The 257,689-nt window shown below is 43.0% G+C and overlaps 30 protein-coding genes, 6 long non-coding RNA genes and 1 pseudogene across 48 annotated transcripts; 19 read left to right on the forward strand and 18 right to left on the reverse strand.

The window, feature by feature from the left end:
* Positions 1–4,304: 4,304 nt before the first annotated feature.
* Positions 4,305–9,309, forward strand: LOC4349308 (branched-chain amino acid aminotransferase 2, chloroplastic-like; annotated as a pseudogene).
* Positions 9,310–10,097: 788 nt separating this feature from the next.
* On the forward strand, positions 10,098–16,912 carry LOC136353651 (uncharacterized). Its single transcript, XM_066304749.1, has 5 exons — positions 10,098–10,418; positions 10,549–10,637; positions 15,609–15,837; positions 16,225–16,417; positions 16,504–16,912. The coding sequence occupies exons 1-5, from the start codon at positions 10,218–10,220 to the stop codon at positions 16,632–16,634; spliced, it is 843 nt and encodes a 280-aa protein (XP_066160846.1). The 5' UTR covers positions 10,098–10,217; the 3' UTR covers positions 16,635–16,912.
* Positions 16,913–22,220: 5,308 nt separating this feature from the next.
* On the forward strand, positions 22,221–25,224 carry LOC9268238 (uncharacterized). Its single transcript, XM_015757810.3, has 5 exons — positions 22,221–22,445; positions 22,556–22,620; positions 24,150–24,369; positions 24,556–24,754; positions 24,858–25,224. Exons 3-5 carry the CDS (start codon positions 24,244–24,246, stop codon positions 24,983–24,985), a joined length of 453 nt encoding a protein of 150 aa, XP_015613296.1. The 5' UTR covers positions 22,221–22,445; positions 22,556–22,620; positions 24,150–24,243; the 3' UTR covers positions 24,986–25,224.
* A 1,421-nt stretch (positions 25,225–26,645) lies between these two features.
* On the forward strand, positions 26,646–28,489 carry LOC107277943 (uncharacterized). The gene is made up of 4 exons (XR_010737218.1): positions 26,646–27,118; positions 27,648–27,810; positions 27,986–28,178; positions 28,295–28,489. It is a non-coding gene; the product is annotated as an uncharacterized lncRNA (long non-coding RNA).
* A 1,110-nt stretch (positions 28,490–29,599) lies between these two features.
* LOC107275302 (uncharacterized) lies at positions 29,600–31,592 on the forward strand. Its single transcript, XM_015758250.3, has 5 exons — positions 29,600–29,719; positions 29,920–29,999; positions 30,727–30,961; positions 31,149–31,274; positions 31,378–31,592. Exons 1-5 carry the CDS (start codon positions 29,606–29,608, stop codon positions 31,474–31,476), a joined length of 654 nt encoding a protein of 217 aa, XP_015613736.1. The 5' UTR covers positions 29,600–29,605; the 3' UTR covers positions 31,477–31,592.
* Positions 31,593–37,224: 5,632 nt separating this feature from the next.
* Positions 37,225–45,437, reverse strand: LOC112936642 (uncharacterized). The gene is made up of 5 exons (XR_003238957.2): positions 45,333–45,437; positions 44,430–44,881; positions 43,189–43,366; positions 37,673–37,825; positions 37,225–37,575 (listed from the first exon to the last, which is right to left on the reverse strand). It is a non-coding gene; the product is annotated as an uncharacterized lncRNA (long non-coding RNA).
* Positions 39,133–41,159, forward strand: LOC9269870 (uncharacterized). Its single transcript, XM_066304750.1, has one exon. It carries the CDS (start codon positions 39,783–39,785, stop codon positions 40,434–40,436), a length of 654 nt encoding a protein of 217 aa, XP_066160847.1. The 5' UTR covers positions 39,133–39,782; the 3' UTR covers positions 40,437–41,159.
* On the forward strand, positions 42,351–47,605 carry LOC4349311 (uncharacterized). The gene is made up of 7 exons (XM_015759286.3): positions 42,351–42,763; positions 43,328–43,589; positions 44,010–44,068; positions 44,315–45,884; positions 45,973–46,100; positions 46,183–46,423; positions 46,550–47,605. The coding sequence occupies exons 2-7, from the start codon at positions 43,433–43,435 to the stop codon at positions 47,098–47,100; spliced, it is 2,706 nt and encodes a 901-aa protein (XP_015614772.1). The 5' UTR covers positions 42,351–42,763; positions 43,328–43,432; the 3' UTR covers positions 47,101–47,605.
* Positions 47,606–49,686: 2,081 nt separating this feature from the next.
* On the forward strand, positions 49,687–68,615 carry LOC4349313 (mediator of RNA polymerase II transcription subunit 12). 6 transcript variants are annotated; one of them, XR_010737017.1, is made up of 17 exons: positions 50,784–50,922; positions 51,142–51,355; positions 54,011–54,070; positions 54,264–54,369; positions 54,576–54,647; positions 55,165–55,218; positions 55,467–55,574; positions 56,043–56,192; positions 56,304–56,648; positions 56,751–59,065; positions 60,450–62,993; positions 63,562–63,832; positions 63,946–64,329; positions 65,099–65,152; positions 67,166–67,264; positions 67,979–68,168; positions 68,245–68,615. XR_010737017.1 is itself a non-coding variant. In XM_066304763.1 (15 exons), the coding sequence occupies exons 2-14, from the start codon at positions 51,213–51,215 to the stop codon at positions 65,117–65,119; spliced, it is 6,573 nt and encodes a 2,190-aa protein (XP_066160860.1). In that variant the 5' UTR covers positions 50,784–50,922; positions 51,142–51,212; the 3' UTR covers positions 65,120–65,152; positions 65,223–65,434. The 6 variants fall into 6 exon arrangements, 4 of the variants coding, with proteins under 4 accessions (XP_066160861.1, XP_015614331.1, XP_066160860.1 ...); XM_066304763.1 differs by lacking the exons at positions 67,166–67,264; positions 67,979–68,168; positions 68,245–68,615 and adding an exon at positions 65,223–65,434; XM_066304764.1 differs by lacking the exons at positions 50,784–50,922; positions 51,142–51,355; positions 65,099–65,152; ... (1 more) ...; positions 67,979–68,168; positions 68,245–68,615 and adding exons at positions 49,687–49,823; positions 53,548–53,625 and having other exon boundaries at positions 63,946–64,759.
* Positions 68,616–68,946: 331 nt separating this feature from the next.
* LOC136353652 (uncharacterized) lies at positions 68,947–70,389 on the forward strand. The gene is made up of 2 exons (XR_010737018.1): positions 68,947–69,097; positions 69,733–70,389. It is a non-coding gene; the product is annotated as an uncharacterized lncRNA (long non-coding RNA).
* On the reverse strand, positions 68,975–71,870 carry LOC4349314 (rop guanine nucleotide exchange factor 3). The gene is made up of 6 exons (XM_015758850.3): positions 71,384–71,870; positions 71,144–71,298; positions 70,964–71,038; positions 70,571–70,879; positions 69,751–70,095; positions 68,975–69,338 (listed from the first exon to the last, which is right to left on the reverse strand). The coding sequence occupies exons 1-6, from the start codon at positions 71,820–71,822 to the stop codon at positions 69,222–69,224; spliced, it is 1,440 nt and encodes a 479-aa protein (XP_015614336.1). The 5' UTR covers positions 71,823–71,870; the 3' UTR covers positions 68,975–69,221.
* A 4,992-nt stretch (positions 71,871–76,862) lies between these two features.
* Positions 76,863–78,527, forward strand: LOC4349315 (uncharacterized). Its single transcript, XM_015757661.3, has one exon. It carries the CDS (start codon positions 76,965–76,967, stop codon positions 78,135–78,137), a length of 1,173 nt encoding a protein of 390 aa, XP_015613147.1. The 5' UTR covers positions 76,863–76,964; the 3' UTR covers positions 78,138–78,527.
* On the reverse strand, positions 77,361–84,381 carry LOC4349316 (pectin acetylesterase 9). Of its 3 annotated transcripts, none has more exons than XM_066304852.1 (13): positions 84,243–84,381; positions 83,327–83,475; positions 82,858–83,070; positions 81,209–81,288; positions 81,002–81,088; positions 80,624–80,748; positions 80,459–80,519; positions 80,312–80,368; positions 80,128–80,205; positions 79,929–80,034; positions 79,577–79,722; positions 79,386–79,496; positions 77,361–78,639 (listed from the first exon to the last, which is right to left on the reverse strand). In XM_066304852.1, exons 2-13 carry the CDS (start codon positions 83,451–83,453, stop codon positions 78,502–78,504), a joined length of 1,329 nt encoding a protein of 442 aa, XP_066160949.1. In that variant the 5' UTR covers positions 83,454–83,475; positions 84,243–84,381; the 3' UTR covers positions 77,361–78,501. The 3 variants fall into 3 exon arrangements, 2 of the variants coding, with proteins under 2 accessions (XP_066160949.1, XP_066160950.1); XR_003239001.2 differs by lacking the exon at positions 84,243–84,381 and adding an exon at positions 79,140–79,251 and having other exon boundaries at positions 78,404–78,639; positions 83,327–83,589; XM_066304853.1 differs by lacking the exons at positions 77,361–78,639; positions 79,386–79,496; positions 79,577–79,722; positions 84,243–84,381 and adding an exon at positions 79,738–79,793 and having other exon boundaries at positions 83,327–83,589.
* A 2,864-nt stretch (positions 84,382–87,245) lies between these two features.
* On the forward strand, positions 87,246–88,125 carry LOC136353679 (uncharacterized). Its single transcript, XR_010737073.1, has 3 exons — positions 87,246–87,339; positions 87,437–87,704; positions 87,833–88,125. It is a non-coding gene; the product is annotated as an uncharacterized lncRNA (long non-coding RNA).
* Positions 88,126–90,475: 2,350 nt separating this feature from the next.
* LOC4349317 (uncharacterized) lies at positions 90,476–94,566 on the forward strand. The gene is made up of 3 exons (XM_015757917.3): positions 90,476–90,633; positions 91,621–93,471; positions 93,744–94,566. The coding sequence occupies exons 2-3, from the start codon at positions 91,630–91,632 to the stop codon at positions 94,077–94,079; spliced, it is 2,178 nt and encodes a 725-aa protein (XP_015613403.1). The 5' UTR covers positions 90,476–90,633; positions 91,621–91,629; the 3' UTR covers positions 94,080–94,566.
* Positions 94,567–96,817: 2,251 nt separating this feature from the next.
* On the reverse strand, positions 96,818–97,587 carry LOC136353580 (uncharacterized). The gene is made up of 2 exons (XR_010736884.1): positions 97,291–97,587; positions 96,818–97,168 (listed from the first exon to the last, which is right to left on the reverse strand). It is a non-coding gene; the product is annotated as an uncharacterized lncRNA (long non-coding RNA).
* A 4,838-nt stretch (positions 97,588–102,425) lies between these two features.
* LOC4349318 (proline dehydrogenase 2, mitochondrial) lies at positions 102,426–104,772 on the forward strand. The gene is made up of 3 exons (XM_015757226.3): positions 102,426–103,088; positions 103,524–104,410; positions 104,539–104,772. The coding sequence occupies exons 1-3, from the start codon at positions 102,552–102,554 to the stop codon at positions 104,585–104,587; spliced, it is 1,473 nt and encodes a 490-aa protein (XP_015612712.1). The 5' UTR covers positions 102,426–102,551; the 3' UTR covers positions 104,588–104,772.
* Positions 104,773–107,809: 3,037 nt separating this feature from the next.
* Positions 107,810–114,312, forward strand: LOC4349319 (uncharacterized). The gene is made up of 4 exons (XR_010737097.1): positions 107,810–108,730; positions 110,864–110,946; positions 111,525–111,611; positions 113,399–114,312. It is a non-coding gene; the product is annotated as an uncharacterized lncRNA (long non-coding RNA).
* Positions 114,313–119,466: 5,154 nt separating this feature from the next.
* LOC4349320 (scarecrow-like protein 6) lies at positions 119,467–121,978 on the reverse strand. The gene has a single exon (XM_066304810.1). It carries the CDS (start codon positions 121,819–121,821, stop codon positions 119,833–119,835), a length of 1,989 nt encoding a protein of 662 aa, XP_066160907.1. The 5' UTR covers positions 121,822–121,978; the 3' UTR covers positions 119,467–119,832.
* Positions 121,979–136,258: 14,280 nt separating this feature from the next.
* Positions 136,259–139,162, forward strand: LOC4349322 (NADH dehydrogenase [ubiquinone] 1 beta subcomplex subunit 8, mitochondrial). Its single transcript, XM_015757462.3, has 4 exons — positions 136,259–136,475; positions 136,606–136,692; positions 136,779–136,874; positions 138,904–139,162. The coding sequence occupies exons 1-4, from the start codon at positions 136,338–136,340 to the stop codon at positions 138,958–138,960; spliced, it is 378 nt and encodes a 125-aa protein (XP_015612948.1). The 5' UTR covers positions 136,259–136,337; the 3' UTR covers positions 138,961–139,162.
* A 526-nt stretch (positions 139,163–139,688) lies between these two features.
* Positions 139,689–140,508, reverse strand: LOC4349323 (putative lipid-binding protein AIR1B). Its single transcript, XM_015758513.3, has one exon. The coding sequence runs from the start codon at positions 140,401–140,403 to the stop codon at positions 139,915–139,917; it is 489 nt and encodes a 162-aa protein (XP_015613999.1). The 5' UTR covers positions 140,404–140,508; the 3' UTR covers positions 139,689–139,914.
* Positions 140,509–142,299: 1,791 nt separating this feature from the next.
* On the reverse strand, positions 142,300–143,107 carry LOC4349324 (cortical cell-delineating protein). Its single transcript, XM_015757899.3, has one exon. It carries the CDS (start codon positions 143,016–143,018, stop codon positions 142,578–142,580), a length of 441 nt encoding a protein of 146 aa, XP_015613385.1. The 5' UTR covers positions 143,019–143,107; the 3' UTR covers positions 142,300–142,577.
* Positions 143,108–146,666: 3,559 nt separating this feature from the next.
* LOC4349325 (cortical cell-delineating protein) lies at positions 146,667–147,449 on the reverse strand. Its single transcript, XM_015758283.3, has one exon. The coding sequence runs from the start codon at positions 147,371–147,373 to the stop codon at positions 146,945–146,947; it is 429 nt and encodes a 142-aa protein (XP_015613769.2). The 5' UTR covers positions 147,374–147,449; the 3' UTR covers positions 146,667–146,944.
* Positions 147,450–151,507: 4,058 nt separating this feature from the next.
* LOC4349326 (cortical cell-delineating protein-like) lies at positions 151,508–152,182 on the reverse strand. The gene has a single exon (XM_015758335.3). The coding sequence runs from the start codon at positions 152,091–152,093 to the stop codon at positions 151,698–151,700; it is 396 nt and encodes a 131-aa protein (XP_015613821.1). The 5' UTR covers positions 152,094–152,182; the 3' UTR covers positions 151,508–151,697.
* Positions 152,183–154,784: 2,602 nt separating this feature from the next.
* Positions 154,785–155,473, reverse strand: LOC9267484 (cortical cell-delineating protein). The gene has a single exon (XM_015757778.3). It carries the CDS (start codon positions 155,384–155,386, stop codon positions 154,991–154,993), a length of 396 nt encoding a protein of 131 aa, XP_015613264.1. The 5' UTR covers positions 155,387–155,473; the 3' UTR covers positions 154,785–154,990.
* A 3,367-nt stretch (positions 155,474–158,840) lies between these two features.
* LOC4349327 (cortical cell-delineating protein) lies at positions 158,841–159,609 on the reverse strand. Its single transcript, XM_015757776.3, has one exon. The coding sequence runs from the start codon at positions 159,514–159,516 to the stop codon at positions 159,106–159,108; it is 411 nt and encodes a 136-aa protein (XP_015613262.1). The 5' UTR covers positions 159,517–159,609; the 3' UTR covers positions 158,841–159,105.
* A 3,613-nt stretch (positions 159,610–163,222) lies between these two features.
* Positions 163,223–165,666, forward strand: LOC4349328 (U-box domain-containing protein 36). Its single transcript, XM_015757668.3, has 8 exons — positions 163,223–163,484; positions 163,697–163,818; positions 163,948–164,069; positions 164,184–164,288; positions 164,376–164,466; positions 164,563–164,706; positions 164,824–165,192; positions 165,311–165,666. The coding sequence occupies exons 1-8, from the start codon at positions 163,340–163,342 to the stop codon at positions 165,506–165,508; spliced, it is 1,296 nt and encodes a 431-aa protein (XP_015613154.1). The 5' UTR covers positions 163,223–163,339; the 3' UTR covers positions 165,509–165,666.
* An 8,893-nt stretch (positions 165,667–174,559) lies between these two features.
* LOC4349329 (14 kDa proline-rich protein DC2.15) lies at positions 174,560–175,472 on the reverse strand. Its single transcript, XM_015759358.3, has one exon. The coding sequence runs from the start codon at positions 175,233–175,235 to the stop codon at positions 174,834–174,836; it is 402 nt and encodes a 133-aa protein (XP_015614844.1). The 5' UTR covers positions 175,236–175,472; the 3' UTR covers positions 174,560–174,833.
* Positions 175,473–178,109: 2,637 nt separating this feature from the next.
* On the reverse strand, positions 178,110–179,176 carry LOC4349330 (cortical cell-delineating protein). Its single transcript, XM_015759361.3, has one exon. It carries the CDS (start codon positions 178,649–178,651, stop codon positions 178,277–178,279), a length of 375 nt encoding a protein of 124 aa, XP_015614847.1. The 5' UTR covers positions 178,652–179,176; the 3' UTR covers positions 178,110–178,276.
* Positions 179,177–181,405: 2,229 nt separating this feature from the next.
* LOC4349331 (cortical cell-delineating protein) lies at positions 181,406–182,129 on the reverse strand. The gene has a single exon (XM_015759359.3). The coding sequence runs from the start codon at positions 182,037–182,039 to the stop codon at positions 181,641–181,643; it is 399 nt and encodes a 132-aa protein (XP_015614845.1). The 5' UTR covers positions 182,040–182,129; the 3' UTR covers positions 181,406–181,640.
* A 2,953-nt stretch (positions 182,130–185,082) lies between these two features.
* LOC4349332 (3-hydroxyisobutyryl-CoA hydrolase-like protein 2, mitochondrial) lies at positions 185,083–189,129 on the reverse strand. The gene is made up of 14 exons (NM_001404326.1): positions 188,943–189,129; positions 188,768–188,848; positions 188,364–188,432; positions 188,227–188,290; positions 187,797–187,876; positions 187,630–187,713; positions 187,385–187,469; positions 187,178–187,263; positions 186,952–187,073; positions 186,329–186,389; positions 185,919–186,017; positions 185,732–185,833; positions 185,529–185,570; positions 185,083–185,422 (listed from the first exon to the last, which is right to left on the reverse strand). Exons 1-14 carry the CDS (start codon positions 189,081–189,083, stop codon positions 185,303–185,305), a joined length of 1,236 nt encoding a protein of 411 aa, NP_001391255.1. The 5' UTR covers positions 189,084–189,129; the 3' UTR covers positions 185,083–185,302.
* Positions 189,130–191,229: 2,100 nt separating this feature from the next.
* On the reverse strand, positions 191,230–195,303 carry LOC4349333 (probable trehalose-phosphate phosphatase 2). 3 transcript variants are annotated; one of them, XM_015757428.3, is made up of 12 exons: positions 195,190–195,282; positions 193,942–194,056; positions 193,395–193,876; positions 193,172–193,312; positions 193,012–193,083; positions 192,785–192,913; positions 192,643–192,699; positions 192,455–192,556; positions 192,289–192,366; positions 192,054–192,194; positions 191,866–191,958; positions 191,230–191,752 (listed from the first exon to the last, which is right to left on the reverse strand). In XM_015757428.3, the coding sequence occupies exons 3-12, from the start codon at positions 193,677–193,679 to the stop codon at positions 191,702–191,704; spliced, it is 1,149 nt and encodes a 382-aa protein (XP_015612914.1). In that variant the 5' UTR covers positions 193,680–193,876; positions 193,942–194,056; positions 195,190–195,282; the 3' UTR covers positions 191,230–191,701. The 3 variants fall into 3 exon arrangements, with proteins under 3 accessions (XP_015612914.1, NP_001391253.1, NP_001391254.1); NM_001404324.1 differs by having other exon boundaries at positions 191,239–191,752; positions 193,957–194,056; positions 195,190–195,303; NM_001404325.1 differs by lacking the exon at positions 193,942–194,056 and having other exon boundaries at positions 191,239–191,752; positions 195,190–195,284.
* Positions 195,304–206,079: 10,776 nt separating this feature from the next.
* On the forward strand, positions 206,080–207,883 carry LOC4349334 (probable xyloglucan galactosyltransferase GT19). Its single transcript, XM_015757714.3, has one exon. The coding sequence runs from the start codon at positions 206,137–206,139 to the stop codon at positions 207,526–207,528; it is 1,392 nt and encodes a 463-aa protein (XP_015613200.1). The 5' UTR covers positions 206,080–206,136; the 3' UTR covers positions 207,529–207,883.
* Positions 207,884–208,763: 880 nt separating this feature from the next.
* On the reverse strand, positions 208,764–211,404 carry LOC4349336 (flavin-containing monooxygenase FMO GS-OX-like 4). The gene is made up of 7 exons (XM_015757351.2): positions 210,797–211,404; positions 210,387–210,457; positions 210,149–210,301; positions 209,963–210,045; positions 209,621–209,756; positions 209,332–209,505; positions 208,764–209,192 (listed from the first exon to the last, which is right to left on the reverse strand). The coding sequence occupies exons 1-7, from the start codon at positions 211,344–211,346 to the stop codon at positions 209,013–209,015; spliced, it is 1,347 nt and encodes a 448-aa protein (XP_015612837.2). The 5' UTR covers positions 211,347–211,404; the 3' UTR covers positions 208,764–209,012.
* A 4,082-nt stretch (positions 211,405–215,486) lies between these two features.
* LOC4349337 (uncharacterized) lies at positions 215,487–221,104 on the forward strand. Its single transcript, XM_015759396.3, has 3 exons — positions 215,487–215,607; positions 215,702–216,265; positions 219,438–221,104. Exons 2-3 carry the CDS (start codon positions 215,920–215,922, stop codon positions 220,862–220,864), a joined length of 1,773 nt encoding a protein of 590 aa, XP_015614882.1. The 5' UTR covers positions 215,487–215,607; positions 215,702–215,919; the 3' UTR covers positions 220,865–221,104.
* A 12,652-nt stretch (positions 221,105–233,756) lies between these two features.
* Positions 233,757–239,193, forward strand: LOC4349338 (oxysterol-binding protein-related protein 2A). 4 transcript variants are annotated; one of them, XM_015759300.3, is made up of 10 exons: positions 233,757–234,328; positions 235,368–235,721; positions 235,930–236,017; positions 236,357–236,781; positions 236,990–237,145; positions 237,362–237,529; positions 237,683–237,823; positions 237,906–238,142; positions 238,223–238,336; positions 238,609–239,193. In XM_015759300.3, the coding sequence occupies exons 1-10, from the start codon at positions 233,960–233,962 to the stop codon at positions 238,783–238,785; spliced, it is 2,229 nt and encodes a 742-aa protein (XP_015614786.1). In that variant the 5' UTR covers positions 233,757–233,959; the 3' UTR covers positions 238,786–239,193. The 4 variants fall into 4 exon arrangements, with proteins under 4 accessions (XP_015614786.1, XP_066160793.1, XP_066160794.1 ...); XM_066304696.1 differs by having other exon boundaries at positions 238,226–238,336; XM_066304697.1 differs by lacking the exon at positions 235,930–236,017 and having other exon boundaries at positions 234,085–234,328.
* Positions 239,194–242,112: 2,919 nt separating this feature from the next.
* On the reverse strand, positions 242,113–246,570 carry LOC4349339 (protein NRT1/ PTR FAMILY 6.3). The gene is made up of 2 exons (XM_015758529.3): positions 245,521–246,570; positions 242,113–243,481 (listed from the first exon to the last, which is right to left on the reverse strand). The coding sequence occupies exons 1-2, from the start codon at positions 246,444–246,446 to the stop codon at positions 242,617–242,619; spliced, it is 1,791 nt and encodes a 596-aa protein (XP_015614015.1). The 5' UTR covers positions 246,447–246,570; the 3' UTR covers positions 242,113–242,616.
* Positions 246,571–257,689: the final 11,119 nt, after the last annotated feature.

Consider the following 257,689-nt stretch of genomic DNA (forward strand, 5'->3'; position numbering starts at 1 on the left):
CAGATGCCTCCTTGACAACCTTCTCCTTTAGAGATGTCGCCACCTGATGGTCCGCGAGCGGCCCGATGATGTCAGTCAAAGGAAGGGCCTACGCTTAATCAGGTCATAAGGTGATTTCGAAAGGAGAATACGAGATGCTTATCAAATACACTTACGTTGATGGCTTCATCGCGTTCCGCCGCCCCCTTTTCACAAAGGGGCACGGGGATGTCGCTAGCCGTGGTCGGACCGCTGATCATCACTTGACCGACGCGCCGCTCCATAGCTTCGCTGCTTAGACCTGTTAAACGGAAACCAACTTTTGATAAGTCAAGAGGAACGCGACTACAAGCACGCCAAGATGAATACGAGAAAGATACCCCGAGGAGAAACCCGGGTCGCGTCATCCGACCCGAAATAGTTATAGGCTGGATGGGCCCGAGCCTGGAGCGGCTGGATCCGCCTACCGACGAAGTCTGCAGCGACTTCATATCCCGACAAGCCCTGTTCTCGGAGATCATCGATGATGTCGATAAACGACTGAAGAGAGGGGCTCAAAGGGGGCTTGGCGGTCCAGGCCGGAATCTTGTCCGGTTGATCCTCGGGAACAACGAAGACAGGGTTCGAGTCCTTGATCTCAAGATAGAACCACCTGTTCCGCCACTTACTGCGGGAAGAAGGACACTGGAAGGGGATATAACGCGACTTCATGCCATCACGAAGTCGGAACCCGACGCAACCAGACACCCTATTGGATTCCATCCAACGCAGTTCATAGTAGAAACGGAAGAGATCGAGAAAAGGCTCTACCCCAATGTAGGCCTCACAGAGATGAACAAAGATACTAAGAAAGGCGATGGAATTAGGATTCAAATGGAGAAGAGAAAGACCATAGAAATTCAACACCAGGAGAAGAAACTCGGAAGGTGGAGGAAGAAAACCGCAGAGAACGTAATCTTCGATCACAACCATGCGACCTAAGAGGGGCTGAGGATCAGTACCTCCTACTTCTCTCTCCATGTCTCCACGGCCGGGAAGGGCGCCGTCCTCCTAAAGGTTCTTCAACGTCGCGCTGGTGGAAGACGACTTACCGAGATCCATTGTTGTTCCAAGATCGCCGGAAAACAAGCCTGAGTTGGCGAACTAGGGTTTCTTGCGGCGGCGGAGAAGGCAAGGAGCGCTGGCAGGTGGTGTGTGTTCAACAAGGTTGGCAGACTTCAAAATGAGCTCCCAAAATTCCTTTAAATAAGCACACTACCAACGGTGCGAATTCCAAGGAACGGAGAGAGATCCCCGCCGGAAATCTCTGGGCCCGTTACGCGCGGTAGTTTTCTGGACTTCAGTTCAAAATTCACTCGTGACCGTTGGGCTTCAAACGGCATGCTCGACTACGTTCTATCTCCGCGGTCCTCGCGCCAAGAATGACAACGTTCTCGACACCCGAAGTCATAAATGGTTGCACGAGTTCATTTTAAGCAGAAGTCGGGGGCTACTGTCAGGGTTACGGGTCAGGCATACCCTCTACCCTTCAATATACGTTACATATCGACATGGCATACCCACACACACGCGGATGTTTTCTACATATCCTAAGGAAACCTTTCACGAAATCTACAGATGGGAAGAGTCCTTCTCGGACAGAACTGGGTCGTCGACGTATCGTATTGGGTCTGATATCTCCGAGTCCTACTTGGAGACCTCCAGATCTATGATATAAAAGGGACCCCCCTAGGGAGGGCATAGATCATCGAATCTCAGAGCCAACACAACCCACACAGCCTACAAAGCCGAAGTCTGCGAGGAGCCAAGTCATCGAGAGCTAGTCGAATCCACTCGACTATGATCTCGCCGAATCCAACAAGTTCCATCGTTCCCTTTGTAACCTGTGTTTTCCACCATATAATCACATATCAACTGGATTATGGCTATTACCTACCAAGGGGCCTGAACCAGTATAATTCTTGTCTTTTGATTGTTCGATGTCGTACTACGTAGATCCTTGTACCAACGTACCCCAATACCCTTTATATCCGGTCTACGGGTATCACCCGTCGACACATGTCAACAATCCTTGGTTGTTTCAAGCATATTCGGAAAAAAATATCCTCCTTTATCGTGCGCACGCTTTCTAAACTACTAAGCGGTGTGTGCGTTTTTTAAATAATTATAGAAAAGTTATTTTAAAAATAAAATTAATATATTTTTAGGTTTAAAATGATTAATACTCGATTAATCATACGCTAATGACACACCTTGTTTTGCATATCCTTTTATTCTTTTTTATTCTCTATCTTTCAAACACACCTTAAACTAGTGACATGTTCATATTCTTGCAGTCACGAGAAACACAATATGCATGTCAAAAACTAGTATTTCATTAGGTTACACAAATAAAATGCCCTTTTATCACTTTCAGAGAATTAACCAATAAACAATGCGATTGACACAAACAAAAAAAAGTTTTATCACTTAAGGTTCATTTGGCAATGAAAATAAACAATTGCAGGGATAATATGGCTATGGATGGATGAGAGCACATCACTCGATCGGTCGGATCCAATACCAGGGAGCCGGGACTGATCTAGGTCTGTGCATGCTGATTAATAAGTAGCTAAAATTTTAAAGGACAATGATTTAAAAAAAAAATAAAAGGACAACACTTGACTTGGACTAGAGAGAGATCTCTATCGGATACCAGAAGAGACATGATTATGTGAGTTTGAAAAAATAAATAAAAAGAAGGCAAGAAGATTGCCTTATATTGTGATAGAGTAGGAGAGCATCAAATTTGTTCTTTTGCGCGATGCCCCTGGAGAAAAGCCTTTTTTTTTCTCCTGTTCCCCCTGACAATGGCATTCGACCGTTGCGTCGTGTATTTTTAAAAAAAAACTCTGCTTCTTCTAATATATTGACGTATAATCCTTTTTTCTTTCGTGAAAAGGAGAGCATCAAATAGCTGAAAACAATTTAATCCAATAGCTAAAAACAATTCAATCCAAACACTGCTGTGCAAAAGAACATATGTTGATAGAGCATGTGGCAAGAAAACCCAAGAAAATCCGTTTTTCTCCTGTTCCCTGACAATGTCCTTCGGCCGTTTGTGTCGTGTATTTTAAAAATCTATGCTTCTTCTAATATATTGACATACAATTTTTTTACGCGTTCGCGAAAAAGAGAGCATCAAATAGCTGAATGGGCACCCTAGCTGAAAATAAATCAATCCAAAGCTGCTGTGGAAAAAAACATATGTTGCAAGCTAGCAATGTCATTTTTCTGCGGTTGAATGTTTTAGAATTTAAGCAATCGTGCTCCACAATACTTCAACTTATGTCTACAGACAAAGCAAGTATTCTTCCGGTAATTAGCATACGCTTCTCTTATACCTGTTTGGTTGATAGAGCATTACACATTGTGATGTTTGTGTCAACTTGCACATAGATCGATATCACACATTAGACAAAGGAGGACAACCACAACATTAGTAGTCATGCAATGAGGGTATTCAGTATTAACTCACGGTGGCAATTGCAGCTGGTAGCAAAGATTGAACACCCCCAATGCATTATTTTTTACTATCAAATTATAATATTTGTCTGATTGTCTTTCGTATCATATTATGTTCTTATATATATATATATATATATATATTTTTTATGTGACTTTAACAGTTATGCCGCTAAAATTGAATATATAACGATGTTGAGAGTGAGGTAACAGGTCAATAAGAGCAGAACCACTACCACATCTGTCATAAATTGTTGCCATTTCTAAAATGGATACAAGTATTAAGAAAGTTGATAGAAATGATTAGAGAAAAGTTATGATTAATTGTGAAGATGAAGCGAATATGATAATTAAATCGAAAATGGTTGTGATTGGTTGATAAGAGAAGCAAACGGAAAAATAGTTCTATTTTGGAATAAACTATTATGCTAAAAATATCTATATTTTGTAATAGAGGAGTAAACCTTTAAAAAAAGAGAAAGAAATCCTACCAAGAAAAAACAAAATAAAATTGCCTTCCGACGTGGCGAAAGAGAGCTAGCCAAAGCCAAGTCGGCCTATTCTTCGAGCCACCACTTTTTTTTTTGCCCTTTTCAATACCCACCGCAGTACCGCACGGCGGCAGCCACGAACACCATTGAGTGTGAAGGTGCGCGGGCCCCACCTGCCAGAAAACCATGTGGATAAAAAACTATATTTTGGTTGCTCGATTACCGGGCGCTCCTCATCCAGAATTCCAGACACCCCCGTGCACACCCGCGGGATCCCGAGCCCAGCCACTGCCAAGTGGGGCCCACACAGCATGGGCCCCACCAGTCGGTCTCACATCGGCTACAATGGCTAGAAGGTTCTGTGAGTAAAGCCGCTTCCCCATTTGGCCCCCGTGCCATTCCCGTCCGATTTGGCCATCATCGTCGTCTCCGTCTCCGCTGCCTCTCCCGCGCCGCCGCCGCCGCAGTAGCCGCAGAAACCCTATACCCCGGCGAGAGAGCGGGGGAGCTCACGAGAGAGCAGCAAATGGAGTACGGTGCAGCAACGCGTGGCGCGCTCCTCGCGGCCACCCTGCTCGCCGGCGCCCGGCGTAGCCGGTTGCCCCTCTCACCGCCGCCGTCGCCGCCCTCTATTCAGGTACGCGCGCGACTAGGCCGGTATTTGGTTTGCACGGTCTCCTGGATGCGTTTGTGCTGTAGATTTCGTGGATCATGGTGGCTAGATTGGCGTGTACGGTCGAACTGGAGATTTAGGATTTGGATTATATGTTGTTGTAGGTGGGATTTGTGAAGTGCTTGTGGAGATTAAATTGATGAAGTCCATGCTGTTTTTTTTTATGTTCGTTTTTTATTAAAATACTGTATTTGATACTGGTGTTTTCTCGCTGCTGCAGATTCAGAATCGACTTTATTCGATGTCGTCGCTTCCACTAAAGGCTCGAGGCGTGAGAAGATGCGAGGCTTCTCTAGCAAGTGACTACACGTGTGTGATTCTTACCATAAGCTGCATGATTCGTTGAACTGTATCCCTCCAGGCAGGGGACCTGCCTGTCAAATTGTGACGATGTGTTGGTCATTTCAGGAATAATTCTGATGGCAACTCTTGCATATTTTCAGGAAGGCATCTGAGGTAGCTGATTTTGATTGGGAGAACCTTGGTTTTGGAATCGTGCAGACCGACTACATGTATATCACAAAATGCGGACAGGACGGGAATTTTTCTGAGGGTGAAATGATTCCATTTGGACCTATAGCGCTGAACCCATCTTCTGGAGTCCTTAATTACGGATAGGTTTGTATTGGAGGTAGATCTCCTTGCTTCATATATCCTGAGTACATTGTGGTAACTGAAGATAAGGAAAATTGAGCCTTTTTAAATACTTTTCGTCCTAAAAGATTATAATTATTTACAGGGATTGTTTGAAGGTCTAAAAGCATATAGAACAACAGTGACTCTATCTTATTATTTCGCCCGGAGGAAAATGCACTGAGAATGAGAACAGGTGCAGAAAGAATGTGCATGCCTGCGCCTAGTGTTGAGCAGTTTGTGGATGCAGTAAAGCAGACTGTTTTAGCAAACAAGAGATGGGTGGGTTTACTGTAAAAAGTAAATCATTTCATAGTGGGCTAGGCCGCTGTTCATACTCTTGATTTAATCATTTGTTAAATAATTTTTAATTCCAGGTGCCTCCTACCGGTAAAGGTTCTTTATATATTAGACCGCTACTTATGGGTAGTGGTGCTGTTCTTGGTCTTGCACCTGCTCCTGAGTATACGTTCATTATATTTGTCTCCCCTGTGGGGAACTACTTTAAGGTTTGTGTTTTTTTCTTTAATTCTGCTCCCTCTTTTAGCCGCAGCGTTGTTGCCATAAATAAAAAAAAAAGCTATGGTAGATACTGTTATAATCTGCGTTCTACTTGACACCGTGTTTCTGAATATATATTTCGCAGCAACTTGACTTATGAATTTATGATTTTTTTTCCACTTTTGTTGGTTGTTGATAACTGATGGTTGAATGTAGAATTTCTAAACAGCTCATGTATCATGGATTTTTTTTAATTTAATTTATTCACTCATATCTTCAGGAAGGTTTAGCTCCAATAAATTTGATAGTTGAAGATAAGTTTCATCGTGCAACCCCTGGTGGAACTGGAAGTGTGAAGACCATAGGAAATTATGCCTCGGTAATTCTACAGTCAAGTTTGAAACCCATTACTTACAGCTTTGATGCGGAAGTTATTGTCATGGCTATTTCTGCAACTTCGCTACCTGATATTTCTCTTTCTGATGTTTTTGATGTAATGTTTTTAGTTCAGATCTGCAAATATTAAACTACGGAACAGTCATTCTATTGATGTGAACATGTGGTTGAAAGGAGAGTTGTCAGTGCAATTCTCTTAAGAACATACAGGCCATTATGAAGCTGTGAAATGAAAAATAATTGAACCATCAGATATACTTCAAATGAAATGCTATTTTGTATGACGACTTATATCTCCCTGCTATCTTATCATTATTATTTTCTGCTATCTTCTATGTTGAATTCTGTTATTATTTTCACTGGCTTTAATTTATATACTGTCTTTGCATAGGTCTTGATGGCACAAAAGATTGCAAAAGAAAAGGGCTATTCTGATGTTCTCTACTTGGATGCTGTTCACAAAAAGTATCTTGAAGAAGTTTCTTCATGTAATATTTTTGTTGTCAAGGTGTGTTTATGCTGTCAATAATACCTGTTAGTTTGATTCGAACACTTTCTCCTGTAGGTCCAGTTAATATTAGCCTTTTTAGTTCTGAAAGCTACCACAGTAAATTAACCGATGCTAAGATTTGTAACCTACTCTATTAAGTATTAACGATCAGCTTTGTTTTCTTTACTGATAGATGTATGTCCTTATGTCTATATAGATTAAAGAGGTTTCAAATAAATGAAATGAGTCATACGCTCTTTGAAGTAGATATTTGATACTCTTAGATTGAACAGGCTTCTGGCTCAAAACTTTTGAAAATCTGTAACAGATAGCATGGTAGTACCCAAAAAATATAGATGTGTTTTATGTGTTAGTTGCTAGCAACATCCATAAGTAAATGCATACCCTGTGGGTTAGTGTACTTCTATAAATGATGGAGATAATGTGTCAAGGGATCTAATTTCATAACATACAAACTCAAAACTGCTACTCCCTCCGTCCCAGAATATAAGAAGTTTTAGGGTTGGACACGGTTATTAAGAAAGTAGGTAAAGCGAGTGGTGGAGGGTTGTGATTGGATGAGTAGTGGAGGTAGGTGGGAAAAGTGAATGGTGGAGGGTTGTGATTGGTTGGGAAGAGAATGTTGGTAGATAAGTTGTTATATTTTGGGACAAATCCTGAAGGCTAAAAGTTGTTATATTTTGGAACGGAGGGAGTACCTTCTACCATGCATAAACCTCTATGAATTGTTACCTAAATGAAAACCACAGGCATATCTACAACACATGGTCATAGGTATTGGTTCGCTAGCAATACAGTGCCATGACTATTCTATAGGATAATATCGTACTAACAATTGGTTGTTCTACACCTATTAGGTTCAGCCAGGTTGTCTGTGTCGTATCCTGAATGGCAAACTATTGTTGTATTTGTTTTAGTTTATGGTGGACTTTGTATTTCCATTGCAGACAAAACATTTATTGCTTATTTTTGCATAAGGATAGTCAACAAATTGAAGGAATATCTTATACATGCTGCTTTTGACTTGAGATCTATTTAGGGCCCGTTTAGTTCCCCATCTAAACACACCCTTATTATTTTTCTTGGCTTTTGCACCAGGGCAATGTCATTTCAACTCCAGCAGTAAAAGGAACAATATTGCCAGGCATCACAAGGAAAAGTATCATTGATGTTGCTCTGAGCAAGGGTTTCCAGGTAAATTAATCATCAATCCCATGAACTAACAAGCAAGATGTTTTACTTTCAGTGTAGCTCAAATTAGTAGCCTGTGATTTGATATCTTTGACAACAGCATTAGGTATTCAACATTGATCCTTGTGTATTTGCTAGGTATCCAAGTCCATGTTTCTATTTGTCCATATCATCCTTCTTGTTCGCTGTGAATATTAACAATGGGTTATCTATATTTCAATCTACCAAGGGTTATATTCATGGTTAGGTTCATATGAGCTACGGCTACATTGAAGAAGATAGAACCTATTTTTCCTAGCGATGTCGATCCAATTAGAAGCAGCAAAACACTGTTCTCAATCTGTTACTGAAAATTGTTACATCTATTCTCAATTTTTTGGGAAATCTTCTATTAATGTTTTTTTGTTTCTTGAAGGTCGAGGAGCGACTTGTGTCAGTAGACGAGCTGCTTGAAGCTGATGAGGTTTTCTGCACAGGAACTGCTGTCGTAGTGTCTCCTGTGGGTAGTATTACCTATCAAGGGAAAAGGTGATACTCTTATCCTTCCTTGCATTGTTTCAAGAAATTAGCAAGCATATTACATGAAAATTAGACAATATAACACTAAAATAGCAACAGAACACCATCCAAGAAATTCAACAGTCTAATACACCATCTAATTCCTAATTGTGGCGGCTACCAGGCTCCTAGGTGGCACCCAGTGCTGACTTTTAGAACATTGCTTCCTTGAAATTTCAGCCGTTTGCTGTATGTGTAGTCAAAAGTCAAAATTTAAATTGTTTCCTTTCCTTACACCCGTATTATGTATTGTTCCTCAAATAAATCACCAATTAAGCCATATGAACTACCTAATGGGCCGAAACCTAGCCAATTCTTCACCCCATGTTGCTTGAATAAAGGAACCACTAAAGCCATATAAAAACAATTGAAAGGTGTATATTATTCACTAGTGGCTAGTAAGTCGTGGCTAACCTTTTTTGTTGGATCTCCTACTAAGATGGACTTGTCTTGGTAAAATTTCCGAAGTCAGAGAAAGTTTGTTCTTCCAAGTTCCATCATACTATGCAATGGATTTTTCGTTGCAGGGTCGAATATGCTGGCAACAAAGGAGTTGGTGTCGTGTCTCAGCAGCTATATACTTCATTGACAAGCCTGCAGATGGGCCAGGCAGAAGATTGGCTAGGCTGGACTGTGCAACTGAGTTAGGAAGTAATAAAATGTTCATCAACATCAAAACTCAAAAGATGGACATGATTATGATCATGTGTACCCTTCAGTTTTGTAGTTTTTGTTGGTGTGACATCCTGCTGTATATGTATAGACGGCAGTGCATTATAGCGCGAAGCAGTTTTGCTAAGGAACGACACCATGCATCCAGCTTTATGCCTTTTGCATGAGAAATCAAACGTGGAAGGCTCTCCTGACTGAAATATCGACAACTATAAAACTATTTTGCTATGTTGATTACAATATCCTAGATAATCTAAATTAACTTCTTTTTTGGGCTCCCATAGAGTCAGATCTTCCTATGCCCTATTTTTCATATTAAACTAAGAAACGATTATTTTCATCCTCGTCTTTAGAAAGTAGTCAAATAAAAACTTGAGCCTTTTTTAACTTCTATACTCGTATTAGTTCAGTTTTGTCATATGATCCAACTATTCCAAGCGCACAAGTGAAAGCTATTGAAGAGGATTATAGTGTTATTGCCCTATTTAGAAAACTGGAGGAAAACTATTAGCACCCAACTGTTAGGGCTCGATACTTCCCATTGGAGCTAATATATAGTGCTTGTTTAGATGGAAGCTAATTTTGATCACACAGTTACAAATTGATAGTAGTACCTTAGTAGCGGCAAAATTTTCCAAGGTTTGGGTATTTACCAAAATATTGATAAGGTAAATGACAAAATTAGCTCTAAACCAAACAAGCGCATAACTACAACTCATTAACATCGTTTAAATACGCTCGTGCCTGAGGGCATGTCATCAAGAAGCTTAACCAATATAGATTCATAGTACAATTTTCTGTAGCAACGCGTTTGGCGTCATGAAGTTGCATAAAGTTATTATCAAGAAGGAAAGCATAATCCACGATCATCTAGAATTTTGTCGTTAAAAAGACCCAATTTCCTTTGGTACTTACTGTCCGAATCCTAAAGCTACACATCCGTAATTTAAACACAATCAGAACATCCGACGGCGACGCATCGTCCCTCAGCTCCTAAACCCCTCGCCGTTGCTCGCTTCGATCGGCTCGCCTTCCGCCGCCGCCGGACGCCTCCTCGCGCCGCCCGCCGCCCGCCGTTCGCCGTTCCTTGCGCGCTGAGGCGGAAGCTATGTATTCCCCGCAACCTCCGAGCGACGGCAACCCCGACGACGGAGCCCTAGCACGCCCTCGCCGCCAGCTCTCGACCGCCTCCGCTGCCGATTCCCTCGCCGTGTTCGCCCTCGCCAAGTTGATCGACGACCGCGCCACACATCAAGCTGATCCCCAACTCGCCCTCGCCCTAGCCTTCGCGATCTGTGCGCGGTTTCAGGTGAGCGCCTCGATCATTGTTACTGTTTGAGTGGGGATTTCGCCATCTGCGTGGCATGGCATCTCTTCTCAGCGGACTGTAAATACTTATAACTGATATAGTGATATGTATGTTTGTGTTTTTTGTGAAGGAACGATCAATCACGTTCGACTCATCATCCTATCACAAGCTTGGTGACGATTCAGGTGCTTTTACCACAAAAAATGATGATGATTTCAGGTATATATATGCGAGCATCTTAGTTCGTTTTTGGGTTAAAAGCTCTGTGCTAACTGTAAGCCTTTAACCTTTTTCAAACGAAATTAGACAGGCAACTAGAATATGGATTTTATTTCTTTTTACTATAGATGGAGGATGCAAATATACATGAGAATTCCTTGAAAACCTTCGACGGAAGGATGCTAGGAAAATTCCATGTACATCACAGAATTCCTATGAAAATTTGCTATTTGAAGCACACCTCACATGCATAAATTTAGGCTCTAGGATTTGAACCGTAGTGGACGGAGTTATGCAACCCACAAAGTCCACAACTCTACTACTGTGCCTTACTGAACCTTGGAAATAGGCTACATGCGGATTGATTTTGTGTTTCATGGTTTCCCCACAAAAGGACTGATGCTTATTCAGAAGCACAGCTTCGATAAGAGTGGACATTACCCCTGCTATTAGGTGATAATATAACTATTGGTTTATCAAGTCTCATTGAGCTTCATTGGGATGATAGTGACTGATTTTGAGTTTTTTTTTTATCGGCCAATAGTATGGGGTGCCTCGGAGAGGCATATGCAAGAGAAAGAAGAGCGAAGAAAATGAACAAGCTCCATATATGTCAAAACTATATTTATTTATTACAATACAACTTTGTGCTATTCACTGAAAACTTTCTTTTTTTTAGTTTGGTTGTTTCTCTTTTATCGAAACAATATAGTAAATCTTTTGCTAGTTCCTCCTGGTGACCCTCTCTTCTGAGTTGTTCATCAGAGTATACTGAGTGTGGACCCCCGTTTTTATAACAGGAATCAATCGTGTAATCAGTACCATTTCCCTGGATCAAGTAGTTTGGTACACACGAATTCATAGCTGGAATATCAAGTGCACATACACGAGTGTCTAATACGAATTATTACATCATAGGCCCGCAGGCATAGTCTTAAATCATCGGACCGAGAGGTCCGGAATACATCCAAAAGCAGAAATAGATAAGGCAGCGGAATTCAGGCAGCGGCATGCCATTGCCACAGGCAACGAACGTACTAAGACCTACTGGACGCCATCGTCTTCATCTCTCTCCTGATAATAGGCATAGGGATCCTCCGAGGCTTCATCTCCCGCATCTGATAAATTTTATATTTGCAAGGATGAGTACCAACCGTACTCAGCAAGCCACCACAGCAACAATGCATATGAAAGGGGAGTTCAAAGGATGGCCATAGTTCTTTTGCGCAAAGCAAGTTTTGTAATTCTTTTCACAAGCCTAAGACCTAGCATTGACCGATCAAATTTTAGTACCAGAGTTTGTATTTAAACAACGACGGTTCTGTCCACCATCCATTGTGATCCCAAGGATAGCTTCCCGCCATTGATTCGTCATGGTTTTCTGAGGATGTCCACCTTCCCGCCTCTCAGGAAGTGGCTCCATCAGCATAAAAATCATCATGCAACATCCCATCCCACACACGTTAAAGAATTTAGAGTCTAGCCAAGTATAATACATGTCTCGGTGCTCAATAACCGCGAGCACGGCTATTCGAATAGATTTGGTTTACTCACACTGCAGTGGATGTACACTTTACCCGCACTCCGCGACTGCCCAACACATGAGCCTCGTCCCAACACATGAGACGCGTCACGGCAAAGCTTTTCGATAACCTCGCATTGGCAGTACCCGCTCCATGAACTTAAATCCTCATGCACTCTAGGCGTCCATGTTTCTAGCAGTGAGAGGAGTTCTGGCGCTCCCGGGAAAGAGAAGTCTCACACACATATTAAATTATGGTTCAAGTTAAGTTCTCTCTCTCACACACTCATGGCAGTCCTACCAATGGCGACACCGATGTAGGGCACGCCTCTTGGCCCTACCTCAACGGCTGTCCCATCGTAGCGCACCTGCCTCACTCAGGGGTGAACCATCTATGCAGGGATACTGCCTCCGCTCGGCTATCTAATCCGCTAGGTCTATACCCATTCGAGAAGTACGGTTGTACGGGGGTCGTTTCATGCTTAACTTCATGGCTCGGTCCTTAATTGACCGGGGACGGTACTAGCCTTTTCCAGATACCACCCAAATCCTCCGTCCGCCCCAGTCGAAAACAGTTGTTTAATTTTATTTCTCCTTTCACAAATCATGTCATCAACATCATGGCAATGTGGCGCTCATGTCTTCACATGCCGCATCTCAATTACCTTCCCAAAGGTAATTGCCCAAGCATATAGCATTTGATAAATATGAGTATGCATGATTTTAGAATAGCATTTCTAAGCAGTTGTCATAATTGACTAGGGACTCATACGTAATCATGGGTACAAGGATTTTAAGGGTAAACAATAATCAAGGCATGGCATAATCACAAGTAGGACGTTCATCATTGCATGCAATTTTATTTGTAAACAAACAATTTCGCAATTAGGATCAACATGTTCAACGAATAGTGATGACTTGCCTTGCTTAAAGTCTTGCGGGTCTTGGCCTTCGCTTGGATCCGCAACTCCCTCGGGCTCTATAGTTACGTGCAAAAATTGATTTGAATTCGATTAGAATTCAAATAAAAATCCAAATAAATCCAAATGAAAGTCGAATGCGAAAGTCGATTCCTTTTTATTAACTTTACTATCTGCAAACTACGGCAAACCCAATTTCGATTTAAACTACTTTGCGGGTATAATTATTTCATTGTCAATAATTTACTCTCCCCGAGCATTGTATATAATAGGTTAGAAATTTCTATTACGAGCTAAATATTGGACGAAATCCTAGAAATATTATACAATTTAATTTAGTCTATGACTAAACGATTAAATATAATATACGTCTAAAATTCCTAGCGATTAAATCCGAATTTCTACCGTGAATCGATTACTTATAGGGATTACCCAAAAATAATCTATAATAATCTATAAGAATTCATCTATTTGTTTAGTTATTAATTACATCTAAATTACTACCGCGAATTGATTTCTTATAGAAATTACTAAGAATAATCCATAATTTATATTAAATTTTGTAATTCTACGACTATAATTAATCTATAATTAAATTCTAATTATTTTAAATTTTCTAAACTTCCCCAAACTCCCTCTAATTTCCTATTTATTTCCTTTTTCTTTTTCTCCCTTTCCTTTTTCTTTTCTTTTCTCTTCTCCCTTTTCTTTTTCTCTTTTTCTCTCTTTTCCTTTTCTTTTCTTTCTCTCCTCTCTTTCTTTTTCCCTTTCTTCTCTCCCTCCCGGCTCCTTTCTCTCTTCCTCGGCTTCTCCCTCCCTTGGTTTCTTTTCTTCTTCCTCTCTTTCTCTCGGCTCTCTCTCTCTCTCGGCTCTCCCTCCTACCCGAGCGGTGGCGGCGGTGGGCGCGAGGGGGAAGGAGGGCGGCTCACCGACGGCAGCAGCGGCGACGACGGCGGTGGCGACGGTGGCATACGGCGGCACAGAAGCGGCGGCACGGTGGCACCGGAGCAACGGCACGGCGGCGCGGAAACAGCGGCGCGGCGGCACGGGAACGGCGGCGCAGCGGCACGGGAACGGCGGCGCAGCGGCACGGGAACGGCGGCGCAGCGGCACGGGAACGGCGGCGCAGCGGCACGGGAACGGCGGCGCAGCGGCACGGGAATGGCGGCGCAGTGGAGAGGGGAGAGGGGAGAGGAAGGGGGAGATGGAGTGGAGAGAATAGGGGAGGGGGATATTTATAGGGAAGAGGGGGAGAAGGAGAGGGGAGGGGCGGCGGGGCTCGGTGCGGCGCGCGGGGCTCGGCGCGGCTAGGTGTGACGGCGACGGCGACGCGACGATAACGCGGCGCGGCAGCGGCGTGGGACGCGAGGTGGCGACGCGATGGGCAAGCGGCGCGCGGGTCGCGGGGCGCGAGACGGTGCGCGGGGCGCGAGGCGACGGAACGGGGCGGCAGCGGCGACACGACGGGCGCGCGGCGATGGGATGGGCGGGCGGCAGCGACGGGCGACATTGGCGCGGCGCGGCAGCGGGACGGCGATGGGAACGGCTCGGCAGCGGCGGCGCGCGGCTCGGAGCGACGATGGGACGCGCGCGGCGATGGGACGACGCGGCGCGACGGCGATGGCGACAGCGTGGCAGCGGCGGCGCGAGGCGCGAGGCAGCGGCACGGGGCTCGAGGCGGCGGCACGGGGCGCGAGGCCGACGGCGACGATGGCGACGGCGGCGCGGCGGGCGAGCGGCGCAAGGCGGCGACGCGCGGGCTCGGGGCGGCTAGGGCAGAGGTGGGGGAGAAGGGGAAAGGCTAGGGACCACATCGAACACCTTGCGGGCAATGAATAGTGCACTTCCCTATTATTCCCGATTTTAGGTTATTTCCTATATGAATTTGATTCTATTATTTCTAAATCTTGCATAAACGAAGTTTACTCAATATGTGTATTATCTCAACTAATGAATTCACCCTAGGTTAATATTACTCATATTTTATTTTTATATAATTTATTTGAGTTTTAATTAGGGTAAATTCTTATTCCATCGCAATTAAATTTAATTGATCCAATTATGGTCGCGATAATATTTTATTTATTACTATCCACACCTAATCTTTATTTTTAATTTATATTTATTTTACCAATTTGTTTTTAAGGTTTATTCCTGATTAACTGTTCTTTACTCACTATTAATATTCTTCGAGATCAAATCCAGGTAAAATAGGCGAATAAAATCGGCATGTTGCAATTAGTTTGAAAAGTTTTTTTTTTTGAATATCTGCATTTTTAGAGTTTTGATTTTGTCGGTCGAATTTTCAGGGTGTTACACTGAGCCAATCATTTTTTTTATTGACTGACATACCAAAATACTCAGGCCTAGCCTTAGAAATATATTCTATTCACGACCTACTTTTGTTGAATTAGAAGCAAGAACCACACTCAGGTTTACGGAAATAGAATTCCATGCTCACAATATCTTTGACTATGAAACCTTCCTATGCATGGGGGATAATATTCTTTCATTTCTTTTCACATGCAGTGGGAGTTATTTTGCGGGACTACAAACCTGGGATGATCCCACTGGACCATCTGATGAATATACTTTCAAGGAACTGCAGGATGAATTTATTGCTGCCTGCAAAAATTGTAACTTGCCCTGGGCATACAAGATGCCAATGCCCGAACATTTGGAAAGACTCAGAGAACAGAATGAGTGCAAGATGTTAGAAATACCACTGCACTTGTATGTGAAGCAAAAAAATATTCTGGTACCAATCCACGAATATCTGTCTAACCTTGAATTTCTAAATCTTGCATCGTTCGTTCTGGGGAGATAGGGGAGGTTGAGTCTCGTTTTCCGCGCTCACGCTTTTCAAACTACTAAACGGTGTGTTTTTTGCAAAAAATTTCTATAGAAAAGTTGCTTTAAAAAATCATATTAATCCATTTTTGAAATTTAAAATAGTTAGGACTCAATTAATCATGAGCTAATGGCTCACCTCGTTTTATGTATCTTTTCAATCTCCTCAATCCCCTTCTCCTCAAACACACCCTATTTTAGAAGTGTTAGTTTTGCCTTGGCTGGGTAAAGTTGGAATATTTGTTTGTGGATTAGAAGATGGAAATGTATCTGGACTAATATCATTATGTTTCAGCCTGCTGAGTTAGAAATCATGGAACTGAAAGAAAGGAGTCTTTTTACGGAACGTCGCAAAGTATATGGACACTTCAACTTCTTGGTGAAAGATTCAGATGGCACTCATACTTTGTTTTTTGCTGAGGTGGATCTAAACTGCAAAGAGGAGAAGGACGTTTATCTGTGCTGTCCTTTGGAAGAGAATGATAATGGTATTATCTTTCCTTTCTTGTGAATAATTGTATTTATTCTTTCATTTTGTTAAAATGTGTACTAATACTTTTTTTTTCTTTTTAAGGTCATTGTTTTGGATGTCGAGAGTGGGACGTGGCACTTCAGCATCCCACTTCTGCTGACTATCTGGGTGGCCACAAGGATATCTGTGAGCCGTACATAGATACAGATGATGAATATTTCGAATTTATGTAATGAACCTACTAAAGACATCGGCTTCAGGATCACTCACAAGTAGGAAGGTTGTGACGCTGAACGTTCATATCGATGTTTGGAAGGTAATTTAAGCAAAGGGGCATGGAACTTCACCAGACTGGACCATTTCCTTTTGTACTAGCTATAGTCAATTCATGTTCTACGTATGCTTGTTGTGGGTTCTACTTAGATTGGTGCTAGTATGTGATATTGTCATGACTGCATGGGGATTTGTACATAGCCTCCATCTTAATGAAATTTGATCGGCCTTTCTTCCACCGACCCGGCAAAAAAGCCTTTCTTCTGCCGACCCGGCAAAAAAAAAAGATTGTATGGGGACTTTGTCCATGCGTATTATTGGAGGCAGGTTAGGAGGCTCTTTCACTAGCCCATCGAAGCAAGCGAAGCACGATGGAACATGGTGAAGCCAAGTGGAGCTCTTACCAAGATCGAGTCAAGGCGAAGGCGAGCTGAGCTGTGGTGAAACGCATTGGAGTAGGCTGACAACGCCTATCTGGCGGCCTAAGCCTGGCCTGCTAAGGCCTAGTAGACTCAAGTGAGCCAAGGACATAAAAAAAATCCCTGTAGATACCCTTATCATATAGGGGTAAAAATGTAAAAGCCTATACATGGTAAACCATAGGGTTAGATTTGGTGTTGTAAACCTATAGATAGCTCTCAGGTAGTGTATTGTAAAGGGCGTTCAATAAAAAAAATACAACTATTGTTTTTTTTTGTTCCGTACACCAGGACAAGTGTTTGTCTTTCGACAACAATTGGCGCCGTCCGTGGGGAGCCTAGCCAAAGTCAATGCCGCTGAAGAGAAGATTGACAAGAAGGAGGGTGGTTCTGCAGAGGTATGCGGGTGCTGTCGAAGATTATGTCGAGTATGCCTTAGAAGCCTAAGCCAAAGCCTAGCTCGAGGGACCTCTGGCAATGAACTCGGACAAGCAAGCCTCAAGAGGAGATAAAGTTGAGTGCCTACGGGCTACGAGCTAAGCTGCTTTGGTCCCAAGGCCGGAGTATGAGGTTATGAGGTAGTCAAGTTGCAAGAGATGCTTCACTAGATGCAGCAACAACAGTAGCTTTGTCGGCAAGAGTCGGCGTAGCTGCACGAGCACCTATGCCGAACATGCTTCAATCCCAAGTCCAATCTCTCTGGTAGGCTCACATGATACCGCCCCAAACTATAGTCCCAGGTGTTGCTTTGACGACATAGGTTTCGACATCACAGTCTAGGTTGAACCTAGCATCGATCCTCTAGGCACAATTCCAAATCTTCCTCAACAAGTGAATGCGGGTCTTCCTCAAAGCATCCAACTGCCACAACAAGCAGTTTCACCTCCGCTGACGACAATTGCCAGAGGAGCAAGTTAAAGGTTGGTGGTGTGGCTACCAGGGGCGTCAACAAACCACTTCGCCTAGTCTACGCCCAGCATACACTGCAACTTCGCCAGCCAACCTAGTCGCGCACGGAGCTTTGGTCAGGGGATGTCCCCCCACCACCACTGGCCCAGCAGCAACCAGCAATCTCATCTTCGGATATCTGTGTTGTCCTTTGGAAGAGAATGACGATGGTAGTATAATTAGAATTTTCACTCCTTTTGTAACAATTATGTTTTTCTTTCATTTTTTTAAAATGTACTAATACTTAATTCCCTTTTCTTTTTAAGGTTAGATATTGTTTTGGGTGCCGAGTGCAGCATGTGAAAGTTAGGCATCCTACTTCTGCGGACTATTTGGGTGGCCATCTATACATATCCCTTCACCTTAATGAGGGCTCATTCGAACTGGAGGAAAACCGCCGGAAAAATGGAGGATCCGTTATCCTTTGAATTCAATCACTAAGAGTGGAGTCGGAAAACCGTGGGAAAAATGGAGGATCCGTTATTCTTTGAATTCCATCACTAAGAGTGGAAATGGAACATGAGAGAAACTAATTGAGAGCAAGAAAAGAAATCGAACAACCCAACATTCGTCATATGCTGTTTCCGCCACCAGATACAGCAAAAAAGAACAAAATTCTTAACACATATGAATATACTCATATAATTCAACCCGTTGCAAAGCATGTGTATCTTGCTAGTTAATTTTAAACATGAGAAACCAACTAACATATATTAGATATCCTTCCGTCCCCAACAAAATATAAATATTTGTAGCTACGAATCTAGATAAATGTTTATAAAAATTTAATGTTTTTATATTTTCTACGATTCCGGTTAGGATTGCCGTTAGCGTGTCCGGCCGCCGGGCGGAGTACAAACGCTGTTCTGGACAACGTTCCCAGCGACGCACTTGCACTCCACGTCGGACATGAATCCTGATCGGACTCAACCCCAAAAAAAAAAAAAAAAAAAAAAAAAAAAAAAAAAAAAAAAAAAAAAAAACCTTCTTAAAAAGAGGTGGGGGAAGGAAAAAAAAATCAGTGCCCGCTGAATATCGTCACTCCGCTCCCGAATCCCGATCCCGCCGGCGCCGCCGGTCGTCGTTGCCGGAGATCAGTCGCGCCGCCGGTCGTCGTTGCCGGAGATCGGAAGGTTTAAGGATAATGTATCTCCCAAGCGACCGAGCTCCAGCAGCAGCAAGCCCTCACCCCCAGCCATCCACCTCAGCTGCTGCTCCCCTCGCCGGATCATCTTCTCGCAAGCCCGCTGCTTCTACCCAAATAGTACTTAATTATAGGTATGTGGCCTCCTAAGATTGCAGGATCTGAAAACAGCTGATTTTTTTTGGTTGCCAAGCTCCTCTTTTAAAGATATATATGAGTTCTTATGCTATCTCCTCTATAAAAAGTAGGACCATAAGCTTCCTTGAATTCCTAAAAGGGAAAAAGAAGTTAAGGTTTTTGCTCGATGTAGTGTAACTAGCCCATTCCTCCTTGAATTCCATCTTACAATTGGTGAGCTAAAGTTTTTATTGTGTACCAAAACAACAAATTAGTTAAATATTATCTAAAAAAACAAATTAGTTAAATGAACAGGCGTGGTATTAGAAATATAATCTATTCACTGCATGCTTTAAGTTCAAGTAGGGGAATAGCATATGTATATATGTTCACATTTATTAATTTCCACTTGCAGTGGGGAAGAAGATCCAGGATTACAGCTCTTGGACAATTACGATCCCACTCGACCATCGCGATTTAAAAATGCCCAGGAAATGAGAGATGCTTTTGTTGCTGCCTGCCAACGCGACGCTAAGCCCTTTGCAGAGAAGTGGCGATTGCCTGAAGATTTGGAAAGACTCAGACGACAGGATCATTGCAAGATGTTGAAGATAGCACTACGCGTGTATGCCAAGCAAAAAAATATACCGGTATGGAACCACGAAAACGATGGCGATATATATTTTGGCTCATCGTCAATCTCAAATTTCTAAATTCTATCTTGTTCGAGAAGTGTTAGTTTTGCCTAGGCTAACTGGGTGAAGTTAGAAATTTTGTTTGTGGGTTGGAAATTGGAAATGTTCTACATATCTGGACTAATATATCATTATGTTTATTTCAGCCTGCTGAGTTAGAGATTATGGAGCTGAAAGAATATACTCGTTTTCGTGAACATGGGAAAGTTTATGGACACTACAACTTTGTGGTGAAAGATTCAGATGGCACTCTTACATTGTTCTTTGCTGAGGTGGATATCAACTGCAAAGAGGAGAAGGATGTTTTTCTGTGCTGTCCTTTGGAAGCGAATGACAATGGTACGAATATAAGAAGATTTATTTCTCTTTTTTGTGAACACATGGCAAGATAATTTTCTTTCGTTTGGTTTAAATTTGTACTGATAACTCTTGTTCTTTTCCTTTTTTTGTGAACACATGGCAAGATAATTTTCTCGTTTGGTTTATATAGACGCTGTTTACAACGTTCCCATGCACTTGTACACCACGTCGGGCTTTTTTTTGAACGGAGCATCGGGCTTGAATATAATCCTGATCGGATATACTCCGACGGAAACATTCTTAAACGGGAGAATGTAATGAGGGTGAAATAATCCATTCTTTCCGAGGAAAATATCAGACAACGGGTCCTCCTCCGCTCCCGATTGATTCTCCGGCGCCGCTCGATTCGATCCGTTCGCCGCCGGTCGTCGTTCCCAGGGATCGGAAGCCCGTTGTCCGTTCAAGTGTAAGACCGCCAGCGCTCCACTACCTCGCCGACGCGATCGACCGCCTCAACTCGCCCTCGCGCGGTTTGTTTTTTATTTGCCTTCTGTGAAGGAACGAGCAATCTCAATCTCGATGGATATCAGGTATGGGAAGGAAATGAAGAGGGAGAAGGAATATTCTATTATTTTATTTTAGATATCCCACACAAAAAAAATGACTTTTTATTTTATCAATGACTTGGTAATTACTCGGACGAGCATACGGCTCGGGCGATCGATCCGTTTGGAGTAAAATCAGGCTGACGTCAGCGCCCGATTTACGTATAAAACTATTTTAAACTGATTTTTCTTCTAAATTACTTATCCAAATCATGATTCGATTGCACCATTAAATTCATTGCAATTAAATCTTTAAAACAAGACCACACATGGATATATTCCAACAAAAAAAAAAGCTTATTATTAAATTATTTTTAAATGTTGCAAGATGTTCCACCATGTATATCAGAATTGTTTCACTAAGTAGATCGAAAATGTTTCACTCGTTTAAATCGGGTGTTGTTTCACCTTATATAAAAACAATGTTTCAGTAAATAGCGAAAGAATGTTGCAGTTCACTGCAACATTAGATTTATACATAGTGAAACATTTTTCCGTGGAACAAAAAAATAAACCAAATTCTTTTAATAGAGGGTTTTAAAATATGTGGGTTTTTTTGTTGCAATGGAATGTTTCGTTCACTGCAACATTAGATCTATACATAGTGAAATATTACGAGTACAATAGGTGAAACATTTTTGGTGGAACAAAAAATAAATCAAATTCCTTTAATAGAGAGTTTCCAAAATATGTGAGTTTTTTTTTGCAAAATAATATTTTAATTCACTGCAACATTAGATTTATAAATAGTGAAACATTATAAGTACATTAGGTAAAATATCTTTCGTGGAAAAAAGGGAGGTAGAAGTGGGTGGGCCCAACACGGAGGGAGGGTGCGCAGGGGGAGCGCCCGATCCGGCTCCCCCGCGCCAGTCGTCCGAGGTAAAGTATTTTCGTAATTACTCTCTACGTTTTATGTTACAAGACGTTTTGATTTTGGTTAAAGTCAAACTGATTGAAGTTTAACAGAAAAAAGTAATAATATTTTCAACAAATTTATTATGAAAATATATTTAATTATTTATTTGATAAAATTAATCTAATATTATAAATATTTTATTATTTTTTCTATAAACTTGATCCAAATTTAAAAGCAGTTTAACTTTAACCGGAGCAGTAACAATCAGGGCGTGAAACCTGATCGGAATCTCGGATACGCTCGCAGCTCACTACGTATATTCCGGACACGCTCGCCGGAGGCTGAAATAAATCGACACCTTTCTCTCTCCCCCCGATTTCCCTCGCCGCTGCTCGATTTGATCCGTTCGCCGGCCGCCGGCCGCCGTTCCCTCGGTCGGCGTTCGTTGCGCGTTGAGGCGGAAGCTATGTATTCCCCCAAATTCCAAGCGACGGCAACCCCGACGACGACGCCGAGGGAGCCCTAGCTACACGCCCTCACCGCCGGCCATCAACCGCCTCCTCCGCTGCTACTTCCCTCGCCGTGTTCGCCGTCGCCAAGTTGATCGACCGCGTCACCTCCACCGCTCTTGTCGATCCCCGACTCGCCCTCGCCCTCGCCCTCGCGATCTGCCAGCGGATTCAGGTGAGCGCCCTCTTCTTCCTCTCGTGTGAATGTGTCCTTGGAGTGATTGATATCTCTTCTCGGTGGACTGTAAATATATATACATACTGACCTGCTTGCGTTTTGTGAAGGAACGATCAGTCACGGTGTATGTGACCCTCGATTCATCATGCCGTCGCAAGCACTGTGATTTCAGGTATGCGACCATTTTTATTTTTCTTTTTGTTTCGAGAACACGCACAAGGCTTGCGTATCTTTGTATTACTTCATTCGTTTCATATTATAAGATTTTCTAGCATTGCCCACATATATATATATATATATATAGATTCATTAATATCTATATAAACATGAACAATGCTAAAAAGTCTTATAATATAAAACAGAAGGAGTATAAAATTGAGAAATAATTACATCCAGCTAGTTACAACACGAGGCAAGGCGAAACAAAGTTGTTGACAAAAGGTTTATATCTCGCGGCATAGTTTGTGCGACCCTATTAGAACCCAGAATCTTAATTCGTCGTTGGGTTAAATAATCTGATGCTCTATGGTCTGTGCTACCTGTAAGGCTGTAACCATAGGTTCCTGATGAGATGAGATTTATTAGATCTACCTCCACCCCCTTGTCAGTTTTAAACGAAATTAGAGAGGCAACTAGAATATTTTTTTTCTTTTTAGTTATAGATGGACATAGACTGACAAGTGCTTCCCCTGAACAAACCTTCCACAGAATGGATGCCAGGAAATTCCTAAAAAATCCCTATACAAAAAATTCCTATTTGAAGCCCACCTCACATGCATCAATGTTGACACTAGGATTTCAACCATAGTGAGTGGAGTCATACACCCACAACTCTACTACTACACCAAAGGATAAACTACTACTACACCGAAGGAGTTTAACCTTCAAGATAGGGATAGCTAGACAGTGATGGAAGCAGTGGGTATTCCCTTTATAATCGGGAATACCCAAAAATTTCACAAAAGAACTTAATATATGTAGGTATTTACATGTATATATACTCGATTGTCTAATATTTTTTCTCAACAAATATACTCCTGCACTCCTAGCTCACAACACTTAGTTAGTCAACTGCTTCAAATCTTCTAACCCTAGTCCACCAAACATCAGGCACAAGATGCTTGCAATTGTTTGAGTGAATACCTGACCAATAAATCCTGCGTCCGCCACTGTAGATAGACATGGATTGAAGGCTTTCCTCACGCAGGGACTGATGCTTATTCAAAAGTATAACTTAGATAATTGTAGACATGAGGCCTATGCAATAATGCAAGGTGATAAAAATATTGGTTAGTCAAAGTCTTATTGAGCTTAGGGTGGTAGTTTCCCCGTTGAGGCTGGTGCAGACCCCAGTTTTGCACCCGGTGATCTATCGGAGCAGCGCGGGTATGCAATTTGACCCGCAGGTAGGGAAGGGCATTCGGTGACACCAAGCAATTCAGTCTCGGTCTAATTATTGTGAGTAAGATGAAATTGAGCCAATCATTTTTTTAACTGGTGTTCCAAAACAACAAATTAGATAAATGAATAGGCCTAGCCTTAGAAATATATTATATTCACAGCCTGCTTAGTTGATTTTAGAAGCAAGAACCACCTTAAAGGTTTATGGAAATATAATCGATGCTCACTATATCATTCGAGTCATGAGATTTTCACATGCATTTTGGGGATGATTATGCTTTCATATCTTTTCACATGCAGTGAAGGTGATTTTGCGGGACTACAGATAGAGGATGATCCCACTCCTAGACTACTTAGTCGATATATATCTGACACGGGACTGTATGTTACTTTAATGGCTACTTACAAGAGCGGTGTGTTCCCCTCGTCATACGAGATTTTATTTCCTGAACAAGAAGAGGAGGCATGCAAGATGGTGGAAATAGCACTGCACGCATATGCCAAGCAAAAAGATATGCCGGTATGGATCCACGAAAATAACATTGATGATACATTTTGGCTAGACATCCTCGAATTTCTGAATTTGTACTTTTATATCTGTATAAGTTTTAGTTTTGCCTAGGCTGGGTAAGAGTTGGAATATTTGTTTGTGGATTGGAAGTTGGAAATGAATTTACCTATCTGGACTAATATCATTATGTTTCAGCCTGCCAAGTTAGAAATTATGAAAGTGAAAGAAAGGAGTCTTTTTGAAGAATGTGGGAAAGTATATGCACACTTTAACTTTCTGGTGATCAATGATTCAGATGGCACTCGTACTTTGTTCTTTGCTGAGGTGGATTTTCTCAACTGCAAAGAGGAGAAGGACGTCTACCTGTGCTGTCCTTTGGAAGAGAATGACAATGGTAAATAAGATTTCTCTTTTTGTGAAAAATTGTAGTTTTCATTCATCTTGTTTAATTAAATATGTACTAATATTAACTTATTTTCTTTTTCTTTTTATATAAGGTTATTGTTTTGGGTGCCGAGTGCAGCATATAAAACTTAGGCGTCCTACTTCTGCTGACTATTTGGGTGGCCACAAGGATATCTGTTCTGAATATATAGATGTAGAGTATTGTTTTGATGACTATTGACTAATATTAATGTACCTACTTATAACAGATTAGTTTCAGAATCACCCGCAAGTAGAAAGGTTGTGTTGCTGAACGTTTTCTCGGATGGGCTTTAGCAAAGCGGCATGTAATTTATGTTCTGTGTAGGTTCTACTCTGGAACGGTGCTACAATATTGTGATGTACACTGTATGCTTTTGTATAACAATTAATAACTCATTAATTAACTTATAGTACTATAAATCATAGGTCGATTTCTAATAGTTGCCGCGAGTACCAGAGCATCCAGGTGTGGACGCCAAATGTCCAGACCTGGACGCTATATTCAACGATGTACAATATAGCATCTGGTTCGATACGAAGAAAAGCAAACAGCATAGTTAAAAAAAAAAGCTATTGCGGTAAATTATGTTGGTTGTTAATCAGTTTTTAATTTTTTAGAAATAAAATTATTATGGGACGGAGGTAGTATAGAACGTTCCCACGAGACGCATTCTCTACGTCACGTCTGACTATAAATCCTGGTTTATACTAAGGTCATATTTATTTCAGCTTAGGATTATTATAATCTGAAACAAACAAGTAGATTATAATTATAAACTATAAGCCATATTACTATAATCTGGTAATCTCCTCTAATGTGTTTTTTTTCATATTATTGGATAGCTAAAGCCCCACTACCCTTAAAAGTTTTATGCAAATTACCCAACATTGTCATCGAACCCAACAGATCGGCCACAACGCATTTGCTTTCTCTCTTCCTAGTCGTGCACGAATTCGGCGTCTCCCCCGGCCGCGCGTGCATCCGCTTTCTCTCTCCCTAGTCACGTGTGAATCCTTCCCCAAGCCCGCACCCAGCGCGTGGATCCTTCCCTCAAACCCTAACCTTGCGCGTGAATCCTTCTCCAAGCCCCCACCAATGCCCTGGCTCCTTCCCCAGGTCGTCGCCGTCTCATCCTCCACCTATTCCACAATAGCTGAGAGCATTAGAGCATTCACAATGTGCATATAAAGTGGGTGGTAAGAAATAAAATACTACTACTGCCCGGTTGTATACACTGTGGGAGTAGTAAGCAACAAATACCAGGTAATATGCTTACTACCTAGCCATAAGAAATAAACAAATAATTTCTCTCCTCCCTCTCTCATGTCTAGTGGTTGTGGGACCCAGCTTACCACCCACTTTTGTTCATTTAATATTGTAGCTACAACAATAACTAATACCCACTGAAACAAGACCTACCATTATTCACAAAGTAGGTATTTCCTCCGTTTCACAATGTAAATCATTTTAGCATTTTCCACATTCATATCGATGTTAATGAATCTAAACATATATATCTATCTAGATTCATTAACATCGATATGAATGTGGGAAATGATAGAATGACTTACATTGGGTAACGGAGAAAGTAGTAAACATTGGTGATGCCCTTATAGACATTAGCTTTTTAAACCTAATAATCCAGAGAAACAAATAACTCATGACTTATTCTACTATAGCTTATCCAAGGGATCCCCTTAGTTCATCGATCGCCTTCTCAGGCCTGTATCTAGGATGCAGGTCGTTGGTCTGACCGCTTCCGAAGTAACGATTGCTTTGTGGTCTCCATCTGGAAGGCTATTTTCTCGCTTCCGCTGCATTTGCTGAAACTTAGTCTGTGCCCGTTTTTGGGTCTTCTTCTTCTTTTGCTGCCTGTTGTGGTTTTTTTTTTCTGGGGCGCCTGTGCCCCTTTCTTTGTTTTCAGCTCTTGTACAGTATTTGGTTTTGGTTAATCTTATTCAGGTGGGGAGTCTTTCCCCCGTGAGCGTTCAAAAAAGGAAGGTCTAGTTTATAGTAATTTGATTCGATAATCAGATTATTACAAGAATCTTAAGTCGAAACCGACTTAAATGAGGGGAAAGTCAGGAGGCTGAAATAACCCTTGTTCCGGACGAGGTAAATATCAAACAGTTTGGGGGACACGCAACTCCTCGGCGCGGCGCCGCTCGATTCGTTCCAGCCCTCCACCACCTCCGCTGCTGCTGCTCATCCCCTCGCGATCTCCGCTCTTGATTCCCAACTCGCGATCTGCGCGCGATTTCAGTTTAGGGCTGATTTTGTTTGCCTTTTGTGAAGGAACGAGCAATCTCGATCGATCTCGATGTATATCAGGTATGTATGTGGCCTACTTCGATCGATTTTAGGTTAAAGATTGCATTGCACGCTTCCGGGATTGGTGGGTGGAGTAAAACAATTATGAATATGATGCTTGGGAGAAACATATGCAATAGAGAAAGATGCAAATAATTTGTAGGATGCGTCCAAGGGAGTATATCCATTATACAGCTTTGTGCTTTTCACTTGAAGCTATTTTTACATTCGAAAGTATATCTATTATATACAGCTTTGTGGTTTTCACTTAAAGCTATTCTATTCTTTTAGCTATTTGTTTGCTTCTCCTTTAATAATACATGTGAATTCTTCCACTGGTTCCTCATAAGAGAGGGAGAGAGATTCATGACCCCCTTTGAATTATTTGCAAAGAAAACAAATAAGGTTTCGCTAGAATATATGGACCAAAACAACAAATCTGCAAAATGAATAGCCTAGTGTTAGAAACATAATCTATTCACTACCTGATTTTGTTTAATAGCAGCAAGAACACCACCCTTAGATTATGTTTTCATATTTTCACATGCAGTGAGGACGAATTCAACAAACTACGTGATGCTTTTGTTGCTGCATCCAAACGCCATATGAGGCCACTCACGTTGCCTAAAGAGATGGAAGTACTCAAAGGGAAGCGTGATGTCAAGATCGCGAAAATAGCACTGCACGCTTATGCTAAGCAAAACAATATTCCGGTATGGAGCCACAAAAATAATGATGATACATTTTGGCTAGTCAACCTCATAAATTACTAATTCAGCGGTATTTTGTAAGTGTTAGGCGAAAGTTGGCAAAGTTTGAATGTTCGTTTGTGGATTGGAAGTTGGAAATGCAATTTACACATCTGGACTGATCTCATTTATGTTGCAGGCTGCTGAGTTAGAATTTGTGGAATTGAAAGGAAGCAGTTTTTTTCATGAAGGTAGGAAAGAATACCGACACTACAACTTTTTGGTGAAATGTTCAGATGGCACAACTACTTTGTTCTTTGCTGAGACATGTCCCTGCTGCAAAGAGGACAGTGGCATTTACCTGTGCTGCCCTTTGGAAGAGAATGACAATGGTAGCATCTATGCTTTTTTGTGAAAACATGGCAGGATAATTATATTCTCTTTCGTCGTCTTCTTTTTTTCTTCATAAGACATGCACTAATGCCTTCTCCTTTTCCCCCTTTTTCAGGTAAATGCTTTGGTTGCCAAAAGTGTGGCGTGGAACTTAGGCATCCCACTTTTGCTGACTATTTCGGTGGCCATAGGGATATCTGTATTATATTCTCAGATATAGATGATGAAGTTGCATGTTATATTTAAGGCATCCAGGATATCTGTGCTGCAGACCGCTTATATTTAAGGCTGTGTTTAGTTTACGCCAAAATTAAAAGTTTGGTTAAAATTGGAACGATGTGACGGAAAAGTTGGAAGTTTGTGTGTAGGAAAATTTTGATGTGATGAAAAAGTTAGAAGTTTGAAGAAAAACTTTGGATCTAAACACGGTCTAAATAAAGGGGCTGCAACTCCACAGGACTTGGGCTGTGTTCGCCATTTATGGTTGCCAGCCGGAACAGTATCCACGGAAAACGGAGCGGTCCATTAACGCGTGATTAATTAAGTATTACTGTAGCTATTTTTTTTCAAAAATGGATTAATTTGATTTTTTAAGCAACTTTCGTATAGAAACTTTTTACAAAAAACGCACCCGTTTAACAGTTTGAAAAACGTGTTCGCGGAAAACGAGATAGGTGGGTTAGAAAAAGGGGTTGCGAACACACCCTTGGTCCATTCATTTTATACTCGTTAAATTTATGTTATAGTATTATGTACTAGTTCTGTTATGGAGGCTATACTGTGCCATATGTGATGAACACAGTAGGGGACCTTATCCACCTGTATTTTTAAGTTCATAGTAAAATGTCCATGTGTTGCAAGTGCAAAGAGCGAATGTAATTCTAATTACGGGAATGTAAGGGGATGGCATTCGTTCCGAGCGGTGGAACTGGAACCTACGGGATGTGACTAGCTCTCCACCATGTATGAGCGACAAGGGCGAGCCACCCCCTGGCGTGCCTCGTCCGACCAATTCGACCGGATGCACCCATTCAGTATCTAAATAGAATGTTCTCTATCTGGTGATCATATGCTACCCTTGCGCTTCAACCAAACACCTAAAAAAATGAGTGGACAACTTCTACCAAACACCTAAAAAAAATGAGCGGACAACTCCTATCAAGACAAATCCGAAGTTTAAAACGGGAAGTCTATTACCATATGATTAATTAATTAAGTCTTAATTATTACAAACTTGACAATAGATATATTTGATATTTTAAAACAACTGTATATATAAAATTTATACATAAATCGTACCGTTCAGTAGTTGAAAAAACATGCTAACTAAAGATAAAATCTGTATCTTACCGAGAAAGGTAAAATCTGTATCTTACCAAAAGGTGTAGTAATCCTGATCGGATACACTTGAAGGAAACCTACTCAAATGTGGGGGAAAATCAGGCAGGAGGCTGAAATAAATACTTCTTCCGAGGAAAATATCCGTCACTCCTCCGCCCGATTCGATCCCCTCCTCGCCCTGCCGTTCTCCGTCCAAAGTGTAAGCGACCGAGCCCTAGCACTGCACGCCCTCGCCGCCACATCCGCTGCTGCTGCTGCTGATCCCCTCGCGCCAACGCGATTGCCCGCCCCAAACGAGTTGTTGATCCCCAACTCGCCCGGAGCCGCGGACTATATCTATCTCTGCATTGCAGACTGCCAACACTTACTGATTGGGTTTTTTTTTTTCGTTTTGTGAAGGAACAAGCAATCTTGATGGATTTGAACTCGGTGCCGGGCAGCGATTCGGATACTTCTATCCCAAAAATTGATGATGACAGGTATGTGGCCTCCTTCAATTTTAGCTTAAAGATTGCAGGCTCTACGCAGCTGTGCTCGCTGTAACCTGGTCCATGATGAGATTAAAGAGGCACCCAATTTTGTTTGTTACACGGAATAGGCGAACTCACACACCCTGACGAGTTTCATACCCTTAGCAAACGTTCTAGGCTTTCTAGCATTCAGATTCTTGGAAAATTCCATAATATTAAAATATTCAATAGCTTATTGAAGCGCGCACTGTGCGTGCATAAATATTTGTACAGGATTTGGATTTGAACCACAGTGGCTAGAGTAAAACACTGAAAGATGGAAAGACTGTGCACGCTCCAAACATGTGAAACCATAATTATTTTAGAACTTTGTGGCATTCGCTGAAATCTGATTTTTCTTTCCCTGCCTTTGTTTGCTTCTTCTTTAATGATATATATGAGTAGTTCTACTATTTCCTCGATAAAAACTAGGACCATAAGCTTCCTTGAATTCCTAAAAGGAAAAAAGTTAAGGTTTTTGCTCGATGTGTAACTAGCCAATTCCTCCTTAGCTTGAATTCCATCTTTCAATTGGTAAGCTAAGCCAAGTTTTTATTGTGTACCAAAACAACAAAATAGTTAAATGAACAGGCCTAGTATTAGAAATATAATCTATTCACTGCATGCTTTAGTTGAAGTAGGAGAATAGCAAGCTATAGGAATGCTTCTGTTTACATTTATTTATATCCACTTGCAGTGGGGGAGAATATGTGGGATTACAGCCCCTGGACAATCGTGATTCCACTCGATCATCGCCATATAAAAATGACCAGGAACTGGCCGATGCTTTTATTGCTGCCTGCGAACGCTATGCTAAGCCCTTCGCAGAGAAGTGGCGATTGCCTGAAGATTTGGAAAAACGCAAACGACAGGATGAATGCAAGATGTTGAAAATACCACTACGCATGTATGCCAAGCAAAAAAATATGCCGGTATGGAACCACGAAATTAATGGCGATATATTTTGGTTCGATCATCAATCCAAAATTTCTAAATCTGTCTTGTTCTAGAAGTGTTAGTTTTGCCTAGGCTAATTGGGCAAAGTTGAAAATTTTTTTTATGGGTTGGGAGTTGGAAATGATTTACATATCTGGACTAATATCATTATGTTTATTTCAGCCTGCCGAGTTAGAGATTATGGAACTGAAAGAATATACTCTTTTTGATGAACATGGGAAAGTATATGCACACTACAACTTTGTGGTGAAAGATTCAGATGGCACTCTTACATTGTTCTTTGCTGAGGTGGATCTCAACTGTTTCTCTCTTTTGTGAACACATGACATGATAATTTTCTTTCGTTGGTTTAAATATGTACTAATAACTCTTCTTCTTTTCCTTTTTAAAGTTCATTGTTTTGGGTGCCAAGTTTGGGAGTTGGAACTTAGGCATCCCACTTGTGCTCAATATTTGGGTGGCCACAGTGATGTCTGCTTTCCATACGTAGGTCTAGATGATGAATATGAATATTTTATGTAATGGATCTATTATTACAAGTTCCTTGATGGTAGTTTCAGCCTTTCAGGGAAAAAAAACACATGAGACATTCACATCCCAAGACCATCGCTGCCTTTTATTTTCCATCTGTTTTTCTTTTTAAGGGATTCTACTCGTAGTGGTCGTGCTATGTGTTGAAAACAGACAGATATGAGATATTAATACCACTAGGAGTATGAGTGAATGAACTTCAAAAATCGATTAGGTACTGCCTTTGTTCCATAAAAAATCAGCCTATGTTCAGATTCGAAATATTAGGATATGTCACATCCAGTATTAGCTTAGTTTTCTATGAGGTCGAAGGGAGTAGCTGGCTGCTACATTGACCGACGGCGCCTGCCTCACCAAGGCGGTGGCAAGGGCTGCAGAGCGGACCACGGTCGACAGCGAGACGTTTATATTGACGCTCATTTTTATGATACTAGGTGATTCCTCACGCTTCGCTACGAGAATTCTCAATATATTTTGTTAGTAAAACATCAGGGTTTATTAGTACTTATCATGAAGTATATGTTAAATATTATAAAAATAATAGATATATTTGTTAAAATATTGTGCAAATGATGTGAGTGTGGTTATTGGATATGCTTGCATATTGATTTATGGAATTAAATAAATTGTAGATAATGTTATATGCTTACATGAGATTATATATATATATATATATATATATATATATATATATATATATATATATATATATATATATATATATATATATATATATATATTGCTAATAGATGATGATGTGGCATGGTTGCATGTTGAGATTTAGAATTAGTGGGCTGTAACTTTATAGAAAGTATAGATATCGGTTCAGTGATCCAGTGACTCAGTTTTAAGATGTACTGGCAAAAATGCTCATGCGTTGCAACAGGTAAAAATAATTTATCTATTTTCATTATAATGATTTTTACTATTAACTTGTTAGATCATAGCAAGCTCAAATATAATAATAGTATAAATTGACTGAATATGGTGGTTTTTGCGTGGGGAAGCGATGCGGGTGAGAAAAAAAATGTGTCCTAAGCGCACTCAGTTGCGTTCTTGTGCACGCACGATGCTTTATTAAGTTGGACTCGGACGACCGCGTTATCATGCACACATGACACGCCTATTTTCTAGTAGATAAAAAAAACCAGCCTCTACATTAATAAGTGGATATACACTGTTTTCAAATGAAAAAGTTGTTTTTGACAACGCACCCCTAAACCACGTCCAACGTGAATGATGATAGGATACACTCTACCGAAGTACCTACGGAGTACTCTTACATCTAAAAAGTATAAAACCTTTTATTTTATCATCAAAATTAAGGAGGAATTAACTCATCCACCATTTAACAAAACCAATAAACTATATGTATGCATGCAACCAATGAATTATGATGGCTTCTAGGGTTTAGATTAACAATTAATTTAGTACATAAAAACTACAAATATGATCAATTTTTTTTAGAAAAAAATATGCTTAACACTTGTTTGATGATGGGAGTACATTTTAAAAAGGCTGAAATAATCCTTCTCCGGACACTAAGAAAAGATTAGGCCATTGGGGACATTCGTTCGTCGGTTTTGTTGGAGTTTCACCAATCGTCCGGAGAGCTAGGCCCAATACCTAGACAACCGAGGCCCAGTATGCCCTTACCGGCCCTCCACCTACACTGCTGCATCTTTTTCCTTGGGAGCCTCTGCGCGTGCTCTTATTCAGACAAAAAAGGAAAATCCGGCAAAATGATGAATGAAGAAACTAACCATACGAACGTTAAGTAGTAATATACCCATTTCTAATACATGATGTCGTTGATTTTTGACACATGTTTAATCATCATGTTATTCAAAGAATTATGTAATTATCATTTATTTTCTTATGAGTTATTTTATGACTAAAAACTACTTTAAGTATGATTTATATTTTATGTATTTGCGCAAAAAAAATTAATAAGACAAATGGAGTGGTCAAAGGTATGTTCAAAATTCCACGACGTCATCTATTGAAAAACAATAGGAGTATTTATATAGTTCATGGATTTTTTTCCCAATCATTGTTTGTTCTCAAATTAATGAATTACAGAGTCTACGGTCTAATTCCCGTGGATCGGTAATTTCGGTGCCTCAACGTGGCTGGCCACGGTCATTTCTTTCTTTTGCTAGAAAATGAATTAATTACACCATTTACACTCTTTCATCTCAACATGCTGTTCCTAGCTATTACGGTATCAAAATAGAAAAATAGATGAGTTTCCTTACTAATATAGCGTAGATCGTAGAAAAAGGCTTAAATATGACGCAATCAAAGTAGAAATAGATATGGGTCCAACTGTCTGAGGCTAGCTAGCGAAGGTGTTCTGTCACGATTCCCTGTTATTATCAAATCAGGTCATAGCTAGGTCCACGGTACAATGCTTTACTATGACGCTTTATACTAGTTTTGTGTGCCTGTTTGCAACAATTTTCTCTCCAAAATTTATAAACACGACGATGGTAGATGTGTTTCGTCGTACACGTACACATTGATCCCGTATGCTATTTATACATTGATTGTCTTCACACGAAAAGAAAGAAAGAAATTAATTCAAAAGATTTTGATATCGATGATGTTCTTGCCTTCTTGGCCCTGGATTTGGACCCCTCCGAAAAATTGAAGTAGATCGATCAAATTGCAACGTGATCGCATCCCGAGCTTGCCATTGCCATAGGAGGCCTTAATTGGTCAGCAAACAACTAGGCCTATTCTACTTTGTTGGATTATTACCGTAGATTATTTAGCCCATTTTTTCAAAATATATTTTCTCTAAAAAAAGTTGTTTCAAATGTGTTGTTTAGACCAATTATTCTAACCTATTTATTGAGTTTATTTTTAAATACTTAATTTATCTATATTATCAGATAGATATTAGTTGTAATAATCTATGGATTATACTCCCTGCGGTTCTATTATAAGTTTTTCTTTACCTTTTTTCTGGTTAATTTTTTAATCTAACCAAATTTATAGAAAAATTTATCAACATCTAAAACACCAAATTAATTTCATGAAATCTAGCATTGAATATATTTTCATAATATATTTGTTTTATATTGAAAATGTATTATTAATTTGATTAAAAAATTAAAACAACTTATAACAAGAATCAGAGTGACTGGTATCTTTTTTAAATCGGCCATACATATAGTAGCAGTAGATGCTGCTGATAGTCAATATATTCCTTCCATCCCATCTCTCCCCTTCTACTACAGCGAATCAGGCATTTAACAAAGAAACTCACTGTCTCACCAACCCACACCACCCACGGGCCCACACCCCAGATCACAGCTCACAACTGATCCGATTTATATTCGTTATGCCTTAATGCATTGTTGACGACCCTACGCTCTTGTCATTGTGTGACCTGTGCTCGGCAAAATGCGTACATGCAGCCGGTCAGAAACTTATGATAAAAAGACAGGGACAGACAGAGACGCTAGCTCTACTCAACGCCAAGATTACGGTATCGCATCACTTCAGTATAGTATAGTGCTGACAGCTAGCGATCGACCATACTGCATGAACACATAGTATATTGCAAGCTAAGCACACAAAAGCACTGTCAGTATTATAATTACTCGGTACTACGCTTTGCTTTAACAATCGTTTTATTAGGATCTTACCGAACCTGATGACTATGCGTCTAAGCCATTGCGTTTCACGGCCCCCATTTAACAAAGACGGATGAGACATAAAGGCAGGGGAGAAAGGACCAGGGGGATTCAACGAACAGATGAATTAATAGGAGTTCATAGGCTGGGGTTCATCAGATTTAACAGGAGTGTGTAGGCTTCGCCCTGAATGTGACCACCATGCACGAGCCCCTGTCGACACTTGTTGTAAGCCAGCACGACGATTCTTTGCTTTGCAGATTGATCACAAGAAAGAAGTGATCATTATACAAAGAGTGCCATCATCTTAAAGTTTTGTTGTACCTGGAGATAGTGGCAATGTGGCATCAATAGCCACTCAGCCTACCTCTTTTGTAATCAGGATCTTCAGATGGCAAACCACATCCTCCTCGGCTGTGTGTTCGCTCGACAGGTCTGGCACTGTGTGCTGTCACCTCCTGGTTAGGCTTACCCTCTCTCCCCCCTGACAGCTGGCTTCAGGTCTGGTGTACATCTTCTAGGGCCTGCTTACCTGAGCATATTCGCGCCGGCTTCGACTCCTTGGTCCTCCTGGTCTCTTAGCAGTTGTGGAAGGAACATAACTTCAGGGTTTTTGACTCTGCGCTCTCTTCGGTCTCAGTTGTTATGGTGTCCATCCTCTCGGAGGGTCATCTATGGTTTTTAGCTAGCATTGTTATTTTTGGCGTTTCTTGGGAATGTAGTATGGCTCTGCTCCCTTCGTGCTAATCGGAGTTACGTTTAGCCACAGTAGTAGTTTTTCTCTTTTTCTAGCTGCAATTTTTGTTTTGCTTTTTCTCTCTTCCCCTGGCAAAAGCCTGTCTGGCTAATTACATTGTGGAACAACTATTTTCCTTCTATTGACGTGCAATCTTTTTGCATGTTCGTGAAAAAGGATAGTGCATGTATTTTTTTTTTTATTATCGTTTTCTGTATGATTGAAAACCACATGATGGGGAAAATGAAGGAATTATAGGATTGTGCATGCAAAAGATATCATGTATTATAAACGTTGGAAGAAAGGAGGGTTTTGATATAGCTAATTTGCTCAAGTTTTTGCTATTTAATTGGATTCGGAGCCATGTAGCTTAGACTTCTGAAAGGAAGAGAAAAGAGGTACGGGCAAATAGTTAAATAGCTTATTGACTTGTGATAATTATTCAACAGTACAAATAAATGAGTTAATTATAAAGTTCAAAACGGATTTAAAACCATTTCTTAAGAAATTCATATAAAGTTTTCACAGAATTGTAAAGTTTAGGAGCTCAAGAAGCATGTGTAATTGCATTCATCCATTCATTCGTTAAGCAGAAGAGAAATCCTGTGTAGGAAAAAAATTACACTATTTTTCCTTTGCTCGATCGTCCTCCCATACAGGGTTGTATCAAAATTTCCCAAGGACAAATAGTAGCGTATCGTAAGCAACACAAATAATTCTCACTTTTCCTGAAAGAAATACTGTACCAAGAAAAGTTGGCAGATGACTGTACAGGACTCAATGAGAGATTGTCGAAAACAGTTTTGCAAAGGTGTTGTCTCATCCAGAGTGTGTTTCCATGATCAGCCAAGCTACAGCATACTTTAAAGTCGAAACCTCGATCCAGGCAGGCATGATGCCCCGCTCACAATCGAATCCAATGATACACAAAGAAGCCCCTTTTCTTCTGGGACAAGAATTTATCGAGTGGTGCATGGGGACGAGATGGTCATAATTTAGAGAGACTTATCAATTGATGAAGGGCAGACAGCTATGATGTTGTCTACTACTATCTGCTACATGCTCACAGATTATGCCTGGCCTAGATTTTCATGTAGTATGATGTGATTCTTCTAACAAAAATATTTTGGAGGTACCCATTATAAATCTAGGGTCTGAAATCTCTACAAAAGAACTAAAGAAATTCCTTCTTACAAGAACAATATTGGAGTGGACGGCCACAACTTGATTTCCTAAGTACACCCAACTTTGATTGGCAAAGATAGGGAATATCTCATGTAGCTGTAGGAGTAGTTTGCAGGTACAGTACAATGCCACCCAACCAACCAAAGTAATATCTTAATCAAATCACCACCAACATCAGTACAGTCTTTCCCTCTCTTAATATAAAACCAGCGGTAGATGGCTTAGGTTTCAAAAAGAAAAAAAATCACCACCAACACACACCTCAATACTGCATCGCATTGAGCTAACATATTATTGCTACTATTCAGTAGGAGAAATCTGATGGCTGATTTGGTCCCCAAAGTAGGAGTTAATAATTAATTAATTAACGGATTTGGTTACTACTATTTGGTTTGGTGGCGTACGTGAGGCCAACCAAACCGGAGGGAAGGTGATGACAAAAAGGCTCCGGTGATCCGTCAGGCCACCGCTGTCTCCGTGTCCTGCATCACACCTCACAAACACACGATCCATGTCACAACAGCAGCCTTCCGTGGAACGCAAGGGTAGTAGGAGTACTGTATTATTTAGGGTTAAGTCCCTACACTAACCTAAGCCCTGTTGGAATAGTGGATGGGAGTCGCTGACAGGTGGGGTCCAGGTTGCCTTTTGAATCGGATTCCAGGTGTAAAGCGAGGATAGAAAACTGCAGGATTTGGCCCACCAGATAGATCCCATCTAAACCACTAACTCCTGTCTGAGAGCTGAAATAAGTAATGCATCTTGCAAAAATTAGCTGTATATCAAACAAACTGATCTTGGAAGAGCATATTTTCTTAGCATACTGTTACTTTTTTACTCCTACCTGATTGTTTAACTTGTAGACTTATCTGGAATATTGTTAAGCACAAGGCAGAGTACACAACACTACACTGTGTATAGAACGTGTAGGCAGAAACAGATATTGCAAGTTCTTTTTTTCCTTAAAACTAGTGCTCTCTGAAAATCGGAGGTGAGGTATAGCATCTCTCTCTCGGATGGACAGGTAACAAACTATCAATCGCCCCTGCAGATTGTCGCTGGGCAATTAAAGTCTGTGTCGTATTGGGCATCTAGCAAAGTAGCACTCAATCGCCATCTCAATATTTGACATGTAACACGCGCTCCTCTTTTTGGCTTTTCCTCAGCAAGGGCCTTAGAAACAAAAATGTCAATATTATCCAAAGTTTTAAATCTCTGGCTATAGCTGCCGCTATAGCCGGAGATAGCTGCTGGGAACGGACGGAGCTAAGAGATGCAGTTTTTAGCGCTAAGAATAGCGGGACGCTAATAGCGCCATTTAGCCGGCAATAGCCGCTAAACTGGCCGTAATTTAGCGTAGCTAAATTGTAAAACACGGCCGGTCTGGCCCAAGAGGAAACCGGCCCAACTAGACCAGAGTCGAGAGGTGGGTAAAGTGCTGCAAACCCTAGCTCGTAAGCTCCCAGCAGCACACTATCCATTCCAACTTCGAAGCGCTCACTCTCCAGCTGCAAGAAAAGTGGAGGTGGCCGGCGGCGGCGGCGCAGAGGCGTCCGGCGGCGGCGGTGGCTTCAAGCGGATCGACCAACGCAGGTGGCTCGTGGAGGCGACCGGCGCCGGCTGCTGCTTCGAGCGGGCGTCCAACCAGCGGCGGCGGCTTTGAAGGCAGCTGAGCAGCGGCGCAAGTCCGACGAGGAGGTCCGTCAGTGCAACGTCTCCGAAGCACTGAAGCAGCAGCACCAAAGGTGACGGCATGGCACAACAATCCGGTCAGTTCTCACATCCTCCTCTCTTTTTTGCTTGTATGTTGCAGATCTTACAATATGTGAACAAGTTGTCCATATTTGTTACCTCTAATTTCAGATACTTGCCTTATGATGTAGATCTTACTATATGTGAATTATTTTCTTACTCCCTGAGATCTCTCGTTTGCTTGTTTCGCCTGTTTAGGTGGTAATGATAATACGTGCTATATCAGTTTGCATTATTTTGATGCTTAGGCAGCTTTGACGCTAGCATTAATGTGGGCTAAGTTTGCTTTTTGTATAGGTAATCCGTCCAGTGCTGCCTCTGTCTCAGTAGAAGCTGGACCAAAACAAGCTGGTATCAACTCAGATGATCCTGCATGGGCTCACTGTTTCTGCCCAGACATAACCAAGAAACATCACCTACGGTGCAAGTATTGTGACAAGGTCTGCACTGCTGGAATTACAAGAATTAAGTACCATCTTGCTGGAATTAAAGGTTTCAATACTACTAAGTGTCAGAAAGTTCCAAGTCCAGTGCAGCAAGAGATGTTTGATTTGCTTACCAAGAAGACTAGTAAAAAGGAACAGAAAAACAAAGAAAAGGAAGTGGCCAGAGCTGAAGTTGACATAGAAAATTCAGATTGTGAAAGTGGCAGTGAAGGTTCAGATCATGGCAATAATGTTCTTGTGGTGAAGCCAAAGGAGACAACAGGATCTAGTAGCTCTAGATCTGTAGCAGGTGGTCATACTATTGACAAGTACTACAAGCCTCCTTCTATAGAAGAATCTGCCAGTATGACACAAAGAGTAATTAAGCTAAGCAATAAGGTTCAAACAGCATTGACAACTCAGAAAAGAGAAGAGGAGGAATAGAACTTGTGAGTACATATGTCAGTGGTTCTATGAAGCTAGTATTCCACACAACACAGTAACCCTTCCTAGCTTTGCTCATATGTTAGAGGCCATTGGACAATTTGGTAGAAGTCTGAAAGGGCCTAGTCCCTATGAGATGAGTGGATCGTTCTTACAGAAAAGGAAGGAAAAGGTGATGGATGGATTCAAGGAGCACAAGGAATCATGGGAGCTCACAGGTTGTTCTATCATGACAGATGCATGGACAGATAGGAAGGGTAGGGGAGTGATGAATTTAGTTGTGCATAGTGCTCATGGGGTACTCTTCTTAGATTCAGTGGAATGCTCAGGTGACAGGAAAGATGGCAAATATATCTTTGAACTTGTGGACAGGTACATAGAAGAGATAGGGGAACAACATGTTGTCCAAGTGGTGACTGATAATGCTAGCGTCAACACAACTGCAGCAAGTCTATTGACAGCAAAAAGACCATCAATATTTTGGAATGGATGTGCTGCTCATTGCTTGGATCTCATGCTCGAGGATATTGGGAAGCTTGGACCAGTTGAGGAAACCATTGCTAATGCAAGACAAGTGACTGTTTTCTTGTATGCTCATACTAGGGTGTTGGATTTGATGAGAAAGTTTCTTAACAGAGACTTGGTTCGCTCTGGGGTTACACGATTTGCCACAGCTTATTTGAATCTAAAAAGCTTGTTAGACAACAAAAAAAGAGTTAGTAAGACTATTTAAATCAGATGAGATGGAGCAATTGGGTTACTTGAAGCAGGCCAAGGGGAAGAAAGCCAGCAAAGTGATCAGATCTGAAACCTTTTGGAAAAATGTTGACATTGCAGTTAATTACTTTGAGCCATTGGCTAACGTGTTGAGAAGAATGGACAGCGATGTACCATCAATGGGATTCTTCCATGGTTTAATGCTTGAGGCGAAGAAAGAAATTTCTCAGAGATTCGATAATGATAAGAGCCGCTTCATAGAAGTTTGGGATATCATTGATAAAAGATGGGACAACAAGCTCAAGACTCCACTACACCTGGCTGGGTACTATTTGAACCCCTACTACTACTACCCAAATAAGCAAGAGATCGAGAGTGATGGATCATTTAGAGCAGGTGTGATTTCCTGTATTGATAAGTTGGTTGATGATGAAGATATCCAAGACAAAATAATTGAAGAACTCAACTTGTATCAAGATCAGCATGGGAGTTTTGGACACGAAATTGCCGTAAGGCAGCGAAAGAACAAAAATTTCAATCCAGGTTCAGATCTCAACATGTGAACTTAATTTTATTGCTGAATATCATTTTTGTTGTAATTTGTGTAATGTTTATGCAACAAAATGGTGGCTGAACCATGGCACAAGCACACCAAATCTTAGGAAGTTGGCTGCAAGGATTTTGAGTTTGACCTGCAGCTCCTCAGCTTGTGAGAGGAACTGGTCAGTTTTTGAACAGGTAAAAAGAAATTTGTGACCTGTAGCTTTATGTGCATGCTGTCTATTTTGAATTATAATGCTTATTTATGGAATTTAGATCTGACCTGCAGCTTTGTGTTCACTACTTGGCTTATAGGTTCATACAAAGAAGCGCAACAGGCTACTTCATGAAAGGATGCGAGATCTGGTGTTTGTTAAATTTAACTCCAAGTTAAGAAATAAGAGAGAGAACAAGGGTAGAGATCCTATAGAGAAGGAAGTGGATGATGTTGTGGCAGATGGTGACAATGAATTCATTACTGGTGTTGTGCCTTCATCAAGTGAAATGGATCAACAATGTGCAAAAGAGTCAGCACCAGCTAAAAGGAAAAGGCCTGTGCACGCTAAGAAGAGGAAAGTCAGAAGCCTACAGTCTTTGATGCGCAATGCCCCAGTGCATCTTGAAGCTCCATCATCCGACTCAGAAGATTGTGATGATGGTATTCCAATGCAGACTTCTGATTCTGATAAGTCACCCTCTCCCTCTCCCTATGTCTCTGAGACCGATGATTGATGACTAGAAGAAATGAAGATTGCAATATTGCCTCATATTAGTAATTTAGTATCCACTATCCAGAATTCTTGATGACCTTTGTGTTGTACTGTTGTCTTTATTCCAGAATGTTGTACTTTTGTGAAACTGATGTTTCAGTATTCTGTTAACCACTTAGCTTGTGATGTAATGTACTCCTATGAACCTGTAATGTACTCATTTGAACTGGTTATGTATCAATTGGTAATGGTTATGAAGTTATGCCAAGATCATGTCTTTTATTTATTTATTTATTTGCAAAAACAGCTAAATGGCTTAGCTGCAGCTATCTCCAGCTATAGCTGTGCTTAGCTGTTGAGAAGGTCAGCAGCTAAGAGGCTTAGCCGGAGATTTAAAACTTTGATATTATCTCAAACCAATTTATTTATTTATTTTTCTTTTCAAAGGAAAGATTTCTATTGCCTAGTATTACACGATTCCATCCATGGTAGTGGTGTCAATCTTTTTCATCGGTGTGCCCCCACAGGATTCATTGTACTACTACTTACCATTAGTCCATTATTATTACCACAGGGATTAACCACACAGCCATTAATCAGAGTTAGGTCCAGCAATTGTAACTTGCTTGCAGCTATTGTCTACTGCCACTTTTTCTGCACTGGAAAGCGGTGGCGCACTTGCCGAAAGTCCATTCTACTTGAGAAATGGCATGTGGTGGGCTGCTGTGGTGCCGTAGCTAGCGTGCTGCGCTCATTCCACAAAGCAAAGCAAAGCGAAGGAAAACAAAGGGAAGAGAAGACTGAAGAAGAAGAGAGGGAGAGTAAAGCTGATAGCCTGATACTGACCAGGAATTGGATTAGGCTAGCTAACAGCGCAAGAAAAGCCTCCGATTCCTTTCGTCGTCGCCGGATTGCCGAAAGGATGGACAGCTCAAGGTTGCAGGTCCCAACGCCTGTTCACATGGTCAAGAACATGTTCTGAGTAATCTGTTGGCTCTTCTTGTATGTGACTTGCTGAGTGAGAGAGAGGAGAGGAGGGGAGAAAGAGAGGGCCGGTTGCTGGAGCTTCTCTTCATGATCTCTGCATTCCCAGGTAGGTTTTGCATGAAGCCCTGCTCTTGGATGTGCTTCTTGTTGGTTTTGTACTGTTAGGCTGTTTTGTCTCTGCTTTGTTTGGAACCCTTGAAAGTTTGGAGTTCTGTTTTAATCCATGAAGTGGGGAGTTTGATGAGCTCCCATGCTTGCGAAAGGGGGGAAACTTATGAAATATTATGCAACTAATTGTTTGGATTAGTTGGATTGGTTGTACAGAAATTTAACTGAAACTTTCGGTTTCTTTTTTCTTTTTTGACATCAGGTTTCTCTTTACCATGGTTCTGTATTGATTATTCAGTCAAGCATTCAGGGGTTCTCCCTAGTCCTTACCATGTTTTCTTTTAATTAATTGGATTGGTTTAACAGCTTGTACAAACGATTAGCTTTTTTAATATAAGAAAAACAAGAACAGTACATTGATACCTTGGATGGCAGGTTTCCATGGCCAGCCATCTCCCTTATGCTGCTGAACAAAGCACAGTTCTTCTGTTTTGGCTTCTCCAGAGATATTTGCCATTTTCCATCAATATATGTCCGGTTGCTGATCTTGATCTGCATGCAGTGTTTCTGAAATCCGGCTAGCGGTGAACTCCCTGATGAACTGAACAATCAATAGAAGATACAAGAAAAGTTATTTCCACTACAGAAAGAACGCTGATTATCTGAAATGGGAAGGCGAAGCCACAAGCGGTCCACTGAACAAGAGGAAAACAATGTAGGCTGCGTGTGGGGCCTCATGCGCATGCTTTATTTCCGGCGTGATGCAAAATTCTTATTGGATACAAAGCAAGTGAGCAGGAGGCATACGTTCCGGGAGCTGGCAGGTAATTTCTTCAGTAATCATAGTTGCTATGAAGTTGTAGTTTCTTATAGCAGTACGGAAAAAGCTACGTGTTTTGCTTCAAGTTTCTATTACTTCAAAAAATGCTGTCATTTGACCCAATGCTCACTATCTTTTCAATAAAAACAAGAAAAAAAATGCTAATGTTATCAAAATTTTGTTTGCGTGTACTTGGTTATTCTTGCTGGCTTCATTACTTAATTCAGGAGCCTGTGCAGCGTAGTTTCTTCATTCTCTGCATCACTTGTTGAAGTCATATAAGACCTATCAGTGCATCTGATTTACAGTCGAGAATTAGTCAATGGTGATTGCTACGATAGTTCAACTGAGTAACGCATAAATTTTCTATCCAATTTTTATGCTGTTGGATGATTATTCTGATGATGTACGCTGTATTTTTCAGACGGAAGGCATTCAGTTAAGAATTCCAGTGATTTTGTGGAAACAGATGATGATGATGATGTAAGTTACAAGAACTAAGCAAGTAACTGTCTCATGATCTGTTGTTGTTTTAACCATAAACACCAAAATCATCTTTGTTATCAATAGCAACACTGACACAATTTGGTATTGGACAGCATCTTGTTACAAAGCAACTCAATGGCTAGTTTGTATTACAACCAAATCATTGTTTTCAGTATACTGGATTATGCGTGCATCTGAAAGTCGCAACTTTCCTAAACATCATTTTACTTTTCTTCTTTTCAGAACAAAGAAGAATGCGCTTCACAGAAACGAACAGTCAAAAAACTTATGGAGGACGAATTGGGGAAAGTAAATCTTTTGAAAAAAATTCCAAGCAATGAGATTCAAAGAGGATTACCTGACTTGGGATATGATGTCTCCCTAGATGGAGGCTCAGAGCATACAAATAAACCAGTGGCAGCCTTAAATCAGCACACGGACATCTTCGCGTCTTATTTATCGGGATCAGTGTATTCTCAGGGTTCCAAGAGCTTGAATCATTCTGAAGAATATGATCTTGAATCTGTCTTGGCAAATTTTTTAGGTGAAATTTATAGGTGCCATGGTGAATGCCCGCATGGTGATTGCAAGAATAAGGGTGAATTGTGTCCTTCACTGAAGTCCTTAATCCATAACAAGCTCAATGATTTAAATAATCCCCATGCCACTCATGGTAATGAGCAATCTCCAGAGAGCAAGGGAGAAGGGCTACTGGGTGAGAATAGTCGTTCTAACAGCAGGGCAGCTCAATTCAAAGAATTCAAGGATGCGGTAGAAATACTGAGTTCAAACAATGAACTTTTCCTGAAGCTGCTTCAGAAGCCAAATTCACATATATTAGACAATATCCGAAAATACCAAAATAGCAGGTTAACAACCAAGTTAGAACCTGACAAAAGTCTTGGACGGTCTAGTATTCTTGAAGAGAAAAGGGGCTCAAATCATGAGTTGGCTACAAAAGCACAGGGTAAAGAGACCAAGCATGTGTTCTTCTGGAGAAAGGATAGGTCAGATAGAAAGCAAAAGCCAGAAAGAGCCAATAGACCCCAGCCTGTTAGCAAAATAGTTATACTAAAGCCAAATCAAGGAAGACGGATTGATGAGACAGAGACTACAAGTTCAAGATATTTACATCAGCAACCATGTACATCGCAAGCTCCAGAATTCAGTGGAAGGGAAAGCTCAAAATTTTCAATCAAGGAAGTCAGGAGGAGATTCAAAATTGTGACTGGTGACAGCAAAAGAGAGAAAAATGCAATACCTGCAGAGAACCTTCCAGGAGATTCACATCAGCTCAAAGATTCTGTCGTTGAAGATAAGGATCCTAGACATCTCACTGAAGGGAGCTTGCCAGACAAAGCTGCATCAAATTTTAAGAATGGAATCAAACCTTCAGCCAGCAGTAAGCAAAAGCAACAAAATGACAGCCAGAGTGAAATCAGTGATCATACAACAGGAGCATCTATCTTCTATGAGAAAGCCAAGAAGCATTTAGCAGATATGCTAAAGAACACTAGTCAATCTGCCAGCTATCCGACAGCCCAAGTATCAAAATCTTTGGAAGGAATGCTTTCTCAACCTCATTACAACGTGTCACCTCCTAGGAGTGACCATAGGGGAAAATGCCACAATGCCTTCTCACCTGAAGAGCCAGAAGTTTGTCTTGTAAAAGCTGTTGATGTAGAAGAACCAGCCCAAGAGAGAAGCCAACTGCATGATAACTCAGAGAGCAATGCATATAGTACTAGTGTAGCAGTTGATGATCAGGTGGCGGTTCTAGAAGAATGTGGCATCAAAGAAGACACCCAAGAAGGTAACTTTAGTATTCACAATTATCATCAGAGTGGTCTGCGTAGTGCTCTTTTGTTCTTTAAATAGAAATAACTCTGAATATTGAGCAGGTATCATATATGCTACTGATGAGGTAGACACCGTGCCTGTTGAAGGAGTTGGCAAATTGGATTGTTCCAAAACAATTTGCAACATACAGTGCATCCCAGCAGAACAATACACAGACAGCCCCTTGCCAGTAAGCTCAAATGAATGCCTAGCCTTATTCCATCTTTTGTTAGTGTATTTTAAGATGTACATGTTCATACTTCTATTTATAGGAAATATTAGAAGGAACTGAAGGAAAAGAACCTGTTCAAATGTTCATGAGCTCTCCTGAGAGCATGGTTGAAAATTTGGAGCAACAAGATCCAAAAACACCTGAACCAAAATCATCACCAAAATTACCAGATGGTTGTCCTGAGCAAAGCAATGAGAAGAAAGAACAGCCAAGTCCTGTATCGGTTCTTGATTCATTCGATGAAGATGACAGCTCTCCTGAATGCAAAACAATGAAAAAATGTAAGTCCAATTAATACAATTGTTTGCAAGAACAATGGTTTAAATTAGTTTATCTTCTTTCCCTGCACAGATAAAAAATATTATGTACTCTAGTATCTGTATTACTCACCATTTTATGACATACAGATGAGCTGCACGAAGTTTCCTGTGGGACCCTGTACTTCCCAGATAATGAATCAGGTGTAAAGGTCTTTTGGGAGGATAAGAATGCCAGGTTAGATTATATAATGCTGGTGCTAGAGCTCTCAGAATTATGTGCAGAGCAAAATTTAGAGGTGTGGTATCTAGAGGATGAATTAATCAGCCCTTGCATGTTCGAAGAACTACAGAATCAAGGGGACCGAATAGATGATATGAAGATTTTGTTTGATTGCATCTGTGAAGCACTAACAGAGATCCAAGAGAGATATTTTAGACTCTCTTCTTGGTTATCTTTTGTCAAACATGACATACGGACACCTCCGGTAGGAGAAAAACTCATCTCAGAAGTTGACAAATATGTTGATGGTTATCTCAAGTGTAGTTTCCCAAGTACATTGGAACAGATAATTAAAAGGGATTTGGAGGTTCAGGCATGGATGGACATTAGATCAAAGACAGAAGGAATTGTCGTGGAGATATGGGAGTTTGTGTTAGATGAATTGATAGATGAGGCGGTTTTTGATTTGTGGATTTGAAGTTCTGATCAGATCCCTTATCAGTGTTGCTTTGTGACGAGTATAGGCAGTATGTAGATGAACTGTAGAGGTTTTGATTTTGATGCTGACAATAACCCATTTTATGCGGAAGAATAACAAGGGCACTATGTTCTGGCGGCCCAAGGAAAGTATCATGTGATTGGGGAGACATTTACTGGTCCAAATGTCTGACTGGAGTGGACAGTTTCTTGTGAATGACAGCTGAAGTTACAATGCTGTGAATATCTGACTTGTTCAGTTTGTTTGGATGAAATTGGCCAGTCTGTAACAGCCATGCCTCTAGGCACCCAGGCATACAGCAGTCCGAATTTTTCTCTTGTCCATTGTGTGCATGTTTGTGAACCTTACCCCGATACGCTTGTCAACAAAGAGGGCTAGATCACTTCAATGTACATGTTTGTATTTGTAAGTACATGTGTAAAAGGCTTTCTAAACAAATCACACAATATACATTTCCACTGAGGTTTTTTCTTTTCCTGAACAACACTCAGTAAGCTTACAGTTTTCATGCATTCAGTTATTTGAATTATGCTTCAAAATACATGTAAACCTCCAAGAAGCATGAGCATGCCAAATCCAAACAGCACAAATAACAGAATCACTTGCGCGCTAAATTTGTGCAACTGAAAGGATGAGAAATAAGCATCCCTACTAAATCAATTGCCAACATGCACACCAACCGGTAAAACAAGTAGATCCAAAATCCAACTCCTAATGTGAGTGAAAGTGCAAACTACATTAGTTGCAACGCGGCTCAGCTGTCAAAACCACCCAATCCAGAAGTTCCGGGAGGCGGGAGCTTGGGATTAACCAGTTCACTACACACCACCCAAGCACTCGGCAGTCGGCACAGGACGCAGTTCATCCGTTGTTCAAAATTCCAGACACCGTGAGATCCCCATGTATGCCGCATTGGGTTTAAACTGCCCCCAAACCCAACAACCCAGCAAAAAATAAAATAAAATAAAATGAAGCGATTCAAATTATTCCTACAAAATGGACCAATCGGTGCTTAATTCGAAAAAATTGATAATTTGACACTTTCTTCGTTGTCCAATTACTTTAATTGACATTTGTGAGGATAATATATGGGACCATCTGAGTGAATGAAAGTGGGCTAGGATGTCAAATAATAGAAACCCATTGAAAAGAGTGTTAAATTATCAAATCTCTCGCGTAATTCACCCAAATTTTACGCATTCGAACGGCAAATCGGTCACTCCAAACACCAATCCCTCCCTCCAATCGGCACGTACGAGGGCAGCCGCAGCTACTACTCCCAAATGCCGCTGCCGATTTTCGACATCCCCAACCGAATAAACCCCGAAAAGAGAACGCGGATTCATTGGGATTTTGGGGATCGATCCACTCACCTAGTCGGCTGGTCTGCAGCTGGAGGCTGGAGCGGACTCCTCTCCTCGGTGGGCGACGAGACGAACACGATCCTCTCACTTTGTCCGCCATGGTTGGTTCGTCGAGAGCGCGAGAACGAAAATGGTGGAGCGAAAAAATGGCGGAGAAGAGGTTAATAATTAATAAAGCTGGCGGATTCTGCGGCAAGATGGGCCTAAACCACTAGCCCTGCCGGATATTTATGGGCTTGTGAGGATGGGCTACTGGGCCTATTTTATTTTCAGTCTGCTGCAAGATGGGCCTAAACCACTAGTCACTGGACCTCTCGCGTTCGCAGTTGTGCTTGTGCAAAACAGCAACAGGCTTTTCTTCTTCTTCTTCTTTTCTTAAAAAAAAAACTGCAGTTAACAAGGTACTCCCTCCATTCCAGAATATATGAAGTTTTATAGTTAGACACGGTTATTAAGAAATTAGGTAGAATTAAATGGTGGAGGGTTGTGATTGAATGAGTAATGGAGGTATGTGGGAAAAGTGAATGGTGGAAGGTTGTGATTGGTTGGGAATAGAATGTTGGTGGATAAGTTGTTATATTTTGGGACAAACCCAGAGGGCTAAAAGTTGTTATATTTTAGGAAGGATGGAGTAAGAGTCTGAGAGATTTGAAATGTCCCTAGCAAAAAAAAATGTCCTAAGAGATTAAAAGTATGGGCACTTCAAATTATTTTGATCATTATGTAATCTATTCAACAAATTCACAAGGAGTTAGCAAAGATGAAAGATATAAGGATATATTAGATTACCAAAGTCGAAAGAAAAGGGAGTTAGCATGTTGCACTTTAAATAAAAAAATTGACGATGTTGAGCTCTTTTTATATATAGAGAGAGCACATTACAAATGTGTAATGAGGGATGCAATTCCACTCTCATATGCGCCACGTGAAAGTTGCCATCATGACATACTTATCATATCTAATGGGACGATTGTCAAGGTGAGTCATCAACCTTAGAAATGTTTTAACATGAACGGTGCGCTTGATGACGGAGAAGCTTGGCTTAGCATGATGAGAGGGTGTCAATATGAGTCACCGGTAGAGGATATGGCAAACGTGAACGATGCATATGACGTCAGAGCAACATATATGATAGCAGGCGACAATACATGCTTAGCACTAGCAACAACAATAAATACACCCCTCCTTGGTCCCTTGAGGTATCTATCTTCCTCTCTCTCTCTCTCACTGTCACTCCATCTTCTATTCGCTATTCATCTCAAATTTCTCGCATCAGTTCCTCTTTCTCTCCTCTGGTACATCGTCAAAGCCTCTTCCACCAAGATGTCTGACTAAAAGGTATAGTTTTTCAAGCCCTCTACTCCGTAATTGAACCGAAATAGATTGGAGATCTATCCGAACTCATATTGGTTTCTCTTAGAGGAGACAGGCTTTTGCTTTTAATCTAATTTCTCAAGTTTGTTGCATTGATCCATCTAGTTTGTTATTGATGCTGTTAAGATTCATATGAACTTGGATTGGTTTATCTTTTTTTATGGATTTTTCCTTTTCTCCATGTTATTTTTACCCTGGCAATCGCTAATCTTTAAGCTTGTTTCCAATGGTGTTGAGATCTATCCAAAATAGTATTGATTTCTTGTTTTGACGGTTGACTTTTCGCTTACTTCCTACTACTTTCTTATTGAGTTGGTTCCTATAGATCTATAATCTTGGTTTGGTGTGTACGCTATAAAGATCCCCACAAACTTGGATTAGTTTATCTATTGATAACAAGCATTTCACTTTCTCACATCTATTTACAACACGGTTGCTCCAATCTATCTAGATTGTTGTGTGTGCTATAGAGACCCACATGAATTGAAACTAGTTTGTTGTGCGTGCTACGGAGATCCATGTGAATTCAAACGGGCCTCTCTCTCGTTGCGTGATAGACTCTTCATTTTTCTCAATATCTCTACGCCAACTATTATACTTTACTAATTTGTTTTTAGCCCAAAGCACCTAATACAAACAAATAAAGAAAACAAGAAAACAAAACCAAGACGTGTAAAGGGGCCATTTTTTGTCAAATAAATAACCCAAAAAGAAACCAATTTAAAATCAATTATCACAATTTCAAAGAGATTGGATTTTTGTTTCTCTCCACTCCAATACCTCTCTCCATCTCCCTTGTGCGTTTTCCGATCGGCAGTGCCGGAGGCACACGCCCCCGCCCTTCTCTGTCTCCGCCGCCGCCGCCGCCTTCGCCGCCGGCGAGTAGGCCCGGAGTCACGGCGAGAAAACCGGCTCGCCCTCTCCTTCCCGCCCGCGCCGCCCGCCCGCCCGCCCTAGCCGCCTCCTCCCCACCCTGTGCGGCCTCGTCGCGCGCGCCGCCGGCGAACAGGTTCGGAGGGGGCGGCGCGGCGCGGCGCGGGCCTCGGCTCGAATCGGATTCAAGGTCATTCTCCTCCTCCTCCTCCTCCTTCCTTCCTCTTCGCCCGCAACGCTTCCATGAGGCGGGCGTGGATGGAATGGAGATCAATCCGACATGGATTGATTTCTTCGCCCTCCATTCCAAACACAGCACATGCAGTTCTCTTCCCCCGGATTGCTTCGATGCTTGGAGTTACTAATACCAATTTGTTTTTATTTTCTTTTAATAAAAATGGGAGTTCAGTTGGGACAGGCATGGCCTGCGTTAGCTCTGTCGCCATGGCTGGGCCAGTGTTGTGGTGATTGCGAGGGAAGATGCAAAGGTACACGGGCGCTGGGCACAATGCTGGGTTTGGCGGCGGCGTGCCAGGCAGGGGGGTGGTGGCAGGAGGGAGGGAGAAGGGCAGGCTGGAGCCTTCTTCGTTCCATGGTGCCAATTACCCCGCGAACTTGAGGTGGTTGCTGTTTTTCTTCCCCTCTCAAGTTGTCTTGTTTCCAATGCATTCGGCTTTGTAGACTGTGATATTTGCTGATAGTGATTGCTGTGAAGTTATTAACTCGTTACGGTAGAAGAAACGATGATGTGACGATAATGTGGCAACGTTAGCAACCAGTAGGTGACCACGGCAATGGTTACTGTGATTTGTCGTTACTCGTGATGACCTAACCTGAAGAAAGCCATCTCATATCAAGAAGACAAGAACTTCATACTGATATTTTTTTAAGTATATTATTCAGTAATACTTTGGCCACTGCCATGTAGTCTGTTACAAAACCTTGTTCTTACAGAAGTTAAAAGGAACATCTCAAAATATAAAAAGGAATTCAGAAAAACAATAGCAAACTTTTGGACCATTGTTGTTGCTTCAAAAGTCTTGCCAGTGTTCATCCTGGTGAATTTATTGACTGTTCAGTGTTTGGTCAGTTTAACAGCTCAACTGTTGGTTTAATGAAAAGATGGAAAAATGATACTTGATTGTTATTTGGTAGAAACAGTCACAATTTTCCTGGTATGAATAAGTAGTTAATTCAAGCTCATTGTCCCAGTTTCGAAACCCATGTTGCATGTAAACCCTTTGATGTGATTTGTGAAGTAGTCGGTCCAATTGATTCCTTCAATACAGTGGTGGATCCAGAAATTTTCTTGAGCCTGAGCATGCTTAGGCTGTGTTTGAGATGACATCTATGATGAGATTATGGTCCACATGCAAAACGAGACGAGTGATTAGGGTATGGTTAATTAGGTATTAATTATCCATAGTTTTAAAAAAATATAACAAAGCAGAAGAGAGATAGTGACCTCTGACAATAATCTATCAGCATCAGGAGTCCAATAACATGTTCTGCTTGTTTGCCATTTTTTTCTACCTGTCTTAAACTAGTGCACAATTAAAAGCCTGCTTTGGTGCTCAAATAGTCGTGCAGGACACCATACTAACTACAAACTGCACCGTATAGAAGCATGACGCCTGGTGCCGTTTGTTGCCCGGGAGCAAATGCCATTGGCTAGCAGAGGAACAGCACCGAAGTCCATTGCGGCAAAGACTGGGAGCCCGGGCAGCTGCCCATGCTGGCTGGGCCCTGAATCCGCCGCTGCTTCAATATATCATGAAACTAGCTCATCGAATTGTATTTTCACCAGTTCAGAGTTGCTTACTTGCTTCGATTATCTTGTGTCCAACTTGGATGAGTCACTGTCTGCTGATCAGGTCCATTTTTAAAATTATGGCACTAGAGATGGTTGTGTTCTGAACAAAAATTCAATCAAAATCAGTCGCAGTCTACTCTAGTGGGATTTGTCCTTTGAATCAGATGGACATTTTTTTAATTCAAAAACTAGATGAATATCATAAAAATTGCCTTTTTAATTTTTATGGTGTGATATCATTTGAAAACGTATCACTGTTAGTTATGGTAAATGAAAGAGAAAACATTTTGTTCTTTAGTAGGTCAAACAATCTTCACTGTACAGTGCTCTTTTTTATGGTTGTTACTCCCTCCATCACATTTTGATCATCCTCTAAGTAAATGACACCAAGACCAAAGACACCAAAATATTCATCATTCTCAAATTAATCCTCATCGATTAAAGTGTTTCATCGCTTCGTGTCCCGTGGATTGCTCATGTTTTAAATATTGCATGCCATTGCACCAATAGAAATTAATCTTGGTTGGTTGCATGTAACACATTCAACGATGCACATGTACTCTTTGCACAAATAAACAAAAAGACACTTGTTAGATGATGATCATTTTAGGAAGACTTCAAAAACTTTAGGAAATGATCAAAATGGGATGGAGGGAGTACTTTTTACCTTATTCTGGCTGATGGAGGCTTCTTACTAGCAGTTTGAGAGGTCGGCAAACGGAACAGACAAAAAACCTGTTTGCATAATGTAACTATCAGCTTATACCTATTGATCAATAGATAATGCTTTTTCCATGAGGGTAACTCCCCACGTTCCATTATCAAAGATAACAAACACAAGATCCTGTTACATCACTCTGGCACATCTCTCCTGCACCTTGCTAAGCAATATGGTTGAACCAAGTAACTGACGGGTAGTTTATAGGATGGTTGTTCTTATGGGGACTTCAAATGCATTTAGATTGGCATGGATGACAAGATTGTATTCTTCTTATTTTCCAGCTGAAGATGGGAAGATTATTTGTTAGTGGCGGGTAAACTACAATTGCACCAGCTGAGAATGTAACCATGGCCAATGCTGTACTGTGACATCTCACATGGATAATATTTTATTGCTGGAATATTTTTTTTGAGAAAATTGCTAGAATATTGATTCTAGGAAACAGCTATCGCCAACACCGTCGAATAGTTCTGTTTGCATCAATTTTGCTTTAAAATCTCAGCAAGAAATTATAGGAGAACATTAGCTCTTTCCTTTTTTATTTTCTCTCTTTCAGGAAGAATGGGGGTATTAGTTGTAGGAGTAGCACTTTCAAATGTATGATCTTCCACATTTAATTTTTTTCAAAGGACTTTTCTACATTTTGTTCAGACTAAGGTTCTACCTATGTTTGTTAAGACATTAACTTAGTGCTGACTGATGAGCATATGAACCTCCTAATATGCTTATGATTCTATTTTTCAGGCGGCAACCACTGGTAGCTCCTTACAAGCTGAAGTGTGACAAGGAATCACTCAATGCCAGGCATGTTTTACTCAACAACTGATTTGTTCCTATTGTCTTATTGACTATGTACATAAATGTTTTCCATTTTCTCATATCTAGCTTTTCTATTCTTCAATATTCTTACTTTTTTTTCATTTGCATGGAGAAGTTGCATATTTGTATTCGAAAACAACTAAAAGTTAGTGTTTCCTTTGTACTATGGATTTTGTAGGCTTGGTGCACCTGACTTCTATCCCCAGACATTGAGTTGTGCAGAAGAGACCTTAACCAAAGAATATGTGCAATCTGGGTACAAGGATACCGTTGAAGGAATTGAGGTGTGCTCCAGAAACCAAAAGTTTCAAATCCTATCCCTTTTTTGTGACACTGCTTATCTAGGGTTAATCTTGTTTCATATATTGTTTGTCTCATTTTCACGAGTCTCATGCCATTAAAATCTTGAGTCCATAATTTTGTGTACATTAGGACCGCAATTTCTTTGTTTTGTTTTGACTGAAATTTGTTCCTGGTGGTGTTTTTACAGGAAGCCAGAGAGATTGTACTCAGTCAGATTCCATACTTGAGCAAACCAGATATTGCTACAAAATGCAAGGAGGTAAAAAGGCAACCAACATCAACCTAACTAGCTTTATTTTTCATGCAATCTTATGTTGTTAGAACATTTCTTCCTGTCAGAGTGAAGTGAGAAGTAGGTTGGTATGCGGCATGATTGAATGCTGCTGGAGATCAGGAACTAAGATGGGTAGAATTATGGGAATCACATCTTTTATATATAAGCTGAGATATGCATCACAGGGGGTTAACAGCCAAAACTCTACAGCCTACTTGGTGCTAATTTTGGATAATTGCCACCTTTGGATTGTTACTGGCTGCATAGTCTGTCAGAAACTTAGGATTAATATTATGTGAATACGTAGATCCATATGGAAGATGCTGAAGAATTGCTTCTTTTCCCTAAGGTTGATGGATTGAACTGAATGGTTGAATGGATTGAATCTAATATTTTTCTTCCCCCTTTGACCTACCCGATTATTGTGTTTTCCTTCTCTAACTGATATGTCTTGTGAAAAAACTTATACTTTGACTAACAATTTTATTTTTTATTTATCAAGGCACTAAAGAAGCGGTTCAGAGCGATCAATGAATCTCGTGCTCAGAAGAGGAAGGTATTTTGATTTGTTGTAGTTACTATGATTAGGATCTCTGCTGTAAATAAGGATATTTTTTGTTAAACCATTTCACAACTTCAAAATGTTTGTATTGAAAATTTGACAAATGGGGACTTAACTGCATTAATTAGATTTTTACCACCTAATTCTAGATAGCTAGCATCTATTTACATTTTTCCTGCAAAACTTTGATCTTTTTAAAGTTAATATTGGTCTAAAATATTCCAAATACTCTTTCCTAACAGGCTGGCCAAGTTTATGGGGTCCCTCTTTCTGGCTCGTTGCTGACAAAACCTGGGATGTATCCAGAGCAAATGCATAGCAATGAAGACACACGCAGAAAATGGATCGAGGTCAATCAAATTAGCCTGTCATTTTCATCTTCTTTTCCTGTAATGTAATATTTCATTTCATTTATGCACTTTATTGAATAAAGTGAGGCAAGTTTGCTACAATTAAGTGCGGCGAGTGTGCCATCCAAATAACCCTTCATCTTAAGTAGCTATCTTTCTGTATATTATGAGTTCTTGAAACATTTCATACTGTATCAAACTGATGCATTTCAAACTGGACTCACTATGTATAAACGGGAGCACTGTGCCGTCCATCTCACCTAATGTTTCATTTAAGAAACTACAGATTTAGGGCGACATTGGTACCAACTTTTTTTTTGGTAGAATTGAAGACTAACTGCAATATAATTAGAAAACGATTTTCTCTAAAGTCTTTTCTTTTTTTGTCTTGCCGATCTGCGAGGGATCTCATTGCAACCTTAATCTTCCACCTGACTTGAAATGGCTGTGTAATTCATTCCTTTGCAGGCCCTTGTGCAACCAAACAGGCGTCTATGGTCATTAGCAGAGCAAGTTCCTCGTGGTTTTCGGAGGAAGTTACTCTTTAATTATCTTATCCGATATAATGTCCCACTGTTAAGAGCATCATGGCTTGTGAAGGTTACTTACCTTAATCAGGTCCGTTATTTCTGTGCCAAACTGCCACTGCTCACTAGAATTTAGTTCTGTTATTTCATGCTTATTAGAAAATTATATGATGTTCGCTTGATGATGCCTCTTTAATTGCAGGTTCAAACATCATCCAATAATGTTTCATCTGCTGCTCCTGATAGTTTGCGATCTCAGCACTGGACAAAGGATGTTATTGAATACTTGCAGCTGCTTTTGGACGAATTGTGTTCTAAAAATGGCTTTTTTGGACTTCCATCTTCTCAAGAACAGTCATTGCCATGCCTTGTTGCTGGAGACAGCCCAATTAAGTTAAAAACCGGGGCATCACCTGCTAGTGCAGATGTTGAGGAGCCTTCGCTACACTTTAAATGGTCGTATATGATTCGTATTGTTCAATGTCATCTCATGGAACAATTACTTGTTCCGTCGTTACTTATCGAATGGGTATTTAATCAGCTCCAGGTACAGAGTGCATTGATAAAGTAGGTTCATGCTTAGTGATGTTTCTCAAGTGCTATGTTGATCTTCTAATACCAATTTTTTTTCTAACCCACTTCCTTTCAGGAGAGAGACTCAACTGAGGTTTTAGAATTACTCTTGCCTATTGTACTTTCTTTGGTTGATACCATAACCCTCTCACAGACATATATCCACATGCTGGTGGAAATACTGATTCAACGTCTCAGTGATGCTTCTCCTGGCAGCTTAAGTGTTAAGAATAACCCAAAAAGGTCATCCATTACCTCTGCTTTAGTTGAGTTACTGCAGTACTTGATACTTGCTGTTCCCGATACATTTGTTTCTTTGGATTGCTTTCCACTTCCATCAGTTGTGGCTCCTGATGTATACGGTAAAGGTGCTCTTCTGAAAATAGCAGGTGGTGGTAAAATTGCTAGCTCTAGGAGACAGAATGCATCTCGACACCTCTCTTGTGGTTATGCCATTTGTTCAGTTCAAAGACGTGCATCTGATCTTTCTTTAGTTGCTAATCCTAATCTTCAAGTTCGTGGGGCAGCCAACGTAGTGCAAGCTTTGGACAAAGCACTTGTAACTGGAAACTTGACAGCAGCATATACATCAGTATTCAATTATCTATCAGATACCCTGATGGAAGAAACATGGATTAAAGAAGTCAGCCCTTGCTTGCGATCTTCTCTGATGTGGATGGGAGCTGTTGAGTTATCCCTTGTCTGCTCTGTGTTTTTCATTTGTGAGTGGGCAACATGTACTTTCCGTGATTGCCGTACATCACAATGCCAAAATGTAAAATTTTCAGGAAGCAAAGATTTCTCTCAGGTCTATATGGCAGTTTCCCTGTTGAAGGATAAAATGAATGAGATAAATAATTTATCTTCTTCCAAGAGCAGCAGTCAGCTTGCAATGAAGGATCACCTTAAAAGTGCTACTCTGAATCATTCTTCTATCAAGGTGACAGCAATGGAGACTGCTTCTGGATTTAGAGACAGTACAGGTAGCATTGATGAGAATAACAAAAAGGATATCTTCAGCAGCCCAGGTCCACTGCATGACATTATTGTATGCTGGTTGGATCAACATGAGATTAGTGATGCTTCGGGATTTAAAAGTGTGGATGTTTTCATGACTGAACTTATTCGCAGTGGTATATTTTATCCTCAGACATATGTGAGACAACTAATTGTTAGTGGAATCACCATTTGGAATGATAGCTTGTTTGATCTGGAAAAGAAAACGAGGCATTACAAAATTCTGAAGCACCTGCCAGGGTTTTGCTTATTTAATATCCTTGAGGAAGCTAAGATTGCTGAAGATCAAGTCCTTTATGAAATTGTGTCAACATATTCTAGTGAGCGTCGACTTGTGCTTTCTGAGCTTTCAAGTGGTCTGGCTACTGATGCAAATGTTGAAGGCAGGGTCCCTTTGAGTTCCTGCCTTCAGAAACAGCCTGATCTTCTAATGGATTCAACAGATGATAATCATGGCAGAGTGGCAGTTCAAGTAGAAGAGGTAAAACTTATGATATCAGGTCTGTTGAATTTGGGATACTCTACACTCTTGGCTGAATCAGGAAGAGAAGAAACAAAAAAAACCAAGAAAGGACAAACAGATTTGGTAGACTCAGAAGAAGATGTTGGGCATGCAAAAACTGGCTGTAAGGATAGTAGTAGGACCAAGAGACAGAAGTTGGATAAGAACGTGTTTCCTTTCCAAGGGTCCCCATTGGTTCAATCAGATGAGGAAGATTTTTGGTGGGTAAGGAAAGAGCAGAAGCAGGAATTGTTTACTGTTGAAACAATACATCAGTCAATTGAACAAACAAGTGGAGGTAAGGCAACAGTAGTGCAAAAGACACAAAATATAGCACAACTTGCAGCTGCTAGAATCGATGGTAGCCAGGGGGCATCTACTAGTCACGTGTGTGATAACAATCTGAGTTGTCCCCACCATAAACCTGGCACTAACTCTGACATTCTTAAAGACGCTGATCATATGAGTATGTTGACTCTGGCTGAAGTTGGCAAATCACTTAAGAGACTTAGATTGCTTGAAAGAAGATCCATTTCAATCTGGCTGCTGAAGTCCATAAAACAACTAATTGAAGGAGATGAAGTGAAACATTCTAAGGCTAATAACTCCATAAGTGCCTCCACTGTGCAGCATAGTGGTAAAATTGCATCTGGATGGAGGTTTGGAGAAGATGAACTTCTGTCAGTGCTGTACATAATGGATACATGTTGTGATTTACTCTCCTCTGTAAGGTTGCTTATATGGCTTCTATCAAAGATTTATATTGGAAGGACCACATCTGGTCAAGTTGGAAGAGGTGTTATGCACCCAAAACATAAAGAAAACCAAGTTTTCCAAGTAGCCGAAGCTTTTCTGTTCTCATCCTTGCTCAGGTAAGCTGCTTTTTTTTTCTCTATTGTTTTCTTCTGAAGTACTGTTGACTTTCGTCCTTTAAATTCACTTATAATGTAACTAAGAAATTTCTTTCCAAATTTGTCTTTGCATGAATTTGCAAATGGTAAAAGAGTGCAAAAAAAAAAAAGAAACGCGTGAAAACACCAATTAAACTGTTACTTGTGTTGTCTCTGTCTGTTTGTTGGTTTTGTACTTTTGCATCCATCTTTGCACAAAATATTCTGGGCAGATTCTATTTTTTTATGGCTTCTATGGTTCTATTGGTTTCTCTGTTCTGCCACTACTATTTATGACTAATATAGTTCGGTTGTGTTCTCTGTTTGGCCCTTCTTAGACACTGAAATGCCACGTGCACGCTTTCCAAACTAGCAAAATACCCATGCACTGCAATGAATTTCAAATAATATATCAAATTTTTTAACTTGGAAATTGTATCTTTCTCGGAAAAAATATATAGAATTAGCAAGCGAACATCCAACCAAAAAAGGCAAGCCACATGCACAAAAGAAATATTTATTCATCCTTAGGGTGTGTCTGGAAGAGAAGGGAGAGAAGGTTGGGAACTTCTCCCCCGCGCACGCAAAATGGGGCGGCTCATTAGCACATAATTAATTAAGTATTAGCTATAAAATTTTTTAACAATGGATTAATATGATTTTTAAAGCAACTTTCCTATTTAGTAGTTTGGAAAGCGTGCACGTGGAAAACGAGGGAGTAGAAGTTGGGAACATGTAGTATAGAACACACCCTTAGAAGATCCCATCAACTCGAGGGGATGGCAGATTCACCAATATACTTTGTGGTGCTTTCAAGTTGTGTCTCAAGTCATCGTATGTCATTGGCTGTACAGAAACACACTATAATACATCTGTATTTGTGTTGTGCAATATTTTAAGGCGTTTCTTTTTCATTATATACACGTAGCATTTATATGGTTTAATGGTGATTGTTTGAAGAGGGCAATGCATCTGATTTTCAAGCAATCATGTTTGGACTGTTTTGCGTCATTGAATGCTTTGTTGGAAAACACTCTTGGTGCATCTACTTGTAGTTCATCACTTCATCATGACCTAGTGAGTCCTATCAATGACCTGTGTAAACTACAATGCCATGCATATTTTTCTTTGTGTGAAGTGAAAAATGGGCAAATACACTGCAGTGGCAACAGCTGCAGATGTAAACTTAGTGTTTGCTGAAGAGTATGTGAGATCTTGTAGTACAAAGTATCCAATGGATCAACTGTAGTTGGAACCAGACATGCATGTTCAAATTTTGTTATAACTGTACTAATGATTTTATTGTTTCTAAAAAATCAATCTTGCTGTTCACATTATTGTTTTCTTTGTCTTTTGGATATTGCAGGTATGAGAACATCCTTATTGCAATGGATCTTTTGCCCGAGGTTTTGAGTGTTTCAATGAATAGAACTGTTCATAAGTCAGGTGAAAGGCAGTCTACTTCAGTAGCTTTTGCTTATGCTCGATATTTCTTAAGGAAATACAGAGATGTGACTAGTGTTGCTAGGTGGGAAAGAAATTTTAGGTCCACATCTGATAAAAGGCTGCTTGCTGAACTGGATAGTGGAAAGTCAATCACTGGTGATTCAATTATTTCTGGAATTTCATCAGGTGAAGAACTTGATGGGCATGTCCATAAAAAATTGAATGGGAAAGCAGGAGTACTTCCAAGTATGAAGGAGATAGTGCAACGGCAAACTGACGAGTTTTTACGCAACCTAAGGGAAAATAATGCTACAGCACCAAAGAACCCATCTTTTTCTGAAACGGAAGATAGCTATCAAACTGCTCATGACATTGTTTTGGGATTGGCAGACTGTATCAGACAAAATGGAGGAGCAAATCCAGATGGAGATCATTCTTTAGTTGCTTCTGCTGTTTCTGCAATTGTTGACAATGCTGGGCATGCAATAGCTAAACACTTGGATATTTCAGGTGGTAACAATCCAGGTGTTACCTCAATTAATTCATTAAACTTGATTCAACACATTTTGGATATCCACATAAACTCTCTGGCCTTGCTAAGAGAAACTTTAGGTGATCGATTTAGTAGAATATTTGAAATATCTCTTGCTGTTGAAGCTTCTTCAGCTGTTGCAGCATCTTTTGCTCCTCCTAAGGCTCACCGCAGTCAACAGTCTTCTGAGACCCATGATGAAAGTGGAAATCATGCAAATGAAGTTCCAAGTAATCCGTCAAAATGTTTTAATGTTAAGGCTGTAAAAGTTTCTGCTGCTGTTTCTGCACTAGTTGTTGGAGCTATTATTTATGGGGTTGTCAGTCTAGAGCGGATGATGGTGGTCCTAAGATTAAAAGAAGGTTTGGACATTCTGCAGTTCTTAAGAATTTCCAAAGCTAGCACAAATGGTGTGACCCACTCCATTGGAAATTTCAAAATTGACAGTTCCACTGAAGTTTTGGTACATTGGTTTAAGATTCTAATAGGGAACTGTAAGACAGTTTATAATGGAGTGATCGCAGAGATTCTAGGTGATTCTTATGTCCTTGCCTTTTCAAGGTTGCAACGGACGCTTCCATTGGGTATAGTTCTTCCTCCAGCTTATTCAATATTTGCTATGGTCCTTTGGCGACCATATTTATATGACACCAGTACATCGAATCATGAAGACATTCAGCTTTATCAGTCTCTACTGGGTGCAATTAGTGATATCACAAGACATCAGCCTTTTCGAGATGTCTGCTTCCGTAACATGCATCTTTTCTATGATCTTCTGGCTGCGGATGTTGGTGATTCAGAGTTTGCTGCAATCGTTGAACTTCGAAGCCCTGATGAATGTTTGAAAGCTCTTTCACCTCTTCGTGCCCGGGTTTTCCTGAATGCTCTTCTTGATTGTGAAATACCAGTAACAATGAGAGACGATGGTACATATGCTTTAGAGCCTGGTTGTGCAGAAGCTAGTACCAAGAATGATGTAAAGTTTCCAGAGAGGCTTATAGAAATTCTGAATGTCCTACAGCCTGCAAAGTTCCATTGGCAATGGGTTGAGTTGAGGCTGCTTTTGGATGAGCAATCTCTTATTGAGAAACCAAAGAATGTGCCATATGTAAAAGCACTTCGATCCCTATCCCCTAATGCTGAGAATTTTACCCTCTCTGAAAGGGAAAAGGGGCTTACTGAAGTTATTTTGTCTAGGCTACTTGTCAGACCTGATGCTGCTCCTCTATACTCAGAACTTATTCACCTTCTTGGAAAGCTACAAGAGTCATTCGTGATGGGTATCAAATGGTTCTTACAAGGGCAAGATGTTCTTTTGGGAAACAACTCTGTAAGACAACAGCTTGTTAACTTGACTCAGCGCAAAGGATTTCCAATGAAGACACAGTTTTGGAAGCCATGGGGATGGTCAAAATTAGTCGGATATGCTAATGCTAATAAAAGCTCCAAAAGGAAGTTAGAAGTTACTTCAATTGAGGAAAGAGAAGTTGATGGCTTGATTGATTCTAGAAAATCCAGTAATAGGAAGTCGCTAAATGTGGGTACAAGCCCAGAAGGGCATGGATCTACCCAAAAATATTTTACTCAGGAAGCCCTTGCTGAGTTAGTTTTGCCATGCATAGACAGAAGTTCTAGCGAGTTTCGCTTTGTATTTGCTGGTGATTTGATCAAACATATGGGTGTGATCAGTGAGCATATTAAAGCAGCAGTGTGGAACGGTATTAATAAACTGAATAGTTCAAATCCTTCAGGAAATGAAGGTTTGAGTAAACCCAATGGCCGCAAAGGAATCTTCAGTGGTAGTCCGAATATCAGGAAGCATAGCCCTGTACCTAATGATTCAACTACTCCTTCCGCATCAGCTTTACGATCATCAATATGGTTGCGCCTGCAATTCATCATTAGGCTACTTCCAGTAATTATTGCAGACAGGTAATATTTAATGATTTTGTGGCACATTCTAGCATTACATGATTTGTCCTAAAAATTAGAAAACCGGTCTGGGACGAACAGTCAGCGATTTAGTTTTTTTTTTTTCTGTTTGCTGGGACTTCAATCTGAACACCTTTATGAAAATAGAGGGCTACTTTTCAATTATCAGTAGATATCAGCGAGTGGCATCTGGAATTCAACTAACAGAACTTAATAAATATTTAAGCAGGATGGTTAGTACTTGGGTAGTGGGTTGTTGCAAATCAAGCCTTCAGTGGTTATGACAATCATGTCATCGACTTTAGATAGAGAATTGAATCACTTGCATTACGAGCTTGACTGGATTAGTTAGCTGAGTGGGTTCTGGCTCCTCTAGATTGCCATGAATAGCTGGAGAAATGTGATAAATATGAGTTTAAGCATGCTTAAATAAGTTATCTTAATCTTTCCTTGCGATACTTTTGCTTTAATTGTTAGTTGTGTGACATCTTAAGTTCACAGAGTTGCACTTTACGTCCTTGAAATATTTATGCTATATTCTAACTTTTTGGCTTTGGATATTTTGTAGTAACATGAGGCAAACGCTAGCTTCCTCCTTATTAAGCTTGGTTGGAACACGTGTGGTCTATGAAGATGCAGATTCACTTGAACCTTACATGGATGATGTCCTGCTTGATTGTCCAAGTGAAAGCCTATTCGATAGGCTTTTATGTGTCCTGCAAGCTTTGCTTGGCAATAGCCAACCAAGTTGGCTGAAGACTAAGCCAAGCTCCAAGCCAGCTGTTAAATTTTTGCGTGATCTTTCTGCAATTGATAAAGAGGTCACTAAGAGCTTGCAGGTCTGTTTAGTTTTTGCATATTATTGCTCTCTTTTGCTTTCTGCAATTATTCAAGCCTGTGACTTCTCTTTACTTGGTCTGATGGCTTCTTTGCATTATCTGCTCTATTGCAGTGTGCATTAGATCGCATGGAGTTGCCAGCAACAATCAGGCGGCGGATTCAAGTGGCTATGCCGATTCTACCTACTTCCCGCCTCTCCTCCATAACATGTGGTCCTCCTCTACTGTCCTCTGCTGCACTATCACCATTCCAGTGCAGTACATCTGCTGCAGGGCCTCACCAACAATTTCCCCTCAATTGGATTCCTACCAATCTCTCAAGAAGATGCAAGGCAGCGTTGCCTTCACAGGATCCTAACATGGAAATAGATCCTTGGACTTTGCTGGAAGACGGTACAAGCTGTCCAAATACCAACAGTGGCAGCAATTCTGCAAATGGTGTTACCGGTGACCATGCCAATCTGAAAGCTTGCAGCTTTCTCAAGGATTCTGTAAGGGTGAGGAGGACTGACCTGACTTACATTGGCTCTCTGGATGAAGACAGCTAACCGGCGCAATTATCACCTCCCCCTCATAATTTTGTTGCAAACCCGTAGGTTGTAAATACATATGTGCAATGCATCGAGCATTCTTCTGTACTTTAAAAACATGGTGTGGAAGAGTGCTATAGCATTTTCCAATCAAGATGGACTCAGTTTAACCCTGGAGTGGATAGTTCCTAGATGTAATTTATTGAAACTATCTCCTTTGTTCTTAAGGGTTGCGCTTAGTAGGCTGCATTGCAAGGTAGCTCAAATTTAGCTTTATGACATAGATAATTATATAGTTAGTCGGAGTTCTCCTTGGGGGTGTTTGTATACTAGTAAGATTTGGGTCTCCCATAATCCATTGGTAATATGAATCAGGGTGGCCTCCTTTTGCCATGTATTCATGGATCTTACTCTTTTTAATTGTTGGTTGAAGTACAACAAGGAGTACATTTTTGCTATTATATGTTTAGGACAAAACCGGGAGAACTTGGGTAAAAGTGCCCCTTCGGCTGCTCTGATCAATAAATTTATCTGCAATTTTCTATCGATGACTACTTTTTTAAGTTTTTCAGATATTTTGTTATGTGTGTATATTGCAAGTCATGTTATGTCAGTGATGAGAAGATATTTCTAGCGTTTTATTTAAATCCACGCTTGTGATGTATGTGAGTTACCATGTTTATTGTAACTGCTATCACTGAAGATTTTTGTTTCCTTTTGTTTTTGGCTTGTGCAGGGATGGCTGATGGCTTACTAAAGATTAAAGAGCATAAAAAGTGCTAGAAATCAGGTATCTGTTACATTGTAGCTAATCAACTAGTAGCATTATTTACATTGTGGTCAACTAAATTTGTATGCAGAAGGCATTTGATCCATCAACTTTTGCGTTGTTATCCCCACGACTGGTGATTAATTTTTAGTTTCGCCCATATTCAGTTAAATTGGATGCTCTCTATATTTAAACTGAAACTTTTTTTTATGTATCCAGGTATTTTCATTCATGTTCAGTCAGTCAGTCCTAGGTTCTTAGCAACCACAGAATTCACTCTCTTAAACCTGGGTAGTACTACCATGCTTTGATACAGAGCAGATTACTTCATACTCCCTCCGTTTTAAAATGTTTGACGCCGTTGACTTTTTAATACGTGTTTGACCATTTGTCTTATTCAAAAAATTGAAGTAATTATTTATTATTTTTATATCATTTGATTCATCGTTAAATATACTTCCATGTACACATATAGTTTTACATATTTCACAAATTTTTTTTAATAAGACGAACAGTCAAATATGTGCTAAAAAGTCAACGGTGTCAAACATTTTGAAACGGAGGGAGTACTCCATATACAAGCACTGCTGGTCATACAAGACATAATTGTTGCAAGCTAAAGCTTAGTTCCCTCTCTAGGTCAGCAAAATCACTCTACCTACTGTACTCTACCTACTGTTACTTTATCCCTTAATTTTATCTCTTGGAAGCTACACTAACAGAACCATCTAAAGCTCTTCTTGGGAAGCCAAGAAGAGACGGTTTTGGGAGTTAAAAGAGACGGGTTATATCCGGTTTTACGGTCGATGGAAGCAAAATAGACTTATTTCCACTCCCGAAACTATGAATCCACAAATCCAAGTGCTATAGGCTGGGGCTGCGGAAGCGCCTGGAGGCCCAAGAAAGAAGCCCAATTGTGTACGTACTGCTTTTTTTGGAATGGAATTGTTAGAAGAAAAAGGAATAAGTCCACTCTGACTCCCTAAATTATTGACCGATCTGATTCGTGTCCCTAAACACTAGTACCGAATTTATTAGAACCACAACTATTAAAGCCGGTGTAATTTGATTCTTTCGGTGATTTAAAAGGATAGTTTCGCTAACGTGATGTCTATGTGACGTGTTGATTTGTTTAACGTGAAGTTAACGTAGTGTATTAAAATTAAAAAAATACGTGTGGGACACACTGTCATTCACACCAAAATGTGGGACCCACTGACATATCACCCTCTTTCTTTCCTTCTTCCTCCCTCTGTCTCTCCTTTCTGTTCTTCTTCAGCCAATCGGCCATCGGCGGCGGCGGGCTGAAGAGGGCTGGAGCGGCGGCGGCGTTGGGCGGCGAGCGAGGGACGGAGCGGCGGCGGTGGCGGGCCGAGGAGGTCGTCCGCCGCCGGCGATGGAGGGGACGCCGCCCAAGCCACCGGCCGCCCGTCGCACGTCGCCGCTGAGCTCCCCCCTTTTCCACTGCCCCGAGATCCGCCTCCGCCACCGCAGCCCTCCTCGCTGAGGTCCGGAAGGCATCGAGGAAGCACTCTCCCCAAGTCCCCAGGTCGGGAAGGCCAAACCGCTCTCCAAAACAAGTCAAATTATACGAATCCGATTCAGAGTCAAAAAGTGAACTTACTCCGAAGAAAAATAACCAAAGAAGGCCTTCTTGTTTTTTTTTTTTTCAGAAGAGGTGGATACGAACCTCTTGCGTAAGTTGTACTAGCTCATCCATCCCTCTCCACCCTTATAAGCACCACAAGTTCGTTGTTAATTTGGAGGGATTTGGTCTTATAATCAATCAAATCTGCCGCAGCGCGTCCGTACCACCGCCTCTACTTCCCTCCTCCGCTCACATCAACATGCTGATCCCCTCGGAGACCCAACACGGATTGGATCTCAAGTTGTGCCTCTTTACCCTTTGCTCTATTCATTGATTTTGATCTTATTATTCTCCTTTTGTTCGTTCATTAAAAGTGATGCTGATTCCTTTTTTTTCCCTTTTATATTATATATATATTGATTTTCTCTTCTTTTATTCGTTAAAAGTCCTCCACTTCCTGATGATGACAAACCACAGCTTATGGAGGTCGAGGTGGAGTTGCCAACAGCTCATTCTGTAAATCTATCTTCAAGTCCGAGCTCGAGGTACTTATCATATCCTCAAATTAGCTAGCCCCCCTATCGAGAATAGCTTAGCATATTTGAGGACCTGTTGGGAGATTGGGAGGTTCCTCCACCACCTCTCTCCTCTATAGGAGCAACAAGTTTCAGTTTTTTATTTTTCCGTCTTTTCGCGCTCGCAGTCCTTTTCCTTGTACCGCCGGTGAGAAAACAACTTTGTCTGCATGGATCGTGTACACCAACTAAAAAATTCCACAAAAAATTCTAGCAAATTTTGTACATGTACATTTATTTAATAGTATTACACCTATGCGTAAAGTCTCATCTTTAAATTCATCATATGGAGAGAGAAAAGAAGAAAAAAATCTGGCAGATTTATACTCTTACAAGCTGTCATATGTTCTTTTTTTTTTGTTACGGCTAAAAATAATTTGATGCTTAGACTTCATACATGTGTACTACTATTGGAAGTACTTGTATACATTTTTTTCTGGAATTTTTTATAACATTTATTAGTTGGTGTGTGTACACCGGAAGCTTGTGTGCGTTTGTTAAGTTTATTTCTTAAAATATTTGATTTTATCCTTATAATCAAGTAGATAATTCGTGGCAATAGTCTGGTGAATAATTTGTTTGAAATTGGCCCTTGGTATATTTTCATTTTCTTAATGCAATATTATGCACACTATATCTTTGTGGCCTAATTACTGGTATCTGTTTTTTTTTGTTGAAACATAGATCAAATATGAGTTAGTCAGGACGATCACTAGCTGTGGAAATCTGGACGAAGGTTTTCATGGTCATGTAAATTTTATTGCAAAGGGCGATTGCAAGAACTCGGAGGAGTTATTTTTCGCGGAAGTACGCTGGGAAAACAATGGATATATACCCACTTGCATGGTCTCTCTTGAAGGGAAAGAAAAAATTGGTTAGTCCAAAAATAGAACTCAAAACTTTGATATTCTATTTAAAATGTTACTAACATATACAAGTTGCTTTTACAGGTGGTTACTATGGCGCCAGAGTTCATTATCCAAGAGGTGTTCCAGGTCTTCCCATTGACAAACAACACTGCTATTTCTGTGGAGATGAGCTTAAGCATCCAGAAGATGGAACACTGTATGAGAGTGGCCATGTTGCTTCGAGTGATTATTATGAGTAGTATGCATTATCTATTATGTTTATTATTTTCAAGTTGAACTAAGTTAGTATTTGTGTTAGTTATCACACTTTTTCACCGTTGTAATGTTTATAAACCACGTTTATATTTGGGTTGAACTTCGAGTTGTATGCCATACAGCCGAGCAAAAGTTTGAGAGAATCATCGTTGTATGTCAGCAATTCGCTCTTGGGAGGAGCTATATTTGTTTAACCAGATCTTATCCTGTTTTTACCTGTCTCGTGCTATGCAATTAACTTATCATCTCGGTGGATTTTCCATTTTGAATACAAAGACACAATCCATCGATGGACGCAAGTATATGAAATGTAATTGAGTAGGATCATGGAGGCAGCAAATCTGCAAATGCAATGGTAGTTTGCGTCTAGATTTGAAGTGCGGATTAGCTCGTATTCAGTTAAATTGGATGCTCTCTAGATTTAAACTGAAACTTTTTTATGTGTCCAGGTATTTTCATACATGTTCAGTGAGTCAGTCCTGGGTTCTTAGCAACCACAGATTTTTTTACTCTCTTAAACCTGTGCAGTACTACCATGATTTGGTAATAAGGAAGAGGACAGAAAGGCCAGGTTAGGAAACAAAAAGGAATACAGAGCAGATTACTTCATACATACAACCACTGCTGGTCATACAAGACATAATTGTTGCAAGCTAAAGCTTACAGTTCCCTCACTAAGGTCAGCAAAATCACCCTACCTACTGTTACTTTAATTTTTTTTCTCTTGGCAGCTACACTAACAGAAACATCTAAAGCTCTTGTTGGGAAGCTTCAATCCAGAGTCCAGACGCTCTGGCTGTCGCTCACTGTTTCCTGACCGTCTTGTCAGCAAAAAGGACATCATCGATCCATGATACGATGTTGAAAGCCAAGCTTTCCAGCACCCTTGAGTAGCTCTCCAGGATTGCCTGACCAATATCCTACATGAAAAATTTTGCCAATCTCATTTGGTCAGGAACGTATCAAATTTTGAATTTGAAAAGAAGATATAGATCACAGAATGCCAATGCTGGCATCTGCATGCTCTGAATTAGTTGAATGCCAATGCTGTTCTTGCATTTTATATGCTTTGATCAGCTGGATCATGAATACCAATGGTATCCTTGAGTTTTCATGCTCTGAATTACTACTTGAATACCAATGCTGTTCTTGCCATTTATATGCTTTGATCAGCTGAATCAAGAGTACCAATTTTGTTCTTACATTTGCATGCTCTTACTAGTTGAAAGCCAATGCTGTTCTTGCATTCGCGTACTTTGATTAGTTGAATGCTAATGTTGGATGCTAATGCTGTTGCATTTGTATGAATTGTAGATTAGTTAGTTTGATTACCTTGTTGAACTGGATCTTGCTGGTGTCGAGGGTGGTCTGGGACAAGCCGGGGAACCTGTGCTTGAGGCAGAGGAGGAGGCTCTCCGCCCGGCCTGCCAGCATCACGTTCTTGTCCTGCTCCTCGTCGTCGGCGACGAGCTCCTTGACGGCGCCCCACCGCGACCTCCCGTGGCTGGCGCCCGCCTTGCGCCGCCACACGTACATCGCCGCCTCCACCCTGTCCGCCATCGCCAGCGCCTCGTGCTCCGACGACATGTCCAGGCAGTCCAGCAGGTACTCCGGCGAGAACTTCTCCGCCCCCAGCATCGCCCTGTACACCCCGTCCCCCACGCTCGCCTTCCCACTCTGCCAAGAACACGATGATGAACAAGACGAAGAAGAAGATGATGACGACAAATACTATTGTTGGTGGTATCGCGTTGTTTGGATCAGGTGGCATAGGAGTTTTTTTACTCTGGAATATGGGTGGCGATCTAGTCTACGGCTTGATAGTCACTAATTTTTTTGTTTTGTGTTGAGGGTCTAGTTAGATCCTGTTTTGTGGCCGTGTGCATTTCATACGGAGGCCGGGAGTAAGCTCCGTTAGAATGTACTTCCTCCATTTCACAATACAAGTCATTCTAGCATTTTCCACATTCATATTGATATTAATGAATTTATATAAATATATATGTCTAGATTCATCAACATCAATATAAATGTAAGAAATGTTAGAATGACTTACATTGTGAAACAGAGGAAGTATCATATAAAGCTTCTATTATCGGAAAAAAATGGTGATGTTACTGTTGCATTGGAGTTGGTGATGTTGTTTAATTACCTTGGGGAGGATGGCCATGAAGGAGTCGGGGACCTCCATGTCGCCGAGGACGCCGGTGTTGATGGCGACGGCGGCCTTGTGGATCTGGGTGGCGCAGTCGCGCTTCTGCTGGAGCTCCTTGCGGGCCTTGCCGGAGATGCCGCCGTCGGGGACGCACGGCACCGGCAGCCACCACCTGTCCTCGTTCCGGTGCGTCGACCGCCGGAACGACGACGACGACATCGTCGACGACGACGTCGCCGACCCGAACGACCTCGTCCCGGCGTCCGCGTACCAGAACTCCGCCTTCTGAAAACTCTCCAGTATCTCCTGCACAAATTCGAAATTCAGCTCATCCAAAATTCGTCAAATTCAGCATGTTTTTAATTTGCGACAAATTTGTTGGGATCTTACAATGAGCATGGCATCGAGCTTCTCCAGAGCAGGGAGGTTGATGTAGATGTCGGATCTTGGCCTGGTGGCCATGACCTGCAGGATGAACAGCAATGGAGATGGAGCAAGCAATCAATCAGCCATGGCGTTTGGTAAGTAGAAATCCATTGAATCGTCCATGGATGGATCATGGATGGATACCTCGACTTTGGTGCCATCGGGGAGAGTCTGTGAGGAGGGGTAGAACTCGACGATGTAGTCGCATACGGAGAGGAGGCAGTCCATCTCCCTCCTCCACATCGTCTTCTTCCCCGCCGGCAATGGCTCCAGCTTGTGGCAACTCCCGAACACCGTGGCTGCATTAGCTCGTCGGATTAGTCATGGTGGTCACGGATTAGCAAGAACAAGTTCGCCGGCGATCATGTCGATCGCGCTGCGTACCGTAGAGGTTGGTGATGGCGTTGGAGATGGCGACGGCGGTGCAGACGCCCTTGCCGCCGCCGGACATGTCCTCGCCGAGCAGGAGCTTGGAGAACCTCTCCTTGACGAGCTCCAGCTCGTCGTCGGTGGAGCGCCGGTCGAGCACGTCGGCCCGGGGCTTCATGCTGAGGCGGCTGAGGCTGAGAGCGGAGGCCGCCGCAGCCGGCGAGCGGCGGCCGATCAGCCTCGACACGGCGGCGGCGGACGGCGGCTCGAACGGGCCACTGTGGTCGACGCTGCTGCCGCTGCCGCCATGCTCCTCCGAGAAGGACGACACGTCGGAGAAAGTCCGGCTCAGGTTCACCGCGTCCATGCTCGGCGTCGTCGACGACGAGCAGCACCCGCCGCCGTTCGCCTCCGAGCTCTCGTCGGACACCGACACCGACGAGCTACTCTCCATTGCCGATCGATTGATGCCGACGAGCTCTCAACGCTGCAAGAAACAAGAAGAGAGAGAGCTTTATATATAACGAGTTCTTCTTTGCAATGGACACGACAAGTTCATCGAAACAAGAGAAACCCATCTCACTAAAAAAATTTCAAACCTCCTAGTCCTAGGTTTAAATTTGAAACTGTAGCTTAATTTAAACACATTTTGCCAATGTTTGTGTGCCTATGTAGGACAGCGGTGAGAAAATCTTGCAAAATGCCCCTGTTTGTTTAGCAACAAAGCTCGCTGCTTTCTAGATGATAGTGAGGTTACTAGTAGTACTACTCGACACCAAGTCATAAACTAAATCATCTCATGCAGATAAAGATGCAGATGCAAATGGAATTGAGAGGACCAGTATGCTCTAAAGATTTCAGAAGCTTTTGCTTTTGAACCTTCTTTACATACAGGGTTTGTGCAATTGGACGCATGCATGCATTGCCATCGTCGTCGTCATCTCCAAGATTCAGAAAAAAACATTGAAAGAAAACAAGCACTGCTTTTGCAATATTCTTGACTGCTGCAAAGGAGATGGAAAGGATAGAACACCCCCCAAAGATGGCACAAGAAAAGGATTGATTGGCCATTCTTACCTTTTTTTTGTGATGTTGATTTGATTCCTAAGACACTCAAGCCAATGATCTTCTTGCCATGAATTGGAAGCTCATGTTTCCTCTGAAGAATTCCTGCATCAGCTTCCTCTCTTGCTTAGGCTTGGATGGAAAAAGGAGTCAATGGTAAGCAAAGGATGTGCTGTTTTGCATATGGTTTTGTGTTTTCTGGTCCATGGCAAGTGATCATGCCATTGGGAGACATTGCTGATTTTTGTTTATTTTTTATTAGGCGTGGAAAGGAAGTGCATGGGTATAAAAATCATGGCAAGATTATGTTTGCTTAATGACCTTGGAAAGTAGTAGTAATTGCTTGATGTTAGGGGAGAGTCAACCATGATATTAATGGATTTGATCCTTACTGATATTCCTGCTCTGAAACTATACAAAGTACACATGGAAGTTCAGTTAAAAACAAAGGGATTTGACAGCATCTTCACATCACGTTCAACCAAACCAGTTGAAATGAACTAATCAGACCACAGAGATTCTAATGATTGGATGATAAGTTGGTTACAATATTAATTGATGAGCAACAAATCATGGCCTGATGAGTTGTGAATTGTGATAGATTTGACAGGATTAGTGTAATGTATGACGCTGACGCAACGCAACTCAAATTATTCAGGCATTCGTGCGAGGTTCAGGTTCAGAACTAACAGTCCCAGCAGAGATGATGATTGAGATTAGACGATGAACTCATCAGGCCAGGTTGTTTGCCAGTGCAGCGTGTCACAGTACACTCATGACTAATCATCGATGCATTCAGTAATTAGGTACGAGCAACTAACTACAGTTTAACTTTGCGTGCAGAATGGCCAAGAACTCTGATCGACCTTTCCATCTTGCACGGCACAAACGGCCATTAATACACTGTTTCGTGCAACCTCACGCAGCTCTGAACTTTACAAATTCAGAGTTGAAATTCTTCAGAGATTCAGAGTAGGATAGAAGTGTGACGTGCAAAATAACTCTTTTTTTTAGCATTAGGAGATTTGAATGGACGGTGCAGAGATTACGGACGGCTAAACAGAGGATGGTTTCTTTTGGATTAGGAGATTAAACAAATGACAAATTGGCACTGCAATGGAATTCTTCTCTCTCGCACGTTCAGAATGTTCAGGCCGGTTGCCTCTTTTGAGGGGAGAAAGTTGCAGCTGCGCACGAGCAGCATAGAAGCTCTCGAAAATTGTTGTTGGGATCGCAGCAGCGTGGTTGCATGGCCGGTGTGCCTCTGCTTTTAATTAATTTTAGTTTAATTAGGCCCCAGCGTGCAAGCATGTTTAGCTATGCTGATAGCTTGACAATATTGTACTAACTGCATGCTCATTAGTCATTTCCAAGCCTTTTTTTAAAAAAATAAATAAATTTCCAAGCCTAATGACACTTCCATTTTCTTACCTACACGTAATCTGAGAGCATCATTTACAGTTTGCTATTAACTGCACCTATTTGAAGTGATAGTTTTCAGTTTAAGCAGCAAGCTTGTTGCTAGTTGCTACAATCTGAATTACACTATTCCATGTAATTATACTGTATCCCCCTTTTTCGTTAGAAATAATGTCACTGGTGTTCCCCCTTTTTTTTTAAAAAAAAAAGCAGATTCAACATGAAATTAGTATCTAGAAACTTGAAATGTGGAAGAAGTGCAGCCAAAACTCAGAAAAGACATGCTAAATCCGGGGTAAAAACGTCGTCAGAATGACTCCAATGGCTAGAGACAGCCATTGCCCAGAGCATGAGAGACATGAGCTCCATGAAACGGCAGCCACAGCCATCATCAAGGGGAGCATGCCTGAATACAATATTAGCAGCAGATGCTTAGCTCAGGCGTCCAAACGTTTGCTAATTAATCTCCTTAATTAGTTTAACCAACTAATCACATCCTCTTATCATACTTAAAGAATTGTATCTGGAGGGTACTAATCAGGATTCTGGAGTCGTGGGCACTACGTGCCCGTCACGATGCCTACCTTAGGTATAGATTAATCGCCCTTTTAATTTTGATATTTTGTTCTTTGTTTTTTTTTGCTTAATGCATGTTACTAGTACTGAGAGGGCGTGCATTGCACGTACCCGCCATTAATGCACAGGATAGAGGATGTTCTGTTTTTTTTAAAAAAAAAAATGGTTTGACCTTATGCTTTCTCGAGAGAATTATGAATCGAATTGCTTAATTTGATCGTCTCACTTTTCCCTAGAGTTCGAGTGATTGTGCAAAAGACGATAAAAAGGATTAGATTGTTTATTAGTTGGTAGGATTGGAGATCGATTGTTCAGTAGGACATCATCAAGGTCAACATAGCTTAGCTTGTTTTCTCTGTCAGAGTTGACATTGTTCGTCGATGTTGCCGTTTGTTCAGCACTGCTCTCTGCTTCTAGGCCGTCTGTTTCCAAGAACCTAGTGCTGGCTGGAACAAGAACACATTTACATTGCCCCTGGTGAAAAAAAAATCTATATTGCCCGGTGAAAAAAAACATTTTTTTTTTACATTTACATATATGAATTTCGTCGGGAATTTTGTGACTGAAAGCGGTTTACTTGCCAAGAAACCAAAACTACTACGTAGGTGTAGCTGCGCCTAAAAATGCTTGTAAAATTATTTTGAGAACTGATAGAATCATCTCGCTGACTTGATTACCACTTGATTTGTCAGAGAAGTGCAGAGTTTTGTGGCGACGAGCACCAGTAACGGCGGGCTGTCCACTGGTGGGCCAAACCTTATTGGGCCACGTGGATTTCCAAAATGGGCCACAATGCAATTTTATATGGGCCGTACCAGTCCGCCGATCAATCTTATGTGGGCCTACATGTCTGGGCCAATCTATGTGTCTCGATTTGGATGGGCTAAAATGGGCCCGACAACGATGCCACCTGTCCTGGGCCTTTTTGCTAAGACCCAATTAACGTGGGCTGTTCCTCCAAAATTCTCCTCCGGCCCAATATGGATTTCGATTAGCAGTGATCCAATTTGGGTGGGCCTTCATGAGCCGCCACGTCAGTCCGAGAACCAGGCTCTGAACGCTCCGAATCCAGGCCGAATTGGGCTAATCAAATTGATTTCTCCCCGAATTGGGGGAGATTTGAATTTTGTTTTTGGACTAGCACCGTGTATGCATGCCAGTGCACTACAAGTATTGACCTTTTGTTTGCATGCAAACGAGAACTGAAACGCCCTTTGGCTGGATGGCTGCAGGATGCTTAGCTGTGCCATACTGCATACATTGAATTTGGTTTTGGAATGGATGTGAAAAGGCCAACTCGAGTTATTGCTGCAAATCAAAGCAGCAGATTTGCTATACCAATATAGACAAGACCCTGCATTTATTTGGAGATCATGCAAAATTATACTACATTAAAACAGCATCAAAATCTTCAAAAGAAAATATAAATTATTTGTTCGACCTCCACCTCGTTACAAGATACTTGATCAAGCGATTGGCAGTCCCATCGTTTTGCCTACATCTAATCATAACGGTTATTAGCGAAAAAATATACATAAAATTTCCTATATGTATTTTTACTTGCTTAAAAACCAATGCTGACAAATAAATACGATAAAAACATCAAAATCAACTTTTAAAAAATATTTTTTGGTTGCCGCTGCTAAGCCAAAGAGCAAACAATAGAGCTTACGCAAGCACATAAGACATATTTCTTTTATATAAAGAAAATATGTTGTTTTGGGTAGTGAGTAGTGACGCGGTCTTAGAGATATGGTACATCCTGGACTATGGCTTTCTCTCGTAGCACGATTTTTCTTTAAAAAAAATAATATTGTACAATGATTTTTTTCATGATAAATTTACCCGTGTTTTTTATGCATTGGTATTCAAGCTCAACATGTTCCTGTGATTGAAGAAAAACATGAAGAATGTGGGAATGACTAATTGATCACCACCTGTTGAATAACCATATAGACTAACATTAAATAATTAATCCACTTCTCTTGAAAGCTCTTTAATTATTTATTTATTTATAGACTCCCTCAATATTATTCACTATACTGAAATAAAAACCATTTCATTTGTATCCAATTTTAGATTTCAAGTTTGCTTTTCTGGAAATTCCCCATTTCACATTTTTATTCATATAAATATACTCCATCCGTTCCAAATTAGTTGTCTTTTTGGGATTTAAAATAGTTTTCACAATAGAGTACTACTTATCCCATCAATCACTTCTAATTTAAATTTGTCTCTTTTCTACCCTCAACCATCATTCCATATACAACAATATATTTTATTAAATAATAAAGGGTACTATTATATTTTTTTTAACTTTAATACGTGCTAAACAATCTAAAATGACAATAATACGGGACGGAGGGGGGTATATAGGAGAGGGGCGTGGCGTCGCGGGATCATACAAAGGCTAGGCGTGTGGCCGTGTGCGTGCGCTGCGCACGAGGAGACGCGGAGAGAGAGAGAGAGAGAGAGAGCACGCGGCTGAGTCGAACCCGTTCGGTCGGGTCGGGTCGGGTCGCGTCGCGTGGGCTGCATGCGTCGGTCGCTCGCGCCGCGGCGGCGCGCGGCGGAGGCGGCGATGGCGGCGGCGCGCAACCCACGAAACCCTAGGCGCCGCGGGGCCATCCTCGCCGCGGTCGCCCCCTTCCTCGCCTTCGCCGACTACCTCAGGCTCCGCCTCGTCGACCGCGCGTGGCGCCTCTACTGCCGCCGCGTCGGCCACGCCCCGCCGCCCTTCCCCTGGCTGATGCTCCCCGAGCGGGAGTCGCCGCCGGGGGCGGGGGCGGTGGCGCGCCGCGTGTTCTACGACGTGCCCGGCGGGCGGTCGTACGGGTACCGGGTGCCCTCGAGGGACATGCACCGGTGCGTCGCCACGGGGCACGGGTGGGTCGTCATGGTCGCCGTGGACGCGCCGCGCCGCGTGATGCTGCTCAACCCCATCACCGGCGACCAGAGGATCGTGGCGTGGCCGTTCGCCAGGTGGAACGCGCGGTTCCACGCCGTCCTCACGTCGTCTCCCGCCGCCGGCGAGGCGGGGTGCTTCCTCGTGGTGGTCGCGGACAGGCTCCTCGCCTTCTGCCGCCCCGGCGCCGACTTCCAGGGGTGGGAGACGCTGCGCGCGCCGGGGTTCCGCCACCACGCGGCCCTCAGCGACGTCGTCGCCGTCGGCGCCACGGTGTACCTCGTCGACGAGCGGAGGCGGCTGTGGCGCGCCGATCTCGCGGACGAGAACCCCAAGGTGCAGCGCAGGGACACGGGGTTCGCGCTCCCGTCGCTCGAGCTGAGGCGGCACTACCTCGTGGAGTCGCTCGGCCACGTCCTCCTCGTGCTCTCGGACGAGCGCCACAACCGCGTCGCGCTCTACAAGCTCAACTGGGACGCGAGGGCGTGGCTGCCGATCGCCGCCTGCCCCGGCGAGCGCGTGCTGCTGCTCGGCCGCGGGTGCTCGGCGGCCGTCCCGCCTTCCTCCGCGGCCGGCCGCGCCCCGGGGACCGTCCTGTTCGCGCACCAGCCGTCGACGCTGCCCGACGTGGACGTCGCCGCCCGTGGCCAGGCGTGGTTCTGGTCGGAGTCGAGGGTGGGCGCGGCGCCGGGTGATCTGCTGGTGCTGAAGAAGACGGTGCCGCACCGCCATGGCGAGTTCCCCGCCGACGGCGACTCGTTCTGGTTCTTCCCAGCAGTTGATCCGGATGAGGACGCAAGGTGAAAAGCTTCGATTTTTTCTCTTCATGTATTGTCAAGCAGCTCAAGCAAATCAGGGTAAAGATAGTGATAGCATCATGACTCAGATGTGCATGGTTTAGCTCTTTAGCCTCTTACAGAGTTTACAGTTCAGTGTCATATATGAGTCCTGCTTCTGCAATTGTGATCTCAAGTGCTAATCAATTGTGTAGAGCTTTTGATACTGTTGTAGCATGTTAATCTGCTTCTGCAATGCATATTCTCTCGCTTTTTTTGTTAACTCTGCTGAGGTTATAGACTTAATAGTTTCTTCATGTATCAGTGAGAGGAAAACAGAAGTGTCAGAACATCAGTGGTTACAAGAGCATTGGCTCTGTTTTACTGTTCAATCAAATGTCGTATGAAATTATGAATTGTTCTGCAATGTGCAATATAGACAGGTAAAGAATCATCTGTAGGCTGATGCTGTAGAATTTGGGAGGAATGTTCATGCAGGGACCTCCATTGTGGATGCCTGAGTCTCCATTCTGCATAAACAGATGCATATTTAGTAACATGAATCAAGTGATGTTGGAACTCATAAAACATGGGTGCAGTCTTTAGTTGCAGAAATGCAGAGTGCAAGATGTCGAATTGTTTGGACTGAAATTTGGTTCATTCAGGAATCAGGATTAACTGTGTCTGCATATTCATTTGGGATGTTCGGTTCCCTGTGGCTGTGGCTGTGGCTGCAGTGCTGCACAGTCACAGGGCTGCAGTAGCCTAGTATAGCTTGATATAAACTAGTAGTTATTGTGGTTGCAGCTGCAGCAACATCCACAGCAACGTACAGCAATCTCAACTGAACACCCAATTTCTATCAGGCTAAGATCAAGTAGTCCATACATTTTACTTTATTTTTGTTTTGGATTTTTTCTTGCATTTACTTTAATGGATCAGTAGATATGAATTGTATTAATGCTAACCTTCTGTCCGATGATCCTATCCAATTAAGATGTCTTTTTGTTCTGCAGAGAAGTGTACTTACATTGTAACAGTGTTCATCCTTCAGTTTATTCACCAAACTAAATGAAATCTTTGTTATTTTGATCACAGTTGGGCATGGATGCTCCCCTGCCAAACTCCTAAATCCCCAATTCCTAGTCACCAAGCATTTTTTGTCAGTTTCATTCATTTTGTTTGAATTGCAAGCAAACAGTTATTTGGATATGGTACATGATACAATGCTGTATTTTTGTGTTAAAAAAAAAAACTCCTCTAGAATGGAACAAACCTGATTAGAAGGTATAATATTGTGACAAGTTGAGTCGCAAGGATATGCGCAATCGATTTCTATGCCAGGCCCTCTCTCAAAGTACCATTCACCAACCAGCTCTGCAATTGTCTGAAACAAACCAGATATCATCTATGTCTGCCTGCAAATACACCGCATATACACAACATTTTCATGTAGATTGCCAGTACCTTGTTATGCAACCTGGGCGAATTTGGTGCTAACCATGTTTCCTGCAGCTCACTCTGGCAATGTGCAAAACAAGAATTTATGAACATCCCTACACCCTGTTCATTTTGGAACGGCTTCAGAGCCGTCAACATTGCATTCCTGAGTCCTGCAGACAGATTCAGAACTCTGAAGAATGTCACGAAGACAACAACTTGAATCCAGAAATCTCACATATGCCTGTTCAATGGAATCTAAATCTGAATAATCTTTAGTGTGAATTTCGTAAGAGCAATAGACTTGCACCTATTGTTTATATGAAAATTGCACAGATTAGTATTTAGCTCTACCAAGAAAGAGAAAAAAAAAGGTAACCTTGGAGAGTCGCAATTTGGGATGTACTGCATGCACCAGGATCCGACTTACAGTGGCTCCATTGGCCTTTAGGATCACATGAAGGATGCACAAAATTGTGATGGAACTGTTCAAAAAAGGTAAAAATCATGCGTTTTTGCTTGCGAGTTGTATAACCATATGCTAAAAAACATCAAGTTGCGCCATGTCATTTTTTTACCTGATATACGTCGTAAGCTGAATTCAAAATGAAGTAAGGGGTTCTGATGTATGGAAGTATATATTGCGGAAAGAAGCACTGCGCAGAGAAGTGAGACAAGAAGATTATAAAAAGTTGTAACTTTTGAACAATGAAATTCAGTACTTTGAAAGGGAAGATAAAAAAAAATCTTAATTGATACTACCTGGTATGGATAGTCTGTTGAACTTAAACAGTCTTTGTTCAAATTCTTCTCAGCTCCCTGCGTGAAAAACTCATGGCTTTAAAAATTAAAACACTACCAAATAATGTGAAATCCAATGTGCAGAAACACGCTTAACTAGTCGGTTACCTGCAAAGCTACTAGGCTCCTAAAGAAAGGCTCAACAGTGTTGTTGCCAGTAATGTCATCCCTGCAGGACACCAACCAAAGTAAATTTTTGTGTTTCAACCCAATGAGTTCAAGAATCAGTCAACCAAAGTAATTTTTTTTTGCTTGATTAGACTCCACTGTTACACATCAAGGAAAAATCCTGCGTCACTCAAGCATTTCACAGTGACAGCATCTCCGAGACGTCCTTTGAGGTCGTCGCAGTGGAAGAATGTAGCTAGGCCTCCTGCTGAACAGCCTGAGAGCAATACCTGAAAAATTCAGAACTTGTTAAGAACAAAGGCAACAGGGCAAGCTCTGAAGCCTGAAGAATGAGTGAGTTATGAATTATGATGCCGTTTAGGATTCTCGGAGTAGCTAGTAAGTTATTGTTAGTGTTGAAAAGCTTACATTGGCATCAAAGAATTGGATTCCAGCTTAAGTTAATCGCGATGAAAATTGTAAAATGAGTTTGTGCAGAAAATACTGAAATGGAACAAACTGTTTTCAGGAGAACCAATGAACCTTTTGGGCTTTTGCAAGGCCTTTTGGAAGGAGATCACTGATGATAGCGTCCCATATCCTCTGACCTCTGAAGTAGAGGACTGAAGACTGCAAAGTGGTAAAACACAAAACAGTGAGTTGAGTACTGAACAATGCAGAAGAAAAAAAAACACAAGCAATTCAATTGAAGACATGTTTTGTTTCAGTCAGGGAAACAGGGAAGCGTACGCCATTTCTGAGTTCTGAATCACCGGCGAAGGAGCCACCATCGCAGTACCTCAGCTTGACACGATTCCAGTTGTAAAAATCTGCCAAATTGACGACAAACACTATGTTAAAATCCCTACATTTTTGTTTAAATGATAAATAGAATAATTGAACGGTAAAAGAAGAACAAATATCATCTTCATTTTAGGTTATAAGACTTTCTAGCATTACTCACATTCATGAATATGTGGATATATATGTGTGCCTAGATTCATTAATATCTATATGAATGTGGGCAATGTTAGAAAGTCTTATGATATGAAATGGAGAAAGTAGAAAACAAAAGTACTGTATAAAATCTGCATGTCTGCATCAAAGTAATCAAAGTTAGAATAAAAAAGTGATATAGCAGATTAGGAACGCCAACTTAATTAGTCACTTAGATAGTCTGAAATTACTAGTCGAACGATTGAATCATCACCAAACAAGCAAATATACATTATGAATCCTCTAAAACAACAACCTGAAAGGCTAAAACTCGAGAAACCTAATAAGTTGTGTTGTAGGTTGATGAACCTGAATTTACACTAGCCTGATGTCGATGTGCCGACTCTAGAGTCTAGACTAGTAAATGTACTACTGCACGATTCCACATTTTGCATAGTGAATCTATCATTCCATCCCGGCACTAACTATTCTTGACCATGAGCTGTTCATCCCTTCATGGTACCTACCCGATTGTGACTGTACTTGCTCGCTGTCACCTTTTGCAAAAGCAAACTCACGTACCACCAAGAACGGAAACGTCTGTTGTTGCTAACAACTTGCCGTATGAACTGGTAAATGTACGAAGTTATTTGAAGAAAAAGGCATCTCATTACGAGCTACTACCTCCGCATTCATAATATTTATTGTTACCGCTATTAATCTTTTAAAAAAAGACCGCTATTAATCTTTAAAATATTTAACTAGAAATAATTTCTAAAATATTATTTTGAAATATGGAGATCATAATATGTATAGACCAGTTTTAAAAAAGAAATACTTCGATAAAATCATATATTTCTTGATATTTCTGTATACTAGCTAAAGACCCGTGTGTTATAGTGGATATTATAAGTGATAAAAGCAAAGAAAAAAATTATAAGGTTATAGCATAGTCACTCGATTAGACATATAATGTCATATCCAAAGTCAAAACTAAAATATGTTGCTAGATGATCTTCTTTTTTTTTTATCCTCTTCGTCTATTTTCACAAGCCATTTGGTCGGATATACAAAATTGAACGCTTATAACTCATCTATGGGTGAAAGGTAAATTTTTTTAGATAAAGAGGGTGAAAGGTAAATTTGAAGGTTGTGTATGTAACCCTTTAAAATTCCTACAATTAGCAATTCCAATACCATTCACGAGTTGATGATTTTATACTTATGACCCCACATATCAGATGATATTGGAGGCAGACTCGGACACAACCACTAATATCATTTTAAATAGCATAGATATTATCATATAAAATGTGTGATAAAATTTGTTTTTAAGATTACTAATCTGAAGGGAGTATAAATCAATGGTTTTTTTCTTCTTTTGCGCAATGCTACTTGTTGTTGTTTGAGAAAGAAACACAGTGACTTAACTTGGAAATTTATATTGGCCGTACACTTCGCACCTGGATTCATGTCCGGATCGTTGCTGAGGAGGCCGGAGAACACCTCGAGGCTGTCCATGGAGCGCGTGGAGCCTCGCCGCGTGCCGGCCCTTTCCGCGCACGACGGCGCGTCGTTGCACCACCCGCCGCCCTCGAACTGGAGCACCCAGCCGCCGGCGCCGCCGCCAGAGCCCCGGTGGAGGTGGTACGCCGGCGGGCTCCCGTCGAGGCACACTGCAAAGATCGATTGAAACAACGCGCACGATCAAGAATGCAAACGATGTGTACGTGTGTGCCTAGCAAGGTCAACTAATTAAGGAATTTTCCAATTGCATGGTAAATTGGTAAATGAATCTCCATTTCCTTTCTCGTTGACCTCGCCAGCGATTCGCGGCGGTGCAATGCAATCGATCGAACACTAAGAAATCGCACACAGAGAAGAAGAAGAAGAAGAACAACAAGAAGAAGAAGAACAAGAAGAATTCCTCGCCTGCTCCTGTCGATGTGGCAGCTTGGAGGAGAGTCATGCCCACCACCAGCCTCTCCTCGGCAGCCACCGGCGTCACGACGGCGGCGACGAACACGGCGAGCCGCCATGGCCAGTGTCGCTGAGCCATGGCAGAGGTAGGAGGACGAAGCCTACAAAGAAGGCAGGATGCAAAAGGCGTCAGCTGCTTTGGATTGCGCTGCGCCTGCGCCTATCTCAGCAGAGCAGCTAGCCTGTGCATCTGTAGATTCTGTAATGCCATGTATGCACGCTGTCATGCTCATGAACAGCATAAAAGTTGGAGGCTTGGAAAGCGAAATGGCAACGGAAAAGAGGATATTGCAACCGACGATTATCGATGACGACAATGGCAGTGAGCACGTACGTTAGTTAGTTAGTTTCTTGGCTTAGGAATTGGAATTATTGGTAGGTAGATCACGCGCTCCCTTTTCCGGTCATTGTTAATTAATGGCTTAATTGCTGGTGATTTTCTCCTATCCTAACTCCTACGTACATGCTGAAACGTGTATCGGTTAATTTGGTGTAATGTTTGATTAAATCAATCTCTTAATTTGATGTTAAGATTTTCACAACAATCGTACAAGATTAACCAAGGGCGAGATTGATTTGGTGACGCCGATTCTTCGAATTAATTTGGAATTTTACTTCGCTCTTTTAATTGGACCGTTTGGATTTCTTCCCCCGCCCAACTTAGGAAAAAGTACACCGAAGGTCCCTCATCAGGTTAAAAAATCGCCCCCCAATCACAAAACCGAATACAACGCATCCCCCAACTTACAAAACCAGTGCAAACTAGGTCCCTCGGCGATTTTGACCCCGGTTTTATCTGACGTGGCGGCTGAGTCAGCGTGGGACCCACATGTCAGGATGCCACGTTGGCAAGCCAGCCTCTCCCTACCTTTCCTCTCAACATGTTAGGATGCCACGTCGTCGGCATGCTGGCCGGCGGTGGGGAGGGGGTCGCCAGGGCGAGAGGTTTGACGGCCGGCCAACGATGCGGCGGTGGCTGAGACACGAGAGAAGGGGAAGGTAGCGGGCCAGCGTCGTGGCAGAGAGGTGGTGGCGGGCGAGCGAGCCGTGTGGCGGAGAGGGCGGAGGCGACAGTGGCGGAGAGGCACCGATGGCCGCCACGCGGGATGAGAGGCCGGCACCGACCCAAAAGTGGAAGCCGAAGAAGAAGGCGTGGGCGAGAGTGGAGGCACGCGCCAGCGAGGCCGCCACTCTGCCCGTCGCCTCTTCTCTCTCAGTTTTCTCCTCGTCTAGGTGGACAGGCCGACCGGCGGGTTGGGGAGGAAGCCAACGAGGCGAGGCAGGAGAGGAAGAGGTTCAGTGGCCGGTGGCCGGCGACCGGCGATGTGGCAGCCGCACCGGCCTACCGGAGGACCGGGCAAGCGGTGGCCGGTGGGCGAAGCGGGTGACGGCGAGGGCCGGAGCGGCCGGCCGACGGTGGGCAAGCGCGCTGCGGGAGAGGAAGGGGCTACGGCGGCAGGGGCGCGGGAAGTCAGGCCGCACCGGCAAGCGGCGGTCGACGTCGACCATCTGGAGGGCGGAGAGAGGAGAAGAGCGGGGAGAGGGGAGAGCTGAGGCGGATGGCGCCGATGTGGAACGGGATGGGGAGAGTGAGGCCGCCATCACCGTCGTCGTCCATGGCGTGGGGGAGGCCGCCGCCGACCCGCCTGCCCACCGGTCGCCAAACCTCCTCCTCTCCCGTTTCACCCTGTCGGCTTCCTCCCCAACCCGCCGGCCGCCCTGCCCACCTAGATGAGAAAACTGAGAGAGAAGAGGGGAAAGAGATGACTTGGCATCCTGACATGTGGTGCCCACGTGGGTCCCACGCTGACTTAGCCGCCACGTCGGATAAAACCGGGGTCAAAACCGTCAAGGGATTTAGTTTGTATTAGTTTTGTAAGTTGGGGGATGCGTTGTATCCGGTTTTGCGGTTGGACGATTTTGTAACTCGATGACAAGTTGAAGGACCTCCGGTGTACTTTTTCCCCCAAGTTATACAGATAAGACGCTGCCGCTGGCCCACCAAAGTTTGGTCCGACAAATTCTGATGGAAAAAGTACATCAGAGGTCCATCAACTTCGAGTTACAAAATCGTCCCCCAACCACAAAAACAGATATATAACATCCCTCAACTTACAAAACCAGGTTATGTCCTAAGGCAGTATTGCCACCGGTTTTAGCTGACGTGGCGAGTTGACTTCAGTCAACAATGCTGAGTCAGCACCCACGTGTCATAACACACAGAAAAAAAAAGTCTCTCTCGCTCTAACCACCATCGGCCCCGTCGGAGTCCAGTGTGCGGCGGAGGAGGGGCACGACGGCGCCGGTGTGCGGCGGGGATTGCTTGGTCGCTAGCGGCAACGCTCCAAGCGGAGACGGCGCCCGTATCGCCGTCCGTGTCGGTAGGCCCATCGCCTCGGAGGGTTGGGGGAAGTGACCCCGACAAGCTCCGACGATGGCGGAGGCGAAGGTGGAAGCAAAATCCCCCCGAGGTGGTGGCGGCTGGCAGGGAGAGGCGTCCATCGAGAGAGCGGTAGGGGCCTCCTCGTTCAACGATGCACCCTGGTGCACGCCGAATCCCCCCGAGCTGCGGCGCAGTGGTGACGGTGGGGCGAAGAAGGCGGCGGCGGTGGAAGACGTCGGGGTTGCCCTAGAGCTTGCCGAGGATGGCCTTAAGGAACTCGCGGTCTCGCCGGCGGTCGATACCTTGGGGTTGATGAAGGCGAGCTCGCGGAGGTTCCTTAGCGGGAAGGAGGGGGTAGGGGCGTAGGGCCACTGTCCACGGAAGCCAGTGTTGCGGAGACGACACGCGGCAGCCGCCGGCGAGCGCCGCTGCCGCCTTTCCACCACCAGCCGTGACTGCAGCCTTTTCGCCGATGAGCGTGCTCCCGCCGCTGCAGCCTTTTCGCCAATGAGTGCTCATCGACCTTCTCCGCCCCGTCGCCAGCCGCTCCCCCCCCCCACCCCCGCCGCATAGGGAGGGTGCCCCGCGGCGGCGGCGGCAGCGATGGCCAAGAAGCAGAGCGAAGACGATGAGGTGACCGTGATGCACGATGCCGGACGGAAAGCACGACGGCGGTGTAGCCCGGACGAGGAGGAGGAGGACGACGCCAGCGAGGAAGAAGAGATGGAGCGGGATCAGATCGAGAAGGCGCAGCTCGAGCGGAACATCAGGCGGCACCGCTGTTCCCCTCCACTCGCCCCCCTCTCTCTCTCTCTCTGCCCTGAGCTCGCCGGCGTCGCATCCATCTGCTTCCACCTCCGCGCCCGCAGTCGCGTCGCCCGCCTGCGCCCGGCCCGCCGCCGCCGCATCGCCACGCCACCCCGCCGCTCGTCGCCGGCCGCACCACCCTCAGGCCGCGCGCGCCGCCGTGCTTATCCCTAGCGAGAGCAAAGAGCGAGAGGGAGGAAGGAAGGAGAGAGAACAGAGAGAGGAGAGGAAAAAGATTAGGTGCTGACGTGTACACCTGACAAGTGGGGCACACGTGGTCCCACGCTGACTCAGCCGCCACGTCGGATAAACCAGGGTCAAAACCACCTGAGGACCTAAATTGAACGGTTTTGTAAATTAAGGGGTGTCATATATCTGTTTTGTGGTTGGGGGACGATTCTGTAACTCGATGACAAGTTGAGGGACCTCTGATGTACTTTTCCCAATTCTGATTATCTGACTTTAAAGTCCATACTTGTTTGGATCGCTAAACAGGCCCACTAAATCCTGGGCCGTCCCAGTCTGGTCCTCGGGCTGTCGAGGAGGCCCATGAAAGGTCCACCAAAATGTAGACCCAATTCGCCAACGGATACGGCCCACATAGGACCAAAAGGTTGGCCCATGTTATGGGCCAGCCCACTTAGCATGCAGGCCGATGGCCGAACAGAATGAGGCAAGGCTACGAGATCCGGCGAGGCGGCGAAGCCGGCGATCGCCGGTGGCCGTGACCACCGTCGCCGGTGCGAGCGCGTGACTCCTAGATTCATGGATGGAGGTATGCATCCAACCCTAATTTCTCCACGATGCTTAATTAGTTCTAACGAGGGTTGAAGACCTGAAGTTAAGAGGGCCATTGACTCGATTAATTTTAGGGGTTCCTTGGGCAGACAACAGTACGGGATCCAGCAGCAATCGTCCATGCATCGATATTCTTAGTTACTAATTAACTATGATCTTAATCAAGTGCTAGTACCCTCCCGTGTCCAGTTCTTGTACTTGGCATCTATGCATCCATGGATCAAGTGCACAGAACTGTAGATCAAATCAAGAAGCACAACAAAGGCCATGCCAAACCCTGTAGAAAACATCGAATTGTTGGCACATTGTTTTGCTCGTCAGTAAATCGGTCTCGTGATCAAGGTAACTTCTGAAATGCTCTGGTAAAACTAGCTTCTCCAGCCTTTTCCAATCTACACAGTACATTATTAAATACGCTAGTGTACTCTAATGTTTGCCTTGTCTGATTTCATGGCCGTGTGCATGAACAGTGGATGATGGAGCGAGCCAATTAATCATTCTACAGTCACCTTGTCTTTCCCTCTGTCTGCTACTACGGCACTCACACAGTTAAGAGCTTCAGGCTTTCGGATTGGTGTCACCTTGATCGCTGCGACCGGCTACGAACATATGACACTGTGACAGGATGTGATTTTTCGGGGGTACAAATTCGGCACGGGTTAGTTCACAGGTAGCTACTGAAACAGGATCATCCCTCCTCTGAAACTCTGAATATTAGCAGGTTCGATTTTGCATGATAAATACTATATATCGCTTCTGCTTCTGTAACTAGTAGTTCTGACCAATTACTTGATTACTCTGAAATGCAAGCACGGCTGCATTAGCCACATAGGATACCACACTGTTCATAGTCGCATTCAGGCCAGTTTTTTGCTCGTCAGCAAGGGAACCAAGCGCTTGTTTGGTTATTGCAGAGAGTTACAGGCTACAGGGTTGAGGTTTCTGCAGGTTAGCACATGCATCTCTGTCATGACTCATCAGCACCCTGAGTAATTTCTTCTCTCTCTTTTTTCTGCTATTTTGCACCTTGCAAATAGACCAATTCCAATGTTTTTTTCTTCAATTGTTGGATTAAAAAAGAGAATACTTAGCAAGTATATATAGTCAATTAGCACTAGGATGACTTTAGTAAAAGATGTGGGTAAAAGGCACAGGGCATCTCAGCCTCTCAGGACCAGCAGCAAGTGTGTGACTGACTAATTAGCAGTAGTAATTGCTAGGAGACAAGCTAACTAATTAAGCTGGTGGTTTGTGGATCAGGCCAAGAATCTTTGACGACAGGTTCTCACCCCATGTTGATGACGATGCTTTTGTTTGTTTAGTCGTCGGATTGTGTTTTTTTGTGGGGGACGCGCCACGCATCATGCATTGCATGCTTGCTGTTGATGCTTTTGGAAGGCAACACAACGTGACTGCATCTTTAGATGTGTAGCCGCTATGGCTAATTAACCTAAGCTAAGTATAATGCGACCAACGCATCAGAAATATTTGTCCAGCTACATACATTAGGTTGTTCAGCCTAATGTAAGCTCAAGATCGATCACAGGGGCAGTAATCAAGGTATGCTGCTATAGCTAGTAGTTCTTGCAACTGAACATTTATATAACGATGATATATCCGGTGAAAACGAGCTAAGTGTTCGAAACGAGCTAAGTTTCGTAAATTCATGATAAAAATACTAAAGATAAGTGTAGATATGAAATATATTCTCACCAAATCTCTTAAACGAAGTTGAGTTTGGAGTTGAGATTTGGTGAAAATGTATTTCATATCTACATTTATCTCTAATATTTTTTTCATCAATTTACAAAATTTTTAGGTATGATTTTCACGAGTTTTCAACACTTAGCTCTTTTTTACCGAATATGTTCCAGCCTGAAGAAATCACTGTCGGTGGTTTGATCAGATGATTATGTGTCTGAACATCAATTTACCTACTTGATGAAATGGTGAGTACAGAGTACTTTGAGCATTGTTTAGCTAACTTGAATCAGAATGTTCATATGTTACCAGGTGATCGAATCATCAAAAGCTGAAAGGGAGAGAGAGGCAAAGGTGGAGAGGAGATTCTGGAGGTGGATGATGATAGGGGGCAGAAGAAGAGAAACCAGTGGCGACTGGCGAGTGGAGCCCACGGTGATCAGAAAGTGGTCCCCACACCCTCCCTGCCTCAAAGATCTCGCCACGTGTCAGTGACGTCGTCCGCACTCCTGCGCGACATCCATGGCCTTGCTCGTCGTGCAGCCGTGCTATATGCTACTACGGTGATGTGGGGGGCCATGGCCGTAAGCAGAAAGAAGCAGGAGAGCTTCTGATATGATCCAGTCAAGTGCACGCAATCTATAGTGGGTGGAGCGGCGTTATGATTTCTTCCGGCTCGAGGTAGACGAACAGCATTCAGAATTTCAGATCGTCCAGGTTGCAAGCAACCACCAGGATGGCGATTATTTCTTCTCGTGTCTTGAGCTGAAAATTTTCTCAACGCCGCACTGGTCCATCACTCCAAGGTCAGTGCTTTTTTATTTACTCTATATATTAATATGAATATTGTTCCAGCAAAGATTAATGAATTAACGACAAAAAAAGGAAGCTTTACAAGACCATTTTGAAGGCAATGCAGATCATAGTGGTACTGGTAGAGAAACGCCCAGGAATTTTCGGCTATCTCTATAAGATGATAGACTAGACGATCTAAATTAGAAGCCTCACATTTTCTAATTATATTTGATATTAGGTTATTCTCTAATATTCACGCGTATTTTACAGCAGTACTGCTAAACTGCAACGTAACGCAGTTCAGAAACAAGAAAGAACTCCACTGTGAGCAGTGACTACTCCCCAGCAATGACACGTTCTCCCAGAGAGCCAATTAAAATACCCTTTGCTACTAATTGAGCACTAATTAATCATTAGGTGGCCTAATCAACAGCTGGAGGAGGACACCCCCTCGAGCTCGTGATATCCGAGGCCACTCACTTCACTTCCTACACAATCTTGCACTTTAGTCCTTCGTGTCAGGACGATATTTCATCTCCGTATCTGGCTAGTATAGCTAGTAAACGCGCAAAGAGATTTCAGAATATTTCGCCAGCCGCCAGCAGCAAGCTCAGCTCAGGAAGAGGAGAGGCGAAACCAAGAAGAGTGTGCTGGCGACTGCCCCCAATGCCTCTTGCATCCTCACTCCACTCGCTCAAGAGGGAGAGTGAGTGAGAGAGGAGCTCGAGGAATCTTAGCTCTTCTTCAGCGTTGATCTGGTTTTCGCCTTGCAAAGGTAATGGGCGTTTCTTGATTCATTCTTCAGAAGGTTTTTCAGTTCATGGGAGATGTTGTTCTTGGCTGGCTGTGTTCTTGAGGTGGTTGGTTGGGGATTTGGGTTGGGGTGATTGAGATTGGATTGGTTTTGCGGGTGGAGTCTGGAGAGGGACAACTCTTCTTTGGAGGAAGCTGTTTATGTGTTTCCTCAAGAGCTCCCAGTGGGACTTGTATTGGCTGGATTTGCTGCAGATGCGAGAGTGCTGTGGAGTTTTTGGACAGGAAGAGTTTTGGCTGTTTGGTGGAGGGATTTGACTGGCATTCATGTGGACATGTTCATCTTTCTCTCAGATTTTGTTTAACAGATTCGAGGTTTCCTTGGATGCAAGAAATGCATTGCACTGTATTTATATGAGAAAAGAAACAGTTTGCGCTTAAAAAAGGAAAAAAAAAAGAACAGTTTTTTTAATCCTTCCTGATAATATAGGGTGGATATTCAGTAGATTAAGTAGATCTTTTTTTTAGTTAGGCATATTGTGTTCTTCCTCTTAAACTTGTCTTGCCTACTAGGCTACTAATATGGAGTTTATAGTAGTTGCCTTTTATGGTTCTAAGATTAGGGATGACGCCACTGCGCCCACCTTTTCCTTTACTGATGAGGGCATCATTTCAACATTTCTTCTATTGTCTATCTCGTTTTGCATCCCAGCATCCAGTTTGTTACCCCAATTTCTCTTGGTTAGTTATTTTAGTATCATTCCCTGCTCAAACTGCTTGTATGCTTGTGTATGACTGTAGATTTCTACCTTTATAAGATACAGAAGGGTGGGTGGATCTTAAGATTGATCCACCTTTTTCATTGCAGTGTACTAGTAGAAATTATTTGCTTGGTGGCAAAACAAAAGAAGGCGGTAATCCTTTCCTGCAGCAAAAAAAAAAAATGATTCTTTGAATAGTGCTACGGACCTAAACATCTAATAATGTATAATGGTTTGATGACATGCAGGTTTTATCTATGGGAAATCGTTCTCGACAACGAGTAGCTAAGGAAGCAATGCAATCTATCAATGAGGAGGCAGACAGTCCTAGCAGGGAAGTGCAACCGGGCAGACACCACATGTTGAAATGCCCAGATGGAAAACCAGAACTGCACCTCGAGCAGATTCCAAATTTCCATTGCAAAAGTTTGCCTTCAAGCCGACGTGAGGCATACCAAGATGATAGCATCATGCACAAGCGCGGCTCTATGTACCAGAGTTCTAGTGATGTTAGCAGACTGAGGAAACTCCAAGAAGGAAGGAGGAAAATAGATTCTGCACTCAGTAGAGATTCATTTATGTCCTTTGAGATTGTGGACTCATCCTCTCAGCCTAGCACAAGTGGACCTTACTTATCGCGGCAACAGAGCCGTTCGTGCAAACCGAGTTCTTCCATAGATGCAAGTAGTAAAGTTCAACAGGCTACCAGGGAGTTCCTTAGTCTTTCATTGCGTGAGCTTCCTGATGAACATTCAAGACTTGGGAGGCCACGCAAGGACTGCAATCTGCTGAAAGATTGTGCAGGAGATGATTTCCTGGAGATATCTCTTGATGAAGACACCAGCAAAAGTGTCCACACGAGACAGATAGAAGGAACCTGTAGCAAAGATGCAAGATCGAATTGCCAACATTCGGTTGATGTTTATTCTGATGGGAGTAAGCATGGTGAAGGTGACCTAGTAAATAAACTGCCCAAGTCCTTGTCAACAAAGGTTGGTGTTTTTGATGCTACATGTCCACCAGAGAGTACTCATGGTGCTAACAGCACCACAAAAGCTCGATCTAGTCCATTCAAGAAAATTCTGGATCCTATCATGAAGTCCAAGTCTCTTAGGAATCCGTCTCTTATGGAAAAGGAAGATGCCAAACATAGTAGCCTGCTGGTTGAAGGAAAAGGCCGTGTATTGCGGAAATCTTTGTTGAGCGGTATCTCAAGGACTGAACAAAGCCTCACACCTAATTGCCAGCAAAGTAAGGAAGCTCAAGTTTTGACGGTTACTTCATCACCAACTCATCTTCATGCGGTTCTTAAACTGGATCCCACTAATGATTCTTTTGGTTTTGAGTTCTGTACCAAGGGCCCAGAAGAATCCATTTATGCTAACATTTGGAAAGCCGGAAACGAATTGAATTGGATTTACACTTTCCATAGCACAGGGAAGCGAACAAGTACTGTTGGAAAGACCCCAAAGGATAGACGGGGATGTTTGCCTCCAATTGTAGGCCAAATGCATGTGTCTTCCTATTTGTACTCTGAAGTTGGACAAAATGGTGTTCTGAATAACTCAGCCATCAGTGAGTTTGTCTTGTACGATATTGCTCATGCGAGACGAAGTTCTGCTGTTGAAAGAATTCAATGTACAGATTCCAGCAAACCAAAATTCTGCAGTGCTGTAAATAATTCGATATCTAGGGGTTCTCTAGAGAGGAATAATCTGATGGAGCGGCAAAATAATACAAGGAATAACTCGGATGCATCAACATCTAGTCTTTGGTCCCGAGAAGATCTCCATCCTCATTTGGAGGTTGCTGCTATTGTAATCCAAGTGCCGTTCCACAAAACCCAATCCAAAGAATTGAAAGACGGCTCATCATCCGGTACCATTAAAGTGGCTGCAGCAGGCGGGGCACATGGTTTACCGAGGGATGATGAAAGCAGCCCATCACCTCTACTTGACCGCCTGAAGACTGGTGGAGGTTGCGATTGTGGTGGATGGGATATGTCTTGCCCAATTGTTGTCCTTGACAATGCATATGATAGTCATTGGGTTGATTCAGTGATGACTGAAAGCAAGCATCCTATGGAACTACCTTTTCAGGTACGCCTTATAATTTTTCTCCTTGTTATACTTTTACTGCAAACACAATTAAGGCGGTAAGTTCCTGCATTCAGATCATGACCTTAGTATGTCTGAATATTCATGAATTAGCAGTGCCATAATATTTTTTATAGATGTAGTTGAAGATCATGTTGTTAAATCCTCCCTTAAAAGTACTGGAGAAATATACTACATCTTTACTTATAGACACGGCAGTTTACATGCTTTAGTAACAAACGTTACTGATTAGTGCTCTCCAAACATTGAAACAGGGTAACAAAGAGGCTCTCCCTGCCATTTCGATGAAGGCAGTTGGGAATGGACATTTTTCGGTGGATTTCCACGCACGGTTGTCAGCATTGCAGGCATTTTCAGTCTGCATTTGTTTGCTTCACTGTTCTGAAGTTTCTTCTGCCATTGGTATTGAGAAATTCAAGCATAAGCTGTACTCCAGCTCACTGAAGATGCTCCTGAAGGATGAAGTCAAGCAGCTAATTGAATCGGTAACCACAAAAGAGAACAAGAAGAAGAAAACAAAGAGGCGAAAAGAAAAAACACCTCCATCCATCGTCCTTGACCCACCGTTTTCACCCATGGGAAGAGTATAATCAACGGACCAGTAACCCCGGTGGAACAAAAATACAAGTCAGAATTGTGTCATTATGTACAACATTGTCGGTCATGATCTGACTATGATCATGATCATTTGGATGTGCGATAAAAGGGAAAAATATCCTTTTGACCTGTTCATAAGGATGGAGGTAACCTTCTTCAGTTTATAGCAGTAGCCATTAGATTTTTGCCAGGTTTATAAATCTGTATGAGTCCTGAAGCAAACACGGTTCTTAGTAGAACCAATTACAAGAGACAGAATATGGCCATTGCCCTTTTTTTTTGTACAGGACATCACTCTTTTGCTCTCCATTGCTTCAAGTTCTTTTTGGAGCCTGGCAAATTGAACTGGCCCTGCGTACCAATTTTTTTTTTCTTACGGAACTCTTACAAACGCAGATGTGGCATGCTGTGAGTCAATCTAGATTTCCTGTAACTCCCATCTAGTTAAATCAAATGGCTTTGTTTGTGAGAGTTCTGTAAGATTTTTTTTAGCACCAGTGGTTGCATTTTTCATTCGGCTTGAAGAAGGTTCTAACTGCTATTCTGCTAACACCAATATGTTGAACACAAATTTGCTTTGTTCTGCTTTGTACTGTACCTGAATATGCACTGCTTTGCTCCAGAAGTTTTGAACCAGAGGCGGGAGTTGGAATTTGGCAAGAAACCGCGCCATTTGGTGCAGTGTCTGCTTCAATTACTGCACTGGTTGTTGTTGGCTTGGTTCATCTGCTTCTGACTTTAGTAGCCCTGAGCCTGATCCTGATCCTGAAGAACATAATTGGGCCAGGTAATTTGTGGATCTGGTGAGGTTGGATCTGCAAAATGAGCTGCTACCACTAGTTTGGTTTGTTTGGTGATCCCACCCACGAGAATACGCGAGGGAAGACAAGCAGGTAGAGATGGGTATCAGCTGACAAACAACAGGTTGGACCATCTTGAGCCTTGACCCAGGTTTGGCCTGACTCTGATGATGATATTGAGCCCCATGCCACTGTGTCCTCCTGCACTCCTGCCTTTGCCTTTGCTGCTCCCTGCAGTTGCAAGGCTGCATCTCCATTTATACTTCCTTTCCAACCAACATGGAGCTACCTGTTTCTACTGTAGTACAGTAATTACTACTACTATGAAATGAATGACTCCATTTTCATATGGTATACTCGTACAACAGTGATTGATAGCTCCATGAAATGAATTGACTCCATTTCCAGATGGTACTACAGTACTCAATTGCTAGCTTCATGAATTGACTCCATTTCCATACGGTGGCTGTCCGTGCGTCACTGCGTTGGCTACTTGGCTGCCTACTGGAATCAGAATGAACAGGGTTTCTATCAGATTCTGAATGTACATGTTTTCTGAATGGTTTTTTCTCCCTACCAGATTTCTGAATGAACATGTTCCTGGATGATTTTTCCTACTATCAGATTCTGAAAGAACAGGTTTCTGAATGTTTTTTTTCCTGTCAGATTCTCAATTATTTATATTTTCTACAGATACTGTTCTCTCTATAATGGCCAAATGGGCTGCCTGGCACGGCCGGGCTGGGCCAAGGTCAGTCAGGCCAGCATGGCCCGACCTACACGTCGGGGCATGCCGTGCTAGCCCATGGGCTACACACATGGCCCAGACATGGCCCAATAAGACTCGGGTCATGCTGGGTTGGCCCGAAGGCACGACAGTCCATTGTGCTTCTCCATAGAATAAGTCTATTTTTCCCCCTCAACTCTTTGGGATGTGTCTTATATGGCTGGAAATAATCTATTTTGTATTCCTCTTTCTTTGGGCCTTGCCTTATATGGTTGATTAAGTATATTTTGTATCCCTCTACTATTTTTCTTCGACCGTACTGTGACGGGCCAGCCCATCGTGCCAAGGCAACTGTCGGGCCGTGTCAGCACGGGCCCGACACTAGTCGGGCCATGTCGTGCTTGGGCCTGGCCAAATGATCGTGCCTTGGTCCGGGCCGGTGGTCCTTGGACCTTATGGCCCTATAGTTCTCTCTACTGGAAAAGGAATAAGTTCATCTAAGGTCACTTAACTTGTCAACGAATCCGATTTTCGTCCTTCAACTGCAAAACTAGATACAACGGGTCCCTCAACTATCAAAACAGGTGCAGACTAGGTCCCTCGGCGGTTTCGATGGCAGTTTTGGCTCACGTGACGCCTACGTGGCTAATTTGACTCAGTCTCGATCTGATGTGGCACTGACGTGGTGCTTACGTGGCAATTTGATCCGAAAAATAATAAAATACGGGGACTCACATGTCAGTTTCACAGAAAAAAATAAAAAAATGGTGGAACCCACATGTCATTCTCACCCCTCCCTTCTTCCTCCTCTCTCTCGTCTCCTTCTCTTCATCTCTATCCCCTTTCCTCTCTCTTCTCTGTCCAGCAACACCACCACCGACTCCGCCGCCGCTCCTGCCACCGCCACATCCCTCGCCGCCGCTTCGCCTCCTAGCTCCCCTCTTGCCTCTCAACGGTCGTCTCCGCCGTGGGAGGCCGTGGCGGGCGGCAGCAGGAGCGGGAGACCGTCTCCGCCGCAGCCACCTCGACACCGAGGATCTCCGGGCGGCACGCCGGGGCTGCACGGCCTGCCTATGGAGATGACGACGGGGGAGATGGAGGCCGCCATCGTCGCCCTCCTTGCGAAGAAGGAGGCGCTGCGGGAGGCCCCTTCCTCTTCCCCTCGCCGGTTGCCGCTGCAGCCGCGTGCCGCCGTTGAGCCGACTCGATTAATTATACTTCCATTCCAATATTCTATGGAAGCAAGCTTAATTTGCAAAAGTGAAGTGAAGCTGAGCAGAGCAGAGCAGAGCATCCAGCTCGCTCAGATGGCCTTGAGGAGGTCGGCGGCGGCGGCGATGTCCTGGCCGTCAGCGAGGGTGACGATGTTGGGGGACTCTATGGCCACGACGTCCTCCGTGGTAAACCCGTCCTCGTCGCAGAGGAGCTCTTCGCTGCCGGCGGCGACCATCCCCGGCAGGATCACCGTCCTGTGCAGCCCCGGGAGGAGGCGCTCCCTGTCGATATCGCCCTTCTCGCCGACGAGCACCGCCACCTTGGATAGGTCGATGCCTCACTGTATCGATAGGTACGTGAAAGATTAATGCGTCGAACGGTTAGAGACGACGAGATGGTGATGAGGTGGTGGTGGTGGTGGACTGGTGGTGATGGTGGCGTCGCCGCACGGCGGCGTCTCACCTGATCGCGCACGGCCGGGAGAGAGGGATGATGTTGAGGCACATGCACGCGCGCGTGTAGACGAGGTTTCATTGGAAGCCGCACATCCGCAGCACCTGCTTGATCCAATCGATTTCTTCAAGAAGTGTTGTCATCAAATGGTGTTCGTGGCAACGGTGGTGCTCTGCTTAACTTGGATGTGTCCTTGGCGACGTAGGTGTGGCAGTGCACGGAGCAGGCGGCGGCGTCGACGGCGAGGTCCGCCTCCTGCACGCCATCGGCCTTCCCGAGCCTCGGCACGGTGGACCTCACGTGGTCCTCTCCCACCGGTGAGACAGAGAGAGGATAGAGATGAGAGGGGAGAAAGAGGATGACATATGGGGCCCACGTGGGTCCCACAATTTTTTTATTATTTTGTGTGTGAAACTGACATGTGGGTCCCACTGGTTTTATTATTTTTCCGGATCAAATTGCCACGTCAGTGCCACATCAGATCGAGACCGAGTCAAATTAGCCACATAGGCGCCACGTCAGTCAAAACCGCCATAAAAACCGCCGAGGGATCTAATCTGCATAGGTTTTGATAGTTGAGGGACTCGTTGTATCTGGTTTTGCGGTTGAAGGACGGAAATCGGATTCGTTGACAAGTTAAGGGACCTTAGATGAACTTATTCCACTGGAAAACCAAGTCCAGAAGAAGCAACCAGGCCCCGTAAAGTAGCTGAGGCCGGCCCAAGTCAAAGCTGAGAACGGCCCAAGTCACGACGGCCCAGTGCATAGGTGAAGCCCAGAACGCATAGAGCCTGGCCCAAGGAAGCCTCAAGGCGGTGGTCGGCGGCGGCGGCGGGCTTACCACTTCACCGGCAGCGATGATGATGCAGACGAGACCAAACGCATCCCACGCAAAGCTAGGCCGACGGGTAATTTGGCCTGATTTGACTTGATTTTATCGTCGTAAGATGAAAGCGGCTTACGAAGCTTCGTCAGATTCATTTTCATTTGATAATTTCTCTCTCTCGCCGTGTGGGACAAAAGAGATTCAGAGAATTAACCGCGGCTGAGTACAGTGGTTGATCACGGCATCCAACTGAACTGCAAGAATCGACAGCAAAATTCAATTCAGAGATGCATGCGACTGTGACCCTTGTGAGCTGAGGAAATCGACAGCAAAATCAAGAGTAAGAACAGGAAGGCGACATGATAACGGAGACAGATAACAACCGCTGCCTCAACCACTAGCCAAAAGGAAGATAATTAGAGATGAAGTAGCTAAGCAACGGCGCGGCAAAGGCCGCGTAGGTTGCTGGCATCTACCACCATATATACATGCCGACCGTCACACACAAAGAGCCGTGTAGCTAACAAAAATATGGTACTCCGATCCCTCCGTTTCCATGGAATACTTATCGGGTGAAGACTGAACTACTCAAATTTCAATTTTGATTGTACGTCTTTTTTTTACAACAAAAAAAAATCTTAAGAAATAGTTTGGTATTATCAAAGTAGTTACGTCCTAAACATAAGTATCAATAATTCAATATCCCACTCATCATAGTCTAACCATCTTAAAGAAAAAGAAAAAAAAATAAACACGCAAAAAGATTGCACGTCAATATATTAGAAGAAAAGAGTTTAAGAAAACCATTAACCGATAAAAATTGAAACAGTGACAGCCAATAGTAAAAAGTATTTGGGCGCGGAGCTTGGGGCCCGATATGTGATTCCTTCACCTCCTCTCTCCCTCTTTTTAGGAGCGGCAGCTTTTAGTTTTTATTTTTTTCCTTATTTCTCTCCCTGCAGTTCTTTCCTTGTAATTCAGAAATGGCCGGTACGACCTATCGCGTTGTGTAAGTAAAACTTTATTTTCTTGTAATATACTTTTTTTTCGCCGAGTAGACTGAATGATTCCATCCAAATATATTAAGAATGAATTTTTATTCTAATATACTAATGTGCAATCGTTTGACGTGTTTGAAAAATATATTTGGACATGGAGGGAGCAGAACTGTCAAAATCGCCATGACGACGATACACACAGCAGCAACTTGCAATTCAATTCTTTATTAGCAATAGCTCACATGGCTGAACCATCAGAGATGATAACGTATTATAATCGCAGGGTTTAGAGCAGAAGTTTCACGGTTATGTGGGAGCCCTTGCCATTAATTAACACGCACGGATCGATAAGTCGGCGCGCCAGCTAACCGGGAGGTCGACGCATCGATGATTCATCAAGTCATCAAGATCATGGTACAGTAGACGCTGATGCAGGTCCAGCTCAGGCGAGTGTCAGCTTATGCATCTATGGTAAGTACTCCTACTCCATTAATTAGTACAGCAGCAGCAGCAGCTAATTAAGACTGTGATCTGATCCTGTCTGATGCTGATGAGCAAAGCCCAGGCTGGGCAGGCAGGCAGCCTCACGTGTGTGTGGGTGTGTGGGCGCGCCGTCATAATTTGCAGCGGCTGTCTCCGGCGACGTCGACCGCCGGCGAGCCACGGCCGTCCGCGTCGCTGTCGGCACAGCCGTCGGTATCGAGTGCGTGCGCGTGGGGCGCGCGCTGCACTGGCCGCGGTCCCGGCCGGCTGCCGCCGTTGGCTGGCTGCACCGGTCGCCCTCCGAGGAGACACAATACGACAGAGAACTCAGGTCAGGCATTTTACATTTTTACCAAAGCTTATATTTTCTTTAATAGTTATGAGAATTTTTAATTTGCTGTAGGGATTCATATCCTGCTCGTCGTATCCCAGATTCCCAGCTTGATCTGGCATTTCGTGAGAGCTGAAATTAACCTGGAAGGCAAGGAGGATACTGATGACTCTGCAGTTGGCAAAGCAGAGGATCCTGAATTCCCAATCCTATGTAACATCCAAAATTAGAAGCTCACCCAAACAGTTAGCTTCCGATTCAGATTTTAAGAAGCTGTAGTTGTATAATACAGAAAATGAACTAGAAGCCAGAAACTGGAAAACCCAGCTTTTCCACATTCGAAGCTGGCTACCAACTAGCTGGTTCTCAGAATTTTAAGCTCTCCAAACAAAACACATGTTTAGATTTAAAATAGTCGGATATATGTGTTACAAGTTAAATCGCGTGAGAAAAAAAAAGTAAGTCAGAGTAACATTTCTATTTTCTAGTAATGACTAATCCAAATTCAAACTATAAAGGGATAGCAAGGTTATATATTTTCATGCTGTCAAGTCAGAAAATGACTTTTGAAATTTGCTGATTATCCAGCCATCAGCAAGGCAACAACTATAGGTGAGTAAAAACCATAACTATCACCTTAAGAAAAAGGAACCGTCGGCATCAAGAAGAATGGTACAGATTGCTAGTGCTGTCATTAGAATTTTAAAACGTCTCGCGAAAGGGCCTACAAGCTAGTGGTTACAAGAGCCTCAGTATCACCTGAGGTCCTAGGTTCGACTCCCCATGGGAGCAAACTTTTCAGGATTTTAACGGCGTTGTGATTTCAGTGGTAGATGACGTACCCGTCGACAGCGAGACGTCTGTGGTGACTTCGTCAATCTCTCTAGAATTTACCGGCCCAGTCTTCGAAGATACTTATAGGGGTAGGGTTTACATGCGTGTGTTCACAGAGGTGAGTGCGTGTGCTTTATGGGTGTCTGTGTTGTATTGTGTAATTCTTAAAAAAAAATGTCTCATGGATTAATAAAACTTACTGTCTTGACCACTTATTTTTCGTATTACCTTTTAAAAAAAACTTTTTATATATACAGGTTTGTTTTAAAATAAAATAAACCATTTTCAAAATTTATAATGATTAATATTTAATTAATCATGTCGTGATAAACTATCCCATTTTGCAGCAGAGCTATTTAGCACAACCAAAAATCTCAAATGAACCAGAGAGATTTAAGTGGTAAAAATTAAAGTCGTAAAACCAGAGAGTAAACAAAAAGGGGGTAAATTAGAGCACAATACTAAAAAAAAAGGGCATAGTCTCAAATGTCTTTATCATAAACATATTTATATTCTTTCTGTAGACCCCGTCTATATATTGTAAATTATCCTCTATCTTTTCTTTTCAAAATCAGCACATTTTTTTAAGAGAAACGGATTCCAGCACGTTTTTTCAGTTCCTAAATGACTTTTTTTTTCCTTTTGAGAAACACCTAAAAGAGACCTGGAAACTGGAAAGTGCTACTCCTACTACCAAGGTTGTCAGTATCCCGATTTGTATCCTAGTATCTTACGATACTACGATCCTACCAAGCCGAAACGATACCGATCCCACCTAATATCCTAATTTTCATAATATCTCGATCTTACTATTCATTACTACACGATCCTACGAAATCTTAGGTGGTATCCCGATTCTACGATCTCTACGATACTACAAAATATTATTTAAAATATCTTGGTTTGAAAATAATGTAAATAAATATGCTCAAATTTATATAAAAATCAGTTAAATATATCAAAACCAATGTGGTTTCTCTTGATAAAGGTCTCTATTTGCATGACATATATCGTTACTATATTTTTTTTATATAGAATGTCTATATATAATTAATATAAATATTAATTAAACTTAAAAAAGAAAATATCATAGTATCCCGATACTATGATACGATTCTATAATATGATATTACTTTAAGCAAAACGATACTGTCTGGTATCCCGATCCTGACAACCTTGTCTACTGGAGTACATGCTTGCAAGGAAAGAGATCGAGGCGTGGAAGGAAAGGGATTAAACAAAAAGATTAATCCATCCAGGCACGCAGGATCCGAGTCAGTCAACGCATTCCAAGGGAGGGCCGAGTCAGCAGCATCCTCCGGCGATCTCGCTCGCCGCTCGCTTTCATCATCATGTCCCTTCTCACACGCCGTTGCATGGATATATATATATTTTTTGCCTCACGCGCGCGTTAACCTCGCCTTCACTCTGGTCGTGTTTCCGTTTGTTTTCCATCCCATTTCTCGTTCATCCTCTCCCTGTCAATTGTCGCGAGTCTTCTCCTTTTTTTTTTCGTTTTTTTATATATAGAAACAAAAAAACCCCGCAATATCTCCTCCATTCTTGGATTCACCTCAACCTCAACCAGCTCGCGAATTTACAGCCTTTTGATCAATTTACTTCCTCCTCCTTCTCCTTTATAAGCCCCGACCTGGTGCTCGTCTTCCTCCTCGTCTTGCTAGTTTTGCACCGGAGAAAAATTCATTGCCTTCTTCTGAATCTCTTCTTCCTCCGAGGAGAGCATTTCTTGCTTTGGTTTGTGTTTTCTTGGGTGTGTCAGGCACAAGTCCGACCTTCCATGGCCATCGCCTCCCGCATCCAGAAGCGCGTGCTTGCCTCCTTCGCCGCCGCCGCCGCAGCCAAGCTCCCGGAGGCGGCCGTCGCGGCCGCCGGAGGCGCCGCAGAGGCGGTGGAGGAGGTCGCGTCTTCCGTGCAGGAGCAGGTGCAGGCGCAGGGAGCGCAGGTGTTGGAGTTTGGGGATACCGAGAGGCTGTTCGCCGGGGAGAGGTCGACGTCGCTGGTGCGCACGCTCGCCGTGCTGCAGGCGCTGTCGGTGGGCCCGCTCGTGGACGTGGCGACGGCGGCGCTGAGGTCGCCGGCGGTGGCCGGGAGCGCGGCGGGGCGCGCCGCGGCGAGGGCCACCGCGTACCAGCACTTCTGCGCCGGGGAGACCGCCGAGGAGGCCGCCGCGGCGGTGCGCCGCCTCTGGCGCGGCGGCATGGGCGGGATCCTCGACTACGGCATCGAGGACGCCGAGGACGGCCCCGCCTGCGACCGCAACGCCGCCGGATTCCTCGCCGCCATCGACGTCGCCGCCGCGCTGCCTCCTGGCTCGGTGAGTCGCCGCCGCCGCCGCTTAACCCTCGCCGGTGTTTCTCTCTCCTCGCTGTCGGCGTGCGTGGCTGTGGGACCAGGAGGCTGCCACGTAGGACGGAATCTTGCGCGAGCGGACCCGCGGATTCCTTGGGAATCTTCCGGTAGTAAACTGCCAGTGAATCGCACGGATGCCACTGCCTCGTGGGCCCTGAAAACTAGCCACATGATTCCGACATGCTCTCTCCGCCGCTCGTTTCCATTCCACCCGCTTTCTCATCAAAACCCTCCTAATACCATCAACTAATCCTTTTTTTAGACATCTCTAATCACTCTTAATTACACTCAACAACACTACAGAACGAGATTACTACACCATAATTAGCATAGTGATTAAGCTAAGACAGTATTTGTGTGGTTGCTGAATTGCTTTGGGATTTTTGCGTGTTCGTTGCAGGCGAGCGTGTGCATCAAGATCACGGCGCTGTGCCCGGTCGCGTTGCTGGAGAAGGCGAGTGATCTGCTGCGGTGGCAGCAGAAGCACCCGGCGACGAAGCTGCCATGGAAAGTGCACGGGTTCCCGGTGCTGTGCGTCTCCAGCCCGCTGTACCTGACGGCGGCGGAGCCGCCGGCGCTGGAGGCGGAGGAGGAGAGGGAGCTCGAGATGGCGCACGGGCGGCTGCTGGCGATCGGCGAGCGGTGCGCGGAGTACGACATCCCGCTGCTGGTGGACGCCGAGTACGCCACCGTGCAGCCGGCGATCGACTACTTCACGTTCGCCGGCGCGCTGGCGTTCAACGGCGGCGGGAGGCCCATCGTGCACGGCACCGTCCAGGCCTACCTCCGCGACGCGCGCGACCGGCTGGAGGCCATGGCGCGAGCGGCGCAGGGCGAGCGCGTGTGCCTCGCGCTCAAGCTGGTCCGCGGCGCGTACCTGGCGCGCGAGGCCCGCCTCGCGGCCTCCCTCGGCGTGCCGTCGCCGGTCCACCGCAGCATCCAGGACACCCACGACTGCTACAACGGCTGCGCCGCGTTCCTCCTCGACCGCGTCCGCCGCGGCGCCGCCGCCGTGACGCTCGCCACGCACAACGTCGAGTCCGGGCAGCTCGCCGCGGCGAGGGCGCTGGAGCTCGGCATCGGCGGCGGCGGCGACCGCGGCCTGCAGTTCGCGCAGCTGATGGGCATGGCGGATGGCCTCTCGCTCGGCCTCCGCAACGCCGGGTTCCAGGTGAGCAAGTACCTGCCGTACGGTCCAGTGGAGCAGATCATCCCGTACCTCATCAGACGAGCAGAGGAGAACAGGGGATTGCTCTCGTCTTCCTCCTTCGACAGACAGCTGCTCCGGTAATTGCAATCCACAAATCAAAATCTCCCATCGTTTTTTTATACCAAAAAGATTCAAATCTTTGCGACAGATTTTATAATTATATGAATTGATGAGATTAATTTGGGTGATTTGTTGTTGATTTCAGGAAGGAGCTTGTGAGGAGGTTCAAGGCTGCAATGCTGGGACGTGAGTGAAAGTGAGGTGGCAGAAGACTGAGGCTGCCTTATCTGTTTGTGTTGCTACTGGGACTTGGGAGTGAAGCGATCGAGTCATGAGTAGAAGTCGTAAACTTGTAAATACTCCTATCATTCTGAAAAAAGAACAGACATTGGTGTATCAATCGATAGTGATCTCTGAATAAACTGAATCATCAACGAAATGATGTGCTCGTGCTGCACTGATCTTATCTTGAATCGAGAGGCTTCCGTTCCGTAAACGCGTTTCAAATTCCAGCAAGTTCGTTTGCACGGACGACTTATCGTCACAAAACACCACCGTTTTACGTATTCCAGATGCGCGCTTCGTGGATGACCCGGGAATTTGAAGTAAAATCTTCACACGTTTTCGAAGGCTATCCTGCAAATTCAGCGTTCGAACAGACCATCGTGCAGCTCAGGCAGGGTTCATTCTGTCATCACAAAATCTGTCCACCACGTGCGGTTTCTGGAGAATACTCCTGTCGGCTGCAATTGGGCTGACGATGCTGAACAACAGGTGACACCTGCACTATGCGTGGAAGCCGATCGAACATGTGTGTTTTGATCAGAGATGCGTGGCATTCTGACCTCTTTGATGAGCGCAACAAGTTCAAGATCTATGCAGGTTCTGCTCGTGTACGGCATGCAGGGCACGTTCAAGTATCAAGGGAGCTATCTGATTACTCCGTACACGTTTAGGCTGTGTTCCTACGCAGATTTCCTAACTTATCTTTCTTGTTTTCTATGCGAAAGTTGCTTTTAAAAAACCATATTGATCTATTTTTTAAAAAAAATAGCAAATATTTAATTAATCATGTGCTAATAGACCGTTCTGTTTTCCATGTGTACTGTTCCGGTTGGGAACACAATCCAGCGAACACAGCCTAGTTGTCATAAGAGCAGGTACAATAGCAGGCTATAAGCCAGCTATAAACATATTTTAAAGAGATAGAAGAGCAGCGGGCTACAGATCTATAGCCAGCTACAGCACAGACTCAAAAACGTAATGTGTGTATGACAGGTAGGACCAGGTATTAATAGTATAGTAAGCAACTATTGTATGAATTAACTATTATATTAGCTATAAATGATTTGAAGCTAGTAGTTGGTTATACTATTAAACTTGCTCTAAGTAGGGGAGAGAGGAAGGCACAGTTTCGTTTTTTTTTTATAAAAAAAAACAACTGTTCAAATAAGCTTATGCATAGCAAAGCATTTTGAAACCATTTTGTGGAGGAAAAAGTACGCCGAAGGTCCCTCAACTTGTCATCGAGTTACAAAATCGTCCCCCAACCGCAAAATCAGATATATCATATCCCTCAACTTATAAAACCGTTCACTTTAGGTTCCTAGGTGGTTTTCACCCCGGTTTTATCGGACGTGGCGGTTCAGTCAGCGTGGGACCCACGTGACAGGGTGTCCACGTCACCCCTCTCTCTCTCCCTCTTCTCTCTTTCCTCTCTCATTTTTCGCTTGGATGTGGATGGCGGCAGCGTCTTCGACGCGATGGGGAGGAGGGCCGGTGTGGCCGGCGGCTGGCAGGGGAGGAGCGCTGCGGAGAGGAGGGCCGATGCGACGGGCGCCGCCGCCGATGGCTGCTGTCGCGCGGATGGCCGCGGCGGTCGTCCCCCTCAACCGTCGGCCTATACGCGGCCCAGCAATCCACTCCCGTCCACGCTCCTCTCCGTGCACCTCCGCGCCGGGGACAAGCGGCGCGGGTATGCGGAGCTGTGGTGGTGCCCCGGGGAGATGTGCGGCCATGTCTGGCTTGACGAGCAACCGGTGGGGCCCTGGCTCGCCGGCGTCGTCGTTGTGCGCGGCGGCGCCGAACTTGGCCCAGCCGCGGCGCTCGACGGCGCACTTGGTGACGCGCGTGTGCGCGACCTCACGGACACGGGTGGTGGTGGTCACCTTCACCACTTTCCCCTCCTCGTTGAAGCGGTACTCGACGGATCCCGTTCTCGTCCGGCCCGATGACCACGCGCGGTGGGAGCAGGGTGCTGAGGTCGCCGCCGCCACCGTAGTCGTCGTCCTCGTCGAGGTCGCTCCACCGCATCGTCTGGAGCTTATTCGTCGTCGCCGCCGCTGCCATGATTCCGTTCCGGGGTGCTCTTCCGATGGTTGTGCCACGTGATACGATGCACTGGGAGTGATAGGTGACAACGACACGGTGTTCTTCCCGGACAACCTGGTGGCTGTGCTGAACAAGTACGACCACGCGGAGATGTACTACGTCGGGGCGCCGTCGGAGAGCGTGGAGTAGGACGTGATGCACTCGTACGGCATGGCGTTCGGCGGCGGCGGGTTCGCCATCAGCTACCTGGCGGCGTGAGGCGGATGGGCGGCGCGCGCGACCACGGACCGACCCCGCTGCGCTCATCGCCACCACCCACAGGTACGCCGCGCCTCAGCAGAGTATCAGAAGCGCGCGGCGAAGACGGCGAGGAGGTCGACGAGCGGCGACCGGAAGTCGAACACCCGCGCGGCCGCGCTTGCGCGACGACGACCTCCACGAACGACGCGTCCCCGGCGCGGAGGTGCACGGAGAGGATCGTGGACGTGAGCGGATTGCTGGGCCGCATCGAGGCCGACGGTTGAGGGGGACGACCGCCGCGGCCATCTGCACGACAGCAGCCATCGGTGGCGGCGCCCGTCGCATCGGCCCTACTCTCCGCAGCGCTCCTCCCCTGCCAGCCGCCGGCCACGCCGGCCCTCCTCCCCGTCGCGTCGAAGACTCTGCCGCCATCCACATCGGAGCGAAAAATGAGAGAGGAAGGAGAGAAGAGGGGGGAGAGAGAGAGAGGTGACGTGGACACCTGTCACATGGGTCCCACGCTGACTCAGCTGCCACGTCAGATAAAACCGGGTGAAAACCACCTAGGGACCTAAAGTGAATGGTTTTGTAAATTGAGGGATATGATATATCTGGTTTTGTGGTTGGGGGACGATTTTGTAACTCGATGACAAGTTGAGGGACCTTCGGCGTACTTTTTCCTTTTGTGGATGAGGATGCCAGAATTTTGAATTATCCTTTTATTATGGGCCTTGAGATCACGGGCTAGTTGAGAGCTGTGGACAATTTGTCAGGCCGAGGCTACTGGGCTAATTAGGTGTACTTGTATTATTGGGCCTCAATTTATTGGGCTTCAAGGCCCAAATTTCTTTCATGTTCTGTTTGGAATTCGGCCTATAGCCAGTTTGGTTTCTTCCATTTTAGGCAGTGAGCCAGTCAAGCATATGAATATTCTACGAACAAAAACCCCAGAATTTTTCCGATGATTCCTTCGGATTCGCGTTTCGGGGCTGACGAAACCCAATCCACCACCCAAAAAAGTAGCGAGTCTCCGATCGAATTCGCCACCCAGTATCTCAATTTCGTTCGTGCGAGGCATCCGTGTTCGATTTGCGAAGGTGAATTTTGATCGGTTTGGTTTGGATTTTTGGTTTTTTTTTTCTCCATCAGATGGATGGATTGGCGCCGGCGGCGATGTCGGAGGCGCTGCTGGTCTTCGCGAGCGGGAGATCCATCGGCGGCGCCGGTCCAGGACGACGACCTCATCTTCGCCGCGGCGAGAGCCGGGAGTTCGCGTGGATCTACGACTACGAGGATGCGCCGATGAGTGCGCCGGTGTGGTGAGAGGGGTTTGGGCAGCTCCAATCTCGAGTCGAGGCGCCCGCTGATGGGGACGAGGAGGTCAATGGGGATCGAGCGTGGCCTCGCGGCTCGCGCCGTCCATCCCCAATGGGAAGAAGGGTGGTGGTATGAAGATTCTAGGGCGAGGAAGGACGATTCCGATCAGGGGGCGCTACCTGTGTAATGTTAAAATGGTGGCTTGGAGGGGCAGGACAATGCTCAGGGATTTCTCCAAGGTGAGGGTGCAGGAGACTGAAGAAAAACAGGGTTTGGGAATTGGTTATTGGGTTGATGCACTGCAACAGAAGCTGCATTTCTCGATTCCGCTGGTGAGGGAAGGGGATGGGTCGATAGAGGTTGTTGCAGACAACAATGGATGGAGCTTCATGGGTGAGGATGTGGTTGCGCGATCAGGGATATCGAGGAAGAGTAGGATGTAGAAGGCGAGGGAAGCCGAAACCTCTCTCAAGCTAGAAGGATGATTGGCTCTCCTCAGTGTTTCATAGGTAACATTTTACAGTTCGTTCCATGTAAACCTTATACCTTAAATAGGGCTAATAGTTTACAATCAATTTAGTAGGTTTAATGATGATCTTTACACACTTCTGTATAAGCAACAAAAGTATTAGATTATAGCATACCATGTTCCTTGTGTACTTATTATTGATTTAACTTCAGAGCCTATGAATTTAACTTGTAAGCAAGATAAGTCACTTTTCCAATCTGTACACTTGTTGGGCCATGTTCAGGTAAGTGCAATTATGGAACTATGTTGTGTAAAATGAATACGCATTGATTTATTCGAAAGTGTTGGCTTACTATTGTAGGAGGCTTTGTTAGCACAGCGAACTTTAATCACCAAACTGATAAATGCACAACCACCTTCAGCAAACAGCATCATACAGCAAAACCTTTTCCTTAGAATAGTATTGCATGTATCTATTTATTGTAAAGCTGAATGACATGCCATGTGTGATCTTAGGGAATTTAGTTTTTCAGTACTGACTGTTTTGAACTATTTTAGAAATTAGCAGAATCGTCCACTTCTCTGATGTTAGACCAATGTATGATATCACGCTTTCCAAGTTCGATACAATCGATTACATGGTCGGTATTTTCATAATGTAGTAGGTTTTTTATTTTACATGGCCTCTGCAGATATTGATGCCAACCTAAATGCTGATCCATGTTTTAGCTGCACTTTCTATCGAATACATACTGAAGCTCCAGCGATGTTTGTTGGTTATGTCTAGTCCTGCACTGACCTTAGGAAGCTTGTTGTCATACCTGGGCCCTTTTTAAAGTGAATGTAATTTCGTGCACTCCCATATGGCCATATATATTCTCCCCATAAGTCTGCTTTTGAAATCTTTGGAGATCTCGTGACCTCATCATCTCCATGTCCAATGTGGATTTTCTCTCTTTCTTCTTTATCAGATTAACTGTAGCATTACTTAACCTATGAAGATGGTTGTATTCTGTAGTGATCGGGCTTACTCAAAAAGTAAAAAGCACCTGTCCCTTGTGATTATGTCATTGTTTGTATATCTATGCAGATTGTTACTCTTAAGCCGCACAGGTTTTATAGTTTTGTCAAATATCAGCTTTTGCTACATGTTTGTACTTTTTAGGAGAACAGTAGTTCTATTGAAATATATATAGTATGAAGAATAAAAGTCGACAAAGAAATTTTTGCAAGGGTTTTGTAGAAACCAAAGATGACTAAACAACATGAACTTCTAGATAACAGACCAAGCTTATAATCCCAGGCAAATACATTAGTAGAGCATGATAAACCCTAAAAAGATCAAATATGTTATCTCTGAACACCTGGAGATAAGTGTTGACAAACAAGCTGATGAGATTCTTAAGGGTCCTCTCATCAGGTTTTGGTCAGAAGCTGTTTGCATTTGATGGTACATTACTGGAGCAGCTACATATTTCACAGTGTGTGTCATGCATACCTACCGATGTTTACTACTTAAATTATCTTTATGCAATGAACTTAAATATGATATAGTATTCGTGTTATTAAGTAGCCTGTATGGCATACCACCCTATTTCAAGTAATAAGACACTTAAAATTTCCAGGGAAATCGATATGTTGCTATTGAATTAGTTAGTTTTGCTCTTCTGCAATTGTAAACAAGGATAAGCTATTTTCTCTTTCTGTATCTTGTAGCTCAAATATTTCAAAAGGTTTTCAATATATAGTTGCACACGTACATACCTACACCTACTTTTTCTTATTGCAATGCTACCTTAAGTGTAATCTGTTTAGTTCGCTATAATATATAGTACTAGTTTATGCAGGTCTCTGCTTGCTTGGATGCATTCGTTGTGAGGGAGAGAGAATTAAATAATTCATGTATTTTACTTCAATGGGATTAAAATTTTTGGTTTGCCTTGTTTATTACTTTATTGTTTATGCTACACTGCAACTCTTGAACAGCTTTATCGATTTGCTTATATTTTTTATCAGGTAGCAATTGACTATATCCTTTACTGTTACATGTATTTACTATCGTGGGTACAAAATAATGACTATGATTATTTTTGTCATTCATCTGTTTTTACACTTGTATCTGGTCTGGAAAGTTCATGATCTACTCCTGAAGGATATGCATGTCATCCTGCAGTAAACTATGGGATAACCAATACTCACAGTCTAGATGTAGCCTCATTCTGCATGACCGGTTCATCAACATGATAAACATTCCAGGTACATTTATCATACTTTAGCCATCATGGAAAGTATGTGTCAAAGGTTCTCTATAAATTATATTTCGCAAAAGAACCTTCTTCAGGAAGATGAAAGAGCATCTGCTTTCATCTTCTTTTTCATTGATCAGATGCCTTACGGCAGACATGTGGTTCGGTATTGACGCATTAGCGAATTTCTTGTGATACATTCCTGCTTTGCAGAATTTTTTTTATTGGATATTATTGTAATGTCAATTCATTTGTCAATTTAGTGATAGGCAAGTGGCGTTGCGCATTTAGTATTAGAAACAAAATTTGCATGTTTGATACGGACATTATATTCTGGAGAAAAGCTTACTTCATGAGCTTTGCTGGCACGGAAGTCTCTTAGCAATGAAGGATTTGAGAGCAATACCTTTGATTCCCTTCTGCGTTGATGATTTTGTCATGTTGTTTCCTAGTTCCTTTTTTGCATATACAAGTTTCTCTGCATTGGTTTTGTGACATTAGTGAAGGTTCTGCCTGTTTTCCCTCAACGGAGCTTTCTAAGGTATATTCAAGTTTAATCAGCTTGTGATAAAGTTAGTGTTTATGCAGATCATACATATAATACTTGTCGGCTCAGGGGGAAAACATAAGTTATCTGCACAGTTTGGATTGAATTTTGGAATGAAGATAACCAAGGTAACTGACTGTTTAAAACATCTATTGCATGGTGGATCAATAATCCTGTCACCAACTTGAGCTAGGATTTTTGGACATCTATTTGGCATATCTTTGCTTGTGTATTTCTGAACATGACTTTGAGTGGATGCAATTCTTCAGCATAAATATAGCATATGTAGTTGACCTGTAATATCAACCAGACAACCATTGAACCATGTTGCCATTATTTATGCCCTGTCCATGACTATTACTTCAGATGAATGACATTGCTTGTGAGCACAATTCCATCACCATCAAAGAACTGATTCGTGATGTCTTGTATAATACTGTGACTTGACTTCCATTTAGGAGCCAGGCAATTGGCTAACAATGTTATGCTACTCTTAGCTTGGCTTAAGTTATGTGTCTTAGTGAAGTTCTGTAAAACCTATCTTGAACTTTCTGACAAATGAACCATTTTCCATGTTTTCACCACATCGACAAAACTTAAATATAGTAACTGCCTGCATTAGTGAATTTAAACTGTAGGAGGAGGTGGGCGAGGGGAATTGCAAATATGTTGTATCAGATTAACCCCCCCCCCCCCCCCCAATATTGATTATAGATTTCTATTACCTCTTTTATCTTTAAGTTGTTTCTTTTAGTGGAGAGGTAATAGCAATTCTCATTGATCAACTTTACAGTCCTGAAATCATTAAGTTGTTTATTTTAGTGGAGAGGTAATAGCAATTCTCATTGATCAACTTTGCAGTCCTGAAATCATTTCACGTGGTAGGGAGTAGCGAGTAGGGACTCGAGCTGTTGATTTTCATCGTAGAGAGCCCAGGAAACAGCCGTAGGGAAAAAAAATGCATCATTCTGGTCATTCTTTCCTTCCTTTTGATCAAAAGTAGATAAAAATCTATCGTTCTTTACTGCTTAGCTCCTTTACTGCCTTTTCTTTTCTGCAAGCTCAATTCATAGGCATTGCACGTACGGATATTGCTAGGCTATTACTAGCTACAGTGAGGGCTTAACAGCCCTATACTATCTTTTCCTCATCGGAAACTCTATTTTAGAGAAAAGAGGATACAAAGGCTGGCCAATGCATGGTGCGACCCCATGCATCAACCTTGTAGTTGGCACCGAATCCCACTCTCCAAGGCAGCTTCACCATGACACATCCATCTCTTTGCTTCATCTCTCACTGCCTTTTCTTTTCCTTTTGGCTCTTAAAAGTTGCGTATCTTTAGCTCTTTCCAAGGGAGGGGGTACTTCGAGCCCACAATGTGCTACTACTACTCACTGGCCACTATGCTTGCATTTCCTATTTGGCTTCCGCAATGAAATCTGAACCTGTCTGAATGAGATCTGGAGGCCTTTGTGTCTACTGGCTTCTGATTCCCCTCCCTGGTTTTGAACTTTCAAGTCCTGCTTAATTAAACCAACAGTGCACCTTCTTTCTGCGATTGATTCGTGGTACTTTAACGGTTGGAGGTGTGAAACCAAGCTACGACTAAAATGTGCAGATGTTGGAGGGGGGAATAAAGCGAACTCTTGTCCCTGGGCGCTTTGCGAGTCGCCGGCACAAACCACATTTTAGCCTGTTTTTGTATTGCGAGCAATTTGGATGGCTGAGGAATAATGATTCACGAAATACCTCGTCAGAAATGGTACATTTTGGCAGTACAGATACGCCTTGGGAAAGATGCACCGTGTCTGAGACTGGATCTTGGCCTCACTTACTTTGAAGTTTTGAACTGTGGTACCACTTTTTTCTGAATTTATCAGCAAGCTTAACATCCATCTCTGTAACTACTATGCAGGTCTCTTGCCAGTTTGCTCCTGCAGTGTCCCGTACTCCAGTGTGGCCACTTGCCTGCCAGTGGCGATGAAGAGGAAACAGTGTTAAGGCATGCAGTGCAGCAACAAGCTCGGCCGGTTTAAGAGTGATGACAAGCACGCGGTCCCTGCTGCGGTTTGTGCCCAGAATGGGACTGTGAGCATGGCCGGGACAGATAGTTTTGTTGGATTGGATGCACACTGCCGGCCGGCCTGCACCATCGCCGTCCCGTGTGTCACGGGCACTCGTACGTCGCCGGCCGTCGCCGTCACTGGCCCACCCGTCAGCGGCACACGGTGGGGTTGTTCTTGTTACAGTGGGAAGCTGGAAGAGTGTTGGCAAGAGAACAGTGAGGCTGGTTGTTGCTGGCTATGATGTTAACCTGACCTATTGCTACTGCTCCTGCTGCACACTGTGGCTCTCCAGTGACTCTCCAGTGAGCCCATCTCAACCTATCCGGTTTGTGCATGCGGTGCCATGGCCATTCTGGAGCTGAGTCCCAGGTTAAAGTGGTGTACCCATCCAATGTTGCTGCTGCTGTTCTTGATGTGCCTGTCCTGAAACATCACAAGTGAAGTCCAGTCAAGTTCTGTTCAGTGTCCCCCTATCTTCACGAGACGAGCTGGCGTTGCATTGCGAGAAGAGAGATGACAAACGGTGTGGCTCAAACTGGGAGCTCATCCCAAGCAAAAGCTCCATCTCAACCGATGGAAGCAGGCAAAGCATTTTAGCTCCTACTACTTCATTGTATCACGGTGAGGATTTTGGTTTTGTTTTGCATGATACAAAAGATTGCTGTTCATCGTTGCAGCAGTTGGGGGTAAGGTAGTAACTCCCCCGTCCCATAATATAACATTTTTTTTCTATGAATCAATTGTTCAGATTTATAGCTAAAAATATTTATATTTTGGAACGGATGGAGTAACTAAAACTAGGTAAGGTAATTGAGTGAGGATTAGGAGAGGACAAAAAACGGCGAGGCCAAGAAGCAACATGCCATGAGTGAGTGATGCAAGCCACATGCATTCTTGTGTAGCTGTTTGGCAACAAGTCGACACATTGGCACGCTACACATGGGAGTTCGGTGTGGCTGTGCCTGTACCTTAGGGTTTGGGACTTTGGGGGAAGGCATGTGTGGGTATTGTGTAATCTGAGGCTGCTTGTTGGTGGCTACAAGCTAAGTTAGTAGTAGAAAGATTTGTTTATGCGTAGTTCATCGATGGCATGCATCGGCCACTTCTGCCAACCAAAGTATTTGTTTAGCCTTTAAACAAAACAAAACACTACTGCTATTTGTTTAGACTGGTAAGTTTTTTATTCGGATGTTAAACAAACTAGGGGAAATCAAACCAGATCTAGCCATGGCAAACGCCAAATTATGGAGCACATGCCTTAGCAACCGAGCATGAGCAAGCAATGTATACTTAAAAAAAAAAAGTAGAGCGGCAAGCAGGGTTTATAAATGCGACTTGTTACTGTTTTACAAAGTATTATGTCCATCTTAAAATATAACTATCTAATACAGGATATAATGTTTCAATTATTATGAATTTGGACAGAAGGAAGGAGTACGTTTACCACTTCCTATCGGCTCCGTTCATAAACCCCGGTTACCATTCATTATTCAATAATGAAAGATAAAAAGATGAAACTAAACATTTTTTTCGATTTGAATTTTACTTTCAATATTAGCCATGTTTGAAATCCAATTACAAATAGACTTCAAACAGCTCTGAGGAGTACTTTTATTACTCCATCCGTTCTAAAATATAAGGGATTTTGATTGGATATAATATATTCTAGTATTATGAATCTGAACGTAAAGCATTAATAAATTCGTAGAATTAGGACATATCACATCCAACTAAAATCTTTATATTTTAAGACGGGTGAGTATATTGATTTAGTTGTCGTGGACTTGCGCCTTAGCAATCGCTGCCGAACAAAGCCTATTTTGAACATGACAAGTTCACAACTTTACCAAGCGGTTATGGTCGCATTTTGAAACTACCGGTAATAAGGATTCTCTACAATACGACTGTCCACACACAGTTTATGACAGCCACTTACACGTGGGCCCGTTACGGCATAGGATCCGTGCCCTAAAACCATGGTGGCAAAGGGTTGGGGCAGGTGGGGCCCACACGCCAGTTTGGTGGCGCCACACCGCCCGACACGGATTGGATCATCGGATCGACAAGTCCTCACTGACCGATGCTGGGCAGGCGTGGGTGGGGCCCGGGGCCCAGTCAGTGTGTGTGTGTGTGTGGTCAACAGGTTCACTGCATGAAAAGAGAGCAGCAGCAGGCAAACAGGTCTGTGAGAGGCTGATGAGCAGCAGTGACTGCGAGAGACAATGCAGGGATTCTATGAAAATTTTTGGGAATGGCCCCACATGTTCGTCTTCCAGCCCCATGCTCTCTTGGTGAACTCCAATCCTGGCTGCAAATGCATTGCAAGCTTTGGAGTTTGGACAGATCTTCTGCCTGACTTCCACTCTGTTATGCTTCTTGTGGTGCTATTGTTTTTTTTTCCTTTGTCCTAATAGAGTAGTGTGATTTAGATCATTGGATGGATTATTGTGTATGATTGAAATAAGTGGTGTAAACAATGGTTAGGTGACAGATTTATAAGAAAATGTACTTTTCAAAGTGTGCAGTAAATAATCCGTTTCAGTAATTCGGTGAGTAGCATGAAAGAGAACTTTTTTTTTGAACGAAAAACAGCACAGGAGTACCTTTTCACTTAATAGAACAGGAGATGAAAAAGAACATTAACTTAAGCCGTAAAAGAAAGTAACTAAAAATAACTTTGGGTCCAAATTTAGGCCAACAAGTAGACAATGAGATATGCTAGGAGATAGAGAAAGTTTTCATTTGTTCTTTAAAATTTGCTCAAAGTATATTTTCACTCTAAACTAAAAAGACCACATTTTCATCCTTAATTTTCGAAATCGAACAAATAACACTGTTCATAGTGATTTTACTTGAAATGACAATGATATTTGCTTGTTTAAACTCGTGTTATAAATGTTTTTGTTGATGTAAATGTCATCGATGGAATTTATATATGGTATAGCAAGTCCTCAAAACCACAAAAAATGTATATATGGTATAACAAGGACTTGCATCCATAAGTTTGAGCATACATTGCCCTCTTGTAAACCCAATGAGGTGATTTCCAGTCTCACTCGCTCAGTGATGATGCCATCTATATCTTACAAGTTACAATATTATTCTCAACCTCAGGCTAATTGGAGAGGATGTTTTATTCCCCATCGTTAACCAGGGTGCACAAAACGTGGACGAATTCGGTACCCTAATCACCTTACCCTAAGATGCTTTGCCGCCATTTCAGTAAAGCATGGACGCTTTACACCATGATTGCCCCCCTTCCTTTGCATCTCCAGCACAGGCAGAGGCAGCAGCTGGAGAACAAGCAAGGATTCGGTTCATGTTGCAGTGAAGAATTCTGTCATGATAGATGGGGAAAAAACCAAGACAAAACGCGTTGGCACCCCATCACCATATGTTCTTCAATGTGCAACAGTGCTTGCCAAATGCAATGCCCTTATCTGAAGCTTTTAGACTGACATTATATTCTGACAGGATTTTATTTTTCTCTCCCCCATATCCTCCTACTTCCCTTTGGTTCTTTTCAGCTTGGGGTGTGTTTAGTTCCTAAAAAAATTTAGAAGTTTGAAGAAAGTTGGGAGTTTGAAAAAAAAGTTGGAAGTTTATGTGTGTAGGAAAGTTTTTGATGTGATATGATGTGATGAAAAGTTGGGAATAGGGGGAAACTAAACACGGCCTTGGTTCACCGGATTATTTTTCCATGTTTCGGAAAATATGAGTTTTTGAAAGGAAAAACTTTATCTATTACATTGCTTAGATTTTTTTTGTTTGTTTCATGTTATTGTTAATTTTGTCTCTGAAAATGTTTAATTTATCCTCATAATTAAATTGATAGTCCTTCACAATAATATGTTCAATAATCTAAATTAAATGTGGCCTTCCAGTTTGGAAGGAGCAGATTAGAGAGCTTAATTAGTTAGGCTGTCATGTGTCCAAACAGTTGAGTTCGGATTGACAAATCATCACTCCCCTGTGGTCCAGTGCAAACAGAATTAGAGGTGCAAGGCAGGAGCATAAAGCAATAACAGTAACAGGATGGTGGTGTGCTTCAGCTGCATTGATTAACAGTAAAGGAGCCAATGTTTAAGTATGCTTTTAATTATGTCGTTTGAGTAACAAGGAAGCCACCATGAGGCCCAGACAATGGCAACAGTACACATTGCCTGCATGGCTAATCTCTGTATTTTTTTTTACATAGGCTTGTTACCATAGTATTACTGTATAAACAGTACACATGTCTGAAGCATGGACAGTATACTATGCAGAACAAGAAGTGACAGATACCAAAACATATTAATAGATAAATGATACGTTTTCTTAAAACATAATTTCTTACGCTGTAATACCTCCGTCCCAAAATACTTATTGCTTTGAGTTTTTATTTGTAACTTTTAATCATTCGTCTTATTAAAAAAATTATGAAATTATTATTTATTTTGTTTGTGACTTGCTTTATTATCAAAAGCATTTTAAGTATAACTTATCATTTTATATATTTGCACTAATTTTTCAAATAAGATGAATAGTCAAACGTTATAATAAAAAAAAGTCAAAGCGACCACTAATTTGGGACGGATGTAGTATTGTTTAGATCTCTTGTCCTAAACTAGTATTTGTTAAGTTTATTTATTAAAATATTTAATTAATATCTATAGTCTTATTGGTAATCATTTTCAGTAATCCAATAAATGTATTAATACTAGTATAGTACCAATACATTACAGTAACAAACTGTACACATCTCTGAAGTATGGACAATATATACTATTATGCAGAACAAGAAGTGACAGATACCAAAACATATTGATAGATAAACGATACTACTACTACTACTACACTACATAGGCAGACAGGGTATAATAGAATTATGAGTAGATGGAAGATGCATTGCTGAAGAAGCCATGAGCCCATGATGTAGCATGAATTATGATTAACAGCTAAGGAGGCAAGGCAACTAACCTAATCTAGTGTTGAGCTTTGATTAGCCAAGTCTGTCAAATATAGGGGGCTTGTTTGTTGCTGGGCGAGTGCAGTTCAGAATCCCACTCGTAGAAGAGGAGCTAAAAGAAATTGTCTGACGCCTTTATGCTTGCTTGGGTCGCCCATGGCCGCTTTATTCCCAATCCTTGTTTCTTCTAGTTCTACCTCGCGATTGCTACCTCCGGAGGCTGCTGTTTGCAACTGTGTGTGCTGCTATATCTTAAAAAGACACGAATATTAGAGAAAAACATAATATCAAATAAATAGAAGAAGTGTGGTTTCGAATAAAACCACCTTGTAGAGCTATTCGGAAAACCTGAACGTTTCTCGTGTGCTCCTACGTCCTAACCACACGCAAATTCTTGTCTAATCCTGCCTGCTAGTATCTATCTAGTTACCTTTCCAGTTGTCTTATTACTCTTGGAGAGTGAAGCATAAACGTGTATTCCATTTTTGCGTGAAATTTTTTTCTCTCTCGGTTTTACGGGAATGTAATGGATTTTACGAAACTTCCGCGAAATTCCTCGTGGAATTTCTAAATCAAGTGTAAGTCAATTGGCCACAAATCGGTCGTTTTTTAATACCTTTTGCACTCTTTTATAAACAGAGGAATTCGCGAGGATTTCGTAGGAACTGAACTATAATTTCTACATATTTTTTCGTATAAGAATCGTAGGAACTGAACTATAATTTCTACATATTTTTTCGTAAAATTCTTATGTTTCAAAGGAGTCCTTACAACTAATACAATAACCAGGTGTACATTCCATCGTTTTCTCTCTCTTTCTTTGATAAGAGGGCTGCACAAATTGTACAAACAGGAATTCAGAATACGACACAAAAAACATGTCAAAGCTGGTGATCAAAATGGAAGAACAAATTTTCAAATGCCATAGCCATTGATTTTCACGGGGAATCGAGTAGTAACACAGGGGGATGGATGGATGGATGATGGTGAAGTAGAATGCGCCAGCTACTGTACCAGTACAACACCATTGCGACATGGCACTCTGCATCTGCACAAGCAGAAGCAGAAGCAGAGCCAAGCTGCAAGGTGACACGACAATCTTAGGACACTCAGCTCACTGATCAGCTCAGCTGAGATCATTACAGCAACACAAAGAAGAAGAAGAAAAAAGGAGTAAAAAAAAGTTACACAAAAAGGGTAAAAAAACACTTGACTTTCACTTGGAGAGGAAGAAGTAGCAGGATCATTAGTCCCTAACTAAAATCCGCGGCTCCTTGATACGTCGGCTCCACGGCTGCGCCGCTCGCCGGAGACGGCGACGGCGGCGAGGGCTTTCTAGCACCTCCACGCCGAGACGGACACGAGCTCGCCGCGCTGCCAGTAGAGGCAGAGCGAGCCGGCGCGCTTCTCGACGCGGAACCCCCTGACGTGCACCTTGCTCAGCAGCGACTCCGCCTGCGACTCCGCGAACGTCGTCGCCTGCACCGGCGCGAACCCCGCCGCCGCGAACGCCGCGCGCCACGGCGGCGGCGGCGCCTTGTCCATGGCGGAGGCGGCGCGGTGGCTGGCCACGACGCACTGCTCGATGGCGGGGTGGATGAGGTACCGCTCGATCTTGGACGCGGTGTCCGGGTCCGTGCCCACGGCGTCGATGGACTCGAGGAGGTAGACGGCGGAGTGGAAGGAGTGGAAGAGGTGCGCCGCGAAGGGGAGGTCGGAGCGGTCGCAGCCGCGGTCGACGGAGACCACCACCTTGGCGCCGAGGCGCTTCACGAGGCGGAGCACGGCCGGCGTCGCGGCGGCGTGGGCGGGGCCGACGGGGAGGTGCACGGCCACGGCGTCGCCCGCGGTGGCGTTGGCGAGGAGCTCGGCGGGGTCCAGGGTGTCGATGTTGAAGACGGTGAAGTGGAAGAAGACGCCGAGCTCGGCGGCGAAGCCGGAGAGGTTCTCGTGGATGAGCTGCAGCTCGAGCGGGTGGTGCGACGCCGGGGACACCAATGCGGTCACCTTGAGCGCGGCGGCCGGGCGGAGCTGCGCGAGCTCCTGCATCAGCGACGCCCACTGCTCGCCCATGCCGATGTCGAAGTCCAGCACGTGGATGCATCCGGCGCCGCCGAGCTCGTCGAGCACCGCCTGGACGCAGGTGAGGTGCGCGAACTGGAGCACCGGGGACACCTCCGAGAAGGCCTTGTAGGCGCCGAGCTTGACGACCACGTCGTACGGCGTCGACGCCGATGGCGCTGGGGCGTCGCCGGTGGGGGAGAGCGTTAGGCGCAGAGCCTCCTTGAAGTAGAAGGCTGAGCGGAGCAGTGGCGTCCCGGCCGTGGGGGCGGCGGGGAGCCGGTAATTGAGCCGCGCCAATATCTCGCGGGCGCCGAAGGCGTCGCCGGCCTCGGCCAGCTTCGCCGCCTCGGCTAGCTGTTCGACCGCAGCGGCGGCCTCGTCGTTCGCCGCCTCCGCCTTCGGCTTCAGGGCGGGGACGAACCCGCCCGCCGGGAACGGAGGCAGCTTCGGCGCAGGCGCGGCGGCCATCGGGTGGTGCCGCTTGGAAGGCGGCGGCGCCGCGTCGAACGACGGGTGGTGGGCGCCGAAGAACGCCGCGTGCGGCTGCGGGTGGTGGTGGTGGTGTTGGAGGAGGAAGTTCGGCGGGGGGTGCCCCGCCGCGAACGGCACCACGGGCTTCGTGTCCTCCATGGCCGGCGGCGGCGCGAACGGCCCGAACGCGGCGGGCGCGGCGCCGCCGCCGCCGCCGCCATGGTCGAGCTCGAGCACCGGCGGGTCCATGACCCCTGCCATCGCGGCGGACGCGTCCTCGCCGCCGCCAATGATCCAGCGGAGGAACGTGTTGTCCGGCGCCATCCCCGACGTCGCCGCCGCCGCCGCGTCGGACAGCACGTTCCCGGCGGCATCCCACCCTTCGCCGGCGCCGAGCCCCATATCAAGCGGCGTGAGCTGGTGCACCCACTCCTCCTTCGCCGCCACCACCTCCTCCCCCCCACCACCTCCTCCTCCCGTTCCCCATCCCGGCGGCGGCGGGGAGACGGAGACGTTCTTGGCGTTGGCGCCGGCGAGGGCCGCCACGTCGGCGAGAGGCGACGACAGCGTGGAAGCCGAGGTAGGCGGGCTGGGGCTCGGGCTGTGGCGGTGGTCGAGCACCGACCTTGGCTCCCAGAACCCACCTGCTCCGGCGGCGGCGGCGGCGGCGGAGGAGGAGGAGACGAGCTTGCCGGCCGCGGCGAGGCCAACGCCGTGTATGAGGTGGTGTTGCAGCAGTGTCCCCGCGTGCCCCTCTCGCGCGCTCCCACCAAAGGGCATTCCTCTCATCTAATCCAACACCTCATAACACCAACACACAAACTCCTTCTTCCTCCTCCTCCTCCTCGCCTCGACCAACAACAACTTCTTCTTCTTGCAATCTTGTTCTTGCTTGCGAGCTCGATGTCGTGGTGGGTGGTGGAGTTTGATTTCTCTCTCTCTTGTTGTTCTTGCTCTTGATGTGTTTGTGTTTATGTTTGTGAGGAGGAGAGGAGAGGAGAGGGGGGGGGGGGGGGGGGGGGGGGGGGGGGGGGGGTGTGTGGGGGAGGGGAGAGTATTTTATTCGTTGAGGGCAGCGTCTTGATCTCGAAATGATAGCGTGCAACATGAAAAAGGCAATAAAGTGGCCTTCTCGCTCAGTACTTGCCTTCCTCTTCTTCTTCCTCCTCTCTCTTTTTCTCTCTCTTTTTTTTAATGTAATTTTTTTTAATGAGCTGAGTGTTTAAATCCAGTGGTGTAAAGTTTCAGTGTGTCACGTCGGTTATTATATAGAGTGTTTCATGGGGAATGTTCGGGCACTAAATAAAAGAACTAATTATAGTATCCGTCAGTAAACCGCGAGATGAATATATTAAGCCTAATTAATCCATCATTAGTACATGTTTACTGCAGCACAACATTATCGAATCATGGAGCAATTAGGCTTAAAAAATTCGTCTCGCAAAGTAGTCGTAATTTGTGTAATTAGTTATTTTTAGTCTATATTTAATCTTCATGCAGGTGTTCAAACGTTCGATGTGACATAGTGTAAAATTTGTTAAGATGGATCTAAACAGGCCTTAGCAACATCACTTTCTCTCTCCCTGAACAATGCTGCATAAAAACTTGTCTTAAAGGGAGCACGGCTTTGGGGCTACTGTATCTATCAAAGCATTTTGGTGGCAACACAACAGGGACGAAAGGCTAGCTGTGCAAAAATTCCTGATGATGCAGGGGAGTAGTGGTAGTAGTAAAAAGGAGATATCTGAATTTCTTCAGACATAATACTGTTTGCAATTCATGTGCACTGCTGCTACTACTGCTGTTGCTGCTTTGTTCATTGTTGTTTTGCTTGCCAGAAACTTCTGTTCATTTCAAGCTCGACTCGCCATTTTGTTGTTTCACTAGTACTCCAGTACATTTTTCACTTTGTACCGGCAACAAAATGACCGGTCTCTTTCAGAATCCCACGCTGCCACTCATGAGAATTTTACTGCCATTTTGCCGAAACTCTACTGCTCCTAGAATGGAAGCACTACACATCGACAGCAGTAATAAGATGTGAAAAGAGAAAGAACTAAAAATGAAACACCACTACTTCAATTCGCTTCCATGTGAAGTTCCATCCACTGTTCTTCCAGTGCCATCAATGCAGTTCCATGGCCATACTACCAAATTTCATCAGCTCATCAGAAAGCATAATAGACACTTAATAAAAGTGTCATCATGTGTAGTACACTCCATTGCAGTTCATTCTGCATCATGAGCCTTTTTTTTTTTACATCCATTGCTGCTATACATGCTACATCCTGTTCGTGCGAGCTTGCATCTCGATGAGCATGTTCACGACTGCAACTCTCACAAAGGCGACGAGTATAATCAATTGGCAACCAAAAGGATGGAGTAAAGTGTAAAGCTGGAGCTGTGCTGCTGCTGCTGCAGCTCATCCAAAATGCGTCATCATTTGTTGCCTGCCTCGATCGGCTTTTGGGTTTTGACCCTGACGATCCACCAGTTGAATGAACTCTCTGAACTTCTCTGAAGATCTCAAGCGGCTGCTGCAGTGCAGCAGCTCACTGCTTGCTTCAGAGTTCTTCGATCTCCAATCAATCAATGCACCATTTCTTCAGTTATTAGGCCCCATGCTGCTTCTTGCCGGCTAGCAACATTTCAATCTGAAGCCTTCCTCTCCCTGAATTTTCTTTGCTTGACAGCGTGCCAAGGCACCATTTGCTTTTATCGACAAAAGGTGCAATCTTTCATAGCTGTATTTAATTCTCTCATCAGACTATCAGAGAGAGTGTAATCTTCAAGACTTTGTTAATTACTAGTAAGCGGTTAGTAGTAGTAGTACTTTCTCAGTTTCAGTAAAACTGTTCCTTTTGATGATGTCAGTAAAATTGTTTGGTGTTGTGTTGATCTACTACAAGATACTGTAAAAACTGTCATGTGCACAGTCATTAGTGGGGCATTGGACTACTGTGTACATGTGAAAGAGTTGGTGAGGATTTAACTAGGACCCAAGATAAATATTGAAATCGAATGTTACCACTATGTTTAGTCAGCCTAACCATGGCCCATGGGAGAAGTACACATGAAAGCACAGTTACAGTGCTTTGGAAAATCATTAGTAGCAAGTTAGCAATCAATCCAGCCTTTAGATGAGACGATCGGCCTTGTTCTTTTCAGCTTATTCACGGGATATTAAAGGGATTATTTGCTCATTGCTAACTTCGAAAAATATATTTCTCAAAAAGCATTTCTTTTACTGTATTACTGGTCAACTTAGACGGTTTGTTTTAAGCTATTTATTATGTTTATTTTAAAACTATTTAATTCATACTTAAAATTAAGTTGTAATCCCGCAACATTAATCAGCTCAACAATCTAAATCAACAGGGCCATCAGATTATCACGCCTAATTTGGATTTGCAAATTAAAACGTGGTTCAATGCCTCAAGACAGTGCTCCTCTCACTGATCAACGCCACAGGAATGTGCACGGATAGCAGCTTGATTCGTCACCCTACGATTAGGATGCTGCATGCTGCTACTACTCGTTGACCTAAACATGCTTCGTCTTAGTCTTTCGTCACACAATAATTTATCGCTTGTGTGTTAATTCTTCGAACTACTTAGCTAGCTAGAATTGTTTTAGACGCCAATTGCAACTAACATACCCATATCATTGGTATAGCTAAAAGAACAATGAAAACACATACACAATTCTCAAATTAATCAGCCATATCAATTACTGCTTTCTTAAAAAAAACAACAGTGTTATAGTTACAATTGTAGATTTTTGACAATCGAGATCAATAAAAACTTCCATTGTCTACAAACCAATATAGTTTCCTATAAAAAAAGAAGAAGAAGAGAGATCTCTTTTTTTGGGATGAAAGAAACAAAAAGATTTGATGCATGCATGGAGGTGACCACAAGAAACAGGAAAATGGCATCTGGTTCTCGTCCATTTTATTCGGACGAGACGTCTCAATTTTGAGGTGCTTCTAAGCCAGGATTTGATCAAAGCGTGCGACGTCTACTCTCTGCCTGCCTCCCTATCTATCTTAGCTGCCCTTTGTCCCGGTCAAATCTCTCATTGTGCGGCCCTAACAACGCCACACCAATCAACAAAACTGACGCAGATATCCAACTGCAGATCGATGAACTCAACTTACTTCTATCATACCTAGATTACCATGCTGACAGCCTGACAGGCCGTGTTAATCTCAGTAACAGCCACGAACCAACTTAAAAATAACTTACGAGTAAAACTTTTATATATGTATGTTATTAGTGATTTAAAAAGCGTTGTTTAAACTACAATAATGAAAGGAAAATCAGCTTTAAAATTAACTTTAAGAATTTAGATTTTAGCTGCGACAGATAAACCAAACGAGGATTCAGACATGTCGTTCTCGCTTGAGCAATCTGAATTCTGTAGTAGGAGATTGTTGCTCATTCTGAATTTTAATTTGCAGCACTGAAACTGATTGTTCAGCTGATTTAAAAACGGATGCTTTGTTTGAAGTATACTATATTTTTTTTTGCAGAGATTGGAGGAGCTAGAGGAGACATGACACATCGAACAATGAATGCCATGTGAGCCCCTGAATACTTTATTTCGCAATCCCAAACACAGACTGATGATTGATTAACAGAGACCGAAAAAAGAAAACGGATTATCGATTGATTAATCCCTGTTCTTCCCCCCATGGGGCAGTTAGCTAACCGCTCGATTAATCGTACATGGCCCTGTCGGTGCAGCTGCCAGTAGTCTGATTGCAGCAGCAATTAAATTAATTTAGTCTAATCTTTTTTTCTTCTTTGAGAACTGCAATTAGTCTAATCACCATCGAGAGTTCACACCTCCATGGCATGAGCTAATTGCTCGGAAACCAAAACTAAAAACTGATTGGATCTGGGCTGCAAATTGGGACAGCAGCAGAGAAGGCGACCCTCAACAGGAGACAAATTTTATGATTTTTGCAGTCTCGATTTGTGCCAATCGTATGTAGGACCCTCCGGCACCATGATATTTGATGTGGATGCTTGTGGAAACATCTGCATCTGATGTCGGTACTATGTTTAATCTCGTGCGATGGATGGGTTAACAACTGCAACTTGGGAGCGATTAAATTATTTGATTATCATTCAGCTGGGGTTAGTTTATATATGTTCATGTTCAGTTAAGTAAAGCTCGCTTGCAAGGTACTAAACAAACAAATTGCGTGATGATATGGTATCGGAGTAATTAAGCAGCAGACGTATCTGTCAAGAGATTTTTGGCTAGATTTGGCATGAACATGGTGCCGATTACGGTGTCCAGAGAGAGAGAGAGAGAGAGAGAGAGAGAGAGAGAGAGTAGATACTGTTGATATAGGTGGTAGAGACTAGAGATGACGGTGATGGAGATGGGAGAATTGTTATCTCGCCGACTTAGACAATAGCGACATGAAACCAATCGATTAGCAGGTGTGGTTATTAAGTGGAGGGAGAAATCGTGTTCTTCAGAAAAAGGCTTTAATCTCAATGCTGACAAGTGATTAGCGACTAATCTCAATTTCTACAAATTAAGAGCAGTACTTCTGATTACGAATTTTTTGAGGAGAACGAGAATTACACTACCCCATGATGCAAATTAAATTATTTCCCTAATCTTTCGGTATGATTTGCACACAAGTCGTTCATGATTTCCGGTTGCCGCGCGAGCGGGGGGTCCGAACCTGTCAAGAGGCGTTTGGGCCAAAAGGAGAATGGGCCGTTTCGTCAGTAAATGGCCCAGTCACTGGCCCACCACACGCGGTAGCTGCGACGAAGCCAGCACCGATTTGATGCAAAGACTGTTCAGAAATCAGAATCAGATTTAATTTACAGGGGAGAACGAGAAATCAGAATCAGATTTAATAAGACTTAATCTGTGTTTCGTTTTCCTAGCTAAAAGTTGACGACTTGTTCAGTTGTTCTTGATCTGCACAGCATGCATTACAGGGGAGAACGAGATAGGCTTGTTCTTCGACTGCGGTTATAAGATGTCCTTGATAATACGGTGATAAGAAGTGTGTGATTTCAATTTATAATTCCATGTTTGATTCTCAATAGGTTTACAATCTCTTCTTAAAAAATGTTTCAAGGGACAACTCTCCCTCCAAACCTTGTTTTTGTTTTTTTTTTTACTGCAGTAACGCTCAAACTTGGCTGCATAATTACGCAGCGATAGTTCAGTTAACTGCTCGCTTCGAATGCACTGAAAAATTGCGTGATGATACCACAGTAAGCAACGACAGTGTATGGAGAAATTCAATGGTAGCTGGCTCGAATCTACAGTGGAGAGTATGTACTGATAGGGTTGACTTATGGCAGTAGGGCTGATGCTGAAAGAGACGTCAGTGTTGTAATCTCACCGACTTCGAAAATAGCGACCTGGAATTAAACAAAACAGTGCTGCATGGTCTGCATTAATTCTGTCTCTTCCGACATGGAACCAGTCGATTAGCAGGTGTGGTTAAGGTGTGTTTAGTTTACGCTAAAATTGAAAGTTTGGTTGAAATTGGAACGACGTGGCGGAAAAGTTGAAAGTTTATACGTGTAGAAAAGTTTTGATGTGATGAAAGAATTGAAAGTTTAAAGAAAAAGTTTGAAACTAAACAAGGCCTTAGTTGAAATTAAACGTCGTGTTCTTCTGAAGCTTTAAACTTGGGTTTCAATGTTTACTAGGGATTTAATTTCAATTTCAACAAAGAGCAGTACTTGTGATTGGATTGTACGGATCTGATGCAGATTAAACTTTTTTTCTCCTAATATTCGGCATGATTTATTGATTTGCACATAAGTCATTCATGAATTTTTTTTTTGCAGATAATACCAGTGGCGGAGGGGCCAATCCCAAGAGGAGTTTGGGCCAATCGCTGGCCCGTCTCTCTCCATCAATCCTAAGAAAAGTTGCCGCCGGCGATGGCGACGACGAGCGACGGATTATGGAGCGCGGGGAGTCGCCGGTAGCTGCGACGAGGCAGCGCCGATTTCGCGCAAAGGTTGTTCAGATATTATCAGAATCAGCAGCTTCCCTGTTCAGTAAGACTGATTATCTGTCAGGTTTTCCACTTCTCCTAGCTGAATGTTCACGGCTTGTTCTTCGACTGCATTACAGACTAGAGAGCAGAATGATTTCAGGCTTGTTGTTGGACTGCATTACACTGCAACCTGGCTTTCTTAATTATGCAGTGATAGTTCGGTTAAGTAGAATTTTCATTTCAATATGTATGACACCGTTGACTTTTTGCATAACACTTGACTATTCGTCTTATTAAAAATCTAGTATAAATATGTAAAAAAAAGGTTTAGACTGTAGTTTCTTGGATGATAAAACAAATCACAACATATTTATACATTTTTTTATGGATAAGATAAATGTCCAAACTTTATACCAAGAGTCAACAGCGTCATATATTTAGGAGGAAGAGAGTAGTTGAGTTAGCTCGCTTCGAATGTACCACTAAGCAATTGAGTGACGATATCGCAGTATCTGATGAATGATATCACATTTTGGGAGATATTCAACGGTAAATGACTCTGATGCTGATATATATAGACATCAATGACTCAGGGTGCTCTTGTTATTATGTGACCGACTTGGATAATGGCGGCCTCGAATCAACCAAATAGTGGCTTTAGTTCCAAACTTTTTTGTTAGAACCCTAGCACTCGATTTCACCACGAACTCAAGAACACGATAGGTAGCTGGAACTTTGTATTTCTCTCACGATCCAACAGGATCGGAGCCGCCGCTGCCTTCACCGCCGAGTTCCAGATCGATGCCGTTTCAGACAGTACACAGTAGTTTTTAATCTCTCTCTCTCTCTCTCTCTCTCTCTCTCTCTCTCTCTCTCTCTCTCTCTCTCTCTCTCTTCAGCCATACCACAAGGTCTCAGCCCACTCTAGCCTATTACATGGCCCCTTCCGGCCCAACATATCTAGGATTAGTAATACGCTGGTGCTTCTCTCTTTCAAAGACGCCTTCTGCTCCTCCGCCTTCATCCTGTACTTCGTCAGAGTCCTTGTCGCGCCTCCTCTTGGTAACGTCAGCTTCCTTGCTTATCCTGACATTCTCCCTTCCTTGGAAACCGGCTTGCCCCCAAGCCAGTGCCTTTCTTAGTAATGCGCCTGTCTAGGAACTGCTGCGGACTCTGCCAATGGTTCCACTGAAATGGTTCGGTAGACAGAACATGAGGATTATAGCCACGAGCAACCTTGAGCTGAGAGACATGGATAACTAGGTGAATGTGGCAAGAGGGAGGTAAAGCCAGTTTATAAGCAACTAATCCCACCCGCTGCAACACTTGAAAAGGTCCAAAGTACTTGAAAGATAGTTTATGGTTTGCTCTGCGTGCTACTGAAGACTGCACATATGGTTGGAGTTTCAAGTAAACCCAGTCTCCCTCCTGGAACTCCCTGAAAGTACGATTCTTGTCGGCATAAGCTTTCATTTGTTGCTCAGCTTGATGTAAATGTTGTTGAATTAGCTGATTGATGAGATCCCTATCCTTCAACCACAAATCCAAATCTGGTATTTCACAGTCATGCATAGAGATGCCAAAGTGAGTCGGCTGGTACCTATAAATGACCTCAAAAGGTGTTTTATGCACAGAAGAGTGATAGGAAGTGTTGTACCAAAACTCAGCGAGATATAACCAATTGGCCCACTTAGTTGGAGTTACATGTATAAAGCACCTCAGAAAAATTTCCAAGCACCGATTCACCCGCTCAGTTTGACCGTCTGTTTGAGGGTGGTAAGAAGAGCTCATGTGAAGCTTAGTACCAGACTTGGTGAATAAATGTTCCCAGAGTTGACTTGTGAATACCCTATCTCTGTCAGAGATAATGACTTGAGGCATACCATGGAGCTTGTAAACATTCTTCATAAAGACAGTGGCCACAGAGAATGCAGTAAATGGATGGGTCAATGGTAAGAAATGGGCATATTTAGAGAATTTGTCTACCACCACTAGAATGCAGTTATACTTGTCAGAAGTGGGTAATCCTTCTATGAAATCCATGCTGATCACTTGCCAAGCACCCTTTGGAACAGGAAGAGGTTGCAATAGACCTGGGTATTTAACCCTCTCAGGTTTGGCCTGTTGACAGATCTGACATTGCTTCAGTTGTTGCTGAATTTGCTGCTTCATTCCCAACCAAGCAAACAGATGTTTAATCCTCCTATAAGTGACAGGAAAACCAGAGTGGCCCCCAGCAGGATTATCATGTAATTCCTTGATCAATTTCAGCTGCAGATCTGTGTTATTACCCACCCATATTCGACCCTTGTACCTAATGAGGCCTTGCTGCAGAGTATAATGCTCCCTAGCCTTCGGATTCAAAGACAATTCAGCTAAGAGCTGGGAAGAGAACTTGTCCTGCTCATAGCCCTGTATTACCTCTTGGAGCCAAGAGGGAGAACAAGAAGATACAGCCAGAATCTGAGCACTGTCACCAAGGTCTTTTCTAGACAGGGCATCAGCAGCTGAATTAGCACTGCCCTTTCTATAGACAATTCTGTACTGGAGCCCCAGGAGCTTAGTAAATGCCTTTTGCTGCCAAGGTGTATGAAGCCGTTGATCAGACAGATGAGTCAAACTGTGGTGATCAGTGAGAATCATGAATTCTTGGTGCTGTAGATAAGATCTCCAGTGTTCTACTGCCAAGAGTATTGCCATGCACTCCTTCTCATAAGTTGACAACCCTTTAGATCTTGGTCCTAGAGCTTTACTCAAGTAAGCAATTGGATGACCTTCTTGAGATAACACTGCCCCTATGCCTCCATCACTAGCATCCGTCTCCACAATGAAAGGAAAATTAAAGTTGGTAATGCTAAGACAGGAGCAGTAATGAGAGCTTGCTTGATCTGCTGAAATGCAACTTCTGTTGCAGCAGTCCATTTGAAAGGGACTCCCTTCCTTAACAACTGAGTAAGAGGTTTACAGATCAAACCAAAATCCTTAACAAACTTCCGGTAATAACCAGCCAGCCCCAGAAATCCCCTGAGCTTCTTGACAGTAGTGGGTACTGCCCAATTCTGAACATCCAAAATTTTTCTAGGTTCTGTAGACACACCATGAACCCCAATTACATGTCCCAAATATGATACTTGTTGCTGAGCAAAACTACACTTACTGATTTTGACTTGCCAGTGATCTCTTCTAAGGAGTTGTAAAACTTGTGTTAAGTGCTGGCAGTGTGACTGAAGGTCAGGACTGTATATCAGGATGTCGTCAAAAAATACCAAAGCACACTTCCTGAGCACTGAAGACAATGTGTCATTCATGGCCCCTTGAAAACTAGCAGGTGCCCCAATTAATCCAAAGGACATGACCTTGTATTCATAATGACCTAAGTGTGTCTGGAATGCAGTCTTATGTTCCTCTCCAGGTTTCATCCTAATTTGATGATATCCTGCTCGAAGGTCCAGTTTAGTGAACCATTTGGACCCTGACAATTCATCAAGAAGTTCTTCTATTATAGGCACTGGGTACTTGCTCTTGACAGTTAAGGCATTCAGGTGTCTGTAATCTACACAAAGGCGCCAGGTACCATCCTTCTTCCTCACCAAAAGAGCAGGGGAAGACCAAGCACTCTGACTTGGTTGAATTACCCCTGAGTCTAACATCTCCTTCACCTGACGTTCAATTTCATCTTTGAGTTCGGGGTTATACTTGTAGGGCCTAAGACTTACTGGTTTGGCACCTTCTATCAAGGGAATCTGATGATCACAGTACCTTTCTGGTGGTAGTTCAGATGGTTCATCAAAGACATCATGATATTCCAAGAGAATCTGCTTAATGCTATCTGGATAGGACTGCTCTTCTGTGTTTTGGTGGTCAGTGATTTTCACCATGTACATAATAGAGCCCATCTTGGCCAAACTCATCAATTGTTCCACAGATATTTCTGCATAGCTAGTAGTGCTACTGCTGATTCCCAATACTCTGAGCCACTGATTTTGGTACTGAAACTCCACCCATTTGTTAACCCAATAAATTTTCATGGGGCTATACTGCTCTAACCAATCCATTCCAAGAATTATGTCATAACCTCCCAGTGGGATAAGCTTGAAATCATTACTAAAGTTGTGCCCCTGTGTCCACCAACTACAGTTAGGAATTACCTGAGAGCACACTAACTCTCCTCCATCAGCAATTTGGACTTTCAAGGGTTTAGTCAACAATTTTACCCCAGACATAGATTTCCCAATTTTCTCATCAATAAAAGAGTGGGAGCTTCCCGAATCAATTAACATCAATAGTTCAGTCCCTTGTATCCACCCCCTAAGTCTGATGGAGTTGCGTGACTCAGTTCCATTTAACGCTTGCTGAGATATGGCCATAACAATGATATCTTCCCTTTCTGGTGAACTTTCAGTAGGTGAGTCCTCCCCTGAATCCCCCTGTAAAACTTCCAACAACTCTTGAACAACATGCAATTGTACTGCAGTTGCACACTTATGGTCTCTCCCCCATCTCTCCCCACAAGTGAAACATAAGCCTTTCGACCTCCTATACGCCTTTAATGCTGCCAGCCTATCTTCCTTTGGTCTGTTAGAATCAGCAGTTCTCCTTTCTTCAGTGTTGATTTGGTTTGGTTCTCTTGTCATAGACAGAGTTGGGGCTGTGAGCTTGCTGGATGTCTTGACATAATTGCTGCCTTCAGTCCTCTTATAAGGTGTGGGTCTACTTCCTTCCATAGCTTCTTCCTGTAACAAAGCCAGAGAACAGGCCACATCCATATCTTGGGGCCTCATCATCATAACAGATCTCCTCACCTCATCCTTAAGGCCATCAACAAATTTTGTGACAAAGTACAATGCAGGCACAGTCTGGTCATATGCCAACAGCCGATGCATTAGACAGTCGAATCGCTCTACATATTCTGAAACTGAATTGGTTTGCCTGATGTGTATATATTGTCTCACCATAGCTTCATGCCTATCTCGAGTAAATCGAGCACAGACTCTTTCACATAAATCAAACCAAGTAATGCCAATCAACTGGTTTCGCACAGATTGCAACCAAAATGCTGCGTTGCCAACAAAATTCAGCGTAGCCACCTTAACCCACTGCCCAGGAGGAATGCCGTAAACATTGAAATACACTTCACAATTAGCCTTCCACATCTGTGGATTATCCCCATTGAACTGAGGACATGTCATGGGTGGAACACTTCCAACAATAATTCCAGTACTTCCACTACCCCCTTCTGGTACTCCTGCTGATTCTACCACAAAAGGCGAAATAGAATTCAACATAGGATCTCTCATACCATGGATAAACGATGGAGTTGGTGATGGCGATGCAGCTGTTGGTTCCTCCTTGATGTCTCCCACCGCCTTCTCCGCCTTGGCCTGACGAAGCATGGCGCTCTCCAGTTGTTCCACCTTAGCACTCAAATCCCCCAGCGACGAATGCAAATCCCCAACTCGTTTCTCTACTTGAGGCAACCTCGCTTCCACCGCCGCCATGAACTCATTCAGATCTGCTCTGTTTCTTTCTTCCGCCTCAGTCCGCATCTTCTCAATATCCTCCAGGGTTTTAAGCAGCAAATCCAACATCCCTTCCTACGCCATGATTTGCGCAGCCTACTTCGTAACGTACCGTGGTTTCTCCAGGATCAAAGACTCGCAACCGCTCCGAACTCAGCCAACCCAAACGCAGCAAGGGAAGCGAGTTCCCTTTTTGCGGATTCTGCTCGAGAGCAGATTCCAATCCGCGCTTCGTGATTCTACGGCCGAGTCAAGAGGATATGGTTGGAGATGGCTCTGATACCAGATTGTTAGAACCCTAGCACTCGATTTCACCACGAACTCAAGAACACGATAGGTAGCTGGAACTTTGTATTTCTCTCACGATCCAACAGGATCGGAGCCGCCGCCGCTGCCTTGACCGCCGAGTTCCAGATCGATGCCGTTTCAGACAGTACACAGTAGTTTTTAATCTCTCTCTCTCTCTCTCCAGCTGTGCCACAAGGTCTCAGCCCACTCTACCCTATTACACGGCCCATTCCGGCCCAACATATCTAGGATTAGTAATACTCTGGCGCTTCTCTCTTTCAAAGACGCCTTCTGCTCCTCCGTCTTCTGCTCCTCCGCCTTCGTCAGAGTCCTTATCGCGCCTCCTATTGGTAACGTCAGCTTCCTTGCTTATCCTGACATTTTTCTTCAAACTTTTAACTTTTTCATCACATCCAAACTTTTCTACACACATAAACTTCTAACTTTTTCATCACATCGTTCAAATTTTAACCAAATTTTTAATTTTGACGTGAACTAAACACACACGGTGATGCATGATCTGCATCAATTCTCGGATGTCAGAGGAGATCTCCGAATTACTCGTTTTCAGATTTCGGATGAAGGCTAAACCCCGAACAAATGCAAGTGCCCAGTGGTTCGTCGGAGGTGGAATCCCCAAGGAGACATTTGGGCTAAAAAGAGACTGGGTCCACGCGGCCCCTCTCACTGTGTGTCAATCCTAGGAGGGGTCGCCGCCGGAGACGTACGGATAGCACGGACGTCGGCGAGTGCGAGGAGATTTCTTGCAGACTGTACGTTCTGAATTTTCATGTTTTCGGTGAGCGAGTGAGACTGGATCTCTGTCTCATTTTACTCAAGCTGTTCTTGGAACCGCATTACAGATTATGCAATTTGATGGGTAAAGAACCGCGCGCAACTTAGCCGCTTAATTAAATATGCAGTTAGTCAGTTAACTAATAAGTTGCTTCTGAACGTAGGAGTACTCACTAATAAGTAATAAAGTACTAATTGCATTATGATATCACAATAAGCAACAGTACTTGTCAAGAGTATATGGGACTATAGGACTAGATTCTACAGTGGAGCACGTAGGATTGACTTGTGCCATTTGCCGTGTGGTTTTCTTCAGAAATACCGTAGAGACAGATAGCACTCATGAGTCATGACCTGAATACTCCTACTCCATCCGTCCAAAAAAAAGATAAACCCTAGTTTCCGTGTCTAACATTTGATCATTCGCCTTATTTAAAAAAATTATAAAAAAAATTAAAAAGATAAGTCACGTATAAAGTATTAATCATGTTTTATCATCTAACAACAATAAAAATAATAATTATAAAAAAATTTCATATAAGACGGACAGTCAAACGTTGGCACGGAAACCCAGAGTTTGCCTTTTTTTTGGGACGGAGGGAGTAGCTGTTAGGGCACCCACAATGGTTATTTATAGGCTATCTATAAGAGATCCATGTCAGCATATTTTCCTACTTGAAAGAGATTAAATAAAGAGAGAGAGCAAAATTATCTACTAACCTAGAGATAGTCTATAGAGAAAAACGAGACAATGGATTAGAGAGCTATAGATACCCATGTAGACATACTATTGAGGTGGTTTACTATTAATCTAGTCTATTGCTGAGATGTACATGTTTTATTAGATAGATTGTGGGTGCTCTTAGTGACAGAGATGGAGGGACTGTTATCTCATGACCTACTTTAATAATGGCGACCTGGAATTAACCAAACGGAGCAGCATACTGTATATCTGAATTAATTATGGCTCGTCCAACCGCGCGTACTGTACTGTTGAGTGGAAATGTTTGTGCGCTTTCTGAAACCTATACTGATCGCTGATCCCATAATTCATGCCCTAGCTAGTTCATTTTGGCAACATTTGCAAGGTAGGAGTAGTAGCTAGCAGCTCATCACCTTAGACCCTGTTTAATTCACATTAAACTTTTCCTAAACTTCCAACTTTCCATCACATCGCATTAAATACAAAATTTTTCTACTCACATAAACTCTCAACTTTTTTTTAAAACTATTAACTTTTCTTAAACTTCTTCTCAATTTTAGGAACTAAACACAGCCTTAACAACTGAACTGAATATGTACGTGTGACTCCATCAGCAGTCACCTAGCCAGAAAGTGCAAATTTCGTCCGACAATTTCTCATATCCAGTTTTCGGATCAACCGATCAAACCAAAACGGCAACAAAAAACAAAAAAAATAAAAAATATATATCGCTGATGCGCGTGTGATGATTGCTGTGGTTTTATTCTCCGAACCCCCAAAAGAGGCGTTTGGGCCATGCAGCGACTAGGCCGTTTGGTTGACCCAATACTTGCCTTCTCCACTCGGCCCACGGGCCCACAATGCGAAGGCTGAACTGAAGCCCACCTACACTCCTGCGTCTTCCTCCTCTCCGCCGCCGCCGCCGACGAGCACAACCGCACACGAGACGACGTCACCCACAACCGCACGCGCAGATCCGAGAGGCGAGAGCGAGAGCGAGGTGGGAATGGCAGGGAGGCTGACCGCGGCGGGATCCCGCGTCCTGGGCGGCCAGGGCGCCGCTGCCCGCGCCGCGGTGTCCGCGCTCCGCCACCGCGCCGGCATGGGCCTCCCCGTCGGCAGGCACATCGTCCCCGACAAGCCCGTAAGCCGTCTCTCGCCACACCTCTCCCCCCCCCTCTCATCGACCTTGTGCTCCTCCGATTTCTCTCTCCGCCGATGCGATTTCTCCATCTAATCGATTCGATTTGCGGGGGGATTTGGGGAATTTGCAGCTGCCGACGAACGACGAGCTGGTGTGGGACAACGGCACGCCCTTCCCGGAGCCCTGCATCGACCGCCTCGCGCCGCACATCGGCAAGGTCTGATTCCCAACCCTCATGCACTGAATCACATGGATTCGTGGGGGTCTCATCTGGTTTGATTTGATGTGATGCTATTTGGTCAGTACGAGGCGCTGGCCTGGCTTTGCGGTGGGCTCGGATTCTTCGCTACTCTTGGCTTGGCTGCCACCTTGAACGACAAGGCCTCCAAGATCCCCTATGTGAGTGCCAAATACTTCATTGTGATATTTTACTTTCTGTTGGATGGACAAACAGTAGAATTGCTAGCATTTCAACAACAGTAGGAGTGAACAAAGTAATACTGTAAGGTTAGACCAAATAGCCAAGAAAACATTGCAGGGATGGGGAAAACATTAAGATGGGAAATGGCCACTGTGATTCAATCCCTGTGTCATAGTTAAACCTTTATTTCGCCCATTAGGACCTGCCGTTGTTTCTGCAAATTCCTTTCCTTCCATTTTGCTCACATGATTCTCTAGGTGGCACAGTTAATATGTCTAAATGTTATATCTAGTCATTCTCAAGTTAGAAGATTTTGCCTCCAGATAACTTCTATGAGGATTAGGCCACTAAGGGAGTATGCTGATCATCTGCATTAATTATATTATTGAATTAACAATGCACATTGAAGTTTTCTGTTGAACAATAGCTCCTTGGGTTCGATCTGTTCCTTGCTACTATATAGTATATACTGACAAGTAATTCTATATTGCTCCTAGCTATATAGTCATATAGCAAAGAGTAATTTTATATTGTTCCTACCCTCCAATTTATAGAATCAGCAAAAGAGGGAAAAAAAAGAGTTTGAAAATGATTTAATGGAATTGAGATCATTGTTGTCCATTTTCATAAAAAGAAATCATCACTAGACTAAACAATCATAGACCTAGTTGTACTGTAAGAAAATATGATGAATAGATGGCATTTTTGAAGGATGTATATTTTAAATCCTAAATGCAATCAGTCATGTGCTCTTATCCTCTTGTATCAAACAGTTACAAATATATATGGCGTATTGCCACTCTCTGTTAGCAAGCTGAATTTAGTCACCCTTATTAGCTGCCTTCAAATGTTTTTGGATGAGAGGATATTGTATGAGGTGTTATTTTATAGAATCTGTGATATTCTTAGGGAACATTTTACTCACTATGCCTAAATTTACTTCTTGATCAGGCCATGCACTCTATATTTTAGCATCTTCTGTAAATATAACTTCATTGTGTTTCCTCATATGTAAAAGCCTTGATTTATATTACTTGAATTGTACTCCCTCCGTTTCACAATGTAAGACTTTCTAGCATTACCCATATTCATATAGATGTTAATGAATATAAACACAAATATGCGTCTAAATTCATTAACATCTATATGAATATGGACAATGTTAGAAAGTCTTACATTGTGAAATGGAGGTAGTAGTATTGATTATCATGTTCTGTTGGTCTATATGTAACACTAAATATTACCTCAATGTGATCATACTAGGCACTAGTTTGAGTTGAATCATGGAGTGGGGCTGTGATAATAACTTTGTGTGGTCTTTGTAGAACTCTTTAACCCTTCAATTTTCTGACCTATTAGTCTCCTTTCTCAGCACCTATCCAATTTCGATTCTGAAAAGGGAGTTTTTTTTAGGGGAAAAAGGGAGGTGTTTGGTCTAGCTTCATAGTTCATAGAGATATCATGGTGACATGGTGTGGTAGGCTAAACTGTTGCGAACTTTGAAGCATGTAGGATTTTATTTGTACATATTATCCGTGTTCGATACTCCGTACAGGCTACACAGTCTCTTACTTTCTCTAAGTTGCTTCTCTGCCATAGATGAAATCCCCCCAAGAGTTGATTTGCTCCTTAAAAGTGTCAGCAGATAGCAGAGTTACTATACATGTTAAGCAACTTGCCTCTTCAGTGTTCCAGGTCTGTAACTTAATTGAAGAATGAAGGTTCACAAAAGAGAGGGGGCAATACTGTATTTTCAATTTATCTCCTTATATTTGCCAGAATGCTATTAGATTGTGCGATCAGTCATTAAAGTAACACTTGTTACAGTAGCAAGCCTGTTGCATATTTTGTCGCCAATGGGCAAAGAAATATGCATACTATTTCTGAGCATAGACCGGATCAAGTTAAGATAATGGTTCATCCTAATCACGACAAATGATGCCTGTCTGCTTTTGATTTGCTTTTATGAACAACTTGACTGAGGATTTTTTATATTTCTTCATGCAGACTCCAAAAGTCTACCCATTTGACAATTTGAGAGAGGAACTTGGTGATAGACCATAGAAGAAGACCCCACTTCCTCAAGTGATGTGATGGACTGAATTCTCTTGCCTTCTTTAATCAGAGAAAAAAACAGGACAATTCCAATGTTCCTGATGGTTGTCTTTGTTGTCGCTGTATTTTTATAAGTTACAATCTTGTGATTTGCTGAATCCTGCCAAGCATGGCTTTGTTCTATAATAATGCGATGAGTGTCTTTGAGCAACTATTGCACATGCTAAGGAATTGACTCTTGACGATTTAAAGTTAGAATTTTCAAGTGCCTATATTTGCCCTGTAACTTCTTACAGAATGCCCTGGAGTCTGAACCACGGTTTGCGCCATTCATCTGTTGGGCAATGTTCTATAGGTGCAACCTGGCTTTAAGCTGTAGAAATGAGACGAGTTATGGATTCTGGCATTGTTTCCAAACCAGCTCTTGGCCCTGTTTTGGGGGTGCCTATAGCAGCTTTAACTTTGAGAATAATCCCCGGTTGCTCTAAACATTCCATATTTTGACTTGCATTCTGATAATTTGTAGTTGCAGAATTTCAAAAGTTGGCAAACTCATTCCTTTTCAGATTCTCGCTAGTTTACTCACCGGTTGTTTCTCGGAATCTTGCTCCATGCATGCAGATTAAACACTGACTATTCCATATTCAGCTCAGATTCAGAATCACATATACGGTATATTACTCGAGCAACATATATTCAACACAAGATTTTTATAACGAACTTTAGCACGCAAAAGCACAAATCAACTCCGAGGTACATGTAGATGTAATGTCACTCACTCAAGCACAGGAATTAATTAACTCAACATCGGTCATCAAAGTAGTAAGCATGCGCTACACGATCACACACGACACCGAAAGCAATTAACAACAAATCAAATAAGCGAACAATAACAATAGCTGCATGAGCTGCTCATCAAGCACTAATTAATTCAGATATAATCAAATTAGCTAGCTTAATTAGCTAGTTGCTGGAGCACTGGAAGCCATTGGGGAGCTTCCTGCTGCAGCGGTTGACGAGGACGCTGAGCTGGACGTGCGGCTCGACGCCGACGAGGCCGAGCACGTTGGCGCGCAGCGCCGTGCAGAGGCACACGGCGGCGTCCACGTCGGCGAGGCCGGCGAGGAGCCCGCAGCACTGCTCGCCGGAGGACGACGGCGACGAGTTCCCCAGCAGATGGCCCAGGTTCAGCAGCCCTCCTCCTCCGCCGCCGCCGCCCAGCACGTCGGCGCACGCCGCCAGCTTCAGCGCGTCGAACGGGCACTTGGCGCCGGCGGCGCGGCGCGCCGGCGCCGGCGTCGGTTTGGCGCACCGCGATCTGCAGGCGCCGCCGTTGCAGCGGCCGCCGCATGCCTCCGACGGCGCCGCGGCGAACACGAGGAGGCTCATCAGCGCCACAATGGCGGCGACTGCAAGCTTGTTTCTACTACTGTTCTTGTGCGCCACCGCCATTGCTAATTGACACACTAGCTATAGCTCTAGCTAAGGGATGAGTTGAAGTGTTTATGTGAGAGTTCAGTGTGTGTGTTGTGTGCAGTGCACAAGCTAGCTAGTGAATTTATAGCAGGGGATTGAGCTGAGCTGAGTGAGTGAGCTAGGCATGCATTTGCTTGAGTCGGCCCGGCATTTGTTGTTCCGGCAATTACATAACAACATAATACTAGATACTGATACATTTTAGTATCACGAATCTGGATAGAAATTAGGTTGTTACTCTCTCCGTTTCAGGTTACAAGATGTTTTTGACTTTGGTTAAAGTCAAACTGCTTTAAGTTTAACCAAATTTATAGAAAAAAATAATAATATTTTCAATCCAAGATAAAATTATTATAAAATATATTTAATTATTAATATAATAAAACTAATTTGATAATATAAATATTGCTATATTTATCTATTAAATTTAAAACAGTTTGATTTTGACTAAAATCAAAAATCTTATAACCTAAAACAGAGAGAAAAACAGAGAGAGTATATTTTTGGACGGACTTAATAATTAACTAAGCTATATATCTGGGTATTCTACCTGTACTCTTAAACGATCTTGTGGTCGACAATATTGGTGCATACAGTATATCCGTGCACGAATGAAGTGGCATCGATCGATCTGTAATGTTCATGTGAAGTACACCTTCACCTTCAAGTTTGCGGTGCTTAATTAAGTAAGCTCATATGACGAGGCATGTATGTGCCGGAGACCATAGGGTCAGGGCATTATTAGATTCGGCGCCGTCGCGTCATCATTCGATGGGCAAATTAATGGGATCACTATATATGTGTGTGGCTTTGTCCGATTGGTGCGGGCACCTATGCAGCTCGATCAATGTAGAACCTAATTGTACACAAATAAATGAATTAATTCATCTTCAATCTGTGGTCTTCGCTTCTGATCTAGCGGTGGTTTGTAAAGGCGCTCCCAAGTCCCAAATGATCGTTTTAATTAATTTGGTCCAAAATTTGTGGACCACACTCAATATTCATCTGAAATTGATCCAAAGAGGGAAGGACGGTCATTGCCTCTGAAGACTGAAGTCTGAACTCTTGAGATGCAATTAATCCCGAACCAATGAGCTAGCTAGCTGATTTTTGCTGTGCCCCGTGTGATCGATGCATCTCAAGATGTAAGAGGTGTGAACTTGTGAGTTGTGATGCACCCATGACTGACTGAACCTTACCTTCATGTGCTTCACACTTCTGGAGCAGTGGAGTCGATTGAAAAATAAACTTCGATGAAAAAAACCTCAAAATCAACTTCAAATTTAAGGTTAAAAATTCAAATTTTAGCTAACAAGTATAAGCATAAGCGAAAAGATGAGATCATTCAATTTTCATGTCAGAATATCTATCTGAATTTTAAGTTTTTTTTATCATGTACTCACAAAGTCGCGAGTCACAAGCTGGGTGGAATGCCATCGAGAAGAAGTTGGAGTAGGATAAGGGGTCTGTGTAACAATGCCGGTGAACGGATGGCGGCGGAGCTCCGGCGGACGGCGGCGGATTCCAGGAAGGACGTGAGATGGGGCCGTTCTGTGCCGTCATGTCCTGCACCGTTAGATTGAAATCGTGTGGTTCAGATAAAGGAGGATGACCCCGCAGCAGATTCATGTGTGTTTGGGCCGTGCAACGAATGGGCCGGGCCCTTTAGTCGCGATGTCTGCATATGTGGGCCACAGCCCACAGCCCCAGTTTGAGCACTGCGCGCGGCTTCTGTTGTTGCGCTCCGGATCGATTCGGTTGTGGTCACAAACAGAAATTCAGAATTGATGCTTCGCCATGATATGGTCGTCAGATTCATTAGCTTGATCGATCGATCGATCTTACGTGTTCATAGATCAGAAAGAACGATCATATTAAAAATGAAAATATATTAATTGATGATGATCACAATGCATTGGTTATACAACAACAAATTACAAGTGAGTGATTCCAATGGTACAACAAATTAATGCGGATGCAACAAATTAATTAAACTAACACAAGGGGGGATAATAGCTTATTCAGGCCGGCTTACTCATGCATCATGCAACTTACCAATGGCCATTGCATGAAAACAAACTCAATTAAATATAATATAAATATGCATTAATTTTGCGCAAATGGTTTGAGCACTTTCCATGCTCAATTAATTAGCAGGTGAAGTCGGAGGGGCAGGTCTTGCCGCACTTGTTGAGGATGAGCTTGAGCTCGACGGGGACGTTGAGGTTGACGCCGAGCACGTTGGCCTTCACGGCGGTGCAGAGGCAGACGGCGGCGTCGGCGTCGGCGAGGCCGGCGAGCAGCGGGCAGCAGTCGTAGGGGCCATGGCCGACGTTCACGCCGAGCGCGCCGTTGAGCACGTTGGCGCACACCCGCAGCTTCAGCGCGTCGATCGGGCAGCGGCCATGGCCGTAGCCGCCGTAGCCGCCATGGGCGCCGCCGAACGACGGCAGTGGCACCACCACCGTCGGCGTCGGTATGACGACCGCCGGCGCGCCGCCGCCGGAGCAGTGGGGCTCGCAGCCGTGCGCCGCGACGGCGAGGAGGAGGAGGCTCAGGGCCAGGACGGGAGCGACCTTGGAAGCAGCCATGGATGCAGCTAGCGAGCTAGTGATCGATCGAACAGTGAGCTCAGCTACTCGGCTCTGCTGCTATGGCTTGTGTTGCTTTGGGTTGGTTTGCTTGGGGTGTCATGGCGTCTTGTATTTATAGCCGATCGAGCCTATAGCAAGAGTGGTTTGCATGGATGCGTTGCTACTTTCTCTCCAGACGGAGGCCCTGTTTGGCACAGCTCTAGCTTCACCAAACAATTTCAGCTGAGCTGTGTAGAGCTATCTCCAAAATGAACTAGACATGCAAAGTTGGGTTTAAGCAGCTTCATATAACTCTACTTCAGATCTAACTCTTGAAGCTAAATTTAGGAGTTGGAGCTCTACCAAATAAGCTCTTATAATACTCGTTGTTTCGGACAAAATTAAGATCGAATTTTAAAATATTTGATTATAAATAATTTATAAAATAATTTTCTTAAAAAATATGTACTCCTCTCGTCCTATAAAAACCAACTTTCAGGGATGAATATGGAGAAATGCTTGTTAAGATCTAATAAAATTATATATTTGTTAATATTTCTATATATATTATAATAGAAATAGTAATCAAAGCTATTTTTTAAGAGACCGTGTTGTTCACTGTAAGTATTATCAATCCGAAGTAAGCAGATGCAATGGTACGTGCATGTGGGGGTGTCAGATGCAGGGTACGTAGCTAGGTTGTCTCTGGGGTGCATGTGCATACATGGCCAGTTGTTCGTTAGAGTACTCAGAGAAAGAGATGTGACAAGGAATTTTCCATGAGGAATCAGACATTCAGACGTTGTTGAATTATTCCCCCATGCATGCATGTGTAAGAGGGTAATATAATCTCGATCGAGCAATCATGCAAATACTGATACATGCGTCCATGCCTCGATCGATTTATGCCGTGTCTAAGCTAGGGTTCGATGTTCATGTGGACTAATGAAAGTATGAAACCCAAAGTGTTATATATCGGTTCATCTACTTTCAAAATCTAGCTAGCTAGCACCGTGCAAATTTACGCACGGCAATCCTCTAGCTCGCCCCTTCTGGTAAAGATGGGATCATGGGAGTCCCAATTTTACCTGTGCGTACGTAAAGATTCCTTTGGGATAAAGGAGAACTGTAGAAATTATAGAGGATTACAATTCATTGAAAAATGTTCCTATATTGTCCTTACGAACAAATGAATGACTCATATAAAATCCTTTGAAATTCATATGGAATGGCTCATTTCAACAAATTTTGGAGGAAAATTAACATGAGCCTAAATCTCATGTTTTCTCTTCATCATGAGTCGTGACTCCTAATTCCTTTACTTCTCCTATGGTGTTACCAAACTTTTTTTTAAAAAAAAAAATTCAGTGGATTCATTTCCTGTAACATTTCTTTAAAAAAATCCTGTATGATTTGTTGTGGCATGCTATTCTATTTATACGTTTTTTTATCCTTGTGTTTTTGAAATCCTGCTGTGTTACACAAGGGCTGAAAAAGCGCAAAGAGCATACCATTATGCTGAATGTACAAAATGTTACACCTGACTGTGAAAGTGCAAATTGTTCAACACTAGGGCCATGCTCCGATTAATTGCTCTGGTTAAAAATTATCAGCAACATGGTATATTAGATGGTTACACCATCATATAAAATAAACTGTTGAGATCAGCTGCAGATCGAGAGGTGTTGAAAACACCCACTGCCATTGGTTGTGCCGGACCATCTATGTCGATCGACGAGTACATGCAGCATATGTGAGCTTGCAGGATGAATAATAGATAGGTGTGTGTAGCCCCAGTACCCAGCTGGTTTGCAGCACACTTTTTCTGCATGTCGTGATGTGTTGTGTACAACGCATTGACACAAGGCATTTGTTCTCCATTGCAAGCAAACTAATTAATATATATACATATGCACAGTTTGATTATTATTCCAGCTATTTTTTCGCCCCAGTGATTGCTAAACAACAAAAGAGAGTTCTGAAAAGGAGTACACTGTCCATGATATATTATTATTGTGACAGTGTTGAACAATGAACAGTTCTTTAAAGAGTCATCTTGTGTGAGTAGATGACTTGTAGATACTAACTCTACAATCTGCAAACTGCAACGACGTGAGAAGGACGACAAAGCAGAAATCATGGGCATGACAACCGGGCCTGAAGCTTTTCGATACGGTTACACGCATTGCAGCCTTTCAGGGTTTTTTTTTCTTTAATTTATATACACGTATCATATGCACGATACATATATAGTCAACATTATGAGGCCCGGCCAAAAGACAAACACGAATACAAGCATGCGAAAATGGTTCTCACGCACCGACAGGCTGAAAATTAAAGGATATATAGACCGGATAAAATCAGCCACAGTGTTGTAATAATCATGATAATTTAGTGTTATCTAATCCCTCTGTTTTAGAACGTAAGATGTTTAGCTTTTAATCTGAAGTCAAATTTATATAAGAAAAGTAGTAATTAACATGGTTTAGACCAACCAAATATATTATAAAAATATATTTAATAGTAGGTTTAATAAAATTAATTTGCTATTGTGGATGTTATTATATTTTTCTATAAATTTAGTCAAATTTCACCAAAATATCTAACATTCCGAAAGAGAGAGTACTATGCTACGGAAATACTATAAAATGCTATCCGATATAGTTTACATTTGTAAACACCATCCTAATGTCATCATGTTACCTAGATACCAGATCTGGTATATGGGTATCACGTCGGGTACTCTTGATACCGGACGGACCCGTACCTAAGGTATCTGCTAACATTAAAATGCTACTTAGGTGCCATAACCTAATACATGTGAGTATTGGTACCTACGGTATCATGCTAATATCATGGTGACATCAGCATGTAAAATATTCCATTGATTGAATGGTATACCGTTATCTAGTCACACCAAGACAGTGTTTGAATCTCCTGAAGATGTAGATGAAGATAAAAATTAAGTGCTTCACGCAAAATGAGGTGGTAATAACATGTGATTAATTGAGTTTTTAATTATTACAAACTTGAAAAATGAATCAATCTTATATTTTAGAACAACTTTAATATAGAAAGTTTTCACACAAAACACACCGTTTAGCAGTTTAAAAAGCGCGCCACTTTTATCCAGTTTTTGTTAGAGAAAATAACAGTGCCTAAGAAGCATTCATGTTCATGGCGGTGGGGAGGAAAGAAAATGCTACTCCTAGTTAATTCAAAGCTCCTTTGCATGCATATGCGTGCGCGCTGCTAGCATGTTGGTCGCAATGGCGCAGTGATTCTCCATCTTTTGCTGGACAAGAAGACGTCGTACGGATTCATGCAAGAATCGGACGGAGGCTGCAGCGGTGGACGGACGACGAACGCAAGCTCGACGGCGGCGGCGTTCCGGCGAGAAATCACCATGCGCGCGTGGCTGCTGATGGATCGAGCCAGCCATGGGCCATCCCGTCGCGCCCCGGCCCATTAACGCGGATGTGCGCGGAGAGAAGTTAGGCCCATCCAAATTTCGATCGCTTGGGTTAGCCGGATTTGGCCCCATGGGCCGCCTAATCGCATTTATTTTGTATAGGATGGGCCTTTGTGCTTCATGGTGTCATGAAGCACAAAGCGAATGTGTTAATGATGATTAGTACTACTATACTATCTTGCTGGTAATAATCGTTGTCACAACAATCTTACACCACAGATATTTCATTGATGAAGCACAAATCGGTTTTACAAAACTCGTTAACTCATTCAATTCGAATACAATACAACACAATACAAAATTGATATAAGGGAACAGAGTAAAACAACAACACATCTTATTCTGGATGACATAGCCACGGCATGCATGCAGCTAGCTAGCTAGCCATCATCGAATGAAATAGATAAGCTTAATTACGAATATTGTTTCTGCGCATTTGTCCATGTATGCAAGCTTGAGCAGCTGAGCTTAATTAGCAGGTGAAATCGGAGGGACAGATCTTGCCGCAGTTGTTGAGGATGAGGCTGAGATCGACGGGGATGTTGAGGTTGATGATCCCAAGAACGTTGGCCTTGATGGCGGTGCAGAGGCAGACGGCGGCGTCGAGGTCGGCTAGGCCGGACAGCAGCGGGCAGCAGTCGTCGGGGCCAGCTCCGATCTTGACGCCGACGAGCCCGTTGAGCACGTTGGCACACACCCTCAGCTTCAAGGCGTCGATCGGGCAGCGCCCATGGCCGTGGCCGCCGTGGTGGTGGTGCGACGGCGGCGTCGGCACCACCACCGGCGGCGTCGGGATGACCGGCGGCGCCCCTCCGGGGCAGTATGGCGCGCAGCCGTGCGCAGCGGCGGCGAAGAGGAGGATGGTCAGGGCGAGGAGGGGAGCGATCTTGGAATAAGCCATTGCTCAAGTGTGATGAAGTGATCGAGCTTAGCTAGTAGAGTTAATTAGCTAGCTAAGGCTGCTTTAATTAGCTTGTGTTTTGGATTGGGGCTGAGGCGTCTGGTATTTATAGATGAACACTGCAGCTAGTTGCATGCACGATGCATGTGCACTGGGTTTGTGTCCATGGATGGATTTGCATGCATGGGCATGGGCCGCTTGTTTTGCTAGAGATCAGATGCGACAAGGATTTTTCCGTGAAGGAAATGGCTAGCTAGATTGGTTGTTGATTAATTATTTCAGCCATGCATAGGCGTACGTGCAGAGCAGCAATTTATCAATCATGTCCAGTATCTAAGCCTAATATATTTGCGCAATATATATATATCACACAACTTCACGATCGATCTATCGACTATTGTTTTTCTTACAGTTTTATATATTTCAGCTAAGTGGCCTGTCACGTTGTTTATATACCTTATATATATACGAGTAAATATCTCAGATCAAGCGCCGAACTTGCTGATAACTAACTACAATATCTGAAATCACACATATATCAGTACATATACATATATTCAGAATATCACATATAATGGTTCATTAGCAGGTATAGGCGTATAGTTAACTGATACTTCCTCAGTTTTAGGGTATAAGACGTTTTGACTTTGGTCAAAATCAAACTGCTTTAAATTTAACCAAGTTTCTAGAAAAAATATATTTAATTATTAATTTGATGAAACTATTTTAGTGTTATAAATATTATTATATTTATTTATAAACTTAGTTAAATTTAAAACAGTTTGACATTAACCAAAGTTAAAATGTCTTGTAACCTGAAACGGAGGGAGTAGATTATTATCTGCAGCTTGATGATGAGTTTGGAGCTTAGCCCACTGGAGGATATGCGCGCGCACGGTATACGCTATACTCCACACGCACATAGTATATTCAGCTCTCTGATTAATACCCCAGTTTGTCGCTCATTTTCATGCATGCATGCATGTGGCAGTGGATGTATTCTGGCAAAGTATTACTCATTTCCAATTAAGCAACTTTGCATAATTTCCTGTTGATTTGATTTTCTCTTTAGCTGTAGCCTGTACGTATAGGTCTCTACAGAAAAAAGAAAAACAGAGTTAATTCTGAAGAAATGTACAGAGAAGCATTATGCATGGGCATATCTAAGGCATTATTAATTGAAAGATGGGAATTGAAGCTGGTATCCCGAGGAGATTACATAACAGCTTTACAGGATTATATTGTATATCCACGCAAGATATATATATATATATATATAAATAAATACGTACGACTGGCTGGACAATTTGATGAATAATGCAGGGATGCGTGGGACTAATTGCCGACTGGTCTGAAAGTCTGAACTCTGTACAACTCTGAAGTCTGAAGTGAGAACTGAAAACAAACTAGCTTATAGCTGGAAGTCGTCTGCTGTCTCTGCACCAGACGACGAACGTATAACTAGCTAGAGCTACGACCTTTATCCCCATGATATAATGAGCTGTGCTATATATGCTCATTTTCTAGGTTTGTTATATTACCAGTTTAGCTAGCTAATCGATCGGTAAAATAATTCAGTAGCTCGAATCAGTTTTAGATGAAATTAAGGCCATCTAATCGAATTAAGTATGAAAACCACGTGCATGCATTGACAAAGGATCGTACACTGGCAGGCGGCGGACGTCCGGCGACGGAGACGGCGTCGAACTACGTACGGTGGCAACGCAGCAAGGTGGGCTGTCTTCTTCTAAACGGGCCTAATCTGATTAATCATTTCAAGCATGGGCCGGCAGGAAAGGGAAGCCCACCAAAAATGCTGCGTTTGGGAATATGTTAGGCCTGCAGGCCCGGCCCAATTAGTTTTGAGGCCGGAGCAAGATCAGATCAGAATCCGAGTCGGATCTCTCATCAATTGGGATTTGTCCCCATAAAGCTCGGGACGCCGCCCACCGCCGCCGCCAATCACCGAGCGCATCGCGGCGGCCGGCGAGGGTAACGACGACGAGCACCGCCGGCGGTGGAGCGCGCGAGTAAGCTGGATCAAGAGCGCGACATCCACACCATGGCAGAAGAGGAGGAGAAGAAGGCGATCACCGGCTCGGCAGCGACGGCGGCGGCGCCTCCTCCTGCTGCTGCTCAGGTCATCGCCGGAGCAGCCAAGTATGTCGTCGCCGACTAGCAGAAGAAGCCATGCGCTGCTGCTGCGAAGAAGAAGAAGGTGCGGATGCCTGACAACTACGTCGCTTCCATCCTGACACTGAAGAGGAACCCACGGCGGAGCCCCGAGTACATGGAGAGCCTCTCGCCGGAGGAGCGCGAGGGGGAAGTGGAGGACGCCGAGCTGGGCGACGAGTTCGAGGCGTTCCAGGAGGAGGTTCGCCGCGCCGTCGAGAACGACGGCTGCTACATGGTCGGCGAGAGCTACTTCGCTGAGACGGCGGCGATCCAGGCGGCGATGGAGGAGGAGTGGACCAAGATCGACATGAGCCGTGTCATCTTCGGGGACTGGGACTACGACGACCCCGAATCCGTACAGTACCTGTGAATTGTGATTAATTAATTTCAGACTTTGTATGAAATGGTGTATCTGATTGTCTCTATCAGTTGGTTGTTCAAAACAGAGAGATTAATTTGATTCATGCTATTATAAATTTGACAAAAAGAATATATATATATATATATATATATATATATATATATATATATATATATATATATAATGTTTATTTTCGTGATCTCTATTCGTTGTGTTCTAGTGGAAATCTCAGATTATTATTTTTTTTGTTACGCGGATAAACGCATACAGCTAGCTAGTCCGAGCATAATACGGACCGAGAAAAAAAATCTTTTTTGTTATTACGACTAGCTATGCTCCAGGTCGATTCCAAATTTCCGATCCGCAGTGCTCCAGGGCACTTCAACCATCTTAGCAGCTTCTTGATGCAGTGCTCAGTGACTGATCAGCAAGATGTTCGCACCAAGAAAGGCGCCCCTGGGATCTTAAAAACAAGGCATCTTTATCTTGTTGCAGAATACGACGAGATGGAGAAGTGCCCCAACTGGAAAGTTCAGTTTTTTTGCCTGGCTCTTGACTAAAGATCGTCTCCCAACAAAACGCAGCTTGCATAAGAAAACCATAGTGCCGGCTCCAACCTGTGATCTTTGCAACTTTGCTGATGAAACAGCCCTCCACCTATATATGCTTCCAGTGCCCCTTCGCTGTGGCCTTCTGGGGCGCGATGAATATACCGGTCAATGTTGCGACGCTTGCTGAGATTGCTTCTCTCCCCACCCCGCCTCAAGTTCCCTTGAAGCACTTTAGGGTGTTCTACTTGCTACTTCCTCCGTTTCACAATGTAAGTCATTCTAGTATTTCCCACATACATATATATCTATCTAGATTCATTAACATCAATATGAATATGGGAAATGTTAGAATGACTTACATTGTGAAACGGAGGGAGTATGCTTTTGGAACATGTGGAATCACCACCACGGGGTTGTCTTGAGACACGAGGCTCCCTCTTTGCGCCGTTTGCTGCAGCAATGTATCGAGGACGCCTCCCTCTTGGGGGGGGGGGGAAATCAAAGTAGAAGACAGACATGTAATTTCGACCTGGAAAGATCTCTTTTCTTCCTCCCTCCGCTCTCTCAATATGTAATGCTCTGGACTTTGTAAAACTGCCCTTTGCTCCCTTTTAATGAATTCAGGTGGGAAAGCTCTCCCCCCAGTGAATTTTCCAAAAAATACAAAAAATTCCGATCCGCTTTATATGTGTTAAACATGTGTGAATAAATCAACATCAAATATATATAGGTCGTGAGAGCGTTTTTCAAGCCATATGAAAGCTATCTCGTGAAAAACAATACTCCCTCCATTTTAGGTTACAAGATATTTTGACTTTGGTCAAAGTTAAACTACTTCAAATTTAACTAAGTTTATAGACAAGTATAGTAATATTTACATTAACAAATTAGTTTTATAAAAAAAATAATAAAATATATTTTTATAATAAATTTATCATGGGTTAAAAATATTACTTTTTTTAATAAATTTGGTCAAACAGTTTGACTTTGATCAAAGTTAAAACACCTTATAAGAAACAGAGGGAGTATTAAGGTAGCTCACAACAATGAAGTAATCATTATTAAAGAATTAATGGTACAGTAAGGTACAATACAATATAGAACGAGCTAGCCACAAATGCAGAAGCGAGTAAACAAGATAATTATTTCAAGATTAATTAATCTTTAATCATGCAACTCAAGCCTTCAGAGCCAGTCATTGCATGAGGACTAATTATGCATGCATGGTTGAGCTCAATTAGCAGGTGAAGCCGGATGGGTAGATCTTGTTGCACTTGTTGAGGATGAGGCTCAGATCGACGGGGAGGTTGAGGTTGATGCCCAGCACATTGGCCTTGACGGCGGTGCAGAGGCAGACGGCGGCGTCGAGGTCGGCGATCCCCTGCAGCAGCGAGCAGCACTCGTTGGGGCCGGCTCCGATCTTGACGCCAACGAGCCCATTGAGCACGTTGGCGCACACCCTCAGCTTCAGGGCGTCGATGGGGCAGTGGCCATGGCGGTCGTACGACGGCGTTGTCGGCGTCGGGATCACCGGACCACCGGAGCAGTTGGGCTCACAGCCGCGCGCCGCGACGGCGAGGATGAGGAGGGTGAAGGCGAGGAGGGGAGCTACGACTTTGGTGGTGGAAGCCATTGCTAATGCTAACTGATGAAGTGATCGAGCGAGCTTAATTAGCTAGTGGTGTGTTAGCTAGCTAGCTAGGCTGTTTCAGATTGTGTTTGCTTTGTATCGTTTGCTTGGGGCATCTGGTATTTATAGCCGAGCCGATCGAGCTAGCTCTGTTGGGAAACTATGCGTACTGAACTAGTAGTAGCTAGAGGACTAGAATAAGGTCGGATCCTTATATGCCACTGAAAATTGGTCGGATCTCTTATATATCATTGGAAATTGGCTCTTTTCTTATATGCCATTGGTCCAAATTTGCGCACTCTTTCATGCCACTACCGTCAGTTTAACCGTGTGTTGACCGTTAACTCTCAAGTAAAAAGACATATTTGTTCTGTCTAAGTTGTTAGGCATGCATGATGGACATATATATGATTGCTTGGTTGTGTACTGCATGGACCAGCTGGTGTACTTCGCGAGAGGTTGGACAAAAGATTTTGCCTGGAGGGAAAAATGATATTCTTTCAGTTCGATCGTCGATCGATTCATGGCCAAGCAAGCAAGTTGACGAATTGCATTTGTTGAAATATATGGCCGGAAGTGTTTGTATCTGCTGACTAATACTTGTTCTGATCGAGCATTTCTGACATAGTTGCATGCCTTGGAGAGTTTTTATTTTTGCCTAAATGTGCATCGATATCGTAGTGTCATAGCCTCCTTAATTTCTTCCACCATTAATCTACTACTGGCCGGATCGGAGCTAGCTTAAGCAGAGTCACTATAATGTATACTCTATATATACACGCATAGTGACCTCCATGAAAATTTGTAGCCCAGCTGACCATGCACGCGCACTTACCTGCACGTAGCGACCGATTTTAACTTCCGTTTATTAGCTCTTAGGTCTTTAATGAACAAATTAAAACGGAGTTCTGATTCTGAACAAATTAAGTACACCAGCTGTGAATTCTTGACCTCTATGCCTCCAGAAACATGGTGGACAAGAAATTATGGGCTTAATTAATTTGGCTACTGGAATCGGAGCTGTGATCTCCATGACCACGTTAAAGGATTATATTAATTTATCAGATCAGTCTACCATGCTTATCCATGTTTACAGATGAACACACGTACAGATCGGTGATCGAACAAAATCGCTGGAAGAGAGTAAGTCCGAGCCAGACAAATTAAGTAGCTAGCAACGTAACATGCTTACATGCATGATTTGGGCTCCATGATTTAATGTGCTAAGCATGCTTGTTTCTTTAGCCATATCGGTTTAGTTAATTAATGCTAGCAGGTCTCCGATCGTGTTATCATTCCACACTGTTTATTCGAACCATTACGTTCTCTGTCAGTATTTCAGCATATCCCATATGCAAGTGTTCTGCAGTCTACGAACATATACAAAGGAATTTTGCTCAATTACCACTATAAACATGTAGGCAAGATTTGCGGCATGACATCTAAAGTTTATAATTTTTCCCGTAGGACATATGTTGCGTACCCTGAAAAATTGAAAATTAGCTGTGCGACAATGTAACCATTATTTTTTTTATTTTCGATATAATTGAAGAAAAACATTTAGAAAATTAAAGACAATTTGTTCCTAGGGTCAGATGCTTGTAAAGCCGATCAGGGCTGCGTTCATTTCCATGAGTTCCCAACTCCCTCCTCTTGTTTTCCGCGCGCACATTTTTCAAACTACTCAACGGTGTGTTTTTTGTAAAAAGTTTTTATACGAAAGTTGCTTAAAAAGATCATATTGATCTATTTTTGAACAAAAATTAGCTAATACTTAATTAATCACGTTCTAATGTACCGCTCCGTTAACGTTTTCGTGCGCAGCAGCTGTGTTGGGAACACAGAGTAAGGCCACTCTCCCAGCCACGATCCCCTAACCCTAGAATCTGGGGACGGTAATAGCTTATAATCTAGTTCTTGTAGTTGGCTTAGAAGCAATTAACTTCAGACATAAAATTGTTTTTTTTTTTGTGCAAAGACTGGGTTATGACACATTGTTCTGTGGGTTGCTCTATTTGAAGTGGACCTAGTTAGACACATCTTGTCATTTGGGTCATTCATCTTTTCTAACCCTTTTTAGACAGACCAAGCTTAGTTACTATTTTAATAGGACGGAACCAGAAGTTCACCAATACGTCGAATGTGCTTTGTGTTGAAACGAGGCACACAGGTACTAGGCCGAAAACGAGCATGGTACGTGCAAGGCCTGCATTCATGCCTAGCCCCATGGCTTACATGTGTGTGCCTGTTTGAGGAAATCGTTAGATACAGATCAATCATTTTCACTCGCCATTATCACTAAATATACGATGACGTCCCATGTTTTGCTACGGAATATGTAGAGGAATATATGTTAAACATTGTATAAATGATAGATAAATTTATATGTTGATATATTGTGAAAGTGATGTGGGATGATGATTTAGCATGCTTGAATGTTAAGATTTAGAATGTAAAAAATTATAGATGTAATTGCTATGCTTGCTTGCATCTTGAGCTTTAGTTATTTAGTGGATTGATATGATATACTTGCATGTTAGGTTTTAAGAGTAGTAATAATTACTTTGTTGAGTATTAATACTTTGTGGGTCAATTATACAGATGGTATAGATAAACGCTGTGAGACGAACACGTTTTTTGCATACATGAAAAAGAAAGAAATTAAGGAGGACAAGCTATATAACAATTATCATGTGGAGAACAACATTGCTATAATGCGTTACAACTTACAACAATTAAGTAATTCAAGAATGATAAAGTAAGGTACAATGTAGAATGGGCTGCAAAAATGTAGAAGTGAATAACAATATAATTATTTCAAGATTAATCTTTAATTTATCATGCAACTCAGATCAATCCTCGTCATCGCATGAAGATTAATTATGCACGATCGAGCTCAATTAGCAGGTGAAGCCGGATGGGTAGATCTTGCTGCACTTGTTGAGGATGAGGCTCAGATCGACGGGGAGATTCAGGTTGATGCCCAGCACGTTGGCCTTGACGGCGGTGCAGAGGCAGACGGCGGCGTCGAGGTCGGCGATCCCCTGCAGCAGCGAGCAGCACTCGTTGGGGCCGGCTCCGATCTTGACGCCGACGAGCCCATTGAGCACGTTGGCGCACACCCTCAGCTTCAGGGCGTCGATGGGGCAGTGGCCATGGCGGTCGTACGACGGCGTTGTCGGCGTCGGGATCACCGGACCACCGCCGGAGCAGTTGGGCTCACAGCCGTGCGCCGCGACGGCGAAGAGCAGGAGGGTGAGGGCGAGGAGGGGAGCGACGACCTTGGTGGAAGCCATTGCTAAGTGATGAAGTGATCGAGCGAGCTTAATTAGCTAGTGGTGTTAATTAGCTAGCTAGGCTGCTTCAATTCAGCTTGTGTTTGCTTTGCATCGTTTGCTTGGGGCGTCAGGTATTTATAGCCGATCGAGTCGAGCTTGCTGTTTGGAACTATACACGTACTGAACTAGCTGAAGCTTACTCCCTCCGTTCAAAAAAAAAACAAATCTTAGGATTCCGTGTTCAACGTTTAACCGTCCGTCTTATTTAAAAAAATTGTTAAAAAAATTAAAAAGACAAGTCACGCATAAAATATTAATCATGTTTTATCATCTAACAACAATAAAAATATTAATTATAAAATTTTTTATATAAAATAGATAGTCAACGTTGGACATGGAAACCCAGAGTTTGTTTTTTTTTTTGAAGGAGGGAGTAGAATATTTGCATCCGTTATGATTAATTGTTTGGTTGTGTAGTGCATGTACGTGATGATTTATTTGCTTGGTTGTGTACTGCATGGGCCAGGTATTTACGAGAGATAGGACAAGATTTTGCCAGGAGAGAGAACATATATTCTCGTTTAATTAATTCGATTATTCATGGGGAAGAAGCAAGTTGACCAGTTGCATTTGTTGACATTAATATATGGATGTGTGCTTTATATATCTGCCGAATAATACTTGTTCTGAATATAATGCTTTCTGAAATGCTTGCTATGGACTTGTAATTTTGCATACATCGTGTCATACGTAACCATCCATCCATTCCTCTCTCCTGCATTATTTTAGGTACTTGAGCTGGCAGAGTCAATATGCTCCATTTGTACACGCATAGCCGGGATGGCCTCCGTGAATTGTATTGGCTAGCTGGATGTACCTAAAGATGGATCTAGCTTGAGAACAGCTAAGTCTTAGCCTTCGCTACTGACAATATGATCATAGGAGCTTAATTCCATGCGAGGAATTCCCACTAATTTTTTTTTCATACATGCATGCAAAGTGAGGGTCGTTATAACTTTGTCTGGTTAGTTTAGACTCTGATATTTCTTTGTGGAGCTGATCCCGAGGATCACGAACAAGATTATATTAGTTAATCACACCGTCAAAATAGTACTATTATGGATCAGATTATGAATACTCGATCACATGAACAGGCTGACTCGATGTGAACAAAATGGCTAGCCAGCATCAGAGAAAGGTGGCAACATGCATTATTAGGCTAGCTCCATGATTAATGTGCTAAGCATGCTAATTTGTTTAACAGTATGGGTTTAATTAAATAATTAATACTAGCATCAGGTCGAATCATCGTCGTCATTCCACATGCGTGTGTACAGTTTGTTCGAGCCATTACGTCATCAGTCACTCAGTCAGTATGTCAAGTGCTCTGCAAATCGAGCTAAGCTAGCTATAAATTTTTTTTTTTGAGTGAATTGCACTTTGGGCCGATTATTATTGCCTGTGTTTTATTTTGGACTAGGTTATATCTAACATTTTCACTTTGGTTCAGGTTTTCTTACCTTCTACTGCACATTGGGCCACTATTTTGTTTGCCACTTCTTGATTTCATTGGCGGGCTTACCCGCAACACAACAAACCAATTAATATTCCATCTGATCTTGATTTATTTACTCATTGATTTAGCTGCTTGACTTCAACCTTTTTTCCCCGTAAAAGTTCATCTGAGCTTAGAACAAATCATTGCATCGAGCTTGCGGGAGACAGGTACAGCAACCAGCTAAAACCAGTCTTGATTTTGATGGTTCTTCAAGCTGGGGAACAGAGCACATAGAGAAGGAATCCTGGTGCTTTGCTTGATCATCCCTCAGATCCATGGCGCAGCTGCTTAATAGAGAAAAGAAGGGAAAGAAAGGAGATGGAGAAGAAGGGTGGTCCAATTTAAAACTTTTGTAAATTTATCTAGTCCAAAGTGAATATAACTTCACCCCTTGTCCAAAGTAAAACTTTGTTAAATTTTCCTAGTCCAAAGTGCAATTAACTCAAATTTTTTTTTGCTCTCCCACGGTATAGACATGAAGGCCCTTTCAAAAAAAAGAGAGAAAAACTTATGAATTTTACAGGATTTGTATTCTATGATAAAAATCCTATAAAGCCTTTTAAAACAACGGATTGATTTCTACTAATAATTCCTTCAGAATTCATATGAAATGTGCTATTCTAGAAACATTTTGGAGGAAATTAAATAGCCTGAAGTCTCAATTCATTCTTTCTATTTCTGTAACGACCCGCCTCTCCCAGGCCAGGCCCGCTTACATCTGATAGCTTTCCTAGGTAGGCCCGCTTATATCTGATAGCTTTCATAGGTCATAGACTGCCCTCACAGACCAACACATGTCTTTTCTGCACACTTTGTCCTCACTCGTGTGCACCCGGGAAGAATTTTAGGCCAAGCACGCTTAACCCTGGAGTTTTTTGGAGATTGGCTTCCGGAAAAGAAGTTGCAACTTGTTGATATGAGTATTCTATTAATCCTATTAAGTCCTAGGCCGGGATGTTACAATTTCCTATATGTTTTCTGTGTTTTTCCTGTGTGCCCATCAAAAACAATTTGAAACTTTCCAGTGTTTCAATCTCATAGGAATTGAATGAGTATTATATTCTACTTTTATGTTTTTTTTCTCTTTTCATATGTTTTGGAAATATTGGTTGGGTTATGACACATTGTTATATGGGCTAGCTGCTCTATTTGAAGTGGACCTAGGTAGGCACATCTTGCCACACCTGGTTCTTAAACTTGTATGGTTTGTGTCATTCAGATTCCTAAACTCTTAAAATATAAATATAAATCTCAAAACTTATTGAAGTGTGTCATCTAAGTCCCAGATCGTCACAACCCATCTAAAATCCTATATGTCACTCATGTGACATGCCACATGGACGTGATTGGCAGTCATCTGACTGACAAACGGGATCCACTTAAAACATTTTCTTTTCTTTTTTTCTTTTCTTCTCTTTTTCTTCTGCTTCTCTTTTTTCTTCTTTTCTTCTCCTTTCTTTGTGACCTAAGCACCCCATGCGGCGATGGTCTTGAGAGGAAGGAGGAGAAAGGGAAAAAAAGAGAAACAAGAGAAGAAAAAGGAAAAAGAGAAAAGAGAAAGAAAAAAATAAAAATGAAAAATTTTAAGTGGGTCCTATTTATCAGTCATGACTATGCCAGCATGACATGTCACATCAATGTCACGTACAAATCTCTTCTTTACCCTTATTAGGATTCAAAACTTAGTAACCCTTCTAATCAGCCAAAACAGGAAGCAGCCCGCCAACATCCCAAACAAAACGAGATGCACGCGACATGTTGGGCCAAAAGAGACTACCATGATGCAGGACCCACATGGCTAGGAACATGTGTGGACCGGCTTGAGGAAATAGGAACAGTTAGGTCAAGAATTGCCGCATCGCCCATGATTATCACATATCGTGCGAGTGTTTTTATGCACGGATAGAAAAGAAAGAACTTAAGGTGAACGTGTAAGCTATATGGCAGTTATCTTTGTGAGAACAAAAAATACTACTATATATAATGGGCGTTACAATATACAACAACCAAGTGATTCAAGAATTTTACATTATAATATAGAACGAGCTGCAAATGGCGAATCGAGTAAACAAGAGAATTATTTCAAGATTAATGTTTAACGCTGCGTCGGGAATCGGGATGAAAGATCAAACTCATGAATCATGATATCCAACATGCTGCACGCACGGTTTGAGCTCAATTAGCAGGTGAAGTCGGAGGGGCAGATCTTGCCGCACTTGTTGAGGATGAGGCTTAGATCGACGGCGAGGTTGAGTTTCATGCCGAGCACGTTGGCCTTGACGGCGGTGCAGAGGCAGACGGCGGCGTCGAGGTCGGCGAGCCCGGAGAGCAGCGGGCAGCAGTCGTCGGGGCCGGCTCCGATCTTGACGCCGACGAGCCCGTTGAGCACGTTGGTGCACACCCTCAGCTTCAGGGCGTCGATCGGGCAGCGGCCATGGCGGTGGTACGACGGCGGCGTCGGCACCACCACCGGCGGCGTCGGGATGACCGGGCCACCGTGGCCGCAGTAGGGCTCGCAGCCGTGCACGGCGGCGACGGCGAAGAGGAGGAGGCTGAGGGCGAGGAGGGGAGCGACCTTGGTGATAGCCATTGCTAACTGATGAAGTGATCGAGCGAGCTTAATTAGCTAGTGGTGTGTGCTAGCTATAGCTATGTTTGCTTCGGTCGGCTTGTGTTGCTTTGCATCGTTTGATTTGGGCGTCTGGTATTTATAGCCGGATTATGGCTAGAATGGATGTATTTGCGGTTGCTAGTTGCATGCATGATGAATGATTGCTTGGTTGTTGTAGGTGCATGGGCCAGGTGTTCGCGAGAGATAGGACAAGATTTTGCCAGGAGAGAACAGATATTCGTGGAAATCGATCGCCGACTCATCACGGGGAATTGAAGCGAGTTGACCAGTTGCATTTGTTGAAATATGTGGAAATGTTTGATCTGCCGATAAAAATTTCTTCTGAGTCTCTAAAGTGATACATTATATTGCTGAAACAAAACTGAAAATATACCTCTTTTAAAAATATTTTACGTTTATATATCTACATAAAAAATATTTGCATAAATATACCTCCACCGCATGACAAGGATGCGGGACCGAGACAGTGCCGCCTTGCCATTCCATGGGACCGGTGGTTGCGCAGTACGGCCGTGCGGCACCGTCTCCCTCCCGCGGCGCGGAAGCGCGGCACCGGCTCGCTCTCGTGGCTCGGAGAGAAGCAGCGCGGGAACGCGTGGTCCCGAGACGGTCCCGCATCGCCGTTGCGCGGCGCGTCGCCGATGCACGGAACCGCACCGGTCGCGCGTAGTCGTTGAGCGGGACCGCGCGTTCCCATCCTCTACCACGCGCCTGCTATATACCAGAAAATTTATACTGCGCGGCACTGTTTAGTACTGTTTTCGTACTGTTTGGCAATATTCATGGGCGATCCCGCAGTTTGAATGTGCGGAAGCGCTCCACGCACGGTTCAAAACAGTACCCAAACAGTGTTTCAACAGTGCGCACAGTATAAAAATCGCTGGCAACACGGTGCCGCGTATTGGAGCTGCGGGACCGCGACAGTCCCGTGTTATGGAGCTGCGGGACCGTTGCAGTGCCGCGCGGCCGTCCGCGGGACCGACGGTCCCGTGTTTTGAAGCTGCGGGACCGTCGCGATCCCGCATTTTCGTTCTGCGGGATGGGTATATTTTTACAAAAAATTTGTATGCATATATATAAATGTAAATTATTGAAAAAATAAGTATATTTGTAAAAAAAATTCTTATATTGCTTGCCTGATGTTGTAATTTTAATTGGAATTGCTTCAATCAAAATCTTTCAATTTTTTTTACCACAGGATTATATTTCCTACACGATTTGTGCTCCAATGACTACAACTCCTTCACTAGATCTGGCAACCCTTCTCCTACATCTCCGATAACCTCGACGAATGGCAGTGGAGTAATGGTTTAGGGTCCCAAGTTAGGATTGGTTGGGGGTGGGAGGAGGAGGCAGATCATCGGGTGGGTTTAGAGGGATGGCCGTGAGAGATGACGGTTTGACGGTGGACGGTGAACCTAGACAAGCAAATAGGCACCTAATTAAAACGGTGCCGATACCATGGGGATGGAGGGGCAGTGGGCCAACGTTGGATGTGGGGCGCTAAAATAAGTACAAATATATTTATTTATTATATATAATATTAAAAATATAGTTAAATATATATTTTGAAGATTGTGTTATTGTTTAAATAACAAGAATTGTAAAACTAGCAAGTATAAGCTCAAGATCTAGTTTAAATAGTTTAATAGTAGGCTATAAGTCAACTATAAAACTTACAGGGAGGGGAGGATAGTGGAAAAATAAGTTGTGTTAGCTCTAATGTAATAGTTAACTATTCATAATTTAAGATAACTAAATTAAATACATAGGTGAGAGAAAGAGAGGAGAAAAAATAGAGATAACCTTATTATTCATCTATTATAAACGTTATCTGTAATATTAGCTTATACTTAATAGTTGACTCTGCTGTTAAAACTAGTTCTTAGATGGTCTGACATCTATGAATTGTAGCCTAGCTGGATTGCACACTTACATGCATGTGGCAACCGATTTTCCTTTTGGCTCTATATAAGTAGGTCGCTAACGAACAAAAACTGAGTTCTGATTCCGAAGAAAGTACACCAGCTGTGAGTACGTTCTTGATGATCGATACCACGTACTGCCTCTAGCTAGAAACAAGAAGACAAGAAATTATGGGCTTAATTGAGCTAGCTGCTTGCATCGGGAGCTGAGATCTGATCCCCAGGATCACGTTACAGGATTATATTAATTAATCACACCATCAGAATATTAATCAGATCAGACTACCATTTATGTGAATACGATTAGAGATGATGAACACACACAGATCGATCGTTGTGTGAACAAAATGGCTGGAAGAGAGTACTGCAAACTGCAAAGTCCGCACCAGATAAGTTAAGGTAGCGACGTAACATGCTTACATTCATGATTTAGGCTCCATGATTTAATGTGATAAGCATGCTGATTTCTTTAACCATATATGGATTAAGTTAATTATTAATGCTAGCCTGTCGAATCGTCATCATTCCACAGTTTATTCGCACCATGCATTACGTACGTTCTATCCGTATTTCAGCTCGATTACAGTATAAAATGTACAAATTTAAGTCAGTGATGTTTAGATGTTTATTTCTGAACTACTCGTATTAAAATTCGTATCTCCATATGCAATAGTGACCTGGAAGAAGGCGGCGGCGATTGGACGCTGGAGCATCCGGCGAACCATGACGGAACTGTGGTATTGGCCCACTCAATTTCGGCCGGATAGTGCACAAACCTGACGGCCTAATTAGGCCCATATAAATTTGGGCCGTGAAAATGTTGGGCTACGTGACACGTTCTATATGGGCCACTTTGTTTCCTATGGGCCTAGCACATCTTGCCATCTGGGCCGCTGATCTTTTCTCACATCACATGTGCAAATAATCTTTTTTTTTAAAAAAAAAAAGCGAAAAGAAAGAAAGAAAAAAAAAATCAGCGAAGTTATCACGATGTTCACGATGCCGGAGGATATCATTTCATTAAAGTTTCAAAACGTCATTACCAAAGTATTAGGAGTTTATTCAATGGGACTTATTCAGATGAGTAATAATCCTAATAATTAATTTGCCGGGAAAAGACACCTGAACGAACTGTGGGGGTTCAGGATGTGCACGGTGCCACCCGCCAAATCCCTTTCCTTTCCTTGCCGTGTGCTTCGGCCCTTCCGAGTTCAAACAGTTAGTTGAAACCGAAGCAGCAGATTAATTTTGTACACCCTCCGCATTTTAATGTATGACGTCATTGACTTTTCGATCAACGTTTGACCATTTGTTTTATTCAAAAATTTCGTGCAAATATAAAAATATTTATGTCATACTTAAAGAACATTTGATGATGAATCAAATCACAATAAAATAAATAATAATTACATAAATTTTTTGAATAAGACGAATAGTTAAACGTTAGATAAAAAGTCAACGGCGTCATACATTAAAATATGGAGTTAGTAGTATATGTAACCGATCAGTGGAGACGGTCAAGGCACAAGACAAATTATATAACGATGCGACTGTGAGATGTGCAAGTTTTCTTTTCAATGACAAGGCTATCGATGACGCTGATATTGGCGCTAGTTAATTAATCATCACTTAATTTTGGTGGAAAATTGGAAATCTCCATGCGGTTCCGTGTCGTCCAAATTAATGTGTCACTGTTAATTTTGCCTTCTTCTTCTTCCTCCCGGTCGCATATGGTGCCTGTCACCATCCAAAGTCTCCGGTCTGTACGCCCAAAGCCGCGTGTTCTTGCTAGCTTTGTACTTATGCTAACTGAACATTAAATTAACTGGAGCTAAGCTTGACGAGAAGGTCGGTCGATGGCGGCGCCGGAGAAGGTGTTCGTGGCGCTGCCGGCGGAGGCGAAGTCCGGCAGGTCGACGCTGTCGTGGGCTCTCGGCCATTTCCGGGCCACGGCCATCGTCGTCACGCATGTTCATGTGCCGCCGCAGATGATCCCCGTCAGTACGTAACTGCATCATCCGATTGTTTTTCTTCTCTTCTTCTTTTTTTTCTGAAAGATTTCATGGTTATATGTATGGTTGTCCGGCCAAAAATTCATGGAAACCATGGATTAGTTCATGGGTTTGTGACTCCTCTTAGCCCTTTCAATTCAGAAGACTGAGAAATTTGGCTATAATCTGTCTAGTGTTGTATTGATTCTGTTTTGGTCGCAGTGGGAGTCAAGTTCCATGCCAGTAAACTGAATCCGGAGCAAGTGAGCTTGTTCAGAATGGCTGAGCGTGACAAGGTGGACAAGCAATTAGATCACTACGTCAATCAATGCCTGAGGATGAAGGTGTGACGGGTTCTGTTAATTCCTGTGAATTCATTATCTCAAGATGGCTTTGGCTTGTTATTGACAGCCGTTTTTTATTTAGAACTACAGCTTATTGACAGTTTTTTTTTCATTGTCTGTATATTTCAGATGAAATGTGAGAAGCTAGTCATTGAGAACGAAAATGTTGTAGACGGTCTTGTTGAACTAATCAACTTGCATGGAGTGACCAAGCTAGTAATTTCAGCTGCCCCAGACAGGAATTACTCAAGGTAAATATTTCTTCTAAGAAAATATAACACTTGAAATGCAAAGCTTTATTTTGTAATTGAAGACAAAATAAATTATGCAGAGAGCTGACCAATAATTGTTGTTTTCTGTTTCAGAAAAATGGACAAACCTGCATCCAGGACAGCAACAGAAATTATGCAGAGAGCTGACCCATCATGCAAGATTTGGTTTGTCTGCAAAGAACGGTTAATCTGTACAAGGTAAAAACCTTTTAGTAGTAATTTTGCGATTTATGATGATTACTGAATAGTGAAGCTCAAAAATCTCTGATTCATTTTCCATGATAGTGGCGTGGAAGTAGAAATTGCACCTGGACATACGCCTTTCATTCCTGATACTGGTCACGATGCTCTGCAGTTGACACTTCACCAGGAACAGGTTCTTCTGATCTTGCAATGCCATCTTATGGTTTCGAATATTTTGTCTTGTAAGAGTGATGACATAATATGGTGATTTCCTTTTCCAATTATTTAGGATGACAACAATGAATCGGAACTGGGTTTTTACGATGAGATCAAAGAAGCATGCAAAGCAGCTGACAACTTAATGATGAGAGCTTTAAGAGAATCTTACAGACGGCAGAAAGCAGACGAAGAAGTAGTTTCATCTCTTCAGAAAGTAATTCGTTGTCCTTTGACTATTTTATTCAGAAACGAGACCACTTAGAAAAAAAAACATCCAGATTTCATATGAATATATTCTTCAGAATTTTGATCAGAACTCTGAACCTTACAGGCCAAAGAATACGAGGAGCTGTACTTGGAGGAGGTTAAAAAGAGGAAAGAACTGGAAGAAGCACTTCTGAGAGCAAGCGAAGAAATTGCACAGTTAAAACAAGAAAGAGATCTACCCAAGAATGATCAGAACACAACCATGGAGGAACAGAAAGAAGTGATTTCAGACAATTTGATCTTAGAGGCCTCCGGGCAAATAATTAAGCCGCTGCAAGAGTATCTTGATCATGATGAGAACTGTGTCAGAGAACCGGAGACGTTGCTCATACAAAGGAAGCTAGCTGCATCATTTTCTCCATCATCAGTGATGCAGTCGCCTTTCGATGAAGACTGCTGCATCCCTTCATACTTCATCTGCCCAATCCTTCAGGTATTCAATGAAAAGTTCTGCACATAACTTAGCACTGCTCCTTGTGTAGATTAACACAAATACTTGTCACTTGTGATGAATTGAAATAGAAATTTGATCATTTGCATTGTAATGGCAGGAGGTTATGAGGGAGCCTTGCATTGCATCAGACGGATTCACCTACGAAACCGATGCGATCAGATCCTGGCTTGATGGAGGACGGAGGGTATCTCCCATTACAGGACAGCCGATTGTGCACCAGCAGCTAATTCCAAACCTTTCTCTCCGTTCTGTCATCCAAGATCATGCAAGGAGGAATCAGTATTCATTTTCCTGATGTAACCTTTAATTACGAACTGTATTGGTGGCATATATATATATATATATGTGCCATTATTTCCTGTAAATTTCTTAGCTATCACTATGACAGTATAGCCAGTTCGGAAACTGCACAACTCACAGAATGCAGAAAGAAAATGCTTTGATTTTGTCTAATCCTTTGTGCTGCGCTCCTTCACCTTCAATTTTACTGGAGTACTTGTTTTGCTTATGTTTATGCTTATGTATACCGCTTATTACCGATAAAAAATAATTTGCGTGCAAAAGTTTTATATAAACATTCTTAGCGATTTTTTTTAAAATGCTGTAAAACAAACTAAGATGGGAAAACTAAAAATTTCAACTCTAAAATTTAAATTTTAGCTTACAAGTCTAAGCATAAGCGAAACTATGGGTCTATAAATTGGAAAAAGTTCAGCCAGGTTCAAAGCATACCGGATGGCTGCACGGCCCGTGAAATCTGGCAACGGCCCACGCAACACGGCCCATATATTCCGCCCGGCCTAACTCTGGTCTCGTCGGGATAGGTAAAAGTCTAAGCCCCAGCCCATCATAGTATATGGGCCAGATTTTGCTCGAAATTTCCCAGCCCACACAAGCAAACGCGCCAGCATTTGGGCCATTGTCCAAACGAGGCCTCGCGCTCGCGGAGTCGCGGTGGCGCACTTTACTCTGGCCCAAACTGGCGGATTCGGCCCGTTTAATCCGATTCCCGTGTACTATCCCTCGTGGGCCCCGAGGCTGGACGCCTTGTCTTCTCCGGCGGCGGCGGCGGCGGCGGCTCACCCGTCGGCGCAAGGCGTCAAAACTCAAAAGAAGAAGTCTCCTTTTTCGCTGTCAAGAACTGCATGCATTGCTGGTCAGCAGCAGGGCTCGGCTGGCAACACTACCACGAGCATCGTTTGGTCGATCATATCGACATATCATATCACAGAGCAAAGCGACGACGACGAATTCGAGTACTGCCATGGCTTGCCATGCCGTGTTCATCGTCAACTTGCATTAGCCACTTGATTTCAGACTTAAAGACTTTCAAGTACTCACTCAATTGCATCGCTGAAATGATCTCAAGGAGCATTTTGGCTTTCTCCCAAAAGCCGGATCAATGCAATGCAATTTGATCTGTCCTCAAAAAAAAAAAATCAAGGAGCATGCATGTGAGATCAACGGGATGATATGATGTGCATTACAGGAGGTGACATCGATCGATCGGTGCATATTGTTTGTATAATATAATTTTAAGTTCGTCGTGGGTACCCATGCCGGCCAAGCATGCACGCATGTGAACCTGCTTAGTAATTAATCTACGTTCAATCAATCAATCAATGTGCACGTATATGTTTAAATGTTTAATTACCATTTGATTTCAGAAATACCGTGATCTGCCTACCATCAGCTAGCAGCTAGCACAGCCTGACAGCCACACGGACGGTCTCACACATTTTGTTGCTTCTGAACAACTTTACTGAAAAAAAGAAAAGAATTTCTCAAGTCTGAACATGCATGGATGGAGCATGGAGTCAACAAATTAAGCTACTACTACAGCTGATCAGATCGAGCCGAGTAATCCACACGGATCAAGCGAGTTCGAGGAAGCGAGCTATAACATGCGACAAATCAGCCGCGGATTATCTGGGTTCACGGGTGGCAAAAGAGATCGGATACGAGCTTGATTAATCAGGCCATTTGCTTGTTAATTTGCTTTGCTAGCTAATTCGACCATTCCAACCTAGCTAGCTATCTCCCTTCTTCTGTACTGTACTGTTGTGTTCTGATGCATATTCTTCGTGGTGGTGACCACCGTGATGCTGGTTTTGATCGTGTAGGGCTCCGGTTTTTGATACGCGACAATGACTCGCCTTGTCTGAACCTGAATATTCCATGAACCAAGTTGAGCTAAAGCTTTTTAGCCTTGACATGATCTCTCGATCGGTGCCAGCCATGCGTTTTTTGTCACCTGCTGGAGAAGATTATGGCATTTTATCACTACTCATTATGCAGTGGCCGTACTGTCTGGATATATAGCTGAAAGTTCTTCTACTATCTATAGTTACAACCCAGCTAGTTATATATATAGTTAATTGACGTCATTGATCTAGCTAACTGTACGATCTGAGATATATAGATCTTTTCGTGTCACTCTTGTTAATTACAGTTACAGTACTAGCTAGCTAGTTACTATCACATAAATTGATATACATATAGTTGTACTAGATTTATCAAATGTACTACACATCATATCAACCATTCGTTATACGACGATTTAGGTTTCAACTTTAATTAATCGCTTTCGCTTTTTTTTCTTTTTTTTTTGACCAATGGTTTGTTGCACATATATACTAGATCAGCTTGCAGACAGTGGCAGATGGAGGGGAACTAGCAGCTGTGCCTTGGCTCCCCACAAGGTCCCAATCAATAATATGATTTCTTAATTACACCCAATGTCTTTCTTTCTCAGAAATCATTTCTCTATAGTTTCTGATTAAAATCATTGCTATATAGTGTACTTCACTAATCAGATACTAGGTATACACATGTAGCTACATACCAAATATGCAGTGGATATTTCATTATATATGTACAATATATTTTGGTTTCAACTTACATTGTTCTCGCATTTCCTTATCATCATTGCCCCCACAAGAATCTATATAGGAGTATTTCTCAAGAGAAAACAATATATGTTATATGTAAATATATTGCCTTTTTTATTATTTTTTAAAATATCTATTAGATCGGCTGTGGTTGCGATTGCGCACACTTGGAATGCCGCCTCCCCAATGGGATGCATACCAGCAATTTAACATGGAAGAAACTAACAGTTGGCTAGACCATAGCACAAAAAGACATCACACTTCACAGTGGTTAGACGAGATTGTTGACGACAACTAGTGGTGCAACTATGTCTCTAGGAGCCAAATCGGCGCATCGATCTTTCGGCCGTGACGAATTCTTACATTTTGGTACAGAGGTTGCATGTTATCAGTCTTATATTCATACCTGTATTATAGAGTTCTACAATCATTACTTCACGGGTAAATTTTTACCATCCTTGAAAAGCTACCGGAAGCAAGGTACTATATTTTCTAGTGTAAAATGTGGTATCTCTAGGTACTAGGTACCTCGAGGTACCAAAATTTTTAGTGTAAATTGTAGTATCTCCAGGTATTTTCTTAGGAACCGTATAATCTCTCTTACTTCACTACTCCTTCTCTTCCTTATACTTGTCATACATGGGCCACTGTGGCCACGCTATGCCAGCTTCAGTGTATTGGCTATTTGCCGAGCCGACATCGCCTTAGTTGCATATCTATCCATGAGACAATGACATGTTTCCTTACCTAGTTCTCAAAACATGTTAAATGTTAAATAAAACTTGCACATTCTTTTGTTTACACCACTCAATGGAATGAATTTTGTAAGATATAAACAGCCAAAGGTACTAAGACGTAAGGTATTTTAGCATAAGATCGATTTGATACCTCTTGTATCTCAATTTGGGCTAGAGATTTACAAATTGACTTATTACTAATTGTTTTATTCTTAAGTGTTGGTGTTTGTTAGTTGTTCTTTATGGGTTACTTAAATGTTTGCTCTCTTTGAGAGGATTATGTAATAAGTGGTTGTAGCTCCTTTGAAGTAAAGATTGGTTTAATTCCATTATATAAAAAAGTTGTATGAATTACCGAATTTTATAATGAATAAAGGGATATCTCTTAATACCTCTCAAGGATCAGACGTATAATATCACTCAGTTCGGTAAATATGTATTTGTGTCCACATGTAACGCTCCGCTTTTCGTGAGGCGTTAAAAACTAATTCGGCAAAATCCTAATTGCGAAAATTTTCGTTCCTTGTGTGTGAGTCTAAGTTGTGCCAAGATCTCAATTCAAATCCGTCCTTGATCCCTCTCGTCACCATCAGAAATTGCCCCATCGAAATTCCTCTTCCGACTCAAGTCTCCAAATCAAACTCTGAAATTCTATCCCTCTCTTTGAATCATCGCCAAATACTTCCCCAGATCCAAAATATCCAAAACCCCGTCTTGAATCCTCCGTCTACTCCTTCCTCTCATCGAGATCCCAATTCCAAAATCTAAGTCAAATTCCAAGTTCAAATTCTCTTCGAATCAATCTCCTCCGAAAAAGTCTATTTTGCCTTCCTCGGATTTTTGTGGGCCGTTTTCTCCTCGGCCCATCTCCTCTCAGCCGCTCCTCCTCCTCCCCCTCGCACGTGCGTTGCGCGTGCGCCGCGCTCGAGAGAGAGAGCGCCCACTCTCTTCCCATCCTCGCTCTCTCTCTCTCTCCGTTTCTCTCTCTCTCCGTTTCTCTCTCCCGTAAAGGCTCCCCCACCGGCGCCGATTTCCCGCCGCCGCCGTTCGAAATCCGGCCGCGCCCTCGCATCCGCGCGCGCGCTCGTGCGTGGCCGACCGCCCGGTCGCCGCCGCGTCGGCCCTGCCGCGCCTACGCCTCCCGGCCCCGCTGCCCTGCCGCGCTACAGCTGCACGGCCCCGCGCGCGTGCCCGGCCACTCCAAGCCGCGTGCGTCCAACTCCCGGAGGCAGAGCCCTCTCTCCCTCCTCCTTTCTCCCTGAATGACGTGGGCAGAGCCCCCTTTTCCTCCCTCCCCTTTTGCTTTTTCCCCGACCGGCACCATTCCCGCCTGCGCCGCGCAGCCGCCCGCGCCCACTCTGCCGCTGCCCCCACCTCTGCGCCGCAGCGCGCGCGTGTCCAAGACGCGGAGGCAGCGCCTCTCTCTCCCATGCGCTCTCTCCTCCCTCAGCTCGTCCAAAATCGGCAAGGAGCCGAGCTCCTTTCTCCCTCCCCTTTTTGCTTTTTCCCCGATCGGCGTCACGCCCGTGACCGCCTCTGCCGCCACTTGGCCGCTAGCTCCGAGCACGACCGCCAGCTGCCGCCTTGATCGCCCTAAGGTCGGTTTGAACCGACCTCCCGCGCGAACTGACCTCGCCTCCACTATAAAGCCGAGTCCCTCCTCTCAAATCCCTCCCACTTCAGTCCCCACCGCTGCAGTGCCATCGCCGCCTTGCTGCCGCCGTCCTCGCCTTCCTCCGCCCTCGCGTGTGCCGGGAAGCCGGCGTGCGCGCGGAGCCGAAGAGGGCTCCGGCCACCCTTCTTCTTCCCCTTCCCCGGCCCGACGACGGGGAACTCGCTTCCGCGCCGTTGGCTGCTCGTCACCACGCCGTCCCGGCTCGGTAGTGCCTCCCTCCCGTTCCCCTTCCCCGCTCACCCTTGTCCCCTCTAGCTTGTGTGGTAGCTCGGTAGCCCTGCCGAACACGCGTAGATGCCGCCCCAAGGACCGCCGCCACCCGGCATGGCCCCGCCGCCATTGCCGCCCACCCCCGGAGGCCGCCTCTCGTCGCCGGCTGCCCTCGGTGCTCCTCCGTCCCATCCGGCGCCGGAAACGGATTCCTTGAATCCCGGATATGCTCCCACCCCTTTTAATCGAACCCCCGTTGCTCCGGTGAAGTCCCCCCCCTTTTCTCGCCGCCGGCGTGCGCCGCCGCGATTCGTCAACGCCGGCCTCCCTCCGGCGAATCCGATCCGGTGGCTCACTTCCTATCGTCCGTCCCATCGTTCCGGTGTACTCCCTCTCTCTCGAATCGTCGCGACGAGCTCCGGTGAACTCGGCCGTCGTCCGCCGTCCATCTCGGCCGCCCCTTCTTCCTCCTCCCGCCGGCCCGCGTGGCTGCCACGTAGGCGCCACGTCGGCGCCACCTCGGCTTTGACCGAGCCGAGCCGGTGCCGCCTCCTTCCTCCCCCCCCTCCCGTGCGCGCGGTCCACGGTGCGCCAACCGGCTGCATGTGGGCCCGCTGCCATCCGATCCACCCGGCGCACCGCCCGCACACCGCACCCACCAAACCCTAGCACCGCACCCGCGTGCGCTCTCCCCACCGTGAGCCTTGCCGCCGACATGTGGGCCCCACCCAGGACCCCGCGAGGTGCACCCGGTCCACCGGACCGCTCCCTCCCCCTTCCGCGCGCCCTAATGGGCCGCCTTTCCCGCGCCCGCGCCGGCCCAAATGGCTTGGCCGAGCCTCCTTCGACCCTTGGGCCGCGCCCTTGCCGCCCGAAAAAGTCTAATATACATCCCTCCATCCTTTTCTTTTTCAGGGATTTAATAAATCCTTTTTCCTTTGTCCCATAAATCAATTCCTTGTTACAAAATTCCATAAACCATTTTCTTTGGTCCCACATGACAGTGACTGTCAATAATATTCTTGAGAATATTATTTCTATAAATTCCATAAACCATTCCTCTTATTCCAGAAATTCCAATTAAACTTCCAAAATTCATATCACCCACTCCGTAACTCCGATTAACTCCGTTCCACTTCCAGTAATTCCGTAAAATTGAGATCTATTTAGTGGCACTACTAATTAGTCTAAATAGGATCTTTCTTTTGGTCTTTTGCTTAGGTTTTCAGTTGTTTGCGTATAGTTGCGGTTATCGGATTTTCGTCGATCGCGGGTTTTCTCGAAGATTCGTGAAGCTTCGTGAAGACCTTGAGCAAGGCAAGTCACCCTTTGATCAATTGCCCCTATAATTGAAAAGTCATTATTATTTTGTTTGCAACTTGCATTATTAGAATCACACACTTAACTTGCTTGGCCTCGGTTTGCGTGCCAAACCGACGGACCTACCCAGTAGTCGTACTAATTTTCGTAGGTCGTACTACCCTGAATCCTTGTCGCTCCACCCTTGTGGTACCTCGGTATTCGTGCTCTCTGAGCACGTATACCAAATATCCCACATACACCGTTGTTTGTCGAAAACTTGGGAAATGGGTTTGTGAAGCCTTCAAAACCCGACATGTGGTGTCGGTGTGTTTGAAAATAAAATGAATTGTGAAAACTCGCGATGCGGGGGGTTGTGCCTATGTGGCACTGTCCCGTATTCGCATATAAGGACCGATTCCTGTGGGAAACTCATCGAACATAATCAAAGTACAACCACAAGGTGGAATGGGACACCCTGGCTAAGTAGCTAGTCGGTTCAGGGAAACCTCGCATGCCAATAGTTGGGAACGCCGGGGCGGGGTCGGTTGGAGCCAAACCGGGTTCCTGGTAATGCAAGAACGAGAAGCTTGCTGAATTACCGATCGAGGTGGTTGGAGTTTGATTTGTGAACGCCTAAAATGGCCTATGTTTATGTGAGGATTTGATCCTTCTATGTGGCATGAGGTATCCCTGGGTCGGCTTGGGAAAGGCTTTGTCGCGAACCTCTGACACCGGCCAGTGTCTGGAGTAAGTTTGTGTCTTGTGGGTAAAGTGTACCCCTCTGCAGAGGTTAACTAACTGTTCGAACAGCCGTGCCCACGGTCATGGGCGGATGTGAGGTGGTTCCCGTTGCATAGATTTGTTTGCCTGTGCTTTGTGAAAAGTTGTTGTGGTGTGGGAATTGTAACCAGAATCAGCCTATGTGGCAGATGGATGACCTGAGTGGTCAGAAACGAATCTGTGTGATTCGGGATGTCTGCGGGCATCATAGACTAGGCTTTCCGAGTGGAAGCGGATTGTTGTGCTGCTGGGCAGCTGGACTCTGGGAGTCCGAGAAAATGAAAAAGGCTCTGGGAGCCGATTAATCAAGTGGAATGGCTCTGGGAGCCGAGAAGTAATGATCTGACCTGGGAGGTCGGTACATTACTAAATGAGCTGTTGAAAAGCATCTCTTAAAGTCGAATCGAGACGCAAGTCTCTTTTCGCCCAAACTTAAAAAGAAATAAATCACTTAGTGATTTCAAAAAAAGGTCTTCAAATAAAAGATTTGCAAAACAACCTTGCCTCTCTTCCAAGCTTGCATTAAACACCTAAATTCCCGTGACTTGCTGAGTACGAAAGTACTCACCCTTGCTCTATATAAATATATATATATATATAGTTCCTCCGCCCTGAAGAGAAGATAAAGTGAAGTGAAGATTAGGGTTTCGTCCTGGTTCCTAGCCGCCGCCTGTGGTGTTGGGTGTTAGTTCGTTGGTTCCGCTGCTGCTGCTGTTGTTGGTGTTTCCTCGTCCGTGTCGTCGGTTGCATTCTCGGGTTGTTCTGAGTTGCAACCTAAGTTAAGGTAAATAAGTCCTCTATTTATTTTAAGGATTGCTATGATTCATATTTGTCACTGTGGGTACCAGCACTATGTCCTGGGACTGGTACCGAGATCGTGGTTTCGTAGGAAGCGGTTCACGCCGTTTTCCCTACGACACGCTCCTGTCAGGTGCCGTTGTACGGCGGTGCCAGATTGGGGTGTGACACCACATCCTTTCTTACTTAAAGTTATAACCCAATGACTCCTAAAGCTTAACATGCAAAGATGCCACATCATCATCCACTAACAATCACTACATTTAAACATCATGCAAATATGTTATATTATCTATAATTTTATAATTTATTAAATTTTAGAGCTTTGAAAATGCAAGCATGTTAAATCATCATCCTACATAATTCACATAATATTTCAATATATATCTTCATTATTTTTTTATAATATCCTATGTACTTATATAGTTTAACCTCAATTAGTTAATGTTATTTCTCTCTTCTCTCTCTCATTAAGACACAACACATCAATTGTTTTTAGTGTGTAAATGATTAATCTATGGTCCAAATTATCTCCACCTTTTCTTCTTCATTAAGTCATATCACCTCAGTTATTTTTAGTCTTTAGATGATTAATCTATGGTTTGAACTTTCTCCTTTTTTTTTCTTCTCTCATAAAGTCATATAACCTTACTTTTGCATTTGAATCATTATTCCATATACTATTTAAATTTAAATTATCATAAACCACGTTAACTTTATGTTGTCTAGCTATTTTATATATTATTTTTTACTTATTATTATCATACTGAATTCCCACAGTAACGCACGGGGTTTCACCTAGTTAATGTATAATTCTGGTCCTCAGAGCTTGAGTTTGGACTTTGAGTAGCAATCACCTGGTACCTATGTAGAGTTCATATCCAAATTCCAGAGCTCCAAATTTACAAAAGAAAATACTAATTGCAACTTCGATTGACATCTGAACCATAACAGATCATAAGCACAAAAAATACATATATATTGACCAGTAAACTGATCACCCGGGGTCACAACCAACACTTACACATGTAATAATACATACTGGCCAATGGTTTTTTCCCAGAACTAATTAAACTTTGCAAGCATAAACAAAGACAAAACAGACAGTTTCCAAAGTTCAGAGAGTTCAGACTGCTCACAGTAAACCAACCAACAAAAACATGTAGACGACGTGTAGCACACTGTCAATCGATCGATCGATCGATCGGCTGCAGTGTCCCAATGTGATTAAGCACACTGGTAGTCGGATGGGCAGATCTTGCCGCAGTTGTTGAGGATGAGGCTGAGGTCGATGGGGATGTTGAGGTTGAGGCCGAGCACGTTGGCCTTGATGGCGGTGCAGAGGCAGACGGCGGCGTCGAGGTCGACGAGGCCGTCGAGCAGCGAGCAGCAGGGCTCGTACGGCGCCACCGCGCCGATCTTGGCCTTCACGAGGCCGAGCACGTTGGCGCACACGTGCAGCTTCAGCGCGTCGCGCGGGCACGACCCGGCGCCGCCGCCGGGCGTCGGCGGCCTCGGCGCCGGCGGCTTCGGCTTCGGCGTCGGCGGCTCCGGGCAGTAGGTGCAGGCGCTCGCCACGGCCACCACCAGGAGGCTCACCGCTAGAACGAGCGCTGCCTTCGCCGCCATTGCTGCAATTGATCAAGCAAAAGCTAGTGAAGAAGATGAGAGTACTAGGTAGCTAGTAGATCAGCTCGAGGTTCTTGCTTTGTGTGTGCTTGGAGTGTGCATGGCGAGTGGTATTTATAGTGGCCATGGAGGAGGAGGAGATGATGAGAAGAAGATGTGTAGATGGATGAGTACGTGAATGGGGGCCTAGATGATCATGCGTGTGGTACCCAATCGGCGAATCAAGAATCGATCGACCGTGAGTATGGATGATTGATTGGATGAACTGTATTGGGATTGTGATTTATATTCTCCGTGTGTCCTAGTTGCAATATATTCTTTTCATCACAATATATTGCTAGATTTTCCCGGATCAATTAATACTAGTGTAATACATGGGTACTGTACAATTAGAGCTCGTACAATTATGGTTTCAGATCATCTAGCTAAGGTCCGTAACTTCTGTTTGGGTTTATATATTGATCAGTATATAAGTTTTTTTTAGACTGGTCACCGGAGGGCGAAATACCCACCTGAATATATTACTTCCAACGATCTTACACAAGGTGGGTTTCGCCTATGCAAGCGCAGGAGCCCTAGAGGATAATAGGAAAAAATACACGGCCGGGGACACAGAGAAGAGAATACAAACACGTCATAACCTTCCTACCATGCGCACACACAGCGGCAAAGAGATAAACTGAGAAGCTTTGACGTTTGCCACCTGCAAAAACACCCAATCAAATTTCAAATCAAACTAATGCTAGAACCCTAAATCGACATCATCCACTTCACATGCAGACTTAAACACCAGGAATTGAAGGTGCCAGAGGGTCTCACTGCCACATGTATGCTGGCTTGGTTCATTGGCAGTCGAAAGACTGTGGTTATTGAAGACCACCCACACAAAAGGTAGGTCTCATAGCTAAAGTATATAAGTTAGAATGCCTAAACTTAAACAAAAAAGCAGATTTTAAATTAACCTTCTATTAAACTTGTTGTAAGTAACCGTAGCTCTCTAAGAAGTTGAAAACTAGATTTGAGTAGCTTTTTTTAAAAAAAAAACTTTTTATTGATTTGGATTTACGTCTCGACTTTTAAACTTGCTACTTGAAAACCGCATGCTCTAGCCAAAGAGCTACCATAAAAGCCAAGGCCAAAAAAAAAGAGACCTAAAGTTTTAGCTATGTTTCTATATATATATGGAGCATGGACAACTGGTTCAATTCACATCTCAATCTAACAGCTTAATTATATATCAGCACAAAAGGTAGGCAAGAAGTTTGGCTCTTTTGCTGGAATAAGGCAGATATATATGAGGGCCCAAACCATTCCACTTGCATGCTGAACAAGCTAGGTACGTTAGGTGGGGAACTACCTCTTGGGTGTGTGTGGTTTGTGGTGTTGTACATGACTTCACCTGCATGCCAAGCCACCAAAGGGTGCATATATTGAATGCAATTCAATATTTTATAAGATTATTCATGCATGATGTTAGTTTGGGCCTATCTATTAATATGAGTGTGAGACATGGTGTGGGACTGTGCATGGGTGTGTATTTCCCTCATTTCTGCATTCTCGAAAGGTGTCATGCATTGTGCTCATCACTTAGAGTCGTTTCAAATTACAGACTTTGAAACTTGGAAACGTATCATATGCACACAAGCCAGCTTTCTTTTATATACATCATGCATATCAACTAACAAAACTTCATCAATTTTTTTTAAAAAAAATTGTACATGTGCTTTCAGTAGTATCATATTTATATGTAAAGTCTCATCTTCAAATTCACTATATATATGAAGCACCAAATAAGACAAAATTATGACCGATTTATTCCCTTGAAACTACCAGAAATTATAGTTTTTTTTGTTACGGCTAGAGCATAATGAATTTGAGATTAAGACTTTACACATATGTGTAATATAATGCTATTGGAAGTATATGTACAATTTCTTTCTCTAGATTTTTTAAATTTTGTTAATTAGTATGCATGGTGTGTACATGGAAAGGTTATGTGTACAGGATACGTTCCCTTAAAACTTATACTACCCGTGCGGCATGTGAGTCATCCTAGTCATACTCTCCCTTGGGGGTGGACCTTCCCTTGTTGCAAGCTGTGCCATCCACCATAGCTACTTGCCAGCAAGGGAATCCCATGCATGCCTTATGTGTTGAACATGCTAACCTTGGAATCCCATGCATGTATTTTTCTTTGAGGTACTGAATATACTAACCCTTGAAACATAGCGATGAATTAGTGCATAATTAATTAAGTATTAAAAAAACTAGATTTTGAAAGCAAAATTGAATGTATATACAATTCTTGCATCTCTTTTCATGAGTACAGGTATATTTTATATACAACTGTACCAGTCAAAGTATACTCTTATAACTTAAGAGATATTTAGGTACAATAACTTTAGTGCAAAATTTCACCTAGTACCGAAGGTACCTGCTCAAGTACGGTAGAATCACTCATAATCTAAGTCTACCAATCTACCGTGACCAAACATTTGCATAATAATAGCTATTGGCCGGAATGAGAGTATAATAGCTTTTAGAATGAATATGGTGACTCCATTTCGCCCTCTCTCGTAAATTATCTTTTTATATAATTGCAAACCAAAAGCTTAACATTCATGATGACACAACAAGAGACGTTAGATATCTCCCCTCAAGCGTGTCAATTTATTGTGTGCAATTATTGTTCCCTATTAATTGCTATAAATATATAATCTAGCTTAATTATTTAGTACCACTAAATATAGCTATTTGCTAATTATTCTTGCCGATTTTTTTTTTAAAAAAATTAACATTTCATCCTGATTGTTCACTATCAGTTATCACAGCAATGTGCGAGCTAGCTTTCAGCTGATCTCAAAGCATACGATCGATGAAAAGTAGAGCTTCATTTTATTGGCGAATCATTCATGGGAATCAAACAACACATGGAACCAAGAGATAGATCAAGAACTAAAGTACTCCAAACAACATCAAGATACAGTAGTACTCTCAAGCTCGCAGCCATGGTCATGGAGAAACAAGTGCAACAACCAGCTCTAGTGCACGCACTTGAAGTCGGATGGGCAGATCTTGCCGCAGTTGTTGAGGATGAGGCTGAGGTCGACGGGGAGGTCGAGCTTGATGCCGAGCACGTTGGCCTTGACGGCGGTGCAGAGGCAGACGGCGGCGTCGAGGTCGACGAGGCCGTCGAGCAGCGAGCAGCAGGGCTCGTACGGCGCCACCGCGCCGACCTTGGCCTTGACGAGCCCCAGCACGTTGGCGCACACCCGCAGCTTCAACGCGTCGCGCGGGCACGACCCGGTGCTCGGCCTCGGCCTCGGTGCCGGCGGGCAGTCGGTGCCGCAGGCGCTCGCCGCCACGGCCACGGCGAGGAGGCTCACCGCCAGAACAAGCGCCGCCTTCGCCGCCATTGCTATCGATCGAGCTTAATTTGCTAGGCTGCTTCTTGTAGCTTGTAGCTGGTTAGCTCGAGCTTGCTGCTGCTGCTTGCTGTGTGGCTGGGAGTGTGCATGGCGAGGTGAATTTATAGGGAAACTATTCTAATTTCTTGAGAGGATGTTCCCTCGTTTATTTAAAAACCATTTAAACGGTTATGAAAAATTCTGAAAAAATTTGACAACATTCATACAACACATATATACAACTCCACAAAATCTTAAGTCCAAACTCAACTCACACGTCGAGATATAAAAAAGACAAATTCAGCATATGAATAGTAGCGTACTGTTTATATCTAAATTTGTTTTTTTGTTTCTCGATGTGTAGATCGAATTTGAACTTGAATTTTGGTGCACTGGTAGGTATCATTATACTCTACATTGTCAATTTTTTTCAGATTTTTTCATAACTATTTACATCGAATTTGAAAGAAAAAGGTATACGAGGGGATATTCCCTCGAGGGATTAGTGGCCATGGAGAAGAAGAGATGAGATGAAGGAGAATGTATGGATGCATATGTCGTGTGGGGGCCAGATCGACGATCGTGCATGTGGTCCAATCTGGCGAATAAGGATCAATTATTCCCGGTTTTTTATATTTTCTTCAGATTTGGATGTGCATGAAATTGATTGGCTGTGTTGTGTGCTTGTGATTTATATTCTCCAGCGTTTTCTGTCCCAGTTGACATATATTCTTAATTCCAGATGTTCAGAGGGTTTTCCTCAGGTATACATATATGTGTAAAATAGGCTGTGTACATCGTTTCAGTTGGATGTAGTGGCCTGATTATCCATTTTCTAAAAGAAACATACATATATGTGTATAATTATGCTTCCAGATCATCTAGGCACTCTGCTTAGTCTCTCATTCTCATTGTGTTTGGGCTTATACCAGTTTATAAGTCTGAAAGCAAGGGCAAGGGGGTGTCCAGGAACCCGGTCAAGAAAATTGTTTAGCTATACTTCAGTTATTTTCACCTGTGTGCACCCTCTGAATACAAACTTAGACATCCACGTCAATTTAAACTTGATCTAAAGTAGAGTAAGACTGCGTTTGTTTCCCTGTGTTGGGAACTCATTTCCTTCGCATGGAAAACGAAACGACTCATTAGCACACGATTAATTAAATATTAATTATTTTTTAAAAAAAGAATTAATATGATTTTTTAAACAACTTTCATATAGAAATTTTTTGCAAAACACACACCATTTAGTAGTTTGGAAAGCGTACACACGGAAAACGAGAGAGGTGAGTTGGAAAAGATGGGGAAATAAAGAACACACCCTAAATTAAACAAGTGGTACCCTATTTCATTTCGTTCTAGCTTCGTCCCTGTCTGAAAGCCTGAGCTTCAAACAAACAATTAAGTAACTTTATCATTAACGCTTTTGTGGAAGTTGTAAGCCACTTAGTTTAGATATATATGTTTAGAAGCCAAAGAGCAAAAATAAAGACCATTCAAAAGCCTAAGTTGAAAAAAAAGGCCTAAGGTTTTAAATATAGTTCATGTGGACAACTTGTTCACCTCAAATTTAACAGCACGTCGGCACAAAAGATGTATTGGCAATAAACCAGCTTGCATTGGCTCTTTTGCTAGAATCATGGCAAACATAATTAAGGGCCCAAAACCTTCCATTTGCATGTTGAACAAATTAACTATACACAATTTTGGGCGCCGGGGGGGGGGGACAACTTAGCGTGAGCACAGGAGTTTGGCAATACGAAAACAGAGTTAGTACTTAAGCATGGTCTAATGGGGAAAAAAATAAAGCTTCCTAATAGCGAAAATGAAGTGTCGATAATTTTGATACTAATGCAACTAAAGATAACTCGTACAGAAAAATTACTAAAATAGCTAAGGAAAAATTTAATCTCTCTTGCTAAGGATGACTTTTGGTGCTTGTTTTGACTAAACTAATAGTATATACACATATTATACCTATTAAATTGCATATTTTTTGTCAAAAAAAATAAATTTAGGGATATAACTGTGCCCCATATGTCCTATTGAGATCCCCCTTCTCTCGGGTGGGTGCAGTGGTGAAGATGCTATACATCACTTCACCTACCAAGCCACCAAAAGGTTCTATGAATATAAATGTATTTTTTTACACAACCATATTAATCAATCTACACTCTTATAATCTGAAAATACACATTATATATATATATATATATATATATATATATATATATATATATATATATATATATATATATATATATATATATATATATATATATATATATATATATATATATATATATATATATATATATATATATATATATATATATCTAATTAACGTGGTAATTTCCTAGACCCTAATATGGTTGTTCTTATTTTATTCTTCTTAATGCTTAGTACTTACTCCCTCCGTTTCAAAATGTTTGACACCGTTGACTTTTTAAGTACGTGTTTGACCGTTCGTCTTATTTAAAAAATTTAAGTAATTATTTATTATTTTCATATCATTTGATTCATTGTTAAATATACTTTCATGTACACATATAGTTTTACATATTTCACAATTTTTTTAAATAAGACGAATGGTCAAACATGTGCTAAAAAGTTAACGGTGTACGGAGGGAGTACTGTATACAGTTAACTTTTCCTCGACATGCATGGTGCATGCGTCCTGCTTGAGCTTGTTTGGGCATGCATAAATTAATTCATCCGACAGATATTCCAAATCTTAGAGTTCCAATCTCTGACCATTGCATATATGCGACAAAAAAATACATTTCCATTTTATTGACGAAACTATAACAAATCATGAGAAACAAAAAAAAATACAATGATCATAGCGCTACCAACGGATCACGAACCATAGAATCAAAAGAAAAAAAAAGCAAGAAATTAACAACACATCAAGATATTGGGGGTAAAAACAACATGAAGATACGGTACTCCCAGCCATGGAGTGATCAAGTGCAACACTAGCTCTCTAGATCTCGATCTAGTGCACGCACTGGTAGTCGGATGGGCAGATCTTGCCGCAGTTGTTGAGGATGAGGCTGAGGTCGATGGGGAGGTTGAGCTTGATGCCCAGCACGTTGGCCTTGATGGCGGTGCAGAGGCAGACGGCGGCGTCGAGGTCGACGAGGCCGTCGAGCAGCGAGCAGCAGGGCTCGTACGGCGACACGGCGCCGACCTTGGCCTTGACGAGGCCCAGCACGTTGGCGCACACGTGCAGCTTCAGCGCGTCGCGCGGGCACGACGACCCGCCGCCGTAGTGAGGCGTCGGCGGCTTCGGCCTCGGCGCCGGTGGCTTCGGCGAAGGGCAGTCCGGGCAGGCCACGGCCATGGCCACCACCAGGAGGCTCACCGCCAGCACAAGCGCCGCCTTCGCCGCCATTGCTGCAACTAATCGAGCTAGTGTAGCTAGCTAGTAGCTCGAGCTTGCTGCTGCTTGGTTGCTGTGGTTGGGGAGTGTGCATGGCGAGGGGGGTATATATAGCTCGCCGGAGATGGGAGGGGAGGCAATGCATGTGGATCGAGCTGGCGGATCGAGGTGATTAATTAATCATAGCGCTAATTGATAAATGCGGTTTGGATTTGGACGTGCCTGGGGCCAAATGTACATGCTGATTAGTGTTGATCAGTGTGTGGAGTTAGGGCCTGTTTAGTTTCCAAACAAAATTTTTCACGCTATCACATCGAATGTTTAGAGTTTAGACACATGCATGCAGTATTAAATGTAGACAAAAAAAAACACAGTTCGCCAGAAAATTGCGAGACGGATCTTTTAAACTTAATTACGCCATGATTCAAGAATGTGGTGCTACAATAAATATTTTATAATAACGGATTAATTAAGCTTAATAAATTCATCTCGCGTTTACTGGCAGAATATGTAGTTTGTTTTGTTATTAGACTATGTTTAATACTTTAAATGTGTATCCGTATATCCTATGTGATATATATGTGATATGTATAGGTAAAAAAAAAATTTGCCAACTAAACAGTCCCTTAGCTGTGGTGAGCAGTGAGCTTTGTACTCTGAGAATGTGACCCCTCTGCACGTTGTGTCCAGATCACAAATATTCTTGTGTGTTTGTTTGCTAGCTTACTGTATGGTTCAACATGCATGTGAGGGATGCAATATAATGCAAATAGGAGATAGCTCGAATACGGTCGATGATATAACGGAGTACTGATTACTGGCCTAACCATGTGTTTGTGGTACGATAATCTATATGCCATCTAAGGGGGGGTTTCATATTCCTTGAGGAGATATATATGTTTCGTTCTCCCAAACTACTACATATGAATAGCTGTGGGAATTTGTAAAAATATTTGATGTATATTGGTATCATGTATATGGAGTATATTAGAAAATGAGTAAATTTCATCTTTAAATATGGGTGGTTTTATGATACTATGACTTATATAAAAGTTCTATGGATATAAACTCTAAAATATGTAGTTATTTGATAACTTTATCATTAAATATGCGGTTTTATGATACTATGCCTTAAATATGTAGTATTATGATAAATTTGACGATATATATGTGGTTTTGTGATACACATTTTTAAATCTATAGTTTTGCGATAGTTTCATCAAATATCTGCAGTTTTATGATATTTACTCTTAGAAATCAATATTGCAGTTTGGACCACCTAAACTTTTTCAATACACATCAACAACCTCGAGCAAATAACAACTCTCTTATCTATATGTAGGCCATATCTTATCTATGTATAGAAAAGAGAGTTGGCTGATACAAATTAGAAATGACAATTGTCCAATCCAAATGAAAAATAATAGGCAAATCTTTTGTAAGGCCTTCGGCCAGGCCATTTATTCTCTCTAATATATTAGGTAAATCTTATGTCGGCTGTTTTCTAAAAAAAAGTAATAAAATTAGTTCAAACTAAAACTTTGGTAGTAAAAAGCTATCCAAATTACAATTCACTGCTCTCAGAATTTTTTTACTGTTATTTGTATTGTATTTGAGTGATGAAAAAATATATACGAGGGGACATTACTTGGGATGAAAAACCATCTCCACCATCTGACTCTAGGATCAAAAGATTCAGAGGTTGGATCAGTCATATTTCTCTAGTCTAAGAATCTAGATATGACACTAAGGGCTCATTCGGAATAGAGGAAATGTGAAGGAAAAATGGAGGATTGATGATTCTTTGAATTGGGTACTGTAGATGCATTCGTTTCAAAGGGTTCGCTACCTTGAATTTCAGAGGAACACCTTTCCCTGCCCATGTTTTCATAGTAAAAAAAAAAAGAATCCACTCATCTCTTTGTAAGAATCCTGCACACGAAGAACAAAAAATTCCCATGTTTTCCATTTCTCTATTTTACACATACAATCTTACTGTATTCCTATGTTTTCCCTATTCCTACGTTTTTTCTATTTTGCATTCCGAAGAAGCCCTAATACACCATCCATTCGTTTAAACTTATGACAGATTTCTTACAACTTACAATGCCTAAAACCAGTGTACCTGCCAAGAAATTGGGCCGATCTTCTGGCTGAAACTCACTGCAATGTACGTGGCCTATCACGCTCCAGCCCAGGTCCAGATGAGACCAGTTATTCAGTGCCCAGCCCGAATACTTGTGAAGACTCAGGACGACTATAGCCGAGAAAGCTAGTTGGCGGTCAGTCGCGCGCCCCCCTCCCCGCGTGACTGGGCACGTGTCGCGCGCGGAGATTGGGTGGCGACGCGCCGCGCGGGTGAGGAAGAGCGAGTTTTCCGTTTTTTTTTTTTTTGTTTTTTTCCGTTTCTGTACGGTTGGTTTACCTTTATTTTTTTTCCGGTTCGGTTGGTTTACTTTTTATTCCGGTTTCTCTTCTGTTTTTTTCTCGGTTTTTTTAAATTTTTATGAATGCAAAGTTTGTATTCGTATGTATACTAAGTTTGTATTTGTACGTATACAAAGTTTGTATACACGTATAAAAAGTTTATATACGTGGATGCAAAGTTTGTATACGCGTATATAAATTTTGTATACGTTGTGTATTTTTTAGTTTTTTTATTTTTAATACGTATGTATATAAAGTTTGTATTTATCGTATACAAAGTTTGTATATGTCCTATATAAACTTCGTATACGTGTGTGTGTGTGTTTTTATGCATTAAAAATATATATTTATATATATATATATGTATGTATATACTATATACACACACACGTATAGAAGTAGTAGATTAGATACAGAGAGACTAGAGGAAGGGGGCGACTGATCGCGCGCTCGCCTCCCCGCGCGGCTGATCGTGTATCAGCCGCCCCCGACTATAGCTGGCTCGGCCTGAATATCAGTACCTCACATGAGGAATACAAGGTAGCACAGCACACGAGCTCAAAGACAACAACAATACAAATGAGTCCCAAACTCATAATCACAAGGCGACTTGGACACGCTTTGCAATAGTATAAATGAAATGAAGCGAAGGCATTAATTTATGAAAGTGAGAATGGTAGGAGTTCACCTTGGAGATCAGTTCCTTTCAATACACCAAGGCATATATGGTACAAGAATAGATTGAGAATCCTATCTGTTATTATGTGCTGCCAACGGTCGACAGTGTGGGCTCAAAAATCTATAAGGCTTCAAACAAAAGCGCTACTTGGAATTGTCATGCAGAGTCATCATACAAATGCCTCTCGCGATTCAGTAGGCAGTGTCAACTCAGGCTCAAATTCACCCAGGGGAGCAAAGTAAGAATCGACCATGTCCGCTGATACATACTCAAGGGCAGGTGGATCCCACTGCAAGAACCACATTTTTTTTATGAAAAAAATGCAGAACACAACTTTTATTTTCTATTTTTTGCGATTTAACAGCATAGATTGTGCAACCAGCTATGTAATTTACCTTTGGAGCTAGGTCCTTCTCCACAAGACGTGCTCTGACACCCTGGCATGATTGAAGCAACATTTATAACATAATTAAATAAATTTTCAAGTCACAGACAGATTCCTAATTACCTCAAAGACTTAGCACCGTGGTTACTTGGTCATCAATAAATAATATTCGATAAACCTGTGAGAACCAAAAAGAAATGCAGTACAGCATACCTCACGAAATTCATGAGAAAATTTCTCTGAGATTCCATTGATAGACATGCGGTATTCACGCACAAGGCATTCATCAAGTGTCTGGTATCTACCTTCACGTATCTACAGGATAACCATACACAATCTGTCAACCATCGACAGTCAAAGGCACAAAGAGTGAGGTTTTTCAGATTTTTTTTTTATTTACCGATCGCAGTGAAACTTTCAACGCAAGAGGAGAAGCCTCTTTCAACCGTTTCAGGGCCAAGGTAGACCAATCTTCATTTAACCTAGCTGCTTCAATTTCCTGGTTACAAGAGCATAGCCCTTAAGTTCTGAAGCATAAGCAAAATTTCTGCTGTTGAAACAAAAACCTTGAAATGAACTATCTAGTAAGCTAACCAAGGGAATGAAATTAATGCCAAAACAACAACAATAACTACTGTACAAACAGTTAACATCTAGAAGAGATTCTTTTTAGTAAATAATGATATGGGAATAGAAGGTAGCCCAGCAAGCTGTGGTATCAATCAACAGCATCTTATTCATGTTCAAATGAATAAGAAAAGAAGCCATTCCCAGAGATTTGGTAGTAAAAGCAACTGACACATCACTCACCATGGCATCCACAATCTCCTCGACTGTTTCAAGGCTGAAACATTTATCTATAACCTCCAGCCTAGAGTAACACAAAGGGCACAAATGAGATATACATTGATTCCATAAAGCATAAACATTGTATTATAGACATCCACATGAAAAATCATGCACATTCAAAACGCATGTCATTGTATCATTTATTATTAACAGCCAATTATATTACCAAGAGAATCCTGGTCCCGAACAAATATAAAAGCACAGTTCTACAGCTAATGCAAAGATTCACAAATCACAGCAGTATCACACTCTGCTTGATTCAAGGATTAAGAATAAACACACATTCTAAATATAAAAGTACCACTTTTAGGATACTTCTGCATGTCTTTCTGCAGAGTAATGGCATTACAAAGAAACAAACGATGATCTGAATTCTGAAATGCAGTCCAAAACATCAAGGAAAGCAAAGCATCTTTCAATTCCCATTCTACTAGCTATATTTTGGGATGGAGGGTGTATGTTTAAAAAAAACAACTAGAAGACAACATAATCTGGAATTCCAGCAGCTTCTGTAGTATGACATGCTAAAGCATTTAATAAGACATTGTCAGTTCAGAATTATATTTACTTTTTGTACGGCTTACCTATGAACAATGCTACTCTTATCTGGATACACAAGATCTCCATAATGTGTAAGGGAAGTATCAATAACTGATGGATCATCAGTTAACAATGTTGCAAGGCGTTCATCAACCAGATTCAACCGCTGTAAAAGGAAATGGGAATTATAAAGTTAATCAACTAGCAAAACTAATACCGAGATAGAACACAAGAAATCCAAAATGTATAGTTCAATTAAAAGGATCTTACATCACTCATGGAATAGTGTGTAGCAAGGCCAAGTGCGATCATATCCACTCCATTGAGTTTTTCACCAGTCAAGGCCAAATATTCACCTAAAGAGGACCAACGGTGAAATGCACAGGTTACTTAAAAGGGCTGGGGGTTACAAAGAAGAGATGAACGGGGATATCAGATATTAAAGAATTCAATTGAAAGGGAAAACTGAACACTAACCAACATGACCAGTCAGATGGGACAAATAAAAGGAGGCAGCAGCATCAGGATGGAAGCCAATATGTACTTCTGGAGTTGCAAATACCTGGAAACAGTCATGGTAAGTAAATAAATATTTGTTTAAGTTGAACTCCGCATGCTCATAAATGCATAACATAAGGGCACACCCAGGCAGAAATGCTACTGCACAATAACTATTAGTCCCCAAGCACAAAAATACAAATCAACAAAAAAAAATTGCATACCGTTCTATCAGTGACAATGCGAAATGTTCCGGGAATGGAAACACCTCCACCTCCACCCATGGTAACACCATCAAGAATGGCAACCTACATCACAAAAGGTAATATAAATTTTCGAGCGAAAAATAAAAACAAAATTAGTGATTATAAGTTGAAGTCCATGCACTTACATGTGGCTTCAAGTATGTGCCCAGAACATAAATAAAACTGTACAAAGTCTTGAAGAAATCCTTACACTCGTCCAACTTTCCTGGTTTTATTTTTTAAAAAAAAATTAAAAAAAAAAGAGACAGGGTTATCACTAAAGGAAACCTTTGGACATGCAAAAGAAAGAATAAATCAGTTGGCCATGTATATGGTTCCAGTGGAACTGTCCATTTGGAACCAAATCTCTTCTTTTGCAGTGTTGTAAACAACCTTTATACAAGTGAAGGATGTCACAAAAGAACTGGATACCACTATCATTCTAAGCTGTGTCACAAAAAAAATTTATATTTCAACAATAATACAAGCATGGCAACCTCTGAGGCTCTGATCCAGAGGCTGGTGTTCTAAACAAGGAAACGATAATTATAAACCATGCAGGGCCTAGCCACTCACCTTCACTTATAAGCTGGTGCAACCTAACAACATCCCCACCAGCACAGAATGCTCGGCCGCTGCCCTTCATATAATATAAAAATCAATTTAGACCTATATAGTGGCATCGATACCATGCAAATGCTGAAGCAGCATACCTTCATCATGACAAAGCCAATATCAGGGTTGTCCTCCCATGACATATAAAACTTATTGAGCCTAGCTCCCTGTCAAGACAGTCAGTCACAGGAAATCAGATCAATGAGCCACCAAGACATGTACAAATGTCTATGTTTCATCAAGCATTATACTCAAAATAAAAGTCAATTTACTGAAAACCGCAGTATACCATTAAAGAATAAATGATCACATAGGAAAGCCACAAAAATATTGTGCCCTTACAATCAGGTGTGTTTCATGCATCGGTAGCAAGAGCACATTCTCACTAGAACGTGCAGGCCCTTTATAGGAGTGTGGAGAGCACGAATGTGAACAAACGTCACAGGAACATATCACCTGATACCACGCACGCATTTTATCGAACAGGAAAAGGCGTACGAACCATGGTGGTCGTGAGCGCGTTGAGATGGCCGGGGCGGTTGAGCACGGCGGCGCGCGCGCTGGCCTTGCCTTCCACCAGCACCTGCCGAGACACGCGACGTCAGCCAGAGAACCTCACACCTCCGATCGGAGTCGGAGGCGGCCAAGCGGCGGCGAAACCAGAACCGCTGCGTTACCTCCTCGCTGGCGGCGGCTGCGGCGGAGGAGGAGGATGACGGCTGGAGGGATGAGAGCGACCGAACCCCGCCCAGCACGGCGTATCGCAGTGCCCCGCCGGCGCGGCGGGCGGCGGCGGCGGCGGCGGCGAGGGTCGGCATGGTCGTAGGGTTTAGGAGGGCGGAGAGAGTAAGCAAAAGTGGGAGAGAAGGAAGTGACCAGCTGAGTGGCCCATGTGAAAAACTCCGAGATGAATCAAAATGGGCCAATGTGGGCTTGGCCTCATTTCGATTCGTCGAAACGGCCCAACAAGGCCCATATATAGTCATCTTAGGCCTCGTTTGGGAAGGAAGCACATTTTCCGGCCCGTTGAGCCATAGTCGGTTCATATTGGAATAAGTCCACTTTGACTTCATTAAAAGTGACCCGAATCTAATCCATGACCCTAAACCGTAAAACTGGGTATGTCGACCCCCGAACTATTGAAACCGGTGCAATTTGACTCCCTTGATGGTTTTGGAGGACGGTTTTGGTGACGTGGTGATGTTGACCTGGTCTATAGGGTTGACGTGGCGCTTAGGTGGCATTTGAATTAAAAACACATATGTGGGACCACATGTCATCATCTCTCTCTCTTTATTCTTCCTCCCCTCTTCTTCCCTTCTCTCTTTCTTTCTCTTTCTCTCTCCTTTGGCCAGCCGCGGGGACTAGAGCACGGCTGGAGCGGCAGGGCTAGAGTGGTGGCGGTCGGCGGAAGCTGAAGCAGCGACGGCGGGTTCCAGAGCGGCAACGGGCAGCTCGATGACCGGCAAGGAGGCGGGAGAGGACAGCAGCGCCGACGCCGACGCCGATGACATCGAGCGGGGGGACGGTGGTCGACGGCACGGCACCTAAGCGCCCTAACCCCAGTCCTCACCTCCACCAGCACGGCACCCTCACCGGGGAACAAGCTCCCTGCTCCCTCTGCCACCTCCCGCCGTCCGTGATAACAAGATCCGGCACTCTGGCCTCTCCGCCGATTGCAACAACAAGATCCGGGCATCTGGCATATGCGACAAGCTGACGACACGGCCGACATCGAGCCTGTCAAGCTGGTTAGGGGCGAGGGCTGCCATCGAGCTACGCCATTCAGCATTGCAACGACGACGTCGTCAAGTCATTGCTCGAGCTCGCTGCGTGGCCGTCAACTCCCGCGCCAGCCCCATCATCGCCACCATCTCATCCCCCGTTGCGTCTCCTTGAACTAGTGCTGCTAAGGCCACAAGCATCACAAAAATCCAAAAATAAAATTGATTCATTTAGCAACTAACCAGAGATAAAATTGATTGTTAGCAGGTCGTTCACCATCCACTAAAGAATAGGATGAGTAGGCAGAGGGGAGCAATTAATTTTGTCTCGCTTGAACACGCCCAAGATGGCCACCCTCTCGGGGATACTTGTGCTTGCGTGTTGCGTCAAGCGGCACCGACCCGGACATCATGTCGGCGATGAGCTAGCTCAGGTCGCTGGTGAAGCAGTCGGCCTGCAGGGCAAGCGCCATCTGCCGCCGCTCCCACCGCCGCCGCCGCTTCAGCTTCCGCCGCTCTGGCCCCCACCCGCCACCGCTCTAGCCCGTGCTCCCCCGGCGGCCCAGCCGGCCAAAGGGGAGAGAGAGAAACAAAGAGAGAAGGGAGGAAGAAGAATGGGTCCCACATGTCAGTGGGCCCCACATTTTTTAATGTATGAATGACAAACGGGTCCCACATATCCATTTTTAATTCAAATGACACCTAAGCGCCACGTCAACCCCACAGACTAGGTCAACACCGCCACATCAGCGCCACGTCACCGAAACCACCCTCCAAAACCGCCAAGGGAGTCAAATTGCACCGGTTTCGATAGTTCGGGGGTCGAGATATCCCGTTTTGCGGTTTAGGGTTATGGATTAGATTCGGGTCACTTTTAAGGGAGCTAAAGTGAACTTATTCCGTTCATATTTATGGCCCATATGGGCCGGAATTCAAACGATGAATTATTATTGGGCCAATTTACGCATACGCCAGGATTTGGTCTAAAATTAGTTTCTTTCCATCAAATTTCGACAGACTCATAAGAAATTGACAGTTTTACCGTGTTGAAGTCGTATGCAGTTTAGCTGTCGTCAAGTCCGGAGCAGATTTATTTTTTTCGAATAAGATTTTGACTTGAATGCTTCAGCGCAAGTGGGTTTCCTTTGCTTTGAACAAGCAAGTCACTCTCGTTGATGAGTGCGTTTACAAGCAATTAGCCAGTTAATTTCAAGTTAAACAAGCAGAAGATTCCACAGCCTCAGGCAAATATACAATTGGTTGCATCAATTATCGTTCTAATTACAGTAGTTTGCAGGGCCAATGCACACAAGTTGACTTTTAGAAGGGCACACTGGAATAACAGCTACAAAACGTTGCAGCACACTAAAGAACAAATGAACAACCAGTTGTTTACAACTTGCCGGTAGAATAAATAATTGCCTAAGACGACAGGGACAGGAACCAAAATTTTTCAGCATACATGTGTATATATTTTATATATACTAAAGGAACAGAACTAATAAAAGAATGAAATGTCTCAGAATCCCAGAAACATAAGATGAAAGTGAGACCAAAAAAGGGTGGTTTAGGGAGCCTCTTATATAATAGGATGCCAAATCAAAAACATTTTGGCCAGACTTATTTGTTAGCAGTGTATATTTTGCTCGTATTTATAGTTGGTACTTCTCCATATCCTCAAAAAACGATTCTGTTATGTTCCTCCCTTCTGCTTAAGTGGATTCCTCCTTCCAAGATGCCAGTTTCTTCAGGAATTCCATCACCTAAATACACAAAGAATGTTTTCATACTCAGTTGATTCAATGATTGTAACCAAATCAGATTGTTCAGAATCTATTGTCGACAGATTACTTAATGCAGATAGAAGACGAATTACCTCAGCTGGGTCCCGTACGGAATAGAAAGCATCAGTATCCTTGGGCACAGATGACACCAAAATTCCAAAGCCAATGCTGTTTGCCTTCAGAACCTATTTGAGCCAAGTGAGCAATATTATACATCAAGACATGGAAGTAGTAATTGATATTTTGCAGGTAAGAGCAAGCAGACCAGTTTATGGCTTACCTTGAATGCATCCTCATCAGTCTTGTCATCTCCAACATAGATAGGAAGAACATCTTCTTTCCCACATAGTCCAAGTGACTCCAGCAAAAATTCCACAGCTTTCCCCTTGTTCCAGTCTATCACAGGTCGAACCTCAAGAACCTGAATTCAAGAGCGCAGTTGAATTAAAAACAAATACAACAATGGTACTTAACCAGTGCTTCGAAACAGCTGTGCGGTTGTGTATATTCCTTACCTTTCTCCCATGGGTAAGCCTTAGACAAGGGTAATTCTTCAGGACGGCAGTCACACGTTGATGAACTTCTCCGTAGTCCTAAGATGTAACAATGAGAATAATATTCAGCAAACATTTTACACCACATATTTCCTGTGTGAAATTAAAATCTTCAATGCAGGCTTACATGTGGTGCTACATTGCGGTAATGAACGGACACACAGAATTTGTTATCTTCCATCCTTGCACCATCAATGTCCTTAATACTTTCACTGAGCTTTTTGTACACCTACAGGTATAAAAATGAATAATTTTCAACCGTGCAACACAAAATGGTATCCTAATAATTACCAAGTTCGAGATGGAAATACATACCTCGCTAATCATAGGTAAAAACTCACTTGCAGGTTGGAAGAGGTTGACCTCTTTACCCTATGAGCCAAAAAGCAATAACTAATTAGAATTTTGTCACAAGAGAGAAATTTGTCTGTGGAAAAAATCAACAAAGCTGTTGCACCTCTGAATCAGTGGACCTGATACATTCCACATGCTGACCACTCGAATCAGACTTCCTAACAGGCCCCATGATATCCATTCCATGACTTCCAGCGTAATACAGTTCAGTTAGTTTCACAAAGTCAAAAACCTAAAGAACAAAACACACATAAGAGAGAGTCAACAAAGAGTGAAAAATGCAAAAGGTTAGCAGGGGGAGTATTTTACATGTGAACATAAATTCCTTACCTTATCACGAGATCTTCCACTAATGATCGCAGTGGGAAAAAGTGATGCCACATGCTTCACAGCAGAGCGCATCTGTCGAATAGAATATTTACAAAACTGCCAGATAAATTTTCACTGATAATAATGAGGACTAAAGAACATAAGAGGAGAAAAAGAATACCTCGTCAGACATTACTGCATTTTCAGGATTGTCCACAATCGGTGAAAGAGTTCCATCATAATCAAGGAACAGTGCCAATCTTTTACCTCTGGCAAGATTAACAATATCCTCAAATGATGTTAAAGCAGATGGATGGTTCACCTACAAAAGAAAAACAGTGGAAAATTTTATTGTTTGCCATGTTTGATGTACTTCAGCAATAACTATAGATTCAAAAACATACCACCCAATTACGGTATAGCAAATCAAGCTCGTCAGCTTGAACATCATTGGCAAAGTCCTTAGTCTGCCTCTTGCGAGGTGGCGAGGAGGCCAGCATGAGATCAAGCCATCCAGCGGCGCGGACTTCTTCGATCTTTCCAGGCAGAGGCTTCTTTTTCGGAGTGTTCAAGTACAGCCCGGTAGAGGGGAAACTCGTAGGTGTAGTGTACGTCATCACAGCAGATGGCAAGGCTAATTTAGGGAGAGGATCAGCAATAACAGGAGAGTTGCTTGTCTTCAAATCCATCAACAGAACTCTCCGCAGAGTTGTTGTAAGAACAGTTACTAACAACACAAGAGCAAGCAAGTAGACTATAGGATTCCTTAAGAGTTAGACACTCAACCAACCCTCTTGTCAATAAAAAACCAACGTTTCAATGTCTTCTTGTCACTGCAAACGTGCATACAACGCATCCAGCCCATTAAGCGGGAAGTTCCTGCATTCTGCAATAATGAAAATAATTTCAACTACCAAAAAAAAAGACAATAACTGAAAAATGATAACATACTGCTCAGGTTCCTACTGGTTCATCGCCATGGTGGACACAGATCATTTAAAAGGAAGGCTCATGCATCTGATCGCTCAGCTCCAAAAACAATAATTGTATACGGTCACAACCAACACTGCAATAGAACAAAGACGACAAACCTTTATTATGTAACAGAACACCAGATAACCTAATGCAGGAAGAGCTGACAACACCGATCTGATTGCCCTACAGTACGGTTACTGTTTTTGTCTTTGCAAGTTAAAAAAGGAAATTAATTAGTACAACTTTTGGTCTGAAGATTCCCGAGCGACAATGAAAAATGGGGCACGCCCTCAACCGGTGATGCCTGATTCACTTTAGGTAGCACCAAAAAAAACTAGTCGGAAAACGACTTTTCATCCATCATCCATCATTATCAATCCAAAGAAACTTAGACAAGGAAATCCCTTTGTAAATCTCATCAATTAACAGCTAATAAACACATGCAAATGAGCTAAATTTAGGACAAGGGCACATGGCTTATGTTGAGCACTCAACAGGAGCACCTAAAAAGAAAAAAAAGTCGAAACTTCCATCATTCATTCGTTGCATTGATGGGTGATTATCTATTCCGACGACGCTAACACATCGATTGGATCAGCAGTGCATCAATCAATCAATCTGCTCTCGCGTCATGTGGCCAGGCAGATGCAACATGCCTCCCCGAAACGGCGGCAGTGAAAGGAAACCCCCCAACCAACCAGAACTTTCAGCGCGCATTATATGCGACGACAAGCCCATATGTACTGCGAAAATCATCAATCAAATAAAAAAAAGAAATTCTTGAAAGGAAAAAAACAAGAGGATCCTTTTGTCCTCTCCTTGCTAATGCATCCAAACAAAAATTGAGGAAAACGGCAAGAGAAGCTACTGCTACTGTTCGTCTTCGTCCTCGTCCTCCGCCTTCCCACCAATTGAACCAAAAACAAATTTGCATATATTTTTTTTCGGTTTCGTCCCGGGTTTGGACAGCTCAAACTCGTGGCCGCCGTCGCAGACGTGGACCGAGCATCCAACCATCGAACACGCCAAAAAATGGCACACACACACAACCCGATCACGACGAGCAATCCTCCCCACCCGAGATCTAATCTAGACCTCCCACACCACCGCATCACCACGCGCGTCAGAAACCCCACCCAAAAAACCAAAAAAAAAATCAATCAATCAATCAATCAAACAACGGGAAGAGCAGAAGCTGATCCCGGAGAGAGAGGCCGGCCTTACCCCAATGCCGGCGAGCAGCCCGACGGCGGCGGCGGGAGCGGCGATGCGAAGCGAGGAAGGCAATGGAGGGGATTTGGGAGGAGTGAGAGGGGAGAGGAGAGAAGATGGCGGAGCGCGTGTATTAATAGGCGGCGACTCTCTCTCTTGTTTCTCTCTCTAGAGCTTCTCTTTCTTTTTCTTTTCTTTTTTTTTTCTTTTTTTCTCTCTCTAGAGAGAGAAGAGGAGGAGAGGGAAAAGTAGTTAGCGGTTGTTTCGGTGCGTTTCCGTTTCGTTTTCTGCATCACGGGATTAGTTGATTTTTTTTTAATAAAGCGAGGCGATGGGGCCCACGGGGTGTGGTCCGCTGACGTGGGATGATCTGGGGGCGCCACGTCGACGGAAGCGACGGCGATGGTGGTTCGTGGGGGGGGGGTGTGGGGGGAGGGGCGTGGTGGGCCCGGGATCCGTGCGGGCCTCGATTCCTTGACCGTGGCCGAGGCCACTTTCTCGGCTCGACCATGGGCCGACGCGTCGACGCGTGGGCCTGCGTGGGCTCCACGGGATCTCCACGTGGGCGGACCGTGGCCACGAGTGGCGCCACGTGACCAGCTTCCGCCCAACCCCACCCATGATTCGGCCCGGGACAAGTCGACCGCCCTCGTGCGTCGCGCGTGACGCTTTTGCCCTTCATCTCTTTGGTTAATTTTGCTTCCAAACATATTTTTTTATTACTATAAGCATGTGCACACATCACTGTATATACAACACCACACTTTAAATGTGCACCATGCGAGCGACATATCCGTGATCTCGCTAAAATCCTGTTGAAAGTCTATCTATATAGCTACATGCGTCTAATATTTGTGGCCATCAGATTTTGAACGCTTAGCGGTAGAGTCAAATTTGAAATACATTTTTTTGGGTATATTTGAAAAAAATGTCAACAACTACACCAAACTAAAATCAATCGTGTGAATGATGAGGAGGCGGTGGTTAAATTCTTCTGCGTGTTTGTGGGAGCAATGTGAAGCGTCCTTTTTAAAATGTGGTGTTTTATTTTATATTATGCTTGACGGTGACAAACTCAAACACTACTAAAAAACTTTTACTGTACTAATTTTCTTCGCCTTTTCTGGTGGGGGTAGGTGGTACGGCCGGCGTTGCCCTTTGGGAGGAGGAGCCGCAACCGCCGGGGCAAGCTAGCTAGCACGAGCAGTGTATAGATGATGAGCTGGCAATGACGTGGATCCGCCAAACATGGGGAAACAGCTTCATCAAAGCCGAGCGCTACAGGTATTGTTTGAAAATGAAAGAATCTGTAGTTGCTTAAATATTAAAAAAAAGATTATCTGAATTGTGAGGGGTTTGTAGCTGTAAAATTCGAAAAATATATTAAGAAAGTAGAAGCTAGGGCACCCGACCAATGTTTTTGCATATTCTCATTTCTCGGAATCTCAAGGTCTCTTAAACATGACGATAGTCAGCATCTCTGCTTAGAAATGTTAAGATAATAAGCCATGAAAAACAAATAAAAAATATTTTTAAGTAAATTTCTATACCTATATAATTAGCTAGCGATACAATATAATGAAAAGGTCTTAAATATTTAAGTTTAAATTTTTAGCTGTGGCTGAGAAGCTACTAAAGCAGACAACAAGGGGCCGGCTTAAGTCGTCATGGATTTTCTTTTTCTTAAAATTTTTCGCGGCCGTACAGTGGCACGAGAAGACCAGGTATAGATTGGAGAAGGGGAAAGAAAACAAGGGGAGATTAATTCTTGCCATTTGTGGTCAATTTGCAGTGTTGCTCGGATCTTGTCGGACCAACTGCTGCATCCGTTGATTGGATGCCCGCACGGGGCACTCATCCCCATGATGCTTTTCTCACTTTGTTTAATTCAACCTATACTTTACGCATGGTAGGTGTGCCCAAACCAACAATGGTAAAATTGGAATGTGTTTGGTTACCGATCACATTTTACCATAACTAAGATTAGCTAAGTTGTGACAGTCACAAAAGTATAATGAACGAATTAATAGTCACAATTATGATAAAGTTGACAAAAAAATTGAGTCTATAATATATAGGACATGCTATTGAAAAAGTGTGACGAGCCACGAACCAAACTCATATCTAATAAATTGTGTCAGCAAAAAATATGGTGTAACAAAATGTGACCATAAACCAAATTAAACACCCCTTTAACATGTTCTATCTTAGCAGCAAAAGCCAATTGACTGACTTCAATAACAAATGCTAGTAGATGCAAGGTGAGGTCAATTATTGTATTTATAGGACTTTTCTCTCAAAGCTATACCGGCTGCTAATTCAGCTAGCTGCATATATGATCAATCTCACAGTTGAGACGTCCGGATTTTCAGACATGTGCGTTACTTCGCTCGCATTGGCTAGCTAAGCTAGTTTAATTTCTACTAGTAATGCAGGGGTCAGTCGATCACAGTATTCATGTGACGCTAACAGCTAAGCTAGCGTCGGCCATGCGAGACAGCTGCATGTCCTAACTTATATCAGAGCTTTCCAGTTAGTAGCCCGTCGTTTCATCAGCCCAGCTGAAAGCCTGAAATTGCACGTCATGCAATCGGCAATGTGTTTTGCGTGCAAGGCCATAGCAATGTATACAACCAATTAATTACCTAACGCATTATATATATACTTACCGCTAGCTGTAGATAAACATTGTATTGTTACCTCCGTTCTAAAAATACTTTACGATTCGCTCCGGTCCAGAAAAAAATACCTGAGGGTACTGGTACCTCATGATAGTACAATTCAGTATCGTGAGATACTCTGTACTCGTACCCCAAGATATTTTTTACTGGAACAAAACAAATCTCTTGTTTTTTTTAAGTTATACATCTAGCCAAGTCAATTAATATAATGTACCGAACAAGTTTCAGCAATTTCGAAGGTCAGCAAAAATTAACGTGAGATCGATCTGCACGATGGAGCTGGTAAAATCTGGAATAGCTGGTGCTAAGATTATTATATGTAGAGACAGGGATCAGCTAGTACTATAGTTAGTTAGTTCGTTCCTCACGATAATTAAACTATTAAGCACGCGATTATACAAATGGCTCCACGCGTTGCAAACTAGCTTGGTTTCCCAAGGCAAAATCAAACCGATGGGGAGGAAACAGCGGCAAAATTGTCGGGACAGGAACATGCCTGCTACTACTAGCTATACCACCACCATCTCGATCACCTAGCTAGCTATCACCCGCGTGTAACTAATTAATCTTTTGGTCAAGAACTAATGGTTTATTTGGAGAGCTTCTAAATACTACTTTCTCTCGTAATCAAAAACTCCCTAAATAGTTCAGTTTTCGTTCAGTGCCTGTTCAGATCGTAGCCAAAATAAACCTTACTAAATTTTGGCAATGCCCAAATTTTAGCAAGATGGTAATATTATCAAAATTTTAACAGGATTTCTTGTGTATTGACTAAATTTGACAATAAACTAAACATAGACATTTTTTGACAACTTTACTAAAAAATGGTATGGTTGAAAAAATGGCATCAAAAGTGAACAGGCTCTCAGATTTTGAAAAAAATGTATTATAGAATCCAGGAAAATGAACAAGAATTCTGAAGCTGGGGAACTAGGCCAGCCCCTCTCCAAATTGTTAGAAGCTAGTTACCACCCAACTGTTTCTTGAAATTTAAGCTTTTTCTTCTCAAAAGTTGACTACCATCTAGCTACATCTTATAATTTTAAGTTCTCCCAAACAGATTCTAAGACTCTTTTACTAATTAGTAATCGAAAATTTTAGCTACCTCGCTTAATTTGCGTGAGGGCATGGAAGACGACGACGAAGAAGAAGATACCCTGCAGATTCTTCGATTACGACGACCCCCAAAACCCTGTGTGCTAATTAATAACGCTCTTGTTTAATTATGCCCAATTTGGCGGCTAAATTAATCGCGAACGATCGATCGAGTTGGTTAATTTAGAGTCCAGATCGATTGCGTGTGTAGAGCGATCGAGACGGCAGCCACATCGATCACGCGTCAGATCATGATCGAGACGTTTTGATTTTGTCGGTGCAATTTAGCTGCAGCTATGCAGCGGCGGCGGCGAAACGTAATCTCTCTCTCTCTCTCTCTCTCTCTCTCTGCAGACGAGGCGCTGACGACGACGACGCATACGAATGTATTTGTGTGCGAGATACCTGTCGAATCTTCAGAGAATCGCAAGGAAAATTCAGAGAAAAATTCATGGTCGGTGCGCACATATGTCCGAGTCATGCATTGCTTGGCAATTTCAGCAGCAACTTGCGTGTCATATCGTATATTTGACCGGATGTAGGAAGGGATTTTCGGACATGAATGAAAAAACTAATTTCATAACTCGCATGAAAATCGCGAGACGAATCTTTTGAGCCTAATTAATCCGTCATTAGCACCTGTAGGTTACTGTAGTACTTATGGCTAATCATAAACTAATTAGACTCAAAAGATTTGTCTCACGATTTCCTCTTAACTGTGCAATTAATTTTTCTTTTAATCTATATTTAATACTCCACGCATACTTCCAAATATTCGATGTGATGTTTTTTTAAAAAAATTTTTGGGAAACTAAACGGGGCCTTAACTAGGTCAAGCAGAAGCAGGCAGATCATGAACAGATGGACCAACGAAAAATTCCTTCTCGACACAAGCTACCTACCAGTAATACGTTGTACAGTGTAGTCATTAAACAAGAGGTTAATTAACGAAAGAGTCAAGGTCATGGAATCGCGTGGTACAACTACAAGTATAGTCATTAAACAAGAGATTAACGGGGAGTGTCAAGCTCATGAAATTGTACGGAAACTTCGGAGGGATGTCGTGAAGTATGTACGTCCACATCGCCATGACTCATACTGTGTGTGTACGCTGATCGATTCAGACATTGACAGGGGCTAATTAAAAATTTTCTGAATCTTTTGCCGGACAGGGACTAACTGGACAGGTTGATTATTGCGTGGAGATTTAACTTCTACAGGTGACACGTTTAATTTCTAGAGACGCTGTGTCCTTTGACAAAACGAAGGAAGCTAGCAAAGCTTGCATGTCTTGTCCTCCAAGAATGAATTGTACTAGCAGGGAGTACAAGTACCTGCTCTGTTTCAATTAATCAAATGATGTTTCTTCCTTGATTTGTGAGTTGAACTAGGATTAATTAGGAGCAGTAGCTAGCATCAATGAAACTAAGCATATATGCCCACCGTATTAGTATGTATGGTTTTGCATTAATCTGCGTACTCAAACTGTTAATACAGTTCAAACACACCTACACGCTGATAGCTAGCTAGTACCAGTACCTATTGCATATGCCCTCCATTTTTCAGTGTGGTTTTCAAGTTTCTAGTACATATATGATTTTCACTACATATTTTTCATATTTTTCTTGTTTGTGAGTACTCAATAATGTTTTTTTGTCTGTCCCTAGAGATGGTGCAGATTAATTCTTTAGTACTTCCTTCGGACAGGCTTATGAAATTTGCCAATCACTAGTAGTACAATTGTACTTGCCATGTGGATGATATTAGGCCAGTCACAATGGGGGTTTCACTGGTGTGTCATGCACATTTAATAGGGGTAAGACTGAATAAAAAATGATTATTTGCATGAAATGGGGATGAGAGAGAAGGAAAGAGTTTCATCCTGGTGAAACTCGTCAGCGTCGTTTCCAAGTCCTCGGTAACAGAGTGAAACCCCCGTTGAGGCCGATTCGTTTCATTCACCGGATCTCTTGCGTCCGCCTCCGCCGTGCGACCTCCGCATTCTCCCGCGCCGCGCCGGATTTTGGGTACAAATGATCCCAGCAACTTGTATCAATTAAATGCTTTGCTTAGTCTTGGAAACGTCAAAGTGAAACCCCTCCACTGTGGGGATTGTTTCATAAAAGATTTCATTTGAGAGAAGATGGTATAATATTTTGGGTAGCCGTGCAATGACACTAGCCATTGTGACTGGCCTTATTGGAGATATCATGGAGTAGAGTACTTCTCATTAATGATATTGATTTTGCCTATACAACTATGAATAATGCATGCGTAAATTAAGGTAAAAAGTTTGGATGGTTGCTTGTATCTATAAGTGAGTGCAGAGACAGGAAGTTCGTTATTTTTCTTATTGAAAACAGTGCTGAAGCCAAAAAAAGGAAGTTTTATGTAATTTGGCATGTAATCCCGTTTTCTAAAAAAAGTAGGGCTTACCTAAAAAAGATCAATGCATTCCAATTAAGATAATATAACCACGAAACGATGCTAACTACACAACAAGGGAAATATGATGAATACAATAGTACATCTTCACGATCGAGGCCAGATTAATCAAGCTTCGAGACAAGGGTCACAAAGGTATTTCTTGGATGATGTCTCTGCATCGTTCCAACAACTTGTCTCCTAAACTATACTACTATAGCAACTATATATATTAGCTCCTTGCATTTTTTTAACAGAAAATGGTACACCTCACTTGATCGAGATGTTCCTCCCAGCGGTACAATAACAATACTAGTCTGGTCACGATCCCACAGGTTTAATTAGGCAACCGTTTAACCAATTGGGGCAATGGTTGCACATGGTACCCCGATGGTGTTGGATCAAGATATTGCTTATTAGCTACTGCTGATTGGGCGGTCAAACAATTCTAACCCTAACGATTACCAATATTAATATATATTTTCTCCCACTGTGTCATGCCAGCGACTTCAAAGTTCTTATATGGCAATACAAAATTATTCCCAAATCTATTTGCATCTAGTAGTGTACATGTCTATGTCTATATATGTGCTAGTGACAAGCGAGATCATACATGTGTTGATGTGTACATGACAATGCTGGTGACATAATAGAGTGTGATCATGTGTACATAACAACAGTCTTGACGTTTTCGCCGTGCCACATGACACAATAGAGTGTGATCTAACAGTCTTGGCGTCCACTTGTGTTTTCTTTTACTGGAACTCTTGTTTTCACTGTTCATGATTTGACTTGTAAGACATACTCATACTCCCTCCGTCCTAGTAATACGTTCGTTTTAAGCTCCTTCCATTTGTTCAAAAATAAATTTATTTTTAGAGTAATTATTGCATCTAAGTTTTTTTAAAACAAGAAATAATTGTATTAGAATTAGATAAGGTGGATAATAGTTTTATTGAGATTTAATAAAGTATATGAGAATTCTAGTTTTTTTTTCTTTTGTATTGGTATGTGTAGTATGGATGAAAAATAAACTCATAATGCATTGCGTGTTGTTTTTAGCTACGGTTTATTAACCAAGGGTATGTGAACAAAACCAATTTGAGGTAAGACTTTTGGTACTTTTATATATTTTTTCCAAAAGTTAACGATAGTATTGAAAGCGACCAGCACACTGGTAAACTAGCTTCGAAACGAGAGGTCGTAAAATTTAAAACCGATTGCTGCTAGCTACTTTCACGATGTAAGATTTTCTAGCATCGTCAATATTTATATTGATGTTAATGAATCTAGACACATATATGCGTCTAGATTCATTCATATATGTATGAATATGGGTAATGTTAGAAAGTCTTACACTGTTAAATGGAGAGAGTAGCTAACTTCACCGCAACATTAATTTGTCACACGATTTGATGGTAACCTGTGGCGCAACACTTTCTTTTGCCAAAAATAAAATGCTAAGGTTGCCAAACGTTAATACGGAGGAGTAATATCTAGCGATAGATTATGCCGGCGTTCGTGTGAGACCAACGCGACGAAATTAAACCCAGCGCGTCTCGATCGATCCAACGATGTGCTGACGCAGCAGCAGCAGCAGCAGCAGCCAGCAGCTACGTACGCACAAGACAGAATACTCCTAATTAACGTGTGCAACGTCGCATCGACGTGCGTACGATACACACGTGTATCCGACCTGTACATCATCATATCGTTTGTTCACGAATCAACTCACTCACTTGTCACTACTAGTGAATGTACTCTTAACCAATTGCGTTGCACGCACGTGTTCAACAAGATCGCCGCCTCCTTTTGTTTTTCTCCTTTCTGATTTCGGAGTGCTACCTGAATGTCTTTTCCGTAGAGTTTAATTTAGGACAATATATGATGTGTCTCATCTGGTGTTAATTTTCTATACTATTTCCTCCATTCTTAAAAAACACTCAATCCTAGATTTTGAATCTGGGCATACGGCATACACTATGTCCAGATTCAATTTTAGAATTGGATTTCTTTGGGACGGACGGAAACATAGGGGTAGTATATTTTTGGATGAAACTGCTAGTACAGCACGTTGGATGGGACTAGAGTAGAGAGCCAGCCGCCGTGGCGGCTCGCAAGTGCTGGATTTAAATGGGCTTCTCTTCTATGGCCTGTGGCAATCTGGCCCAGCAGCTTATCAGCGAAGGAAAAAGGAATAAGTTCATATAAGTTCCCTTAACTTTACGCTAAGTTCGATTTTCGTCCCTGAATCACAACCGGTGTAGATGAGGTCCCTCAGCGGTTTAGATGGCGGTTTTAACTGATGTGGCGCTGACGTGGCTAGTTTAACTTAGTCCTGGTCCTATGTGGCGGTGAGGTGGCACTTGGAAGCAAAATAAAAGGTGAGACCCATGTGTCAGTCTTAAAAAATAGTAGGACCCACCCTGCTCTCTATCTTCATCGCGCCGTCGTCCTAATCCCTTCTCCCTCCTGGCCATTCTTCATCCTTCCTCGAGCTCCCTCGCCGGCCGGAGAAAGCGCGGAGAGGGAGAAGGGCGCCGGCGGGGAGAAGTGCGGAGGGCGCCAGCCATTGGGCGGGGAGGGTAGGCCGGCATGCGCGCGACGGGAGAGGAGGGAGCGGCGGCCGGAGCTGCACGACCTCGGCCCCGCCGCCGACGAAGACTCCTGCTGCGCCGCCGCATCGATCTGCACGAGTTGCAATCTTCATCTACGGCCTTGCCTTCAGGCCAGTTAGGATTCACCATCGCAGCAGATACATATGACACCACCACAACCCTCCCAAGTCCCAACCTTGCTTCTGAACAAGCCTTCCGCACATTCGTCGTGCCCGTTACAGCAGCAGCATGTGTATGAACCTACAACAACATCAATTCATTTAGCTACAAGAACATGACGATTTAATTACAACTCTGCAGACTTCAGCTACTACTGCTTGTTGAGAAATCAACAGTTTCGACAAATCATTTTTAGTAGAAACTGTTGATTTTGTCGATTTTCAGTAACTGCAGTCTACAGTTTGAACAAGTCAATGGAGAAGAAAAGGAATTATTTTGCTGAAAAAAGAGAGAGGTGTGCCCCTGGGTTAGGGGCGGAGAGGAGCACGGGGTAGGCCACATGGAAGACGTTGTTGCAGCCGGCGATGGCCACCGCCACGCTACCGTAGTCGAGCAGGTCGGCCTTGAACAGCCGCAGCCTCTCCGCGACGCCGTCCAGAGACATCAGGTGGGCGTTCTTGGCGTCGCCTTCGCACAAATCATCCGCACAAGCACACCAATCAATCAATCCACCAGAACAAGAGCAGAATGCCATGAATATCAAAAACTTTGACGCAGGTGGAGGGGGTTGGGGAAGTGGGCAGCGGCGGCTACGAGCTCGAGTCCCGGGCCCCGTCAACACCACGCTGTCCGTGTCCCGCGGCTGTGAGCTCGCCGTCGCCGCAACTCGTGCAGATCGATGCGGCGGTGCCGGGGGTGGGGGGGGGGTCGTGCAGCTCCGGCCGCTGCTCTCTCGCCTGCCGCCGCGCGCTCACCGACCTACCCGTCCCGCTCGTCGGCCTACCCGCCTGCTCCTTCTCCACGCACGCTCGCCGGCCTCCCCACCCGATGGTTGGCGCCCTTCTCCCTCTCCGCGCACGCTCACCTGCCAGCTAGGGAGCTCGAGGAAGGATGAAGAATGGCCGGGAGGGAGAAGGGACAAGAGAGCAGGGTGGGTCCCACTATTTTTAATGACTGACACGTGGGTCCCGCCTTTTATTTTGCTTCCAAGTGCCACATCGCCGCTTCATACGATAAGGAGTAAGTCAAACTAACCACGTCAGCGACACATCAGTTAAAACCGCAATCTAAACCGCCGAGGGACCTCATCTACACCGATTTTGACAGTTGAGGGATCCGTTGTATCTGGTATTGCGATTCAGGGACGAAAATCGAACTCGGTGTAAAGTTAAGGGACCTCATATGAACTTATTCCAAGGAAAAAATAGGCCCAGCTAACAACATGCTGTGTATGGCCCAATAAGAAGTTGCTAGGCCCAGATCATCCAATATATTATATATATAGAGTAGCAGCGTGTGAGTTTGGAATATTTTTGACCGGATGTTCGTCCAGCGTCTGAACTTCTGAACAAGTGCAAAACTGCTTCTCGTTCGGTATTCTTTCAGTGCTTTACACCCAGAAAGAAAAAGAATAATTTATTGTCTTGTTCAGTTAATCCCTCCCTCAAGAGAAAATTGAAGAGGAATTAGAGGGATGATGTGAAATTAATCATCTCTAATCCTCCTCAACAATTCCTTTCTCGTAGAGATTAGGCGAACAAGCTTTTCCTTGAAAAAAATATCAAACTCAATTTGACCACAGAAGAGAAAACTGTATGTAGGCCAGACTAAGATCTTGTTTGGGGAGGTTAAGGTTTTAAAATGTTACCGGTGAGAATCTGGAAAAAACTAAGTTTCCTAACTTCTAAGTTCTATTTCATACAAATTTTTAAAATTTAGATAAAAATCTGAACTGTTTGAGAGAGATTCTAACACCTAAAAATTCTAAGAAAAGTTGCAACTCGCCAAAAACTACCCCCAAAACATGCACTAAAGCTTAATCCACGACATGATGGCAGTTAGTTTTAACCGGTGCAATTTAACCGCTGAAAATAACTGCACAGGAGAAAAATATTAAAGTGTGAAATCTGAGCCACACATCCGCTGAAATAACCGTGCAGTTTCAGTTACACGACCACCCACACATTCTCTCTCCTCCCAAAATGCCCAATCCTCTCTTCTTCCTCCTCCTCCTTGCCGCCGCCGCCGCCGCCACCGCCGGCGCCGGCGAAGGCGGCGCCACGCGGAAGGACCCGTGCGCCGGCCGACGGATCCACATCCGTCGCCTCCCGCCTCGATTCAACGCGCACCTCCTCCGCCACTGCGACGCCGGGTTCCCGCTCGCCGACCCGTCGACGCCGGCCACCTCGTCCCCGCCCTGCGAGTCGCTCGTCAACCACGGCCTCGGCCCGCGCACCCACTCCAGCAGCCGCTCCTGGTACCGCACCGACACGCGCCTCCTCGAGGTCTTCTTCCACCGCCGCGTCGCCGAGCGCGGCTGCCTCGTCGCCGACCCCGCCCTCGCCGACGCCGTCTACCTCCCCTACTACGCGGGCCTCGACTCGCTCCCCTACGTGCTCGACCCGGCGCTCCTCGACTCCTCCGCGCAGCACGGCGCGGAGCTGGCCGAGTTCCTGGCGCGGGACAGGCCGCAGATCCTGGCGCGCCGCCATGGCCACGACCATTTCCTGGTGCTCGCCGGGTCCGCGTGGGACTACTCGCAGCCGGTGCGCGCCGCCGCCGCCGCCGCCGCCGAGGCGAGGCTGTGGGGCACCACGTCGCTGCTCCGGCTCCCGGCGCTCGGCAACCTCACGTTCCTGACGCTGGAGTCCCGCGCGTGGCCGTGGCAGGAGCACGCGATCCCGCACCCGACGTCGTTCCACCCGGCGTCGCTGCCGCGGCTGCGCGCGTGGCTGGCGCGCGCGCGCCGCGCCCGCCGCCCCGCGCTGATGCTCTTCTCCGGCGGCGTGTCGCGCCCCTCCAGGCCCAACATCCGCGGCTCCATCCTCGCCGAGTGCGCCAACCGCACCGACGCGTGCGTCGTCGTGGACTGCTCCGGCGGCAGGTGCTCGCACGACCCCATCCGGTACATGCGGCCGATGCTGCACTCCAGGTTCTGCCTCCAGCCGCCGGGGGACACGCCGACGCGGCGCTCCACGTTCGACGCCATCCTCGCCGGCTGCGTCCCGGTGTTCTTCGAGGACGCGGCGGCGAGGCGGCAGTACGGGTGGCACCTGCCCCCGGAGAGGTACGACGAGTTCTCGGTGTACATACCAAAGGAGTCGGTGGTGTTCGGCGGCGTCAAGATCGCCGAGACGCTGGCGGCGGTGGGCGAGGGCGAGGTGAGGAGGATGCGGGAGCGCGCGCTGGAGATGGCGCCGAGGGTGCTGTACCGGCGGCACGGGAGCACGGCGGAGCTGAGCGAGACGGCCAAGGACGCCGTCGACCTCGCCGTCGACGGCGCGCTCCGCAGGATACGGAGGCGGGTCCGCGCGCTGGACGACGGCGAGCCGGAGAGGATATACTCGCTGGAGGACGACGCCGTCGAGTCCTAGGATCAAGAAATGGTTTTTGATGACATATTGCTCCAGTTTGGATTTTGATTAGTACTTCTCCGTTTCCTAATGTAAGACTTTTTAGTATCGCTTATATTCATATAGATGTTAATAAATAAAAACATATATGCATATTTAGATTTATTAACATCTATATGAATGTGCACAATGCTAGAATATCTTACATGATGAAACGGAGGAAGCAGTAGTTTTTTACTTTCTTCCAATCATCATTCATACTTGGGCGGATGTACATTAGATCTTCATTTTCATCTCTGCTGCTCCTCTTCTTGTTTTTTGTGATGTTTCAAAGCAAATTGCTGCTATGATAAAAAGATAAATTGAGCGACCTTCATATTGGCCTTATACTTGCATAAATTGATGAGGTGATTAAATGAAATCATGAAACAGTTGACAATCTTGAGCATGATGGAGGGAGGCAAGCATCAGTTTTCACTTCGCAGCGATCTTTTTTGGACCCTAGAACTCAAGAAATGGTTTTGATGACATATGCTCAAGTTTGGATTTGAGCACCTGTAGTGAATGAGTAGTTAGTTTTATGTTTCATCCAATCATCCTTCACACTTGGGCGGATGGATGTGGAGTACATTGGTTTTGTTAGATTTTCATTTTCTTTTCTATTGCTCCTCTTGTTGTTTTTTTGATGGTTCAAGGCGAATTGCTGCTATAATGAAAGGTAATATTGATATTTGCCTAATAATTGTATGCGTTGATGAGATGATTAAATGAAATCATGCAGCAGAACAGCCTTGGTCCCTTGAGACATTGAAGGGAGTAACCATTTGTTTGCGCTTTGCAGGGAAAATATAGACTATTTAATTGAGAAATTGTCTAACTAACACAACAAGCACCTGTGGTCTAGTGGTAGAATAGTACCCTGCCACGGTACAGACCCGGGTTCGGGAGAAGGGGTGCCCCCTCGCAAAAGAGGGTCGCAATGACCAGGCCCGGGTGACTGTTTACCAAAAACACAGGTCTCCGCAAAGTCGTAAGACCATGTATGGGGGCTGACGCCTGCCCAGTGCCGGAAGGTCAAGGAAGTTGGTGAACTGATGACAGGGAAGCCGGCGACCGAAGCCCCGGTGAACGGCGGCCGTAACTATAACGGTCCTAAGGTAGCGAAATTCCTTTACCATTTTTTTGCCATCTTACACAGCCTACAAAGCTCAAATGATAATTTCATTTCCCAAGAGACTATAAAAAAGACCAGCATATCCGTTCCAGACTCAAGGTTTCTCCTTTCTCATGCACAGAATTATTCTCTTGTTTTTGCTTCAGGTTATTATTACAATCTACAGGCATCAAATGATCAAATAATACACAAGTAAACCAACTATCTGATGACGAGCATTTGTGCCCATTCCAGACATGAATTGAGATTTTGGGTGTACAGAATTATTCTCTGATGTTTTCTGCATTGCAAATTTGCAATCATGTACATTGAATGAAATCTTCTTGAGATTTTACAAGTATTTCTTGAAATCTTCTGCTGCTTCTGCCACAAGATGATCATCGTCCCACTCATCGCGGTAACTCTCCGGACGAGCAGCCTTGTTCTCTGAATTAGCAGCATACATCAGCTTCCTCCATTGTTCAATTGGTGGATGGCCACATTGCTCCGCAAGCCAATCATCATATTCAAACTGGAAATGAAAACAAGCTTATCAAGGGAGCATAAACGAAACTACTGAAAAATTGCAGGTAGATGACAATCATATTTATTAATTTCGTTTCAAAACATTAGAACTTTGGTAACTGACACTCAAAGCATCTCCAGGCTACCTGACAGTCTGAAAAGTTGTGGGCGTATCTCTTAGGCCATCCACGCGCTTCCATTTTCGAGTGGAAGGCTTTCACATCTTCCATCATTTCTTCGCTCGAAGGAAGCTTGACTCGTCCTGATAGCACGCCGGCAACCCATTTGCTTTGGAGTTCAAACAATGGAAAAGGAATGACCTGCAAGAAGCAAGGCAGGGGAATGCTTTACATCCTATGATCATCACAAGATCAAGACAACTTAATTACAAGTGCATCTAAAGTGAATGGCATCACTTTTTGCACACATAATGACCTTCCATGGCAATCCGATGAAGGACAGGTGAGGTGCTACTTCTGGTGGGAAAACGTGCTTGTATAGTGGATCGACACAGTTGTCATCAACGGTGATGGCGCTATCATCCTCAAGGAATGGAAAATCATACAAGTAGCTAGTCGACAGGCAGATGAAAGGAACACATTGTTAGTTTCAACTGAAGTACTTCCTCCGTTTTAGGTTATAAGACTTTCTAGCATTGCTCATATTCATATTGATATTAATGAATCTAGGCATAACCTGAAACGGAGGTAGTAACAAAAATGCAATTTCGCACAAGAAGCCGAGAAATGGGTTGCAGGGTAGTGCAGGTTTACATACCCAGTACAGTGCATGATGACATCGGCTTTGATTGAGCTGCCATCCTGAAACACCACGCAGCCATCTTCTTGTGCATGATCAATCTGCAGCTTGAAAATTAGTTTTCTAGTTGTGCTAAATGTGGCAGCCCTTTCAGCGGATAAAGCTACCATATGCTATCACTCACCACGAGAAAAGGGCGTTTACCATGGAATGGAGCCACATATTATCATATCCAGGCTGCCTTTTGCAAGTGCAGGCAGGTGCTGATCTATCAGCAACATGAACCTCTTCTGCAACACCTGCAAGGTCCCTTGAGATGTCTACTGCACTTGCTGATGCCCCGATTATGATCACTACCTACAAGTGCAACGCATCAACCAAGATAACATTTAAGCACAAATGCATGATAGGAAAGATTGCACAGGTAAAGAAAGACAGTTACTTGATCGTGGAAAGGCTCTGGAACGCGGTAATTGTGGCTATGCATCTGCTTTCCAGGCCAAGCCTCCACCCCTGTCAGTGTTTAAAGAATACATATTTGAAGTCAATCCCAACCTAACAGTTGAGTTTAATTTTGAGTTTACTTAACCTTCCTGGATTTGATGATCATCATAACAGTGTTAAAAAAATACAGATTTGAAATCAATCCCAATCTATTTTCAAAACTTCAAACGGTTGAGTTCAATTTGGAGTTAAATTAACCTTCCTGGATTCGACGATCACAACATTGCAACCATACATTGGCAACAGTACGAAGTACCAAATTATTTAATTCCTTGAATCTGTCCATGATTAGGAGTAGTTCAAGCAAAATTGATTAGATTGCAACTTTGCTAGTGACGAGGAGATTACCAGGTATGTGGGCGACGCGAGGCTCCGTGTAATGGCCATTGCAAACCACGATGGCATCATACACCTCCTCCTCCTCCTCACGCCTCCCCTTCTCCCCGATCTTCCTCGACGTCACCGCCCACCTCCCGCCGCCGCCGCCGCCATCCCTCCGAACCCTAACCACCTCCGTCCCGAAGCGGACGAGGCCGTACAGGTCGAACCGCCGCGCGAACTCCTCCAGATACCGGAGCACCTCGTCGTGGCCGGGGAACCTGCGCGTGTCGCCGCCGCCGCCGGCCTCCGCGGCGGAGGAGGCGAAGGGAAAGTCGAGGAAGCCCATCACCTCCCGCGGCAGGTTGGTGCGGAGCGAGGCGTAGAGGCTGGAGTGGGCGGCGCCGGCGGCGAGCGGGTCGGAGGTGGCGGGGGCGGCGTCGTAGAGCCACGTGCCGCCCACGGAGGCGGCGCGCTCGAACACCACGGGGGAGTGGCCCTCCCGGCGGAGCTCCCGCGCCGCCACCAGGCCGGCGGCGCCCGCGCCGACGACGGCGAGGCGGAGCGACGGGGACGGCATCGCGAGACGGTGCGTGCGCGATTTCGCTTCGGATTTCTGTTGCGATTTGGAGGGAAGCGGAGGTGTGTGGTATTGGAGTTTGTCGTTTTGTGGGGTCTTCATTGGACAGCAAATTCCCGTGGGCTTGTGGTTACACTCGACTGGACATGAGGCTGCGTAGGCATGTGGTGTACTCTCTTCGTTTCAAAATAAACCTGCTCCCTTCATCCCATGAAAAACGAATCTAAAACTGGATGTGATATATTTTAGTACGATAAATCTAGACATATGTATGTCCAAATTTATAGTATTAGGATGTGTCACATCCGATACTATGTTGGTTTTTTACGGACGAATAGAGTATCTCATTATATGATGTGACATGTTCTAGTATTACAGATATAAACATACCTATGTTTGGATTCGTAGTATATGATATTCAGATTTGTAGTACTAGATTGTGTCATATCCTATACGAGATTGGTTATTTTGAGATAGAGGGAGTAATCCTCAGGTACGTATAACAAAGTAACTTATTAGTACATGATTAAGTATTATCTTATTTTTTAAAAAATAGATTAATATGTTCTTTTAAATAATTTTTATAAAGGGAATTTTTTTTCAGCCGTATCGTTTTGCGAGTTTGAGAAGTGTGCGTGTAAATAAAAAGATGGAGATGAGTTGGGAAGGAAGGGGAAGAAGCTGAGAATCGTGTGTGATTTTGCTGGGTGCTGGATATTGTAGAGATGGGGACAGCTACCGGCTGCTGTCACTTGGCCTCCTTGCGTTGGCTTGAGTCCCTTCATGAGCTTTGACTCTTTTTCATTCCTCATCTCTTCCTTTTGAAAGATTCTTCTTTTAGGCCATTTCCAACTTAAGAAATTAGACGTAGTTTTCATAAACTCCAAATCATCAAGAAACTAGTGCTAGATATTACTTTTTCAATACAAGTACCACTATTTTATACTTAAGTTTAATGCTATTTATCTCATATATGTCTTAGATGTTGTGTAGAAACCATATCTCATGTAAGATATGGTTTTCTTTTCTTTCCTCATTTATTCACTTGCCACATCATTTTTAATCCTAGGTGTCAGCTTATTTAATGCTATGGACACTATCCTAGTCATTGGGTTGGAAATGACCTTAGCGTCTTTCAGATAAACACTATGTAAACACTCCGAGGATACTTACATCGTTTCAAAATAAATCAACATTTATACACACAAATCTAACACACATGTTATATTCAAAATCGTGTATAAAAGTTATTTTACCTTTTAAAGAAAAAGTTGGTTGACAAAGAGAGTAGAACAACCGGTTATAATTAATCCAGACCTTTAACATATCGTGTGATATAGTCCAGACAAATAAAGGGGAAAATAAAGTCTCTATAGCAACGTCGAAATTCTTCGTGGTCATCAGGGGTGCTTCCTGGCCACGACTATTTGCAACTACAAAAACGTTTTGTTTCAATGATTCTATATATGGAAAAACTTTAGCCTTTTTTTCTGAGGTTTATATTAAAAGAAAACTTTAATATGTATAATTGCATAAACATTTTTCAATCCGGGCCAGTTTTGAGGTCGGCATGAGAGTGAAATCGGCCAGGCTTGCACGTGCCCACATAACTTTGTTGATGTGCACACACACCTGTTTTGTGATAGACAAGCGGGCCATGTGTTAGCCTCCATTATTAGTACGCCATATATGCTGTCCTGTTCAACCACACATGTGAAATGGTCCTGTGTTAAGGCAGTGCAGTACTATCTGCAGCTAAATCTCATCTAAAAAATGCAGCTCTCCATCTCATTTTCGTACATACCGATGTCAATTATTCCCCATTAGTAGTAGTACCATCCTGGAATTAATAGCCAAACATGAGACTTTTTTGTGGGTTTTTTTTCCATACATGCATGATGTGATCTAGAACCAAACCTTAATTAATCAAACCCTAATTATTAGTACTACTAGTAATGTATGAACATTTTATATATTTTTACACCGACCTAGTATCCAAAGAATTCTCAGTTGTCAGTTTTATTTCGTACATGCTGATGTCAATTCTCCATTAGTACTGGAGTATATTGGAACAACAAATAATTAGGAGACTGACTTTGTGGTGTGTTCTGATGCATGATTCATGTGACTATAACCAAACCTTAATTAACCAAACCCTAATTTATTACTCCCATGTGAACATTTTTGCATACCCTATCAAGGAAAAGAAAATATCAAGCGAAGAACGTTATACTATTTACTTTTACACACCTAATCAGAAAAAGATTCTCAATTATCTATCACCCATGGAGAACTATTGTAAGATTACTTTTACACACCTAAAATAGTTCTCAATTATTAATCGGCTAATCGCTCGTAAAGAACCGTCATAGAATTGTTTATGGTGACTTTGGTCTGAACCGAATAATGTTTCCAACAATTTTGGGTGTTTATTTCTCATATATTCAGATGATAAATATTAACTTGACAAATACTACCCCATCCCATAAAAAACTAATCTAGTACCGGATGTGACACATTCTAGTATGATGAATTTGGACATACGTAGAATATGTCACATCCGGTCAGACGGAAGGAGTAGCCAATAGATAAAGATTTTTTTTCAACCAGGGTATGGTTTGCACCCAAAGCCTTTTTAATCAATCGCAGTTGCGAGCCACATATTGCAGCCAGGGAGACAGACCAATGTCACTAACACCAGACAATAAAAAGCTACTCCTTCAATGACAATGAATGACTAATATACCCCTCGCTCCCCTTCCTCCTCATCTGTTACTAGTGTTGTCTCTCTTCTCCTGGGTATCGCATTTATATTTCATAGTGAAGATGGCCGTATATGATATAGTTTGTTCATCATAAAATAATCTATAATTAATTCACCATAGTTTAATAGGGGTTAGGATAATATAATTAAGGTAGTGGATACCTAGAAGATTTACCTCTATAATAATGTTTAGTAGAAAAGAGCATTAGATAACCACGATGTAATTTTACTTCAATTCTATTCATGTCTAGTATACACTTAACCTATGCAGTACATACTTACAACAAAGGACCTAGCTCCGGGCACTCTGATACTATCGAGAGACCACTTCCTGTTGGTATACCAGCATAGGTTATGGCATTTACGCACTTTTACGTCATACCTGAACATGGAGGAATACAAAGAACAAATAGAACTATCACTACATGCCTCCTACCTCACTTTTCGTGGGGCACACCCACATCCAACAAACATTTATCTAATCTAAGCACCATGCTTGTGCTAGTAAATAATATCAGTAACTCCCTTGGGACTCCCACCCTTCGAATGGTCACATTTGAGTTAGAGCAACCTATAAAGGTCATTGGACCGTTACCGTAGCATGGATCAACTAGCCTAGGATGAAGCAGATAAGAAGCATATACTTCCCATAGAACATGCATTCAATAAAGAAAGACATAGGTTATGAGCATAAATAAATAAAGAATATAATTCTATTAATTCAACTACAGTTTACAAGAAGAGTAAACTACTAAAGACATATCCAAAACTCCGAGAAAACAATAGGACTAAAGCTCCTAAGTTTTATTTCTACTAAACTATAGAGAATGCATTATGAGATAGAGAGAAAGAATTGCTCCTTGATGTGTGTATTGTGAAGTAAGAAGCTCAACTACTTTAAGTAGGTAGCTTATAATGGCTAGGGAGGTCGGTAACTCCCATGATCGTCATTCGGAGCCAACCAAGAGTTGCCACGCGGAGGGTGGAGATGAGGGGTGCCGAAGGCGGTTCGGCTGAACCCTCGACACCACCTCTCTTCACCCCTCGACACCACCTCTCTTCACCGCCTTTTCACCAGGGACTGATAGGTGAGCCTCTACGATGATTTCCGGTAGTTTGGTCCCACTATAGGTCGGTTTGAGTTGAAAATTTTCAAAATCAGACTGAACATTCCGAAATATCATTGTAAACTACCACATAAGTCGCTCGTCTTAAACTTAATAAAAGTTTTACATTCTGATATTTCAATTTTTTTACCACTATTGAGAAGTTTTCATCCCAAGGGTATTTCGGCCATTAGGATATAAAACTGTATAGTAACTGGGACAAAATTATATAGTTGTAATAAATAACGAAGGCTAACCGCCGCCGCCCTCGCGTATCTCCCCCCTTTCCCTCGGCGTAAAAGAAAATCTCCCGGTCTCTCGTCTCCTCCGCTCCTTGCGCCATCTCGCCGCCGATCTCCATCGGGCGAGCAGAGCAGAGCAGGGGATCCTGGTGAGCATCCATCCGCATCCTCTTTCCGATTCATCTCTCACTCCCATCGGGAGTGCCTTTTGTCTCGAATTAACCCTAGTTTCTTCTCTTCTAGATCTGGAAGAAGCTCCTTCTCTTAATTTCAGAGCCTTAAAACCTTAATACGAGTAACAGTTTGTTGTTTGTTCATCCAAAAGTTTGGGGTTGAACTGAATCCCCATGCCCTCACCTGGTACTAATAGCAGCAGCAGCTTCTGTTTAGGAGGAGGCTAGGAAAAAAAAAAGGAGGATTTTTTTTTTGTTTTTTTGCGGGGGTTCAGCTGAACAACCCCCATGCATCACGTTAGGTCCGGGCTGGGAAGCCCAGATGCTTCCAGCAATTCTAGTAAGCGGAAGAGGGGCTCCTGCTTCGCGGAGCGGAATATGGATGGTAGGAATTCGATCCGGATAAAGCCCGACGTCAGCGTCAGAGCGCGGGAGAAATGCGGCGGGGGTGGCGGGCATCGCTACGTGATCGATTTGGAGAAGCCGGCGACGTCCGACGATGATGTGGAGTTTGTTTCTTATGCCGGGTTTGGCAACCGGTCTCAGGACCGCTGCTATGCTTCGGCGGAGAATTGCTCGACCGCGGTATCCAGTCAGCTCTGTGTGGAGCGGAATGCTTCGCGTGTAAGCCCTGGTGAGTTCTGAATTTGCTCCTCCTCCTCCTCCTCTTGTTTATTATATAGTTAGTAAATGTAGTGTCTTGTGCAGCTTCTGAGTGTTTATGTTTAATTGTTTGGATAATTCGTAGTGGAAATATACTGCTTGGGTATTTCACAAATGCGCTTGTTAGTTACACATATCTGATCTTCTTATTCTAGTACAGCCTATTTACTGTATATGACTGTCCACTGGTATTAAATGTATGCGCTTCTCACTTGTGCTTTGATGGAAAATATACTCAAAGATCATAGCATTTAGATTAATGCTTGCTTGACAAAGCGGGTGCTACTATTGTATTGGTGTTCATTATTGACGCGGAGATACATGGTGTAGTGTAAATTGCTACAAATTGATGATGCATTTGCTAGATATTGGTAGAATCAGTGATCTCTACTTGGTGTTATGGCTTCTCCTTTTCCCTCGAACAGAGCTTTATAAACTACATAACAGTATTAGGAATGCAATGCTCAAGTGTATGGTTAACAAATACCACAGCCTGATTATGCCAAACAAAGCAATGGACTATGTTAACAGTCTGATCAATTTCATGAGCTACCTTGTTCCATCAACACCATCATCTCTTGCAGGGGCGGAGCCAGCATTTTGAGTCACTGGGGTCATGGCTTTTACTTTTATTTATGTCGTGTTTGAAACTATATTTATTCTCGAAGCTAGATATTTTTAGCTCAAAATTCTTTTGGAGCTAGAGCTATGAGTAAGTTGGGATTGTTCCATTTTGCTAAAAATAAATGTTTAAAGTCTATTCTATAAGAATTTCTGAGGTTTTTAAGGTCTAAAAATTTAAAAGTTATGACCATATACAATCGGGCATAACAACCATGTGCTTTTTCAGACATACAAATATGTTCTGAAAGTTGTTTATTATTCCATCTGTCTCAAAATACAACTACCTACGTCTCTTTAAGAGATCAATGTTAGGGTGTGAAATAATTGTGATTGGTTGGAAAAAAAGTAGGTGAAAAAAATTATATCGGGGAATATTGTGATTGGAGATGGGATGGTTCATAGAAAATAGCTATATTTTAAAGCAAATTTGAATATTGAGTAAATTGCACTTACGGTGCAACAACTTGGCAGGTGGGTGTAATTTGGTGCAATAACTTGAAAAATGACCGTTCTAGTGCAACAACTTGGTAGGAATGTGCAATTTAGTATAAGAACTTTATAAGTGATCGTATAAATGCAACAACTTGTAAGGTAGGTAGGATTTTGCTACAATAAATTAAGAAGTTATGTGACAACTTAATTATTTAGAGCATTTTTTATATAAATTCAAATTTTTAAGTACTTATTTTGACAATATACTAGCATGGATTTATATAAATATATTTATATTTTTATCCTAATAACTAATAACTGAAAGTCAATTAAACTGGATTAAGAAATTATTATATTTCAGTTGATAATTGAGAAGGTGAAGAAAACAAAAAATTCTTAAAGGTAATTGGATGTAAATTGTATATGCAACATAATTCTTAAAGATTAAATTCATATATAAGGTAATATCCGTATGATCAGTGTGTATTGGCATACTGACATCGTGAAAAATCTCATCTAGCATATGCTTAGCTAAATTGATTCAATAAAATACTAAATTATTAAGTTCTTGTACTAGAACGCACCCACTTGTCAAGTTGTTGCACTCGGACGTTTAATTCTAAAGTTCTTGCACTATATTGCACCCACCTGCTAAGTTGTTGTATCGTGGGTGCAATTTACTCTTGAATCTTAGAAGTAACATATTTTGAGACAGAGTGAGTAGCTTAAAAAAACACATCTAGTAGTTGATTAGCAAAACTTCAGGCCTAATGCATTGATATACATAGCACATAGCTAAAATAAGTAGTTGGTTAATAGATCAAATATGTCTAATTGCAGCATTAGTAGCGGATTGACAGTAGCATAACACAGCTAACAAATTATGATTCCAAAGAAAGAAACTGTACAATTGTTTCAGCTTTCCTGAGCTCCAGCAGTTTATCCGGCTGGCCGGGGTCATTAAGCTTTTGCTACTGGGGTCATTAGCTAGAAAATAATGAACAATTCACTTGATAGATCGAATGCCATCGGGGTCTAATGACCCCAATGATAGTACTGCAGCTCCGCCCCTGATCTCTTGCAGAATGAAATTCCATCTTGATCAGTCATCTTGTCTAGTATTCAACACTGCTACAATATATGCACTTACAACCAACCTGTGATTTGTACACCAATTCACCAAAAGAATCTAAAATAGGCATATGTGAAAAAGGTTCTGTGATCAAATATATGTGCATCGCACAAAAAGGACAAGTTGTAGATGCATCTTTTGTGATATAACTTTCTTTGTTTTTGCAGAGCACATAGGATCTTTTTCTCTCTTATGATTATTTACAGGTGCACATGTTCAAACATACTGGGCATCATTTTTTTAATAATACTGACAACATAATAATAGGTGTTCATCAAGTGTTATCTACTTGTAGAAACTTTGACAATTATGCTCACATAATGGGTGCATATAAACTTGAGTTTGTAAGGTTGCAGTTTTTTTTTTAAAAAAAAATCACAGATATGCAAGTCATGCCTTTTTTAGCTCCTAATAGCTTAAGCTCATTTCTTTTGTAATAAAGTTGTGTTGCATGTCAGCTCCACTGGACCTATAATAATTTGAAATTTGGTTTATGATAAACCAAGAATAGGGATGACATATCTTTTAAGCAATCATGCAGGAGACTCTCTATTAAACTTAACAAAAGAGAGGTAACTTGCAAGAAACCAAAATGTGGTTTTAAGGTTTCAAAAAAGAAGGCAGACTGTGATGTTGTCAAGATGGTTTACGGCGAGGCATTTCTCTGCTCTAGTACTTCTGAATACATCTGTGCCCTAACTAAATTTCCACAACTTATTCATGTGGGAGAGGATGCTCTCTTCAGCATCATTGATGATTTGGACCTTTAGTGCCACTAATTGTTGCAAATTTGACATGGCCATAAACAACATGTGGTTGTTGGAAACAATTTACTTGTTTTATTCTTCTGATGGACGTCTGCTGTATGGGTTTCTTCACTGAAATCTCTAGTAATCCTACAACTTTACCTGGTCATCGAGCATTCATATAACTGTTCAACCCTGATGGTTTTCAGGTTCAGTTGGTTCGAGTGATACTCTGGACTGCCAGTCACCTATCAAGCCTGATAATTCAGAATCCAGGCATTTGCTGATCGACCTGAATGTACCTCAAGAAGAAAGTCTACATGTTTTCTATGCTCCATCTCAAATAACTTGTCCAACTTTAGTTAATTCTTCGTCATCACACCCTGGAGAATTTTGGAATGGCTCCAGCAATGTTTACAAAAAGGAATGTGGTTCTGGTGTTGGATCATCAAAAGGATCTTCCATTACGGTGGTTGCACCCAGCTCTGCTCCTGATAGTTCGAGGGAAGTTGTGGCTGCATACCAATTTCATGATCCTAAGAATTTGCATGGTAATATACATGCAAGAGAAAACAGCCAGCATGAACATGCAGTGGATAAGTTATGTGGATCAAGCAGTCAATATTTCTTGCCACAGCAAAGATTTTCTGTCAGTTCCTGTGGCAGAAATGACTCATCTTTGGCCTTACAAAAATCAGGTGACAACCATGTTGCCTGCCAATCAGGACAACCACCTCTGGCTGTGCATACTGAGCTCCAACATGACACTTCTATTGTAATATCCAGTGGTGAAGAGAAGGTCCTTTTTGACCTTAATGTGCCAGCTGAAAGCATTGACATGGAATCAACAATAACCAGTAATAGTTTTAGAGATAAGCTAGTGAAAAATGATGGAAGTGAAGAAACAGTAACCGATCATTCTTTCTCCAAGAGAAACGGTGTGCATGCTGAAACTTCTATAGAAGAACGAACTGTTGGAGAACATCATATATCAGTCAGCAAGGATGGAAACACCACATTTTTCCAAGAATCAATAAATAATGAAATTGATAAGGCGCAGTCTTCAGACCTTATAAGTGTTAGCAGCAAACATTTGATTGCAGAAACTCCTCATGTTGACAATATTGTGTGTCCAGAACTGCGAGCATCTCCTGATGGAGCATCAAGTCCTCAAGAGACCTTGATAGGCAATTGTGACAAAATGGTTTGTATTGCAGCTGAGACACTCGTTTCCATTTTCTCAAGTTCTGCATGTACTACAGATTGCCCAGGAACTGACAGTCAGACAGCAGCTGAGGATGTAAACGATGAACCGCAGCACTCTTTGGATTCCTATGAGGAAATTGTATTGAATGTAGAAGAGATCAGAGATGACGGGGAATCCATCCCTGTGATTCCACCTGATAAGGATGGACCGTCTTGTGGGATCAAGCTAAGAAGAGGAAGAGGACTGAGAAATTTTCTGAGGGAGATAATGCCTAGACTTGTTTCTCTTTCACGGCATGAGATATGCGATGATTTGCATGCTATAGGTTACGAGCCCCGGAAAACTCGATCTAGGAAAACTTTTGGGGCTCAAGGTTCATCTTCAACTAGAGGAAGGCCGCCCAAACATCGTCCCACTGCCAGGAAATGATCAACAGCATTTCAAGTTCATACTAGGATGCCACGAGACGAGCAATTCAGAAGATGAAATATAATTTTAACCTTGTGAATATTCATGTGTGTTGTGCGCATCTTCAAACTCGGTTTGTTACTAGTCACTAAATTGAGGATATTTTCTTTATTCCTTTTACCTCTTGGGAGTGCTGTGGGCCGTTAGCTTCAAATTTGAGTTCAGCATTGGCAATGAAGGCATAGTCATACCATTATAAAATCTCAGAATTTTGATCTTTTAAGTATTAACCCTTTCTTAAGAATCTTAAGTACTCGTGATCTGATTCCGATGAGGATTTTAATTTTAAAAGTCAAACTTTGTATGCTTAAATAAACAGTAGTTAATATACAGGTATATTTGCTGTATATAAAAATAAAAATTGTACCAATAGATTCATATTTCAAAACGCATTCACACAATATTGGTTTTGTAGATATTAAGAATTACATTTTATGAGAAATCATTGGGCAAAGTTTAGTTTTCAAGACTTTCTACAATTAAAATACACCTTATAAAAATGAACGGAGGCACTGTTTGTTTTTTTGATCATAATATGCCTTTTTTTTTCTCTTGAAACATATGTGGAGTTACTGAGTCAGTGAGAGTATTGTTTCTCAGGTAATATGCATCACTGCCCTGTGGATCAATTCTAATGCTGTCTGTTACAGCTTGCAATGATGAGACCTGGGCTCGGGCTGTGCTGATGGTCCCAAATTTCCTGTGCAAGACATTACTAATCAGTTTTTGCATGCAAATTTCACACTCCAGAAGAAAGCAAAGCATTTGTTTCTCCTGTGGTTCATTTGATCTTTGACCCCATTGATGAGCAAGTGCAGAGATCATAATGCCCGGTGTCACGGGACATCAGATCGAAGGTCAGTTCTATGAGACCAGCAGCAATTGAGTAAAATTTATGATGCATCCAGTTATATTTAACACCATGCTCACCAGTGTTCAGCTAGAATCTGAGTGACCTCATACACCTACTGCCTTTACAATTCACCCCAAATCCCCAAGAATCCAGGTTGCAGCAGCTATGGTGGTACATAATCCAGCCTGCAACAAACAGAAGCTTTGCTGATTGTTCTAAAATTTGGGTAGATCACCCAGAATCTTCTAACCCTATCGTTTGGCCTAAACAGCCAAAGAATAAGCCAAAATTTAAATTTTTAAACTTGATTTTGAAGTTAATTTTGAAATGCTTTTAACATAATTTTTGTTAATGTTGGCTTTTAAGTCGCTACGAACAAATCTACAAAAGTTTTACTTATAAATTAATTTTAATTTTCTAATAAGCCAAATAAGCCATTTTGGGCCAAATGGGCAACCGATGAGAGCCTTCTTATCTCGATTTAGAGGATGAATTGATCCCATTATCCAAAAAAAAAAAGCTTCACAAGTATATATCTCCCTCCGTCTCGTATCCTAAAATAACTATGTTTTGGGATGGAGGAAGTATATCCGTACACAAGGCTTAAGCTTCATGTTCAGTAAACTGATCAGTGCAAGAAAACTTCAGAAAGTGTGACATACATTAGTGCCACTGGTGTGCACAAGGAAGAAGAAATGATTTGCTACTGTTGGAGAAGACCTAAGATCTCACCATGATGGCCTGAGCTACTTGTAGAAGTAGAAGTATACTAAAGCCTTTATGACCTTTGCATTGGCCATCTAGTCGGTCTAGTAATAAAGGTTTGGCCATGGTCGGTGGGCAAAGGCAAGTGCTTGCACATCCTGCATCATTGTTAGATTTACTCCTGTTGTCAGATGGACATGCATCCCCTCTCACTCCCCATGATCATCATCACATCAGATGATCAGATCGGATTCAGAGCTAGCCCAATCTTCAGGGAGACCTGATATGGCCAAGCTAGTCAAACAGCCAAAGCATAGTACTCCCTCCATCCACAAATATAAGGATTTCGTTCACAAGTACAATATTTTTTTGGTCATGCACGTCGATTGCCCTCCGTCCTTAAATACAAGGAATTTGTTCATAAATATAAGGATTTCTACACAAATCGTTATATTTGTGTATAGAGGTAGCACTATCTCAGGTTTTCTTTGAATAAAAGGTAGTATAGTAGTACTAGTATTTCAGCAAGGACATTCACTGTTAAGGCAGTCAAATGATCAAGGAGCCATACATCTAGAATACCTATAAAATGTGCAGATAGATAGTGTATATACGGCTGTTTGCTGCAAATTGTACCAGCAACAGTAGCAATGTGGCATGATGATTGCAGAGGAGGAATAACTGGTGTGGGCTCCAGAGATCAATACAGAGACACCGGTAGGCTTGGATTGAAACAAAAGCAAGCCCAATGTTTATTACTGCATCTGTTTGACCACATGGAGATGTTCAGTTGAGGCAGGCAGTTAACCAGCCATTCAGGAGCCCTAGTATCTGAATCCTTTTTAATGGCAGGTCAAAGCTACAGTCTTACCTGTACTGGCAACAATTAGGCAACAATTTATACAGACATCAGCTGCAGCAATTACAGTGTTGCTTGCTGAAATGCTAGCAACATGCATGCATGGCGACCTTAATGGCATGTTGCCATGTTCCCAACCGGCAATACACAAAATGACCTTCTTCCCTCTTTTGGACGCATGAATTTTACAGGATTTTCGTAAGATTTAGTTCGTCAGCTCAGACTGGAATATACTGGAATTACAATAATTTATAGGATTTAGTTCATTTGTTATGAGTTATGACTGAATATACTGGAAATGTAGTAATCTTATTACTGTATTTCTATCATCTTAGTACCGGCTTACTGCTTTACTGCATGCAGTGCCACGGGGCTACTGGACCATTCTTTTCAGGCCTGGAGTTTCTGAGTGTCAGTTAGGTCTAGTATTCATGGCATTGCAGCATTCACTGTTTCCAAAGGTGAGTTCTCCCTCGCAAAAAATGCTGCAATATTCAGAACACACATAAAAAACACTCCTTGAGAAAACAAGAAGAAAATTCAGAACTCGTCCTATTCACCATTCCCGAAAATTGACGCAAGAACAACAGTGCAAAATACACTTCTGTCTTACTCCGAAAATACCCTCTCTCTCCATTCAAAAAACTCATGTGTACTCCCTTCATCCCAAAATATATGAAATTTTAGTTGGATGTAAATTATCCCAGTACTACAAATCTAGATAGGGATGTGTCACATACAACCAAAATACCTTTTTTAGGATGGAGGAATTATTTCTTATGTAATTAAGACTAAGGAGAAATTAACTCATCCAACGTGTATACAAGTAATAATTCGATACATAAACTTAAAATGAAAAATGAATTGTATGCCTGCATGCAACGAGTATTAAGATGCATGCTTGGGTTCTGATGAATAATTTAATCTAGAACTATAAAACGAAAACACAATCTCTTCATTTAAGTTTTGGAATAAATATGATTATTTTATTTGAAAAACAAACTATACCTTAGCTAACACTTTTGGGCGAAGATAATAGCATTTTTTTGTTAACATAGAAAAAATCACTATATTTTTGGATGGACTAGGATATATACCAAAAAGTTAGACGGAGGTAGTACCTGTAACCATCCAATCAATCATCCATTTGGAGGGAGAGAAAGAGAACGATGGTCCAGTAGTGTTGGCTACAGTGAGCTGGCTAATGGCCATGTCCTGAGTACTCTCTCACTCTTGTTAGGTGCTTTGATCACAAGAGACATTGTAACATGCCAATATAATCCACAGCCACCCCTACCCTGCAGCCCTACTACATGCAACAAGATCCAAATTAAAGAGACAAAGTGTGAAAATGTTGTGGCAGTATGCTGGGGCGGGTCCCACCTGTCAGCTATGGGACGCAACCATGAGAGGAAAAATCATGTCCTCTAAATAACTGCTCACAAGTCATGATCAGAAGAATAATGACAACTATGGGCTAACAACTCAGGACATGGATATTACAGTACTGGCTTGTCATGAAAAAAGCATCAATCAATTAATAGAAATCGTTATAGCATTAGGGGATGGTCTCCTGTTCCTGCACAATTAAGGCTGTCAACTTCTGATGGTCGTGTCAGATCTTTTTAAGCTTTGGTGTTAATTAGCATCTTATACCATGCGTGCACAAGATCTTGCAGAGTTTCCTTTTAGCTCTTCCGAACAATGAAGGTTTCTCATGCAAGCAAGTAATGTTACTGATGGGGATTTTTTTTGTTGTTTCCTACAGTAGTTTTCAGCTGCATTGTCAAGCAAGAGTACTCCTTTCTGTTGCTTCTACCTCGCACATTCAATCCGTATTAACATCTATAACCAATCTGTTGGTAGTTAACACAGCAGATGTACTCCATCCTTATCAGAAGAACCCTCTTATCACAATCAATGATTTTTTTTCTTTAACTTGGCCATGTTCTTTCAATATTTATCCTTCCAGATTTTTCTACAGATTATTTGCTCCACGTTTCTAAAAATACAATTTTTCAAAAAAAAAAAACTTTCTTCTACCATATTGCTATCTATTCTAAGCTATTTGCAAACTTTTTTTAAAAAAATAATTAATTGTGTTAATCATTGAACAATCCGTGTCAATAATCTAGGGAAAGGTTGCATCAAAATAGTTGAGCAAGGCCTTTTCTTGACGCGACACTTTTTCCAATTCCTACGAAAATTGAATTGATTCCTAAAAAATACCCTGCAGAGTGGAATTTCCTGTTCCATAAACATTATAATCATTGGCTGTGTGCGCCCGCAGAGGCCGGAAATATAAGATTTTCCATTATCAAAAAAAAAACAAATACAATGCCTGAACATTATGCACAATATATCACTATTATATAGTATATACTAAAGTCAGCATCTTGTACAGCAATGCATGAGCATAAGGTAGCATAGCAAGCAAAGCCAAAACAGGGGTTGGAAGAGGAAGACAACAAATACAATAGCAAGGGTCCAAGAAGCTAGCATCCAAGAAGTACATTTTCCTCTTATCTCCCCCCTCTCCAAAAAACCAGAGAGAGCAGCCACGAGACCGGAAACTTTTGCTGCGGCTGGCTTCTCAAGATGTTGCCAACATCCTTTTATACCCTACCTGCCAAAAAAAAAATTTCTCTGCAATTGCATGCAGATGCAAACAAGCAAGCCCTCCCATGGCATTGGCAATCATACATTCATACCAGTACATGTTTCCATTGGTTGAGAGGAGAAGAGAACACACATGCTGTAACAAGAACACTTCAAACCTACGGCGACAAATCTCTCTGCCTCTCTGTCTGTCTCTGCCTGTGAGGGGAAAAAAAAGGAAAAAGAGAGGAAAAAAGAGAAAGAAACAACATATATTTTGCTGCACTGACACACAAAGATGAAATTGCAGAGCAGAAGCAAAGAAGGCATCCAGATTACAGACATGCATGCAGGACAAGAGAAGGATAAAAAGAGAAATGTTTGAAAAATAAAAGCATTGCAAAAAACCGTTTCTATATACCATTTCAACATTCAGAACAAAAAAAAAAAGAAGAAATGAGCAATCTTTTACTGTTTTACACACAGCTCTGTTACTACGTACTTGCAATCTTGCATCATTGCCATGGCAATGGCAATGGCGATGCAACTCTCTCGCCAAGAAAGTGAAAGGAGGGGAAAAGAGATTAAGAGGAAGAAGCTAAGGGATTAGTGCTAGTAGATTAACGAGTGGTTAAATACTGATGGGTGTTTGATGGCAATGGCGGCCATGGATGGATGGATTTGGCTAGACCTTGTAGATGATGAGGAAGCATGGGAGGACGGCGCGGCTGTCGAGGACGACGAGCTCGCCGTTGCCCATGTCGACGGAGTCGTAATCCGAGGCGTGGCGGGAATGGCCGTGCTGGTGCTGCGCGGAACGGACGCGGCCGGCGATGACGCGGCACACCAGCATCGCCCTGCGGCCCGGGCCGGCGCCGGCGCTGGCGTGCGCGGCGCCGCTCCCGGCGAACGTGCGCACCGCGGCGTCGGCGGCGCCGAGGCGGCAGGTGGCGACGCCCGCGCCGAACACCCCGCCGGGCCCCGCCGCCGCGCGGCACTGGAACCGCATCATCTCGTTGCCGTCGGCGCCGCACCGCGCGGCGGCGCCGTGAGCGCGCGCCGCCGCCCTGGCCTCCTCGAACCGCGCCACCGCCCGCGCCGCGCTGTGGACGCGGAACATCGCCTCCACCGTCGGCCCCGGCGCGGCGGCGGCCGCGGCGGCGGCGCCCCACCCCGACGAGAAGATGAGCTCCACCACCCGCCGCGACGAGTGCCCCTCGGGGAGCTCCGCCATCGTCAGGAACGCCGAGCTGACCGGCGCTGCCGCCGCGGAGGATGCGGCGGGCGACGACGGCATGAACGCCACCGACGCCGCCAACACCTGCTTCGGCTTCTTCTTCTTCGGCCTCGGCCTGGGCTCCCGCCGCGGCCGCTCCTCCTCCCGGCGAGGCTTCTTGGCGCTGTGCCGCACGAACGCCACCGAGTCCCTCACGTCATCCTTCGCCGCCGCGCACGACACCGGCGGCGACTGCAGCTTCTTGCTCGGCGACGGCGCCACGACGGCGTCGGCCACGCCGTACGACCTGCAGCTCAGCGACCGCACCCACGCCGTCGCCATTGGCACGACGGCGAACGCACACACGCCCAGGACACGGACCTCGCCGGCGACGTCGTCGGCAGCGGCGGCGGTTGAGCTCGGCGTGGACGGATTGGTGGTGATGGCCGCGAGCTCTGGCTTAGCTCTGGGCGTTATTATGGGGGAGGGTGGATTTATTTGCTTCCTACCCTGTGCTGGGTCACTGTGCCACTGGCATTGCACTGCTTGCCTCCAAGCTCCCTCCCCTATCACACCCACACACTCCCAACCTCACCCCCAATGACAGGTGGGTCCCACCACTGAAGCTACATTGTGGGACCCAGTGGCAGTGAGTGGGCATTTTTGCAATAAGGTTTGTACTGCAGCTTTGGGTTGGGTACTCTTTTGAGCTGTGGTGTGGTGTACTGAATGAGAGAGATTTGATTTGGGATAAATCTTTTCGAAATTTGTTTTCATTTGGGCTCATGATTTGGGGGGAATGGGCCCATTTTTCTTTTTTTTGAGTGAAGTGTGGCAATGATCATTTGGATTTGGATGCCTTTAGGACCTGTTTAGATCCCCTAGTAAAATTTTTCATCCTGTCATATTGAATGTTTGGATACATATGTAAAGTATTAAATATAAAAAAAATAACTAATTGCACAGATTGCGTGTAAATTGCGAAACAAATCTTTTAAGCCTAATTGCTCAATGATTGGACAATGTGATACTATAGTAAATATTTGCTAATGACGGATTAATTAGGCTTAATAAATTCATCTCACGGTTTACAGGCGAATTCTATAATTTGTTTTGTTATTAGACTACGTTTAATATTTCAAATGTATGTCTGTAAATTCGATGTGACACGCCAAAACTTTTTACCTCTAGATCTAAACACAGTCTTAGTCCAAGAATTTCTTCTCAGTACACTCTCTTTCTACTGGTTTTCTTTCTTTTCCTTTTTGTTTCCTTCTTTTGTATCTTTCTATTTTTCTTTTGTGTTTTTCAGAGCTCCTTTTTTGTGATGAAGCTGTGTGTGTGTTTGTGTGGTCGGTGTCTTTCACCTTTTTTCTGTGTGTGGATGTGGAGTCCAGTTTCTCCCTTGGTTGCAGGCACGCGTTTGATCTGTCTGTTCGTTCGTTCGTGGTGCTTCTGATTTCTCGTCAGAATTTGCAAAAAAGATGCATCTCTTTTTGTTATCTGTCTCTTTTTTTCTTGCCATGCTAGTGACCACCACTTTTTGTTATTTATTTCACAACTATTAATTTTGTAGGAGCAAGAAGAGGACATGAACTCTTTTTATGTTTTTTTCAACGAAAAACTTTGAATTGAAGAGGTACATATCACCTAAATGCTCATCATTTGCATTTACAGCGCGTCCAAAATTCAGCTTCGAACAGCTCGTCAATTGAAAGTAGTTAAAGTTTCAGTTCGAATACGCCTGCATTTTTCCGGGGTTTCTTTATTAACTTCTACCGTGTAATCATTTCTGCATATGCGGCTCATTAAAATTGTCAGCAACGCGGCAATATGATTAATTTGACGGTTAGCATGTGTTAGCGCTGACCAGCAAAATAAAAATTCCCCCAAAATCGCACACCTATTTTGTTTTTTCCTCCGAATATTCGCATTATTCACGTTACAAACAATATGTTCAACACGCATGATTAATTAATTGGTTAACTAATCGGGTCAGATTTTCTGAGATTACGTACACAAAGATTCGATCTCTCTGAATCGAATTAATTTCCCTATTGCCCAGCATGCAGCTGCGACATCCCATTCGTCAACAACCACTTGGCCAACTGATCAAATCGTGTACTAATAATAGTTTATTAATTTTCCTATTTTTCTCTGAATTAATTGTGTGTTAAAGAGTTGACGTAGTTGACAAATGGAGGTCTCGAACTGCATGTGTAACATGACACTGAATTACCAGTCCACATTACTAAGCTTATTAGTTAACTTCTATACCTTGCAATTAACAAGTGCCTGGAGTCTCTGAACCGACGACAACCTAATTGCATCGCCAATATAATGTACTTCTACTCAACATATAACATGCAATTGCATACATGTTTTCAGATTTGCGACCCGATCATCTCTGCTGCTTATGCATAGAAAACTGACGAGATGTTTCTGCAGCTAACCAACGCGTTAATTAGTAGTTTAAGCTGACCCTGATAAGATGCAACTTAACTTATGAGACGCATTTGGACATGGAGCAGTTGCCATCATTCCATGGCTCTGCAACTGCTAGTACCGAGAAAGCTCATTTCAAGGGAAGACATTGCTGCATGGATGCATGATCAATATCGTCAGAAAAACTCACTCACTCACTCACTTCGACTCGATCAATCGATCGAATCCTCCTCCAATGCCTCGCCGCAAAGATCTCACCGAATCATTGCGGCATCAAGAACAGGAGAAAATGCACGCAGTGTTCTCAGCACGGTTCTATCATCTCGAATCCTCAATATAATTGTCCGAGTTCAGTAAAGCTTCAGTACGATTCTACTGCAATTTGTTTTTAGTTGTTGCTAATTCAATTGGTTGGTATCTTTGCCATTGGAGACATGTTTTAATGCAGTGATAGGCTCTGAAAGTGGTCTTCCAACTTATGCCACACCTAACATCGATCACTTCTTTACAATTCCTTCAGAATTCAGGCTCATCTTGACACCTCAAAAAAAAAAAAACACTGACCAAAACATGTCGGTCTCTGAACACCACAAGCTAAAAGAACCTGTCCTCTTGCAGATTGGATGGCATCTCTCTTATTACTAATCTTTTGCCCTCTTGTAGACTGATTGGCTGATGTGCAAGTCAGATGATGATCACCTGCATTTGCCAACGACGACCTAATCAAGAGTTTTTCCTAGCAGGGCAAGTATTCTTCAGAAAAGAGAATGTGTGCAAGTGTTAACATCAGGATGTTGTGGTCTGACCAAACAAACCAATATATGTATACAAGATTGATTCCAGCCAATGTGCTACACTTGTACAGCATCCCAGCTGCCTTTGCTTATGCTTGGTATCCAAGAGAAGTGTACTGTGCTAGCTAGCTAGCTGATGTACATGTACCAGCATATCTAATCTAATCTACTGTTTGATCAGCTTCTTTGTATACAATGCACTGGTCTTATTGTAGTAGAGTACTCCTCCGTTTCGAAATGTTTGACGCCATTGACTTTTTTAAATATATTTAACCGTTCGTCTTATTTAAAAAATTTAAGTAATTCTTAATTCTTTTCCTATCATTTGATTCATTGTTAAATATATTTTTATGTAGGCATATAATTTTACATATTTCACAAAATTTTTTGAATAAGACGAACGGTCAAACATGTGCTAAAAAGTCAACGGTGTCAAACATTTCGAAACGGAGGGAGTACTAACACTACAAGACAATTGTGTGTCAATGCCTTGGGGTAGTTGGATTGGATGGATGGTTCTGCACTTCAGCTTCTCCGTGGATACTGTAGTTTAACGAGGTTTGCTTACTGCTCCCCAGATTATCACACTCTGATTGTCGCTTTCAGATATGGATAACCAGAGGTAAACAGTCAGGAAAAGTAACTAATTGAAGTAGTACTGTAGTACATAATGGCCGTTGCTTAGACAGAGAATTGGAGCGGTTAGCGAAAGCGTCGATGTCAGGTAAGACAAGAGGCATCCGTCATCTATCGGTAAACGGGGAGCAAGTGCATGCATATGCTTCAACTCCTTTCACGGTAAGTAAATTAGATATGGGCTGGTAAAAACGAAGCAAAAGTTGGCATACACTTGCATTTCAGAAGCAGGCCAGGTTGCAAAAGGCCAACGAGAAAGGCACCAACTTTTGCATTTTTTGACACACACAGAGAGAGATTCGAGAGGGAAGAGGGAGCAAATGCTAGAGGGCAGCAGATGGGATGGGAATATTCAAAAGATACACAAGTAATATAAAAAAAGAGAGAGAATGGAAAAGGAAGAGATTGTGAGATGGCAACAAAAGCAGAGCCTGGAAGGAAAGATCAAAAGATGCGAGCAAAGGCAGCAGCAGCAGCTGCAGCTATAGTACTACTCTTCAGTCTTCAGAACAGAAAAGAAAGCATCAGAATTTGGAACCAACTACCAGCACAGATTGTTAAAGAGGAGTGTATCCTACAGTACAGCATCTGTACATGTAATGAAAAATAAAATGTGCTTTATTTTTCCGTGAACGCGTAAAAAAATTACACTAAAAAAAAGTTATAGTTACACAACGCAATCAGCTAGACCGGCTTATGTCAGAGAAAGAGAGAAAAGGCAAAATAAAAAGCTGAAGCTTAGAAAACTACAGCGGCTAAATACAAACTCCAAGCAGCGGGAAGGGGCTGAGCTACGCTATACTCTCAACAAGTCCCAAAAACAGCAACGCCAGCTAAAGACCAAAGATAGCCCTCCTTGTGAATGGACTCCAGAACCAAAAATGTGCTTTAGATTTCGTGCCACTGTCTCACTGACCCAGCCATGCAGTGGCTGCCGCCATTGGAGAGCATCAGAATACTTCTTCTTCTACTACAAATAGTGGCAGCAACAGTAGTAGGAGTACGTATGGAAATGGAGAAGGATATATGTAACTGGGGATTCCGAGGAGGACGACGACGGCCGGGCAGTGGGCCGGCGGCGGCCTGAATTTGGAGGCGACAGGCGAGCTCCTCCGGCCGGCACGCGGATTGGTGGGGGGATCGCCTCGGAATTCGGGCCGAGCTGGCTTTTTTTGTTGGTGTTTTGGTTGGCCCAGCTACCACTCGTAATAAAGCTTAGTTTGCACCTTGCCTGCACGCATTGGGCTGCCTAAAGCCTTTTCTAGTGCTAATAGTACTGTCTAGTTTGGCTTGATCAGATCATCACTCCCAGACATCATTTCTGATCACCACTAGTACTCTCTGTACAAAAAGTATAAAAACCTAGTATCAGATTGGATAGGATAATCCCTAGTGCTTTCTAATTCGTAATACTACAAAATATCTAATACTATTTTTAGTGGGAGAGAGTACGCATTTTGTGTTGAAGATTAAGATTTTCGTGGCACGCTTTTCAAACTGCTGTTTCGTGCGAAAACTTTTTATATGAAAGTCGCTCTAAAATATCATATTAATCTATTTTTTAAGTTTATAATAATTAAAACTCAATCAATCTTACATTAAAAACACCTCGTTTTACGTAAAAAAATTAATATTTATCTTAAGAAAAGAACACCACCATACTCTTCTCTTTTTCTTTCTTGCATCTCATAGAAAACGTCCCATGTGAAATACTAGATCTCTCCTCCTTTGCTCATAGGTGAACTGATAACCTATTGTTGCATTTGTGCTACTGCAAAATTCAGCAGCACGCGTGCATGGTAACACCAAAACCGAGTTCATACTACGGACTTGTCATCTTTTTACATGCGAGCAGAGAGCTGGCCACCAATTCTGTCACTGATCTGCCTGCCAGCAACCAAAAAAGCAGCTCTCCTTTCGCCTGCATATGCTGTACAAAAGCCCCCCGTCAGAGATTGCAGCTCATCTAAAACATGCAATGTTCAGTGCACATCGTCGACAGAGCAAGACAGCAACAACCTCACGTTCTTGGACGAAGCTAGCTAGCTATTGCAATGAACAGATACAAACTTTTTTCAGGAAATCATGCGGAGGAACGCCAAATTTTACTCAGAGAGATGGAGATATGATAGTAGTAGTAATCTGCTTCAAAAATTCAGGTGATTTTCAAGAGAGTTCGATGCTGCTGCTGCTGCTGGGCTAATGCTGTCCGTCCACTACTAGTTGCCGGCCATCCTAATGTGTACTGGATCGCACATTGGAAGGTGAAGGATTAACAACGTTTTTTTGGCTAAGCTACCTGTTGCTGTCCAAATTATCAGGGGAATCCCATGCCCAAAACCCAAACAAAATATGCCATTCCATATGCCAATGCAATGCACACACACACCAACCCAATCTCAAGGAAGAACAAGAACAAGAACCCGGTGATGTTGACTCCCACATCTCTGGGCCGCCTCGCCTTCCGGCCCAACATGTCCTCCCACCCGGCCCATCTAAAAAACCCCATCCGGTGCTTTGAAAAAGTCAACGCGAGGTGGGCCCCGCCGGACAGCACGAGTACAGGCCGGAGGCAGCTGAGCCTGACGCGGTGACGGACACGTGGGGACCACCCGCCCGGCCCAGCCCAGCCGCTGCCATGTGGGGCCCACAGGGGATGGATGGAAGCCGCGCGGAAGCGTTAGGCACAAGGGGGGGGGGGGGGGGGGGGGTTCGCATAAAGGCGAAGGCGAAGAGGCCAACTCGGCGGCCGGATTCGGACGCCGCGTGGGGGGAGGAGGAGGAAGACGGCGACCCTCGCCGCGAATAAACAATTCCAAATGGTGGCCGCCACCGCATCCACCACCACCGCGAGGACGACGAGGAGCATCACCACGCGTACTCTGCCTCCTACCACCTAGCTAGGAGCTAACTAGGTCGTCGGTGCTCGAGATCGGGGGAGGGAGGCGCGATGCGGGCCAGGGAGATGCACCCGCTGTGCTGCCTCGTCTCCGACTGCGCGTTGGGTGGAGGCGGCGGAGGGGGAGGTGGTGAGGGGGGAGGAGGAGACTGCTCGCCGACGAAGGCGGCGGTGGGGGGAGAGGAGGAGGTGGTGGCGGTGGCGGGGGTGCTGTACAAGTGGACCAACATCGGGAAGGGGTGGCGGCCGCGGTGGTTCGCGATCCGGGGCGGCGTCCTGGCCTACTCCAAGATCCGCCGCCGCGTCGCCGCCGAGCCGCCTCCCGAGGCCGCCGCCGCCGCCGCAGCCAACGGCGTCAGGCTCATCGGCGTGCCCCGCGGCGGCGTCGGGGACCAGCCCATCGGATTCGTCCCTCTCAAGGTGACGCGCCTCCTCTCGCATTTTGTTTTTGTGTTCCGTCTATTTCGATCGATCTCGAGCCCCTACTGCTTACGATCGACGAAATTAAATCGCTCGTTCAATTCAATTCAACCGCACGCATTTCATCACCTGATCTGTTTACCGGTAGTAGAGCACCAATTTCTCCAGCCAAATTTTAGTTGCGCATTTGCTTCCGCGAATCAAATATCTCCCACGAGTTTGGTGCGCCGGTTTCCGCGCACAGATCGGAACAGTCCAGTCCAACCGATGCTGCATCTCGCAAAGCCCGACGCGGCGTGGCCGCGCCACGAGCCGTACGTTCGCCAAGATCTACGGCCGAGATCGCTAGCAAGCAACAGCAGCAGCATCACATCCACACTGGTAGTAGTAGCATAGTACAATGGCTGCTGCTGCTGCTGCCTAACGCTTGTCGGATAAAGAGATGCCTTGCTTGGATCGGAGCTGGAGCAGCTGGGAGCTGGCATTTCTCAAGCGCAAGCAAAGCTCACTCACTGTGAAAGAGCAGTCTTCGCATCGACTTTTAGCGAGCTACAGTGGCGATCTTTGTCATGGCGTGCTCAGGGGAAGGAGAGGATTAGGGCACGGGAACGACCGGATCACCAGCTGGACTTTGTTCAGAAAGGATTGATGGCATGGCGCCTCCACTTGGATGGCATTGCATGTCCGTGAGTTGTTGGGAATGTAAGGTGGTACGGACCACACTGTCTATAGCCATTTATATGGCCTGGGAGCTTTTCCCCCCTCTTCCTCTTGGCTCCTGCTTCAGTCAGCGGGCTTTATGTTCGCTTGTCTTTTAGGCATCTGTTTTTTTTTACAGTGCTCAGTTATGGGTTTTTTACAATGCAGGAGACTGTCGAGATTTAAGTGTACTGCTATAGGTTTGTAAAAAATCTATTTCTGGGATAGTGGATTGCCAGCACAGACGAATACTAGATGTGCATTTGATGAAGAGATTGCATTTTGGTGTACTGTTGCTACTCTGGTTGCTGATTCTGTAATTCTTTTGAATTGTTTGTAGATCTCATCATTTAGCGAAAGTAAATCGGATGATAAACGGTTCTACATCATTACCCCAACCAAGACGCTTCAGCTGAGGACTGGCTCTGCTAAGGACCGTGTGGCTTGGATTGAAGCACTTGTTTCTGCGAGGAGTGAATATTCTCTTAACGGGGGTGTACCGTGTGACCAGAATGAGGGATCATTTTCCACTGAAAAGCTTAGGAATCGCTTGCATGCTGAAGGTGTTGGAGAGGCAACTATTAAAGACTGTGAACAGATCATTCACTCAGAATTTTCACAGTATCACACTCAGATGAAGCAACGGTGTGAAGACTATTTAAACTTCATTGGCAGTCTTCCAAGGGAACTTGAGGTAATTCGTTCTTAGAGCTCATTTAGTGATTTATATAAGCAACTCATTAAGTTCCCATTTCTGATAGTAATTCTGAATATATTCCAATTTAATGGGATTTATATAGGTTGTTAGGACTTTTGAATCTAGCCTGAAAGTCAAGTAATAAATTGATTGTATGTTATCTGGTGGTCTGAAACTGTCTGCTGATTGTATTATGTTCTTTTAGGTAGTTAATTCGGGAGATGCATCTGCTATTGAGAAGCCACAGTCGGAGTTGTTCAAACATGACTGTTCCAGCTCTGGAAAATGTAGTGGTACTTGATTTTATTTTAGTTGTCCTGTTTTCTTTTGACTGTTTTGATTAGCATTATATCAGATGCTCCATGTGCATGAAATGGTGTTGGTTGCACTTTCCAAGCATATTTATATTGCTTTACTTGTCTATATCTGGTCCTGGTACATCATTGCACTTTATGTTATTCTCCTTGGATTAATCTGAAAATGAAAGGATGGAAACAGCTTGAAATAAACCACTTCCTTTAGTTCTGTGTTGCCGCATTTTGCCCACAACTACATGCTCCTTTTTGTGTTCTTGTTTCACGAGAGGTTTGAAACATGGCTATTTTCTGATATTTTTATTTTTATTATATCAGAGTACAGCAACACTGAATCTTCTGATGATGCTGGCAAACAAGAGGTAGGGCAGTTGTCAGATGAGGATGAGTTTCATTTCTATGATACAAGGCAAAGTTTCAGTGACACTGCTGCAAGTCCTGACTTGAAAATGAGATGTTCAAATAGTGGGAGTGGAGCTCACAAGTTTGGTGAATTACTAGCTATCGACAAGACGAATGAATACTTATTGTCATCTTCAAAACGCCGTTCAGAGTTACCCGTACCAATAGAAAAGGAGAAAGGTGTTAGCCTTTGGTCAATGATCAAAGATAATGTTGGCAAGGATCTTACAAGAGTCTGTCTTCCTGTTTACTTTAATGAACCATTGTCTTCTCTTCAAAAGTGCTTTGAAGATTTGGAGTATTCCAATTTACTGGATCGTGCATATGAATATGGTTCAAGGGTATGCTTATTTCTATAACTTCCACCTTTATTGTGAAATAAACTGCTAGATATTATATCATTCTGTATATCACAATTGAGGAGCATAAACTTTGTCGTACTAAAAAACCCACGAAATTGCTGTATCAGTATTTTGGTGCAGTTAATTAACCTCAATTTATTCAACTGTGTTGAGTTGATACTCATATCTTAATTTGCATATACATCAGGGAAACGGGCTGATGAGAATTCTTTATGTTGCTGCATTTGCTGTCTCTGGATATGCTTCCACGGATTCTCGCCCCTGCAAACCTTTCAATCCATTGTTGGGGGAAACATACGAAGCTGATTATCCTGAAAAAGGGATCCGTTTCTTCTCTGAAAAGGTCAGTTTGGCATCCAGCCCATTCATGTTCAGGTTAGAATTTGTTGCCATTTAGTCTAGCACTGTCAAATTCTTCTGTAAATAATTGGGAGATACGCAATGTGAAGTTTGAAAGCATAAAAGTGGCAGACACTGTTCTGATGCCAGGCACATTAATATTCTTCTCTACATTTCACACAACATATGAGTTAATTTGTTAGTTTATTCTTGTCACCAGGTTAGTCATCATCCGATGGTCATGGCATGCCATTGTGAAGGGAAAGGTTGGAAATTTTGGGGTGACAGCAATCTAAAGAGCAAATTTTGGGGGCAGTCCATTCAACTCGATCCTAGCGGTGTGCTAACTCTACAGTTTGATGATGGAGAAACTTTCCAGTGGAGTAAGGTACAAATTCTTCACTGGAGGCAAAACTCTTATGCATATTTTCTCTCCATTTTTTCCATTATGTTTGTGCATGCTTGGTCTAGAGATCTGGAGAAGGTGTTGGATATCCTTTTGTCAATAAACACCTATCATTTATTTATTTTGCCATGGCAGGTTACGACAACAATTAATAACCTTATCATTGGCCGAGTCTATTGCCATCACCATGGCACGATGAACATAAGTGGAAACAGGCAATATTCATGTAAGCTGACTTTCAAAGAGCAATCCTTCCTCGATCGTAATCCTCGCCAGGTATGATGAACAATTTTCCATCCAGGTTCTTGTTTCTTTCATCTTCCTGTAGAGGTTACTAAAATGTATGGTCGTATGAAAGGTTCAAGGACTTGTTACGGATGCTAATGGGACCAAAGTTGCATTCTTGATGGGAAAGTGGGACGAGAGCATGTCTTGCATCATTGGTGATGATGCTTCTAAAGTGAACTCCCGTAATGCAAATCAGAGTACGGGTGCCACTTTATTGTGGGAGAAAAATGTGCCTCCAGCCAATCCCACTCGATATAACCTGTCATCATTTGCAATCACTTTGAACGAGTTGACACCAGGTCTTAAGGTATGCGCAAAGCATATAATTCGCCTATTGTTAGTTTTTTGTAGTGCAAAGCCTAACGTACTATTTGATGATTTGTTAAGGAGAAGCTTCCACCAACGGATTCAAGACTCAGGCCAGATCAGCGGCATCTAGAGAATGGGGAGTACGAAAAGGCTAACTCTGAAAAATTGCGCCTGGAGACGAGGCAGAGGATGGTAAGTATTCTTGTTCTAAAAATTTCCTTAATTTTTTTTATCACAGTTTTTAAATTCTTACCTGCTTCACTGTACTCGTACATCGAACTACACTGAATTTTATGGTCTTTTATCACTGCACTTTTATATATGTCCACCATCTGATGGGAGTGAATCACTGCCCCGGAGAATCTTGATTCTCGTTACAAAGTGCAGCCAGAACACCTATTTCCTTCATGGAAAAATGCAGTTATTATCTGCTCTAACTGCAGCGGTTATCTCTTCCTCTACAGGCAAGGAAGATGCAGGAGAGTGGTTGGAAGCCAAGATGGTTCCAAAGGGACACAGAGGATGGAACATTCCGTTATGTCGGAGGTTACTGGGAGGCAAGGGAGCAGAGGAAATGGGTTGGTTGCAATGACATATTCGGCAATAATGTGTCCACTCTTTGCACCAGCGCAAGTATATAGAGAAACTTCTGTTTAGTAGTCGTTGACACCCCATTAATTATTGAAGACGGTACATAGTTGATCGGCTGCTCCCGTTGCTACCATGCAAACAAGAGCTAACATGCTCTCCTCTTGTCATATAGAAACACTGGGACATTTATGTGGATACTGGGATACTTAACTGTGAGGCCTGCTAGCTAACAATGTTGTTATTACTCTCAGTGATATCCATTTTTTCAATCTTTGTACTGTTCCACAGAGATACTGAGTTATATACTTGGTTCCTAATTGTAATTGATCATGTAAGCTTCTATGCTCATGGTCATGGATAATGGACGTTCATCTTTCTTTTTTGACCTCTGTGCCAAGCCAGGCGAGTAATCTTGTCCTGTATAGAAATGCCAAATTAATATATTCAATTTCCTGTTACGATTTACGAATATCAAAATGCTCAGATTAATTAAGATGCTAATACATTGATATTTACGGGTTTTTTTCTTCATGCTTAATATAGACGGGATCGTGTGTCGGGGATGGATCCAACATCAAGCTAGAGGGGTTTATCTTCCTTATCCAGCCATCCCTACCCTTCTTCCTCCTCTTCTTATTACACAAATCGATATAACAGAATATGTAATAACTCTTTGCTCCCTCTTAGGAAAATCTTAAGTAAATTAAAGGACTTATGCAATACTAATCTACTTCGTATAGCACATCTCACAACACTAGTCCAAACTATTAATATGTTTTAAAACTTATAAATATTTTTATAAATTACACTATATTTTATATATTATTGTCGTGATCTCTGGACACGGACAAAGTTGGAGGATAGACGGGAAAGTACGAATTCTCGTCTATCCTGAGAGTGAGCTCAAAAGACAAATGCCAAAAGTGAGTAAAAGTATTTTTCTCTACTGATATGCTCCTTGTTAAAGGATCTTGGTTGGTTTAAATAGTGCTCAGCCGTGTACTCAAGATTTACAAGTTTGCCATTGCAGGATTATATGAAGTTATCATATTACCCTTAGGGGCATATTGGTACATTTCAGTCGTCTCGACATCTAGTGCCAGCTGGTGAGAGCAATTGAGGTGGTCCCCATAACACTTCCCTAAAATATATTATTTGTTCGATGGTACTTTCCCTTAACTTTGATTGCCCGAGTTGAACACCCGTGCTTGGACTCGAACAAGCTCTCCCACCTTTTGGCTCCTCGTCACTTCATTTGCTTTAGCCAATGAACCTGCTCAAATACAATGTCACTAGTGATGTTAGGTCAAGCCAAGCAAACTTACTCGAACACATTTTCCTTGGAACAAGCGCTCTTAGGCAAATGCAAATTCCTGGTCAGAAGCTGATGCAGATGGGAATTTTATTCGAGCAAATAGTCGCTCGAATCCAATTTCCTCGCTACCCATGTTTTCGGCCGAGCATGGGGATGGTGTTCAGCCCCGCTACAACAATTATAATATTAATTAGACATTTATTTATTTGTTTGTATTAGAAATTTAGGTGGTTTTCATGTTCCTAGGAATATTTGTCTCTATATTAGTGTCCGGTCGTATTCTATCTTTATTTCTATTCGAGATAACTTTTATTTGTTTTCGTATCTGAGCTATCCGTATTTGTTTTTTATATCCGATAAAAATACGAAAACAAATATGAGATATGCGTATTATTCGTCCTCATCCGCTCCATTTTCATCAGTATCCAATGTGCCCTCGCTGCTACCGTTGCTTAGCTAGTTCATCTAGGCTGCTTTCGTTTGTGACGGTTGGGAACATTCCCCTCCGGCACGAAAAACAAAGCAGTTCATTAGCGCATGATTAATTAAGTATTAGTTAAAAAACTTGAAAATGGATTAATTTGATTTTTAAATCATCTTTTCTATAATTTTTTTTAAAAAAATAGACAGACTGTTTATTTGTTTAAAAAATATGTACGCAGAAAACGAAAGAGGGGAGCAGGAACTCTAAGGGCCGTTTTGGTTTGATACCAAAAACACACCCTACCAATTTATTGGCAAATTGAATAGTATGTGTGTTATTTTGGATTGAAGCCAAATATTTGGTAGTTCCCTTATACTATTTGGTCATTTTCTAGAAGTTTCTTCACTGTACTATGAGAATTTGACTTTATATTGGTAGCAATCCAAATGGTAGCCAAATAATTTTACCCTACCAATATTTTGGTAGTGCCAAATTTTGCCTAGACTTTGGCACTACCAATAAATTGGTAGGGTAGAGAACCAAACAAGCCCTAAGAAACGGAATCAGCCCTAATCAATCATATCTTCCTTTCTCGTGGGGCCTCTAATCATCTTCCTTTGGGATAGTGGTTGAGCAGCGGTTATCATGTAGTCGAGTCAGGTTAGGCCAAATCACACGTCGACCTTTGCGTACGTGTTGGGCCTCACCTGTGATGGACTGGGCCATGCTCAGCTTTCATTTGGGCCGCCTCGATCGGCTACTTTGGTTTAGCTGAGCCGGTCAAGTGGGTTCGGGGTTTTCTTCTCCGAACCCTTAAATTTTTGGGTTTGTTGGAACCATGCCACCCTAATTTTGTAAAATTTGAGATATGCCACCCGTATCTCAATGACATGTAGGACCCACATGAGTCAATGACATGTGGGTCAGGGTGACATATCACAAATTTTATAAAATTTATGTGGCATGGTTCAAATTTTCTCTAAATTTTTCTCTTCTTTCGTTGGCAGCATGCAGATGAGCTGCCGATCCAGCCACCTTGGAGGCTTCCAGACAGTTCGATCGAGCCGCCCTTAATTAGCTCATGAACCTCTCGTAACAATATTTATTAATGCCACTAAAACTGATCGATATATGATCTCTTTGCCTTTTGCTTGCTTTAATTCCAAGTGCCTCGTGATCTTCGTGATACTTACAAGAAGATCGATGAGGTGTGATCTTCCACTTCGCTTCCCGTGTTCCTCGTAATGCATGGTATGAGGCGTGGTATATTTATAAATGAAAAATAATTTATAAATAAAATTTTTATATACGTGTTCTAGCTATCTAAAAGTACAGGCTGAAAAATAAACTTCGTTGAAAAAAAAACTAAAATCAACTATAAATTTAAAGTTAAAAATTTAAATTTTAACTGATGAGGCCGGAGGATCGAGAGGATGATGATGAGTACTGGAGAGAGCACTACGTCCATCGATCGAGATCGCTTGCTTGCCATTGCATGGCGTCGTCGCCGGTCGATCGAACAAATGGACCAATCAAACATAAAGAGCAGCAGCTAACACTGTTCCATATCAAAGGAAATCATGACCCACTGATTCAATCAATTTATGTGGAGTATACAGTACACACACATTTCTCATATGAACAAAAACTTTTTTGTGTTTAATTTATTGATCAGATTGAGAGGTGCGCCCGCACCTCGCATATGCAGGAATTTCCTCCTGCCCTGCACACTATCAGTATAAAAGACGTATAAACATATACATCAGTAATACACTTTGTGGCAAATTATACATTGCCGTATAAATCTCCCCCTTCCCTACGTACGTATATATCTTCCTTCTACATACACCCCACGTACGTACACATTAATTAACTCCACGTAGTTATTACGTAGTTGGTTAATTAATTAATTATACGTGCGATGAGAATACACCCAAATTATACCCGGCGAAATACGTCGAATACAATACACGAAGAAGAAGAAGAAGAAGAAGAAGAAGAAGAAGAAGAAGAAGAAGAAAAATTCAAAATACAAGAAAAGAAAAAACCAAAGTTATTACAAGGACGACGTACATACACGACGCGTGCAGCTAACTGGTAGCTAGCTTGCGTATGTCATGCTGACGCATCGATCGGTCACTATTAGTGGCCGACGGCGATGGTCTCCTCGTCGGCGAGCTCGATGCCGGCGTCGGCGAGGCGCTTCTCCTTGTAGACGTACCCCCTGGCGGCGACGGTGAAGAGGACGAGGTTGATGGCGCTGATGACGGCGAGCAGCCAGTAGAAGTAGTCGAGCCTGCCGTCGTCGAGGTTGTCGGCGAGCCAGCCGCCGCCGCGGGCGCCATGGCCGGTGACCTTGTGGACGATGGTGACGAGCAGCGTGCTGAAGAAGAAGCCGATGGCGCAGGTGCTGAGGAAGAGGCCCGTGCTCATGGTCTTCATCCCCTTGGGGCACTCGCGGAGGAAGAAGTCGAGCTGGCCCATGTAGGTGAACGCCTCGCCGGCGCCGACGAGGAGGAACTGCGGCATGAGGAGGAACACCGTGGGCGCGGCGGCGGCGGCGGAGGCGGAGGCGGTGGCGCGGTGGCGCTCGACGGCCGCGGCGACGGCCATGCCGGCGATGGAGAGGGAGAGGCCCACGAAGACGCGCTGGAGCGGGGTGAGGCCGTGCGGGTTGGCCGTGGCGCGGCGCGCGACGGGGACGACGAGGCGGTCGTAGAAGGGGACGGTGAGGAGGATGGAGGCGATGAGGAAGACGGTGAGGGAGCCCGCCGGGATGAGGAAGCCGCCGGCGAGGCGGCGGTCCATGAGCTCGGCCTGCGCGACGGCGAAGGTGGTCATCTGGGCGTGGATGGTCCAGAACATGATGGTGGTCGCCCAGATGGGGAGCATCCGCACCACCTGCTTCACCTCCTCCACGTCCGTCCTCGTGCACAGCCTCCACTTGCTCGCCGTCGCCGGCGACTCCGCCGCCGACCTGTCGATGATCGCCGCATGGTCCAGGAACCTGCACCCATATTACAAACCAAACACGTCAATGATTATTACCTTGGTGGTTCTAACGGTCAAAAATAAGTAATTTTCTTGTGGTGTTTCTTGGCAGCCAAAGTAAGATATATTCTTATCGGTCCAAACCGACAAAGTTATAAAGTTCGTAATATTTTTAATTTGCTTAGTGGTCCGACTAACAAAAAAATATTCTCTTATGGTTAGCAGCCAACAAATATGAATATCCCTAGACGGCCGATAGAATAATGAATTTTGGCGGTTTTCATGTTATACTTGATGGTTTTTGACCACCAAAAAATTACGGATTATTGTAGTGCTACTTCAGATCATCAGGTGACATCAACTAGATTATAGATTATTCTCATCTTGTCATGTTATTTTTCCAAAGGCAGAAATGGATGAATCAAATATTAAAAACCTAAAAAATGCATTTAAATTTTGAGATGAGTTAGAATTGTGTTAGCTAAGATAAACCACACAATGTTTATTCATGGATGCGGATTCTTCGACTTAAGTTACTTAATTTTGAGTCGCTGACATATAAATTTACTTTGCTACAGTCTCATACATTAGTGATCTAACAGTTTTTTTTTCTTTTGCGGGAAGATCTAATAGTCACTGGACTTAAGTAAGAGGAAGGTATAGTAGGCGCGTGCAAACAAGGGAGCAGCCATGCGCACGTAGCAGCGCGGTAGCTACCGCCACTGCAAGATCCAAGTCTTTGTAGCGGCCGGTGTGTCGTACGTACGTTGCATCACGCAGACGCAAAGAGCTAGATGAGGGTTTTTTTTTGCGGGAAGAGCTAGATGAGTTGAGATAGGCAAGAGGGAGAAGTTCCAAGCAGCTGATCAATCACACGCACACGGGCGTGCGTGCGTATGCAGCGCCGCGTCGCATGTGATATTTGTCACGCGAGATGCTGCCGCGACCCGTGACCAAGGCAGGTTCAGGGCTCTGCTAGTTTCCACTGGAGAAAGGAGGAATTTGTTGGGAGAATAGCTGAAGCTATCGGTCACTGGGTCGCGGCACATGCAAATGCATCTTCGTGTTTGTACATGTACTGGCTAATAAGCCACTGTGTTATGTACGCATGGGATGTCACTATGTGGAGGAGGAGGTGCTACCTCGCCCAGTGCTCATCTTCACTTAGCAACTCCTACTCTGCTTTGGTTTTGATTCTGTGTGACTCGTCCATCGTATCATGCTAGAATCAATCTTGCCTCTACCGACTTTGTTAATGTTCAGGGTCAAAGGGCCTTTGCTTTCTGCACGTACTCCACTTTAATTTACTTATGGGCATGTGTATGTCGACTCTAGCTATATACCTGGCAGATGGCTGCGACCATACGTCGTTGGGACTGGGCTACTTATTAGGCTTCCTAAAAATAACTTGATTTGACCTACCTTAATGGTTTAGATATCTAGTAGTGCTGGTCCAAGTATATACACACCTACAGGCTTGCGAGACCGTATATCTATCTGTCTATATATGACAGTGAGTGGCTGGAGTGGTTTCAGCTGTCAAAATGAAGATGATTTTCTTAAGAGGGGTGTGGTTGCAAATGTCACAGCAACGGGCCAAACAGTGCGTGCCTCCAATCATGAACTCCCTGAATATACTCGCTCCATCTCGTAACATAGCAATCTAATACATGATGAAATATATTCTAATACTATAAATCTGAACACATTCGTAGTAATAGTATATGTCTCGTTCTCTACTCCTAGCTACTACTAAGTTGTTATGGGATGGAGGTAGAATATATATTATGAATTTAATTTAATTTCATTCATTTTCCTACAACCTGGCTTGCTATATATGCTAAATTAAAACTGACTACTAGTAGCACTATTACTAGATTTGTGTCAATGCGTGGCCCACATGAATGATGCATATGCATCTTGATCCTATATATAACTCGTTCAAATTAATTTCATCAAAATTCATCTGAACTTACCGGCTAGTTTTGTGTTGGGGTAATAATGTAAAAAAACTTTATCTGAATACTAAAGATGCAGAGTGGGTGGTGAACTTACCGGCACTCCTTGCTGTGTGGCATCCTCTGCTTGCCCTTGACGTCATGGCCGGCGGCGGCGGCGTCGTCGACGTCGTAGAGCATGTCTGGGTCGGACGGCAGCGGCAGCGACCTCTTGCTCCAGGCGGCGGCGGTGACGGCGGCGACCTGGGTGAGGGGGCTCCCCACCAGCTTCTTGAACCTGTACCTCCTGGTCCCGGAGAGGAACACGGCGAGGCCGGCGAGGATGCCGGCGGCGCAGATGCCGTACCCCCACCGGCGTCCGACGTTGTCCTGCACGTACACCAGCACGGTGACGGCGAGCAGCGCGCCGAGGCTGACGAAGAAGTAGAACCAGTTGAAGAAGCGCATCATCTTCTTCCTCTCGCCGTCGACGTCGGACTCGTCGAACTGGTCGGAGCCGAAGCCGGAGACGCTGGACTTGAGCCCCCCCGTGCCCAGCGCCGTCAGGTAGAGCCCCAGGTAGAGCACCCCGAGCTGCGTCCCGTCCGCCGCCACGCACTCCGCGCTCGCCCCCTTCGGGTCGCCGCACGCCGGCGGCCGCAGCCCCGGCGCCGCCGTGGAGATCGTGAGTATCATCACGCCGGTGGCCTGGACGGCCTCGAAGATGGCGATGGTGAGGTAGCGGCCGAGGTAGGTGTCGGCGACGAAGCCGCCGAGGAGGCAGAGCATGAAGGAGGTGCCGATGAAGTTGGTGACCGTGTTGGCGGCGGCGGCATTGCCGAGGTGCATCGTCCCGGTCATGTACGGCACCAGGTTGACGGCGATGCCCAGCGTCGTCATCCGCTCGAACAGCTCCGCCCCGAGGATCATCGCCGCGCAGCCCCACCCGCCGGTGGCCGCCCTCCCCGCCGGCCTCCCCTTGTAGTCCCACGCGTCCGTCAGCGCCTTCCCCTCCGCCGCCGTCTCCGGCAACACCATCGCCATATCAACAACAACAAGCTCGAGCTCGAGACAGAGAGAGTAAGACGGCGGCGGCGGTGGTGGTGGTGGTGGCCGGCGGCGATGGATGCTGTGATGAAGCCACCGTGTCCGAGTGGTGGCCTTATATAGGCGGAGAGGGGGGTGGTGCATCGGGATTCGTGCACTGGGGGGTAATTATAGGTGTGATTGATTAATTAAGGGAGTAATTAATTAAGAGAAATAGTATCAAGTGGTGTTATGTGGGGGAATCAGTATCTCCTCCAATTTTCTAATTCTTTCTCCCATGACTCTGGCACTCGTTAATTTAATCGCTCTCGAGCAATTATTGAGTACGACTCGTTAATTGGTAGGATTAGTGGAGGATCAAATGCTGGATTAGGATTTACTACTTCTCCAGGATTTTCTTGACTAATTACAACACATGTGTGTGTTTGGTCAGAAAGTTGAGATGATGGCAGTTTCCCACAATGGACGGTTACAACGTTAATCTCAACTACCACAGTTTACACACTTGGAAAATTTGGAGAATACTTGTGGACAAACTGGATTTTGCAGTCAAGAGACGTTCTGAAACTAGGAGCAGATACAATTTTGATGGAACACAAGTGATCTTGACTACTGTGTATCAAGATATATAATTTTTTGACTGAAACTTTTTATGTGCAGGGAACAGTGTGTGGTATGATCAATGTGTGCTGCCCATTCTCTGAGGCTGTGATGTTTAGTAATTAGTAGTAGCATCTTGCAAAAAAGGTGAAGTGTTTGTAGGGAAAAGAGATGCGTGTGAATCTGAAAGATACTACTAACCCGCTTGGAGAAAAATATTCACTACATCAGATTCTGATTTGTCGTGTAACTAGGAGCCTCACAATTAGGTTCTCATGCATTTCAGCTTTTAGATCATTAATTTTGTTTTGATCATCCTCGTAAGTACATTAGTTCAGTTAAAACCACTGCCCGATCGATATATATTTGAAACTGGAAGGGCCCAAAATATGACAAAAATTCAGATTCAGATGAACAGATTAATTAGTCGGTAGCAACAACAATTTGAACCTGCATCTTTCTACCTCGCATTGAACGTATAGTGGTACTACGACGAGTGTACGGCCGGAGTATATTGAGAAGTATTTTCTTGAGATGAAGACACGAACAGAAATTCAGACTCAGACGATGCCCTTGTTTAGTTCCAAACTTTTTCTTTAAATTTACAGTTTTTTCATCACATCAAAACTTTCCTACGCACACAAACTTCTAACTTTTCCATCATATCATTTCAATTTCAACCAAACTTCTAATTTTAGCGCGAATTATACACACCCATCAATGTCGATTTCTCTGAGGGACAGCATCAGCTAGGCATGCAGCAAGCTATAGCTCTCTCATACAGCGACATGCGTTGACGTTAGCAGCTTTGTTGTGAAGCTGTGTATGATCAGCTCAATCGACTCCACCGTGGATGACTCTGAACCTGCCTCTCCTTATCTCTTTCCTGCTCCCTGCCTGTGATGTGCCGACCTAGCTAGTACAGTAGTACTAGCTGTTTGGCTCTTGAGCTGTTTTACAGCTCTCTCCTTTAGTTGTCTTACTAATATAGAGTTAAGGGGGCATGATTAAATTTAAGCAATTGATTAAGAGGTAAGTTTTGGCTCCATGTAAATATATAGCTAATTAACGAGGAAACCAGCTAAGCTAATCAAAATACCTTTCTATATCTAATTAATAACACTTTGGATTAGGATCCTCCGACGTAAAGTTAGAGGAACATGATCGCTGACATATGGATCCCACCATCGACGGATCCACATATCAGTGACCATGTCATTTGGAAAGTTTTGTCAGAGGATTTTTCTCCTAACACCTCATATGTTTCATGACTCGGAAGTTCAATGTGTGTATGAACCAAATCTCATACGGTGTGATATGAAAGTTCTATGAGACAAATTTGATAAAAATAAACGTGTGCTAGAACACACCCACATGTACACGTACGAGTGTGGTGCGTACATCCAACTTGTACTCGAAAAAAAAAGTCTACATCATTATTTGCATTTTTCACTCTTAAATTATTGAATGAAAGTCTTCTTTTGGAAATGGACAAAGAATGTCAACTTCCTAGAGTAAAAAAGATGGAATTAATTGTATTATAATTCCTATCCTTTCAAATCTAATTTATTTCAAATCTATCAGTATGAAAATTGGTGTCAAGTATAGAAGCAATAGGATTGTCTCTTACCCCCTTCAAGGTAAGATTCATGACAGTCGTCCCTCGTCAGATCAAAATAAATCAACAGTCCATTAGTCCTCATACAATGTGATCTACCTAAAAAAATCCTTAGTTTGTGGCTAACTTCCCCAAAACTAAGATAAAGGATAATTCGTAAAAACATTTAGTCATGAATTGTCCATTTCTACATTTTTTTTACAAACAAACATCTGCATGTCCATTTCTACAATTTTTACTAGTTAGTTCAGAAGTAAACTAAACTGTCTTGGATAAGATCTGTCACCCTCTTTGATTCAAAGGAGCAAAGCTCCAAGTCAGCTGCTTGTGCTGAATTTTCATGCATGGCTCCACACAGTCTCTCTCAGATTCTTTGCAGATTCCACTCAATATTGTCTCACATGCATATAGATGTAAACATGATTTTACTCTACAATTTGGAGGGGCCTAGCTCAGAATACAGACACCAGAGCAGATCATGTTGGAGGACTTTATATGCTGGTCGATATGCTCGATCAGGTGCAGGCTATCCAGACAGGCAGCCTGCCAGAGTGTCTGTGGATCACCTCACTGATTGAGCTTGCATTTTGCCGCTAGCTGCCTATGACCCATACTGCCTTAATTACACTTACATTGATAAAAACGTATGAGCACGTGTGAGAATTTCACAGCAATGACGTGCAGTGCATGTAGTACTAACTCTGTCCCGTAATAAGTTTATTTTTAAGCTTCCTTCTTCATTTGTTCCCAAAAAAATTCATTTCTAAAGTAATCATTACATCAAAGTTTGTGAAATTGTAGAATGATTATACTGGGAGTATATAAAGTGAACAATACTTACATTGGGATTCGATAAAATAGTGGTATTATAATTTTTTTTGTATTTATATGTGTATGATAAGTAAAAAATAAACTTATTTTAAGACGGAGGTAGTATATCAGTGGCGAAGCCACCACCCATCGACCGATCAGGCTCGTCAATAGAATTTTGATGTTAATATATAGTGATTGAAAATAACTTTTTCATACCAAATTAATACTTAACATAGTTTTATCTGGGCCCTAAAAATTTTCTGAATTTGCCACTGATTTAAACGAGTGGTAGCCAAAATTAGTTGCTAGCTGAAACTATATAAGCTGCTAATCAACTACTCTAGCTACTGATCACATGCTTGAATAGAAGGTAGATCCAGGAACATTTCACAGGTCCCCACAATAATAATATCATGTAACTGCTACCTATAGGACGATACTTCTGCCTACTGAACCGTGAACTTTTGAGCTTAATCGATGATGAGGAGTTTTAATTTACAGAAGGAAAATTCATAGGTCCCCACAATAATATCATGTTTGTTGGAAAAATTCACCTTTTTCTCGGTAGTCATCAATTCCAACTATCAGTTTCATTGGTATACATGGCGTTGACGACAAAACAAGGAGTTGACACTGTACATTTTGACGACAGATCAGCATCACTTGAAAAATGCACTTAAATTCAGATGTAAGTCGTCCCAACATAAAAATATTTTCTACCACTCCTTCCCATTGCTGCGTGCCTGACCGATTCTGCCGATGATTCTTCAACAGGACAAAATTTTAAGTTCTGAAAACGTCACACATTCACATTATTACTGAATATTTTTGTGCTTGTATATACAAATATATACAATAATACGAATACATATTCGAGTACGTAATTCTCAACACCTCTTCGAGATCCGTCAGGGTGCTCGCAGATTCGAGTTTCTCTCCCAGGGTAAATGCATCTTCGAGTTCTCTAGGGCTGTTTGCGACTTCGAGTTTAAATTTTTCTGTCGGAATTTATGTTGACATTTTCGAGCTCCGTCAGCTTGATTGACCACTATTTAATTCGTTTACATGTTCGAGTTTCTCTCTCAGGGTGCTCGCATTGTCGAGTTCCAGCCCCCCGGATTGTATCAAATGTTTATTATATATTAAGCAATTGGCAAATTGTAAGGTAGAACTGACAATACATCTGGCCAATGTGATGCAAATTGCAAAATTTTAAAAATTAATGTAATGCAAATTGGTGTTGTCTCATATAGCCTCATGCAAATTGGAGTAGTTTGCTGACTGCCGAGAGTTCAATAATTGCGTGCGTAAAGGTGTCCATTCTCTCAATTTACTCCAACATCCCCATGTATATAACTATATGGAAGGTGGATTTTCATTCCTCGGGGATATTGATTTCCTTGTTTTATGCATGTCACACAAAAAGACATAAAAAAAATGAAAAAAATGATAACATAGATCAATTAATGTGTGATATATTACTTTACAAACATGTAAATTCAAATTTAACTTATATAGATAAAAATAAAAACAACAAATTTGACTATAAATAGTATGTACTATTTGCACTAAAATTTGTTATTTTCATTTCTAATTGTGTAGGTTGAATTTGAATTTGCATATTTGAGGAATAACGTGTCTCATATTGATCTATCATTTTTTTATGAATATTTAAATGACATGCAAAAATGAGGAAAACCCCCTTAAGAGATGAAAAGAGTTTCCCAGTTCTTGTGTCAGTGTTCAATCCAAGTAATGCTTTATTTTTCTTCCCGAAAAAGAAACTAATATAAGAACCACGTCATTTTTCTTCAGCCATAAAGAAGTATTACTGTATTAGTAATAGTGTAAAACCTATACTAAGACAAACCGATGGAATCAGTCACTGTCTAATCCTTGTATGATCATACCACAGCAATTGTCAGCAGCCTGAATTTTTCTAACAGCAGAAACCAATGCATGCATATTGTCCTGCAATACAGACAACACAAGAAACCAAGTGCCAATAGAATCCATGGCCAGCAGTTGAGCACTTGGAAGTTGGAATAACGAGGGTATACTAGAATATACGAGTATCATAAGCTACATGACATGTCATCAATGGAGATGGCTACTTTACTTGTGGTCAGAGAATATACAGTCCACACATTAACCCTAGCTAGTTAAGCTAGATGATGACCTAGCTAACTGTCTTTTTGAATCAGCAATTTGGACGGCTTATATATTCGCCCTCTCCTTGACTTAATTTGCTGCATCATAAGATGTGATGCGTATGTCTGATTATCTGTCTCGTTCAAGTTGGGGTTTAATTTAATTACTTGCCCGGCTTTCTGCAATCGAAAAGGCTATCTAATGCAACCGTTCATCGACAAAACCATTTCTGGTAATTCATGTCCGTATGCGGCAGCTGGATTATATGAGCAATTAATCAACGCAAACCCTAGATAATAGATTCTACGTATATAAAATCATACAGAAACTGAACTGATTATTCCTATTAAAATCCCTGCGTTAATTTAAATAGACCTGATTAATTAGCTATTGTAGTACATATATGCACATGGTCCAGTGAAAATTATCCACGTCTTGTTGTGTTCTATACTTGATTCTCTTGTCTATATATGTTTGGTTTGCGAAAACGAAAATTCAGACATTTCAAAAACAGTTCCAGAGAAAGAGACTTGTATGGACACGAACATGCAGAGAGGTGTTATCTGCATATATATATATATATATATATATATATATATATATATATATATATATATATATATATATATATATATATATATATATATATATATGCATGCAGCTGGGAATAATCCATCACACCGTGCAATCATTCACACACACTGTTTACACTACTTGAAAATCTATTTTCGCAGACGGACGGCAAACTTCACCCTGGTTTGTATTTTTGTAGGCGGCTATTTGACTCTAAGGGCTATATCCGTCTGCGAAAATAAATACCCAAAGTAGGTGAAAATGCTTTTTCTATTAGTGTTATCTGCCTGCCTGGATATTCAGGATTCCCCGTCCTGTTGATGAGTATGCATATGCGTGTTTGGTTGTACATGTACTTGCATTTGCATATGAACTCAAAGAAAGAAATAACAGTGAAGAAGTTTGTGACAGCGATTTGCCGTGAAGCTAGCCCCGTCGACTGAATATCCCCTACGAGGTGTAGAGTTAAGCTTTCATCCCTTGCACGAAATTGGTCAAGAAAGTTTTGGAACTGGAGATAAGTTATCATGCAACTAGGCTAATAATTGAGCTAGAAAAATGTGGCAGAACTTATTTGGCCAGCTAGTCTTCATGTTATGTGGTCTAAACAACTGTTTGCTTTATAATCGTGAGGGCTTGGCCAACCTCATACTATTTACCTAACTAGTCCTAATTATCAACAGTTACTTGCTAGTAGCCATAGTTATCAATTAGCCCCAAAAGGCCCAACCACAAATCCAGTTTTGAGTTAACCGTTAATTTCGACGCTAGCTATTCCCGTACCAAATACCAACCAACAATAGGTTTGGAAATGGAACTAGAATGATATGCCAAAATAAATATTGTTTAAGCTACCTAATCGATGATATTAATTTTAAGGATTATATTGAGATATAGCCTTGTAGATTCGAGATTCTTAAAGACAGCTTGTGAGAATTTGTAAAAGGTGGATTTTCTAGGTTCGGGCTTCTAATTCATTATTTTCTTAATCCTATAGCTACAAATTTTCAAAATCTAAGTAAAAATCTAGATTATTTATGAGAGTATTCTAAAATAGCTACAACTGTTAAAAGCTCCCCAAACCTAACGATAGAAACATATAAATTTACTAGGATATTGTTCGCGTGTTGAAACGGAATTTTAATTTATAAAAATTAGCATTAACCTATTATTACATAAATTTATTACTGATATATGGACCCTCTGGTCTTACGTTATCCTTTTTTGCTTCTCACAAGGAGAGTTGATGGTGGGGGTGGTTGACATGTGAACTCTCTCCCATTCCAAAAAGTTAGGGAGGTGGTGGTAGGGACGGTGGCGGATTCACCACTCACCACCACTACTATTAATTTTTTTTAAAAAAAATGAGTATAGATTAATAAGAGGACCCATAAATCTTTTGCATATTTGTGAAAAGAAACAAAGAAGCATAGATTAGGAGACGGATCACATATATACACACTTCAGGATAAATCGTGCAATCTCACGACAAATGTTTCAAGCAACTTTTGCTCTTTTTCTGAAAAGGGTGAAACCTACAAATATCCATGAATTCCAACCTTAGCATCTAGTGCTTGGATATTTGTATCCCTGATATTTCTTAATCGCTTTTTCTTCAGAGCAAACCAGTTACTGATGGTTTCAAGCAGTTTCGGATAGGAGCCTAGGAGGGTGACACCTCGCCATCATCAATCAGAGAAGAAAGCTAGCTAGTTGCTCATCCTAAAGTGGACTGCGATATATATTATGCTGCAGCAATGTGGCTAGCTAGCTACCTTCATCATCCATCTATCCAATTAATTTCAACACAGAGAGCACTTTTTATCTATTAGGTGTCAGGACAATGAATCATGCACAACATATTCAACTCCATTCCTATTCGATGAGTTCCGATGAAACAGCATGATAGATTCTCCTCCAAATGAGGACAGCGCAAAAATAGGACAGCTGGACCAATCCATTCAGTCAGTGGTCTCCAATGTCCACGCAGATGTGCTAAAAATCAGGGAAATTGCAGTCCATTTCTCTGAACTTTTGAAGTGATGATATTATAATTTCACAACTGAAGCTGGCAGTAACTTAACCCTACCTGCAGTGTGTTGGCAGTTTGCATGCAAGATCAACCTATCTCCTCACAAATATCAGTACAGCAATCTCCATGTAGATGCATGACAGAATGAGAATCTGAGTTCATGAGCTGGGGAAGATTAATCATTCAGAGGCTAATCTCCATTTGAACCCCACTTAGGGAGCAGGAATCCGGCAAACTGTACTACTGCTTCTGCATGCGTCTCAGCAGTTGCTTGCTAATTAATTATCCACAACCAAATTGTCCCAGATTTCCAGCTGCTGGTATTTCTGAAACAGGTTTTAGATCTCTGTGTTCGTCATTTCTTGATTCAGGAAAAAAAAAGATCAAGGGCCTCCAAAAATGATTCAGATTAATTATGACCAAAGATGAATTACGTCAATGTTTTCCAGTTTACTGCACCCCAAGCAGATTCAGAGAGCCAAACGCAAGAAGAAATATATACTCTGGGTTACGTGGTCGAGTACCAGATATTCAATATTCATCATGGCTCTTCCAAACTCGATATCGCAAAATCGCCATTAGAATACGATTAACTTCCTTTTCTCCCACTTTGTTTTGTAATCGAGATCGAATGCGAGAGAGATTAGAAATATGATTGGAGCCTACCTGAGCCAGAAACTGGTACTACTAGTCTCTGCTGCCACAATCAAAATTTTCAATTCATTAAATTTATTATCACCACCTAATTCCTAGCTTGTGTGTGTATATAATTCTAGTTCATTATTCAGGTCTCACTCTAACAATCATTTTCATAATTCCGACCAGACTTAATTAGCATATATATGCAGAGGCTTACCATGTCATGGTACACGAACCAGATAGATAATTACGTGTGTTCATGCCCATCTGATCTGACCACATGATGAGTTGTCTTGCTTATAAATTTGCCAAATCTGAAATATAAATAAATTGGACTGCAATTCAGCAAATTAAAGAGGATTAAACTCAACAGGTAGAAGTTGTTCACGTCCGGGCACATAGTATGTATACTTGTTTAGTAGACAAATCTCTAGGTCAAAGCACAATTATTGAGCAAAAAAATAGTTGAGAGAAGTTGCTCGCAATCTCTATCCGCGGCAAGATTCCTCCCCTCTCTTTTGGGTATCTCCAAGAGCCAGTTAGACCCGGGCAGAATATTTATTTATTTGTCGATGTGTATATTCCTCACATGATAAGTGATCAGGTGGTGTGTTTGCTTCAGTACTCTCTCTTGACGCCATATTTGCATATTGTTTAGGGTGCATAATGCAGGTGAGAGATTAGAGATTGGACTGTCAATAATCAGGGTGATTAAGCTGCATATCATTGATGGGAGCCATAGGGGATTCATTGCTGTCTTCTCTTTCTTTCATCTTATCTTACAGATTAATGAGTTTTTAGTTGTTGTTTTTACAGAATTTACAGGGTGTCTTATTCGGAAAAAAAAAGAAGAGAGAGAACTTACAGGGTTTTTTAGCAGCAAAAATATAATAGATGGAAATGGATTCTAATTCCTCGAGGGATGTACCCTCATATGCAATTTTTCTCTCGAATGAAATGTAAACTGTTGTGAAAAAATCTATTTTTATTATGTACAAAGGACATACATCACTTAAAAAACCAAGTTCAAAATCGACCTACACATAAAAAAATAAAAAGAAAAATTTAGTGTCCATATGCAATCAAGAACGATTTAGTATTCCTAAGGCGGAGCCAGAATCTAAATATAAAATATATTGACCAATAAAATGAATCACAACAAAATAAATAATAGTTTCGTGTTTTTGACTTTTTTGAAATGTATATGTAAAAGTCAAAAGGCATCATGTATTGAAAAAACATAGGAAGCATTTTTGGATTTAGGATCCATTTGAATCGAAGAATTTATGGTGGAGTTCATAGGATTGAAATCCTATAAGATTTTTTTTCTTATTTGACTATTTGATTCAAAGGATTGGAGTTTTCCAAATCCTATACAATTTCTATGGAATAGCTCATTGTATTTAGGTTTTGGAGGAGATTTAGCAAAAGGTTCGATCTCTTGGAAAAAAAATTCTATAACTATATCTTTCTCATCCGATTCATACGTTTTTCATGCGGTCTAATCAAACGATTATTCGTGCGTATTCTCTGCTTTACATTTAGTCAGAATCGTGTGTTTTTTTATTTCTCCAACCCGTCCATCGTGCGCCCCTCCAACGTCGCCGGCGCCGGCGGCCGATCCTGCATGTCTCCTCCGCCCGTGCCGTGCCCGCGCGCGTGCGCCTTGCTCGGCCTCGCTATCCATCTGGGCGCGCGCGTCTCCTGCCACTTCACGCAACGGGTGGATGGTTTTGGAGTTTTGGCCGGCGCGACCACCACCACCACCACTCCTCGTCGCGCGCCTCGCGCCGCGCGGCGGCGGCGACGACGAGCCTAAACAACAATAAAAAAAAATCGCGTGTGGCCTCGCAGCTGCACACCTGTAGCTCTAGTGGAGTAGGCCACGAGAGGGAGAGAGAGAGAGACCGTGCGCGTGAGGCAGGCATCCAAGTCAACGTGGTAGAGCGTACGAGGCGTCGCGTCCCGGATGCGCGGACGACGACCACCTCCCTCCCGGTCGGCTTTCTGCAGGGGCCAAGCGCCACAATCTCCGCCGACTTACAATAAAATGCTTTTCTTCTTCTTCTTCTTCTTCTCCGATCCATCGCTGTCCATCTGTCTGCAAGAAACGCGAATTCGTGAACAAACTCCTCTCTCTGCAGATCGATCTAGCTAGGAAGCTGCATTATTTGCAATTAATTAATTACGCTGTTATTGTTGATTGGTTTGATATGATTCCATGGAGGGAGGCCGCTGACGTCGTGGATGATGATGATGCCTGATCGAGATGGATGGTCCAGGATGGATCAGTGATCAGTAGTGACTAGTGACATGCATTTTAATTTTTTGGGGGGCTTAAACTTGGGGACAGGTTGAGCTCACTCGATCGATCGAGACCTGCGTGCTTATATATATTCAGATACAGATGCAGCTTTTGACAAATATATACTTCAGTAAAATTGATATGCAGCGTTTGTAAACGTTGTGCGAAACACGGCGGTAGAAATTTGGACACCTTTTTGCACCAACTTCTTCAACTGCTCCTCATTTTTTTGCCTGCTATGATCGCTTTATATGCATGAAGGATTTTAATTTTTTTTTAGTTCTAAACGTCAACTAGAGAAAATAGAGTATGCTGCTGGACCCCTGGACGCATGCATCTCGTCGACTATATTTATAGAAGAGAAAAAATATATATATGGGACTATAATAAGAATCATCAGACTTTATAGTCAGAAACAAAACGAATATGTATGTAATGTACTTACGTATGTACAACACATTGGCACGCCTAGTTCAACAGCTGCGTAGGTTAATTGTATACGAGTTCTA

This window comes from Oryza sativa, chromosome 10, assembly GCF_034140825.1.
Source record: "Oryza sativa Japonica Group chromosome 10, ASM3414082v1".
In the NCBI taxonomy this organism is placed as follows: Eukaryota; Viridiplantae; Streptophyta; class Magnoliopsida; order Poales; family Poaceae; genus Oryza; species Oryza sativa.

Excerpts from the sequence above, each read along its gene's own strand:
- LOC9267484 (XM_015757778.3), bottom strand. The coding sequence starts at position 155,386 with ATGGCTTCCACCAAGGTCGTCGCTCCCCTCCTCGCCCTCACCCTCCTG.
- LOC4349337 (XM_015759396.3), top strand. The coding sequence starts at position 215,920 with ATGCATCACGTTAGGTCCGGGCTGGGAAGCCCAGATGCTTCCAGCAAT. Across the intron at positions 216,266-219,437 it reads TGCTTCGCGTGTAAGCCCTG|GTTCAGTTGGTTCGAGTGAT; the intron begins GTGAGTTCTGAA and ends GATGGTTTTCAG.
- LOC4349315 (XM_015757661.3), top strand. The coding sequence starts at position 76,965 with ATGCGTCGGTCGCTCGCGCCGCGGCGGCGCGCGGCGGAGGCGGCGATG.
- LOC4349333 (XM_015757428.3), bottom strand. The coding sequence starts at position 193,679 with ATGGATTTGAAGACAAGCAACTCTCCTGTTATTGCTGATCCTCTCCCT. Across the intron at positions 192,914-193,011 it reads GTGGAAGATCTCGTGATAAG|GTTTTTGACTTTGTGAAACT; the intron begins GTAAGGAATTTA and ends TTTGTTCTTTAG. Across the intron at positions 191,959-192,053 it reads CTGATGAGGATGCATTCAAG|GTTCTGAAGGCAAACAGCAT; the intron begins GTAAGCCATAAA and ends TGGCTCAAATAG.
- LOC4349338 (XM_015759300.3), top strand. The coding sequence starts at position 233,960 with ATGCGGGCCAGGGAGATGCACCCGCTGTGCTGCCTCGTCTCCGACTGC. Across the intron at positions 236,018-236,356 it reads CAGCTCTGGAAAATGTAGTG|AGTACAGCAACACTGAATCT; the intron begins GTACTTGATTTT and ends TTATTATATCAG. Across the intron at positions 238,143-238,222 it reads AGTTGACACCAGGTCTTAAG|GAGAAGCTTCCACCAACGGA; the intron begins GTATGCGCAAAG and ends TGATTTGTTAAG.
- LOC4349331 (XM_015759359.3), bottom strand. The coding sequence starts at position 182,039 with ATGGCGGCGAAGGCGGCGCTTGTGCTGGCGGTGAGCCTCCTGGTGGTG.
- LOC9269870 (XM_066304750.1), top strand. The coding sequence starts at position 39,783 with ATGTTAGAGGCCATTGGACAATTTGGTAGAAGTCTGAAAGGGCCTAGT.
- LOC4349332 (NM_001404326.1), bottom strand. The coding sequence starts at position 189,083 with ATGCCGACCCTCGCCGCCGCCGCCGCCGCCGCCCGCCGCGCCGGCGGG. Across the intron at positions 188,291-188,363 it reads TTGGCTTTGTCATGATGAAG|GGCAGCGGCCGAGCATTCTG; the intron begins GTATGCTGCTTC and ends TATTATATGAAG. Across the intron at positions 187,074-187,177 it reads CACACTATTCCATGAGTGAT|CGGTTGAATCTGGTTGATGA; the intron begins GTAAGATCCTTT and ends TTCCTTTTACAG.
- LOC4349336 (XM_015757351.2), bottom strand. The coding sequence starts at position 211,346 with ATGCCGTCCCCGTCGCTCCGCCTCGCCGTCGTCGGCGCGGGCGCCGCC. Across the intron at positions 210,046-210,148 it reads ATATGTGGCTCCATTCCATG|ATTGATCATGCACAAGAAGA; the intron begins GTAAACGCCCTT and ends TTCAAGCTGCAG. Across the intron at positions 209,506-209,620 it reads TCATCGGATTGCCATGGAAG|GTCATTCCTTTTCCATTGTT; the intron begins GTCATTATGTGT and ends TGCTTCTTGCAG.
- LOC4349330 (XM_015759361.3), bottom strand. The coding sequence starts at position 178,651 with ATGGCGGCGAAGGCGGCGCTTGTTCTGGCGGTGAGCCTCCTCGCCGTG.
- LOC4349313 (XM_066304762.1), top strand. The coding sequence starts at position 51,213 with ATGCAAAGGTACACGGGCGCTGGGCACAATGCTGGGTTTGGCGGCGGC. Across the intron at positions 54,370-54,575 it reads ATACCGTTGAAGGAATTGAG|GAAGCCAGAGAGATTGTACT; the intron begins GTGTGCTCCAGA and ends GTGTTTTTACAG. Across the intron at positions 55,575-56,042 it reads CACGCAGAAAATGGATCGAG|GCCCTTGTGCAACCAAACAG; the intron begins GTCAATCAAATT and ends ATTCCTTTGCAG.
- LOC4349325 (XM_015758283.3), bottom strand. The coding sequence starts at position 147,373 with ATGGCTTATTCCAAGATCGCTCCCCTCCTCGCCCTGACCATCCTCCTC.
- LOC4349334 (XM_015757714.3), top strand. The coding sequence starts at position 206,137 with ATGCCCAATCCTCTCTTCTTCCTCCTCCTCCTTGCCGCCGCCGCCGCC.
- LOC4349317 (XM_015757917.3), top strand. The coding sequence starts at position 91,630 with ATGGGAAATCGTTCTCGACAACGAGTAGCTAAGGAAGCAATGCAATCT. Across the intron at positions 93,472-93,743 it reads CTATGGAACTACCTTTTCAG|GGTAACAAAGAGGCTCTCCC; the intron begins GTACGCCTTATA and ends ACATTGAAACAG.
- LOC4349339 (XM_015758529.3), bottom strand. The coding sequence starts at position 246,446 with ATGGCGATGGTGTTGCCGGAGACGGCGGCGGAGGGGAAGGCGCTGACG. Across the intron at positions 243,482-245,520 it reads CCACACAGCAAGGAGTGCCG|GTTCCTGGACCATGCGGCGA; the intron begins GTAAGTTCACCA and ends ATATGGGTGCAG.
- LOC4349316 (XM_066304852.1), bottom strand. The coding sequence starts at position 83,453 with ATGGCTCAGCGACACTGGCCATGGCGGCTCGCCGTGTTCGTCGCCGCC. Across the intron at positions 83,071-83,326 it reads TGCCACATCGACAGGAGCAG|TGTGCCTCGACGGGAGCCCG; the intron begins GCGAGGAATTCT and ends CGATCTTTGCAG. Across the intron at positions 80,369-80,458 it reads GGAGCCTAGTAGCTTTGCAG|GGAGCTGAGAAGAATTTGAA; the intron begins GTAACCGACTAG and ends TTTTTCACGCAG.
- LOC4349324 (XM_015757899.3), bottom strand. The coding sequence starts at position 143,018 with ATGGCTGCTTCCAAGGTCGCTCCCGTCCTGGCCCTGAGCCTCCTCCTC.
- LOC4349320 (XM_066304810.1), bottom strand. The coding sequence starts at position 121,821 with ATGAGAGGAATGCCCTTTGGTGGGAGCGCGCGAGAGGGGCACGCGGGG.
- LOC107275302 (XM_015758250.3), top strand. The coding sequence starts at position 29,606 with ATGTGGGGGAAAATCAGGCAGGAGGCTGAAATAAATACTTCTTCCGAG. Across the intron at positions 29,720-29,919 it reads TGCCGTTCTCCGTCCAAAGT|GAACAAGCAATCTTGATGGA; the intron begins GTAAGCGACCGA and ends CGTTTTGTGAAG. Across the intron at positions 31,275-31,377 it reads TTACATTGTTCTTTGCTGAG|TTCATTGTTTTGGGTGCCAA; the intron begins GTGGATCTCAAC and ends TCCTTTTTAAAG.
- LOC4349328 (XM_015757668.3), top strand. The coding sequence starts at position 163,340 with ATGGCGGCGCCGGAGAAGGTGTTCGTGGCGCTGCCGGCGGAGGCGAAG. Across the intron at positions 163,485-163,696 it reads GCCGCAGATGATCCCCGTCA|TGGGAGTCAAGTTCCATGCC; the intron begins GTACGTAACTGC and ends TTTTGGTCGCAG. Across the intron at positions 164,070-164,183 it reads CCAGACAGGAATTACTCAAG|AAAAATGGACAAACCTGCAT; the intron begins GTAAATATTTCT and ends TTTCTGTTTCAG.
- LOC4349322 (XM_015757462.3), top strand. The coding sequence starts at position 136,338 with ATGGCAGGGAGGCTGACCGCGGCGGGATCCCGCGTCCTGGGCGGCCAG. Across the intron at positions 136,476-136,605 it reads ACATCGTCCCCGACAAGCCC|CTGCCGACGAACGACGAGCT; the intron begins GTAAGCCGTCTC and ends GGGAATTTGCAG. Across the intron at positions 136,875-138,903 it reads AGGCCTCCAAGATCCCCTAT|ACTCCAAAAGTCTACCCATT; the intron begins GTGAGTGCCAAA and ends TTCTTCATGCAG.
- LOC4349329 (XM_015759358.3), bottom strand. The coding sequence starts at position 175,235 with ATGGCGGCGAAGGCAGCGCTCGTTCTAGCGGTGAGCCTCCTGGTGGTG.
- LOC4349323 (XM_015758513.3), bottom strand. The coding sequence starts at position 140,403 with ATGGCGGTGGCGCACAAGAACAGTAGTAGAAACAAGCTTGCAGTCGCC.
- LOC9268238 (XM_015757810.3), top strand. The coding sequence starts at position 24,244 with ATGGCTACTTACAAGAGCGGTGTGTTCCCCTCGTCATACGAGATTTTA. Across the intron at positions 24,370-24,555 it reads CCAAGCAAAAAGATATGCCG|CCTGCCAAGTTAGAAATTAT; the intron begins GTATGGATCCAC and ends ATTATGTTTCAG. Across the intron at positions 24,755-24,857 it reads TTTGGAAGAGAATGACAATG|GTTATTGTTTTGGGTGCCGA; the intron begins GTAAATAAGATT and ends TTTTTATATAAG.
- LOC4349327 (XM_015757776.3), bottom strand. The coding sequence starts at position 159,516 with ATGGCTATCACCAAGGTCGCTCCCCTCCTCGCCCTCAGCCTCCTCCTC.
- LOC4349314 (XM_015758850.3), bottom strand. The coding sequence starts at position 71,822 with ATGGAGAGTAGCTCGTCGGTGTCGGTGTCCGACGAGAGCTCGGAGGCG. Across the intron at positions 71,299-71,383 it reads CGCCATCACCAACCTCTACG|CCACGGTGTTCGGGAGTTGC; the intron begins GTACGCAGCGCG and ends GAGCTAATGCAG. Across the intron at positions 69,339-69,750 it reads GCAAGATCCAGTTCAACAAG|GATATTGGTCAGGCAATCCT; the intron begins GTAATCAAACTA and ends TTTTTCATGTAG.
- LOC4349318 (XM_015757226.3), top strand. The coding sequence starts at position 102,552 with ATGGCCATCGCCTCCCGCATCCAGAAGCGCGTGCTTGCCTCCTTCGCC. Across the intron at positions 103,089-103,523 it reads CCGCGCTGCCTCCTGGCTCG|GCGAGCGTGTGCATCAAGAT; the intron begins GTGAGTCGCCGC and ends TGTTCGTTGCAG. Across the intron at positions 104,411-104,538 it reads TTCGACAGACAGCTGCTCCG|GAAGGAGCTTGTGAGGAGGT; the intron begins GTAATTGCAATC and ends TGTTGATTTCAG.
- LOC4349311 (XM_015759286.3), top strand. The coding sequence starts at position 43,433 with ATGGGAAGGCGAAGCCACAAGCGGTCCACTGAACAAGAGGAAAACAAT. Across the intron at positions 44,069-44,314 it reads AAACAGATGATGATGATGAT|AACAAAGAAGAATGCGCTTC; the intron begins GTAAGTTACAAG and ends TCTTCTTTTCAG. Across the intron at positions 46,424-46,549 it reads ATGCAAAACAATGAAAAAAT|ATGAGCTGCACGAAGTTTCC; the intron begins GTAAGTCCAATT and ends TATGACATACAG.
- LOC136353651 (XM_066304749.1), top strand. The coding sequence starts at position 10,218 with ATGTATTCCCCGCAACCTCCGAGCGACGGCAACCCCGACGACGGAGCC. Across the intron at positions 10,419-10,548 it reads CGATCTGTGCGCGGTTTCAG|GAACGATCAATCACGTTCGA; the intron begins GTGAGCGCCTCG and ends TTTTTTGTGAAG. Across the intron at positions 15,838-16,224 it reads TGAAGCAAAAAAATATTCTG|CCTGCTGAGTTAGAAATCAT; the intron begins GTACCAATCCAC and ends ATTATGTTTCAG.
- LOC4349326 (XM_015758335.3), bottom strand. The coding sequence starts at position 152,093 with ATGGCTTCCACCACCAAAGTCGTAGCTCCCCTCCTCGCCTTCACCCTC.